Raw genomic sequence first — 277,331 nt, forward strand, 5'->3', positions numbered from 1 at the left:
CTTCCTCATTGCCTTGTGGGCTGCAGTTAAAGAGCTTGCTTTAGAACAAGACTAAACTTGTGGATAGAAAAAATCACCTATGACTTTCTTTCCCAGACTAATGGGATTCTAGTCTGGGTTTCAAAGGGCTCTTTGCATACCTTGCAAAAGATTCTGGGTCTTTGAATATTTCTGTTCTAGTAAAATTTGGAGTTCTGACCTACATTTTGTATATGACTTTCCTGGGTTATGGAAAAATATGCAGTCACCTAATGTGATGTCAGTTTTCTTGAACCCTCTGTGTATATGGTGCAAATTAAAAATCCAGGTCAAAAAGAAAAAAAGTCAGGTCAACATTAAGTAGATTTTTCTTTATAAACATAATGACAAAGAGATTATACAACTTCAGGTAAAGAGAAGAATGTGACTAAGTTCACTGCTGCCTGTGTCTTGGAGCAAGAGAAGGGCTCATCCTAGAAATAATTACCTTTATTTCAAGGGTAAAAAGCCCTGGGAAAAACTTCTGAGTTTTCACTTAGCTTGAGATCTTGGTTGTCATATCCAAATGGTCCCATCGCAATCCTTTTTTCCCGGGCAGTGCGTAGGTCTTTGACAAGTGATGAGCGACCTCTGCGTCTTGTGTTTAGGCCCAGGACTGAACTCTGTGACCAGGGATTTGGTGCGCAGGGCCTCACAGACTGCAGAGAAATATTAACACGTGAACACATATGCCAAATGCGGTCCTCATGTGACAGGTAGATCCAAAGACAAAGCCTCTTCAGCCATAGCTCTATGAACCACCATCTTAAATAAGAGAACTGAATCTATAAGTTCAAGACCTGACTCTTTTGATCCCAGTTATCAGCCTAATGGGGAGAATATGCCTGAATTGCCCACCCAAGGCTTGGACCTTCACATGGTGATCTTTGGGGAGAGACTGGGTTTTCTTTATCTTTACTGTTATGCAGAAGTAGCAGCAGCTATGGGAACTATAGTAGCAATGATTAAAGAGCTTTATTACTCGGATGTGCTGAGATAGATTCAATCAGAGTGAACAGCCCCTGGGGACACAGCACTGCTCTCTTTTCATTTTATAAATTATTGTAGTGATGGTCAGGGTTAAGTTTGTACTTAAGTTAAAGCATTCCCAGGAGTCTAGGCTGTTCTAATATCAACCTGAGTTTCTGTATTACTCTATGGAATAAAAAGAGTGATATCTATCTCATTCCTAAATGTATTCTTAGGGTGAAAGTATAAACGGAATCCCATTTACAAAATGTCTAAATATATACTTGCTACCAATTAAGCTAACAAACTGTTAAATAAAATATATTCTATCACCTACCTTGAGAAAAAGACCATTTTGAATTTGGAAATTTTACATTCTTTGAAGTTTTCCTGTCTGTTTGTTTTTTTAACCAGAATGTGATGGTGCAGGAAAACTGCACTGTAAATAAATGCACCATATGTTTTTCTTTTGTAATAGGAATCAAGCAAAATAGTACACATCAGAATTGTGTATTTGCAGGAAACAAACCTATACTGGTACTACAAACAGTGAATTTGCCTTTGTGCATGGCATGTTCTTCCGCTTTCATTAAATAAATAGGAACAACCTTGTTATGATGTCTGATGAATTTAATGAGATTGTTTCTGGTTTTTATATACTTAAATATTCTCTAATTAATCTTAAAAGTTTAACCCCAGAGTTTCATATATGCCTATTTACATATTTGCAGAAAGAACACTGGGCCTTGTATAATATTTCATGGTGGTCCAGAAGCTAAGACTCCACATTCCCAATGACGGGGTCCGGGTTTAATTCCTGGTCAGGGGACTAGATTCCACACGCCACAAATAAAAGTTTGATTGCCAATATTGTCAAAATGGCTATACTACCCAAAGCAATCTATAGATTCAATGCAATCCCTATCAAACTACCAACGGTATTTTTCACAGAACTAGAACAAATAATTTCACAATTTGTATGGAAATACAAAAAACCTCGAATAGCCAAAGTAATCCTGAGAAAGAAGAATGGAACTGGAGGAATCAATCTGCCTGACTTCAGACTCTACTACAAAGCCACAGTCATCAAGACAGTATGGTACTGGCACAAAGACAGAAATATAGATCAATGGAACAGAATAGAAAGCCCAGAGATAAATCCACGAACCTATGGTCAACTTATCTTCGACAAAGAAGGCAAGGATATACAATGGAAAAAAGATAACCTCTTTAACAAGTGGTGCTGAGAAAACTGGTCAACCACCTGTAAAAGAATGAAACTAGAACACTTTCTAACACCATACACAAAAATAAACTCAAAATGGATTAAAGATCTAAATGTAAGACCAGAAACTATCAAACTCCTAGAGGAGAACACAGGCAAAACACTTTCCGACATAAATCACAGCAGGATCCTCTATGACCCACATCCCAGAATTTTAGAAATAAAAGCAAAAATAAACAAATGGGACCTAATTAAACTTAAAAGCTTTTGCACAACAAAGGAAACTATAAGCAAGGTGAAAAGACAGCCCTCAGATTGGGAGAAAATAACAGCAAACGAAGCAACAGACAAAGGATTAATCTCAAAAATATGCAAGCAACTCCTCCAGCTTAACTCCAGAAAAATAAATGACCCAATCAAAAAATGGGCCAAAGAACTCAACAGACATTTCTCCAAGGAAGACATACAGATGGCTAACAAACACATGAAAAGATGCTCAACATCACTCATTATCAGAGAAATGCAAATCAAAACCACAATGAGGTACCATTATACGCCAGTCAGGATGGCTGCTATCCAAAAGTCTACAAGCAATAAATGCTGGAGAGGGTGTGGAGAAAAGGGAACCCTCTTACACTGTTGGTGGGAATGCAAATTAGTACAGCCACTATGGAAAACAGTGTGGAGATTTCTTAAAAAGCTGGAAATAGAACTGCCATATGACCCAGCAATCCCACTTCTGGGCATACACACCAAGGAAACCAGATCTGAAAGAGACACGTGTACCCCAGTGTTCATTGCAGCACTGTTTATAATAGCCAGGACATGGAAGCAACCCAGATGCCCATCAGCAGACGAATGGATGAGGAAGCTGTGGTACATATACACCATGGAATATTACTCAGCCATTAAAAAGAATTCATTTGAATCAGTTCTAATGAGATGGATGAAACTGGAGCCCATTATACAGAGTGAAGTAAGCCAGAAAGATAAAGACCATTATAGTATACTAACACATATATATGGAATTTAGAAAGATGGTAACGATAACCCTATATGCAAAACAGAAAAAGAGACTCAGATGTATAGAACAGACTTGTGGACTCTGGGAGAAGGCGAGGGTGGGATGTTTCGAGAGAACAGCATTGAAACATGTATATTATCTAGGGTGAAACAGATCACCAGCCCAGGTTGGATGCATGAGACAAGTGCTCGGGCCTGGTGCACTGGGAAGACCCAGAGGGATCGGGTGGAGAGGGAGGTGGGAGGGGGGACCGGGATGGGGAATACATGTAAATCCATGGCTAATTCATTTCAATGTATGACAAAAACTACTGTAATGATGTAAAGTAATTAGCCTCCAACTAATAAAAATAAATGGAAAAAAAAGTTTGATTGCTGCAACTAAAAATGAAACTGCATGCTGCAACTAAGACTCAAAGCAGACAAATAAATAAATATTTTAAAAAATAAAACTGAGATCATGATAAAAAGTAAGTCTTACCTGCACATGAATGTTTGTAGCAGCTTTATTCATAATCACTATGAATCACTAAAAACTAGAACCAACCTTCAATTCAGTTCAGTTCAGTCGCTCAGTCGTGTCTGACTCTTTGCGACCCCATGAACCGCAGCACGCCAGGCCTCCCTGTCCATCACCAACTCCAGGAGTTTCTCAAACTTATGTCCATCAAGTTGGTGATGCCATCCAGCCGTCTCATCCTCTGTCGTCCCCTTCTCCTCCTGCCCCCAATCCTTCCCAGCACCAGGGTCTTTTCCAATGAGTCAACTCTTCAAATGAGGTGGCCAAAGTATTGGAGTTTCAGTTTCAGCATCAGTCCTTCCAATGAACACCCAGGACTGATCTCCTTTAGGATGGACTGGTTGGATCTCCTTGCAGTCCAAAGGACTCTCAAGAGTCTTCTCCAACACCACAGTTAAAAAGCATCAATTCTTCAGCACTCAGCTTTCTTCACAGTCCAACTCTCACATCCATACATGACCACTGGAAAAACCATAGCCTTGACTAGATGGACCTTTGTTGGCAAAGTAATGTCTCTGCTTTTTATTTTTTTTCTGCGCCAATTCCTTTATTTTTTATTTATTTTTTTTTAGTTCTACTACAATAGTTTTTATTCTATTTTATTTTTTTCCATTTATTTTTATTCATTGGAGGCTAATTACTTTACAATATTGTAGTGGTTTTTGCCATACATTGACATGAATCAGCCATGGACTTACATGTGTCCCCCATCCCGATCCCCCCTCCCGCCTCCCTCCCCATCCCATCCCTCTGGGTCTTCCCAGTGCACCAGCCCTGAGCACTTGTCTCATGCATCCAACCTGGGCTGGTGATCTGTTTCACCCTTGATAGTATACTTGTTTCAATGCTGTTCTCTCTGAACTCCCACCCTTGCCTTCTCCCACAGAGTCTAAAAGTCTGTTCTGTACATCTGTGTCTCTTTTTCTGTTTTGCATATAGGGTTATTGTTACCATCTTTTTAAATTCCATATATATGCGTTAGTACACTGTATTGGTCTTTATCTTCCTGGCTTACTTCACTCTGTATAATGGGCTCCAGTTTCATCCATCTCATTAGAACTGATTCAAATGAATTCTTTAAAAATATGGAACACTTCACAAATTTGCTTGTCATCCTTGTGCAGGGGCCATGCGAATCTTCTCTATATCGTTCCAATTTTAGTATATGTGCTGCCGAAGCGAGCACTGTCTCTGCTTTTTAATATTCTATCTAGGTTGGTCATAACTTTCCTTCCAAGGAGTAGGAGTCTTTTAATTTCATGGCTGCAATCACCATCTGCAGTGATTTTGGAGCCCCCCCAAAAATAAAGTCTGACACTGCTTCCACTCTTTCCCCATCTATTCCCCATGAAGTGATGGGACCAGATGCCATAATCTTAGTTTTCTGAGTGTTGCGTTTTAAGCCAACTTTTTCACTCTCCTCTTGCACTTTCATCAAGAGGTCTTTTAGTTCCTCTTCATTTTCTGCCATAAGGGTGGTGTCATCTGCATATCTGAGGTTATTGATATTTCTTCTGGCAATCTTGATTCCAGCTTGTGCTTCTTCCAGCCCAGCATTTCTCATGATGTACTCTGCATATAAGTTAAATAAGCAGGGTGGCAATATACAGCCTTGACATACTCCTTTTCCTATTTGGAACCAGTCTGTTGGTCCATGTCCAGTTCTAACTGTTGCTTCCTGACCTGCATATAGGTTTCTCAAGAGGTGGGTCAAGTGGTCTGGTATTCCCATCTCTTTAAGAATGTTCCACAGTTTATTGTGATCCACACAGTCAAAGGCTTTGGCATAGTCAATAAAACAGAAATAGATGTTTTTCTGGAGCTCTCTTGCTTTTTCAATGATCCAGCAGATGTTGGCAATTTGATCTCTGGTTCCTCTGCCTTTTCTAAAACCTTCAATAGGTGAATGGAAAAACTAACAGTGGTACATCCATATGATGAAATATTATTCACAGACAAGAAAGAAGCTCTCAAGCCACAAAAAAGTATGGGTAATCTTGAATATATATTGCTAAGTGAAAGAAGTTAGCCTGAAAAGGCTACTAATGTATGATTTTAATTATATGACATTCTGGAAAAGGCAAAATAACGGAGATAATAAAAAGATCATTGATCGTTGGGTGTTTGAGGGGAGGAAGAGAGGATGGAAAAGAGGAAGCATAGAAGATTTTTAGGGTGGTTAAACTATTCTCTATGATACCAAAATGGTGAATATAAGGCATTATGCATTTGTTAAAACCTATAGAACTATACAGCGAAAGAATGAATCTCAATGAATACCAATTTTTAAAAAAAATCATTTAGGAGGTCAGGGAGTCCCAGGAAGAAACCCAGACTATGGTAAGAGACTATAATTGTAACCTCAATTTAAATACATATTTTTGTTATAGATAGTGTGATGATGATAAAAAATATTTTCAAGCATAAATATAGGATATATTAGAATAAACTTCTGTGTGGAACTCATTTAAAAATAGAATGTAAGTTTAAAAAAAATTAAACTTTCAACTTCAAAGAAGAGCTTGTTTATTTTACAGTTTTTAATATGGATAGTATATGTGCGCTAAGTTGCTTAAGTCATGTCTGACTTTTGCAACCCCATGGTCTGTAGCCCACCCAGGCTTCACCATCCATGGGATGCTCCAGGCAAGAATACTGGAGTGGGGAGAAGGAAATGGCAACCCACTCCAGTATTCTTGCCTGGAAAAGTCCATGGACAGAGAAGCCTGGTGGGCTGCAGTCCATGGGGTTACATGACTGAACATGTGTGCATGAGGGTGGAGGGAGATGGGTTGGTAGCAATAAACTGGTAGAACTGAAAAAAAAAAAAAAGAATACTGGAGTGGGTTGTCATTTCCTTCTCCAGGGGATGGATGGTAGGTACCAAACTGTTAGAGATCTGGTTGGATGCATTTTTGAAGTGATAGAACAACTAATTAAAATATCAATATATAATACTAGAATATGTAGATGTTAGAAATTAAACTCTGTCTACTTAAACTTAAAAACATTTAAAAAATTATTTATTTACGTATTATTTATTTTCGGCTGTGCAGGGTCTTTGTTGCTGTGCGTGGGCTTTCCCTACTCTCTAGTTGCATGTGTAGGCTTCTCGTGTCGCAGCTTCCAGGCTCTGGAGCACAAGCTCAATAGCTGTGACACAGGAGCTGAGCCACTCTGTGCTCGGGTCTTTCTGGATCAGGGGTGGAGCCTGTGTCTCCTGGGTTGTCAGGCAGATTCTCTACCACTGAACCGCCAGGGAAGTCCTTAAAAACATTTTTGATGTTGATGAAAAAAGGTGAAGAGGTGACATAGTTTTTCACAATTCTTTTAGTGTGACCATAGCAAAGGAGTTGAAAGTTCAACATCCTAGACAGCATCTTACGTATTGTACTGTAGGACTTTGCAGACTTTTTCTGTGAAGGGCCAAATAGTATATATTTTATGCTTTGAGTGTGAGACAGCCTGTGTCAAAACTACTCAACTCTGCTGTTGTAGCATGAAAGTAGCCCCAGGGAGTCTGCAATGAATGAGTACAATATAAACTTCCAATACAAGTTTATATGTTGGCACTGAAATTTGAGCTTTGTATAAATTTTACATCACAAAATATTGTTTTTCTTTTGAGTTTTTTCAATCAGCCATTTAAAAATATAAAAATCATTCTTAGTCCACAGGAGTCCTGCCAGATTTAGTTTGAGGATTATTACAATACGTTGCTCCCTGGTTTACAGTAATTTGGTAAAACAGTGTTCCAAATTAGTAAGAGTCAATATTCTCAAAGTTAGCCTGGAGTCTGTCTCACATTTGCCAAAGCAAAGTCCTATATCCTTGAGACTTCAAGCCAAGTAATTCACATTTGATCTTAGCCAAAAGGCCGAGAAGCAATAAGCCAAGTAATTCAGAAATGTATAAATTTAAGCATGTAAGTTCTTCTATTGCCAATAACGCCATTCCCCAGAGGCAGCCTCTGACTTCAGGTATTCAACTCTGCACACAGACACATATATAACACAAGTAGTTTTAAAGAACTATATATAAATGTACATGGATTGCATTTTTAACAACAAAAAGGGACAACATACATACTGTTTTGCAATTTGATTTTTCAATTACAATATATTTTCAACATCTTTCCTAGTAATAGTTTTTAACAAGAATTCTTGATCTTTAGTACATTTGAGCCATTTTCAATTTTGAACTGATAAACAGTGAGCATAAGTATCTATATATATGTTTGTACACATGGGTGAATATTTCTGCTGGATAGATTCTTAGATGTAGTATTGATATTACTGGATCAAAGATATTCAGACTTTATACTGATGAAGTCGTCCAAAAGTTTATCCTGGGGTTTCTCAACCTTGGTACATTTCAGTTCAGTTCAGTTCAGTTCAGTTGCTCAGTTGTGTCTGACTCTTTGCGACCCCATGGACTGCAGCACACCAGGCTTCCCTGTCCATCACCAACTCCTGGAGCTTACTCAAACTCATGTCAATCAAGTCAGTGATGCCATCCAACCACCTCATCCTCTGTCATTCCCTTCTCCTCCTGCTTCAATCTTTCCCAGCATCAGGGTCTTTATTAATGAGTCAGTCCTTTGCATCAAGTGGCCAAAGTACTGAAGTTTCAGCTTCAGCATCAGTCCTTCCTTCCAATGAATATTCAGGACTGATTTCCTTTAGAATTGACTGCTTTGATCCCCTTGCAGTCCAAGGGACTCACAAGAGTCTTCTCCAACACCACAGTTCAAAAGCATCAATTCCTTGGTGCTCAGCTTTCTTTATAGTCCAACTCTCACATCCATACATGACTACTGGAAAAACCATAGCTTTGACTAGATGGACCTTGGTCAGCAAAGTAATATCTCTTCTTTTTAATACACTGTCTAGGCTGGTGATAGCTTTTCTTCCAAGAAGCAAGTGTCTTTCGGTACATTTAGGTATATTTAGTACATTTAGGTCTGGGTCTGGATAACCCTTTGTTATGGCGCTGTCTCACACATTGTAAAATGTTTAGCAGCATCTCTGGCCTCTATGCATTAGATGCCAGTAACAGCTCCCCTGTTGTAACAAACAAAAATATCTCTTGGTATTGCCAAACGTCCCCTGGGAAGGAGGTGGCGGGGGCCGGTTACAAGATCATCTTGGGCTGAAAACCACTACCCTGGACATTTGTTTTCTTTTATGTTCCTTAAATTTCTTTTTTTCCCTATCCCCTTTTCAATAACTTATCATGTTATCCTTCCTTCAAAAAGGAAAAGTGCTTCAGGGAATTTGTGATTTAGTATATATCACCCCTCTGTCATGGGCTAAAGTGTGTCTCTTAAAATTCATGTGTTATTCATAAATCCTAACCAGTAACTCAGAATGTGACTATATTTGGAGACAAGTTCTTTAAAGAGGTTATGAAGCTAAAGTGAGATTTTAAGAATGGACCCTAATCCAATATGACTGATGATCTTATAAAAAGAAGAAATTTGAACACAGACTTGTACAGAGGAAAGACCATATGAAGATTGGGAGAAGCCAGTCATCCACAAGCCAAGGAGAGAGGACCCAGAAACCAGTCCCGGCAAAACCTTGATCTCAGACTTCCAGCCTCTAGAATTGTGAGAAAGTAAATTTCTGTTGTTCAAGTCAGCCAGTCTGTGGTACTTTGTTATGGCAACCCTGGCAATCTAATATATCTTCCCAATGGGGGGAGGGAGGAAGAATGAATGAAAAAGGCAAAGACTAATAGCAACAGTTAGAACTGGACACGGAACAAGACTGGTTCCAAATAGGAAAAGGAGTACGTCAAGACTGTATATTGTCACCCTGCTTATTTAACTTATATGCAGAGTGTCGGGAGCTGCCGGGATGTGCCCAGGCTGTGACAAGGTCACGGGACAAGAGAAGAGCCTGCAAGGCAGCTCGTCCCCTCGGGGTCACCCTGGGGACCCAGTTTGTCCCCTTTCTCTTTCTGTCTTATTGTTATTGTGCTTTCTACTAAATCTTGGAAATGTAATATGTAGTAATCAGGCCTCCCCAGAATGGCCCAAACTGAGGGTATGGCTATGGGCAGACATAAGGAAAAGGCCACAGGCATAGTTTGGCTGCTTGCTTAGAAGATTATAATGTTCTAGATTAGAAAAGAGTAGAGACATTTAGATTCAGAAGTAGATGTACTGCTTCAGTTTACTTGCTCTTTGGTCAAGAGGGTTTTCACTGTTGCTATTTCAGTGCTGCTATTTGTCCAGTTTCCATTCCCTTAATAAACATAGAATATTACAGGTATTTTTGTAGAATTAGAAAATGTGTAACATAGGATTTCAATAGCATAAAAGATTTATATTAACCAGCCTCACTGCCATTACCTCACTATTAATAGAGGTGTTTTGCTGCTTCAGAGGTGTTTAGGTGCTTCATAGTTAAATATTGTAGATTGAGGTTTTGTGGTCTCAGACAAAGAAAAATATCAAGGTTTTCTCATGGTACTATTCTCAGAAATGTCAAACATGCTTTTCATAACCCTTCCCATGTATTGTTTTATTGTCCAAAGAATTCATATTATATCTGGAATTTATGGAACATTGTTTTTGTCAGAGTGAAAATGTTAGGCCATTGAGGCAAGAAGACTATGTACTGGACATACAAGGAAAAAACCCTGTAATCGAGATTGTTCCAGATGAAGTCATTGGAAAAGATATGAGGGAAAATGTTGACGAAGTATGAAACCAACATCTGATGTAACATGGGGTGGTGGTAAGGGGGAGATGAGAAAAACAATTCTATATAATCTGAGCTGTTAAAAAATAAACAGAGAAAGTTCTTGCATTGCAACCAGAGTCCATGCACTTCTTTTCGCCGACGCCACTCATCCCTTGGGTATTCCTGGACCCGCTGGGGCTGGACCCCGGAGTACATCAGAGAAATGTGCAGCAGAGTACATCATGAGAAACGCTGGGCTGGATGAAGCACAAGCTGGAATCAAGATTGCTGGGAGAAATATCAATAACCTCAGATATGCAGATGACACCACCCTTATGGCAGAAAGTGAAAAAGAACTAAAGAACCTCTTGATGAAAGTGAAAGAGGAGAGTGAAAAAGTTGACTTAAAGCTCAACATTCAGAAAACTAAGATCATGGCATCCGATCCCACCACTTCATGGCAAATAGATGGGGAAACAGTGACAGACTTTATTTTGGGAGGCTCCAAAATCACTGCAGATGGTGACTGCGGCCATGAAATTAAAAGATGCTTACTCCTCGGAAGGAAAGTTATGACCAACCTAAATAGCATATTAAAAACAGAGACATTACTTTGTCAACAAAGATCCATCTAGTCAAGGCTATGGTTTTTCCAGTGGTCATGTATGGATGTGAGAGTTGGACTACAAAGAAAGCTGAGTGTCGAAGAATTGATGCTCTTGAACCGTGGTGTTGGAGAAGAGTCTTGAGAGTCCCTTGGACTGCAAGGAGATCCAACCAGTCCATCCTAAAGGAGATCAGTCCTGAGTGTTCATTGGAAGGACTGATGTTGAAGCTGAAACTCCAATACTTTGGCCACCTGATGTGAAGAACTGCCTCATTTGAAAAGTCCCTGATGCTGGGAAAGATTGAGGGCAGGAGGAGAAGGGGACGACAGAGGATGAGATGGCTGGATGGCATCACCGACTCGATGGACGTGAATTTGAGTGAACTCTGGGAGTTGGTGATGGACAGGGAGGCCTGGTATGCTGTGGTCCATGAGGTTGCAAAGAGTGAGTGACTGAACTGAACTGAACTGAATCCAAACGAAAAACTAATAATGGGTTTTGGTGGAGGAGATAACTTTTCTGAGAGGCTTCAAATCATTCTATGTAGCTTTAAATATGGGACTGGCTCTATCCAATCTCTTTTCTACAGCAGCTTCTCTGATGAACAATTATTAACTTTTATAATCTCAATATCAAATCTCTTTAATTAATAAAGGTAAATCAAGGAAACAAGAGCAAGGCAAACAATGATTAGACATCAGGAAAAATGAAAGAATTAGAGGAAGTGAAGTTTGTTGTTTAAAAAACACTATATTTTTAATTGTATAAATGATATTTACAATGTAAAAAACCCAGACCGTGCAAATAAGCAGAAAAGAAGAAAATAAAAATCACCTGAAATCCCACCATCCAAAGGCAATCACTGTTAAATATTGTGGCATAAGGACTCCCAAACTTTTTTCACTAGTATGTATATATGGGCAGATGTATAGATAGAAATACACATACACACACATACCACACACACACACACACACACACCACACACACACACACACACACCACACACACACACACACATCCTGAATGGGAACCTACTGTATCACTTATTATGTCTGTTTCTTTTTCCTTATTAAATGGTATATTGAGAAGTTATTCCATGTCAGTAAATTATATTTCTGGAAATGGTTTTGTTTTCTAAAAAATTTTTGGCCATGCCTGTGACATGTAGAACCACAGTTCTCCAATCTGGGGTCAAACCTGCATCCCCTGCATTGGAAGAATGGACTCTCCACTGCCGGACCACCAGGGAAGTCCTAGAAAATGTTATTAATAGCTACTTTTGTTGAACTAAGTAGACCCATTGGAAAAAGATGAAATTAAAGGTAAGCCAGTCCCCAAAAGGTGCCTCCCAGTCGCAAGGGAAACTTAGAAGACATACAGAAACAACATTCTTTATTTGAGGAAATCACAAAAATGTTGAAAAAAGAAGAGGATGAGGTCACAGGAAAGACTTAGAGTAGAAGATACTTGTACAGAATATGGTAAAGACAAATCTATGGCCCTCCTCCAGCTACGCACAGTACTCCCCAGCTTTGCCACCAAGGAGCATAGCTCATCCCCCCAGTTCACTACAGGATGGGTCCACTTTATTTTGAAAACTGCCCAGTGACAGCCTTAACTTGCCCATTGCAGTATTTCCCCAGAGAATCTTGTTATCAGGGTCTGGCCAGCACACACAGTCTGTTTGTCAATTAGGAAGAGGGCTCCCCCTCTGCTGGCCCTTCCTCCAGACACTGCAACCCTAGATTAGGGCACAGAACTTTCCACGAGAACATCAGTTGTTTTCAACCCTTATTTTAGCCTTTGGCCCTTGGCCAGGTAACTGCAGAGCGATACCTCACACAATGGCCTTGTCTGATATGGTCCTACTGACCCACTTAAACTTCCACAGGGCATGTGCACTAATAATCTCCCCATTTCATGCTGTCATCCTGCCCAACTAAAGTACTTCTCTGCCTCCTGCACTCCTAGTTCCTCCTGAACTGGGCCAGAGGCACCTAAGCCATCATTCATGGCTTTGCTTCATAATAATAAATTATAGCTACAATTTTTAAAGTGTGTAGACCTTTACCATATCCTGCACTAAGTGCCTTGCATCCATGATTTTATCCTCACAACAACACTACGAAGAAGTATATTCAATGACTATTCCCACTTTACAGATGAGATTACAGAGATCTGAGAGAGTAATTTGATGTAAGTCTAACATGTTCATAACTGCTTGCAAGGGTGTAAACTCTTTGGGAGGGAGTTTGGTAAAGCCTGTAATAAGAACAAAAATTATCCTGCCCTTTGACCCAGCAATTTCAATCCTGGGAATTTATCATAAATGATTCAAATGAAGACAAGTCATCTCTGTGTCTAAGCAACAATAGTTACATGGAGACTGACCAAGTTCCAGACAATTGCCCCCTCATGCTTACCACTGTGTCCATTAAATTGTTGTGGAATCTGGAGTCGCAAAACACACCTCGGAGGACACTCAAGACAGCAGAGTACAGTTTATTATGCCAGCAGGTCCAAGGGGAATCAGTTCCCAACAAGGACCCTGATGTTTCTGAGAGGCCCAGTTTTATACCCCCCACTACATGACTGGTTACATGTTAGCAACCTCTTTGTTGTATATGATTGAGTTTTACAACAAGTAGGTGCTAGGAGAACAAACAATTAAGGTTAAAGGAGGGGAACAATGATTATCACTTCATGGCAAATAGATGTGGAAACAGTGACAGACTTTATTTTGGGGGGTTCCAAAATCACTGCAGATGGTGACTACAGCCATGAAATTGAAAGACGCTTACTTTTTGGAAGAAAAGTTATGACCAACCTAGACAGCATATTAAAAAGCAAAGACATTACTTTGCCATCAAAAGTCCATCTAGTCAAGGCTATGGTTTTTCCAGCAGCCATGTGTGGATGTGAGAGCTGACTGTAAAGAAAGCTGAGTGCCGAAAAATTGATGCTTTTGAACTGTGGTGTTGGAAAAGAGTCTTGAGAGTCCCTTGGATAGCAAGGAGATCCAAACAGCCCATCCTAAAGGAGATCAGTCCTGAATATTCACTGGAAGGACTGATGCTGAAGCTGAAACTCCAATACTTTGGCCACCTGATGTGAAGAACTGACTGAAAAGACCCTAATGCTGGGAAAGATTGAAGGTGGGAGGAGAAGGGGACTACAGAGGATGAGATGGTTGGATGGCATCACCGACTCAATGGACGTAAGTTTGAGTGAACTCTGGGAGTTGGTGATGGACAGGGAGGCCTGGCGTGCTGCAGTCCATGAGGTCACAAAGAGTCAGACACAACTGAGTGACTGAACTGACTGACAATGATTATACATCAAAGGGAGATGTCTCCGTGGTTAATCTAACAGGGGCAGCCCGACTTCAACTACAATCTCCGTTTGTCATCTGTAGGGAGGGAAGTCTCCAGGAGACCTGGTTTTCACTAGCAATTGTTTCCTCGCTCTTGGTCAGGGTTTAGGCCCAGTTCACATCCTGTCTTTAAGATGGATGACAGGCTTCAAGATGGAGCCTCTCCTGCTTTCCTCACACTGGCCCCAACAAAATGAGAGGCCCAGATTTAAGAAGTTGATTTAAGGTTTCAGAGGAGGTGCGATTGAAGATTCTGGAGAGAGAAGTTGAAGCTAATAAAACAGAATTCCAGAGGGGGTGGGAAGGGCACATATCAAGAATACAAGAATAGCCCCAATTCCCTTCATGAGGCTCATGTCGGCCCCCTTTCCACCCCTCCCACCCAAGAGAGCTGGGCTGAGGGCAGGCGATTGATGAGAGACCCTGGCCCAAGGTGCAGCGCGCAGTTCTTCTTCAACACCAGGGGCAGCTTGGAGCGAACATGTGGAACTCAAAAGTTGGTCTCCCACAGCAGTCTGGGGACACAGGAATTTTCTTGGATGGATGCTCAACTGCCACCAAAAATGATGAGGATATTGCTCACCTCTGCATGTGGACTCCAGAATCTCTGGCAGCCTGTCTGCAGAGCAAAGCTCCTTTGATTCACTTGGAATGGAGAAATTTGGGTCACGCCGTTAAGTACAAGCCAATCATTGTAGCCTTAGGATACCGGACTCCAGTGATGTTCCAGGCCTTCCACAATCGGAGCATTCCCTGTGCTCTGCCGCACTTCTGGAGCCTGAGTGGAGTCCCACCTATGCACAGCAACTGAGTGTAAAACAAATGGGCATCCAAAGGAAATTCTGTGTCTTCCTACCGGGGTGGACGTGGAGCCCTACACCAAGGTCACCGGTGTGGAGCCCTGTACAACGTTCACAGGATGAAAATCTCTGAACCTGACCAAGCCCCATAGCAACTGTTGCCATGAGCTTTTGGATCAAGACTGGCCAGTTCCCAGACTCCATGTTATGTAAAATACCCACCCTACTATCCACCCTATAGCATCCTAACCAATCACCTAATGCCGCCGTTCCAGTAGGAATTGTCTCTGTCTTGAGGCTGTAAAAATTGGCTGCTAGCCTGCAGAAGTGTTCGGCTCTCCTTTAATCTGGCCCACTGTTCTAACAGCTTGTCCCATTCTAACAAACTTTATTCGCCTCTTCTTCTCCCTCATGTCTGGAAATTCTTTTCCAACCTGCCGCACAGACCAGGACAGTGGGGGGTTGGGGGAAATTGGAGGGGTTGGTCAGGTAACAATGACAATGATTATCTCTCAGTCTTGTCTGACTCTTTGCGACCTCATGGGCTATACAGTCCATGGAATTCTCCAGGCCAGAATACTGGAGTGGGTAGCTGTTCCCTTCTCTAGGGGATCTTCTCAATCCAGGGATTCAGTCCAGGGATCAAACCCAGGTCTCCCGCATTGCAGGCGAATTCTTTACCAGCTGAGCCACCAGAGAAGCCCTGGACAGGTAAAGTCAGCATGTTTACTGCATATGGAATTAAGTCAGAAAACATTCCATTCAGTTTAATTAAGAAGTAGCCTTGATGATTTTGAAGTTTGAGCTGCATCAAACTCAAAAAGATGAAGGGAAGAAAGAGGGTTGTGCATTATCTGGCATGTTGATTGTGTCCTCGGAAATGTAAGTCCCAAGAGGGCAGGTGATGTTTCATTGTTTTGCTTGTGATTGTTACCCCATGCTGTCTCAATGTCTGTCACTTAGTAGGTAGTCTGTAAATATTTGTTATATTAAAAAAGAAATACAAGTTGAAAAGTCCATAGGTTTTTTTTTCTTTTTTTTTTTTTTTCAGGGAGAAGGCTATGACTCAAAATTTGTAATGGAGAGAGGACAAAGGGAAGTTAGGCGGCAGAATTTAGGGCTCCAGTCAATATCTGTAAAGAGGACCAGGTGGACCAGAAGTTCGAACTTAGAACTTTGCCTGAGTGCATTCCTGGAAACCAAGAATTGCCAGCTTTCTCATGCAAAGCTGCTGGGCAACATGTTACTCAGAAATGGGGACAACCCTGTGAACACCGCAATCTGTAGACGCAGGAAGGAAAGAAGAGTTAAGTCGCAACTTTTTCCTGGAGTCCCTGACAACTTGATTTTTTTTTAATTGCCCTCTAAATACGGAACCCACGTTAATTTGGCAGAGACTCCGTGGCTCTAGGGGATCCCAAGCGTTTAATGTTTTCTAAGCCGGGAGCAGGAAGCGCCAGAGAAAGAATGGTGGGCGTGGACAACCAGAGGCAGCTGGAGGCCCGCCCCCTCCCAGAGTACACTGCGGCCGCCGCGTGCGTGAGCCGGCTTCCGGCCGTCTCCCGGCCGTCTCCCGCCGGGCTAGCGGGAGGTTCGGACCATGGACGGGCTCCGGACTAGCGCCGGGCTGCTGAGGCGCGGGCGGTTGAGGCGCCGGCGCCAGCAACAGCCACACAGCGTGTCGGTCCTGGCCCTGCCCCTGAGGCCCAGGAAGATCCGACGGCAGCTGAGGAGAAGTGCCTCGTCCCGAATGGCCGCGCTCAGGGCCCAGACGCTGCCAAGCGAGGACTCGGAGGACTCGAGGGTGGAGTCGACGGTCGGTGAACCCCGGGACCCGCTGGCGGGAGGGGCGGCGACCCTTTTGGATGCGACCGGGCGGGAGACGCACGGGCAGCTCGGGCCCGCGGAGCTGCTGGAAGCTTCGCCCGCGTCCCGGTCCCTGCAGACTCCTCGCGCCCTGGGGGAGGCGCAGACCCCGGCGGCACGTTTGGTGGAAGCGCAGATCCCGCCGGCGCGCCTGGTGGAGACGTCGGCGCTACCCGCGCGCCTGGTGCCGGCCTCGGGGCCGTCCGCGCGCCTGGTGGAGACCTCGGCCCTGCTGTGCTCTGCCCAGCATTTGGCGGCCGCCCCGCAGTCCGTGGCTTCTGCCACGCTGTCGGGGCCGCAGGGGGAAAGCACGGGCGGGGAGCTGCCCTGGGACTCCCCGCTGCAGCGCATCTTGGCCGAGCTGAACTGCATCCCTAGCAGCCGGCGGCGGGCGGCGCGCCTCTTCGAGTGGCTCATCTCGCCCATGCCGCCGGACCATTTCTACCGGCGCTTGTGGGAGCGCGAGGCGGTGCTGGTGCGGCGGCAGGACCACAGCTACTACCAGGGTCTTTTCTCTACCGCCGACCTCGACTCCATACTGCGCAGCGAGGAGGTGCAATTCGGGCAGCACCTGGACGCCGCGCGCTACATCAATGGGCGGCGCGAGACCTTGAACCCGCCCGGCCGCGCTCTGCCCGCCGCCGCGTGGTCCCTGTACCGGGCCGGCTGCTCCCTGCGCCTCCTTTGTCCGCAGGCTTTCTCCACCACCGTGTGGCAGTTTTTGGCCGTGCTCCAGGAGCAGTTCGGAAGCATGGCAGGCTCCAACGTTTACCTTACGCCCCCCAACTCGCAGGGCTTTGCCCCCCACTACGACGACATCGAGGCTTTTGTCCTGCAGCTGGAAGGTAGGAAACTCTGGCGGGTCTACAGACCGCGGGTGCCGACCGAGGAACTGGCCCTGACATCCAGCCCCAACTTCAGCCAGGACGACCTCGGAGAGCCGGTGCTGCAGACGGTGCTGGAACCTGGAGATTTGCTCTATTTCCCGCGAGGCTTCATTCACCAAGCTGAATGCCAGGATGGGGTGCACTCTCTGCACTTGACCTTATCCACATTCCAGCGCAATACTTGGGGCGACTTCCTGGAGGCTGTGCTGCCCCTGGCAGTGCAGGCCGCAATGGAGGAAAATGTGGAGTTTCGTAGGGGACTGCCCCGAGACTTTATGGATTACATGGGGGCCCAGCATTCGGATTCTAAGGATCCGCGAAGAACCGCCTTCATGGAGAAGGTGCGGGTCCTGGTTGCCCGCCTGGGACACTTTGCCCCAGTCGATGCTGTGGCTGACCAGCGAGCCAAGGACTTCATCCACGATTCTCTGCCCCCTGTGTTGACTGACAGGGAGAGGGCACTCAGCGTTTACGGGCTCCCAATTCGCTGGGAGGCTGGAGAACCTGTAAACGTGGGAGCCCAGCTGACAACAGAAACAGAAGTGCACATGCTTCAGGGTGGTATAGCTCGGCTGGTGGGTGAGGGGGGCCATTTGTTTCTCTATTACACAGTAGAGAACTCCCGAGTTTATCACCTGGAAGAGCCCAAGTGCTTGGAGATATACCCCCAGCAAGCTGACGCCATGGAACTCTTGCTTCGCTCCTACCCAGAGTTTGTGAGAGTCGGGGACTTGCCCTGTGACACTGTGGAGGACCAACTTTCCTTGGCAACCATGTTATATGATAAGGGGCTGCTTCTCACCAAGATGCCTCTAACCTGAACTAGTTACTCACTAAATGCCAGAAATAAGACAGTAGTGATTCTCTCCCACCACCTTTTGAGGGAGAAAACTCGTTTTCTTACTTGATACCCATCAGTGTTTCTATATTTACCTTTATGACTGCCTCAGTGTCACAGATGTCAGTCAGTCTTCTAGGAGACATCCCCTCACCTAGGCACAGAAGGAAAAGCAGGAGTTGGGGATGGAAAAAGGAGCCTTTTCTGCAGGAGTAACTTGATTCCTGATCATTTGAGAGACCAACTTCATCACCCCCATCAGGCTTCAGAGACTGTGTGGCATTTGCTTTGTTATTCTGCTTGAGACATCAGAAGTTTTTACTTGGAATTTGCATCCTTCATTGGAGATGTCTTTCTTCAGTTTAGGGAGAGGGTTGGGGTCAGTTTCCTGTTTGTTACTGTGAGTTTGTGTGAATGTTAGAAAAGTTATTAAAGTGCCAAAGAACTTTCCTTTTCTGAGGCTAGATTATTGTGTGGCATGGTCTGAAGAAATGTGGGAGGAGGAGGGTAGATAGGGGGAAACTGCAAAGGCTGAGGCGCAAGGTAACTTGGGGTGGATGTAGGATTGGGGCCAATTTTGCAGCCCTAAGGGTAATTCATTTTAACCCCAAACAGCACAATCCTATTAGAAAAGTTACGAGTATATTGTTTTTTAAAGGGTATTATGTTTTTGCTCAGTGTTTGCTTGCATCAGTGGCTGGCGCGGCTGCTAAAATAGGCAGCATGTCACTAGCTGTGCTGTCATAGGCTACAGTCAGCCAGCTTGTAGCAGGCTGGCCATGAGGGAACGCTGGTGTTCAAGTTACTTTCCACTCTTATTTTTTTCTGGTAGTTGAAAGAAACTTCCCCACGTATGACAAATGAATATTCTTATGGTTGGTGGAAAAGAGCCTGGTGTACCAGAGGAAGCATTGGACTTGGAACTAGAAAACCTGGATTTGGGGTGGTGGCTGGTGGGCAGCTGGCTGAATGACCTGAGGCTGCTGCTATGCCTGGGTGCACTGATTTTATGTTTTGGTACAGCTTGATGTTTCCACCTCATCATTTAGGTTGTATCTGGAACTTTTAACATTATTTTGCCATGAGTGCTAAGTTTCAGGTATATGAAGTTAAAAACTTCATGAAGTCTTTTTTTAAGTTTCAAAAGCTTACATGTACATAAGTGTACATCTCAGCCTATTCAAGATTAAGCTTCAAGGCTTTTTCTGAGTGCTTAGCCAGACATACAGCAGTTTTTTTTATTTTTCTAAGGTGTCCTTTTTTTTAACTTCACTTTCAAATTGGTTCAGTTAGAGCGACATTTTGTAAAGGGACAGATAGCAAAATCAAAACCCAGGGGGCAAAGAAAAGATAACAGACTGAGAGGATGGTGGCCAAGAAGAAAGAGAAGTATCCTTTCCCGGCTCTCATCCTACAGGGCTCACAACTAAGACCCCAGACACCCAGTCCTGAAAAAGGCTTGTTCAGGGAATCAAGGCATAGGACTCATTCCTAGAAAACCTACCCTGAAAAATTTCCTGGAGAAAAGTATGGAGCTTCAGTGGTTTTTGCCCTTCTTTGGGTTGCACGTAAACACGTTTTGCTTCCTCCTTCACTTTTCTTACGGCTGCCTCAATCTTGAATACTTTCTGTATCAACAGTTCCTTTTGGCTTAGTGTTTGAATCTGAAACAGAACAGACGATGATTTTAAAAACTATATCAGGTTGCAGATCATCAAAAAGTGTTAATGAAGTAACATTGCATCATGCTTATTAATATTAGGTGGTACATAAAATCCTTGAGAACATTGTTCTCTTGTGATGTTGGTTGGACATTTTTACACATGTTAATGAAAAATTTAGCTTTTGGGCATGATGAATCTGCTAAGAAATGCTTGATGTGAAACTGGTTTTGTGAATTATATTTAGAAAGAATCTTTTGCCTTTTTAAAAGTATTTTTTCCCCTCTATTCATCTCTGCCAGCAGCTTTGAAAAATTAGAACCACCTGTTTAGCTAGTGTTCCTTTGAGGAAAGAGCCCAGATTAGGAATTAAGAGAAATTTAGAAGGAAAAAGAAAATCTAGGGGGCCAGCTCCAGTCCCTCATTCCTTCTTTATACCCATCTGCAAAAAAGAAAGAACTTGGGTTTAGAGAATGGTGGGGAGGAACACAGGAAGGGAAGGAAACAGTATTTCAGAAACAACAACAAACTCTGATCTCAATAGCTACTTGATGGGACTAATAGGACTTCTGCTGTTTGTCTTTTTATTATTAGGATTTTATAATCCTGTGTTGCACAGATGTGTTTTGTATCTTCAAGTGATATTATTTTCTGTGGGATTGTAGGAAATATTTCTGTGCTGGTGAAAAGTGTATCTGCATGCTTGGGGAAGGGGCGGGGAAAGGAGTCTCTAAGTTGTATTGATTCTTTCGCGACCCCATGGACTGTAGCCTGCCAGGCTCCTTGGCCCGTGGAATTTCTCAGGCAAGAATACTGGAGTGGGTTGCCATTTCCTTCTTCAGGGAATCTCTCCTACTGAGAGATGGAACCTGCATCTCCTGCTTTGGCAGGCATATTCCTTACCACTGAGCCACCAGGGAGGAACTCTTGAGAACCCTGAATTTTTTCTTGAAAACGTAGCTTATACTTATCTACCCTGTTCCTGATCTCCTGAAGCATTTCTTGGTTTCCTTCATTTTCTAAGTTGAGTATCTTCATTGCATGGTGAATTTCTCTGAAAGGTAAGAAGGACTTCTTAGATTAAATCTTCCTATCCTTCAAAGCATGGAGGTGGAAAATACAGCACTTGCAATCAGACAAGAATCCTAAGTTCCAGTCCCAACTGTGCAGTTTTGCTGAGCTTTATTTGCAAAAATCGTATGATGCTTAGCTTGTGGGGGTGTTGTGTAGTTTTTGAGATGACATATTTGAAGATACTAATAGCTAATGTTTATTGAACACCTTTATGAGAGGTACTAACATGTTATCTCCTTAATCACCACCACATACCCATATGGTAGACTACCGTTTCCATCTGATACATGAAAAAATGGGCTCAGAGAATTAACTTACTCAGGTTTACATAGCTAGCACATGTCTGAGCTGGGGTTCAAATCCTGCTATTTTGGACTCCAAAGCCTGTCGTCACTAAGTAGGCACTTGATAAATGTTAACTGAATTAAAAAACCACTTGGAATGCTGAACAAATAGGTAAACTATATGAGCTTATGGGCTTCACTTCCAATCTAATTTAGTCCTGTTTTTCTGTTGCCTACGTGGATAAGTAGGTGAATGGCACAGGGGAGCCTGTGGTTTTTATAGCTGTTAAGCAGCCTGAAGAGTCAGGGACATAGTCTGTTAACAAGGTTGAAAGAATTGTCAGTACAAGAGGTCTTGGCAGAACCAGAGGTTAGTGCTTACTTCAGAACAGCCTCATGGTTCTCTAGGAGCAGCACGTCGAGGAAGGTGTCCCTGACCCGGTCTCCTTGAAGTTTGAGGGCTAGGATGCTCCGGCAAGCCTCTAGTCGCACACCTGGTGACTCTTCATAGTGGATAGCCCAAAGCAGGAGGTCTGTCAGCTGGGGGCTCACGCAGCCAATTTGCCCCAAAGCTGCAGAAATTAGAGGGCATGTCCCACTGTCACTTCAGACTGAGTTGGCTGTGTCCCAGCATCTAAAGTGGCCTTACTAGTAAATGCTAAGAATAGGCAACCACTTGCTAAATTAAATATTGCAAAAATTAAACTAAGTATATTGTCTTTGAAAAGTGGTGAAAGTGAAAGTCACTCAGTTGTATCCGACTCTTTGCAACCCCATGGACTACAGTCCATGGAATTCTCCAGGCCAGAATACTGGAGTGGGTAGCCTTTCCCTTCTCCAGGGGAATCTTCCCAACCCAGGGATCAAACCCAGGTCTCCTGCATTGCAGGTGGATTCTTTACCAGCCAAGCCACAAAGTCCAAGAACACTGGAGTGGGTAGCCTATCCCTTCTACAGTGGATATCTTCCCTTTTAGATGACAAAATAATCAGTATTTTAGGAATTCTCTTGAGAATTCCCAGGAAGGGGATATTCAATACAATCCTCGTCCATTAAGATGTGAGGATACACTAACGTATTTACCTAGGGATGAGATTTGGTATAGATAACTCAGAAGACCAGCCTAGTCAGGTAAGGGGAAAAGAAGGTATAGTTATACTTCATGGCTTTACCCAGCACTGATTCTCATAGGGACCTGCCAGACTGTCAGAAGCAATGTCAAAGATCCCTAAAAAGAAGCTCCAGGAAATTCGAGGGCAGGATTTTACGTTTGTAGCAGTCTTAAATCTGGTCTGACTTTTACGGAGTCCTACAGTTGACACCTCTAGAGAAAGCGAGTATATCCAGTAGTGGATACCTTCTTGGAACTCATACCTAACTCTGTTGGCAGGGACTGCCTTGACACAGACCGAGACTCAGGATCCTTAACTAAAAATTGAAGGAAGTGATCTTTAATTTCTTCTGAGAAGCTGTGATCATCCTTTCCCCTCCCCTCTACCCTCTTCCTAAAGAGATTCTGGGGATCCTCCATATAAAATATGGGAAGGTATTAGAGGTAGAGGGGTTGGAGCCACCGCCATAATACCTCGAATGGCAAAGGCCTTGATTTTCCAGCAGGGATCTCCCTGTATCAGATTCAGAAGGCATTCAAGGACCTAGGATGGATAAAAGGCAGTGTTGAGTGGAGAGAACAAGAGCAAGAATGTATCAGAGAGAGGGTTCGCTCTTCTCTGAAGTGTTCTACAACTGGAAAAGTGATCTATCAAATCCAGTGACAAATGAGCTGGAGCCAGAAGTACTAGCTTACATACAGTGTTCTCTCCTGTCTAGAGATTGATTTTCCCTGCTCACAGATCTCTGGCCGTATAGGCTTCTTTTGAATACCTCCGTCAGGTTTTCCTCTAATAACTAGAGATTATAACTCCATCCACTGGAGTTGATCCCAAAGCCCATGAGCACACATGTAATGAGAAGCTGGTTAACTGAGGTGAGAATAGGGTTCAGGGGTGTGCTCTAGAGTGAGTCTAGGCTGGCTTGGAGCTGTGTGTGGCCCTAACTGTTGGTGTGGCCTGTATATCTCCTCACCTTCCTGTTCTGGTCTCTCATGCTGTGTCCCTACAGAATGGTGAGTGACCTATGTATGCGGGAAGCACAGGGTAATGTCCTCTTGGGTTAATCAGGTAAGAAGGGTACATGTCTCCTTGACTCACCCTATTATCATGAATCTGCAGGGCACCGGCTGCCAAGCAAGCTGCCCGGCGCACTGCCATGAAGTCATCAGAGAAGCAGTCCAGAAAGCTTGGGAGAAGCTTGGCGGTCATAAGCTTGAGCCCACAAATCAGGTAGAGGGCTTCCACACGCCCCTGGAAATTTCCTTGACCCAGCTTGGTTCTGTAAGGCAGAGGTGCTTTTATTTTCCCTCCTCAGACTTCTTCCGTTGCTTTTTTTACCCCTACTACCTCCAGTGCCCTCAGGCTGAAATCCAGCTTCTGTAGGCTCGCCATTATCCACTCCCACCCTTTCCTAGTTAGCCTTACCTCATTAATTTGTTTCACCAGGTAGAGACTTCAACTGTTTTATTTACTTGAATCCCTATTACCTAGCATATGCTAGATGCTAAACCCTGTTGAATGACTGAATAAAGACAACTTGAAACATACAGCTCTTGCTTCAGTCAAGTTCTCTCGTGCCTTCACACGTGTCATGTTCATTTCAGTATTTGGCTTCCAGTATGGATTGTCTTACCTTCTCTCTGCTTATGTAGTCTTATCTATCCTTCATGAAACTTGACCTTACTAGGCATTCATGTGTCTTGTATAATCAGAATCATGTCATACGTTTGAACTCTGAAGACATCTAAAATAGTGCCTGAACACTTAATGGGCATTCAATTAATGGTTCTTCCCTTAGCCACATTCTTAGTGTCTATAGGGACTGTTAACTTTTTATTTTATTAAAAAAAAATCTGCAGTGGATCTTGTACAAGGCTGAGCATACTGAGCAGCTCAACAAATGCAGTTTCTTTCTCCATGTTGACAAGGTCTTACCTGATTGTGTCATGCACCTCTTTTCCAAGGTTCATTTGCCCCAGAGCTTGGGCAGCTGCATGTCTCACTTTCTTATTCCAGTCACTCAACATCAGCTGGATCAACTTATGTTTCATATCCTATAAATAGGTATAATAGTTAGCTACCATTTATCACCACATCAGTTTTGCATGTTCAGTCGCCAAGTCGTGTCCAAATCTTTTCGACCCTGTGGACTGTAATCTCCCAGGCTCCTCTGTCCAGGGGATTTCCCAGGCAAGAATACTGGCGTGGGTTGCCATTTCCTCCTGCAGGGGATCTTCCCTACCCAGGGATTGAACTCTTGTCTCCTGCATTGGCAGGCGGATTCTTTAACCACTGAACCACCTGGGAATCCCATTTTGTACTTGGCACTGTACTAAGTAGTTTTACCCATCACTTAATCCTCCCAAATAATCCCATACGGCAGATACTACCACTTATAGGTGACAAAATGGAGCCATAGATTTCTTACTCATGGCTAACATGTTGAGTCCTGGAGCCAGAACTCAGATCTTGGCCTGTTTTTGAAGCTCATGCTTTAAACTAACCAAACTATACTGTCAGCTGCACTTGAGACTCTTAAAATTTGAAGGTGGTACATTAGTAGGGTGACCACCTCATCCCAATTTTCCTGGGCAAGTCCTATGTACTAGACCAGCTAGGACCTTTGGCCACCCTGTGTTAGTATATCTCTCAAAGCAGAAGGGATAAAAATGACTTGGTGATTAGGTAATGTGCCCTAAGCTATTCTCCCTCCTTGAAATAGCTCCCTTTCCACCACTGATACCTGATGTTTTCCTATTCTTTTAAGATTGACCTCAAAAGCCTGTCGTCAGAGAACTCACCTCTGCCTTCTGTAAGCAATAGGAAATCCCCATAGTACTTTACAGCTACATCTGTTATAGCTGTTTACATGTAACATTTAACAGATAAGACATATCTTCGCATACCCAGTGCTAGCTACCTGCCTAACATGTAAGATGTGGTCAGAAACTGTAGGCTCACTGAATAAGTGAAAGCACTGATGGACATGTTGTTTAACCCCATCAATCTGATGTGATGCTCTCATCTTGACCCCATCCCCTGCTTGCTCTGCATGGCTTTTTACTTTCAATAGGCCATCCTGAGTGGCAAGTGCTGAGAAGGTGAATGTGCATCTGAATCAGATGTTGTTAAATGCAGATTCTGATTGAATTGACCCGGGGTGAGATTTTTGCATTTCCAGCAAATTCCCTAGTGATACCTCTGCTGCTGGTCCTGGACTTTAGCAGCAAGGTCCAGGCAGAATTAACCCAAACTAGAATGACCCAGGGATAGAACCTGGGTCTCCTGCATTGCAGGCAGATTCTTTACCGTCTGAGTCATTAAGGAAGTCCAGAATTATACTGACTATACTGAATGGCCGAGTTTTGTGCTTTCCATGTCAAAATTCAAGGGTCAAAAACAGCAGTGTTCTGGGCCATTGTGGAGTTGCCCAATGTTATGAGGAAAAGATAATGGCATATAGGAAGAAGGGGAAAAGCCCATTTGCACAGCTGAAGTTGATTTTGAAATAATGGCAAGAAGGAGGTCAGTTGAAAGCCTAAATGATGGTCAGGGTTTCCCATTCCTGGAAGTCTTTCCTTAGTAAGTCTTGCTCAGCTGTCCCACACTCCTTCACAGAACTTTAAGTTCAGCCCATACTAATGTCTCTCTGAAGAGTTTTAAGAGAGTACATTACATTTAGCTCTTGTTCTTGAATCATTTGTATATGTTGATCCTGTTACTCCAACATTAATGTCAGCTCTTTGAAAGTGGGGACTATGGTGACAGATACTTATTAAGTACCTTGATATGGAGGCAATGTCGAATTACTATAAAAAGTTTCTAAACCTTTTTTATTTTTATTCTTTGCTTATTTCACTGTAGATAGGTTAGTTTGTGGACTCCCAGCAGGCTGAGTAGCAGTCGCTTAAGTAACAGAATGATATGTTGGCATGTGAAGATAATTCTGGGTTAGGACTAAGAGGCAGCAATATGGGAACAGATCTTTTTGGTAAGAATGGGAAACTAGATAGCAGCAAAAAGTGGAAGAGCTCCTGAGCCCAGTTTTACTGAGACCTTCTGTCCTGGAAACAGAAAGAGAAGACTTACCAAACTGACATTTCCACCGATCCGGGAGAGAGCGCGGCAGGCCACAATGCGGTCTTTCCATTGACAGCTATTCAGCTCCACAGCAAGCATGGTATGTATCAGGCTCTGAGGAAATGGAAGACTTGTATCGAGATCCATAGTCACTTTTAGAGATGCTGGGACCTTAAAGAAGTTACATCCTAATCTGGCATCCAGCATGATTAATGTCACAAACACATGGATGCCTGTTGCTAGCAAAGTAGAAAGTGGGTTTACAATGGGGCCCTCTTCCATCCAAGCCAACTGATGTCAAGGAAAAAATACAGATTAGTAATCTGAACAGAAAATTCCTGGGACCTTCTTGATTTAACTGTCTTTCCCCCTAAAATGGTTTGTATATGCCTCAGTCTGAGTTTCACATTTCTACTGGAAGTAAATGCAATTGTATGTCTGTGTGGTTTTCAATGGTAAACTTCTAGCACAAGCAAATTCTGCATGTTGTAAGTTTTCTAGCATAGAGTTAGAAAGCATCTGCAGCCTACTTTCCTCACCTTTCTCAGCTAGCTGTTGTCACTTTTCCTTGTCTACACCCCACTTCACCCACACTTAGTCCAGTTTTACCTGTGCGTGAGATCATCCTACCCAACCACCTGCATTTTCTTTTTTAAATTTTTTTGTCACTGCACTTCACATGCAGGATCTTTCTCAGTTCCCAGACCAGGGGCTGAAGTGCTTCCTGCCATGGAAGCACAGCATCTTAACACTGGACCACCAGACAAGTTCCCATCTGCATTTTCAGTTCCCTACATGCACTGACCTCAGAGACCCAATTGTTCCCCCCAAACTTGGTTTTTTTCTCTGACCCTGAAATGGACACATACTGTCTTTCCACTGAGATGGCGCAGGAGCGTACAAGACTGTTGCTCGGTGTCCTCATTCTTCTTATGAAATAGCTGGTGGATGATCCTCTTAATCACAGGGTAAGTGGCAGCACCTTCCAGAGCCAGGCACTGAGCTGCAGCCCAGCTGTCCACGGTATTACCTGCCACAGTGAGGTGACAAAGGCCAGAATGGCCATCTCTTCTCCCCAGAGAGAGAGCAGCTTCTGGGTTGGTACACAAGACTGCTACTTGCCTCACTTTCCTGTACCCTCTCAGTCTGATATTCAATCTCTGATTTAAATCACATTTAAATGGGTCATATGGAGGTTGAAAGTCTTAAACTGAAAAGTCAAATCCTAAAATGTTTTTGTTGGGGAACAGAGCAGTAAGTCACTTCTGGCCTGAGTGAACAGTTAGTTGTTCCTCTCGCTGGAGACTGGGAAGTCTGGAGTGGAAGCTTTCTTAAGACAGACGAATTAAGTTGTTGAGTGTCTCTGTGCAGAAGGCCAAACTGGTCAGACAGTTGTCCTACACCCCTGCCACCATGCAAGGAGCAAGTCCGTCTTTCAGAGTAGTTAGGTATGGGAGCCTATCAACATCAGACAGAATCTTTTGCTGGTATTACACCAACAATGCATGTGGACAGTGCCTGTAAGTTAATGTGCAAAAATGGAAGCATGATGTGTTCAAGTGGGTTTTTTAATTTTTAGAATGTATTCTTTAATCTTGTTACATTATCTTTTCAATTGAAAAATCTAACAGGAAAGGGGACATGGTTTAGTCAAATGCATCTATGACACGGTTAACCCAGGTACCACTAGATGGCAGTGTACCTGTCTCGTAAAGTACTTGGTTGGAAGAAATCCTCTGAGTATCTAAAGTAAGAGCATGACGGTGGAGAGGAAGGGATTAGGAAAAGCTGATGTGAGATGTTCTTTCTTTATCCCATATTTCCAGGTCGGAAGTAACAAGGAGTTACTCACCCTTCAGAAGAACAGTCTGCATGATTTCCTGGGCAAGAGGATTATGTGACTGTATGGCATATTGGCATACTGCTGCTGCCATCCGCACATTGGCATTCTTATCACAAAGAGCAGCCATTAGCGGGGGCTGTAGAACCTCTGGCAAGTCCTGAATAGATGAGGCTTTCATCGTTTCCTTGTCTGTGATCAAAAGAGAGCCAGTAAGAGGGTGTTAGCTAGCTCCTTTGCTTTTCTCTAAAACACAGCTTTTCCCTGTAGCCACATGGGGGCCATTTCAGCCTCAGTTGCAGATGCTTACTGCTACTTAGAGTTTAGCTGAACCCCTACAATGGGTGGGATTTTAAGGCTGCCTTTTGTGGTGGATATTCCTGTTCTCACATCTTTATCATCTGGTCTCTGCAGAACTGTATTTGGGCCAAATGAATATGTTTCCTACTAGGCTATGGTGACTATCATCATGAGTTTTAGTGATGAAAATCAATTTTTGTAATTTTAGTAGTAATAGCAAATATATTTAGGTAGTGCTTTGCCACTTAGTGTTTCATATTCATTGTCCCATTCAGTCTTCTAACCCTCACTGAAGTAGGCAAGGCAGCTCACCTGAAACATGTGTTTTTCAGAAATCCTTTTAGGTTTAACTAAACAGCCTCACAAGACTATCATAGGCCATATATGCCACTAGTCTTCGGAAGGAAATGGGACAGGAGCATAGTTTGCCCACAGGGAAGCATCAGGTGTTCCTTATGGCAAGAGTTCCTGAGAATGGTTTGTCTAGCACTCTGGGGACAGCTCAGAGGCATAGACTCGACTCTGGGCATAAGTCTTATGTTCCACCAGAGTTATTATCTCTTTTATATAACAACTCCGTAGATATAATTCCAGGGTCCTCAAAGGGCCTGCCTTGATAAGTCACAGCATTGCTGGGAGCCTGGAGGACGGTACCTCCTTCAGGCATGTATGTTTCACTTGTAGTTCTTCCCAGTCCAAATGTCATTTAGCAGTCAGGGTTCATTTTCATCATAAGCTATGTGGCCTGTGAAGATAATTTCTGTCCTTACCAGGTTATCGGGGCAGCAGGTAGGCATTTAACTAAAGCTCATTTCTCAAGTAAAAGGGGAAAGTGTTGTGTTAACTTTTGTCCACAACTATCCTCCCATTTTTAGTTTGAAGTTCAGAGAGGATAAGTGACTTCCCAAGATGTGGCAGAGCTAGACTTATAGCTAAGATTTTATATAAAATTTCTCATTTGTCCTTTTTACCACCACTGTAAGCCACTATGCCTATGTTTAAAAAGGGCTAGATGAAATATGTGACTTTGAGGGGATCAGATGGAAGTCAGTTGAGTATTTCAAGAAATAATGAGTAAGATAATATTCTTTGGGAAGATGTGGGGAGGAAACAAGACAAGTCAAAATCTCAACACCCAGGAAAGGGATCAGATGAAAGGGAAAGACAAAGGTGTTTTTTGAATGTGGAGATCTAGAGATAAGATAATACCTCTTCCCACCTATGGGAGGTTTTCTCTATGCCAGGCACTAATACACATCACCCTATTTAATACTCAAGAAAATAAGCAGTTAAAAAATGTGTATGTGTGGAAGAATCACTTCCCAGGGGCTACAGTGGTAAAGAATCCTCTTGCCAATGTGGGAGATGCAGGTTCAATCCCTGGGTCGGGAAGATCCCCTGGAGTAGGAAGTGGCAACCCACTCCAGTATTCTTGCCTAGAGAATCCCTTACTGCTATGTTGAAAAAATTAAACTAAAATTTTAAATTAAAAAAATTTAAAAAATTAAATTAAAATTACTGCTATGTTGAAACATGAGTATATTATGGACAGAGGACCCTGGTGGGCTACAGTCCACAGGGTCGCAAAGAGTCAAATACGACTGAGCGCGTGTGTGGAAGCATATAGCAGGGGGGTGGGGCAGGGAAGACTCCTCAGAGGATGTGACATCTTAGCTGAAAGTTGAGGGGCATGTATAGAAGTTGATCAAGTCAAGAGAGAGAGAAGATTTCCTAGCAGAGGGAGCAGCAGATTTGAAAAGCTGGAGTTTAAATGCTCATACCTGGAACTCAGTAGACTGGAAATAAGTGAAAAGAAACCTTAAAAACTTTACAATTTTGTAGAGATAAAATTAGTCCCCACCTCTAAGAAGTTCCTTGCCTGGTAGAGATAGCAGAAAAGTAAACAGACAATTATGACAGAATGATGAATATTAGGACAGAATAATATTAGGATGCTACCAGCAGCAGAGAAGGAAAAAGTGTCAGCCCATACACAAAAGGTGGTATCTGAGAGGGCACTTGGGGGTTAGTAAGAGTCTGTGGGTTTTATGTCTTTTTAATAGCATTTTATAGTTTCTGTCATCTGAGTCCTGTGTCTTGTTAAACCAGCTCCTTGGTAGATTATAGTTCTAGCTCTTGTAGATGGGAAATGTTCCTTTTTTAACTGCTTATTGCTAGCAAAGAAAAATCCTATTGACATTCCTTTTTCAAAAGGTTATACAGCCATTGGGAAAAATGGCCAAGTTCTCAATTCATTTTACAAAACCAGTAAAAACTAAAACTTAACAAAAATAGTGTAAATAAACACTAATACTTAACAAAAATACTGTAAATAAACACAAAATTAGCAATTTCATTTACAAATATATTAAAACATTTTAAAATATGAACAAATAAAATCCAGTGGAGTAATAAGAGAATGATCCATTAGGATTTATTCTAAGATTTTAACACTAGAAATCTTTATATCCACAAATTAAAGGAGAAAAAACTAGAAAATGGCTGGTAAAATTCAACACTCATTTTTTTAATAAATAGAAAAACCTACATATATGTTGGCATGTGTTTGTAAAAGCACAGAAAGTTGTAGAATGCCAAACTAAACATTGTATACCCTGGAAATGGCATGGGGTGGGATTGGGGCTGGGAGGTGGGTTGGAAGGATCCTCTTTTTATACTCCTCTGTGTTGACTGATAATGACACTTTGTATTTATTTTGTAATAAAAAAAATTTTTATGAAGCAGAATCCATAGAATCTATTGGTCAGTTAGTTGTGGGGAGAGGAAGGATTTTGTCCAGGCTGACTCCCAAGGTCCTGACTCAAACTAGCTGGGTTATGGGGCTGCTGGTCGCCATGTGGAATGTGGGGAGGGGTCTAATGGCAAGAGTGATGAATTTAGTTTGGGACACGTTGAGTTTGAGCCTGTCAACATGCTGTCAAAAGAAGGACTAAATTGCAGTCGGGAGAAAAGTGTGTGCATATACATACGTATATACATATACTTTGGCTATTATGAATGGGATCTCTCAAGGCAGAACAATGTGAACTTGCTTGTGAACTACTAAGCATCCAAGGGTGATGAAATTAGTGCAAAAAAGCACTAGACCAGAAGTTGGGAATTTTAAACTCATCTCTGTTGCTGAGAAGTTGTGTATATTCAGGCCAGTCTCTGGGTCTTTGTTTCCATTTTGTGAAATAATCTCAGATAAGCTCCAAGGTCCCTGCCAGTTCAAAATTTCTGTGGTTCTGTGGATTGCTTATATTCTCGAGCAGTATGGTTGTGGCTCTTACCGGAGTCCCCTCGACTGATAGCAGCACGGGGCCGTTCTAAAGCAGCTGTGGCACAAGTGACGATGGCCTGGATCCGGACGTCATCATGGATGTCCACCAAGCTCTGCAGCAGGCCCTCAACAGTCTTATGGTGCCACTCGATGACTATGCCACAGGAGGAGAATTAGAAGAGGATCACTTAGGGTTAGATATTGTGCTGCTGACAGGTGACAATAAGGCACTTCCCCTAGGATGATCCAAGCAAAGCAGCTCAGAAGCATAAAGGGCCCCAGAGATGCCGCCCTGAGGAAGTTATTTCTCTGATGCTCCCTGAATCTTCTTAAGGAAGTAAGTGTTAGTCACAGTCGTGCCCAACTCTTTGCGATCCCATAGACTGCAGCCCACCAGGCTCTTCTGTCCATGAGATTTTCCAGGCAAGGATATTGGAGTAGGTTGCCATTTCCTTCTCCAGGGGATCTTCCCAATGCAGGGATCGAACCTGGGTCTCCTGCACTGCAGGCAGATTCTTTATCAACTGAGCTGAATCTTCTTCGGTATTAATAATTCTCAAACAAAACTCCTCCCAATCCCATCCTGTATTCTATTTTTTTTGTTTGTTTAAATAATTTCTTTTTTTTTTTTTTTTTTTTGGCCTCACGGCATGGCTTATGGAATCTTAATTCCCTGACCACGGGCCGAACCTGGGTCCACAGCAGTGAAAGCCTGAGTCTGAACCACTAGACCGCCGGGGAATTCCCATAAATAACTCTTTATTGTTATCATCTGGAAAATGGAACAATAAGACAGTGATTAAGGGTACTTTGCCCTCTTTATAGGGGCTTCCCAGGTGGTACTAGTGGTAAGGAATCTGCCTATCAATGCAGGAGGCACAAGAGACACATGGGTTAGATCCCAGGGTAGGGAAGGTCCCCTGGAGGCTAGCCTGGCAACCCACTCCAGTACTCCTGCATGGGAAATTCCATGGACAGAGGAGCCTGGTGGGCTAGAGTCCATGGGGTCACAAAGAGACATGACCAAACACAGCACATGAAAGTGAAAGACACTGAGTCGTGTCCGACCCTTTGCGACCCCATGGACTACACAGTCCATGGAATTATCCAGGCCAGAATACTGGGATGGGTAGCCTTTCCCTTCTCCAGAGGACCTCCCCAACCCAGGGATCAAACCCAGTTCTCCTGCATTGCGGGCAGATTCTTCACTAGCTGAGCCACAAGCATAGCAACACTTTTTATAGACATGAGCTTTTGTTTCAGTGTTCCCACCACCTGTAGGTGCTCCCTACTGGTAGTTTTTACTTGGAATCTCCTTTTCAACCCTTTTTGTTTATCTGAACCAGTTTATCTGATGGATCACCTCTTTTTTCCTGTACTAACTAAACTAGTTTTTCACTTTCTGAAAGCCAGCAGCCCTTGAGTCCTCAAATCTTGCAGTTTTCAACAGTCCTTGCTGGACCCTTCCTTTGACGCAAGCACACTATTCTGGATCTGTGAAGGCAAAGTAAATATGAGCTAATTCCAAATTTACAAATGAATTTTGGAGAGCCAATTGCAGTTTCTTTTGATCACTGCATTTCCATTGCTTGGGCAGCATATTCACTCTTTCTTTCATGCATCATGTATTGAGTGTGACATTTCAGGGGTTAGTAAGATAGGGTCTCTGCCTGTGAAGAGTTCTTGGGTAGTGAGTTTCCACAAGTTACTGATGTAGAACTTGCCCATGCAAAAAACATCCAGATAAATGCAGCTGCCATTGTATGAAAAGCTCTTACCTAGTCTAGCCTTGATGAGGCAACCAGATTTTTGTTGTTCATAAGAGAGGGATGGATTTTTCAAAGATTGAGAAATACTTGGCCAAGGTGAGAACTTCTTCCTTCACAAATCACTTCTATGTCAGGACAATCCCCCCTCTCCCCCGCCCCTGCACCCCTCCTTCACTCACTTAGAGCCCAGGCCACCTTCCATTCCTGCAGCATCCTTCGCAGGACCACTAGTTCCCAAGACACATTCTCCTTCAGTGACTCTGCTTGCTTCTTCAGTTTCCTGGTCTTCACGGACACGTCCTTCTCACCCACCTTCAGCAGCAGATCCTTGGCCGGTGTGGGCAAAGCTATCCAGCGCATGGCTCCTTTCACAGGCTTGCAAGCTGTGCGGGGCGACAGTATGAGGTATTATGCCCATTGCCCTGGGCCTGTGTTCCCAGCCAGCATCACATGCCTATTCCTAGCTAGCACCAATGCAAAACAAAACCGTCAAGAGCCAGCTTTCCTGATTATGTAGAAAACTGGTACAAGTCCCATTGGGAGTCATGCGAGGTGGTGACTACAGACATGATAAAGCCATGATGATGGGTGGAGAAAGGTAGTGAAGAAAAGATAAGGTACATACAAACCTTTATATATGTTTAAGAAATCTTTAGGACCATAAATATATGTAACAAGATTTGCTCATAAAATTCAATATTTGATATATTGCCATTAAAAGTAGGATATAATTGGCCTTTAATTCCTAATTTATTGTTTCCTTTCTAGTGTTCTTAATTTGGGAGGAGGAGTGGGATTATAAACTACTAAGGGTTTACAAGCAAACACCCTCTTCTAACAACACAAGAGATGACTCTACACATGAACATCACCAGATGGTCAATACTGAAATCAGATTGATTACATTCCTTACAGCCAAAAATGGAGAAGCTCTATACAGTCAGTAAAAACAAGACTGGGAGCTGACTGTGGCTCAGATCATGAACTCTTTATTGCAAAATTCAAGAACTGAAGAAAGTAAGGAGACCACTAGATCATTCAGGTATGACCTAAATCAAATCCCTTACGATTATACAGTGGAAGTGACAAATAGATTCAAGGGATTAGATCTGATAGAGTGCCTGAAGATCTATGAACAGAGGTTCGTGACATTGTACAGGAGGCAGTGATCAAGACCATACCCAAGAAAAAGAAATGCAAAAAAGCAAAATGGTTGTCTGATGAGGCCTTACAAATAGCTGAGAAAAGAAGAGATGCTAAAGGCAAAGGAGAAAAGGAAAGATATACCCATTTGAATGCAGAGTTCCAAAGAATAGCAAGGAGAGCTAATAAAGCCCTTCTCAGTGATCAATGCAAAGAAATAGAGTAAAACAACAGAATGGGAAATACTAGAGATCTCTTCAAGAAAATTAGAGATACCAAGGGAATATTTCATGCAAAGATGGGCACAATAAAGGACAGAAAAGGTATGGACCTAACAGAAGCAGAAGATATTAAGAAGAGGTGGCAAGAATACACGGAAGAACTATACAAAAAAGATCTTCATGACCCAGATAATCATGATGGTGTGATCACTCACCTAGAGCCAGACATCCTGGAATGTGAAGTCAAGTGGGCCTTAGGAAGCATCACTACGAACAAAGCTAGTGGAGATGATGGAATTCCAGTTGAGCTATTTCAAATCCTGAAAGATGATGCTGTGAAAGTGCTGCACTCAATATGTCAGCAAATTTGGAAAACTCAGCAGTGGCCACAGGACTGGAAAACGCACTTTCATTCCAATCCCAAAGAAAGGCGATGTCAAAGAATGTTCAAACTACTGCACAATTGCACTCATCTCACACGCTAGCAAAGTAATGCTCAAAATTCTTCAAGCAAGGCTTCAACAGTACATGAACCAAGATCTTCCAGATGTTCAAGCTGGTTTTAGAAAAGACAGAGGAACCAGAGATCAAATTTCCAACATCTGTTGGATCATCAAAAAAGCAAGAGAGTTCCAGAAAAACATCTACTTCTGCTTTATTGACTATGCTAAAGCCTTTGACTGTGTGGATCACAACAAACTGTGGAAAATTCTTCAAGAGATGGGAATACCAGACCACCTGAACTGCCTCCTGAGAAATTTGTATGCAGCCCAAGAAGGAACAGTGAGAACTGGACATGGAACAACAGACTGGTTCCAAATTGGGAAAGGAGTACATCAAGGCTGTATACTGTCACCCTGTTTATTTAACTTCTGTGCAGAGTACATCATGTGAAATGCCAGGCTGGATGAAGCCCAAGCTGGAACCAAGATTTCTGGGAAAAATATCAATATCCTCAGGTATGCAGATGACACCACCCTAATGGCAGAAAGCAAATAAGAAAGCAAAAAAGAGTCTCCTGTAAAAAAGTTGGCTTAAAACTCAACATTCAGAAAGTTAAGATCATGGTTTCATGGAAAATAGATGGAGAAACAATAGAAACTGTGAGGGACTATTTTCTTAGGCTCCAAAATCACTGCAGATGGTGACTGAAGCCATGAAATTAAAAGATGCTTGCTCTTTGGAAGAAAAGCTATGACCAACCTAGACAGCATATTAAAAAGCAGAAACATTACTTTGCTGACCAAGGTCCATCTAGTCAAAGCTATGGTTTTTCCAGTAAGTCATGTATGGATGTGAGAGTTGGACTATAAAGAAAGCTGAGTGCTGAAGAATTGATGCTTTTGAACTGTGGTGTTGGAGAAGACTCTTCAGAGTCCCTTGAACTGCAAGGGGATCAAAGCAGTCAATCCTAAAGGAAAGCAGTCAATCCCAAAGGAAATCAGTCCTGAATATTCATTGGAAGGACTGATGCTGAAGCTGAAACTTCAGTACTTTGACTACTTGATGCAAAGGGCTGACTCATTAGAAAAGACCCTGATGCTGGGAAAGATTGAAGGCAGGAAGAGAAGGGGACGACAGAGGATGAGATGGTTGGATGGCATCACTGACTTGATGCATATGAGTTTGAGCAAGATTTGGGAGTTGGTGATGGACAGGGAAGACTGGTATGCTGCAGTCATGGGGTTGCAAAGAGTCAGACACGACTGAACTGACTGAATGGAAGGGTTTACAAGTGCCTTGCTGTAGGATTGATTAGTATCTCAGTTTTTGCAGCATGTCGGATCCCCAAACTTGGATGGAACCTGTGCCCCCTGCAATAGAAGCATGGAGTCTTGACCACTGGACCACCAAGAAAGTCCTTAGTGTCTCAGTTTTAATGAGGCAGCTGTAACCCTGGAAGGTGACTTGCCAAGACCCAATCCAAGGCTTTGCTACATGCTTTCTTCACCACTTAGTAATGGTAGCCCTCAACAAGAAGGAGGGTGTATGTGTGAGTCTGGTGAAAACTGCCTACACCTGCCGTCATTAGTGCCTCTCTACTCTTGTGGCTGTTTCCTGTAAAGCCAGGCAACACTAGAGACAGATTAGGGGCCGGTGGGAAAAAGAATGGGTCACTACTACTGCTAGTTCCTGCATACAGGGGGCCCATCTGAAGAGACATTGCAAAGAAAAGGATCAGGAGCAATGGAGATATAGTCTCTTGGAGAATGGGCACTTTTTGTTTCAGAAGTTGATTTCTTAATTAACTCCTTTCCCTTTTCCTTACCTAATATACAGAATGAAGAATGATATACTCATGAAATAGAAATTTAAAACACCAGTCGACGCTAGGGCCTGAAGCAGGTATGGGCCTGAGAATGGAGTGGGAGGGGAGAGTGCCACATCAGAGGTACTGCCTTTGAAACTGTTAAGCCAGGATCTGTCTTGTTAGTAATTCCTGGCCCTAAACTGATTGGTTATACTTAAGTTCTGTCTAATTTCAGCTGTATGGGCCACAGAGGCTTTTCCTTGTTACAGTTAGTATCTTATAATTTTATGAGATGATTCTTAGTTAGTTGGGAGGGACTCCCCGAGATGCTGATGGTGTCCCCACGTGTGGAACAGGGACCTTAAAGAAATAAGCCCACTTCCATCTTTACTCCCATCATCAGTATCAGCTTCCTGCTTACTTGATTCAGGAACTGGCTGAGAAGTCCATCTCTCTGGGGTTTCAGGGAAGACCTTAGATAACTGCTTGATGTATCGATTGAGATTTTCCAGGAGAATTTGGTCTCTCTTTGCACCAATCTGGTGGACGATCTGGACTTCATCTGTGAACAGATAAAGAAATAATGAGTCCTTAGAACCCCCTCCTCCTCTCTTCCTGGGTTTTTTGTCACCAGGATCAGACCGAATTTCATTTCCCCAGAAAAATCCATTTAAAAAACCAAATCAAATACAGAATGATCTCATTTCATATGAAGTTTTAAAATGCTAAATGAAAATTATTGCATATTGATATGTACTTGGATGACAAACTATAAATAAAAGCAAGGTAGTGGGTATGTCTGGTTAATGGGGAAGATGGAGAAAGGCTTCAGCAAGAAGCACACAGGAGACCCAGTTCCCTTTTGCCCTACTCTAGCCTCTGGTACTCATGGCTACTGTGCTCCGGGGACATCCCTTGAAAGTGACTGATGCTTGGAAGTATGAGCTGGTGGACTGAAAATGGCCCAGAAACCAAGTCAGAACCTAACTTACAAGTATTGTCCCCTATGAAAAGCTAGATACAAATGAAGAGTTCCCTAATTCATCTCTCAGCAGTCATAAACACCTTTGTCTGAATAATTTTGTTAAACACTTTAAGAAGACTTTCAGTTGAAAGCAGTTTAGGAATAAGATGGGGATAGGGAAGAAGAAACAACTTGGAGCATGTGGTCCTAGACTGTGTCCCGGAAGCCCAGGCATCTGAAAGCTAGTGGGACGGAGGAGGAAGCTGGTGGGCACTGAGTGAGAAGCACTATATAGTTCCCATCTCTTTGAAGAGCATTTTAGTTGATATTGTTTTACAAATAAGGTACATAAGGCTCACAGGGATTATATAATTTGCTGAAGGTTAGGAGGAGGGGGCTAAGGCAGGATTTAAACTCAGATCTCCAAAGTCTAGGATTTTTCTTCGAACACAGCACCTCAGTGGGGGAATAATCTCAGTGAGAGAAGGGGTAAGGGTGTGCACAGAAGAGGTAGGTTGTTCCCAAAGCCACATCTTGCTTGCTCTGCCATCCTACCCTCCACTACCTCCTCAGTAAGCATGAGAGCATAGAGAGACGGGGAAGAAGTCCTGTCCCCGTTGGATACCTACTCCCTATCCCCACTGTCCATTCCCCTACCCCCTGCCCAAAACCTTCCCGTGTTAGTTAACCAGGAGATGTTCCCATGAATACCTGGTTCATCCAGGGCCTCTCATCCACATCCGTGATGCCTCCAGCTCCCTGCTACCTTCCACCTCCCTGCTCTATGCCCCCCTCAGCTCTGACTACAGGACCCCAGCTCAATTACCGAAGTAAATCTCCTGTTCAAAGGTGTTGTCTGTGGAGTAAGCAAACTTTCCAGCTCGTGGATTCACCTGTCGAACGTGGCTCTGGCTTGGGGGCTTGTATAGGCTCCCCTTTTCATCTATTTCCTCAGCCGTCTTATTCATGCCAGGCATGGTTTCAGCTGTCTGCACTTGCGGCAAGTAATTCGGCAGTCTTGGGAGGATTGAGAGGGGGAGAAAGGGGGGACAGGTAGCTTTAAAATCAGTGCCCTTAGAGGGTGCCTAGACTTGGGGAAGGGAGCCTACCTCCTCCATGACCTCACTTTATCTCTCGTGTGTGGTTGTTCAGTGGACAAACTGTGAGCTCTTTAAAGGATAGGTCCACAGCTGTCTCAATTACGTTGTATTCCCAGCACTTCACAGAGTGCCTGGAAAGTAGTGGGAGTACAATGTATATTTGTGCAATAAATGAAGGAATAAAGATTGCCACTTATTTTTAGCTCACTTCTAGGAATCAGGGCTGTTACAGCTCCAGTCTTCCTTCTAGTTATAAATGACAAGGAAGCCATGTGAGAGATGCATAGCAATCCTCCTCTTCTCTCAGCTTGTTTAGCTCTCCGTCCTGCTGCCAGTCAGTTTTTGAGTGAGTGACACCCTGGCTCCTTATTCAGAGTAAAGTGGGACCAAACCTCAGAACCATGAGGTCTCTGCCTTCCTCACTCTCACCACGGACGCATTTCTAGGAGCCCCTGGTTAGTACCTGGAACAGCAGAATGGCTCTGCTGGGAAAGGCTAAGAACTCCTTCCTTTAAAGGCAGTGGTACTCAACTGGGAGTAGTTTTGTCCTTCAGAGGGATATGTGCCACCATCTGGGGACATCTTTGGTCATCACAGGTGGAGAGTGTTACTGGCTTCCAGTAGGATGCTGCCAAACATCCTAGAGCGCACAGGGCCGGCAGCCCCCAACACAGAATTATCCAACCCGGGATGCCAAGAGGGCCAAGGTTGAGAAACCTTACTTTGTGGAAGTCTTAGTATGTTGGCGGTGGAAAATACAAGAGGTTAATGGGAGAGTTCTGCAATGAGGAATGTGAGCCCACCTGGGAGTCCTTCAAGGGGAACCAGGGTGTCTCAAAGGCACGCCCGAGGCCCCGGCTAACCTACCGATAATAGACGGGAAGCAGCAGCTCTGGCTTCTTTTCCTCCGGGGTGGGCAGGACGACACTTCGACCCTCAAATTCTGCCGTCTCTTCTTCCTCCAGCTGTTTCAAGAGGTCCAGGTCACTGGAGGAAGTGAGCTCATCGCGGATGTGGCTCCAGTCGTACTGCTGGCGCAAGAAGCTCTGCCACTTACTGGCGGACACCCCTGGCCTTGGAGGACGCTTGTTCTGGATCCATCGGGCAGTGCGCTTGTTCAGCTTTTCCAGCACCACGGCCTCCCACGCTCTGGCCGCCTTCTCAGCAGGCGGAAGCCAGGTTTCCCTCTCCTCCAGGTTCACTTCTGGAGCAAGTGACAGGTCCAGCATGTCCAACTCCCTGCTTGGATGAAGACTGAGGGGGCTAGATGCCTCCTGGCCTATACTAGCTGGCTCTGATCTCTTCAGTTTTGTAGGTTTGGCATAGCTTTCCGTCTTCACAGCCTGGGAGGTGACCTTTGTTGGGGGACCTGGAGAATCCGAGACCTCGAGGCAGACGGGCTTCTTTTCAGGCCGGGCCTTCCTGACCTGGCGAGGCTGAATGATGCCACTGGCGTCGTAGAGATGGCCAAAGCTGTACTGGCTGTAAGGGACGCTGGGCAGCCCTCGCTGCCACACCACCTCCTGAGAAAACGTCAGGTTTGCACTGGCCTGGTTGAGGTATTTGTTCTTGAGGTGTGCACAGTGCTGTGGGCTGAAGTGGAAGACTGGAGGCACACCGGAAATGGAGGCACATTCCTTTTTGTTTCTTGGTTTTACAGAGGAGAAAATCATGCCCCATCCCAGGCGTCGGGGGAGTGACTGAGGGAAATGGTGTGGAAGAATGGTCTTTCCCTTTTCCGTCCTAGTCACTGTTTCCCAGCAAATGCCTCCTTCCAGGCTGCCTGGTCCAGAGGAGGGCCTGGGGGCGTGGCTACGCATCTGTGAAGGGGATGGGAAGAACTGGTGAGAGCTCTAGGTCAGTAGAAGTTGGTGGCCCACAGCAGTCAGTAAGAAAAGACTTGGAGAAGAGATGAGGGAGCAGGGAGAAGCCATGTGAGTTAGAAAGACAAAAGAAAGAGATGCTGCAACAATCAAAATATTTCTTGGGTCAGACCTTTGCTTCCAGTTCTCACATTTGTCCCAAAGCTCAGCCCCTCATCTTCTGAGAGATTACTGCCTTTTAACAGCATCCCATGCTTCCAGTTTCCCCCCAAACGTGGCTTTCTCCCCGTTCAAAAAACTTAGAGTGCAAAGTTCAGACAACACAGCTGGGCATTCAGGGTTGTCCTTGAGTCTGACCTGTTTATGACTTTGTCCTGGCAGAACCTCTCCTCCTGACTCTTCTAGTGCTTCACTGAGTGTCCTTCCCATCACAAGTAGAGCTTCCTTCTGTGCCCTGAACATGAAATTCTGTCCATTCTTCCAAAACAGCTCAATTACTGCCTACTCTGTAATTCTTTGTTTACCTATCCAGGCCTCCACGTCACACACAAATTTACAAACCTCTCCTAGTCCCTTTCAGTTACTTTAACTTTTACCCTGTGACACCTGAAGATGACACCACCCTTATGGCAGAAAGTGAAGAAGAACTAAAAAGCCTTTTGATGAAAGTGAAAGAGGAGAGTGAAAAAGTTGGCTTAAAGCTCAACATTCAGAAAACTAAGATCATGGCATCCGGTCCCATCACTTCATGGGAAATAGATGGGGAAATAGTAGATACAGTGTCAGACTTTATTTTTCTGGGTTCCAAAATCACTGCAGATGGTGATTGCATCCATGAAATTAAAAGATGCTTACTCCTTGGAAGGAAAGTTATGACCAACCTAGACAGCATATTAAAAAGCAGAGACATTATTTTGCCAACAAAGGTCTGTCTAGTCAAGGCTATGGTTTTTCCAGTAGTCATGTATGGATGTGAGAGTTGGACTATAAAGAAAGCTGAGTGCCAAAGAATTGATGATTTTGAACTGTGGTATTGGAGAAGACTTAAAAGTCCCTTGGACTGCAAGGAGATCCAACCAGTCCATCCTAAAGGAGATCAGTCCTGGGTGTTCACTGGAAGGACTGATGCTGAGGCTGAAACTCCAATACTTTGGCCACGTGATGCAAAGAGCTGACTCATTTGAAAAGACCCTGATGCTGGGAAAGATTGAGGGCAGGAGGAGAAGGGGACGACAGAGGATGAGATGGTTAGATGGCATCACCAACTCAATGGACATGGGTTTGGGTGGACTCCTGGAGTTGGTGATGGACAGGGAGGCCTGGTGTGCTGCGGTTCATGGGATCGCAAAGAGTGGGACATGAATGAGCGACTGAACTGAACTGTGACACTTGCGCCATTAAGTATTTGGCTCCTTAACAGCACCATAAAGACAGTGTCCCAGCTTGGTCTTTCAGTATCACCCAGTACTTTTCCATATTGCTACACTGTCTTCATTGTTAAAATGTTTTACAGCTGCAGAATGTTTTATCAAGGAGATAAATCACCTTAGCTCTTGACTATTGGGCAAGCTGTTTCTGGGTTTTTGCTAGCATGGAAAATTTTGTAAAGGATAAATGCCTGGAGTTCATGCTTTTTTTTTTTTTTTCTAGGAAATGTTCCTTCTGAAGCACTTCCTTGGCCTAATAACGATAATTAAGAGTTATAGAGTACTTTGCTAAGAGCTTTACACCAGGTTGATATTATGGTCTTTATTGCTTGTGGGAAGAAGCTGAGGCTCAGAGGGGTTGGTAAATTACTTCGGATCACACTGGCCATAAGTAGAAGAGTCAGACTTCACAGTCAGCAATCAGAACCAACCTCAGGGCACTTAACTCTGTGCCACACTGGCTTTGGCCCAGGCTCCACTCCCTGTGCTGGCCTTGCTATTTTCAGGGGCAGGTAGGGCCTCCCCTCCCAACATGTAATCATGAGAGTGAGATCATTTTCCTGCCACGCTGAGTGCCAACTCCTGCCATTCCTGCCCTGTGTACAGGGTACCCTTTAGCCCAGATCTGACTCCTCTCTCTTCCCTTCACAGCACCCAGAATGATACCTGATGTTTTTAGGGCTTGATTTATCCCACTGTCTTCTGTGTATTAAATCTGACCCTTTGGTGAGTTTCTTTTTGTGAAGGGTCAGCTTTGACATAGTTGTCACTCGTCCAGAATTAATAACCTAACTCAAGCTAAGTAATAAAAGATTAACATGATGTCCCTCCATGAGTGAGCATAAGATTAAATTTAGTTGCTTCATCTCTTCACAATCACAAAGGCCACATGGCCACAGGGCACTGAGCAATTTTTAAAGTCGGATTTAAAAAAATCAGGGCAAGACTAAAGCGTGTTTACAAGGTGATGTTTTTCTTTGAACAGTGTCTGTTCTGCATGGTGGAAAACTAACTGCTTAGATGAAAACAGGATTAGTGCACTCCTGCTTTTTGTACTGCCTAATAGAACATCTCATCATTCTTAACCTATCAATGTGTTAGTATCTTGCTTCTAAGTCAGCGGGCATTTTGAGTCCAAACACTTGCAAAGCTGAATGAGGACTGGTTTTGCCCCAAGGTTCACCAATATGGAATGATTTGGGGTGTCCCCAGATATAAGCCCTTTAGCCTGTGACATATACAATCTTTGGTCACAATGTTATCATCCCAGAAAGAACATGATACCATCATTATCAGTTATTATAAATTCTCAAGGAATAGTGATCATCATCTAAATTGATGGCTTGTTGAAAAAGAAGGAAACACATATGGATATGTCTTTGTAAAGGAATTGGGACAGGGCAAATGTTCTAAGGTTTGGTCAAAAGAGGTTTGTCAGGCAGATTCTGCACCTGCCAGCTGTGTTACTCTTGGCAAATGATTTAATAACCCTGGTTTTCCTTGTTGTTCAGTCAGTCATGTCCGACTCTTTGGCACCCCATGGACTGCAGCACGCCAGGCCTCCCTGTCCTCTACCATCTCCCAGAGCTTGCTCAAACTCATGTCCATGGAGTCAGTGATGCCATCCAACCATCTTGTCCTCTAAGGTTTGCCTTAGTTTACCAATCTGAAAATAGAGTCTGACACCTGTTCTAATTTAGTGTTGATATGAAGGTAAAAATTAGGGGAACATGTATGAAAGTTCTTTGCAAGCTGCAAAGTATTACATAGCTGAGAGAAACTGTTGTTATTGATTTAGAACATAGAGTACTATCCTTTAGAAGGCAAGTCTGTGGGACCCCACATTAGATGCACTGGGCACTAAGGGAAAAGTTTAGGAATACTAGGGCCCTAGGTAGTTAAGAGAGGGGAAAAAAAGACCTACAAACAGAGTTTGGAAGCTCCATATTATCCAAACTTAAATGTTACCTGGACCAACACGGAGGCAGGGTCCCCTCCCAACAAATAGCCCTTAAGAAGCAAAAGCAGAGTGGCAGGTCCCAGGTTCTTTTGTGCACAGACAGCATAAGAAACTGAATAAATGGCATCGTACAATTACTCAAACCTGGCATGACTGCAGACCAAGGCCCTGTAATCTGGTAAACAGCAACCACCAGCATCATCTCTTGCACTTCTAGGAAACTGACTGGATAGGTGGGAGTGGGGCTAGAAGGTTTATGCCTCCAGTTAAAACCTGATAGAAGAATCCTCCAGACTCAAAATGGGTGCTATCTGAGAGGTTCCAAACTTAGTTCCACTCTTCTTTTCATCTTTCCAGTCCTGTACCCTCACCCTCTGGTCTATTGCCTTTATTCTGAAGAAATAGTTAAATGCTAAAAGGAATAATTGAGCTTCCCTGGTAGCTCACTGCTAATGCTGGAGACACGGGTTCAATCCTGGATCTGGAAGATCCACTGGAGAAGGAAATGACAACCCACTCCAGTATTCTTGTCTGGAGAATTCCATGGACAAGCAGAGCTGAGCAGACAACAGTCCGTGGGGTCACAAAGAGTTGGATGCGACTGAGCAATTAAACAGCAACAAAAGGAATAATATCGTGTTTTTTTGCTTCTATTACTAAAGCAGTAGAAACTGCCACAGAAGGAAATGCTATAAGCCATAGCACCGTATCTTCTGAGAGTTTTAAAATAGTACACTCTCACTTCCACCTCCAGATTCTGAAGTTCTGAGGTAGGGCCCAAGAAGGGACACTCAGCTTCTGGGACAGTGCTTGTTAGATATGGCTAAAAGACTTTCTGCATCAAGATCACCTGAGGAGTTCATTAAACTGCAGACTCCTGTGTCCCACACTCTAGAATATTGATTCAGGAGGCTGCAAGTGAAGCCCTAGAAATCTGCATTTTAACAAGATGTCAGACATTTTTATACACATTAAATTTAGAGAAACTATAGCTCTAGGAGGTATCCATGGGATTTATGAAAGAAGCTTAGTTAATGAGGGGATCAAGGAACTCTTAACCAGGCTTATTTCAAATACCCTCTCTCTGCTGCCTCTTTCTTTACAGAAAGTTCCCTACATTTCCCCCCCTTTAATTTCTTTTTCTTTTTTTGGCTGTGCTGCATGGCTTGCAGGGTCTTAGTTCCCCAACCACGGACTGAACGCCAGCCATGGCAGTGAAAGTGCCAAGTCCTAACCACTAAACCAAGGCGGTTGTCTCATCAGATTATTGTGGAAACTCTGGCATAGAGACGATCTGTCACAACTGTTTTATTAACAGATGCCAAAACTGAGGTCCAGGGAGAAGACATGTAACTAAGATCACAGTACTAGTTAGTACCTAGCAAAACTGACACTTTGACACCTAATCCAAAATCTTTTCAACTACTTCTGACTGCTTCTCATCGTTCATCTGATGCTCATAAGCTCCTTTCACATACTGATAAAGCAGCAGCAGTATTTTGAAATTACCTTCAAAGTGGCTTCCCACACACAATCTTCAATGGGAAACAAGGTTTTGCCATCTTAAACCTTCCTTAGTTTTAGATTCCAAAGCTGCTTAATATTGGTTACTAAGCAACCACCTCTTGAGGATTCCACAAGTCTACTCACAGAACCTACAGGTTCAATCAGGAGTACTTTCAGATATTTATTAAATTTCCTTCTTTGTAAATTGAGCTTTGGGAAATTATATTGTACTTACCAATTGGTGGCAAAATGGATTTCTTGGTCCTCCTTTGAAAAATAACATCTAGGTCTACGCAGCTCAATATTTTCCCCTCCACATCGGTTCAAAAGTCCTATGAAGGGACTTCCCTGATGGTCCAGTGACTAAGACTCTGCACTGTCAGTGTAGGGGGCCCGGGTTCAATCCCTGGTCAGGGAAATAGATCCCATATGCTGCAACTAAGAGTTCCTACAACTAAGACCCTGCATAGCCAAAAAAAAAAAAAAGAAGTCCTACGGAGAGAGAGACGAAGCAGGGGAATACATGGACACTCAGCTCTGGCATGCTTCAGACCAGCAGCCTGATGAAACACATGGTAAAGCAGAATGAGTGTCTTTGGGGCCTTTCCCATTCTCTTTCTATTCTGCTCCTGTTTAATCTCCTTCCTTCACACAGCTCAGTTCCATCTCTTCTGCTTCCCCAATTCTGGCTGGGTTATCAGCCAATAACACTGTTTTTACAAGGATTCTTCAAGTCCTATATTTTTAATAATAAAATTCTAGGCCTACAGAATATTGATTGGTCTTCAGGATTCCCCTTGTGAAAAGAATTTGTCCTTACAGTAAAGAAAATTTTTGGCCATCAAGTTCTGCCCAGTTGACCTGGGGCAGTGCTATTCAAGTGGTCACCATCTCTTGCTGACCAACCTGAGCACTGCCTTTAGTGCCGCAACTCAATTTGTGCTCAGACACTGGGACCCTCACAAAAGAGTGAATTGACATGTTCCCTGAGATGAAACGACTGAAAGAATTTTTAAAATTAAGTATTAAAACCCTGGTCAAGTTTTCTCAAAAAGTTAAAATGACCATGTGATCCAGCAATTCCACCTCTGAGTATATGCCCAAAGAATTGAAAGCAGAGCTCATACAGACGTTAGCACACCCATGTTCATAGTATATTCACAACAGCTGAAAGGTGAAAGCAACCCAAATGGCCATCAGTGGATGGATGGATGAACAAAATGTGATATACGTATATAATAGAATATTATTCAGCCTTAAAAAGGAATAGAATACAGAAAGGCTATATATATGCTATATATACGAACCTGAAAGACATTATGTGAAGTGAAATAAGCCAGACACAAAAGGACAAATACTTTGTGATTCCACTTATCTAAGAGGTGCTTAGACTAGTTAAATAATAGCTACAGAACGTGGAATAGTGATTTCCAGGGGCTGCGGTGGAGAAGGAGGAATGATGAGTTAATAGGTATAGAATTTCAGTTCAGGTGATGAAAAAGGAGATAGTGTTAAAGGTTGCACAACAATGTGAATATACTCAGGTAACTATGCATTTAAAATGGTAAATTTTATCTTTGTGTATTACCACAGTGGAAAAAAAAAAAAAACCTGTTTAATTATAAAAGCCATGTGTGTGGGTGAAATTCTGCACAAAGAAGAAAATTAAAACTACTCATATGGGACTTCTCTGGTGCCCAGCGGTAAGACTCTCTTCTCCCAATACAGGGTGCCTGCATTCAATCCCTTGTCAGGAAACTAGATCCCATGTGCTGCAACTAAAACCCAACTCAGCCAAATAAATAAGCATTAAAAAAACACTACCCATAATATCCCAAAGCCTAAGACAACAGTTTAGGGTCGTTTTCTACCAGTCTTTTCTTTATTTTTTATTTTTTCAGTCTTTTCTTTAAAAAAAATGTTTTAATATATATATTTTAATGTCTACAAAGTGTTCTCTACCTGCTTTCAATGTCATGAAAATTTTCTCATATTCTGCTATATTATTTTTAATATATCTCTTCTACATCTCTTCTGTTATATGACTGCATTACAATTAAACTGAATCAACCAAATTTATATTGTTGTTTTCTTTTTCCTCTATTAAAACAATGATATGGTAAGTATTGTTATAACCAAATATTTACAGACATTTATAAATGTGTGAAATGTCCAGAGGTGGAATTGTGAATCAAAGAGAATGTATCCTTTAAATATTTTTAATTAGGTTGCTCTGAAAAGATCATACCAGTATATGCATCCACCAACAGTATATGAGTCTCTGTTTCTCACATCTTCTCAACTAGAATATCATCATGTGAGAAGCAAAGAATGATGGTTCAGATGGAATTGGACTGCAAAGGTATAAATCTCTGAATTTCCACTTTCTAGCTGTGCGACCTTTAGCAAATCAGTTCACTTCCCTGGGGACTTAATTTGCTCATAAGTTTCTTGTTTCTGAGACTCCTGTGCACAAAATATACTGCGAAGTATCCCACAGAACGGTTACAAAAATAATTAGAGCAAAAGGCAGTTGTGAATATTTGAATCTAGGCAAAAAGTCTCCTCTGAGAAGTTCATGGAAGTGGCTTTTATTAGGAACAGAGGCAAACACAGGTTTTGTGGCCTTGAAGCTTATATAATTTCCAAGTTTCTCTAATAGAAAACATGTACATTCATGAATGTACAATCAAGTACGAGACCTTAGAAGGGGTCTGCAGTTAAATTTCATAAAAAATTCACCACTGGATGGAATCGACAGCTTAAGAAAAAGTGGGAAAAGGTGAGAAGTCCAGGGTGACAGTGAGATAATGTTTGCCTAAAAGGAGCAACATGAGACTCCAGAAAACAAAATAACAACTATCACCTCATTAAGCTATTTTTACACTAACTCATTTGAAAAGACCCTGATGCTGGGAAAGATTGAGGGCAGGAGGAGAAGGGGACGACAGAGGATGAGATGGTTGGGTGGCATCACCAACTCAGTGGACATGAGTTTGAGTAAGCTCCGGGAGTTGGTGATGGACAGGGAGGCCTGGGGTGCTGCGGTCCATGGGGTTGCAAAGAGTCGGACATGACTGAGCGACTGAACTGAACTGAAGGAGAGTAAGGTCACACAGCTAGTAAGATGCCAGGCCCGTTAGTTGTGGAATGGTGTGGAAAAATAATTATATACACAAATAATATACAAGCAAAACACCACAGTGCACATTCTAAACGAAAAGACCTAAGATTTGTTGTTGTTCAGTCGCTCAGTCGTGTCTGACTCTTTGCGACCCCATGCACGCCAGACTTCCCTGTCCATCACCAACTCCTGGAGCTTACTCAAACTCATGTCCATCGAGTCGGAGATGCCATCCAACCATCTCATCCTCTGTTGTCCCCTTCTTCTCCTGCGCTCAATCTTGCCCAGCATCAGGGTCTTTCCCAACGAGTCGATTCTCCGCATCCGGTGACCAAAGTATTGCAATTCAGCTTCAGATATTTAGCTGGTGTGAACTATGCAACAAAGCGATAAAGCTCAATGTCACTCCTCTGGCTATTAGCTTGGCAGACTCCAAAGTTAAGTGCCAGGTGCCTGCAAGGGCAACACTCGTACAACTCACGCAGCCCAAGCCAAAGAGACCTTGAGACGCAGAATTAGGGAATTCTTTCGCAGCATAAAGTTCGCGTGAGTCTGTTTTCGCTCTTGCTTTCAAATGCAGGCCACTGATTGGCAAGACTCGCGGCCCTCCAAACGACACAGCAGGGCCTCCTCCGCATTGGACGCTTAGTCTGCCAATAAACTGGCTTCTAAACCGGTTTCTAGCTTTCTTCGCAGCCATCTTCAGTTGATCCCAGATCTGAAGAAGGTGCAAAATGGTGGCCTCCTCTCAGGCTCTCCTGAGACACTTTGGATTCTGCCGATGGAGCCCGACGCGCTGGGTGCAGCTGGCAGGACCTCTAAAGCTGAGGACTGATAACCCAGTCTCTTGGACCACTGTCCGGTTGGTGACGACCTTGATACTGGAGCCGGCGGGCCGCTGCCGCTGGGACGAGCCCGTGCGCATCTCCGTGCGCGGCCTCGCCCCGGGGCAGCCGGTCACGCTGCGCGCGTCCCTGCGCGACGAGAAGGGCGCGCTCTTCAGGGCCCACGCGCGCTACTGCGCCGACGCCGCCGGCCTGCTGGACCTGGAGCGCGCGCCCGCGCTGGGCGGCAGCTTCACGGGGCTCGAGCCCATGGGGCTCTTCTGGGCTCTGAAGCCCGAGAAGCCCTTGCTGCGCCTGGTGAAGCGGGACGTGCAGACTCCCTTCGCCGTGGAGCTGGAGGTGCTCGACGGTCACGAGCCCGAGGCCCAGCTGCTCCTGGGCCGGGCGGTGCACGAGCGCGACTTCCTGGCGCCCGGCGTGCGGCGCGAGCCGGTGCGCGCGGGCCGGGTGCGCGCCACGCTCTTCCTGCCGCCAGGTGAGCCGCCAGCAATCCTTGTTTAATCTATGTGAGAGAGGAAGGTAATAAGTAGGTAGCTCATAACATTCGGAAGGTCCGTGGGGCCTGAAACAGGAATGGAGGAGGCAGCAGAGGATGGGATGGTTAGATAGCGTCACCCACTCAATGGATGTGAAGTTGAGCAAACTCCGGGAGATGGTGGGTTTCCCAGGTGGCGCTAGTGGTAAAGAGCCTGCCTTCCAATGCAGGAAACTGAGAGAGGCGGGTTTGATCTCTGGGTTGGGAAGATTCCCCTGGAGGAGGGCATGGCAATTTACTCCAGTCGTCTTGCCTGGAGAATCCCCATGGACAGAGAAGCCTGGCGGGCTACAGTCCATGGGGTCGCAAAGAGCCAGTTACGGCTTAACAACCAAACAACAAAAACAGCATGAAGGAGGGTCTCTTGCTATCCGCCGGAGATCTTCTGAACTATCAGTTAATTTTACCATTTCATAAAATGCAGCCGGCCAATGAAAAAGTAAAAAAAAAAGACAAAAAAACTTATCCTCATTAGGAATCAATGAAATGCAAAACAAGACTACACACGACATTAAACATCCTCAAAATTTAGAAGTCTAACATTACCAGTGTTTGACCAGTATGTGGAAGAAAAGGAACTTGCATACACTGCTAAAAAAACAAACACAGTTATTCATCTACTCTTTCTTAAATCTTAATACTGTGGAAGTTAGAAGCAAAGTTGTAAAACTGAAAAACTTTAGAAAGAAAACTTTAAGGCTTAAGAATCTGCCTGCCAATGCAGGAGACATAGGTTTGACCCCTAGTTTGGGAAGATCCCACATGCTGCAAAACAACTAAGCCTGTGCACCACAGCTATTAACCCTGTGCTGTAGAGACTGGGAACTGCAACTCCTGAGTCCTGGCACCACTACTCCTGAAGCCCACACGCCGCAGAGTCACGCTTAGCAGCAAGGGAAGGCACTGAAATGAGAAGTCCTTGCACCCCAGCCCGAGAGTAGCCCTGGCGCGTTGCAACTAGAGAAAAGTAGGAGCAGAAACAAAGACCCAGCCTAGTCAACAAATAAACAAGTAAAATTATACTAATATAAAGTACTTGCCTTATAATTATTCCTTAAAATTTGTACATTATATACAAATTTTTTATGTAAATAGTGAAAAGGTGAAATAACTAGAATCATACACAGTAGGTAGCTTTTTGGGCCAAGGATAACACATTTAAGATTTACTCTTTTTGCTCCATATGTTGGTAGCTGCTGCTTCTTGTGTCTTAGAAGTTTCCCATTAAACGGATGTGCCAGTTTGTTATTTCATTTGCCTTTTGGAGGATATTTGAGTTTCAAGACTTTGGAATCACTGCAAACACACATCTAAGTTTTTGTGTGACCACAAATTTTCATTTTTCTTGGGAAAATACCTGGGAGTGAGATTGCTGGGTCATTGACTTTATAAAGTATGTTTAACTTTATAAGAAGTTGCTCAGTTTTTTCCCAAACTGATTGTATCAATGTGCATCCCCACTGTTTCCCTTAAAAATAAAAGGTAGTTACTTGGCTAGTAAAAAATTTGTTAATTTGGAAATAACAGAGAATTACAATTTGGGACAAGCAAGACATGACAAAAACCATAGGCAAACCCAACAAGCCAAGGAGAGGAAAGTTATTTAATGGAGAAAAAGGAGGAAGGTGGGAGGAGTTGTTTTGAACAAAAGTCCATTGGCAAAAAGTGACAGTTTAGGGTGATGGTGGTTTCTCACTGGCTGAATTCTTGGGGTAGTCAGTTTCTTGGAGGGGATGCAATGTACATCTTTTTTTGTTGGGACCTGTGACTGATGATTCTTTCCTGTTAATGATTCTTCTGTTTTGATTTGTGATTGACAATCCTTCCTAAAACTGATGTGGAGTGGTACTGCTGAGAGCTCCCCTTCTGTCCTCCAGATCTGTTATGAGGTTCCCCTTTATGAATTTTCACACTACTGGCAATGTGTAAAGCATCCAGTTGTTCCACATCCTCACTAGCATTTGACATTGTCACTTTGGGAGGGGGTGCAGAAGAGGGCAGTGATTTTGCTGTTTTCATTGTAACTGGTTTTTTAAAGTATTTATTTATTTCACTGCACTGGATCTTAGTTGCAGCCCATGGGATCTTCTCTGTGTCATTCAGGATCTCTCCTTGAGGTGCATGGACTCTCTAGTTGTTGCTCTTGGGCTCAGTACTTGCAGTTGTGGTGTGGGGGCTTACTTGCTCCTCGGCATGTGTGATCATAGTTCCCCGACCCATGATGGAACCCTGTCCCCTGAATGCAAGGCAGATTCTTCGCCACTGGACCACCAGGTAAGTCCCATCTGTAACTTATTTTTTTGTTCTTTTTGTTTTTTTGGTTGTCCTGGGTCTTCCTTGCTGCTTTGTTGCTTTCTCTAGTTGCGTTGAGTGGGGACTACCCTTCGCTGTGGTGCTCGGACTTCTCCTTGTGCAGACTTCTCTTGTGGAGCGCAAGCTCTAGGGTGCTTGGGCTTCAGTGGTTGGAACACTCAGGCTTAGTAGCTGCAGCGGCATGGAGGCTTTAGGGCGTGAAGACTTCAGTAGCTGCAGCCCTCGGGCCCTAGGGGCCGGGCTCAGTAGCTGTGGCACAGGGGGCTTAGCTGCTCTGTGGCCTGTGAGATCTTCCCGGACCAGGGGTGGAACCAGTGTCCCCTGCATTGGCACTGGCAGGTGGATTCTTATCCACTCTACCGCCGGGGAAGTCCTATACCTGATTTTTACTCACAAAAATAGTACATGATCTTTGTAAAACTCTGTGTGGCTTTGAGGCCCTGGGTATAGAGGGGAATGTGGGTTTAGCCTGTGCCACAGTCTGGACCTTTGAAGACCTGAGTTGTTTAGCATTTCTGATTGTCAACAGAAAACTCTGACATCTCCAAGTAGGCAAAAATGGCTTTTGCCACCACTAAAAAGAGTTTCAAGTATCGTTTAGTTTTGTGTTTTCTTTCTTTTCAAGAGCCCGGGCCCTTTCCTGGGATTGTGGACATTTTGGGAGCTGGAGGAGGCCTTCTGGAATATCGAGCTAGTCTGCTGGCTGGGAAGGGTTTTGCTGTGATGGCGCTGGCTTATTACAACTACGAGGACCTCCCCAAGAGCCTGGAGAACCTCCACCTGGAGTACTTTGAAGAAGCTGTGAACTACCTGCTTAATCACCCTCAGGTTGGAGCTTCTCTAGTTTCATGTTCTACATATCAGTTCTCCTCTGAAAGTCTCTTGGTTTTCACAGAATTTGACCAAATTCTTGACAGCCATTCTCTGCCCCCAACACACACTACCTTTCATAGTTACTTTTCCTAGAGAGTTTCCATGCAATTAGATATCACTGCTAGATTTCCTGCTGGTAAAGTTGTCCTGGTTGAAATTATGGAATTTTATATTCCAGTATTTTGTAGCATTTCATTACAAGCCCAAACACATTGAGAACCCTGGGTTTGACCCAGGAAGTTGAGGAAAAGGGGAAGGAGATCACTGTCTCCAGTTTAAATGTTTGTGTTTAACAAACCTTTCCTTAATGTGCCCATCTGAGAGCAGAGTATTCAGTTTTAAGGAGGTACCTGGAGGCAAAGAACCTGGCTAGTACGAAATAGAGGTTTGGGATATCAGAGGAATAGAAGATGAACCTTGCTTATTTTATAATTCAATCAGTGTTCAAGGTGAATAGAACCACTGGAGCTCTTAGAAAAGGTGGCGGGGTGTATTGGAACCAGCACAATATGTTTGATAGAGAAAAGTTAAATGTGAGATTTCATTTTGCCACTTAACTATCTTTATGACCTTGGGGCCTGTTTCTTCCTCTCAAAAACTGAGATGACAATAATATCCCATTTCCAGTGTCTTTATGAGAAATGAATGGTTGAAATCAGTTAAGAGTGCCCTTGTAGAAACCATGACCAAAAAAAAAAAAAAAAATTGCTGTTCGAAGGTCAATCAAAAGGCCATTTATAAGAGAAGTGTTTGGTGATTGACAAGAGCAGCGCTTATGGAATAGGGCAAATTACCCTGGAGGGGACTGAGTAGTGAATGAAGAAATAAGATAACTCCAAAGATTCCCACAAGTTTTTCTGTGAAGGGAGTAGAAACTAGGTCCGAGTGGATTTGAGGTCAAGAGACTGTTAAAATGCAAGAGGTACTAGAACTAAAATTTACCTAGAGTTACAGTGTAAGAGGTACGCCGATGGGGATGAGCCAGTAGAGAAGAAAGTTACAAAGGAAAGAGAGAGGAAGTCATTGCAGGAGCAGAGTCACTGAGGATGAGAGTGGATAAGATCCCAAGGACAAGCAGAGGGATGGCCTTGGAGAAGAACAGAGCTACTTAGGAAACAGGAGGGAAGCAGGGAGCTTGCTTCATGTGGAACTAATCACACTTGGAAGGGGCAATGAGGACAAGTTCCTTCCCGATAGCTTCTGTTTTCTCCATGAAGCAGGATGGGATGAAAGTGATGGGGAATAAGGCTTAAAGGGGCTTACAGATGTAGGAGACAAAGTGAAACGGTCTTTAAGAGAAGTGGAAAGCAAATATCAGTGATGCGTGGCAGGACTAAGGGCCAGTATGGATGTTTATTTGAAATTTGTGGTCATGACATGAAAGTAAGTTGTGTCAACACAAGTGTGTATTTTTTTCTGTAGCAGTGTTCATTTGCACAAATGCAGGCCCCAAGGAAGTGAATTATAAGTGCATTTAACTGAGGTTAGAACTTTTTCAGGCAAGTATGACCAATTAAAGTAGTTAACAGTGTTTGCAGGAGAGTAGAAATAATGATGAAGCTTGAAATCTAAGCTGGATGAGGTGGGAAGTGAGAACATGAGAAGGTACTGATGGTGAAGAAATGGTGGTCAGAGTCTCAAAGAGGTAGCAGTGGGCACCACTAGAATGGCTAAACTGGAGGTAAATAGGAGAGTGATTAGAGAGTAGAATGCTTGAAGCTGAGATCTTGGAGATGATATACTTATTGATGACTCAGTTTAGGTTATGACAATGGGAGTGTGTATCTTCAGTGGGAGAGAGAAAACGATCACTGGAGGTTTGGAGGTCAAGGGACTGTGAGGCCAAAGTATTCAGTTGTCATCCACTTGGTTGTTGAAGACACCAGGAATGGTGATGGAGAAATTGTGGAAAGCAAGTACAGAGGAAGAATAGGCCAGTATCCTAAGGCTGCAAACCTTGATAACTGGGAGAGCCAAGATTCAGGCTCAGTTCCCCGACTCTCAAGTCCAGGCACTACTGGCCACACTGCACTGTTCATGGACTTATTCTCCTTTTCCCTTTGACCTTTTCTCAGGTGAAGGGTCCAGGAGTTGGGCTGCTTGGGATTTCAAAAGGAGGCGAGCTCTGCCTCTCCATGGCTTCGTTACTGAAGGGCATCACTGCGGCCGTCATAATCAATGGCTCTGTGGTCCGTGTCGGTGGAAACTTACACTACAAAGGTGAGATTCTGCCGCCTGTGGGTTTCAACCAAAATCGAATCAAGATAACTAAAGATGGCTTTGTAGACATTGTGGAAGTCCTGAACAGCCCTTTGGAAGGACCTGACCAGAAGAGCTTCATTCCTGTGGAAAGGGCTGAGTGCCCCTTCCTGTTTCTTGTGGGTCAGGATGACCACAACTGGAAGAGTGAATTCTATGCTAATGAGGCCTCTAAACGCTTGCAGGCCCATGGGAAGGCAAAACCCCAGGTCATCTGTTACCCAGGGACGGGGCACTACATTGAACCTCCTTACTTCCCCCTGTGCCCGGCTTCCCTGCACACCTTAGTGGGCACTCCAGTCATCTGGGGAGGGGAGCCCAGGGCTCATGCCAGGGCCCAGACAGATGCTTGGCAGCAGCTCCAGACTTTCTTCCATAAACACCTGGGTGGGGAAAAGGGGACAATTCCGGCCAAGCTGTGATCTTTTATGCTAATCTATCCTGGGAATAGCTGCCACGTTAGTGTATATGTGTAGTTTTTTCTTTTCTATAATTACATTTTCCCCCTTCAATATTAAAGTGAACTCATTGAGAATTTTTCAAGATTTTTATAAATTCCATACTTTTTCAGTTGTTTGGGAAGAGAATGATTCTACAGACCACCACAGCAGGTGGAGAAAGCATACCCTTTAAAACCTAACAACACATAACTGACAAGGCTTTAGTTCTGAAAGGAAGAATAATACCTGGTGTACAATTACTGCTGGGTAGTTTCTTGAATCCATTATACTTGAATTTGTATAATAATTTGTTAATAAGTGATTCTGCTATATATGTATAAAAATCATATAAAATATCAAAAAATATTATCAGACTGAGTGTCTCCTTTAAGAATAAAAGTGAACATTTTAGCTGTAAGTTACTAGCTAGATTAATACTTAGTAGTAGTTTTTCTTCTGTCCCACTGTGAGGCAGATGTCATCTCCATTTTACAGGTGAAGAAACCAAGACTCAGAAAAATTTTTGCATGGTGTCTGTAGAGCTGGGGCTCAGTCTCCCCACATCCAGTTTCTTCTCTCTTTGTTAAGCTCATCCATGCTCTCTGCAGGGTAACAGCCCCAGCCACAGGGAAAGGAAGTGGCTCTTCTTTCTTCTACCTAAGTTTTCAGTGGATTTCCTGGACTTGAAGTGTGAGGGTAGGGGTGGTTTCAGGGCACTAATGTTGAAAGTGTAGATCTGGAACCATGTTTCAACTGTGGCTTTAACCTAGTGGTATAGATTTGCAGGAGCTGACAGGCAACTCAAAATGCCTACACCCCTTCCTTTGGATGTTAACAGTGTGTGTGTGATTTGCCCTCCTCCTTCCTCTTTCCTATCTTTATATCTCTCTTTCCACCACTTTCTAGAAATAGCATGTTCTATGACAGTTGAAGAAATCTCCAGTTAACCAAGCTGGAGAATCCAGCTTCTCTAGAAATTCTGGGGCTGACATGAGTGATAAATAGCAAAAGCATCAGAGACTTGGTAGCTAATGAATGACCAAGTCAAATCTATAGACCATGTATTTCAAATGGCACAAAGATGGTTTCCTCTTCAAATTATTTTGCAATGGAGGAGGTAAGAAAAGGGGGAATAGAGATGCCACAGGCATGCCTTATGAGGAGACCAGTGAAATTACCTACTATTGAGTAGAAAATTAGAAAAGAATTCAGAGACATATGGCTTTTGATATGGGTCTTAACTGATAGGATTTCTTTATTTTTTTCTGAATCTAAAGTAATAAAAATTCATAGGAAACTTGGAAAATAAAGACAGTTATTCAGTAGAAAAGGAGTTGCATATAATCCGTTTACTAGCAGATAGTGCACTTTGGAAAACTCAGCAGTGGCCACAGGACTGGAAAAGGTCAGTTTTCATTCCAATACCAAAGAAAGGCAATGCCAAAGATTGTTCAAACTACCACACATTTGCACTCATCTCACCTGCTGACAAAGTAATGCTCAAAATTCTCCAAGCTAGGCTTCAACAGTATGTGAACTGAGAAATTCCAGATGTTCAAGCTAGATTTAGAAAAGGCAGAGGAACCAGAGGTCAAATTGCCAACATCCACTGGATCATAGATAAAGCAAGTAGAATTCCAGAAAAAAAAATCTACTTCTGCTTCATTGATTATGGTAAAGCCTTTGACTGTGTGGATCACAACAAACTGTGGAAAATTCTTAAAGAGAGAGGAATACCAGACCACCTTACCTGCCTCCTGAGAAAGCTGTATGCAGGTCAAGAAGAAACAGTTAGAATCAGATATGGAACAACAGACTGGTTCCAAATTGGGGAAGGAGTATCAAGTATCAACAGTATACATCAAGGCTGTATACTGTTACCCTGCTTATTTAACTTCTATGCAGAGTACATCATGTAAAATGCGTGCTGGATGAAGCACAAGCTGGAATCAAGATTGCCAGGAGAAAGGTCAATAACCTCAGATATGCAGATGCACCACCCTATGGCAGAAAGTGAAGAGGAACTAAAGAGCCTCTTGATGAAAGTGAAAGAGGAGGGTGAAAAATTTGGCTTCATACTCAACATTCAGTAAACGAAGATCATGGCATCTGGTCCCATCACTTCATGGCAAACAGTGGGGAAACAATGGAAACAGTGAGAGACTTTATTTTCTTGGGCTCCAAAATCACTGCAGATGGTGACTGCAGTCATGAAATTAAAAGATGCTTACTCCTTGGAAGGAAAGTTACGACCAACCTAGACAGCTTATTAAAAAGCAGAGACATTACTTTGACAACAAAGGTCCATCTAGTCAAAGCTATGGTTTTTCCAGTAGTCATGTATGGATTTGAGTGTTGGACCATAAAGAAAGCTGAGCACCAAAGCACTGATGCTTTTGAACTGTGGTCCTGGAGAAGACTCATGAGAGTCCCTTGGACTGCAAGGAGATCCAATCAGTCCATCCTAAAGGAAACCAATCCTTACTATTCATTGGAAGGACTGATGCTGGAGCTGAAACTCCAATACTTTGGCCATGTGATGCGAAGAGTTGACTCATTTGGAAAGACCCTGATGCTGGGAAAGATTGAAGGCGGGAGTGAAAGGTTGTTGCTGAACCATGAAAGACACTGGGATTCTTGGCCTCTGGAGGAGAAGAATTCAATCCGGGACCAGAGATGAGGCTTGATGGCTCAGAGCTCTCATGTAATAAAATTTTATTAAAGTATAAAAGAGATAGAGAAAGCTTCTGATGTGGACATCAGAAGGGGGCAGAAAGAGTACCCCCCTGCTAGTCATTAGCTGGATGTTTTATAGCTACTAGCAGTCTGCTAATTAAAGAAAGGAAATGTCTCAAAACTCAAGAGTTGGCACCAGGTGAATCATCCCGGGCCATAAAACGATTGACTTGAATCTTGAAGAAAGGCAGATTACTATATAAATAGTTTCATTTACATAGATTAGGAGAACAATGTATGAGTATAACATACTGGTTTGTCAAGTCAGTTCTGAGCCTAAATCTGAGCCTTTAGGTGGAACTGACTTGAAGATAGAGTCTAGAGTAAATGCAGAGTACATTAACATAGCTCAAGACAAACATTTCCATAAGAAAAATGAATTGGTTAGCTCAAGGTTTGAGAAAAGTTAAGTTCAGGTAGAACCAGGTGTCATTATGGCAACACAGAATTTTAAAAGAAACCTCTTTTTAAATTTGTATAGAGAAAGGGGGAAAATAGAACTTCTTTGTTTCCTCCTGCTGCTTAAGAGAGAGAGAAAAAATGTCTGACGCTTGCAGCCTATTTCCTCCATTTGGAGACCCCTGGCCTTCCTGCCTGTTACCCTCTCAGGAGGAGAAGGGGATGACAGAGGATGAGATGGTTGGATGGCATCACTGACTCAATGGACATGAGTTTGGGCAAGCTATAGGAGTTGGTGATGGACAGGGAGGCCTGGCCTGCTGCAGTCCATGGGGTCGCAAAGAGTCGGACATGACTGAGTGACTGAACTGAACTGAACTGAAGAAATAACTTACAGATTTCCTACAATGATGTATGTATTTAAACTACTCAGAAACTGACAGAAGTAAGATAAACAATAAGTGAAGATATAGAAGATATGAACTATATAAATAATTAACTTGATTAGATAGAGTCATAGAGAGAAAGAGAGTAGGAAGCTTTGTTTCCAATAGACAGATAGTACATCTTCTCAGTTCAGTTCAGTTCAGTCGCTCAGTTGTGTCCAACTCTTTGCGACCCCATGGACTGCAGGATGCCAGGATTCCCTGTCCATCGCCAACTCCCAGAGTTTACTCAAACTCATGTCCATTGAGTCAGTGATGCCATCCAACCATCTCATCCTCTGTTGTTCTCTTCTCCTCCTGCACTCAATCTTTCCCAGCATCAGGGTCTTTTCAAATGAATCAGCTCTTTGCATCACGTGGCCAAAGTATTAGAATTTCAGCTTCAACATCAGTCCTTCCAATGAACACTCAGGACTGATCTCCTTTAGGATGGGCTGGTTGGATCTCCTTGCAGTCCAAGGGACTCTCAAGAGCCTTCTCCAACACCACAGTTCAAAAGCATCAATTCTTTGGTGGTCAGCTTTCTTTATAGTCCAACTCTCACATCTATACATGACTACTGGAAAAACCATAGCCTTGACTAGACGGACCTTTGTTGTCAAAGTAATGTCTCTGCTTTTTAATAAGCTGTCTAGGTTGGTCATAACTTTCCTTCCAAGGAGTAAGCGTCTTTTAATTTCATGGCTGCAATCACCATCTGCAGTGATTTTGGATCCCCGCCCCCCCCCAAAAAAAAACCTGCCACTGTTTCTATCTTCTTTTCAAATACTCTTAAGTATTTATAAAACTTGACAATGTTCAGAACATTAAGAAGTAATAAAGTACCAAAAGTACTGTTGACTGAAAAATCCAAACCTGAAAGTTAAGAATTATGTTTTATTTGATGGACAAAACTGAGGACTTGGGCCTGGGATACAGCCTCTCAACTCTCAGACTGTTCCAAAGAGGTAAGGGAGGAGCCAGGTTACATAGGGTTTCCCTAGTGTCTTAGTTGGTAAAGAATCTGCCTGCAATGAAGGAGAAGACGTGGGTTCAATCCCTGAGTTGGGAAGATCCCCTGGAGAAGGGAATGGCAACCCATTCTAGTATTCTTGCCTGGAGAATTCCATGGACAGAGGAGACTGGTGGGCTACAGTCCATGGGGGTCACAAAGAGTTGGACACGACTGATCAACTAACATTTTCACTTTCTTTCTTTCAGGTTATGTAGGGGTTTTACAACAATGACCAGGCAGTTGGGAACATCAAAAGACTACTGTTAAAGAAAACTAGGTATCTCAAGTTAATACATTAAGTACACTTTTGTGTTTAGGAAGATACATGAATCTGGGTGTACTGAAATAATTCCTTTGATATATACCTTAGCTACCTAGGGCCAGTATCCTGTTTTTTCCCCATTCTGAGTCCCCCTAGGATGCACCTCAGGGGAAGCCTGTCTGTCTCCATTCTGAGTTCCCTCAGTGTCACCCTCAGGTGTGGCTGTACTGGCCTAATGCCTGGAATATCCTTTATTTACTGATATGGCAGGCAATATTTTTCATTCACAGTAGAAATGATGCAGACTATATTTTTTAAATACAGTTGGAGTAAAATAGAAATTAATAAGAGATTTACCAGAGAAAGTAAAAGTGGAATTTAAACACATTGGAAAACATAAGGTTGATAATATCTCTATCTTTCAAAGTCGTAGATTTAGTTGAAATTTGATGGGGCAAGAAATAAACACACATGTTATTTAAAATTACAAAATTAACCAACAGAATAACAAAAAATAATAATACATCTATCAACACCTGGAGGCAGAAGAAAGAGTAAGTTGAATGTTCATGAGTCAGTAAATAACTACAAAATGCAAAAATTAAGAAAGAAACATGCATAATATTTAATACAATGAAGGTAACCATAAAAACAAGTGAAAATAGAGATAGTTAAAAGAGGCTGCTTGAAGAACATGGGACTTTTTTATAGGGCAGTGGTGCAAAACCAGACTGCTGATTTGCATTTTAAGTTTTTTTCCCACCCTTATACTTATTACTGTGCAGAAATTGCATTCTAAGTCACTTCAGTCATGTCTGACTCTTTGTGATGCTATGGGCCGTAACCTGCCTGGCTCCTCTCTTCATGGGATTCTCCAGGCATGAATACTTGGGTGGGTTGCCATGCCCTCCTGTTGAGGATCTTCCTGACCCAGAGATCGAACCCGCATCTTACGTCTCCTGCATTGGCAAGTAGGTTGTTAACCACTAGCACTACCAGGAAGGCCTATCTGGGGAAAAAGTTAAAATTTTCAATTTATACAAAAGTTGTTTCCAAACAACTTAGATTAAAAAGGAGTCATAGAAATTAAAAACTATTAAGAGGTCATGATGAAATAATATGAAAAACACATTTGACCCTTGAGCAACACAGGTGTGAACTACACAGGTCCACCTACATGTGAACGTTTTTCTTTCTTTTTTTGAACTTAAAAATATGTACTACAGTACTTCACCAGCTGCTGTTGCTTGAATACATGGAAGTGAACACAGATACAGAGGGATAACTATAAAGTTATACTTGGATTTTTACTGCATGCAGGGTCAGTGCCCCAGCCCCTGAAGTCTTCAAGGGTCAATAGTTCTTCCACATGGGGTTGCAAAGAGTCAGACACGACTGAGCAACTAACCCTTTCTTTCACATACTATTAGGTATTATAAGTAATCTAGAGATAATTTAAACTATATTAGAGGGTTTTCATAGGTGATATGCAAACACTACTTCATTTTATATAAGGGACTTAAGTATCTGTAGATTTTGGTATTGTCTGGGGTCCTGAAACAAATCAGATAGTGAGGTAAAACTGTATTCTAAGGTCTCTTTCATATTGAGAGAAAGGTAAAGAAACTGTCCACACTGTTAACATTTCAAGAGTAACGATTCTTTTCAAAAATTTTACCTTTTCAAAAATTCAAGAGTAACTACTAAAATAAACAATGTTTAATTCACAAATGAATAGAAAAGAACACAGAAAAAAAAAAGGAAAAACTTACTAAATCTAGGAGAAGGCAAGGGACTTCCCTGGTGGTCCAGTGGTTAAGAATTCACTTTCCAGTGCAGGGGACACAGGTTTGATCCTTGGTGGGGATCTAAGCCTGTGTGCAACAACTACTCAAGCACGTGTATCTACAGCCCAGGTTCCACAATAAGAGAAGCCACCTCAAGGAGAAGCCTGCACACTGCAACGAGAGTAGCCCCTGCTTGCCACAACTAGACAAAGCCAGCAAGCAGCAGTGAAGACTCAGCACAGTCAAAAATAAATAAATAAATATTTTAAAAAGGAATAGCAGGTTCACATGCCTACTTACATACTTTCTTCAACATCTGGAAACAAAACCTAGCTGGAAGCACTCAGATTTGGGGGAAAGTGGCAGCTGGAGGGAGAGTAGACTATCATTTCACATTGTAAACTTTTCAATATTGCTTACATCTGTTTTTCAAAGTACATATTTTTGTCCTTCAAAAAGAATTGATTTTTCCTTACAGAGCAATTTAGAAGCACTGTGCAAACCTATGACAATTATCTGGAAATCATAAGAAACAGTTGGAGAAGGAAATGGCAACCCACTCCAGTATTCTTGCCTGGAACATTCGAAGGGCAAGGGAGCCTGGCAGGCTACAGTCCATGGGGTCACAAAGAGTCTGACACGACTGAGCGACTGAGCACACACGAGGAACAAAACACAGATGTGCTCAATCTCTGGGTACTATGAAATTAAACATGACATGTTGCTTCCTAGTATTCTTCAAAGCTTTTCACATACACTGTCATCTTTGATCCCCATATAGGAGACATTCATCATGTTAAACACAAGAACTCTTAAACCCCAAATGATATAAAATTACTTGAGACTACAGAACTAGTCAGTGATGAAGTCATGGCTAGAATTCTAATATATTTCACCCCAATGCTGCTGCTCACTGTTGAGTTCCACATTTGGAGTCTGTCAAGGCTCTGACAGTTAAAGATTAATCCTCAGCAGCTTAACATTATCCAAGCCTCAGGTTCCTCTTCTAGGATATTTGAAAAATACTCCCAGTGTTTTACAGACTTGTTAAACTGTGAATGTAAAACACACAATTTAATAAGATGAATCAATTTAACAAGAGTAGCCACTACTCTTTAGCAATGGCGTACCCTGGAGAAAGAAAGGGCAACCTACTCTAAGATTCTTGCCTGGAGAATGCCACAGACAGTCTGTACAGTTGCAAGGAATCCGACATGACTGAAGTGACTTAGTGCACACAGTCATTACTACACTATATATAAATTGTAGTAAATATAAAATACATCCTTGGACATTATATCTGTATTGCTTCCAGGGTCACATTCAAAACGTTGACCGTTAGTGTCTACAAAGACTGAATGTTCTCATTCTCTATGATACAGCAATTTCAATCTTTGATATTCACTTCACGGTAATGAAGCACTATATCTAAGAATCCCAAGCAGGGAATTATCAAACGCCTATATGGGCTTCCCTGGTGGCTCAGAGGTTAAAGCGTCTGCCTGCAATGCAGGAGACCTGGGTTCAATCCCTGGGTCGGGAAGATCTCCTGGAGAAGAAAATGGCAACCCACTCCAGTGTTCTTGCCTGGAGAATTCCATGGATGGAGGAGCCTGGTGGGCTACAGTCCACAAGGTCGCAAAGAGTCGGACACGACTGAGCGACTTAACTAACTATAGTCAGTAAAATTTGACAAATACTTTTATGATTACAAAATGCAATACTATTTGGCAATGATCACGGAAAATCTACAACTGCTCCAAACAGTATCCAACAGTAATCTCAAAAACATAATGTGAGAATAAAATCAGACACTAAAGAAGGCAGACTGAAGGATTCATCACCATAAAATAAGAGTTGGGAAAAACCAACCCGTTTTATTGGACTCAGAGTACCTTGGGGACGGGAAAGCGACTGGAGTAGAAAGGAGGGTGGCTTCTGGAGTGCTGGTAGTGATGTTTCTGAATCCCTGTGCTTGGTTACCCAACTAAGTACGTTCGGGTTTTGTAATTCATTGAACTGTACCCTTGAGATTTACGCACGTTTTTGGTATGTACGTTATAATTCATTAAAAGTTTTTAAGTTGAAAAAAAAAAGTTTTAAGTTGCCCTTTTCTATGGAGGGGCTACAAGTCTTGGAATTCCGTCTACAGTCACTCAGCTCTGGTTTCACCATGAATCAATTACCCGCAACGAGTGCGGGAGGTTAGAGGCTGAAAAGAGGCGTCCGCGGGCGGGTGTGGCACCGCACGGGACTGCAGGACATTCCTGTGCGTCCCGCCGGGAAAACGACTTTTAGTCAGGCAAGCTGCCGGCTAGAGCAGGTACATGGACCGGAAGCGCCAGGACGCCTCCGGGGGCGCCTCAGCCTTTGACCGCTCCCGGCGCCAGGCAACGCTTGACCCCATCGGTCCAAGGGGCGCGCACAGCTGGCCTGGGATGGGACACCGGAAGCGACCTGAGCTTTCACATTCAGGGTGTGGGCTGCGACTGTGCGTCTGGAATGACAGTGACCGTGACGCTGGAGCCGGCGGGCCGCTGCCGCTGGGACGAGCCCGTGCGCATCGTTGTCCGCGGCCTCGCCCCGGGGCAGCCGGTCACGCTGCGCGCGTCCCTGCGCGACGAGAAGGGCGCGCTCTTCAGGGCCCACGCGCGCTACTGCGCCGACGCCGCCGGCCTGCTGGACCTGGAGCGCGCGCCCGCGCTGGGCGGCAGCTTCGCGGGGCTCGAGCCCATGGGGCTCTTCTGGGCTCTGGAGCCCGAAAAGCCTTTTTGGCGATTTCTGAAGCGGGATGTGCAGACGCCCTTCGCCGTGGAGCTGGAGGTGCTCGACGGTCACGAGCCCGAGGCCCAACGGCTTCTAGGCCGGGCAGTGCACGAGCGCGACTTCCTGGCGCCCGGGGTGCGGCGCGAGCCGGTGCGCGCGGGCCGGGTGCGCGCCACGCTCTTCCTGCCGCCAGGTGAGCCTGGGGTGCTGGGGCCTGGCGAGCGTGTTCTCCAGGCCGTCTTGGTTTGTGATAACGCTTCCCAGGAAGGGAGGCTTGGGATCAGGGTCAGAGAAGAGGATGTTGACTAAATCAGTGACCTCACAGCCACAATGGAGGCTTTTGATTTGTTCTGCACTCTGCTATGCAGTTTCTTTGCATTATCTCATTTAACATCTGTATCCCAAAGAGGTGGATACTGTTAGTATGCAGATTAAAAAAAAAAAAGGACTGGATGGGGTCCGTAAGGTTCACTTTGCCATTAATAATTAGTCTACAGATCTCTATAGGCTTCAGCTCCGTAGACCTTAACACAATATGATGGAACCTATTACCAGAACACTCTTCTCTAGTGTCCTGCTTACACTGGGCCCCTTACCCACTTTTTCGTGCTCCTCTCTACCACAAATCACTTTTCGGACTTCACTGCCTTCCTTACCTAAAGCCTCACTGAATACCTCTTTTTCTTTTCTCTGGTCAAGTGACATTTGAAATATAAGGACACACACACACACAGAGTCGTGTTGATGCAACACAATACGAAAGTTTCCTTGCAAGATTATTAACTTGGTTATTCTTCCCTACAACTACAGATTCTTAGAACCTTTGAGATAATTTGTTATAAAGTAATGTGGAGGATAAACGCATTGATAAATTATCATATATTTTCCTTGGACTCCTTTCCCTAAAAGGAACTTGTAACCCTTTTCAATAATGACTCAGGGAACTGTTATCTCTCCTTTGAGTCACAGGAACCGACTAATAGTTTAGAAAGATCTCTAAGAGGAAAGCAGGATGGAAAAAATGAAAAAATAAAAAATAATAATAAAAAAATAAAAGGAAAGGAGGCTCTTTTTAAAAAATTGAAGTGTAGTTGATATACAGTGTATTAATTTCTGCTGTACTGCAAAGTGACTCAATTATACATATATATTCTTTTCCATTATAGTTTATCACAGGGTACTGAATATAGTTGCCTGTGCTACATGGTAAGACCTTGTTATTTATCCATTCTCTATATACTAGTTTCCCTTTGCAACACACCCTCCCTCTTGGCAACCATAAGTCTATTCTCTACATCTGTGAGTATGTTTGTTTTGTTGATAAGTTCATTTGTGTCATATTTTAGATTCTACATATCAGTGTATCATATGGTACTTGTCTTTCTCTTCCTGACTTAGTTCACTTAGTGTGATAATCTCTAGGTCCATCCATGTTGCTGTAAATGTTGGTTCATTCCTTTTTATGGCTGAGTAGTATTCCATTGCATATATATACCACATCTTCTGTATCATTCATCTGTCAGTGAACATTTAGCTTGTTTCCTTGTCTTGGTTGTTGTGAACAGTGCTGCTATGAACATAGGGATTCATATATCTTTTTGATTTATAGTTTTTTCGTGGTATATGCCCAGGAGTGGGATTGATGGATCATACGGCAACTCTATTTTTAGTTTTTTGAGAACCTCCATACTATTTTCCACAGTGGCTACACCAACTTATATTCCCACCAACAGCGTAGGAGGGTTCCCTTTTGTCCACACCCTCTCCAGCACTTATTTGTAGATTTTTTAATGATGGTCATTCTGATTCATGTGAGGTCAGTATCTATCTCATTGTAGTTTTGATTTGCATTTCTCTAATAATTAGTGATGTTGAGCGTGGAAAGCAAATTCATTAAATTATATAATATTTCCCCTTTGTAATATTACTGTCTCTAGGATCTGGACCTTTCCCAGGGATCATTGACATCTTCGGTATTGGAGGAGGCCTGTTGGAATATCGGGCCAGTCTTTTGGCTGGCCATGGCTTTGCCACACTGGCTCTAGCTTATTATGACTTTAATGATCTTCCCAAGAAATTTGACGTGATACACCTGGAATATTTTGAAGAAGCCGTGTGCTACATGCTCCAGCACGCCCAGGTTCTCCTGCTGTCCTTTATCCTTCTCTTCAGAACCGCCTCCAGAGGGCTGTCGCTGTGCACGCACACGTGCCCGGTGCACGGGTGCTGCTCTGCTCTTCTTTCAGAGATTGCTTTTGGAGACTGCTTTGGTTTTAGTGCCTAAAGCACCATCCCCTTTCTTTGTCAGATGGCTTAATAATGCAGAATTCACTGTAAAAGTCATGTGAAATTTTATTTCAAGGAATTAATGCAGAATTCATTGTAAAATCCATGTGAAATCTTATTTCAAGGAATTAGGTAGTGATATGAAAATTCCTTTTGAGAGAAAGTGGAGTTTCTAATTTTTTCGCTTTGAATGCTTTTAAATATTTTTCTGACGGCAGGGTATGTTCTCAGATGATCTAAACTGGTCCACCCATTTCAGAAGCTAAGAACTACTTAATTGGACTCTGCAGTCCTCCTTTGTTTCTATTAAGTTAACCATTTTTCAGTATATGTTTAGAAGTGGTCTGATAATGATTCACTTCTTGTAACAGAATTTGGTTTCACAGACTTAGATTCCCAAGAACATAAGGCTCTGAACTTGCCAGGCTCCTTGACTCAGCATTCTCTAGTGTCTGACTCTCTGGAAGTTTGCGAACAATCCTGGTGGCTCAGTCAAGTAAAGAATCTGTCTGCAATGCAGGTAGATCCAGGTTTGACCTCTGGGTGGGGAAGATTCCTTGGGGAAGGAAGTGGTCACCCTCTCCAGTATTCTTGCCTGGAGAATCCCATGGACAGAGGAGCCTGGCAGGCTACAGTCCTTAGTGACTAAGCCATCATCCCAGATTTACCATTGAATTTGTTTGCCACATGTCCAGCAAGATAGTCTTTATATGGGAAGAAACTCCTCTGTGAACTGAGGTTGAGTGTCTTGTGGCCAGTTCACAAATTAGAGCTAGCAGCATCTCTAGTTGCACTTAGAAAAACATTTTTCTCTTGGGTAAGTTCTTGACTCTTATCTCCTTTTCTTCCAGATAAAGGGCCCATGCATTGGGCTTCTGGGCATTTCTTTAGGGGCTGATATTTGTCTCTCTATGGCCTCATTTTTGAAGAACATCTCAGCCACGGTTTCCATCAATGGATCTGGGTTCAGTGGAGACAGAGTCATACACTACAAGGACAGCAACATTCCACCACTGGGCCATGACCTGAGGAGAGTGAAGGTAGCTTTCTCAGGCCTCCTAGACATTGTGGATGTAAGGAATGACATTGTAGGGGGGTGCGAGAACCCCTGCATGATTCCAATAGAGAAGGCCCAGGGGCCAATCCTCTTCATTGTTGGTCAGGATGACCATAACCGGAGGAGTGAGTTTTATGCCCAGATAGCCTCGGAACGGTTACAGGCCCATGGAAAGGAAAAACCCCAGATCATCTCTTATCCTGGGGCTGGGCACTTCATTGAGCCTCCTTATTTCCCCATGTGCCCAGCTTCTTTGCAGACGTTCTTGGACAAACCCGTAATGTGGGGTGGGGAGCCCAGGGCCCATTCTAAGGCCCAGGTAGATGCTTGGAAGCAAATTATAACCTTCTTCACCAAACACCTTGGACCTTCCCCCAAATTGTAATGCACTGCTCTGTTACTGATAGGAGAGAGATTCAAGATTGGATTTTAGTGTTTAATAGTCTTATCTGAATCGTTTGTCCCCTGGGTAACATTAAATTCATGTCATTGTTATTAATGATGTATTGTAGGAAACTTTTTGAAGTTTTATTTCATTATGAATTTTTCTAATCTAACACATGCCTATTGTTGAAGATTCAATAGAGGTATATCATACAAAATAGTAAAAAGTATCTACTTTTAAAATTTGTGTTTTCATCTAGATTTTTTTTTACTTAACATTTTTAGTCACAGAACTACTGGGTTACTTTTTCCATCACTGGGAGAGAATGGTCATTCAGTGTTTGCCAGCGGTTCAATACAGATAACAGTAGAATTTTCATTGGCTAAAGTATACACAGAGGTGTTGATAGAAGGAAAGCCAGACTGACCTTTTTCTCATGGAGATTAAAGAGGAATTCCCTGGGAGGAGGAGTGGTGGTAAGAAGGGAGCACCAGGGGCTTCCTTCGTGGCCAGTTTAAGAATCCACCTTTCAATGGAAGGAGCACCATTTTGATCCCTGGTCCAGGAAGACCCCACATGCCTGGGGCAACTAAGTCCATGTGCCACAGCTACTGAAGCCTGCAAGCCTAGAGCTCTTGATCCGTAACAGGAGAGGCCACTGCAGTGAGAAGTCCACATTCTGCAAACAGAGAGTAGCCCTCGCTCACCCCAACTACAGAAAGTCCATGCCCAGCAACAAAGGCCCAGCACAACCAAAAAATAATAAAAATAAAAAAAGAAGGGGAACATCTGACTCTGGAATAGTTTAGTCAAAACTCTATTCCAAAGGTGAGTCATCCAGTTCAGTTCAGTTGCTCAGTCGTGTCCGACTCTTTGCGGCCCCATGGACTGCAGCACGCCAGGCTTCCCTGTCCATCAGAAACTCCTCAAGGATGCTCACATTCACCGTCCATCAAGTCGGTGATGCCATCCAGCCATTTCATCCCCTGTCATCCTCTTCTCCTCCTGCCTTCAATCTTTCCCAGCATCAGGGTCCTTTTCAGTGAGTCGGCTCTTTGCATCAGGTGGACAGAGTATTGGAGCTTCAGCATCAGTCCTTCCAAAGTCATCAGTCCAAAGGTGAGTGACTATGAGCTATTTTCCTTCCTGCTTCCTGGTTCTGAGAACAAACTTCGGAAACTCATACTGTGACATTCCTAGAGGCATCATCACTTTCCCTGACAACAAAACTACAAACTGTTATGTAGGTTTATTTGAAGAGACAGTGGTTTGAGAATTTTCAGCAACTGACGGACATCAGCCACATAGTCCAGAGGCACTGTGTCTTGGCTCAGGCTTCTGTGACAAAACACCATAGACAGAATGGCTTAAACACCAGACATTTCTCACAGTTCTGGAGGCTGGGAAGTCCAAGATCAAGGTTCTGGCAGATTCAGTTCCTGGGGGGGCCTCTTCTGGCCTAGAGACAGCTGCCTTCTCCGTGTCTTCAACTGGCAGGGAGAGAAAGAGGGGGAGCTCCAGTTTCACTTCCTCATTTCATAAGGACACTAATCCCATCATGGGGGCCTCACTCTCCTGACCTCATTTAAACCTAACAGCTTCGCAAAGGCCCCACCTTCAAATACCATCACGCTGGAGTTTCAGATTGCAACACTGAGTTTTGAGGGCACACATTCAGTTCATAACACCTATAAAGCTCAAGCTAAATACAAAGAAAACTGTATTTAACACATTATAGAACACTTGTTTTTGCAGGTTTAAAATAATTTGTTTGTTTATATATTATCATTTTTGGCCGTGCTGGGTCTCCGTGGCTGTGGCTTTTCCCCAGTTGCAGTGAACTTGGTCTCTATATGCTCTAGTTGTGCTACATGGCTTCTCACTGTGGTGGCTTCTCTCGTTGCAGAGCAGGGCTCTTGGGCACACAGGCTTCAGTAGTTGCAGCATGTGGACTCAGTAGTTGCTGCTCCCAGGCTGTAGAGAACAGGCTCAATAGCTGTGGAACACAGGCTTGGCCACTCTGAGGCATGTGTGATCTTCCTGGACCAAGGATTGAACCCATGTCTCCTGCATTGGCAGTTGGTTTCTTTACCACCAAGCCACCAAGGAAGCCCTGTGCAGGTTTTAAAACATAGAATCATAACACAAATTCTTCACCACTTCTGGCACAAAGAGGTGGGAGATCTATGCCCTCTCCCCTCAATACACATGGGTTTCTGACTGCTTCAGTTAGTACTGAACTGATGCTTGGGACTTCAGAAGGTAGGTCATAAAGGCCATGAAGTTTTCACCTTGTTTGCTGGAAATACTTGCTCTTGAAGCGCTGAGCCACCCTATGGAGCTTGACAAACTTGAGGCTGTGATGCTATGCGTGTGTGTGTGCTAAGTCGTGTCCAACTCTTTGCGACCTATGGACTGTCGCCACCGTTTTTCTCTATCCAGGGGATTCTTCAGGCAGGCCTACTAGAGTGGGTTACCATGCCCTTCTCCAGGGATCTTCCTGACCCAGGGATCAAACCCTTGTCTCTTAGGTCTCCTGCATTGGCAGGTTCTTTACCACTAGTGCCACTTGTGAAGCCCCAATTCTTAGACATTCCTGTTCAAAAACATGGCGTCTGAGAGACACACAACAATTGCTGGCCCCTACCTAGCTCTTCTGAAATCTAGCTGAGAAACTGTTGCCAATTCTTTCATTGCTGCTCAGTTTACTCTCTGAGTTGTTCTCTGTATCTCTTGGTTCTATCCTCTGAGTTGAAACTTGTGTTTCCCATAAAAATAATTAAATTAGGAAAAAAGCCTCCAGGATCTGTTTTCTGGGTAAAATATATGAAGCATCTAAAGGTCTCTTTTTTTTTTTTTTTTTTCAAGACATTGGATACATTTTTATTGAGCCTTTTAGGTTACAACATGAGGTAAAAGGCAAATCAGTTCTCTTTAAGTGATATTTTACACAACTGTAGTAAAATATTTTAAAGTTCAAGGGTTTATAATGGATTACATTTCTTAAAAGTTGAGGGATCAAGTAAACATGTTCTAACTTGAATTTTCCAGTTGACTCTTATCTTAACAATAGTAACCAGCTCTAATTAGATAAGTTTCTTCACGGCCATGTTTTATTGTTGATGATTTCTTAACTATTTCAGTCAATATCCACTAATTCCACTTCAAAAGTAAGTTTTGCATTTGGTGGAATTTTGGCATCAGGCTGTCCTTTCTTTCCATAAGCCCATTCTGGTTCAATCTCCAGTCGAGCCTTTTCTCCTTTACTCATAGTCAAGAGTGCTTCATCCCACCCTCTGATAACTTTGCCTATCCCAACCTTAAAACTTAAAGGCTTGGCATTTTTCTTCTTCTTTGAACTCGTTTGAATATTGGTATCAAAAACAGTCCCATCTTGTAGTGTTCCTGTATACCAGCAGTGAACAACATCTCCCTTTTTGGGAAAGTTGGTTTTATCTCCTTTTTTAAGAACAGATTTTGTATATTTTGGTGGACCCTCATCCAGAGTCTCTTCAGACTTGGTTTCTTTGGGTTTATCTTCATTAAGCTTCACATTTTTCACCTGTTCAGACACTTTACTTATACTTTCAGTACCCTTGAAACGCTTACTTTCGAAAAGATGGTTATAGGCTGTAACCAAATGGTCCTTGTTAGCTGTCTTGGCCACATTTTTAATGTTTCCTAGTAATTTATGTTCTGCAAGAAACTGGGGGGCGGGAGCGCGTCTCGGGAGCGCACGCGGGGCCGCTTTGGCCTTCAGGCCGCGGGCCGCTCTAAAGGTCTCTTTTTAGACACAGATGTAAAGAACAGCACTTTGGACTCTGAGTTCTGAGGGGGGGAGAAGGTGAGGGTGGGATGATTTGAGAGAATAGCATGTATATTACCAGATGTGAAACAGATCGCCAGTCCAGGTTCAGTGCATGAGACAGGGTGCTGAGGGCCGGTGCACTGGGACGACCCTGAGGGATGGGATGGGGAGGGAAGTGGGAGGGGGGTTCAGGATGGGGAACACATGTACACACATGGCGGATTCATGTCAATGTATGACAAAAACCACTACAATATTGTAATTAGCCTCCAATTAAAATAAATTAATTAATTTAAAATTTAAAAAACAGGCAATATATATGGAGATAGAAGTCAGAGTAGTGTAGTGGATGTTCTTCAAGGCAGGAGTTTTGTTTTTGTTTTATGATATTGGTGTATTCACTGTGAAAATACATAGAGATGCACTTTAAAAAATAAATAAATGAAAAAAAAATGAAGAAAGGTCTCTTTTTATTTTGCACTCTTTCTCTTTTAAACTTAACTGTGCTTCCACCAGAACCATTTTAAAAACTATATGGGTTTTCTAAAAATATTAGTGGAGTTCACTGTATTAGGCAATACATCACTATAAACCTGTTTGAGATAAGACTGTCTCTATTTGGGGCTTTTTGGGAGAATGCTGCAGGAAAACATCCTTAAGATTCTCATAAATTCTCTTATTTAATAGGATTTGTTAGGCACACCTTAAAATGTTTAGTGGGACTTTTGTCATTCTGAAATATTCTGTGAAGCACTACCTTGAATCTTTGAGGTCTTTACAAAGGATCTCCCATAGACTCACTCTGGGCTTGACTTTGCTTTGAGATTCTGTCTTAATTATAGAATGATTTACCATCTGGAGAAGGTGGAAAGGAGAAACAGTATTACTGTCAAACTTGGCAAGTCCTGGTTGCTTCCTATTTAGAAGTTCATTTAAAAATTATGTTATATTGGAGTACAGTTGTGTTAATTTCAGGTGGACAGCAAAGTGGTTCAGTTATACACATATCTATTCTTTTTCAGATTCTTTCCCTTACAGATTATCACAGAATATTGAGTAGGTTCTCTGTACTGCACAGTAGGTCCTTGTTGATAACAGTTGATTCTTTAGTTCACCTCTTTTTGTATGTGTTATAATAGGCAGTAAGAAGAAGCCAGATGGCACTATCAGTACTCTGCTGGGAAATCATTTTAGCTAGATCATTGAATTAATTAGGTACATTTTCCTTTCTTTCACATTATTACAGATGTCAGTGTTTTCTCTGGCTTCCAGGGAATTTACTTTGCTTTCCTTTAGGCCTTCATAAGTCTCTTTGACTTTCACTAATGGTCTCCCTGGAGCCCTTCCAGCTTCCACCTGCCACTCAGTCCTAAAGCCATTTTTGATTCTCATGCACATGAATTTCTGCATGGACTGCTGAGCTTCCTCACAGCGTGATATATGGATTTAAAAAATGTGAAACCAGACACTACAAAACTATTAGAGGAAAACATAGGCAGGACACCCTCTGACATAAATCACAGCAATAACGTTTTCAATCTGTCTTCCAGAGTAATGGAGATAAAAACAAAAATAAACAAATGAGACCTAATTAAGCTCAAAAGCTTTTGCACAGCAGAGGAAACCATAAACAAAACAAAAAGACAACCCATCAAATGGGAGAAAATATTTGCAAATGATGTGACTGGCAAGGTTTTGGCTCCAAAATGTACCAACAACTCATATGGCTTAATATCATCAAACAAAAAACCCAATAAATAAACGGGCAGAAGACCTCAATAGACATTTCTCTAAAGATGACAAACGCATGGCCAGTGAGTGAAAAAGTGAAAGTGACTCAGTCATGCCCAACTCTTTGGGGCCCCATGGACTGTACAGTGAATCCTCTAGGCAAGGATACTGGAGTGGGTAGCTGTTCCCTTCTCCAGGGGATCTTCCCAACCAAGGGATTGAACCCAGGTCTCCTGCGTTGCAGGCAGATTCATTACCAGTTGAGCCACGTGGGAAGCCCAAGAATATTTGAGTGAGTAGCCTATCCCTTCTCCAGCAGATCTTCCCAATCCAGGAATCGAACCGGTCTCCTGCATTGCAGGTAGGTTCTTTACCAACTGATCTATCAGGGAATTCCAACATGGCCAAGAGGCACATAAAAAGATGTTCAGTATTGCTCATTATTAGAGAAATGCAAACCAAAACTACAATGAAATATCGTATCAGAATTCCTATCATCAGAAAATCCACAGATGGGCTTCGCTTGTGACTCAGTGGTAAAGAATCCACTTGCCAATGCAGGAGACACAGGTTAGACCCCTGATCCAGGAAGATTCTATGAGCCATGGAGCAACTAAGACTTCACCACAACTACTGAACCTGGGCTCTATACTACTGAGCCTATATGCTACAGCTACTGAAGCCCACCTAGAGCCTGTGTTCTGTAACAAGAGAAGCCACTGCAAAGATAAGCCTCACACCGTAAGTGGAGAGTAGTTCCTACTCATTACAACTAGAGAAAAGCTCGAGTGACAATGAAGATCTAGCACAGACAGAAAAGAGAAGCCCACAGAATAAATACGGGAGAAGGGAACTTTCCTACACTGTTGATGGGAATGTAAATTGGTGTGGAGAGGTTCCTAAGAGAACTGAAAACAGTTATAATCCAGCAATCCCACTCCTGGGCATATATCTGGAGAAAACCCAAAATTTAAAAAGATACATGCACCCCAATGTTCCTTGCACCACTGTTTACAATAGCCAGGACACAGAAGCAAACTAAGTGCCTATCAACAAAGGAATGGATAAAGATGTGGTACATATACGATGCAATATTGCTGTTGTTCCGTTACTAAATTCTGTTTGACTCTTTGCGACCCCATGGACTGTAGCATGCCAGGCTTCTCTGTCCTCCACTGTCTCCCGAATTTTGCTCAAATTCATGTCCACTGAGTTACCATCTCATCCTCTATCGCCCCCTTCTCCTATTTCCTCAGCCTTTCCCAGCATCAGGGTCTCTTCCAATAAGTTCACTCTTCACATCAGATGGCTAAAGTATTGGAGCTTCAGCTTCAGCCAACAGTCCTTCCAATGAATTTTCAGGGTTGATTTCCTTTGGGATTGACTGCCTTGATCTACTTGCAGTCCACTGGACTCTCAGGAATCTTCTCCAACACCACAGTTCGAAGGCATCAATTCTCAGCACTCAGCCTTCTTTATGATCCAACTCTCACATCCATACATAACTACTGGAAAAACCACACCTTTGACTATACAGACCTTTGTCAGCAAAGTGATGTGTCTGCTTTTTAATATGCTGTCTAGGTTTGTCATAGCTTTCCTTCCAGGGAGCAAGCATCTTTTAATTTCATGGCTCCAGTTACCATTTGTGTGATTTTGGAGCCCAAGAAAATAAAATCTGCTGCTGCTTTCACTTTTTCCTCTTCTATTTACCATGAAGTGATGGGACCGGATGCTATGATTGTAGTTTTGATTTTTTTTAATGTTGAGTTTCAAGCCAACTTTTTCACTCTTCTTCACCCTCATCTAGAGGCTCTTTAGTTCCTCTTCACTTTCTGCCATTAGAGTGGTATTATCTGCAAATCTGAGGTTGTTGATATTTTGCCAGGCAATCTTGATTCTAGTCTGTGAGTCATCTGGCACAGCATTTTGCATGATGTACTCTGCATATAAATTAAATAAGCAAGGTGACAATATACAGCCTTAACATACTCCTTTCTCGATTTGGAACCAGTCCATTTTTCCATGTCCAGTTCTAACAGTTGCTTCTTGACCTGCATACAGGTTTCCCAGGAGGCAGGAAAAGTGGTCTGATATCCCCATCTCTTTAATACTCTTCCAGTTTGTTGTGATCCACACAGTCAAAGGCTTTAGTGTAGTCAATGATGCAGAAGTAGATGTTTTTCTGGAACTCCCTTTCCTTCTCCATGACCAAACAAATGTTGGCAATTTGGTCTGTGGTTCCTCTGCCTCTTTGAAACCCAGCTTGTACATCTGGAAGTTCTTTGTTCATGTACTGCTGAAGCCTAGCTTGAAGGATTTTGAGCATAACCTTGATAGCATGTGAAATGAGTACAATTATATGGTTGTTTCAGTGTCCTTTGGCATTGCCCTTCTTTGGGATTGGAATGAAAACTGACCTTTTCCAGTCCTGTGGCCATTGCTGAGTTTTCCAAATTTGCTGACATATTGAGTGCAGCACTTTAACAGCATCATCTTTTAGGATTTTAAATAGCTCAGCTGGAATTCCATCACCATATTACTCAGCCATAAAAGAAAAACAAAATAATGCCATTTGCAGCAATGTGGATGGACTTAGAGATTGTCATACTGACTGAAGTAAGTCAGAGAAAGACAAATATAATATTGCTTACTTGTGGAATCTTAAAAAAAAACAACAACAGAAAGCTGATGAGAGAAGTTGAAGATGATACAAACAGACCAAAAGATATACTGAATTTGTGGATTTTAACCCTTGTCCACTGTTGGTGGGAATGTAAATTGGGGTAGTCTCTATAGAAACAGCATGGAGGCTCATCAAAAAATTAAAACTAGTTTTACTAGATGATTCAGCAGTTACTCTCTGGGATACATACCTGAAAAAACAAAAACACTGATTTGAAAAGATATATGCACCCTAATGTCCGTAGCAGTATATTTGCAATAGCCAAGAATACTGAAGCAACTCAGTTTTCCATCAATAGACAAATGGATAAAGAAGAGGGTGGTATATATTTATAAAGGAATACTAATCGGTTCTAAAAAGAATCAAATTTTGTCATTTGCAACAACATGGATGAACCTGGTGGATATTACACTTAGCAAAATAAGACAGACAGAAAGACAAATACTGTAGTTACCACTTATCTGTGGAATACAAAAAAACAAATATAACAAAAGAAAAACAGACTCACAGATACAGAGAACAATCTAGTGGTTACCAGTGGGGAAGGGGTATGGGAGAGGGGCAAGATAGAGGTAGGAGATTAAGAGGTATAAAGTACTATGAATACAGTATAAGAATTTATTTACAGCCAGAGAAATACATGCAATATTTTCTTTTCTTTTTTTGGCTGTGCTGTGTAGCATACGGTATCTTAGTTCCCTTGGACCAGTGATCAAACCCATGCGCCCTGCAGTGGAAGCATGGAGTCTTAACCACTGGACTGCCAGGAAGTCCCTCCAATATATTATAATAACTTCACATGGAATATAGTCTTTTCAAATTTTCTATCAATGTATTATATACTTGAAATTCATGATATTGTAAATCAACTATACCTCAATAAAGAAAATATATGTGTATGTCAAAATTCATCAAATTATTAAATTTTTTTTTAAATTCTAAAGACAGAATTCAGAGAGATACTGGCTTTTGTATGTGTCTTTTTTTTAATATATGTCCTAACTGATAGGATTTATTTTTTATGAATCTAAAGTAATATAAATTCATAGAAAACTCAGAAAACAGAAAATTATTCATTAAAAAATGAGTTTCATGTAATCCATTCACTTTTTTATCATGATTTTTAAAACATTGTTTATTTTCGTTTCGGTTGTGCTGGGTCTTTGTTGCTACAACTGGGGACTACTCTTCGTTGTGGCGCACAGGCTTCTGACTGCAGTGTTTCTCTGTTGTGGAGCACAGGCGCAAGGCATGAGGGCTTCAGTAATTGCAGCGTGTGAGCTCAGTAGTTGCAGCTCCCGGCTTCTAGAGTAGGGGCTTAGTAGTTGTGGCATATGGGCTTAGTTGACCCATGGCATGTAGAATCTTCCTGGCCCAGGGGTTGAACTCATCAACTCTGTATTGTCAGGTGGCTTCTTATCCACTGTACCACTAGGGTAGTCCAGAAACTAGCACTCTTAACATTTTAGTATATATCTCTTTTCCTTCAGACTTTGATTTTCTATTTATGTATGAATATTTTAGGAAACTGGGATTTTTGTGTGTATTGGGATTTTAATCAATTAAGTGTACATCCTTTTTACCTTAACATTATATGATGATTATTTTACCATATTTACATTCTTCAAATGCATGATTTTTAAAAACAGTGGCTTATACTCTATTGGTGCTACTATCCTTCATTTAAACAACCCCTGATGATTTTTCATTATGAAGTCTGGTGCTGGGGTAATGGGACATGTACATATATTAAGTCTGTGTGTCACTGATTTTCTTCTTAATTTTTTAATTTGGCTGTGCTAGGTCTTAGCTGAGGCAATGGGATCTTCAGTGCCACATGAGAGATTTTTGTTGTTGCATGCAGGATCTAGTTTCCCAACCAAGGATCAAACCCAGGCTCCCTGTATTGGGAGCACAGAGTCTTAACCACTGGACCACTAGGGAAGTTCCCTGGTTATGTCCTTAAGAGAGATTCTTTGAAAAGAAATTATGGGGTCAAACTTGTAAACAGGATTCTTTACTATACATACCAGAAACTGTCAATTACACCATCAAGGACACTGTGAGACAGCCAGCCATGCTGCATTGCTAACACTGGTGTAATGTGGGTATGCATGTGTGCCCATGTATCTAATTTTTATAATTTTATAAATTTTATAGTTTGAAAAGAGAATCTCATATTGTTGTGTTTTTCTGTTTTTGTTACTGAGATTGAATGTTTTCCTCTCTTATCGGGAAAATATTTGTATTCCTTTTAAACTACATTTCCCATTCCTTCAGAATGTTCATCTATGACTTCATGACCTATAGCAGCATTTCATTATTTATTACAGAAGTAAGTAATTCTAATATATTTTGGCCACATTATGTCAGCTTGTTATTTGCCATTTAAACTATGTGTATGTGTGTGAATATATATATATGTGTTAGTTTTATAAGATGAGTTGATGATGGATGGTGGAAATGATAAGAAATATGTATATTGATCTCTACCTGTACCTTTCTCCTAACTTCCAGCACAGAGCTCCTAAAACCCTAAATTCCCAAGTGATACAAGCACTAGTAGCATCTTTTGTTTTATTGAAGTGACTCTGGGTGGGCTCCTTGGATGGAGACTAGTAACCCGAAAGACCAATTCATGATTAGAAGCTTGGAATTGTCAGCCTGCTTGCCCTATTCTCCAGAGGAGAGAGGGGCCAGAAACTAGTGAATAATTCATCATGCCTATGTGAGGAAGCCTCCATAAAAATCCCAAAAGAATGGGGTTTGTAGAGCTTTCAGGTTAGAAGGTCACAAAACAAGTTTGTTAATTTAAGATTACTGAAATCATACCAAGCATTTTTTGACTACAGTGGTGTGAGGCTAGAATTCAATTACAAGGGGAAAAAAATTACAACCCCCCCCCCACAAACACATGAAATCTAAACAATGTGCTACTAAGCAACCAATGGGTATGGAAAAAATCAAAGGTGATATAAAAATAAATACCTGGATACAAGTAAAAATGGAAACAACAATCCAAAATCTATAGAATGCAGCAAAAGCAGTTTTATGAGGCAAGTTCAGCTGGATATAAGCCTACCTCAAGAAACAAGAAAAATCTTAAATAAATAACCTAACCTTTCACCTAAAGGAAATTTTTTTAAAAGGCCAAAAAGAAAAAAAAAAAAAAAAAACCCTGAAAGTTAGTAGAAGGAAAGATATAATAAAGATCACAACAGAAATAAATTTTTTTTTTAGAAATAAATTTAAAAGAGACCAAAAAAAAAGGGGGGGTGGGGGAGGTCAATGAAACTCAGAGCTGCTGCTTTGAAAAATAAGTAAAATTGATAAATCAGACTCTCCAATAAAAATAATTTAAATGACCCCAAAAATCAGAAAATAAAAAATAAAGAAGTTATACTGACACCACAAAAATACAAAGATCATAAGGAACTACTACAAATAATTAATGTCAATAAACTGTACAACCTAGAAGAACTGGATAAATTATTAGAAATGTACAACCTACCAAGGCTGAATCAAGAAGAAATAGAAATAGGAACACACAGATTACCATAATGAAGTGAATCAGTAGTAAAAATTCGACCAAACATTTAAAGAGTTAACACCTCACCTTTTCAAACTATCCCCAAAATTTGAGAAGTGAAGGCTTCTGAACTCATTCTATAAGAACAGCATCACTCTAATACCAAAATCTGGCAAAGACACTACAAAAATACAAAACAAACAAACAAAAAATACATAAAACCAACGTCATTGATAAAAGTAGATATAAAAATCTTCAACAAAATACTAGCAAACCCAGTTTAATAATACATTAAAAGAATCATATACCATGATTAAGAAGGATTTATTCCAAGGATGCAAGGATAGTTCAATATTCAGAAATCAATGTGATTAATTAACTGAAGAATTAAAACATGATCATCCCGACAGATGCACCAAAAACTTTAACAAATTTGACATCCATTTATAATAAGAACTCTCAACAAAGTGAGAAGAGAAGAAATAGACCTCAACACACTAACAAGCACATATAACAAGCCTATAGCTAGCATCATACTCAATGGTCAAAAGCTGTGAGCATTTCCTTTAAGATCAGGAACAAGACAAGGATTCCCACTCTCTCCACTTTTATTCAACAGTGTATTGGAAGTCCTCGCCATAGAAATCAGACAAGAAAAAGAAAAAAATGCATCCAAACTGGAAAGGTAGAAATAAAACTCACTGTAGGTGACATGATACTATATATAGGTAACCCTAATGACTCCCCTAAAAGCTCAGGGAGTTGGTGATGGACTGGCATGCTGCAGTCCAAGGGGTTGCAAAGAGTCAGACATGACTGAGTGACTGAACTGAACTGAACAACTCTGCCAAGAAATTATTAGAACTAATATATGAATTCAGTAAAGTTGCAGGATACAAAGGTAATACAGAGAAATCTGTTTCTTCTCTACATACAAACTATCAGAAAGAGAAATGAAGAAAACAATTCCATTTATAATGCATCAAATAGAATAAAATATCTAGGAATAAATATAACTAAGGAGGTCAATATCTGTACTCTGAAAATTATAAACCATTGGTGAAAGAAACTAAAGACAAAAAACCAAATGAAATGGTATGCCATACTCATGGGTTGGAATATTTAATATTATTAAAATGAATGTACAACCAAAGGGAATCTACTGATTTGGTACAATCCTTATTAAAATCCAATGGCATGTTCACATAACTAAAATAAATAATCCTGAAGTTTATATGGAAGCCCAAAGGACCGTATATAGCCATAGCATTCTTGAACAAACAAGTAGAACAAAACTGGAGTTATCACATGCCCTGATTTCATATTATACTACAAAGCTGCAGTCATTAAAACAGTATAGTACTAGTATAAAAACAGATATGTAGATCAATGGAACATAACATACAGTCCAGGAATAATCCCATACTTATGTGGTCAACTGATTTATGATAAAAGATGCAAAAATATGCAGGGAGGAAAAGATAGTCTCTTCAATAAATGGTGTTGAGAAAACTGCTCAGCTGCATGCAAAAGAATCAAAATGGGTTATTTTCTCACACCATATACAAAAGTAAACTCAAAATGGAGTAAAGACTTAAATATAAGACCTGAAACCATAAAACTTCTAGAAGAAAACCTAGACAGTACTCTTGGACATGGTCTGAGCAATGTATTTTTGGATATGACTCATCAGGTAAGGGAAAACAAAAGCAAAAAGAAACAAGTGTAAGTACATCAAACCAAAAAGCTTATTAATGGTAATGGAAACTATTAACAAAGTGAAAAGGCAGCCTATTGAATGGGAGAAGATATCTGCAATCCATACGCCTGATAGTGGTTAACATCCAAAATATACAAAGAACTCAAAACCCCTTATGATTATACAGTGGAGGTGACAAATAGATTCAAGGGATTAGATCTGGTAGACAGAGTACCTCAAGAACTTTGTATAAAAAAAAAAATAACTTTGGATGGAGGTTTGTAACATTGTACAGGAGGCAGTGGCCAAAACCATCCTCAAGAAAAAGAAATGCAAGAAGGTATAAAGTGGTTGTCTGATGAGGCTTTACAAATACCCGAGGAAAGAAGAGAAGACAAGGGAGAAAGAGTAAGATATACCCGACTGAATGCAGAATTCCACAGAATAGCAAGAAGAGATAACAAGTTCTGCTTAAATGAACATTGCAAAGAAATAGAGGAAAACAATAGAATGGGAAAGATTAGAGATCTCTTCAAGAAAATTGGAGATATCAGAGAACATTTCATGCAAGGATAAGCACAGGATAGAATAAAGGATAGAGATAAAGGATAGAAACGGTAAGAACCTAACGGAAGCAGCAGAGACTTAGAAGAGGTAGCAAGAATACACAGAAGAACTATACAAAAAAGGTCTTATGACCCAGATAACAATGATGGTGTGGTCACTCACTTAGAGCCAGAGATCCTGGAGTATGAAGTCAAGTGGGCCTTAGGAAGCATTACTATGAACAAAGCTAGAGGAGGTGATGAAATTCCACCTGAGCTATTTCAAATCCTAAAAGATGATGCTGTTAAAGTGCAAGGTCAGCCATTCTGGAAAACTCAGCAGTGGCCACAGGACTGGAAAAGGTCAGTTTTCATTCTGGTCCCAAAGAAGGGCAATGCCCAAGAATGTGCAAACTACTGTACAGTTGCACTCATTTCACATGCTAGTAAGGTTATGTTCAAAGTCCTTCAAGCTAGACTTCAGTGGTATATGAATGGAGAACTTCAGATGTACAAGCTGGGTTTAGAAAAGGTAGAGGAACCAGAGATCAAATTGCCAACATTTGTTGAATCATAGAGAAAGCAAGGAAATTCCAGAATAAAACATCTACTTCACTGACTATGCTAAAGACTTTGACTGTGTGAATCACAACAAACTGTGGAAAACCCTTAAAGAGGTAGGAGTACCAGACCACCTTACCTGTCTCCTGAGAAACCTGTATTTGAGTCAAGAAGCAACATTTACAATCAGACATGGAACACCTGGTTCAAAATTGGGAGAGGAATATGTCAAGGCTGTATATTATCACCCTGCTTATTTAGCTTACATGCAAAATATATCATTTGAAATGCTAGGCTGGATGAATGACAAGCTGGAATCAAGACTGTCAGGAAAAATATCAAACTTCAGATATGCAAATTATACCACTCTAATGGCAGAAAGTGAAGAGGAACTAAAGAGCCTCTAGATGAGGGTGAAAGAGAAGAGTGAAAAAGCTGGCTTAAAACTCAACATTCAAAAAACTAAGATCATGGCATCATCCAGTCCCATCACTTCATGGTGAATAGAAGGGGGAAAGAGGAAGCAGTGACAGATTTTATTTTCTTGGGCTCCCAAATCACTGCAAATGGTGACTGCAGCCATGAAATTAAAAGATGCTTGCTCCTTGGAAGGAAAGCTATGACAAACCTAGATAGTGTATTAAAAAGCAGAGACATCACTTTGCCAACAAAGGTCTGTCTGGTCAAAGCTACAGTTTTTCCAGTATTCATATATGGATGTGAGAGTTGCATCATAAAGAAGGCAGAGCACCAAAGAACTGATGCTTTCGAATTGTGGTGCTGAAGACTCCTGAGATTTGCTTGTACTGCAAGGAGATCAACCAGTCAATCCTAACGGATCAACCCTGAATATTCATTTTGAAGGACTGAAGCTGAAGCTCCAATACTTTGGCCACCTGAGGCAAAGAGCGGACTCATTAGAAAAGACCCTGATGCTGGGAAAGATTGAAGGCAAAAGGAGAAGGCTGTGATAGAGGATGAGATGGTTGGATGGCATCACCAACTCAATGCACATGAATTTGAGCAAGTTCCAGGAGATAGTGGAAGACAGAGGAGCCTGGCATGCTGCTGTCCATGGGGTCAAAAAGAATTGGACAGGACTTGTTGACTGAACAACATAAAACTCAACATCAAAAAAATAAATAAACAACACAATAAAAAAATGGGCAGAGGAACTGAATAGGTATTTTCCCAAAGAAGACATAATAGATGGCCAACAGGCACATGAAAAGGTGCTTAACATCACTAATCATTAGGGAAACAAAAGTCAAAGCAACAATGAGATAGCACCTCACATCTGTCAGAATGGCTATTATCAAAAAGACAACAAATAACAAGTGTTTGGGAAGATGTGGAGAAAAGGAAACCCTCTTGTATTGCTGGTGTGAATGTAAATTGGTATAGCCACTCTTGGAAAACCATATGGAGGTTTTTCAAAAACTTAAATATAGAACACTCATATGATCCAGTAATTCTACTTCTGGGTATTTTTCCAAAGAAAACAAAAACACTAATTCAAAAAGATATATGCACCCCAACATTCATAGCAGCATTATTTACAACAGCCTAAATATGGGAGCAACCTAAGTGTCCATCAATAAGTGAATGGATAAAGAAGATGTCTTATGTATGTACAGTGGAGTATTGTGTGCTTAGTCACTCAGTCATGTCCAACTCTTATGACCCCATGGACTGTAGCCCGCCAGGCTCCTCTGTCCATGGGATTCTCCAGGTAAGAATATTGGAGTGGGTTGCCATTTCCTTCTCCAGGAGATCTTCCCGGCCCAGGGATTGAATGCAGGTCTCCTGAATTGCAGGCAGACTCTATACCAACTGAGCTATGAGGGAAGCCCTATAGTGGTGTGTTACTCATACATTAAAAAAAAAGTGAAATATCGCCATTTGTGAGAACACAGATGGATCTTAAAAATTCATTTTAAAAGTTTAAAAGTTTTAAGTGGTTGAAAGTGAAAACAGTACAAAAACAAATGACATTTTTTAAACTTAAGAAAATCAAAGAGCAGTAGTATAGCATGTTCCTACTGGTATATACTTACCTACTGTAAACATTCAAAAGAAAAATCTGGTTGGATGCTCCCATCCTTGGGGGAAAGTGGTCACTGTAGGGAATATAGATACGATCACAGCACATTGTAAACTTTTAAGTATTGCTTACATATGTTTTTGGAAAATACATATTTTTCCTTTAAGAAACCTATGATTTTTCCTTATAAAGAAATCTAAAAAGCAATATGCATACCTGGAGACCATGAGAAACAAAACATATCAGCTCACTCTCTATTATGAAATCAATCATTACATTTTGCTTTCCAGTATTTTTCTAAGACTTCCAGATACACTATCATGTTTGATCCCCATATGGGGGTCTTCTGTCTTCTGTCATGTTACACACAAGAACTGTTTATATCCAGAGAATTAACTTATTTAAGGCTACAGAACTACTTAGTGCTGAAGCCAGAACTAGAATTCTAATTATAGTTCACCACAGTGTGGCTGCTCACGGTTGAGTTCCACATTTGGAGTTAGTCAGGGTTCTGACAGGGGTTGATCTTCAGCAGCTTAACATTCACTATGTCTCAGGATCCTCCTTTTCAAAATTTGAAAAATATTTCCAGTGTTTTATGAATTTGTTAAATAGTATATGTAACACAGATGAGACATTGCTAAACAGTAGCTGTTACTATACTATATATCTAATAAAATGCTGGACATCCCTGAACATTATACATTAACATTGCTTCTAGGATCATATTCAAAAGGTTGACATTTAGTATCTACTAAGAATGAACACTTTCATTCCCTGAAAGTGAAATGAAAGAGCTAATCACTCAGTCATGTCCAACTCTTTGCGACCCCATGAGCTGTGTAGCCCACCAGGCTCCTCTGTCCATAGAATTCTCCAGGCAAGAATACTGGAGTGGGTTGCCATTCCCTTCTCCAGGGATGAGAGGTCCCTTCTTCTTGACCCAGGGATGGGACCTGGGTCTCCGGCATTGCAAGCAGACTTATTTACCGATTCCTTATGACACAGAAATTCCACTCCCAGGCATTCACTCCATTGAAACACACATATATGTCCCTCAAAATGGACATAAGTTTATTGAATTTTCAGAGCACTAAACCTAAGAGTCCCAAACTGGGAACTACGAAATGCCCATAGTCAGTAAAATTTCACAAATACTTTTATGATCACAAAATGGAATACTATTTGGCAGTGATAATGAGAACTCTACAACTACTCCCAACAATACCAATGAGCAAAATCAAACTGACACTTTAGTTTGCCTTCTTTAGAAGGCACAGTGATGATTCATCAACATAAAATGAAGAGTTGGGGAAAACTAACCCATATTAATGGAATCAGAATAGAGTATCTTAGGGAAGGGAAAAGTGCCTGTGAAACCAAACAAAGGCTGTTTGCCCTATGGGCAGCCATCCAACCACTGAGAGATCTAGGTTTGCGGCTGAGAAATTATTAACAAAGCAGCCAAATGAGGAGACTGGAGAGCAAGTCTCAGATCTGTCTTCCCATAGATGAGGGCATTGGGATATTTATGGGGTAGCAGTTGTGCAAGGTGATTGGAGACAGGGAAAAGCTGAGGTAATGGATGTTCTCTGCAACCATACCTGGATTACATGCTTCTGCATATTCAAAAGTGGAGGCCCTTAGGATAAACTGAGTTTAGATTTTCCTGGCCTTCTGACATCAGAAAGGACTGGAAAAGGTCAGTTTTCATTCCAATCCCAAAGAAAGGCAATGCCAAAAAATGCTCAAACTAATGCACAATTATACTCATCTCACACGCCAGCAAAATAATGCTCAAAATTCTCCAAGCCAGGCTTCAACAGTACATGAACTGTGAACTTCCAGGTGTTCAAGCTGGTTTTAGAAAAGGCAGAAGAACCAGAGATCAAATTGCCAACATCCGTTGGATCATCGAAAAAGCAAGAGAGTTCCAGGAAAACATCTATTTCTGCTTTATTGACCATGCCAAAGCCTTTGACTGCGTGGATCACCACAAACTGTGGAACATTTTCAAAGAGATGGGAATACCAGACCACCTGACCTGCCTCTTGAGAAATCTGTATGCAGGTCAGCAAGCAACAGTTTGAACTGGACATGGAACAAGATTGGTTCCAAATAGGAAAAGGAGTACGTCAAGGCTGCATATTGTCACCCTGCTTACTTAACTTCTATGCAGAGTACATCATGAGAAATGCTGGGCTGGATGAAGGACAAGCTGGAATCAAGATTGCCAGGAGAAGTATCAATAACCTCAGATATGCAGATGACACCACTCTTATGGTAGAAAGTGAAGAAGAACTACAGAGCCTCTTGATGAAAGTGAAAGAGAGTGAAAAATTTGGCTTAAAGCTCAACATTCAGAAAACTAAGATCATGGCATCCGGTCCCATCACTTCATGGCAAATAGATAGGGAAACAATGGAAACAGTGAGAGACTTTATTTTGGGGGGGGGGCTTAAAAATCACTGCAGATGGTGACTGCAGCCATGAAATTAGAAGATGCTTACTCCTTGGAAGGAAAGTTATGACCAACCTAGACAGCATATTAAAAAGCAGAGATGTTACTTTGCTGACAAAGGTCTGTCAGTAGTCATGGTTTTTCCAGTAGTCATGTATGGATGTGAGAGTTGGACCAATCCAAAGCTGAGTGCCAAAGAATTGAAACTGATGCTGGAGAAGACTCTTGAGAGTCCCTTGGACAGCAAGATCCAACCAGTCCATCCTAAAGGAAATCAGTCCTGAATATTTATTGGAAGGACTGATGTTGAAGTTGAAACTCCAATACTTTGGCCACCTGATATGAAGAACTGAATCATTGGAAAAGACCCTGATGCTGAGAAAGACTGAAGGCTGGAGAAGGGGATGACAGAGGAAGAGATGGCTGGATGGCGTCACCGACTCAATGGACAGGAGTTTGAGTAAACTCTGGGAGTTGGTGATGGATAGGGAGCCTGGTGTGCTACAGTCCATGGGGTTGCAAAGAGTCAGATATGACTGAGTGACTGAACTGAACTGAACTGACATCAAAAAGCCATTCATCAGACACCTGTGCAGGCTCAGTTTTAGGGGTGATGGTCCCAACCAGCCTGAGCCATCCCCCACTGGACAAAAGCTGCCTTCAAGTTCCTATAAAACAACTAGACCTTGGAAGGTATGCAATTAGAGTGGCGGAAAAAAGAAAAAACAACTAGAGCAGCTTAATTAGTGAAGGCAGTTTACAAGTAGAGTGGCTTTAACAAGCTGTTCCCCAATCTGTTGCTCTATGAGATAAACTCAAAAACTCCTGCTAGCCATCACCTTCTGTTAACACTATTGGGCCACTGCTTCATTTCATTCATTTGGAACTGGAATGAGCATGGCTTCCAGAGTGCTGGTAATGATATTTCTGCATCCTTCTGCTCAAGTGTATGTATACTTTGATGAATTTCCATACTGTGTGTTTTGGCTGTGAAATTCATCAAACTATATACACATAAGATGTATGCAATAATTTAAAAAAGTTTTTTTTTAATGTGGACCACTTTTAAAGTCTTTATTCAATCTGTTACAATATAGTTTCTGTTTTTATGTTTTTGGTTTTTTTGGCCCCAAGGCATATGGGATCTTAGCTCTCCCAATAAGGGATCAAACCTGCACCCCCTTCATTGGAAGGTAAAGTCTTAATACTGGACCACCAAAGAAGCCACTTTTTTTGTATGTCCCTTCAGTTCAGCTCAGTCACTCAGTCACGTCTGACTCTTGGTGACCCCCTGTGCCGTGGTCCAGCCCCGGCAAGACCAGGAATACCCAAGGGATGAGTGGCATCGGCGAGGAAGACAGACAGACACACACACACAGAGAAGGTTGCGTAGAAGAGTTAGGTTTCTTTTTATTTTTAGGATAGCTCAGTTTTTATAGAATGAACGTTACCTCCCCCTTAAGTCACCATATATTACATCAGATATTGGTTTGTGCTTCCGTCAATATTTTTTCCCATGTTTTTCACCTATGCACTCATCTAGAACGTTTCTGATTACAGGGTTTATACTTAAATGTCCCGTACATAGTCTTCTTGCCTCGATGGCCTAACATTCTCACTCTAACAAAAACAATGTTCCACAAATCTCAGGTATAGTGTAAATTCTTTGGACAATAAAACAATACATGGGAAGGGTCACAGTAACATATTTGACATTTCTGAGAATAGTACCATGAGAAAAACCTGATGTTTTTCTTTACCTGAAACCACAAAATCTCAATTTACAATGATTAACTATTAAACAGCAAAAAATACCTCTAAAGCAGCAAAACACCTCTATTAATAGTGAGATAATGGCAGTGAAGCTGGTTAATATAACTCTTCTATTGAAATCCTATATACCCCATTTTCTAATTTTACAAAAATACTCATAATACTCCATGTTGTTTAAAGAAAGGGAAACAATGAACAAATAGCAGCAAGGAAATAGCAATAATGAAAACCCTTTCAACCAAGGAGCAAGTAAACTAAAGCAGTATATCTACTTTTAAATCTAAACGCCTCTACTCTTTTCTATTCTAGAACATTATAATCTTTTAAGCAAGGAGCCAAACTATACCTGTGGCCTTTTCTTTTTGGACTTCATGTTTATGGTCATGTCCTGAGCCAGAGCAATCATGAGCATTTCCAAAAAACCTTGGACTTTTCCAGCAAGGCCTTATTACTATATATCATTATTTCAAAAAATTAATAGAAAGCCCAACAACAGTAAAACAGAAGGAAGAAAGGAACATACTGGGGCCCCGGGACAACCTCGAGGGGAAGAGCTGCCTTGCAGGTTCCTCTCTCGTCCCATGACCTTGTCACGGACTGAGTGCATCCCGGCGGCTCCCGACACCCCTGGACTTCAGCATGCCAGGATGCCTCTCCATCACCTACTCCTGGAGCTTACTCAAACTCATGTCCAAAAAGTCGGTGATGCCAACTATCTCATCCTCTGTCATCCCCTTCTCCTCCAGCCTTCAATCTTTCTCAGCACCAGGGTCTTTTCAAATGAGTCAATTCTTCATATCAGGTGGCCAAAGTATTGGAGTTTCAGCTTCAGCATCAATCCTTCTAATGAATATTCAGGACTAATTTCCTTTAGGATGGACTGGTTGGATCTCCTTGCAGTCCAAGGGACTTTCAAGAGTCTCCTCCAACACCACAGTTTAAAAGCATCAGTTCTTCGGCACTCAGCTTTGGATTGGTCCAACTCTCACATCCATACATGACTACTGGAAAAACCATAGCCTTGACTAGACAGACCTTTGTCAGCAAAGTAATGTCTCTGCTTTTTAATATGCTGTCTAGGTTGGTCATAGCTTTTTTCCAAGGAGCAAGTGTCTTTTAATTTCATGGCTGCAGTCACCATCTGCAGTGATTTTGGAGCCTAAGAAAATAGTCTCTCACTGTTTCCATTGTTTCCCTATCTATTTGCCATCAAGTGATGGGACTGGATGCCATGATCTTAGTTTTCTGAATGTTGAGCTTTAAGCCAACTTTTTCACTCTCCTCTTTCACTTTCATTCAAAGGCTCTTTAATTCTTCATTTTCTCCCATAAGGGTGGTATCACCTGCATATCTGAGGTTATTGATATTTCTCCTGGCAATCTTGATTCCAGTTTGTGCTTCATCCAGCCCAGCATTTCTCATGACGTTCTCCTCATAGAAGTTAAATAAGCAGGGTAAGAATATACAGCCTTGACGTACTCCTTTCCTGATTTGGAACCAGTCTGTTGTTTCATGTCCAATTCTAACTGTTGCTTCCTGACCTGAATACAGATTTCTCAGGAGGCAGGTCAGGTGGTCTGGTATTCCCATCTCTTGAAGAATTTTCCACAGTTTGTGGTGATCCACATAGTCAAAGGCTTTGGCATAGTCAATAAAGCAGAAGTAGATGTTTTTCTGGAACTCTCTTGCTTTTTCGATGATCCAACGAATGTTAGCAATTTGATCTCTGGTTACACTGGCTTTTCTAAATCCAACTTGAACATCTGGAGTTTCACGGTTCATGTACTGTTGAAGCCTGGCTTGGAGAATTTTGAGCATTATTTTGCTACAGTGTGAGATAAGTGCAATTGTGCGGTAGTTTGAACATTCTTTGGCATTGCCCTTCTTTGGGATTGGAATGAAAACTGACCTTTTCCAGTCCTGTGGCCACTGCTGAGTTTTCCAAATTTGCTGGCATATTGAGTGCAGCACCTTAACAGCATCATCTTTTAGGATTTGAACCAGCTCAACTGGAATTCCATCACCTCCACTAGCTTTGTTCGTAGTGATGCTTCCTAAGGCCCATTTGACTTCACATTCCAGGATGTCTGGCTTTCGGTGAATGATCACAGCATCGTGGTTATCTGGGTCATGAAGATCCTTTTAGTATAGTTCTTCTGTGTATTCTTGCCAACTCTTCTTAATATTTTCTGCTTCTGTTAGGTCCATACAACTTCTGTCCTTTATTGTGCCCATCTTTGCATGAAATTTTCCCTTGGTATCTCTAATTTTTTTGAAGAGATCGCTAGTCTTTCCCATTCTATTGTTTTCCTCTATTTCTTTTCATTGATCACTGAGGAAGGCTTTCTTAGCTCTCCTTGCTATTCTTTGGAAATCAGCATTCAAATGGGTATATCTTTCTTTTTCTCTTTTGCCTTTAGCTTATCTTCTTTTCTCAGCTATCTGTAAGGCCTCCTCAGACAGCTATTTTGCCTTTTTGCATTTCTTTTCTTGGGGATGGTCTTGATCACTGCCTCCTGTTCAATGTCAGGAACCTCTGTCCATAGTTCTTTAGACACTGTCTATCAGCTCTAATCCCTGGAATCTATTTGTCACTTCCACTGTATAATGGTAAAAGATTTGATTTAGGTCATACCTGAATGGTCTAGTGGTTTTCCCTACTTTCTTAAATTTAAGTCTGAATTTTGCAATAAGGGTGTACTTTATAATTCAATCAATGATTGTTTTTTTAAGTTGTCCTTTTCCCTTTGTTGGAATTTTGCCTAAATCCACTAATCTCTGATTTCACCAACGAATCAGTTTAAGGGAGAGAAGAGGCGTCGGTGGGCGGGCAGATTCCTGTCCTGGACAACAGGACATACCTGTACGTCCTGTCCTGGCCCAGGTGAATGATCTGGTGCTTTTAACCTCAGACGACTCGGAGGAGCAGGGTCCACAGACTTGAAGCCCCAAGAAGTTCCAAAGGCCGCTCAGTTACGAAACTTAACTTGGCTCCAGACCACTCCTGATCTCGTCGTGTCTCCGGGAGAGCTCCAGTTGGCATGGGACAAAACTCCAGCAGCCCTCCGCGCTTGCGCATTTAGAGTACGGACCGAAGCTGTGAGTCTGAGATGACAGTGACGGTGACGCTGGAGCCGGCGGGCCGCTGCCGCTGGGACGAGCCCGTGCGCATCGTCGTGCGCGGCCTCGCCCCGGGGCAGCCGGTCACGCTGCGCGCGTCCCTGCGCGACGAGAAGGGCGCGCTCTTCAGGGCCCACGCGCGCTACTGCGCCGACGCCGCCGGCCTGCTGGACCTGGAGCGCGCGCCCGCGCTGGGCGGCAGCTTCACGGGGCTCGAGCCCATGGGGCTCTTCTGGGCTCTGGAGCCCGAGAAGCCCTTGCGGCGCCTGGTGAAGCGGGACGTGCAGACGCCCTTCGCCGTGGAGCTGGAGGTGCTCGACGGTCACGAGCCCGAGGCCCAGCTGCTCCTGGGCCGGGCGGTGCACGAGCGCGACTTCCTGGCGCCTGGGGTGCGGCGCGAGCCGGTGCGCGCGGGCCGGGTGCGCGGCACGCTCTTCCTGCCACCAGGTGAGCCGCCAGCATCCTAACTGTTCATCTGTCCCAGTGCGAGAGGAAGGCAGTAAGTAGGTAGCTCCCAGCATTCCAAAAGTACGTTCGTTAGCTGTGGAGGTGATTCTGTTGTTCTGAAACAGAGGTCAGCGCAAAGAGATCACAAGGAAAGGGAGAAAAGATAGTTGTGATGGAAAAAAAAATTTTTTTTATACGTAATTCTCAGTTTTTAAAGTTTTCTTTCCAAATCTCTCAATTTTACAACTTTGCTTAACTCCCACCATGTATTAAAAGATTTAAGAAAATTAAAAAAAAAAAGAAAGAAAATTAGGGGCCTTTCCTGGTGGCTCAGTGGTAAAGAATCCACCTAGGGCCACAAGTTCGACCCCTGGTCAGGGAAGATCCCATATGCCTCCAGAGCAGCTGGTTCTGTGTACTACACCTATTGAGCCTGTGTTCCACAAGAGAGGCCACCACAATGAGGGGCCAGCGTACCACAACTAGAGAGTAGACTCCACTCACCACAACTAAAGAAAAACCCACACAGCAACAAGGACCCAGCACAATCCAAAAAAAAAAAAAAAAAGAAAGATTTAAGAAAATTAGCATGAAGGAGGAAAGCCTCTTGTTATCCACTGGAGATCTTTTGATATCAATAACCTCAGATATGCAGATGACACCACCCTTATGGCAGAGTGAAGAGGAACTAAAAAGCCTCTTGATTAAAGTGAGAGGACAGTGAAAAAGTTGACTTAAAACTCGACATTCAGAAAACTAAGATCATGGCATCTGGTCCCATCACTTCATGACAAATAGATGGGGAAACAGTGGAAACATGGCAGATTTTATTTTGGGGGGCTCCAAAATCACTGCAGATGGTGACTGCAGCCATGAAATTAAAAGACGCTTACCCCTTGGAAAAAAGCTATGACCAACCTAGACAGCATATTAAAAAGCAGAAACATTACTTTGCCAACAAAGGTCTGTCTAGTCAAGGCTATGGTTTTTCCAGTGGTCATGTATGGATGTGAGAGTTGGACTGGGAAGAAAGCTGAGCACCGAAGAATTGATGCTTTTGAACTGTGGTGTTGGAGAAGACTCTTGAGAGTCCCTTGGACTGCAAGGAGATCCAGCCAGTCCATCCTAAAAGAGATCAGTCCTGGGTGTTCATTGGAAGGACTGATGCTGAAGCTGAAACTCCAATACTTTGGCTACCTGATGCTAAGAGTTGACTCATTGGAAAAGTCCCTGATGCTGGAAGGGATTGTGGGCAGGAGGAGAAGGGGACAACAGAGGATTAGATGGCTGGATGGCATCACCAACTCGATGGACATGAGTTTTTGAGTAAACTCCGGGAGTTGGTGATGGACAGGGAGGCCCGGCGTGCTGCGATTCATGGGGTCGCAAAGAGTCAGACACGATTGAGCGGATGAACTGACTGAATTTGACCATTACATAACAAACAACCAATGAAACTGTTCAAAGGCGGTTATCTTCATTAGGAATCAGACAAATGCAAAATAAAACTGATCTCAGTGGGAGGGCAGTGAGCCTTCCTGAAGAGAGATCTTAGTTTCCTGCCCAGGAACTGAACCTGGGTAACTTGGATGAAAACCAAGAGTCCTAACCACTAGACCACCAGGGGCTAGAGGCTAGAAACAAAGTGGCCCTGGCTCTTGCCACTGTTTGAAAGCAAGAATGTTTTGAGGAGACAAAAACTGTAAAAACAGGTACAAAGGTTATTAGAGACACAGCGCAAAGTATGGGAGAGCACAGGGAGAAACAGATTGTTTATTTAAGACAGAATCAAGGCAGAAATGCACACTCGAAGAGGAGTGTGGGCATCCTGAGTGAGGTGCACACTAAGTCAAAAACTAGGCAGAAATGTACACCTGGAGAGAATCGGTATCGACGTCCTCTCTAAAGAGGAAGAGCGCAGTGAGTCAGAGGTCAGAAGCCCAGCAGAGATATACACCAGGAGAGGAGTGTGGGCGTCCTGAGTAAGGAGAAGCACGGTAAGTTAGACACTAGGCAGAGATACACACCCAGAGAAAAAAGGGTATAGGCATCCTGAGTGAAGAGCATAGTATAGAGCTTATGTAAATCACTTATGTAGGACAGTCCTTCCTGGTCATTGTTTCCCTTTGGTCAGTTATCTTGTTTCTTTCTTTACACTTGACTGGTCCTTGGATGCTCGCAAGATGTGTGTGCAACTTTTTTCTAATGGATCCCACTGCAGAGGCCTGTGGGTGCATGTCCACACTTATTATGGGGACCCCTCCCTTTTTGACCCCTAATAAGCCTTCATGTGCATGTGCAGACAGGGAAGTCTTCCTTGACCTCAAGTGTGGGCATCTTAGCTCTCTTGCTTTAGTAGAGCTCAGCTTTTGCCACTTGCTTTGTCTGTGGAGTGTCTGATGAGAACAAAGCTCGAATTTTACTCTACTTGACAAACACCAGGTGTCCAGTCCAAAGACCCTCTGTCTCCTACTTCAGAACTACACACTATATTTCACACCCTCATAATTTAGAAGTCTGACATTACCAGTGTTTGACCAGTATGTGGAGGAAAAGGAACTTCCATATACTGGTAAGAGAAATACAGTTATTCATCTACTCTGGAAAAAAATTGCTTTTGCTTAGTAAGTTGACTATGTCATTCTACTCCTGGTACACCAGCAGGGATTTATGTTTCTAAGAGCAAATTCAACAGAAACAGCCCAAATGTCCATCAGTAATAAAACTGATGCATAAATTGAGGTATATTTACAGCACAAAAGTGAATGAACTAAAGTCACAGGAACCAACAGGATGAACCTCAAAAACAGTGTTGAGTGAAACATCAAGTTCCCGAAGAACACATCCAGTAGCATTACATTCAGATAACATTTTTTAAAAGGGCAAACCAAACAAAATGCCATTTAAAATGTGCTTCCAAATGGTAAGGCTGTAAAAAAATTAAGAGACTGATAAATTTAGAATAGTGGAAAGTGAGGGAAGAGAAATAGGAACTCCCAGGGCTTTGATGGTTAGAACTGAATTATTAAAGTTCTGGATATAAACTACTTTATAATTATTCCTTAAAAATTGCACATTATATACAAACTTTTATGTAAATAATGAAAATGTGAAATAACTAGAAGCATACACAGTAGGTAACTTTTTGAGTCTAGCATAACACACTTGAGCTTCATTTGTGTTGCTCCATGCATTTGCTAGTTCCTTCTTGTATCTTACAAGTTTCCATTATATGGATGTGCCACAGTTTGTTAATTCATTAGCCAGGTAGAGGACATTTGAGTTTTGAGTCTTTGGAGATTGTGAATAAAGTCATTGCAAACATTTGAATCCATGTTTCTGTGTGAACACAAACTTTCATTTTGGGGGGTAAATACCGGGAAGTGAGATTACTGGGTCATAACCTAAATGTACATTTAAATTTATAAGAACTTGGTCAGCTGTTTTCTAGGGTGATTGTTTCATTTTGCATCCTCACTGTTACCCTTAAAAACAAAAGTTAGTTACTTGACTAGCAAAAACTGGGTTAACTTGGGAATAACAGAGAATTGTAATTTGGAAGAAGCATGCTATGGCAATAACTGTAGGTAAGTCCAACAGAACAAGGAGAGGAATGCTATTTTACAGAGAAAAAGAAGGAAGTCAGGAGATGTTGTTTTGAACAAAAATTCATCAAAGAAAAGAGTTTGGGGTGTTGACAATTTTTCATTGCTGAATTGCTGGGGTAGTCAATTTCTTGGAGGGGAGGCAATGTACATCTTTGTCTGTTGGGGCCTGTAATTGATGATTCTTTCCTGTTGATGATCCTTGTGTTGTGATCTATAAGGGACAGTTATTCCTACAATTGATGTGGAGTGGTACTGCATGGCAGTTCCCCAGTTCTGTCCTCCAGACTCCATTTTGGTGAGGTTTCCCTTTATTAATTTTCACATTTCTCCCTTTTAATTAAGATTTTTTCTCCAAAAACACCACTGATCAAGAGTCAGTGGTCTTTTGTCCTTCAGTGTCTGGAAGAACCTTTCCTAGCTGTCATGTCCCTTGTTAGAGAGAAACCGCACAGATTAGAAACTTACTGAGGTCACATTTGAGTAACAAGGAGGGGAAGGAGGAAGAACTTTCCAACACTTTGCATCTGTAGTCCATATTTATCAAGACCCTAAGCAATAGGGTACACCACTTGGGGTACATTGTTTTTACAAAGGTCTAGCAGGCAACAAGTACAGAATCAAAAATAACAGGACAATTCCAAACCTTCAGTTGAAGGTAGCCAACTGAACAAATACTTGTCTTTGTTCAGTCGCTAAGTCATGTCTGACTCTTTTGTGGCCCCATGAACTGTAGTCCGCTAGGCCTCTCTGTTTATGGGATTTCTCAGGCAAGAATACTGGAGTTGGTTGCCATTTCCTTCTTCAGGGGAATCTTCCCAACCCAGGGATCACACCCAGGTCTCCAGCATTGATTTGCAAGTGGGTTCTTTACCACTGAGCTACTAGGGAAGCCCCAGGCACTTATTCTGATTTCGAGGGGTAAAGTTCTCCCTATGGAAGTGAACCCAGAATCATGGATGTCTCCTGGATGTCCCCATTTAAAACAGCCAGGAGAGCAAAATAAAATAGTGAATACAATAAGAGCACACAAAATCTATAAGAATTAACCCAGTGCATATGGGAAGATATAGTGCAGGCATAAACACAAAGCAAAAGCTAATGAACTCTTCATGAAGACAGCAAAACTTCAAAGATATTTTAAAAGCAGTAGTGTAATCTCAAAAGAACTCTTTGGAAACAAATATGTTATCAGTAAGTAGCATGGTATGTAGGGTTACAAGTTCAGTTATCCTGAATTCGGATAAGAATCCAGTCAGTTATCAGTCCAGATGAAAAAAGACATGTGAATCTTGAACTTTCTAATAGTCTTGACTCTGACATTTTGGCAAAGATGTCTGGTCAGATGTTATCTGCTTCGGTTCTGAGAAGTCTTTGCTTTCAGGTCATCCTCTGGTGTAAGGTTCAATCGGGGTTTGGTGATCTTTTGAGATGTGTCATGTGAAATGAAGAGCCTATCCCCTGGAGTTTGGCAGCACAAGGGTTGGTTAGCAGTACCTGAAAGTGGCCTTTCCAGTGAAATTAAATGAGACTTTTTGGAGGTATCTTTTCCAGTAGATGAAATCTCTAAGATGCAAGATATGATGCTTACAGTCTTCATCTCCTGGGAGGGTTCTGTGACCAGGCTGCTCTATCAAAGCATGGTTATTTTTAATGGAAGCAACTAGGCCTTTATACTATGATGTATACTTCTTTTTATCAGCTGTGAATCAAAAGATGCAGGGGTCAGGTATATTGGATGTCTTGTGACTTTCTCAAAGGGTGAGAGTTTTTGAGTTCCAAAGGGGGTGGAACTGAGATTTAGAAGGACCAACAGCAATGCTTTTGGCCAAGGTATTTGGAGGGTTTTACAAATTTTGCCAATTGAGTCTTAAAGTGCCCTTAGTTTGTTTGATTTACCCTGAGGATTAAGAATAAGCACAGAGAAAGTGTCGTGAAACCAGCCAAATAGCACAGACTTATTAAAGTACTTGACCAGTTAAACAGGTTCCCTGATCTCTAGGCAGTTCAAGAGGGCTTCCTCAGGAAGGGATAATCTTTTACTAACAGAATTTTAGGAATTTTCTGACAAAGGTCCGTCTAGTTAAAGCTATGGTTTTTCCAGTAGTCATGGATGGATGTGAGAGTTGGACTATAAAGAAAGCTGAGCACTGAAGAATTGATGCCTTTGAACTGTGGTGTTGGAGAAGAGTCTTGAGAGTCCCTTGGACTGCAAGGAGATCAAACCAGTCAGTTCTAAAGGAAACCAGTCCTGAATATTCATTAGAAGGACTGATGCTAAAGCTAAAACTCCAATACTTTGGCCACCTGATGGGAAGAACTGACTCGTTAGAAAAGACCCTGATGCTGGGAAAGATTGAAGGCAGGAGGAGAAGGGACCACAGAGGATGAGATGGTTGGATGGCATCACTGACTCAATGGACATGAGTTTGAGCAAGCTCTGGGAGTTGGTGATAGGTAGGGAAGCCTGGCGTGCTGCAGTTCGTGGGGTTGCAAAGAGTCGGACATGACTGAACGACTGAATAGAATAGAATTTTAGCTATAGAAGAAGCAATGACCTGTCTACAGAGGAAAGTTTCACTCTAGTGAGAAAAATACAAACCATGACTAAAACATATTTAGTTCTGTGAGACAGAGGAAGCTGAATGAAATCCATTTGCAAGACTCCCATGTTCCATCAGACAATTCAGTGGCCAGGAATTGTGCAAACAGGTTTTCCTGGATTCTAGCTTGAGCAGGTTGGACAAGTGAGGTGCAGGCACTTTTTGTGACCTTATATTTCCCCACCGATATCTGCTTGTGAATGCTATCATTTTCTCAGTAGACTAATGGTTTAATGTGTGCACAGAGGTAAGTAGTGGGAATTTTTGAATTTCTGGTAAGACCAGATTGTTGGCTTTTTTAAAAGTAAAGTATGTAGGGACTGGGCCATAAGAGAAGTATTTGGAATCCAGTTTTGACAGTGGGCAGCTAGCCCAAGAAAACCTCATGATTGGCACTTAATTGCAGATTTCCAGATGTACAGGATGCCCCAGATCTACCTAGAACCAAAAGGAATGTTTTCCATAATCAGGTGACCTAAATATCCAACTCGCTTTAGAGAAAACTGCAGTTTTTCTTTAGAGACTTTCTGTCCTTTGAAGGCTGAAAGTTTTAACAGGTGAATGCTCTCTTGCCATGAAGAGTTTTATAGAGAGCAGAGAAGCAAATCATTCATGTACTGTGACAGAGTAAAGCCTGGAGAAAAGTTTATATCACCCAAATCAGCTTTCAAGACTTGTAAAAAGTAAGAGGAACTGTCTGTGAATGCCTGGGACATTGCTGTCCAGGTGAATTGCCTTTTTTCCTACGTGAAAGCAAACATGCATTCACTCTCCTCATCAATTAAAGTACTAAAGAATGGACTATAAATCAGTTACAGTGAAAAAGTTGCTTTCATTGGGACTAGATATCAGTAGTGTATGGGGCTTAGGAACCAGGTGACAAGGGATAACTGTTTTTTTTTTTGCTCATAACTCTTGGACAAACTTCTTGCCCCTTGTATTGGGTTTTCTCATAGCCTAAATGGGCTTCTCAGGTGGCACAGTGGTAAAGAACCCGCCTGCCAATGCAGAAGACCTGAGGTCGATCCCTGGGTCGGGAAGATCTCCTGGAGAAGGAGATGGCAACCCAATCCAGTATTCCTGCCTGGGAAATCCCATGGACAGAGGAGCCTGGAGGGCTGCAGTCCATGAGGTTGCAAAGAGTCAGAAGCAATTGAGCACACACAATCTAAATAGCAGTGTTCCAGGGACTAGTACAGGGGATAAGGCGGCCCTGAGAATTTTAATCCTCTATTATGGGTTTGATGCCTTGCAGGAATTCTTTATTTCTAGGATACTGATTGATTTAGGGAGAAGTTTGACTGTTGTTTGAATTCAACATTCAACATCTGTTTGAATGTTGACAGAAGTTGCATTGTGGATTCCTCTTAATATCAGCTGAAGATTTTGCCTGTAAAGAGGATGATGGTAGCTATCAAATAGGGACAATTATCAGTGTCCTCCAGATTCAGCTACAGTGCCATAAAAAATGGAGCTAATAAAATATGTCAAAATGAAAATATTAGTTGCTCAGTCATGTCCAACTCTTTGTGACTTCATGGACTATAGCTCACCAGGTTCCTCTGTCCATGGAATTCTTCAGGCAAGAATACTGGAGTGGGTTGCCATTCCCTTCTCTAGGGGATCTTCCCAACCCAGGGGTCAAAACCGGGTCTACTGCATTGCAGGCAGATTCTTTACCGCCAGAGCCACCAGGAAAGCCATCAGAAATGGAGTCAATAGTGGAGTCAACAAAGTTGTCAAAGGGTCACTTAATTCACTTGATTGGCTATTCTGATTGCTACTGTCAGATTCCAGAGTTATCTCTGTGTGGGGAGAGAGAAATTCCAGCATGATATTTTTCTCTAAGTCTCAGGCTAATAGATGCATAGGGGCAGAGGAACTCAGGAGAAAAGGGTGTATTCTGTCAAGGAGACAAAAGGAAATAGGTTCAGAGACAGGAACTTCTTGAAATTCATTAGAGAGTCCAACTAATTGAAATATTTTAAAATTCCAAAGCCAGGGCTGCTTTACAGAAGTGGGGTTGAGTACTAGGAGTGTAGCTCCGGTGTCATTAAGGATAGAAAGAGCCTCATCCTTAATCCGGAGAAATGTTTCCCCAGGTGGATCAAGATGGAGGATTGGGAAGAGTGATGCCATCCAGCCATCTCATCCTCTGTCGTCCCCTTCTCCTCCGGCCCCCAATCCCTCCCAGCATCAGGGTCTTTTCCAGTGAGTCAACTCTTAGCATCAGGTAGCCAAAGTATTGGAGTTTCAGCTTCAGCATCAGTCCTTCCAATGAACACCCAGGACTGATCTCCTTTAGGACGGACTGGTTGGATCTCCTTGCAGTTCAAGGGACTCTCAAGAGTCTTCTCCAGCACCACAGTTCAAAAGCATCAATTCTTCGGTGCTCAGCTTTCTTCACAGTCCAACTCTCACATCCATACATGACCACTGGAAAAACCATAGCCTTGACTAGATGGACCTTTGTTGGCAATGTAATATCTCTGCTTTTTAATATGCTGTCTAGGTTGGTCATAACTTTCCTTCCAAGGGGTAAGAGTCTTTTAATTTCATGGCTGCAGTCACCATCTGCAGTGATTTTGGAGCCCCCCAAAATAAAGTCAGTCACTGTTTCCACTGTTTCCCCATCTATTTCCCATGAAGTGATGGGACCAGATGCCATGATCTTAGTTTTCTGGATGTTGAGCTTTAAGACAGCTTTTTCATTCTCCTCTTGCACTTTCATCAAGAGGCTTTTTAGTTCCTCCTCACTTTCTGCCATAAGGGTGGTGTCATCTGCATATCTGAGGTTGTTGATATTTCTCCCGGCAATCTTGATTCTAGCTGTGTTTCTTTCAGCTCAGCGTTTCTCATGATGTACTCTGCATATAAGTTAAATAAACAGAGTTAAAGGTTACCTGAGTGGATTCACCATCTGAAGGATAACAAGAACTTGCATCGCAAACAAATGCTTTGCACACATTCTGAGAACGATTCTAATTGTCATAAACCGGTTCATCAGGTTTTTGTGTGCAAGTCTGAATTTTGTTTCAATCAGTAGTTTTAAGAAAAGCTACAGTAACTGCTCAGTAGAGGTTTCCAGAAAATATTCTAGCATTTGGCCAAAAGTTAGGGGTTTTTCTAAATTCTGTTTGGGCTGTTCCCATCAGACGACCTTAATCACATGTTTGGGTTGACCCTCACCAACAAGCAGGTGGACTGACTGATAAAAATCTAAGCAACCAGGTTGGGAAGTTTGAATGAACTGCATTAGACTCTTCAGCAAACCTGTGAGGTTTCTCGGTTACTTTAGGAAACTCTTCAACTATGACTCCCAATTCAGCCTTAGTCTAGGGAACATAAGAAATATAGGGTTTATCTGGGTGCTCGAAAGACATAATTTTAGAGAGGCAGGTTCTGATAGATTCAGAGGAGGAGGGAGTGGAGAGAAGTGCCAAGAAAAAGAGAAATTCAGTGAGAGCATTAGACGGGGGAAACTGAGGGTATAGAGGAGATGGAGGCAGTGCAGCAAGAGGCAGCCTGGCAGTAAGTGGCTGTCACGTGTGTGAAGTCAAAGGAAGGGAGAGGGAAAGAGAGGCCTCAGAAGCCTTTAGTTGTTCATTTACCTCAGTTAATTTAAAAATTGTAATTTGCAGAGAAGTAATTCTAGATTGCCAGCAATGACTGGAAGCCTCAGAATCCCAATTAAATAGATGTTTAATTCAGTTTTAAGAAAAGTAAGTTTGGGGAGCTCCAATGTTCCTCATAATGTTGATTGGTGTTCTCAAATACTGTTGAGTCCATTTAATTAGAAATGCACATGAGGAGGGACCAAAGTTTTTAAACGTAAAACAAGCCGGGGTCCCAGAAAGGAGGGGGGCATTGTCAAAGCATTTGGATGACAGGGATCCCATTTCTTAAAAGATTTTTCTCTAGAGCAAAAAGAAAAATTCCTAAACAGCAGAGTTCCAACAGGCACATCCCAGTCCCAAAGAAATCAGACCAAAGACCAAAGGAATACTCTCAGAAAGGACAAAGCCTTTAAATAGATCGCAAAGAAAGATTGGAGAACTCAAAATGCAGACAGTGGAGCTTGAAATCCAGGACAGACTTACCCTCAAACTCCAGGCTTAGCTAGAAGGCAGTGAGTACATGGACTCTGTGGGGACTAGCACCTGTGTCCTCACCAACCTGGGAGTTTGGGGGAGACCTCTTAGGATCCCACTTCCAAGCACCCCGTTATGTTGATCTTAAAACAGTTGTTTCACCAGCAAAAATGGGTTAATTCTAGAACATCAGAGAAGTGCAATTCAGGACAAGCAAGCCATGACAAAGACCATAGGTAAGTTCAACAAATCAAAGAAAGGAATGTTACTTTGTAGAGAAGAAGGAGGAAGGTGGGAAGGGTTGCTTCCAATAGAAGTCTATTAGAGGAAAGTGACAGTTTAGGTTCCTGGGGTAGTCAATTTCTTGGAAGGGATGCAATGTACATCCTTTTTGTTGTTGTTGGGGCCTGTGATTGATGATTCTTTCCTGTTGATTCTTTTATTGTGATTTGTAATTGAAAATTCTTCCTATAATTGATGTGGAGTGGTGCTCACAAAAGCAGTTCATGTTCTTTGCAAAAATCTGTGGGGCTTTGAGGACCTGGGTGTAGAGGGGAATGTGGGTTTCAACTATGCCACAGTCTGGACCTTTGACAAGCAGAGTTGTTTAGCATTTCTGATCATCAATAGAAAACTGTGACATCACCAAAGGGCAAAAATGGCTTTTGACACCACAGCAAAGAGTTTCAAGTACAGTTTAACTCTATGTTTTTTCTTCCCAAGAACCTGCGCCCTTTCCTGGGATTGTGGACATTTCTGCAGCTGGAGGTGGTCTTCTGGAATATCGAGCTAGTCTGCTGGCTGGGAAGGGTTTTGGTGTAATGGCGCTGGCTTATTATAACTATGAAGACCTCCCCAAAAGCCTACGGCATGTCCACCTGGAGTACTTTGAAGAAGCTGTGAACTACCTGCTTAATCACCCTCAGGTTGGAACTTCTCTTAGTTTCATGTTGTACATATCAGTTCTCCTTCTCTAAAATGCTCTTGGTTTTCACAGAACTTAACAAATTCATGACAGCCACTCTCTGCCCCCAACACACTCTACCTTTCATAGTCACTTCTCCCAGACAGTTTCCATGCAATTAGTTGTTATTGTTAGATTTCCTGCTGGTAAAAGTGTCCTCGGTGAAATTATGGAACTTTAAATTCCAGTATTTTATCAAATTTCATTAAGAGCTCAACACATTGAGAACCCTCGGTTTGACCCAGGAAGTAAGAGGGGAAGGGGAAGTGATCACTCTCTCCAGAAGGCTGTCTTCAGTTTAAATGTTTTACAGTCCTCTCCTCCATGTGACCATCTGAGAGCAGAGGACTCACTTTTAACAAATCACCTAGTATAGTACCTGGGTACTAGTAAAGGACCTGGGTAGTAGGAAATGTTTGAGGGTTCAGTATATCAGAGGAATAGAACATATACCTTGCTCAGGACATTAGAGGATTAATAGGATTGTTTATTTTATAATTCAATCAGAGCTCAAGGTAGATGAAAGCCTTGGTGCTCCTAGAGAAGGTGATGGGGTGTAGTAGAACCAGTATAATAGTGTATTTGATAGAGAAAAGTTAAATTTGAGGCTTGATTTTGCCACTTACTAGCTCCTGGACCTTGGAGCTTATGTATCATACTCTCAAAAATTGGGATCACTATAATATCCCATTCCTAGTATTTATAAGGAATAAATAGTTGAAATCAGTCATGAGTGCTATTGTAGAAACCATGATCCAAAAAAATTGCTGTTGATAGGTCAATCAAAAGGCCATTTACAGCAGAAGAATTTGGTAACTGAAGAGAACAATCTTTCTGGAATAGGGCAAACTCAAACTACACTGGAGGGGACTGAGCAGAGAATTAAGACAAGAAAGTGAACAACTACAGACAAAATTTCCCACAAGTTTTGCTGTGTAAAGGAGTACAAACTAGGACAGAGTGGATTTGAGGTCAAGGGATTGTTATTCAGGGCTTCCCAGGTGGTGCTTTTGGTAAAGAACCTGCCTGCCAATGCAGGAGATTTGAGACGGGGGCTCAGTTCCTAGGTCGGGAAGATCCCCTGGAGGAGGACATGGCAACCCACTCCAGTATTCTTGCCTGGAGAGTCCCATGGACAGGGGGAGAGGAAAACACCATTGGAGGTTTGGTGGTCAAAGGAACTTCAAGGCCAAAGTAGTTTGTTGTCATCCGCTTGGTTGTTGAAGACACCAGGAATGGTGATTGAGAAATTGTGGAAAGCAAGGTACAATAAAAGGTTAAGTCAATATCCCAAGGCTGCAAACCTTGATAACTGGGAGAGACAAGATTCAGGCTCAGTTCCCCGACTCTCAAGTCCAGGCACTACTGGCCACACTGCACTGTTCATGGACTTATTCTCCTTTTCCCTTTGACCTTTTCTCAGGTGAAGGGTCCAGGAGTTGGGCTGCTTGGGATTTCAAAAGGAGGCGAGCTCTGCCTCTCTATGGCTTCCTTCCTGAAGGGCATCACTGCGGCCGTCATAATCAACGGTTCTGTGGTCAATGTCTGGGGAACCTTACACTACAAAGATGAGATTCTGCCGCCTGTGGGTTTCAACCAAAATCGAATCAAGATGACTAAAGATGGCTTTGCAGACATTGTGGAAGTCCTGAACAGCCCTTTGGAAGGAGCTGACCAGAAGAGCTTCATTCCTGTGGAAAGGGCTGAGTGCCCCTTCCTGTTTCTTGTGGGTCAGGATGACCACAACTGGAAGAGTGAATTCTACGCTAATGAGGCCTCTAAACGCTTGCAGGCCCATGGGAAGGCAAAACCCCAGGTCATCTGTTACCCAGGGACGGGGCACTACATTGAACCTCCTTATTTCCCCCTGTGCCCGGCTTCCCTGCACACCTTAGTGGGCACTCCAGTCATCTGGGGAGGGGAGCCCAGGGCTCATGCCAGGGCCCAGACAGATGCTTGGCAGCAGCTCCAGACTTTCTTCCATAAACACCTGGGTGGGGAAAAGGGGACAATTCTGGCCAAGCTGTGATCAAGGGAAGGATAGAACAGCTAGGAACACCTGCCACAGTTAGTATATACCGGTGTAGGTTTCTTCTGTTCAATAATTACTTAGAGTTTTTCCTCTTTAGTGTTAAAGTGAACTTACCAAGAAGCTTTTTAGATTTTTATAAATTACATACTTTTTCCGTTGTTTGAGCGGAGAGCGATTCTACAGAAAATGAAACAAATGGCCAAAAAAACATAACTGACAAGGCTTTAACTCTGAAAGGAAACGGTGAAATACACAGTTAACAGTATCTAGTACACAATTAGTGCTCCATAATTATTTGAATTATTTAGTATTATAATTTATTTTGTTTTTAATTAATAAATAAATGATTACCTATTGTGGGAAAAAAGAATACAAAATATCAAAAATATTATCAGATTTGAGTTTCTAATTTAAGAATGGAAGTGAACACCATAGCTGTAAATTAGTATACTAGTTAGATAACTACTTAGATGAAAACTACTAAAAATTTTCAAAGCAAATATGTTTTTAGGTCTTCAATCTTCTTGAATGAGGAAGGAGTCTCCTAGTGCCAATGTATTTTAATTACTTTTTTCATTTTCACATATGGAGTTTGTGATTTAGTTGTTTTGAAAGCTGGTATAACATCATTTAGATGAATTTCTTAAGTGACTTTAATATTGATTAGCATGCAAATGAATGATTTAGTTTTGTATTACTTGAAATAAATACACATTAAACTAAACTCTTCTAAAGATGAATATGTTTAAAATAAAAGATACTTTAATTTATGATCATGGTGTTTTAGTTTCTCAACTTTCTTTTTCAGTAAAGCATTTTCTGACAGATGTTTTCTCTTGAAACTCAAAAACAGTGCTCCTTTTGCTTACTCAGATTTTTCTTGTATCCCACTCTGAGGCAGATGTCATTTCCATTTTACAGATGAAACCAAGACTCAGAAAAATTCTTTGCATGGTACCTGTAGAGCTGGGGCTCATTCTCCCCACATTCAATTTCTTCTCTCTTTGTTAAGCTCATCCATGCTCTCTGCAGGGTAACAGCCACAGCCACAGGGAAAGAAAGTGGCTTTTCTTTCTTCTCCCTAAGTTTTCAGTGGATTTCCTGGACTTGAAGTGTGAGGGTAGGGGTGGTTTCAGGGCACTAATATTAAAAGGATAGTTCTGGAACCATGTTTAAATCCTGGCCTTTACCTAGTATGGTTTTGCAGGAGCTGACAGGCAACTTTAAATGCCTACACCCCCTTCCCTTGGTTATTAACAATGTGTATGTGATTTGCCCTCCTCCCTTCCTCTTTCCATATTTCTCTTTCCACCACTTTCTGTAAATAGCATGCTCCATGATAGTTGAAGGAATCTCCCATTAATCAAGCTGGAGAGTCAGGCTTCTCTAGAGATTCTGGGTCTGATCTTGAGGGATAAAAGGCAGAAGCAGCAGAAATTTTGGGATCAATAAATGACCAAGTGAAACTGCAAACCACATGTTTCAAAAGACACAAAGATGATTTCCTCTTTAAATTCTTGTTAGTAGGAGAATCTAACAAAAGGGGACTAGAGACATAACATAACATAACATAACATAAGCCATAGGCTTATGTTCTGGAGGGAGATGTGATATACTATGATGTGAAGATTAGAAAAGAATTCAGATAGTGGCCTTTGATATGGGTCTTAGCAGAGAGGATCTCTCTTTTTCTAAATCTAAAGTAATAAAAATTCATAGAAAGCTTGGAAAATAGAGAAAACTATTCAGCAGAAAAGGAACTGCATATAATCCATTCACTAGAAACTAACGCACTTAACATGTCAGAATATTTCCATTTTCCTCTAGGCTTTTTGTTGTATGTATTGAGTTTTTACTCAAGTGTACATCCTTTTTACTTTAATATCATATGGCGATTATTTTACCATGTTATTATTATATTCTTCAAACACATGACTTTTTAAAAACAGTGATGTGTATTCTGATTGGTGCTACTACCCTTCATTTAATCAATCCTCTGTTGTTAGCCCTTGACATTGTTGATAGTTTTTCTTTATAAAGCCTGTTCTGAGATGAAGGGACATACACATGTATAAGCCTGTGTGTGTCACTGATTGTTTCTTGAAGAGAGATTCTTTGAAAGGAAATTACTATGCATACCAGAAATGACCAGCTGCGCCATCAAGGACACTGGATGAAACAGCCATGTTACCAACATTGGTGCAATATGTGTGTATGTATACCTTTGTGTCTAATCCTTTATAATTTTATAAGTTTTATGGTTTGGAAAGATAATCTCATATTACTGTACTTTTGTTGTTGTTGCTGTTAGTAAAGTTGAATATCTCCCCCTCTTAATGGGAAAATATCTGTATTCCTTTTAAACTACATTTCCCATTCCTTCAGAATGTTCTCCTGTTCATGACCTACAGCACCATTTGATTATGTATTACAGAAGTAAGTAATTCTCATATATGTTGACCACATCACATCATCTTGTTATCTGCCATTTAAATTATGTATATGTGTGTGAATATATGTACGTGTTAAGTTTTGCAAGGTGAGTTGATCATGGAAGGTGGAAATGATAGGAAATATGTATCTGCCTGTACCTTTCTCCCAACCTCCAGCACAGAGTTCCTAAGACTCTTGTAAATACCTAAGTGACAGCAGCACTAGCAGCATCTTTTGTTCTATTGAGGTGACTCTAGGTGGGCTCCTGGATGGGGACTGCGTGGGCACTAGTAACCAGAAGGACCAACCCATGATCAGAAGCGTGAAATTTTCAGCCGTCTCTCCCAATTTTCCAGAGAGACAAAGGGCCAGAAACTGAATTAATAATTGAGCATGCCTATGAGAGGAAAGGGCCTCCCTGGTAGCTCAGCTAGTAAAGAATCCTCCTGCAACGCAGGAGACCCTGGTTTGATTCCTAGGTCGAGAAGTGCTCCTGGAGAAGGGGTAGGCTACCCACTCCAGTATTCTTGGGCTTCCAAGGTGGCTCAGACAATAAATAATCTGCTCGCAATATGGGAGACCTGGGTTAGATCCCTGGTTTGGGAAGATCCCCTGGGGAAGGGCATGGCAACCCAGTCTAGTATTCTTGCCTGGAGAATCTCCATGGACAGAGGGGCCTGGCAAGCCACAGTCCATGGGGTTGCAAAGAGTTGGACACGACATAGCAACTAAGCATATGTGAGGAAGCCTCCACAAAAATCCCAATAGTACAGGATTTGGAGAGCTTTCAGTTTGGAGAACACATCCACACTGGTAGGGAGACATACCTCAGCTCCACAGGGACAAAAGCTCCTACACTGGGACTCTCCCAGACCTCGCCCAGTGGAACTCTTCATCTGGCTGTTCCTCTGTATCCTTTATCATATTCTTCAATAAGGGAGTTGATGTAAGGGTTTCCCTGAGTTCGGCAAGCTGCTCTGGCAAATCAGTAGAACCTGAGGAAGGGGTTGTAGAAACCTCGGATTTATAGCCTAATCACACAGAGATTGTGGGTAACCTGGGGACCTACTACTTGCAATTGGCAGCTGGGGTGGGGTGAGAGCAGTTTTGTGGGACTGAGACCTTAACCTCAGGGAACTGACACCATCTCCAGGTAGTGTTAGAACTGAATTAAATTCTAGGACATCAGATGGCTGTCTCAAAGATTTACACTACACATATGGTGACCAGAAGTGTCAGAAGTGCAGTGTTCTGAGTAGTAAAGGAGTCACACAGAAAAGAGACACAGGAGGAGAACAGTAGGTTTTTCCTAAGATACACAAGGCGTTTTAGGAAGTGGAAATGATTGCTGAGATACACAATTCAGTTGATGAGCTCAAAAACAAAATAGACATGACTAGTAGTCAAATTAGGATTCATAAGAAGACTTAAGAAATCTCTCACAACTTCCAGAAATAAGAGGTAGGATATGTATGAGAAAAAAATTAAGGCATAGAAGATTGTATACCACAATCTGTTCCAGTAGCAGCAATGGTCTTGGTTTTGAATTAACAAATATACAAAACAGAATAGGCTTCACCAAGCACCAAGTTTACTTAGATTTAAAAGCTCAGGATAAGAGAAAACACAAGCACAGTATAAAGTCATCATGCTCTCAGGAAGCATGTGCTCACACAAGATGAGGCTGAGTATTGTGTAGACAACTTTTGGCTTCAGATTAAAAGGCCTATACAGAAATGAATAGAAAGCCATTAAAAATTTCCAACGGTGTACTGAAGAATTAATACTAACAAACAAGAGCCTGGCTTTTACTCTTGGCCACTATAAGGCTTCCCAGTGGCTCAATGGTAAAGAACCCGCTCGTCAGTGCAGGAGACGCAGGAGACTCCAGTTCAATAGTGGTTCAGGAAGATCTCCTGGGAGGAGGGCGTAGCAACCCACTCCAGTATTCTTGCTGGTAAAATCCCATGGACAGAGGATCCTGGTGGGTTAGAGACCACGGGGTTGCAAAGAGTCAGACACAGCTGAGCAACCCTGGCAAGCTAACATACTGCAAACTGATCTACAGATTCAATCTAACCTCCATCAAAATTCCAGCAAGTTTCTTTGCAGAAATTGGTAAGTTGATCTTAAAATTCCTATGGAAACTCAAGAAACCCATAATCTTGACAAAGAATAATAAAACTGGAAAACTCACAATGACCAATTTTAAAACTTGCTAGAAAGCAACACTAATTAAAATAATGTGGTACGTGCGTAAGAATAGACAAAAAAAATCAATGGAATAGAAATGAGATTCCAGAAATAAATCCTGACATTTACCACACTTACAGTCAATTGATTTTTGACAAGAAAATTCAAGGGAGAAAGAATGGTCTTTTCAACAAATTGTGTTGACACAATAGAATATCCATATGAAAAGAATTAATTTCAGTCCTACTTCATAGCAAACACAAGAATGAATTCAAAATTGATTAAAGCTGTAAATGTAAGAGCTCAAATTATAGAATTCTTTGAAGAAGATAGAGAAGCAAATCTTTGTAACTTTGGATTAGATAATGGTTTGACATCAAAGCGTAAGCAAAAACAGAAAAAATAAATGAATTGGACATCAAATTTGAAAACCTTTATGCACCAAAGGATACTGTTAGCTAGTTAGAATAGGAAAAAGGAGTCCAGAGTGGCAGTGGCTAAAAGACAAGGAAGGGAAAAGCCCATGAAAATAAAACAAAGGAAGGTCCGATGACTGGAGTCAGGACCTCAGGTAGAACAAACAGCACTCCTGGCTAGCCCAATTTACAAACAGTAGGCCCAGGGGGAGGAAAAAACACATAAAAAGAGGAGCCAAAGGGCTGGGGGGTCTCTCTCCTGCGCGCACACACACACTCTCTCTCTTTCTTCTCTTCGTGTCTTTTGGGTCGGCGTGCCCTCATGCCTTGAGGATGTATTTTCCTTTTATTTTCTAAATAAAACTGAGCTGTAACACTCATCTGTCTGAGAGCTGAGAGCTGTGACACGGCCTGTCCAAGAGCTGAGACATGTTCTGTCCAAGGTCTTTAACGTCTGTCACTTCAAATTTTTGTTGTGACGAGAGAGAACCAAGGAAATTACACACTCCCCTGACAATACCATTAAAAACTTGAAAAGGCGTCTCACACAATGGTAAAAATTATTTCCAAATCACATATATGTTAGAGACTTATATATATATAAGAATATATAAATAGAATATATAAAGAACTCTTTCAATTCAACGGTAAAAAGCAGCAAGAGAAAAGCAACTAGAAACATACATAAGAATTCCCATAAAAATTTCAGCTGAGGAACTTCCCTGGTGGTCCAGTGGTAAAGAATCCACCTACCAAAAAAAAAAAGAATACACCGACCAATGCAGGGGACATGGCTTTGACCCCTGGTTCAGGAAGACGTCACATGCCGAGGGGCAGTTAAGCCCCTGAGCCATAACTACTGAAGCCTATGTCCCCTAAAACCTGTGCTCCCCATCAAGAGAAGCCACCACAATAAGAAGCCTGCACACTGCAACTAAAAAAGCCCACACAAGCAGCAAGAGAAGATCCGGAGAAGACAAAAATAGAGATATAAAAATTATTTTTTTTAACTGCCAGCTGACTTTTCAGCAGAAATGGCTTACCTGGTAGCTCAGACAGTAAAGAATCCACCCGAAATGCAGGAGACCCAGGTAGATGTGGGTTTGATCCCTGGGTTGTGAAGATCCCCTGGAGAAGGGAATGGCCACACACTCCAGTATTCTTATCTGCGAAATCCCATGGGCAGAGGAGCCTGGTGGGCTACAGTCTATGGGGTTGCAAAGAGCTGGACACGACTGAGTGACTAAGCACAGCAGATAAGAAGGGAACAGCATGATATATTTTTAAATGATGAAAGGAAAAAAATCTACAACCAAGAACACTCTACTCAGGAAGGCTATCACTCAGATTTGAAGGACAGATAAAGAATTTTAAAGATAAGCAAAAACTAAAAAAGTTCAGTATCACTAAATTACTTGAGAAGAAATGCTTTAAAAACTTCTCTAAGTATAAAAAAAAAAAAACTTCTCTAAGTATAAAAGAATAGGCCACAACTAGAAATATTAAAAGTATGAAAAAAAAAAAAAGAATCACTGGTAAAGGCACAAAAAAAGTAGTATAATTCAACCACTTACAAAGCAAGGTTAAAAGACAAAGTAACCAAATCATCTATATTCACAATAAATAGGTTAAGATATACATAAAGGATGTAAAATATGATGTCACAAACAGTAAATGGCGGGTAAGGTGGTGAGGGTAAAAATGCAGGGTGGTTAAAATATGTCTGACATTAAGAGATCAGAAACTTTAAATAATCAAATATATATCCATAAATAAACCTCCTGGCCAGCACAAACAGAATTATATAACAGACAAACAGGAAAGAAAGGAATCTAAATATAAGACTAAATATAGTCATCAAGTCATAAGGAAGAGAGAAACAAAGAAGAAACAAAAAAGACCTGAAAAACAACCAGAACATGGCCAACAAAATAGGAATAAGTACACATCTATCAACATTACTTCATTTTCGTTTTCCTGGCAGCACTATGAGATTCTCAGGATCTGACTTTCCTGATCACAGCAGTAAAAGAAAAGCCACAGCAGTAAAAAAGCACCAAATCCTAACCACAGCACCACCAGGGAATTCCCCCAACAATTACTTTAAATGTAGACAGATTAAATGCTTCAATCAGAAGACACAGAGTGGCTGAATGGGTTAAAAAACAAGACCCGTCTAGAGGTTGCCTACAAGAGGTTCACCTCAGATCTAAAGAGACACACAGACTGGAAGTGAGGAGATGGAAAAGGCATGCCATACAAGTAGAAAATAAAACTGAAGCAAAAATAAATATATCAAATATATTAAAAATAATGCCTATTAATATTTTAAAAATTAAAATTTACATGAAACAAAGTGGTTGAAGAGAGAAAATAATACCAAAAAATATGTAACATTTTTAATTTTAGAAAGCAAAGAACAAAAAAAAAATAGTACCAATAATGTGTTTACACTCCCATATATTTACCTACTTTAAACATTAATCAAAATCTAGACGGATGCATTCGTCTTTGGGGGAAAGTGGGAAAAGGACAAAGAGACTCTGATCATTTACCACTGTAGATTTGTCATTATTGCTTATGTATGTGCTTAGTCACTCACTCATGTCCAACTCTTTGTGACCCCATGGACAGTAGCCCGCCAGGCTTCTCTGTCCATGGGGATTCTCCAGGCAAAATACTGGAGTGGGTTGCCATGCCCTCCTCCAGAGAAGCTACCTAAACCAGAGATCTAACCCATGTCTCCTGCAATGCAGGCAGATTCTTTACCAGCTGAGCCACCGGGGAAGCCCTTGCTTATGTATGCTTTGGAAAATTTGAAAAGCAGTATGCAAACCTATAGCAAATATCTGGAGACCACGAGAAAAAACACACATGTAGGCTCAATCTCTATTACAAAATCAAGCATGAATTTTGCTTCCTAGTATTTTTCTAAGAGTTTGACACACACTGTCACCTTGGATCCCCTTATAGCAGAGTTTCATCATGCTACACACAAGAACTCTTAAACCCCCAAAGATATAAACTTCTTTGAGCCTACGGAATTAGTCAGTGATGAAGCCAGAGCTAGAACTTCAATTACCTTTCACTGCAATGCTGCGGCTCACTGTTGAGTTCCACATTGGAGCTGGTCAAGGTTCTGACAGTTATCAGAGGCTGCTGCTAGCTGCTAAGTAGCTTCAGTCGTGTCCGACTCTGTGCGGGCCCCATAGGCGGCAGCCCACCAGGCTCCCCCGTCCCTGGGCTTCTCCAGGCAAGAGTACTGGACTGGGTTGCCATTGTCTTCTACGTATTAAAGGCTAATCCTTAGCAGTTTCCAAGCCTCATGTTTCTCCTTTCCAATATTTGAAAAATACTCCCAGTGTTTTATGGACTTGTTAAATTGTGTATGTAAAATAGATGGGACATCGCTAAAGAGTAGCTATTATTACACTATATGCAAAATGCTGGGTATCCTTAAACATTATACCTACATTGCTTCTAGGATCACGTTCAAAAGGCTGACATTTAGTATCTACAAAGGCCGAACATTCTCATTCCCTATTGTTGGTCCTTTATTGGACCAGAACCTGGTGGTCCGGAGCCGACGAGAGAGTGAAAGAAGTAAAGAGGCTAATATTCCCTGGGTTACACAGCCGGCTTTCGCGCTCCAGGGAATCAGCCAGAGAGAGAGAGAGAGAGAGAGAGAGAGAGAGAGAGAAAGAGAAAGAAAGACATGGGGACCCAAGCTCTGATGGAGCAAAGGTGTTTTATTGAATTCTGTAAGAGTATATATACCAGCAGCTTCTTTAGATAAAGATCAAGAGACCAGACTTTCCAAGTTTATCAAGGAAGCAAGGAGCAATAGAGGCCAAAAGGCCAAGAGAAAATCCATATGAAAAGAGGGTCGTAAATAATTACTTTTCACCGTAAGGAAAAGCTAATGAAGGAAATCCTATGCAAGCATCCCATCTCTTTGATCTCTGTCCTGGGAGAGGCTTGCCTGCTCCTCTCGCCCCAGACAGGGACTGCTAAAGGAACAGAGGGCTCAAGAGAGATAGGAAACAACACAAAGGAATCTTACTGTTAAATGATTCCTGACACCTATGATACAGCAATTCGACTCCCAGGTATTCACTCCACTGAAAGGCACATATATGTCAATCAAAAGATATAGTCTTGAATATTCAGAGCCCTATACCTAGGAGTCCCAACCGGAAACTACCAAAAGCCTATAGTCAGTAATATCTGACCAATACTTTTATGATCACAAAATAAAATACTATTTGGCAGAGATAAAGAACAATTTACAACTAAATTCAAAAATAGCAATGAATCTCACAAATGTAATGTTCACGAAAGCAGACAATAAAAACGGCACACTGGAGGATTCATCACCATTAAATGCAGAGTTGGGAAAAACTAACCCGTTTTGTTGGACTCAAAACCTTGGGCAAGGGAAAGTGCTACTGGGGTGCTGGCAATGATGTTTCTAGACCCTTGAGCTTGGTTGCCCAAGTACGTTCGGGTTACGAAATACATTGAAATATACACGTAGGATTTATGCAGGGTTTTTTTGTGTGTGTGTGCGTGTATGTGTATAACTCTTTAAAAGTTTTAGAAAAAAAAAGTTGGGAGAAGCTAGAATTCTTGGAATTTTGCCTAAAGGCATTCAACTCCGGTTTCACCACGAATCCGTACCCAACTCGCTTCACTCCAACAAGCGAAGGATTGAAAAGAGGCGTCGGCGGGGCGGGTTCCGCGCCACCTTATAGACAGCAGAAAATCCCTGTGCGCCCCGCCCTGAGCCAGAAGAAACACCCGGTGCTTTTACCTCCGACGAGCAGGCGTCCGAAACCTAAGAGGACGCTTCCAGAGGCGGCTCAGCTACAGACCTCTCTCGGCTCCAGGCGACGCCTGACACTCTCGGACTTCCGAGCGCCGTCCACCCGACCTGAGGCAAAAACTCAAGTAGCCGACCGCGCTTTCACGCTCAGGGTCCAGACTGTGGCTCTGGGCCCGGGATGGTGGCGACCGTGACGCTGGAGCCGGCGGGCCGCTGCCGCTGGGACGAGCCCGTGCGCATCGTTGTCCGCGGCCTGGGGCCGGGGCAGCCGGTCACGCTGCGCGCGTCCCTGCGCGACGAGAAGGGCGCGCTCTTCAGGGCCCACGCGCGCTACTGCGCCGACGCCGCCGGCCTGCTGGACCTGGAGCGCGCGCCCGCGCTGGGCGGCAGCTTCGCGGGGCTCGAGCCCATGGGGCTCTTCTGGGCTCTGGAGCCCGAGAAGCCTTTTTGGCGATTTCTGAAGCGGGATGTGCAGACGCCCTTCGCCGTGGAGCTGGAGGTGTTTGACGGTCAGGAGCCCGAGACCCAGAGACTTCTGGGCCGGGCGGTGCACGAGCGCGACTTCCTGGCGCCCGGGGTGCGGCGCGAGCCGGTGCGCGCGGGTCGGGTGCGCGGCACGCTCTTCCTGCCGCCAGGTGAGCCTGGGGTGCTGGGGCCTGGCGAGCGTGTTCTCCAGGCCGTCTTGGTTTGTGATACCGCTTCCCAGGAAGGGAGGCTTGGGATCAGGGTCAGAGAAGAGGATGTTGACTAAATCAGTGACCTCACAGTCACAATGAAGGCACTCTGCTATGCCGTTTGCTTGCATTATCTCATTTAACCTCTGTATCCCAATGAGGTGGATACTGTTAGTATGCAGATTAAAAAAAAAAGACTGGATGGGGTCCGTAGGTTCACTTTGCTTTAATAACTACAGATTTCTATAACCTTCAGCTCCAACACAGTATCATGGTCTTCCACAATATGATGACAGCCGAGGAAGCTAGTGCCACGTCACCCTTCTCTAATGTCCTGCGTACACTGGGCCCCTTACCCACTTTTTCATGCTCCTCTCTGCCACAGATCACTTTTCAGACTTCACTGCCTTCCTCACCTAAAGCCTCGCAGGATTTCTTTCTTTCCTCTAAGCAGACATTTGAACCAAAGGTATCACCAAGAGTTTTGATTTACTTTTGAAAGCTTCGTTTTGATTCTCAATTCTGTGCCCAGTCCTATAAAAGAACACTGCGAATAAACTGTCTAAAATCCTCCTTCCATGGTATAGTCATTAGACTTTATTACCCTCCTTTACAACTAAAGATTCTCCAAGTATACCTTGGAGATAATTTGGAATTTGTGTCCCTTGTTCAATAATGACTCGGAGCTCTTTTCTTTCCTCTGATTCACAGGCACCCACTAAATACTTTAGAAAGATTTCTAAAGGAAAACAAATTCTTCAATAAATCATATAATACATTCTGTTTATAATATTGCCTCTTTAGGATCTGGACCTTTCCCAGGGATCATTGACATCTTTGGTGTCGGAGGAGGCCTGTTGGAATATAGGGCCAGCCTTCTGGCTGGCCATGGCTTTGCCACATTGGCTCTAGCTTATTCTAGCTTTGAAGATCTCCCCAAGAATTTTGATACCATCGACCTGGACTACTTTGAAGAAGCCCTGTGCTACATGCTTCAACACACCCAGGTTCTCCTAATGTCCTTTATCATTCTCTCTAGAACCTGCAGAGAGGGTGTCACTTTGCACTGACCTGTACCAAGTGTGTTGATGCTGTTCTACTCTTCTTTCACAGACATTTCTTTTGAAGACTTCCTTGGTTTTAGGTACTCCACTTTCTCTGTCAGATGGATTAAAATTGCTGACTTCATTGTAAAATTCATGTGAGATTTTATTTAAGGGAATTATGTAGTAATATTAAAATTTCTTCAAGTGGAGTTTCTAATTTTTTAGCTTTGCATGCTTTTTAATCTTTATATTTCTGATAGCAGAATATGTTTTCAGACTTGATCGAAATTTGTTCACCCATTTCAGAAGCTAAGAACTACTTAATTGGACTCTGAAGTCTTACTTTATTTCTATAAAGTTAACCATTTTTCAGTATATATTTAGATGTGGTCTGATAATGATTCACTTCTTGAGACAGACTTTCCTTTCACAAGTTAGATACCCAAGAGCATTGATGCTATAATTCCACCTGAATGAGGCTCTGAACTCAACAGGCTCCATGACTCCGCATTCTCCAGTGCATGACTCTCTGGAAGTTTGCAACCAGTTCCCAAATTTGCCAGTGAGTTTTTTAAGATTTGTTTGCCACGTGTCCAGGAAGATAGTCTTTACAGGGAAAGAATCTCCTCTGTCAGCTGAGGTTGAGTGTCTTGTGAGCAGTTCACAAGTCAAAGCTAGCAGCATCTCTAGTTGCATTTAGAAAAATGTTTTTCTCTGAGGTAGGTTTTTGACTTTTGTCTCTTCTTTTCTTGCAGATAAAAGGCCCAGGCATTGGCCTTCTGGGCATTTCCTTAGGGGCTGATATTTGTCTCTCCATGGCCTCATTTTTGAAGAATGTATCAGCCACAGTGTCCATCAATGGATCTGGGTTCATTGGAAACAAAGCTATGTCCTACAAAGAGAACAGCATTCCACCACTGGGCCATGACCTGAGGCGAGTGAAGGTAGCTTTCTCAGGCCTCCTAGACATTGTGGATGTAAGGAATGACATTGTAGGGGGGTGCAAGAACCCCTGCATGATTCCAATAGAGAAGGCCCAGGGGCCAATCCTCTTCATTGTTGGTCAGGATGACCGTAACTGGAGGAGTGAGTTTTATGCCCAGATAGCCTCGGAAAGGTTACAGGCCCATGGAAAGGAAAAACCCCAGATCATCTCTTATCCTGGGGCTGGGCACTACATTGAGCCTCCTTATTTCCCCATGTGCCCAGCTTCTTTGCACACGTTCTTGGACAAACCCGTAATGTGGGGTGGGGAGCCCAGGGCCCATTCTAAGGCCCAGGTAGATGCCTGGAAGCAAATTCTAACCTTCTTCACCAAACACCTTGGACCTTCCCCCAAATTGTAATGCACTGCTCTGCTACTGACAGGAGAGAGAGATTCAAGGTTGGATTTTAGTGTTTAATAATCTTATGTGAATCATTTGTCCTCTGGGTAACATTAAATTCATGTCATTGTTATTAATGATGTAGGAAACTTTTTGAAGTTTTATCTCATTATGAATTTTTCTAATGTAACACATACCTCTTATAGAAGATTGGATTAAAAGTATACAATACAAAATAGTAAAAAGTATCCCCACTATTAAAATTTGTGTTTTTGTCTAGGTGTTTTTACATAACACTTGGAGGCACAGGTGAAATTTAAAGCTGAACAAATACTGGGTTACTTTTTCCATCATTGGGAGAGAATGACCATTCAGCATTTGCTACTGGTTCAACCACTACTGACAGAATTTTCATTGGCTAAAATATACACAGAGATGCTGACAGGATAGCCAGACTGACCTCTTTCTCATGGAGATTAAAGAAGAATCTCCTGGGAGGAGGAGTGATGGATAGGGGAGCATCTGGCTCTAGAACAGTTCAGTCAAAACTCTGATACAAAGGAGCGTGACTATGACCTATTTTTCTTGCTTCCTGGCTCTAAGAACAAACTTTGGAAACTCATATTGTGACGTTCCTAGAGGCATCATCACTTTCCCTGACAACAAAGCTACAAAGCATTATGTAGATATATTTGAAGAGATAATGGTTGAGAATTTTCTAAAACTGACAAAGACGTCAACCACATAGTCCGGAAGAACTGTGTCTTACTTAGCTCAGGCTTCTCTGACAAAATACCACAGATAGAGTGGCTTAAACAACAGACATTTCTCACAGTTTTGGAGTCTGAGAAGCCCAAGATCAAGGTTCTGGCAGATTCAGTTCCTGGTGGGGGCATTTTCTGGCTTAGAGACAGCTGCCTTCTCCCTGTCTCCTCACCTGGCAGGGAGAGGAGAGACCACCTCTGGTTTCTCTTCCTCATTTCATAAGGACACTAATCCCATCATGGGGGCCTCATCTGAACCTAACCTCTTAAAAGGCCTACCTTCAAATACCATTGCATTGAGGTTTCAGATTTCAACATTTGAGTTTTGAGGGGACATAACACCCATAAACTTCGAGTCAGTTAAAGAAAATCATATTTAACATATCACAGAAAAGTTGGTTCTTAAAAAATATTTATTTATTTGGCTACATTGGGTCTTGGTTGCAGCATGCAGGCTCTTCCTTGTACCAAGTGGGCATCTCTCTAGTTGGGGCGTGTAGGCTCAGTAGTTGCAATATGTGGGCTTAGAGGCCCCATGGCGTATGGGATCCTAGTTCCCTGACCTGGGATCAAACCTGCATTCCCTGCACTGGAAAGTGTACTCTTAAGGACTGGATCACCAGGAAAGTCCCAGAAAAATTGTTCATAACATTAATTCTTTGCTACTTCTGGCACCAAGAGGCGGGAGATCTACGCCCTCTCCCCTCAATATGGATGGGTTTCTGACTGCTTCAGTTAGTACAGTAGGGCTGAACTGATGCTTTGTGACTTCAGAAGGTTGGTCATAAAGGCCATAACGATTCTACCTTGTTTGCTGGGAACACTTGCTCTTGGAGGGCTGAGCCACCCAATGAAACTTGACAAACTTGAGGCTGTGATGCTGTGAGGAAGCCCCAAATACATGGAGAAGCCAACTGTAAGCACTCCTGTGATCGTCCCAAATGAACTCAGCCTGTGAGTCATCTCAGCTCAAGTACTAGATACATGAGTGAACAAACCTCTAGATGATTCTTGTCCTAGCCATTGAATCTTCTTAGTGAAGGCCTCAGATATCCTGAAGCAGAGAAGAGTTGTCCCAGTCAAGCGCTGTCCAAATTGTGGATCTATGAACAAAATATTGTTTTATGTGACTATGTTCGGGGTGTATTTCAATTATCTATTGCTGTGTAACAAACTACCCTAAAACATAGTAACTTAAAACATTAACCATTCTATTTTTCTCACTCACCAGGCAGGGAAGTTGGTATTGGCTGTCAGCTAAGATCTCGGGCAGGGCTGTGGGTTCACAGGGTCTCAGTTCTCTCCATGTAGGCCTTTACAGTGGCTAATTTGGCTGGTTACAAGAGTGAGCACCCCAGCGTATCAAGGCCGAATTGCACGGCCTTATCTTTGACCTAGTCTTGGAAGCTACATAGTATCACTCCTGCCATACACCACTGGTCAAGGTGGGCTTACCTGGTGGCTCAGATGGTAAAGTATCTGCCTGCAATGCAGTAGACCCAGGTTCAGTCTCTGGGTTGGGAAGATCTCCTGGAGAAGGGAATGGCTACCCACTCCAGTAGTCTTGCCTGGAGAATCCCATGGACAGAGGAGCCTGGCAGGCTACGGTCCATGGGGTCACAAAGAGTCAGACACGACTGAGTAACTAACACTTCACTGGTAAAGACAATCACAAAGACCCACAAACTTTAAGGAGAACATAGAGTCTACCTCTCAAAAGGAGAGTGCAGAGTCTCTAGAAAAGCATGTGGAATGGGAAACACTGTAATCACCTTTTAAAATCTGCCTTCTAAGCCACACTATTCACATTCCTCCTACATGTAAAATACACCCATCCCTCCTTTGAGGACCTCCTTCCCTACCAGAGTCTCATTCTAGTATAGCACCATGCTCAGGCTCAAAGTCCAAGACTGCATCAATTATATCAGGTTCAGGTACAGATGAAGCTCCTCAAGTATAGTTCCTTGGGTATAGCTCCTTAAGCATCTTTTCAATCTTAAGACCTATGAACTAAGTAAAGAAGTTAACTGTACGTACACATACCTCAGGATGTGGTGGTGGAGTAAGTATAATTCTCAGACATTCCTGTTAAAAAATGGGGAATGTGGGAGGCACATAACAGTCGCTGACCCCTAGCCATTCTGAAATCCAGCTGAGAACATGTTGCCAATTCTTTCATTACTGCTTAGTTTACACTCTGTGAGTTGTTCTCTGTAGCTCCTAAATGAGGGAAAAAACCCTCCTGGATCTGTTTCCTGGAAAAAATGGATGAGACATCCAACTGTCTCTTTTTATTTTGCTCTGTCTTTGTTGTTCAGTTGCTAAGTCATGTCCAACTTTTGGTGAAGCCATGGACTACAGCACACCAGGTTTCCCTGTCCTACACCATCTCCCAGAGTATGCTCAAACTCATGTCCATTGAGTTGGTGATGCCATCCAACCATCTCATCCTCTGTTGCCCCCTTCTCCTCCTGCCCTCAATCTTTTGCTCCTCAGGGTCTCTTCCAATGATTCGGCTCTTCTTACATTCTCTCTTTTTAGCATACTTCATATACTCTCTCTTTTAGTTCAGACTCTGCTTCCACCAGAACAATTCTCTTAAGAATTATGCAGGTTTCCTGAAAATTATTAGTGGGTTTCACTTTAATACACCACTGAAAATCTGTTTGAGATAGGAACTTCTCTGTCTGGGGGTCCTTGGGATGATGCTGCAGGCAAACATCCTTCAGGTTTCCATAAATTCTATTATTTAATAGACAGGATCTGCTAGGTAACACCTTAAAATTAGAGGACCTTTTGCCATTCTGAAATGTTTTATGAAACAGTACCTTGAATATTTTCTTAACAAAGTCTCTCACACAGATCCACCCTGGGTTTGACTTCGTTCTGAATTCCTGTCTTAATTACAGATTAATTTACTATCTGAAGAAGTTGTAAGAAACAGTGTTATTGTTATATCTGGCAAGCCCTGGTTGCTTCCTATTTAGCAGTTTGTTCTTTAGCTCACCTCTTCCTCTTCCATTTTGTCATAGTTAGCAAGGAGAAGCATAGCTGATGATGTTCTTTAGTAGTGTGCCTGTGTTGCTTTTAGTTTTTGTGTGTCTGTTGTAGGTTTTTGATTTCTGGTTACCACAGGTTTCATATATGATGCTGCTACTGCTAAGTTGCTTCGGTCGTGTCTGACTCTGTGCGACCCCATAGATGGCAGCCCACCAGGCTCCGCTGTCCCTGGGATTCTCCAGGCAAGAACACTGGAGTGGATTGCCATTTCCTTCTCCAATGCATGAAAGTGAAAAGTGAAAATGAAGTCGCTCAGTCGTGTCCGACTCTTCTGTCCGACTCTTCTCGACCCCATGGACTGTAGCCTACCAGGCTCCTCCCTCCATGGGATTTTCCAGGCAAGAGTACTGGAGTGGGTTGCCATTGCCTTCTCGAATATATGATGACCTATATCTATATCTACTTGTTTTGAAACTAGTAATCATTTAGTCCTTTAAGTTAAAACACATTCTAAAAGATCTGCATTTTTTATTCCCCTCACCTACATTTTGTGTTTTTGATGTCAGATTTTACATTTTCATGTTTACCCTTAACTGTTTATTGTTGTTATAGTTGCTTTTTTGTCTTTGAATCTTCTTACTAGCTTCTTTAAGTGGTTAATCTTCAAATCTTACTACACATTTTCCTTTCTTAGTGCAATTTTCCCTTTCCTAATGAATCTTCTTTTCCACTTAGAGAGGATCCTTTAACGTTTAATCAAGGAAATGAAGCACCTATACTCTAAAAACTATAAAACACTGATGAAGAAAACTGAAGACAATACAAAAAAAAAATGGAAAGATATCTTGAGTTCTTGGATTGGAAGAATTAGTACTTAAAATGGCCATAGTACCCAAAGCGATCTAGAGATGTACTGCAATCCCTGTTAAAATACTCATGACATTTTTCACAGAAGTAAAATAAACCCTAAAATTTATATGGAATTACAACAGGCCCCAAACTGCCAAAACAATCTTGAGAAAAGAAAAAAGAGAGAGAGAGAGAACAAAGTTGGAAGTATTATGTACCCTATCTTCAGACTATATTACCAAGTTATAGTCATCAAAGCAACATGGTACTGGCACAAAAACAAGTATATAGGTCAACGGAACTGAATAGGGAGCCCAGAAATAAATCCATACACCTTTGGTCAGTTAACCTATGACAAAGGAAGCAATTAACCTATGACAAACAATATGCAATGGCAAAATCATAGTCTCTTCAACAAGTTGTGCTGGAGAAACTGGATAGGTACATGTAAAACAATGGAATTAGAATATTTTCTCATACCATATACAAAAATAAACAAAAGATAGATTAAAGACCTAAATGTCAGACTTAAAGCCATAAAACTCCTACAAGAAAATATAGGCAGAACACTCTGACATGAATCATAGCAACATTTTTTTTTTAATCTGTCCCCTAAGGCAAAAGAAATACGAGCAAAAAGAAGCAAATGGCACCTTAACAGGTTTTGCACAAAGGAAACCATCAACAAAACAAAAAGACAACTTACTGAACTGGATAAAATATTTGCAAATGATATGACCAACAAGGGGATTATATCCAAAATAATAAACTCATACAACCAAATATCAAAAAGAACAAAACAATTAAAAAATGGTCAGAAGACCTGAGTAGGTATTTTTCCAAAGATGGTGTATAGATGGCTAACAGGCATATGAAAAGATGCTCAACACTGCTCATCAATGCAAATCAAAACCACAATGAGATATCACCTCACAGAGTAGGGTGCTAACAATGCAGGTGATGAAAAGTGGTCAGATGCAGGATACATTCCAAAGTAGAGCAGCAGAGTTTGATGGTGGGATGGAAAAAGAGAACACAAGAGTGACTCCAAGCTGTCTTTTTCTTTTTTTTTTTTTTTGATTCCTTAAACTAATGGATGAATTGTTGTTTGTTATTGAGTTGCTAAATCCCGTCTGAGTCTTTTGCAACCCATGGACTGTAGCCCTCTGGGCTCCTCTGTTGATGGGTTTCCCAGACAAGAAAACTGGAGTGGGATTACTCCCTTCTCCAGAGGATCTTCCCAACCCAGGGATCAAACCCATGTCTCCTGCATTGCAGGCAGATTCTTTACCACTGAGCCATCTGGGAAGCCAGTGGATGGACACTGATGCCATTTAGTGAAACAGAGAACCCGGAGGAAAGAACAGTCTGGAGAAAAAAGCCGAGATTTCTATTTGTCATGTTACGTTTTCCTATTGGACATCCAAGCGAAGATGCCAAATACGAAATTAGACCAAGTCTGAATCTCAGAGGAGACATGAGAGCTGGAAATATAAATGTGAGAATTGACAATCAGGAAACTGGAAGATGAGTGATAACAAAAAACTGGGACGTAAGGGGATAAATGTTGACTTTACATTAAAATCTACCATGAATTTTGACTTAACAGACTACATTAAATACTGATAAATTAAAATGTGTGGACTTTTTTTTTTCCATTTGAGGTATCTGAATTAATTTTCCCACTGTAAACAACTAATGCACCTGGATAAAATAACTTCTAAAAGCATTTGTCCTCCTGATAAGAAAGAAAGTCTTAGACCAGTGACGGAATAAGGATGGTAAGATAAGCAGAGCAATGCAACCAGCTTCTTTCCTGAGAGCATCTACTGAATCTCCATAACCCAGAGACAACTGGGCCCAATTATCTGACACTAGCTGTGAATGTTTTGAAATAAAGAGGAAGAAGAATGCAAGACTTTGATTATTTTGAGCCTTAACACCTACCCTAGACCAGGAGCCCAGGGAGTTTATATAACCTCTTGCAATTTCCCTCGGTTGGGAGGGGCCAGGGTCACAGTTCTTAAAATGTTAGACTGTTGTGTTTTCCACCTTTGCCTTGCAAGGGAATAGTCATCTCTTCCCTCCAGGGCTTCCCTAATAGCTTAGTTGGTAAAGAATCCACCTGCAATACAGGAGACAGCAGTTCCATTCCTGGGTTGGGAACATCTGTTGGAGAAGGAATAGGCTCCCCACTCCAGCCAGAATTCTTGGGCTTTCCTTGTGGCTCAGCTGGTGAAGAGTCCGCCTACAGTGCAGGAGACCTGGGTTCAATCCGTGGGTTGGAAAGATCCCCTGGAGAAGGGAAAGGCTACCCACTCCATTTGGGAAGAGCCACTGGAGAAGGGAAAGGTTACAGACTCCAGCATTCTGGCCTGGAGAATTCCTTGGACTGTATATAGTCCATGGGGTCCCAAAGAGTTGGACACAACTGAGTGACTTTCACGTTCACTTCTCTTTCCTCCATATCTCTGTCTCTATATGTGTTTGGTATGGGTGCACATAGTGCCAAGATTTTTGGCATCAAATTGAAGGAAAAAACTCTCACTGAGCATCTACTACAGTATCAGTGCAGTGTCAAGCCTGCGTTTGCCTATTTCAGTTCAGTTCAGTCGCTCAGCCATGTCCAACTCTTTGCGACCCCATGAACTGCAGCATGCCAGGTCTCCTTGTCCATCACCAACTCCCAGAGTCTACCCAAACCCATGTCCATTGAGTCAGTCATGCCATCCAACCATCTCATCCTATTTAAATAAATAGGTTAAATAGTCATGCCCTATTTAACCATCACAATAAATCCGTTACAGATAAGGAAACTGGATTCAGAGGCTTAATTATGTACTTTGCTAAGGATCGCTATTAAGGAGTTAAGTCAGACTGGAACCCAGGAAGGTCACACTCCATAAACACCTACCTGCTCTGGAAGCTGCTATGGGTTCTTGGTAAAAGGACTGAGGGACAAGGGTAGAATTAGGACTATGTTTCCAAGAGATTCCCTGAGTTACAATCACCTGGGATGCTTTTAATACTTAAATGCTTCTTGGAACTGTCAGTATCTTTCCCAGTCCCTTAGCTCTCGGCAGTCTTTGTTCCTCTATTTTGACACTCATCACCCTGGACTGCTTCGAGAAAATTAGAGATACCAAGGGAACATTTTATGCAAAGATGGGCTCAATAGAGGACAGAAATGGTAGGGACCTAACAGAAGCAGAAGATATCAAGAAGAGATGGCTAGAACACACAGAACTATACAAAAAAGATCTTCATGACCCAGATAATCATGATGGTGTGATCACTCACCTAGAGCCACACATCCTGGAATGTGAAGTCAAGTGGGCCTTAGGAAGCATCACTACAAACAAAGCTAGTGGAGGTGATGGAATTCAGTTGAGCTATTTCAAATCCTAAAAGATGATACTGTGAAAGTGCTGCACTCAATGTCAACAAATTTGGAAAACTCAGCAGTGGCCACAGGACTGGAAAAGGTCAGTTTTCATTCCAATCCCAAAGAAAAGCAATGCCAAAAAATGCTCAAACTACCACACAATTGCACTCATAAAGGAGTACGTCAAGGCTGTATATTGTCACCCTGCTTATTTAACTTATATGCAGAGTACATCATGAGAAATGCTGCGCTGGAAGAAGCACAAGCTGGAATCAAGATTGCTGGGAGAAATATCAATAACCTCAGATATGCAGATGACACAAACCTTATGGTAGAGAGTGAAGAGGAACTAAAAAGCCTCTTAATGAAAGTGAAAGAGGAGAGTGAAAAAGTTGGCTTAAAGCTTAACATTCAGAAAACTAAGATCATGGCATCTGGTCCCATCACCTCATGGGAAATAGATGGGGAGACAGTAGAAACAGTGTCAGACTTTATTTTTTTGGGCTCCAAAATCACTGCAGATGGTGACTGCAGCCATGAAATTAAAAGACACTTACCCCTTGGAAGGAAAGTTATGACCAACCTAGATAGCATATTAAAAAGCAGAGACATTACTTTGCCAACAAAGGTCCGTCTGGTCAAGGCTATGGTTTCTCCAGTGGTCATGTATGGATGTGAGAGTTGGACTGTGAAGAAAGCTGAGCACCGAAGAATTGATGCTTTTAAACTGTGGTGTTGGAGAAGACTCTTGAGAGTCCCTTGGACTGCAAAGAGATCCAACCAGTCCATCCTAAAGGAGATCAGTCCTGGGTGTTCACTGGAAGGACTGATACTGAAGCTGAAACTCCCAATACTTTGGCCACCTGATGTGAAGAGTTGACTCATTGGAAAAGACCCTGATGCTGGGAGGGATTGGGGGTAGGAGGAGAAGGGGACAACAGAGGATGAGATGGCCGGATGGCATCACTGACTCGATGGGCATGAGTTTGAATAAACTCCGGGAGTTGGTGATAGACAGGGAGGTCTGGCGTGCTGCGATTCATGGGGTCGCAAAGAGTTGGACACAACTGAGAGACTGAACTGAACACACACTAGTAAAGTGATGCTTAAAATTCCCCAAGCCAAAAAAAAAAAAAAAAATGCTCCAAGCCAGGCTTCAGCAATACGTGAACCATGAACTTCCAGATGTTCAAGCTGGTTTTAGAAAAGGCAGAGGAACCAGAGATCAAATTGCCAACATCTGCTAGATCATCAAAAAAGCACGAGTCCCAGAAAAACACCTATTTCTGCTTTATTGACTATGCCAAAGCCTTTGACTGTGTGGATCACAATAAACTGTGGAAAATTCTTCAAGAGATGGGAATACCAGACCATTTGACCTGCCTCTTGAGAAATCTGGATGCAGGTCAGGAAGCAACAGTTAGAACTGAACATGGAACAACAGACTGGTTCCAAATAGGAAAAGGAGTATGTCAAGGCTGTATATTATCACCCGGCTTATTTAACTTACATGCAGAGTAAGTCATGAGAAACGCTGGGCTGGAAGAAGCACAAGCTGGAATCAAGATTGCTGGGAGAAATATCAATAACCTCAGATATGCAGATGACACCACCCTAATGGCAGAAAGTGAAGAAGAACTAAAGAGCCTCTTGATGAAAGTGAAAGAGGAGCGTAAAAATGTTGGCTTAAAGCTCAACATTCAGAAAACTAAGATCATGGCATCTGGTCCCATCACTTCATGGCAAGGAGATGGGGAAACAGTGGAAACATGGCAAACTTTATTTTTGGGGCTCCAAAATCACTGCAGATGGTGATTGCAGTCATTAAATTAAAAGACGCTTGCTCCTTGGAAAGAAAGTTATGACCAACCGAGACAGCACATGAAAAAGCAGAGACATTACTTTGCCAACAAAGGCCTGCCTAGTCAAGGCTATGGTTTTTCCAGTGGTCATGTATGGATGTGAGAGTTGGACTATAAAGAAAGCTGAGCGCCAAAGAATTGATGATTTTGAACTGTGGTGTTGGAGAAGACTCTTAAGAGTCCCTTGGACTGCAAGGAGATCCAACCAGTCCATCCTAAAGGAGATCAGTCCTGGGTGTTCATTGGAAGGACTGATGTTTAAGCTGAAACTCCCAAAACTTTGAGCACGTGATGCGAAGAGCTCTCATTTGAAAAGACCCTGATGCTGGGAAAGACTGAGGGCAGGAGGAGCAGAGGACGACAGAGGATGAGACCGTTGGATGGCATCACTGACTCAATGGACATGGGTTTGGGTGGACTCCGGGAGTTGGTGATGGACAAAGAGGCCTGGCGTGCTGCGGTTCATGGGGTTGCGGAGTTGGACACGACTGGGCGACTGAACTGAAACCTGGACTGCAGGATTAATAATTAACGGTAACTTTCGCTTTAGCAGAGACGTTCTTCCACTCAGACAGTAGCGGACTGCACGTACTCCAGAAGACCTCACAAAACAGCTTAGCAAGTGTCCCTATGACTACCAACGGGAATAACTCAAAGGTTCCAACTGCGGCGCCCTTTTAGGGTGTTGGAGAGACGCCAGGCCCTGCCCTTGACTCTGACGGGCCACGCCTTTTCCGTCGGGATCTGGATGGCTGTGACGGTGACGCTGGAGCCGGCGGGCCGCTGCCGCTGGGACGAGCCCGTGCGCATCGTCGTGCGCGGCCTGGGGCCGGGGCAGCCGGTCACGCTGCGCGCGTCCCTGCGCGACGAGAAGGGCGCGCTCTTCAGGGCCCACGCGCGCTACTGCGCCGACGCCGCCGGCCTGCTGGACCTGGAGCGCGCGCCCGCGCTGGGCGGCAGCTTCGCGGGGCTCGAGCCCATGGGGCTCTTCTGGGCTCTGGAGCCCGAGAAGCCCTTGCTGCGCCTGGTGAAGCGGGACGTGCAGACTCCCTTCGCCGTGGAGCTGGAGGTGCTCGACGGTCACGAGCCCGAGGCCCAGCTGCTCCTGGGCCGGGCGGTGCACGAGCGCGACTTCCTGGCGCCCGGGGTGCGGCGCGAGCCGGTGCGCGCGGGCCGGGTGCGCGGCACGCTCTTCTTGCCACCAGGTGAGCCGCTCCCTTCCCAGGCTGTTGTGGAAAGATGGGTATAGAACCGAGACCCTGGGCGGCCCCTTGCCTGCCTACGGAACCTGTGGTTGTGGAACTTATCCAAACTCGCCCCCAAGCTCCAGAGACTACCATGAATTCTGGGTGGCAGTTTCTCTAAATTTCAGGTCACTGCCTGCAGGTACTTCCACTCCCTTAGCTGTATGCTAAAAGTTCATTCAGCCGACTCAAAAAGGACATTTACGCTGCTTATGTGCCAGCCACGCAGCTGTATCTCAGATATTAATACTAATATTAGGCAATGACTTCTGCTGATGTGCAAGAATGATTTTTGCCTTCTTTCACATCAAACTTACTGAAAAACAAACAAACTCCTTGCAGGTCCCCTCCTCCTGTCATAAACCATCTGTCTATGGTTCTCAACCTGGATGATTTGCCCCACTCCAAGGGTATTTGGCAATATCTGGAGACATTTTTGCTTATCACAACTGTGGGAGGGGGGCTATTGGCACCTAGTGGGTAGTGGGTAGAGGCCAGATATGGTGCGAAACACCCACAATGCACAGGTCAACCCCACAACTAGAATTATCTTGCTCAAAGTATCTGTAGTGCTAAGGTTAGAAACCCTAGTCTAAGTAAAAACAAGATGCTTGCTAGGTAAGAGTGGTCTGCAGACTGGACAGCTGACCCACCTCTTCCAACCAAATTCCTGACTGAAACCCCTACTATATATAAATGCTGGTGCTGCCACTGTTCACAGAATCCCTAAACTGAATTCTTTGATTATTCTCCAAAACAGGAAGCCCTACTTTATTCTTACAGTTCTTTAGCAATTTACAACTTTAACTGGTCGCTGCCCACTCAACCATGAACTCCTGGGGCTGGAATTGTGACTTACATATCTCCATATCTCTATATTCCCAGAGGCTTACACAGGGATATAATAGGAGCTCAATAAATCATGCTGACTGATTCAATAAGAATCTCCTAAAGGCTTTCAGTTTTTTTAAAAAAATTTTCACTGCCTGGCCATGATATTTCAATTAAGTCAACTGTTAACTATTTTAGTACTACTGTGACCCACTTAAAATTTACTGTGTTCTGACTCAAAGACTTTATGTAAACAATGTAGAAAAGTTCAGTCATTTAACAAATATATATTAAATCAAGGATTATGCTACATACAGTAGCTAGCAAAGTCAGACGTGGGCCTCACCTTACCTCACACCTAGAGTATATAGGCAACTATACTTGGATCTATGAATGGTTAAGTGCTATGGTATGGGACTTGTAGGCCCAGGGTGCTGGTGGGAACAAATGAAAAGCTACCTAATTCAACTCAGCATGAGGGGGTTGGTGGGGGAGGTTGGGAAAGCTACCAGGAATGGAGATCTAAACTTAAATTTGAAGACTGCTGAATCAACCAAGTCAAAAAAGGTGGCGAGGGGAGGAGAATAGTGTACACCATTTTCAGGGGCCAGTGAGAACAGGGCACATTTAGGGATGGCTTTCTTTAAGGCTGGAGCAGGGAGCAAAAGGAGTTGGGGAGTATATTCTAATAATCCCCTGTATATGTAGAGTGTTTTACAGCTATTAAAGCATTCTCAGGGTTTTTTGTTTTTTGTGTTTTTTTTAAGGAAAATTTGGTAGAAATGTATATTTCATGCTGTTATTTCTAACTTGGTTTATTTTTTTATTTTTTTTTTTTATTGTTTTTTTTTTTTATTAGTTGGAGGCTAATTACTTTACAGTATTGTAGTGGTTTTTGTCATACATTGACATGAATCAGCCATGGATTTACATGTATTCCCCATCCCAATCCCCCCTCCCACCTCCCTCTCCACCCGATCCCTCTGGGTCTTCCCAGTGCACCAGGCCCGAGCACTTGTCTCATGCATCCAACCTGGGCTGGTGATCTGTTTCACCCTAGATAATGTACATGTTTCGATGCTGTTCTCTTGAAACATCCCACCCTCGCCTTCTCCCACAGTCTAACTTGGTTTATATTATCATTATTGTTTTTTGCAAATATGTGAAAAATTCTGGAGAAAATAAGGCATTTTGTTCCTCCTCCCTTCTCCCCAAAGTTTATTAAAAAAAAGAAAAAAAAGTAAAAAGAGTCCTCCTCCACCTTAACACCCCCACTTCATCCCCAACCTTCCTTGCCTTAAAAACTCCTTTTTGCGGACCAAATTCTGAAACTCAAGAATATCTTCTTAGTGCCTAAAACCCTTATGATTTGTGGTGCTCTCCAGGCAGCAAACCCTTCCCTGGAATCCTCGACCTGTTTGGAAGTAGTGGTGGCCTTTGTGAATACAGGGCCAGCCTCTTGGCCGGACATGGTTTTGCTGTGCTTGCCCTGGCTTATTTCAGATTCGAAGACCTCCCTGAACATCTGAATGATGTGTGCCTGGAGTATTTTGAAGAAGCCGTGGACTTCATGCTACAGCATCCAAAGGTGGGTTCTGGTGCTTGCCTGAATGCAGAGCAGAGCGGGTGAAGCCAACACAGGGCTGGACCCAAAAGCTCTACCAGGACACCCAGGGCTGGAAATGTGGCATGAGAGACAAAGGCTTACTCAAAAGTTGTTAGGATTATTGTTTTCATTTCTACCTCTCTCTCGCCAATCCCCTGTGACTCAACTGTTGAGTTGCCTTTAGTTCTTGATCAGAATTCAAAGAGTTGGACTTAAAAGTCACTAACCTTAAGTTCTGGTTCTGGGTCTACTACCAAGTGGCCTTATAATCCTGAATAAAGGAGGTGCCCTTTCTGGGATTCAATTTTTCTCATTTATAAGATTAATGTAGGTTCTTCCCTGGTGGTCCAGTGGTGTTTCACTTGCACTTATACTGCAGGGGCCAGAGGTGTGATCTCTGGTCAGGGAACTAAGATCCTGCATGTGCTCCCCCCAAAGGAAAATTAATGTAAATGTATAGAGGAGAAAAGTTTGCCTATAAAGAGATTTTTGAAGGAATCGGTGACATTTGAATAAAGGCATTTGTATTTGATGATGTGAAGGAATCATTAATTTTGTTAACTGTGTTAACTGCATCATGGTTTTGTAGATAAAGTTCTTATCTGAGACTGAAAAAGTTAATTAAAACAGTTTGGAATTATTATAAATGGAATGCAATACATACTCTTTGCTACTATCTAGACTTAAAGAAACCCAAACATTCTAATGTTAAGGAATAAGATGTACTGAAGGTCTAACTCTATTAGAATTCAGGGACTGGTCTCAACAAAGCTGCTAAACCTAGATGATCTTGAACTGATGGTTTACTTATGGGTTATAACGCCCCAGGAATAAGAGACTAATATATACTATCAGGCTTCTACTGGGAGCCTTTTGTTTTAGATGACCACTCTCTGGCCTTCCTTTGGCTGCATTCCTGCCCACAGGGTGTGGAGTTTGAGGGACCAAGGGAAAGTGTCTACCTGGAAACCATGTGCCCCTCCCACCATGCCCTTTAGATCTGGAACCTCAGAATTATATGCCAGCCAGCTCTGATCTTGCTTCTAGGCCCTATGCCGCTTCTCTGGGTCCATTAATGGGAATATACCTAGGTCTTAAACATATAGGCTGGGGTGTCCATGTGTAAGGGGGCTCTTAAGGTACATGATGGAGCCAGGGATGGGAAGAGGAGAGCTGGCTAAAAACCAGAGACTGGGGCAGGGGCTGGTGCTCCCCGCAAGCCATGTTCCAGTACAGAACTCCAAGGAGTTCCAAGATATAAAATTTTAACCTGACCTTATAACTTGTTATGGAGGTGTATTTATCAAGGTTACAGGAAAAATATATTTTATTTAACTTTTAAATATTTGTAACTTTTTAAAGTATTTAGGTATAGGGTATATGGGCTTCTGTGTGTACTCTTGACCCAGTTGCCATAAAAGTGAGTGGAGGCCCTGTGTACTAGGAAATTAATTGATTTGCTCATTAGAAAATACATTTGAACTTTGTGGACTGTTGCATAAGAACGGAAAGCAAATGACATTTCAGAAAGCTGCCTAGAGAATGTAAAATCACAGTTAAATTCTCCATTTATGAATTCTAAACTTGTTCTCTCTCTCTCTCTCTCTCTTCATCAGGTGAAAGGCCCTGGTGTTGGGCTTCTTGGCTTCTCCAAAGGAGGTGACCTGTGTCTCTCAATGGCCTCTTTCTTGAAAGGCATCACAGCCACTGTAGTTATTAATGCCTGCGTAGCCAACACAATAGCTCCTCTGCGTTACAAAGATATGATTATTCCTGAGCTCAGCTATGACCTAAAAAAACATACAATCACTGAGTCAGGCTTTTTAAATTTTGTGGATATTTGGGACAACCCACTGGAGAAAACCAACCACCAAAGTCTTATTCCACTGGAAAAGGCCCAGGGGCCCTTCCTGTTTATTGTTAGCATGGATGATCATAACTGGAAGAGTAAAGTCTATGCTCGTATAGCCTCTGAACAGTTACAAGCCCATGGGAAAGACAGACCCCAGATAATCTACTATCCAGGAAGTGGCCATTGTATTGACCCACCTTATTTTCCTCTTTGTAGAGCTTCTGTGCATGCAGTTTTGGGCCAACCAGTATTCTATGGAGGTGAGCCAAAGGCTCACTCAAAAGCACAAGCAGATGCCTGGCAGCAAATTCAAACTTTCTTCCATAAACATCTCAATGGTAAAAAATCTGTCAGGCCCAGCAAGTTGTAACACTGTAATCATAGACCGTATATTAATAAAAATCCTGGATTTCCCTGGTAGTCCAGTGGTTAAGAATCTGCAGGGCACATGGTTTCAATCTCTGCTCCAGGAAGATTCCACATGCTACATACAGTACAACTAAGCCCACGTGCCACAACTCCTGAAGCCCAAACACTCTAAAGCCCATGCTCTGCAACAAGAGAAAGTACCACAAATGAGAAGCCTGTGCACCCCAACTAGACAGTAGCCCCCACTTGCCACAGCTAGAGAAAGCCTGTGTGTAGCAATGAAGACCCAGCACAGCCAAAAATAAGAAAATAAATTAAAAATAAATAAAACCATCTTATTAAAAAAAAGAATCCTAATCATACAACAGGTGTTGGGTTTTCCAGAGCACCTAGGAAACTTTTTGTAACAAAGCAAGCATTTCCGACTCCTTGTCAGGTCCTACCAGGTTCTCAGCCCTAGCAACCCTACTTTCTAAACTAGTGGGTCCATCCCTTTCTCCCCTGAACTTTTCCCAGTGTATATAGGCTAAACCCTGATCTTCTCTGTAGGACCAATCTTAACCTTAAACAGGAAAAATATGAGAAGTGCCTGCTCAAGTCTCAACTGCTGGCCTAGATTTGGCCTTGAATTCTGGTTTTGAGGACTGAGCTTTTGTTCCACTGAGAGTCCCATACACTCTTTGGGGTCTAACTGACCATATCTGGCTCCCTAGTGATTCAGACAGTAAAGAGTCTGCCTGCAATATGAGAGACCCAGGTTCGATCCCTGGGTCAGATAGATCCCCTGGAGAAGGAAAGGGCAACCCACTCCAGAATTCTTGCCTGGAAAATCCATGGACAGCAACAGTGCATGGGGTCACAGAGTTGGACACGACTGAGCGACTTAACACTTTTTGACCATATCTGAAGCTTGGGAACTTGCCCACTGAAGTCCTTTAAGGAATGGACTCTGCTTCATTCTTGTCTATGAACCCCACTCTTGAGGTTTGGGAGCATCAACATACTTAATATCTTAAGCTTTGCTTTAATTTTATGAATGCAGAGCTTTGCTTTTATGACCAAGGACCTAGAGTTCAATCTCTTCCTTACTGAGAAAGTACCCTTTACAAATTTTGAATTTAAAATTCAAAGGATACTTTACAAAATAAAATTGAATCCTTTATCAAAAAAGCATTTGTTGTAAGCCAAACAGTTTATGATATATGCTGTTGATATATTAATACTTATTCTTTCTTTATTGTCTAAATTTTCAATCTTGAAAGTTGGCTACCTAGAGGAATGCCTTAACACCAGCAGATTTGGGGGACTTCATCTTTGGATGTCAGATTATAACTGTCAAATCAGATTTCCTCTCCATACTATCTGTTCCTATTAACTTCCTACTGGAAAGGATTGGGATCCGTCTGTCTCAATCCATTGCCTTGTACTGGGCACTATCTAGAGTTATGAGACCAGGGCAAAGGCTCTTCTGTGAGTGCAAGAATATTTTTCTGAGACACATCACTTGGTTTGCTGAGCGCACACTAAGTCTTTCACCAATCTGAGTCTATTTAAGCAAATGCCCATTAGACCTTAACTAATGAAAAGAAGCCCAGCGTGCCGCAGTTCATAGAGTTGCGAAGAGTCAGACACGACTTAGCAACTGAACAACAATGAAAAGAAGGGTTTCTTAGAAGTTACCTAGTTTTGACCAGTTACTAGTTGTTTAAAAATATGTGTTGAGTGTATTTATTTATTGTGTAGTATAATTTTCTGTAATTTGAATCCTTGAAGCCTCTGCTTTAACTCACTCCTGGGTGGTTCTACTACCCTAGAGATGCCTTTGGGAGGGGACATCGTAGAAAGAAGTTATAAAGAAAGTGGCTGGGAGGGTAAGGGCCAAGGTAACACCAGAAGCTAAATATGAGGATGACTTAAATATGAGTTAAATATGACTTAACATCTCTGCATACTAAAGAATTAGGTGTAGGGACAGCACTCCACCTCCATTTATTTCTTACTGATAAAGTAGCCTTGAAATGCCCTACACTAGCTAAAGATATTTGGTGACTTTCCCCTCAGAGTTGATTGTATGTGACCAGTTAGCTCTAAGAACAATATGAAAAGGCAGAAATATATGATGTTGAAAGATGAACCCCCCAGGTTGGCAGGTGTTCAGTATGCTATTGGAGAAGAGTGGAGAAATAGCTCTAGAAGGCATGAAGAGCCTAAGCCAAAGCAGAAACAATGCCCAGTTGTGGATGTGACTGGTGGTGAAAAATAAAGTCCGATGCTGTAAAGAACAATACTGCATAGGAACCTGGAATGTTAGGTCCATGAATCAAGGTAAATTGGAAGTGGTCAAACAGAAGATGGCACGAGTGAACATTGGCATTTTAGAAATCAGTGAACTAAAATGGACAGGAATGGGCAAATCTAATTCAGATGACCATTATATCTACTATTATGGGCAAGAACCCCCTTAGAAGAAATGGAGTAGCCCTCAGTCAACAAAAAAGTCTGAAGTGCAGTACTTGGGTGCAGTCTCAAAAACAACAGAATGATCTCAGTTCACTTCCAAGGCAAACATTCAATATCACAGTAATCCAAGTGTATGCCCCAACCACTAATGCCAAAGAAGCTGAAGTTGAATGGGTCTATGAAGACCTACAAGACCTAGAACTAACACCAAAAAAAAAGATGTCCTTTCCATCATAGGGGAGTGGAATGCAAATTAGGAAGTCAAGAGATACCTGGAGTAACAGTCAAGTTTGGCCTTGGAGTACAGAATGAAGCAAGGCAAAGACTAAGTTTTGCCAAGAGAACGCACTGGTCATAGCAAACATCCTCTTCCAATAACACAAGAGACGACTCTACACATGGACATCACCAGGTGGTCAACAGATTGATTATATTCCTTGTAGCCGAAGATGGAGAAGCTCTCTATGGTCAGCAAAAACAAGACTGGGAGCTGACTATGCCTCAGATCATGAACTCCTTATTGCAAAATTCAGACTTAAATTGAAGAAAGTAGGGAAAGCCACTAGGCAATTCAGGTATGACCTAAAGCAATCCCTTATGATTATACAGTGGAAGTTGTAGGGAATATGCTATGCACAGCCCTGTACTATAATTAACAGGGCCTCTTTGAAAAATAAAAATGACTTTCTCATCACCCCCAGGCGAAGGGCTGGGAATAGTAAAAAGTACATAGTGGAAAGATATCTTGAAAACAAGATGTTGAAGTACTGATGTGACTGATGGAAAACCATTAGTGACTGTTCCTGTAACCAGAGCCTTGAGGGAGTTGCTGAGAAAGGGTGTCACTAGCCAAAGGGCTAAACAAAGTCATGAAAGGCCTGAAGGTTTGACATTGAAGTGACGTGGAGTCGCTCAGTCGTGTCCAACTCTTTGCGACCCCATGGACTTTAGCCTACCAGGCTCCTCTGTCCGTGGAATTCTCTAGGCAAGAATACTGGAGTGGGTTCCCATTTCCTCCTTCAGGGGATCTTCCTAACCCAGGGATCGAACCCAGGTCTCCCGCACTGCAACCAGATGCTACCGTCTGAGCCACAAGGACTGTGCATTGTATATCTTTATCCCTGATCTGAGATTGTAAAGAACAGATATCTCTAGAACATGAAGAAGTAGTAAGGAAGTAGAAGTTAACAATAAAAGGCATGCAAGGATTAGGATCTGGGCTTTTGCCTGTAAATGGCATCAGCCCCTGATCCACACTTTATTTCTGAGTCTTATTTTTCCTTATTCTTCTGCAGCACCATTCCCTCAGGTCAGTTTGTTGTTGGGCTGGTCCCAACAGAAGTGACAAATAGATTCAAAGGATTAGATCTTATAGAGTGCCTGAAGAACTATGGACGAAGGTTTGTATGTAACATTGTACATGAGGCGGTGATCAAAACCATCACCAAGAAATGCAAGAAGGCAAAATGGTTGTTTGAGGAGGGCTTACAAATAGCTGAGAAAAGAAGAGAAGCTAAAGGCAAAGGAGAAGAGGGAAAATATACCCATCTGAAAGCAGAGTTTCAGAGAATAGCAAGGAGAGATAAGAAAGCCTTCCTCAGTGATCAATGCAAAGAAATAGAGGAAAACAATAGAATGGGAAAGACTAGAGATCTCTTCAAGAAAATTAGAGATACCAAGGGAACATTTCATGCAAAGATGGGCACAATAAAGTACAGAAATTGTATGGACCTAATAGAAGCAGAAGATAGAAGAGGTGGCAAGAATACACAGAAATACTATGCAAAAAAGATCTTCATGGCCCAGATAACCACCATGGTGTGATCACTCACCTGGAGCCAGATATCCTGGAGTCCGAAGTCAGTGGGCCTTAGGAAGCACCACTACAAACAAAACGAGTGGAGGTGATGGAATTCCAGCTGAGCTATTTCAAATCCTAAAAGATGATGCTGTGAAAGTGCTGCACTCAATATGCCGGCAAATTTGGAAAACTCAGCAGTGGCCACAGGACTGGAAAAGGTCAGTTTTCATTCCAATCCCAAAGAAGGGCAATGCCATAAAATGTTCAAATTACTGCACAATTGCACTCATTTCATTCACATGCTAGCAAAGTAATGTTCAAAATTCAAGCTAGGCATCAACCGTATGAGAACTGAGAACTTCCAGATGTACAAGGTGGATTTAGAAAAGGCAGAAGAATCAGAGATCAAATTGCCAACATCCACTGGATCATAGAAGCAGCAAAAGAATTCCAGAAAAACTTCTGCTTCAATGACTATGCCAAAGCCTTTGACTGTGTGGATCACAACAAACTGTGGAAAATTCTTAGAAGAGATGGGAATACTAGACCACCTTACCTCCCTCCTGTGAAACCTGTATGCAGGTCAAGAAGCAACAGTTAGAAGCTAGACATGGAACAATGGACTGGTGCCAAATTGGGAAAGGGGTACATCAAAGCTGTATATTGTTACCCTGCTTATTTAATTTATATGCAGAGTACATCATGCAAAATGTCAGGATGGATGGAGCACAAGCTGGAAACAAGATTTTGGGGAGAAATATCAATAACCTCAGATAGGCAGATGACACTACTTTATGGCAGAAAGCAAAGAGGAATTAAAGAGCCTCTTGATGAAGGTGAAAAGTGAAAGTGTTACTCGATCAGCTGTGTCCGACTCTTTGTGACCCTGTGGACTGTAGCCTGCCAAGCTCCTCTGTCCATGGGATTTTCCAGTCAAGAATACTGGAGTGAAAAAAAAAAAGTATACTGGAGTGGATTGCCATTTCTTTCTCCAGGGGATCTTCCCAACCCAGCGATAGAACCCAGGTTTTCTGCATTACAGACAATCTTTACCAGATGGAAAGCCCCCAGGGAAGACCTAGAGGAGAGTGAAAAAGCTGTCTCAAAACTCAACATTCAAAAAACAAAGATTATGGATTCAGTCCCATCACTTCATGGCAAATAGGTGGGGAAATGATGGAAACAGTGAAAGACTTTATTTTCTTGGGCTCCAGAATCCCTTCGGACAGTGACTTCAGCCATGAAATTAAAAGATGCTTGCTCCTGGGAAGAAAAGCAATGACAGACAGCATATTAAAAAGCAGAGACATTACCTTGACAACCAAGGTCCATCTAGTCAAAGCTATGGTTTTTCCAGTAGTCAAGTATGGATGTGAGAGCTGGACAATACAAAAGGCTGAATGCTGAAGAACTGATGTCTTCGAACTGTGGTGCTGGAGAAGACTCTTGAAAATCCTTTGGACTGCAAGGAGATCAAACCAGTCAATCCTAAAGGAAATCAACCCTAAATATTCATTGGAAGGACTGATGTTGAAGCTGAAGCTCCAATACTTTGGCCACCTGATGTGAAGAACTGACTCATTGGAAAAGACCCTGATGCTGGGAAAGATTGAAGGCAGGAGGAGAAGGGGACGACAGAGGATGAGATGGTTGGATGGCATCACTGACTCAATGGAGAGGAGTTTGAGTAACTCCAGGAGATGGTGAAGGAAAGGGAAGCTAGGCATGCTGCAGTCGATGGGGTTGCAAAGAGTAGGACTGAGTGACTGAACAACAAGCTCTAAGATTTCAAGAAGTTTTCTTGGTGCTAAAAAGTTACCTAAAATATAGCAAATGTTAATTAAAAGGGAGAAAGGGAAAAGGTATCCATAAAATGGAGCCAGAAATGAGGCCCATACAATAGTGCTTATTGTGAAGTTCTATATACTTGCTTTGATTGGGCCACTCATTCAGCTGTTTGTTTTCTAATTTCTATGCAAAGAAGGAAACAAGTTACAGAAAATTTACAGCACTCATAAAATAAAAGCAGAGCTTAGAAATCAATTCCTCCCAAAGGCTTTCTTACTAAAAAACATTAAATGATTAAAAGGTAGTACCCTGAAGGTTGCCTCTAACAGTAGATATAAATCCCAGGATCCACCACTTACTGTGTGACCATGGGGAAGTTATTAATTTCTCTAAGCCTCCATTTCCTTATATATAAAGTGGGGATAATTATAGTGATAATAAGGGAAACTACTTCACTGGGCTATTGTGATTAAATTAGATTGTCTAAGTAGAGCATGGAACATATTTAAACTCAAATATTAGGGTTTCCCTGATGGCTCAGATGGTGAAGAATCTGTCTGTAATGTGCAATGCAGGAGACTTGGGTTCAGTCCCTGGGTCGGGAAGATCCCTTGGAGGAGGTCATGGCAACCCACTCCAGTAGTCTAGCCTGGAGAATTCCACGAACAGAGGAGCCTGATGGGCTATAGTCCATGGAGTCACAAAGATATGGATATGACTGAGTGATATTTAAACTCTCAAATATTAGCTCTTATTATTTCAGATGAGGAAATTGAGACCCGGGAGGATTAAGAAATATACTCAGTTGATAGGAGAACAGGGTCAGCCAACTCCAAAGTCCAAGGCCTTCACACAGCTTTCCAGCTGGATGAGATAAGCTCAAATAGTGTAGATCTGACTGATGAGGAATACTGGGAAGTTAAAGGTTTATTAGGGTCACATATTGGAGGCTCCATAAACCAAATTGGACAGTTAAAATTTATTTATTTTTTCCATTTATTTTTATTAGTTGGAGGCTAATTACTTTACAATATTGTAGTGGTTTTTGTCATACATTGACATGAGTCAGCCATGGAGTTATATGTATTCCCCATCCCGATCCCCCCTCCTACCTCTCTCTCTACCTGATCCCTCTGGGTCTTCCCAGTGCACCAGGCCCGAGCACTTGTCTCATGCATCCAATCTGGGCTGCTAATCTGTTTCACCATAGATAATATACATATTTCGATGCTGTTCTCTCGAAGCATCCCACCCTCGCCTTTTCCCACAGAGTCCAAAAGTCTGTTCTGTATATCTGTGTCTCTTTTTCTGTTTTGCATATAAGGTTATCATTACCATCTTTATAAATTCCATATATATGTGTTAGTATGCTGTAATGTTCTTTATCTTCTGGCTTAGTTCACTCTGTGTAATGGGCTCCAGTTTCATCCATCTCATTAGAACTGATTCAAATGAATTCTTTTTAATGGCTGAGTAATATTCCATGGTGTATATGTACCACAGCTTCCTTATCCATTCGTCTGCTGATGGGCATCTAGGTTGCTTCCATGTCCTGGCTATTATAAATAAAAAATATGGAACGCTTCACGAATTTGCGTGTCATCCTTGCGCAGGGGCCATGTTAATCTTCTCTGTATCGTTCCAATTTTAGTATATGTGCTGCCGAAGCGAACACTGGACAGTTAAAATTTTAAATGTTAAGAAATAAGGAACCATTTATAACATAACTGATTTTTATTTTTTTAATGACTGCCAATAATTTTCCCTCATGCTTAGTGGCTCAAAAAGTTGAAGGTAAAAAAAAAAAACCTTAATTAGAAACACACAAAAAAGTGACAAAAACAAAAAACAAATCAGAAAATATAGCCAAAGTTAGCCCATTGTTCTGCTTTCCCTTGTATACCCATTGCCCTTGGATGTACTTTCATCAGGGTGAGACAGGCCAGTGAACCATTTTGAAAGCAAATATATGTTTTTGTCAACCATTGATTATTTTTTAAAAAATTGTATAAACCTGTTATAAATATCAGCCAACTGAAAGCCACAAACACTTCTTAATTCTTTCGGAGTATCATGATTAAGCTATTGTGTACATTCATTTTAAATGGTCTTTGAACACTGGGAAGGTGAAAGCTCGTGGAAGGCATTCTATTTCTTCAGGTGGTACATGCTGAGGTGCATAAAATCCATCATTCATGTCACTTTAATGATGAATGTGGGGAGCAGAAGTCAAAATTACTTGAGTTGTTTTCTAAAACTCGGAGTCAGCTATATGTTGTCCAAAGACAGACTTTAAACAAGTACTTTTCAAAAAGGCAGGATTGTTGGTCCAGTAACTATGTGCTTTCAGTGGCAAATATTTTCCATCCATGAATCAGAATACATGACAATTACTGTCTTATTTATGGGATAAGTGGGATAAGATGCATATTTGAAAATGAGGTTGTTCCAAAAAGAATTCAAGATTACATATCCACACATCTTTCATGACACAGAAATTTAATAGAATGTTTTTACTTGGTTTAATATAAGGGACTAGATCTGATAGACAGAATGCCTGATTTACTATGGACGGAGGTTTGTGACACTGTACAGGAGACAGGGATCAAGACCATTCCCAAGAAAAAGAAATGCAAAAAAGCAAAATGGCTGTCTGAAGAGGCCTTACAAATAGCTGTGAAAAGAAAAGAAATGAAAAGCAAAGGAGAAAAGGAAAGATATACCCATTTGAATGCAGAGTTCCAAAGAATAGCAGGGAGAGATAAGAAAGCCTTCCTCAGTGATCAATGCAAAGAAATAGAGGAAAACAATAGAATGGGAAAGACTAGAGATTTCTTTAAGAAAATTAGAGATACCAAAGGAACATTTCATGCAAAGATGGGCTCAATAAAGGACAGAAATGGTAGGGACCTAACAGAAGCAGAAGATATTAAGAAGAGGTGGCTAGAATACACAGAACTGTACAAAAAAGATCTTCACGACCCAGATAATCATGACGGTGTGATCACTCACCTAGAGCCAGACATCCTGGAATGTGTAGACAAGGGGCCTTAGGAAGCATCACTACAAACAAAGCTAGTGGAGGCGACAGAATTACAGTTGAGCTATTTCAAATCCTAAAAGATGATGCTGTGAAAGTGCTGCACTCAAATATGTCAGCAAATTTGGAAAACTCAGCAGTGGCCACAGGACTGGAAAAGGTCAGTTTTCATTCCAATCCCAATGAAAGGAAATGCCAAAAAATGCTCAAACTACTGCACAACTGCGCTCTTCTCACATGCTAGTAAAGTAATGCTCAAAATTCTCCAAGCCAGGCTTTCAGCAATATGTTAACCATGAACTTCCAGATGTTCAAGCTGGTTTTAGAAAAGGCAGAGGATCCAGAGATCAAACTGCCAACATTCACTGGATCACTGAAAAAGCAAGAGAGTTGCAGAAAAACACCCATTTCTGCGGTATTCACTATACCAAAGCCTTTGACTGTGAATCACAACAAACTGGAAAATTCTGAAAGAGATGGGAATACCAGACTACCTGACCTGCCTCTTGAGAAACCTGTATGCAGGTCAGGAAGCAACAGTTAGAACTGGACATGGAACAACAGACTGGTTCCAAATAGGAAAAGGAGTATGTCAAGGCTGTATATTGTCACCCTGCTTATTTAACTTACATGCAGAGTAAGTCATGAGAAACGCTGGGCTGGAAGAAGCACAAGCTGGAATCAAGATTGCTGGGAGAAATATCAATAACCTCAGATATGCAGATGACACCACCCTTATGGCAGAAAGTGAAGAAGAACTAAAGAGCCTCTTGATGAAAGTGAAAGAGGAGAGTGAAAAAGTTGGCTTAAAGCTCAACATTCAGAAAACTAAGATCATGGCATCTGGTCCCATCACTTCATGGCAAATAGATGGGGAAACAGTGGAAACATGGCAAACTTTATTTTGGGGGGCTCCAAAATCACTGCAGATGGTGATTGCAGCCATGAAATTAAAAGACACTTGCAACTTGGAAGGAAAATTATAACCAACCTAGACAGCATATGAAAAAGCAGAGACATTACTTTGTCAACAAAGGTCCAGCTAATCAAGGCTCTTGTTTTTCCAGTAGTCATGTATGGATGTGAGAGTTGGACTATAAAGAAAACTGAGCGCCAAAGAATTGATGCTTTTGAGCTGTGGTGTTGGAGAAGACTCTTGAGAGTCCCTTGGACTGCAAGGAGATCCAACCAGTCCGTCCTAAAGGAGATCAGTGGGTGTTCATTGGAAGGACTGATGTTGAAGCTGAAACTCCAATACTTTGGTGCAAAGAGCTGACTCATTTGAAAAGACCCTGATGCTGGAAAAGACTGAGGGCAGGAGGAGAAGGGGATGACAGAGGATGAGATGGTTGGATGGCATCACCAACTCAATGGACATGAATTTGGTTAAACTCTGCGAGTTGGTGATGGACAGGGAGGCCTGTCGTGCTGCAGTTCATGGGGTCACAAAGAGTCTGACAGTACTGAGCAACTGAACTGAACTGAACTTTGATTAATTAACCTCATTTTACACATGCATTTTAAGGTAGAATTCTATGGTAGAAAACAAATTGTAAATTACATATGTCAATACATCCTTACTGTATAAGATTCAAGTAATACAGATAAAATTTTAAAAACCTCCACTCATTAATCAGTTTTAGTCTTCCTCCAGAGGTACTTACTGTTACTAACTTGAAGTGTAGCCTTCCAGAACCATGTTACATAGATGTATACACAAATATTTATATGAATGAAGAAATATTGTTTCATTTATGGGTTCAATACCTTTTTCTTTACAAAAAAAAACCCATAAATGTCATATAATGTATTCTTTTCCCCCTACATATAAAAATATATGTTTTAAATAATTATGCCAGACCACAGGACAGTATAGATTATTTCCACAGTGTATAATATCTCTGTACTCTACCTCATCTGAAACACTTAAATCTAACTTCAGGAGCCTTTTTTTCTTTAAGTCTTGCTTAATCCTGGAAATATAATTTCAAGCAAGATAAGGAATTCGGCGGGAGCCTAGTACGTGTGGTGGTTTAAGTCGCTAAGTCGTGTCCGACTCTTGCGACCCCATGGACTTTAGCCTGCCTGTAGCTCTTCTGTCCATGGGATCCTCCAGGCAAGAATACTGGAGTGGGTTGCCACATCCTTCTCCTCTAGTACGTGTAGCCTCCTTCAACTAGGTTTAGGAAACAGTGTCCCCGATTGCCAGGGAGGGATTTTTAGAGGCGGCATTTTCTGTCAGAAATCATTAACTTACCATTCTCGATACTTCGAAGGGTATGGATTCGCTTTGGGATCTCCAAAAGCTCAATTGACCCCGGGCCCTCCTAAGTCACCCCTTCCTGGGGCCCTTTGCTGAACGGCGCCCCAGGAACCACACCAGGTCCTCTGGCCCACCTTCCGGCTTCTGCCCCTCCGGGCCCTGCCCACCGTGCCCCTCCCCGTCGAGCCGAGCCCCTGCCCCTCTCCGGGCCCCGCCCCTACCAGCGGCACGCCATCAGACCACGCCCCTTCCCAGCCCCACCCCGCCCCGCCTACTGGGCCCGGCTCCCCAGGCACCCAGCCACTTCTGATTCCCTGCGGTCAAAGCCCCGAAGATCTTGGCACCCCGTGGCCGGCTGCATTTCGAGCCCCCAAGACCCCGTCCAGCTTCGGAGGTGTGTCCACGTCATCCCCTTCCTTTCAAAAGGCCGCGACGCCTAAGCCCCGGCTAACCAATGAGTTTCTGGGTATTAAAGTGGAAGGCTTAGGCTCCACGAAGGGGGCACTTTGGGGGGGTCAGGGACCGAGGCTGCCTCGTCCTCTCGTCTGCCCACTATGAAGCAGAGGGCCGAGGGAGCGGGGGTGTGTTGGGCTCGGATAGGGACCAAGCTTGGCGGCCACTTCACAAGGCCCGCAGCCCAGGTGGCTTCTGTGGAGCCTCACGCCGACCGGCCTGAAGGATCCCTGCCTCCCCAAGGATGCCGAGGGCAGTGAATGAAAACCCTCCTCCCTGTGGTGGCGACCGTCCGCCCCGCGCCTTGGTGGCTGGCAGTGCAGCTGGCCCTGGCCCTCGCCTCTTCCCGCGAGCAGCACCGGTTCTCCAGCCGCAGCCTCCTGGCCCTTGAGGGTGGGGGTGGGGGTGCGCGGCCACCTACGCGGCTTCCTGCTGCCCGCTGGTGGGTACGGCTTTTTACGCACAGGGCCTTGCAGTGGATTTAAGGACTGGACTTCGAAACTAGCTAGCTTTGGTAGCTAATTTGTCGTCTGAAAATAACGCGAGTGCCTTAATTCCTTTGTTTTGCCACCTAGATATAGGTGGGACATTCATTCCTCTAAATCGTGGTCGGGATTTAAATTTAATCTGCTTGGATATTTCTGACAGGTGCCCATCTTCCTAACTTCTAGTGAGGCAGAGTTATTCCTTGTGAGCATACATCTTGCAAGTTTGTTCTTACCAAACCTAAAATTGCTTTAGTTTCTAGCGTTAAATGCTTGTCTGCCTATCTCTGCTATGCGGAGCTTTGTGTAAGTTTAACTTTTTTCGTTATCATTTCTTGTTAAAATGGTGAGAGTAGTAGATACAAATATTGTCTGTCAGTGGTATCTGTTCAAGACCCAAAATGACTGAGGTCACAGTATATTGTTCACGCTTTCGTACTCCCTTCATGTTAAGGTAAAGATGCCCTTTTTGTTGTTTCTGACATATTCTAATATCGTGGAGACCTTCACCATGATGAGAAAACTGTTGTGTTATTAATTTCGTAGGTTAAAGAACAGCTTATTTATAGTATAAATGAGGAACCAAGGCCTAAATTGTTTTAATCAAATCAATCAAATCAGACAGTTAGCTGATGTTAAAATCAGGGTGCAGTCAAATTCTTTGAGCTCTAACTCTGACCTTTATAAACACAGGCTGGGTGAGTGAATCAATGAATGAAATAATTGGGTTTTTAAGAGCCCAGTATGGCATATGCCCTCCTCTCACCCTCAGGATCCTTAGGAACAACTAAGAATCATTTAAATGAGAGATTTAACATTTTCATAGCTAGGGAATGAGAGAGGGTAGGATTTTTTGGAAATAGCCTATAAAGTCCTCACAGATTTCCATAATGGGAATTAATTAATTGAAATAAACAAAATTCTCAGTTTTATTTAATGTGATAATCATTAGAATTTTGAAGCCTGTGGCCGGAAATTCCATTGCCAGAATAATTTGAGGGTCTGTAGTTACGTCTTTTTCATGGTTTGCTTTAGTCTTTCTGGACCTGATCTTGAATCTAGAAGTGCTTGAGAGTTATCTGATTTTAAACAGAGCAGATCAAGATATGCTGAGATATCTGACTGTTGAGAAAACCACCTTGTAAAAGCACTACTTTAATATGTACACTCTACAACTTGTTTCTAGATTTGAGAATTTAACATTGGTCTCTGGCACTGGAATTTTTAGGCGTCTTAGTTTGGTTTGTATCCTAGTGTTCTTGTTTCTTCTTCTGTACGTATATGAATTTATTTGGCACTTTTAATTGGAATAACACAGAAGTATATATCAGAAAAATAGGAGGAGGCAATTGGCTGGGAAATTCTCTTAAAGTGGTGATTGAATAACATAATCTCCAGTAGGGGTGTTGAAAGAGAAATAGCAGGCCAACATTAGGAGGATATTAATTTGACATTTTACTACCTTTCCACCCATACTGTTCACTTTATATTACACCTTCATTAGACCTTTAAAGTAATTTAAACCTTGTTTAATTACAGTTTTGGTCAGTAACTTTGACTGAATCTTAAGTTTATTGAGAAGTCAAAGGGCCTTTTAAAGCTTAATGTCTTGTTTTTTTTTAATGAAGTATTATACTTTTATAACTTGAAATCTGCAGAACCTTTTTTTAGATTTACAAGGATTTACAACTTCAAACCAAATCATTTCCATTTCTTTGGTGCTAATTTTAGTAATTTTTTCCCATTTCCTAGTGATTTCCTCATGGTGGGAGGGTTGGAATATAAAATCATTTGTATATATGCAGCTTTAAAGTAGCCTCTTGTCTGGCAGAAAACTCTTTGATATAAATCACGGCAAGCCCCTCTGTGACCCACCTCCTAGAGTAATGGAAATAAAAATAAACAAATGGGACCTATTAAACTTAAAAGCTTTTGCACAATGAAGGAAACTATAAGCAAGGTGAAAACAGCCCTCAGAATGGGAGAAAGTAATAGTAAATGAAACAACTGACAAATAATTAAGCTCCAAAATATATAAGCAGCTCAATACCAGAAAAATGAACAGCTCAATAAAAAACAGCAAAAGACCTAAACAGACATTTCTCCAAAGACATACAGATGGCTAATAAACACACGGAAAGATGCTCAACATCACTCATTATTAGAGAAATGCAAATCAAAACCACAATGAGGTATCATCTCACTCCAGTCAGTATGGCCATCATCAAAAAGCCTACAAACAAATGCTGGAGAGGGTGTGGAGAAAAGGGAACCCTCTTAAACTGTTGATGGGAATGCAAACTGGTACAGCCATTATGGTGAACAGTGTGGAGATTCCTTAAAAAACTGGGAATAGAATTGCCATATGACCCAGCAATCCCACAGAATAAAAGAAATACATGTGCCCTCAATGTTCATTTCAGCACTATTTACAATAGTGATATGGAAGCAACCTAGATGTCCATCAGCAGATGAATGGATAAACAAGTTGTGGTACACATACACAATGGAATATGGAATATTACTCAGCTATAAAAAGGAATGCATTTGAATCAGTTCTAATGAGATGGATGTAACTAGAACCTATTATACAAAGTGAAGTCAAAAAGAGAAAAATACTGTATATTAACATATATATTATATATATATGGAATTTAGAAAGAGGGTACTGGCAATCCTACATGCAGGGCAGTAAAGGAGACACAGATGTAAAGAACAGGCTTTTAGACTCTGGGAGAAGGCAAGGGTGGGATGATTTGAGACAACAGCATTGAAAAGGGATGGCCAGTGAAAGTTTAATGCACAAAGCAGGGCACCCGAAGCCGGTCCTCTGGGACAACCCAGAGGGATGGGGGTGGGGGGTGAGAGGGGTGGAGTGGGGTGGGCATGGGCGGGCTGAGGGCGGGGACGACTGTTACAGGGAGGTTTAAAAGCTTTAAACTCTAAGCACCTACCTCACTCCAGATTCGCCTGAAACTACTTTCACAAGAGAAAAAGATATCTCCCCACCTATCTACGAGGTTAAGCTCCCGAGCTCCCTAAGTCACCCTCAGCTGCGCTGCAGTCCCGGGGAAGCGAGCGCCGCCGAGCCACACGACTCCCGCGAATGCTCGCACGGTCCCACAATGCCCCGCTCGCGCCACCGTGAGGGCGGAGAGAAGAGACGGCTGCCCGTGTAGGGAATCCGAGGCGAGCTCTGAGAAGTGCGCATGCGCACTGACCCCGGCGGACCCTAGCAACCAGAGCAGTGACAGTAGCAACCGCCGGAATGGTAAGTACCCTCTAGGCCTCGCAGCCAAAGCTGCGAGTAGATTGAAAGTGGAAAAGGGTAACTGTGGAGGGTTGAGGGTGGGGGACGTCCTTGAACACCGGAAGGGAGCGAGTAGCGGATGCTTGCTCGGTGGATTCAGAGGCCTGGGGCGAAAGAGAAGCCCTGGCATTGGGTTGTCTGGGGGTGACGGCGGCCCGGGCAGAGAAAAGGCAGGGCAAAGAGCAGAAAATTCTTGGAAAAGAGCGGATTAGAGTGGGACAAGTGATGGAAGGAAGAGTGTGAATAAGGATGTCTTTTTGATATAAGTAATTTACCCCCCCCCACCCCCAAGCGAGGTGGAGGGTGGGGTTGTCTACGAGAGATTGTAATACCGATTGCTGCAATGTTTACAAATCTGTGATGTGCCCATGTTGCACTCTGAACGACTCTCAGTTCAGTTGTTAGTAACATTGTAAAATCCTCTCTTATAGAACATATTAGGATAATGTTTCTCAAATTTAAGTATGCATAAGTATGATTTTGGAGTAAACTGGAGTGCTGATTATGAATTTTTAACATAAGGGGGGATTTTCAGAAATGTGCATTTCAAGTGACTCTAAAATTAGAGAACTCCCTCTGACACTTTGAGAAATATTGCTTTCTTAGGCTTGAAATCTGTCGGTGGTCCATCCAATCAGATTTCTTTATGAAGTAATGATTTTACCTAGTGATGCTCCTCGTTTCCTACTTAAATTGAGCACTGTCTTGCTTACATACTTGGTAGATCCAACTAGTAGTTTAGGTTGTTGGTTGGTTAAAGACCCAACCAAAGCTATTTAGCAAAGTATGTGATTGTCCTGCCTAATGGAAATATTTATTGTTGTTCAGTTGCTAAATCGTGTCCTACTTTTTGCAATCCCATGGATTTCAACAGGCCAGAATTCCCTGTCCTTCACTATCTCCGGAGTTTGCTCAAACTCATGTCCATTGAGTCCATGATGTTATCTAACTGTCTTATCCTTTGCCACCTCCTTCTCCTTTTGTCTTCAATCTTTCCCAGCATCAGGGTCTTTTTCCAATGAGAAATATTTATAAAGAATAAGTTTAACTAGTTTTCTGCTATAGAAGTGAGCAGAAATTGAACCCTGGAAATTCAAATGAGGAAAACATGCCTGCCCTCAGCCACCAGGTTAAATGCTGCTCTTGAAAGTGGTTTCCCTTCTACATTTCCTACTATATTCCACAGGCATTTAGCTGGGGGAAAAAAAGGAAAGTTTAAAAATTCTGGAACATAGATTTATATTCAGGTGAAGAAATAACTGGCCCTAAATAATTCTAAAAGTAGGAACCATAAGAATTATTGAAAATCTTCAAATAGAGAATCAGAACTAGTAATTAAGTGAAGCTTGCTGAAGCTTTGAGCTTGTAGTTTTGGGACCCTCTAGAAATACTGACCCACATAGTTTTTTATTTAAGAAAATTAGCTTCTAGTGTCTTAAAAATGATCATATTTTACACCAAAATGCAGATTTCTGGATTCTCTGAAAAATCAGAAATACCATATTTTACTATCAGACACATCTTTTTTCATATGTATTACTGAAATATGATGGTGTGATATAATTGGCAGCATATTTTCTTTCCTGATGGTACATAAAGTAAGGGTGTTACTTTCAATTAACAAGAGTTTTCATATTTGAAGAAATGTGATATTAGGGTAACTCTGGTCCCAAGTCCCACCTGCCAGTGGTTTTCTAGAACCAAATAGTGGTTATCCTCTTTACATGGCCAGCTTTACCCATTAATGATGTCCATTGGTTATTTAGACATTTCAGGTTTTAACTCCTGCTACCTATAGGGGAACTAGTCACTTTATAGACCAATTGATAGATAACTTGATTGCTTCCAACTTGAAAGTGTTCCTATAAGTGTCTTTTTTTGGATCCATCCATGGATTTCTCTAGGGCTTCCTTAGTGACTCAGTGGTAAAGAATCCACCTGCCAAAGCAGGAGACATGGATTTGATCCTTGGGTTGGGAAGATCCCCTGGAGAAGGAAATGGCAATCCACTCCAATATTCTTGCCTGGGAAATCCCAGGGACAGAGGAGCCTGGCAGGCTACAGTCCATGAGGTTGTAAAGAGTCAGACATGACTTAATAACTAAAGCAACAACAAGGATTTCCCTGGAAAATATACCCAGGAGTGAGATTGTGGGATCATAGGGTCTCTGCATACTTAATTTCCCTAGGCACTGTCAGATTGGGCCCCAGAACAGCTGTACTATTTCTTACTTCCTTCAGTGATGCATGAAAGTTTCTATTTCTCTACATTCTCGCCAATTTTCTGACTTTTGCCTATATGAGGATGTATTTTAATATTCCATTGTTTTACTGCATTTCTCTGATTTTCAGTGAGTTCAGATATCCCATTGTTAATCATCATCTGGATTTCAGTTTCAATAAATTTCTGTATTTATTTTTTGCCAACTATTCCCTTTTTTAAATTTGGTTTTTAATTTCATGAGTTCCTTGTATATTCTGGATATTAGTCCTTTGTTGGTTTTATTTTGAAAATATCTCTCAATTTTTCTAACCTGTCAACAGTGTTCTGCATTTGCTGTACTCCATCTATTCTAGTATTTATTAGTTTATTCTATTGCATTTTCTACACAGATGATCATCTACACATAGTTTTATTTTTTAGTGTAATATTGATAAAGATCTTTTGTACCATGTTAAACAGTAGCAGTGGTAGGAAATAGGCATCCTTGATGTGTTTGGGATCTTAAAGAGAATACTTTTTTCTTTTCTATTGAAGTATAGTTGATTTACAGTGTTGTGTTGTTTTCTGGTGTATAGCAAAGTGATTCAGTTACACATATTTATGTGTATATATATATATATTCTTTTTCATATTCTTTTTCATTGTAGTTTATTTCAAGACATTGAATATAGTTCCCGGTGCTAAACAGGGACCTTGTTGTTTATCTATTTTATAAATAGTAGTGTGTATATGTTGTTCCCAAATTCCTAATTTATCCCTCCTCCATTTTTTCCCTTTGGTAACCATAAGTTTGTTTTCTATGTCTATGAGTCTACCTCTGTTTTGTAAATAAGTTAATTTGTAACTTTTTTTTAGGTTCCACATGTAAGTGATATCATATGATATTTGTCTTTCTCTGTCTGGCTTACTTCACTTAGTATGATAATCCCTAGGTCTATCCATATGGCTGCAAATGGCATTATTTCATTCTTTTATGTCTGAGTAGTATTCTATTGGGAGAAGACAATGGCACCCCACTCCAGTACTCTTGCCCGGAAAATCCCATGGACGGAGGAGCCTGGTAGGCTGCAGTCCGTGGGGTCACTAAGAGTTGGGCACGACTGAGCGACTTCACTTTCACTTTTCACTTTCATGCATTGGAGAAGGAAATGGCAACCGACTCCAGTATTCTTGCTTGGAGAATCCCAGGGACAGGGGAGCCTGGTGGGCTGCCGTCTATGGGGTCGCACAGAGTCGGACAGGACTGAAGTGACTTAGCAGCAGCAGCCGCAGCAGTATTCCATTGTACACATGTATGTACCACATCTTCTTTATTGATTCATCTGTCAATGGACATTTAGCCTTGTCTTGGCTATTGTAAAATTGTGCTTCAATGAACACTGGAATGTATATATCTTTTCAAATTATGGTTTTCTCCAGATATATGCCCAGGAGTAGGACTGCTGGATCATATATACTATTTCTCTTTCTAGTTTTTTCAAGGGACTTCCATTCTATTTTCTGTACTGGCTGCACCAATTTACATTCCCACCTAAAGGGCAGGAGTGTTCTCTTTTCTCCACATCCTTGCCAACATTTATTATCTGTGGACTTAAATTAAAAAAAAAATTTTTGTTGAAGTATAGTTGATGATTTTGAAATTATGGTGCTGGAGAAGACTCTTAAGAGTCTCTTGCATTTCGAGGACATCAAACTAGTCAATCCTAAAGGAAATCAACCCTGAATATTCATTGGAAGGACTGTTGCTGAAGCTCCAGTACTCTGGCCACCTGATATGAAGAGCCAACTCATTGGAAAAGACTCTGATTCTGGGAAAGATTGAAGGCAGAGCAAACTCCAAGAGATAGTGGATGACAGAGGAGCCAGGCATGCTGCAGTCTGGGGTCACAAAGAGTCAGACACAGCTTAGCAATTGAGTAATAATGACAACAACAACAACATAGTTAATATACAGTGTTGTGTTAGTTTCAGGTGACCGCAAAGTGAATCAGTATAGACTTTTTAATAATGGCTGTTCTGACTCGTGTGAGATGATACCTCACTGTAGTTTTGATTTGCATTTCTCTATTAATTAGTGATGTTGAACATCTTTCGTGTGCCTATTGGCCATCTGTATGTCTTCTTTGGAGAAATGTCTGTTTAGGTTTTCTGTTCATTTTTTCAGTGGGTTGTCCATACCATGGAGCATGTGGGATCCTGTTTCCCAGCCATGGATTGAACCTATGCCCACTGAAGTGGAAGCCTGGAGTCTTAACCACTGGACCACCAGAGAAGTCCCTGAGTTTTTTTTTTTTTTTTTTGTTACTGAGTTATATGAGCTGTTTGTATATTTTGGAAATTAAGCCCTTCATCGGTCACATCATTTACAAATATTTTCTTCCAGCCCACAGGTTGTTTTGTTTATGGTGGTTTTACTGTGCAAAACTTTTGAGTTTGATTAGGTCCCATTTGTTTATTTTTGCTTTTATTTCTATTACCTTTTTTGCCTATGTTGTCTTTTAGGAGTTTGAGGATATTTTAATGTTACCTTCTCAATTTGGCCCACCTTGACCACCTTATTTAAAATAAATATCCACCATACACATATACACACATCCTGATACTCTTTACTGAGCTCAGCTTTTTCTTTTTCCTTAGTAATTATCACCTTCTAATATACTGTATATGACTTATCTATTTATTTATTATATCAGTTACCATTGGTCTCCCACAATAGATGTAGATTCCCGTAAGGCAAGTATCTTTGTTTTGTTCATTGATATATTTGAAGCAAGTAGAAGAATGTTTGGTATATAGGAGGTAATCAGTGAATATTTGCTCAAGTGAATGAATTTATTTATTCATTAAGCTGGTATTGGTTAGAGCTTTTTGATATATGCATGCATGCGTGCTAAGTTGCTTCAGTCGTGTCCGACTCTCCGACCTATGGACTGTAGCCTGCTAGGCTCCTCTGTCCATGGGATTCTCCAGGCAAAAATACTGGAGTGGGTTGCCATTTCCTTCTCCATTTTGATATATAACTTTTATCAAATAAGGAATTTTGCTCTAACCCTTAGTTAAAAGCTTTTAATATCAGAGGTAGAACTTTATCAACTGCTCTTTCTGCACTTTTGAAATAAGTGTAATTTCCCCTTTTAATCCATTTATAAATGGTTTACATTTGTAATAGGTTTTTCTGTTGTTAAACAATCTTTATGCCCCTGGCATAAGCCATTTTTGATCATGATCATTATACACCATTGGCTTTGGAAATCTAATATTGTGCATCTAAGATTTTTCAAATCTGTTTTGAGAAGTAAAGAGGGCCCCTTATCTGGTTATGGCATCAAAATTATTCTAGTCTCATAAAATAAGTTGGCAGCTTTGCCTCTTTTTCTTTCTGGTTTCTGAAACAACTTGCATAACAAGGAATATCTGCTCCTTGAAAGGTCGGTAGAACTTATTTGTAATTTATCTAGATTTGGGGCTTTAGCGGGGGAGGGTATGGGTAAATCTCTTTGATTATATTTTTAATTTTCAAATAGTTATTGGTCTATTCATATTTCCTGATTCTTTTTGTGAGTTTTGGCATTTTTTTTTCTGGAAATGTATACTTTAGGTTTTCAAACTTATTGCCCTCTATTTGCTTATAATATTTTATTTTAAAAATCTCTGTGGTATCTGTCATCTCTCCTTGTTTATTCTGTATTTTTAATTTGTATATCTCTCTGTTTTGCTCAGTTAGGCTTGCCAGAAACTTAAGAACCAGCTTTTAGTTTTGTTCATCTTTTTTCCTCTCATTCTGTTTTTCATTGATTTCTTCCTTTCTATTTCCTTCTACCTTCATGATTTACTTTTCCAAATATTTTGAATGCTTAATTTGTTTTCTATCTCTTGTTTTCTCTTATTTTTTAAAATTTATTTTGAGTAACGTTGATTTGCAATGTTGTGTTTACTCCTGCTAAACAGCAGAGTGATTCAGTTATACATATATATATATTCCTTTTCATATTATTTTCCGTTATGGTTTATCACAGAATATTGAATAGGGTTCCCTGTTCTCTTATTTTTAAATTAATGTATTTTAAGCATAAGTTTCCTTTTAAGTGTTATATTCCTCAAATTTTTACATTCTTTGTCTTTAATTTTATTATTTTACTTAATAGTTTTATTTTTAACTTATGTTATTTATTAGTGCATCTTTACTTCAGAGACATAATTCCTTTCGTTATTGTTTAGGGTTATCTCTTTTATAAAATAAGCTCCAGCAATGATTCAAAGGATGTCCTCCTTTTCTTACCTTTAAAGTTTTTAATATCATATTAAATTGAATCTAAGATACTATTGATTATAAGGTGCAGCATTATTTTATCTTCTTCTAAGAAAGAAAATTAATGTTGTACACCAGGAACCAACACAACCTTGTAAAGCAATTATCTTCCAATTAAAAAATAAGAAAAATAAGATGTTGGAATTAAACTGTGACTTAATTTCCTATCACTTAGAAATTTTATTTTGTATTTATTGACGGAGTTATTTTAAATGTGTTTAGGCATATAGATTTTTATCATGCTAAAATTTTTATCATTTTTATTTTTTTATAAGCATAAAAATAAATTTATATGGTATGTATATTAAACAAGATGGTTAATATTTTTCTGAATCTTCATCAGTGCTACCTGGCTGCAGCAATTATAAATTTTTCCTGGTTGTAAGATGTATCTAAACTTCAAAGATATTAAAATGTAAAGAAAGATATAAATCTTAGAATAATGAAATAAGTTATATTTTAATATCAGTGTTGACAGCTCTGTTGTTTGTAAATCACGTGAGAGTAAAGCATATGACATGATACATCATGATTTCCTTAATTTCTCTGAGAGGTGTTTAAGTAAGTATTTCTGATTTTAGGAAATTAAAACATTCTCTTTTCATATAAAGTCTCAAAAAAAGAAATCTTTTTAATGGTAGATGCCAGGGCTAATAATTGTTACATGAAAATTGAGTCAACAAATCACACCAATAAACATAACCTTGTGTTTTTTTTTTTCTTTTTAAGGCGAAAGCAACAACAATCAAAGAAGCCCTAGCCAGATGGGTGAGTTTATGAGTTTTTACTTCTAGAAACCGTATTAGGATAATTTTTGGACAGTTATTTAAATCTGACCATTCAATACAGGGGCTCTTTTGGTACTGAAAGTGTTTTGTTATCTTGATGGTGTTAGTGGATACATGAGCCTACACAGGTGATAAAATTAGATAGACTTAATACGCACGTGCAAACACATTCACACTCACATGTACAAATGAGTACAAGTAAAATTGGGAAAAATCTGATTAAAATTAGTGGATTGTATCAATATCCGTATCTTGGTTGTGATACTATAATCTTGAAAAATGTTACCATTAGGGGAAACTGGGCAAAGTGTATAAAGGCTCTCTCTGTATTATTTCTTATAACTGCACATGACTCTTCAAATATCTCAATAAAAATTTCAGTTGAAAAGTCTGACCATTGGAAAATTTAAATCTGGAAAGGCTAATTTGTCTGTTACTGTGATAGCTGGAATCTCCATGTTCTTTTTCAACTTTGTCATTATTAAACCACATATCATTTTAGGTAGTAGAGTGATATGTGCTATGGATTATCTAGGTTTTAAATAAATGATGGTTTTAGTCTCTTGGAGGTTAGAACAGAGACAGTCAATGTGAACAAATGAAAATCATGCATAGACAAGTGAAAAAATCTCGAATAAAAATTCTAAAATGATACTCAACATGACTGATCGTCAGGGAAATGCAAATCAAAACCCCAGAGAGATATCACCTTACACCTGTTAAAATGGCTGTCATCAAAAATATGAGAGAAAAGTGTTGGTGAGGATGTGGTAGAAAGGGAACCCTTTTGCACTTTGGTGGGAATGTAAGTTGGTATAGTGTTATGATGGAGTGGTTAATGTAAACACTGTGGAGATTCCTCAAAAATTAAAAGTAGAACTACCATATGAGCCAGGAGTCCCACTTCTGGATGTGTATCTGAAGGAAATGAAATCACTAACTCAAAGAGATACCTTTATCCCCAGGTTCATTGCAGCATTATTCAGAATAGCCAAGATATGAAAACAACCTAAAAAAAAAAAACCTAAATGGCTATCAGTAGATGAATGGATAAAGAAAATATATATTTGTATACAATAGAATATTACTCAGCCATAAAAAGAAGAAAGTCCTGCCTTTTGTGACAACATGGAAGGACCTTAAGTGCATTATGCTAAATGATGTAGTCAGATAGGTAAAGACAATTCGAGGTTTTTTCATTTGTGATCTCACTTATATGTGAAATCTAAAGAAACCAACTCATAGAAACAGATTATAATGGTGGTTACCAAAGTTGAGGAATGGAAGAAATGGGGAAAAGTTGGTCAAAGCGTAGAAGCTTCCAGTTATAAGACCAATAAGTTCTGGAAATCTGTGTACAGCATAGTTAATAATACTGTATTATATATTTGAAAGTTGCTAAGAGAGTAATCTTAAATGTTCTCAACACACAAAAAATTTATTGTATGAGGTGCTGGATGTGTTAACTTTATTCTGGTAATCATCTTGCAATATATACATATATCAAAGTATCACATTGCATACCTTAAACATAAATAATGTTGTATGTCAATTATATCTCAATAAATCTGTAAAAGTAGTGATAATTTTGTACTGAAATATTGAATCACTGTGTTGTACACCAGGAACTAACATAGCACTGTAAGTCAATTATGTTTCAACAAACAGACAAATTCGTAGAAAAAGACACTAGATTTGTGGCAACCAGAGGCAAGGGGTAGGAGTAGGGGAAATTGGATGAAGATAGTCAATAGGTACAAACTTCCAGTTACAAGATAAGTAAGTACTAGGGATGCAGTGTACAAAATGATTAATGTAATTAACATTGGTCCCATCATGTCATGGCAAATAGATGTGGGAAAGTGGAAACAGTGACAGATTTTATTTTCTTGGGCTCCAAAATCACTTTGGACAGTGATTGTAACCTTGAAATTAAAAGACGCTTGCTCCTTGGAAGAAAAGCTATGGCAAACCTAGACAGCGTATGAAAAAGTGGAGACATCCATTTGCCAATAAAGGTCCATATAGTCAAAGCTATGGTTTTTCCAGTAGTCATGTATGGATGTGAGAGTTGGACCGTAAAGAAGGCTGAATACCAAAGAATTGATGCTTTTGAATTGTGGTGCTGAAGTAGATGCTTGAGAATCCCTTGGACTGCAAGGAGATCAAACCAGTCAGTCCTACAGGAAATCAACCTTCCTATTCATTGGAAGGACTGATACTGAAGCTGAAGCTCCAATAATTTGGCCACCTGATGTGAAGAGCTGACTCACTGGAAAAAACCCTGATGCTGGGAAAGATTGAGGGCAAGAGGAGAAGAGGGCGACACAGGATGAGATCGTTGGATGGCATCACTGACTCAGGGCACATGAATTTGAACAAACTCCAGGAGATGGTGAAGGACAGGGAAGCCTGGCAAGCTGTAGTCCATGGGGTGGCAGAGTTGGGCAGAATGTATCAACTGAAGAACAACAACCCTGCAGTATGTTATATATGAAAGTTAAGAGAGTAAGTCCCAAGAGTTTTCATCACAAGGAAAAAAAATTATTTCTTTTATTTTGTATCTACTTGAGATAATGGACGTTCACTAAACTTACTGTGGTCATCATTTCATGATTATGTAAGTCAAATCAGTATGTTGTATGTCTTAAACTTATTCAGTGCTGTATATCAATTATATCTGGAAAAATACATAAGATACATTTTTAAAAAGCACATAGTAATGTTAGGAAATGGCATTGTAAAAAATGTGCACTTAATTTAAACAAATATTTTGAATATAAAATTCTATAAAGTTTGAATGGTTGTATTTCAGCATTATGGATAGAATTTCCAGAGAGTATAGAGATGGCCCTCAATTTCTATCCCCAGTGATAGCTTACTTGACTGTGTTATCAGTTTTTTGTATAATAATGTATCTTTGCTTTTGTAACTGGGTTTTAAATAAAAAGTCTTTCAAGAAACTTGGTGTCTATGTAAAATAGACAAAGTAGCTAGGATAAGGAAATATTTGAATTCCTGTTTTTAGTGCTTATAAGTTTCTTTATACCCTAATTGCAATTTAAAAATTCCTTTCTGTCTAGCTAGTGAAAAATCTGTTTTGTTTCATTAAAAAAGTATGGAGTAGCTTAGTACTCAATACAATTTCCTCGAAGCAGATTTTAGGATAATATAATAATATTTATATTAACAAGTGGTTAATAACACTTGGTTTATAATAACAAGTGGTTGGCTATTTGGTTTGTACGTTTTATTTCTAGATTATATTATGACTGTAAGTCTTTTTTTTTCTTTTGGCCATAAATCTTTAACTTTAAGATTATTTGAAGATATCATACTCATTCTTACTCTCATTAACACAACATTTATTAAAGATGTCAGTTTCCCACCTCCTAACCTATGGCATACAAAAAAATACTGAGTGGATGTGTATTAGATGTCTTTCAACTGATTATATATTTTCTATTATTGATGTGTTATAATTTGATTAAAAAAAAATCTCTTTTGTGTCTTATATCACACTAGTTATAGAAAACATGAGTTTGAGCAGTTCCGGGAGATAGTTAAGGACAGGGAAGCCTGAGTGCTGCAGTTCATGGGGTCACAAAAGGGTCAGACACAACTTAGCAACTAAACAACAGCAACAGAAAACATAGGAAAGCAAAAAAAATGGTCCCTGAGCTGCAGTATCTTCTTGTTTTGTTGGAGAGATAGAACTAAGCATTGAGGTACTTAGGAAATATTATTAGGCAGCATATCCTGGTAATTGAAATTTAAATTGTATTAGGTACTGAAATTAAACTGTAACACAGAATGTAGTAGTAAATTATTGTAGACAAATAAATTTGACCTTAGCTTTGTCATAAAGAGAATACCTTCCCAAATTCTTGGTATTTGGTGGTTGTAACTCAGACTAAATTGTATATAGGAACAGAAAGATGAGATGACAAAAACAGCTGGTCTTATAGATCTAAATCTGATACTTAAGAATAGTTTGTTTGGGGACAAGGAGTCCTTCCCAGGAAAATGTTTTTGTTATTGGGTTTTATTTTTGTTTATTAATTGACAGACTCTTAAAAGATTTAAAAAACTACAGAAATAAAATTTATTTTCTTTCCTCTTTCCCGTTTGGCTGAGACCTGACAGGGAATTATCTGAATCAGCCATGTATAAGCTAGTTACCAGGTTCAGTAAGTAAATGTTGTCAGTAAGCGTTCTGTCAAGAATGTACAGAATTACTGAATTTTAATAGCTATTTTGAAATATTGATGAGCCTTGAGAAAATCTGGCCTTTTTAGTTCCACATTATAATCTGGGATTATTTTCTTCCACATTAATTTTTATTATAGGAAGAAAAAACCAGCCAGAAGCCATCTGAAGCCAGAGAGATAAAGCTGTATGCCCAGATCCCCCCTATAGAGAAGATGGACGCATCCTTGTCCACACTTTCTAATTGCGAGTGAGTGCTTGTCTTTTTTCATCCTTTCTACTATTGCTGTTAAGTTTCCCTTCCTTTTCTAAATACACAGACTAAAAAAATGTATTTATTTTCTTGGGCTTCATTTCCCTTCCCCCCTCCCTTCCTTCCTTCCTGTGATTCTCCCTTTGGCAAAGCCAAACGCAAAAGATTATTGGTTTATAGGGTCGTTAATAGAGTAATCCTAAACTATCCTGTATCATTTTTTTTTTAACAGTATGATCTTTTTTTTTTTTTTTTTTTTTGGTTGTGCTGGGTCATTGTTGCAGTGCACGGGCTTAATTGTCCCGTGATTCTGAGTTCCCCAACCAAGGATCACACCTGTGTCCCTGCATTAGAAGGTGGATTCTTTACCCAAATTTCCTTGTCTCTTAGGAGAAGCTAAATAACACAATAAAACTATTTCTCTGCCATAAAATCTAGTAGTTTCTCTAAATTATCCATCAAAGTCAATACTATACTTGCTCAGAAGCATAAAAGTTACCGCTTTTGAAAAATTTCTCAATTTATGAAAATACATTGTAAAACATCTAGAAAATATTAAAAACACAAAGAAAAGGAAATACCAACCAAAATTGCACCAGTTTTTGAGTACCAAGGTTAGCATTTTTTAAATTTCATTTTTTTATTATTATTATTGGTTGCTCCGCATGGCATATAAGATCTTAGTTTCCTGACCAGGGATAGAACCCATGCAGTGGAAGCATGAAATCTTAACTACTGGTCCACCAGGGAAGTCCTAGCATTCTCATGTAGAGCCTTCTAATTTTTTTTTTCCTCATTGGCACTAAATTACACTTACTTATAATCCTATTTTCCCAAGACTTTAAGTATTATATCTATGTTTATTATTTTAACTGATTTCCTGAATATTCTGCATGCTTTTTAGCAGGGTTCTGTGACTAATTTGAGGCAATTATACCATGACATCTTGTAACCATACTCTTAAGCTGCAGTGTCTTGTCAGGGCTATAGAATGTTATAGAATCACTTGTTATAGAATATTGGAAAATCCTATATTTTCCTAAGTGTGGTTCCCTGACTACCTACATAAGAACCTCCTTGTGCAGCAGATAAGCCCCACTTCAAATTTATAGAAGAATCTACTGATGAAACTAGGTATCTGTATTTACAGTAAACAATCTAAATGACTCATAAGCACATACTTGTGAATGCATGCCTTAGACTAATGTCTATCTTTGGAATTAGAGGGAAAAGCAAACGTAATTTAGTTATTGTATGCAGCTTGTCCTTTGTGATGAGAACACAGTGTATTACATAAAAATCCACCTTAAATGTGTTTTTGGCTTCAAAATCATGATTTCAAAGAGCATTATTACAAAGTGGTCAAATGTCTTTTTATCAAACCTTGAGAAGTTTCTATACCTCATACTAAAGTACCCTAGAAACTGCTTAAGGGTCATCCTGTTCATATTTTTGCTGACACTCTTTGAGCAGGTTGCCTATACAACAATTACAGAATTGTTCCCCGACTGTATTCCTGCTTTTCCACTCCATTTTTCACTTTCATTGGTAATTCTTGGGAGTGGGGAATGACTAGAAAATACACACATATGACCAATAATTTACAGTGTACAGTAATTGCTTTTACTGTTTTAAGCAAAAAAAAAAAAAAGAATAATTCCTCTTCAAATCAAATCAGAAGGATAAGTTCACATGTTCTAGGGTCAGTTTTGAGGAGTTTTAAATTTGGATCTGCTACTTTCTGGCTCTGTAATAGTAGGCAAATTGCTTAACATCTTTGTGTCTCAGTTTCCTCATTTATAAAATATGGTTACTAATATGTAGTTCACAGGATCATTCTGATGGTTAAAATAGTTAATACATGTAAAGTATTTAGAAGAATACTAGGCACATATGAAGCGTTCAATAAAATTAGCTTTTATTCTTTGCATGAAGTTTACTAAGATTTTAAACATTTTTGTCAAGAGAAGATTAATAGTGTGTAATTATGCTCCCTTTAAAATTTTGTTTTTATACAATTAAAGTATATATAGGGAAAAAATATAGAAAAAATATATATAAACTGGTGAAAGTATCTCTGGCGGAATGTCTGGGGTGGTTAGGATTACGTGACTTTTTATAATATACACATCATGGACGTTTTCCAAAGTTGGTATGTATGGCCCGATCTTGTTCGTTTTAGTGGAAACATAGTATTTTGTTATCTGTATTCCTTAGCTGATGGGTGTTTATAAATTTTTTTCCCATTTTTTGGCTATTATAATAATACAGTAAATAGTTTAATTCATATATATTTGGCTTTAGTATTTCCATAGGATATGTTCCTATAAATGAATTACTGGGTCAAAGAAAATACACGTTTAAAAATTTATTAGAAAACACCAAAGTGTCCACAAAAAGGTTTTTTTAATTTTATACAGTGAATGTTTATTAACTTTTGTAATCAGGGAAAAAAGTATGAAGATTTCAAAATGAAAGAACACATGCATGCAAAGAATACATTCTGAGAAGGGAAAAAAGGATTCAGTGTGAAAAGGAAATGTCTGAGAGCACTTGAGGAATAATTTCTGTTACACTATTAACTTTTTTTCTTATTAATTCAAGTATTCTTTTTTTTACTCTTTTAGGAAGCTTTCACTGTCTACAAACTGCATTGAAAAAATTGCAAACCTGAATGGCTTAAGTAAGTGATCCACAGTAACAGATGGTTCTAGGGTTTTTTTTAGTTATTTGGAATAAACATTCCAGAGACACTGCATAATCCTAGAAGCTGGCACCTGTTTCAACCACAGTAATTGTCAGATGATAGAAAGAATATATAAACTATGTGTCTTGTTTGACTATCTAAAGAAAATTAGCGATAACATGAAATCTGAATAGTTTAAAGACATTTTAAAGCTTGTAGAGTTAGAACTGAAATATCTTAACTAGAAAAATCAAGTTTTTATTATCTGTTTCTGTCCAGATTTCTCTGTGTTTCATATTTGTTCTATTTAAAATTTTGTTCCTCATATCCTTGTTTTTCCTATGCTCCTTGTCTTTTTTAGTGGCATTGACTCCTTCCCAGTTGTCAAGGTTCCTTATGCAAGTTGCCTCTGGGCTGCAAACACTTAGTGGCTGAAAGCTTCAGAAATTTATTCCCTCACAATTCTAGAGGCCAGAAGTCTGAAATCAATTTCACTGAGCCAATATCAATGTTTTAAGAGGGCTACAGTTTCTCTGGAGGCTTTAGGGGAGAATCTTTTCCTTGCCTTTTCTGGGTTCTAATGACTGCCACATTCCTTGGCTTGTGACTGTGTCACTCCAGTATCTGCCTCTGTGATCATATTTCCTTCTACTGTTTTGTCTCCGTCATATCTTTTTCTGTCACGGTCTTATAAGGACACACATGATTGCATTTAGGAAACACTTGGATAATCAAGGATATTTTCCCCATCTTTAGATTCCTAACTTACTCTTATCTGTAAAATATTTTTTCCCATGTATGGTAACATTCATATCCAGGGATTAGGATGTAAGTATCTTTTGGTGAGCCATCATTTATCTTATAACATTTCCCCTTTATTTCCCTCAAGCCCTACATCCAGGTTCATCACTGAGTCCTGTTAAATTTATTCTTTGAAAGAGCTCTCAAATAATTTGTTGCATTTCCATTTCCAGGAGCTACAGCTTTAATTTAGACCCTCATCATTTTCCCCTTAGGTCGTCTTTTTTCAAACATTTTTTAACACTTCCCACAATAAGAAACACATTTTTTTTTTTTAAGAAACACATTTGAATTAATAACTCAGTACATACGTTCATAGGGCTTCCCAGGTGGCTCAGTGGTAAAGAATCTGTCCGCCAGTGCAGGAGACGTGACTTTAATCCCTGGGTTGAGAAGATCCACTGAAGGAGAAAATGGCAACCCCCTCCAGTATTGGCTGGAAAACCCCATGGACACAGGAGCCTGATGGGCTAGAGTCCATGGAGTAGCAAAGAGTCAGACACGACTTAGTGACTGTGCATGTACACACATGAATATGCATATCAAATATACACATATGAACTGGATTAAAATGTGTAAAACAGTATTTACCCTGATAGCATCGATCCCATTATTAAAAAATTATTAGTGTGAGTTCATGTTGTTTTAAATGTTTGTCACAATCCACTAAGGTTTTTTCTGTTTGTTTTATTGGCGTATGGTTGATTCACAGTGTTATGTTGCTTTCAGGTGTACTGCACAGTGATTCAGCTATACATGTGCACATATTCATTCTTTTTTAGATTCTTTTCTCATGTAGGTTATCACAGGATATTGAGTAGATTTTCCTGTTATTACTATATAGTAGGTCCTTGCTGACAGCCCATTAGGTTGATTTCACATGATCCACAATTTGAAAAAACACTGCCTTACAACTTTTGTGATAGCCACCCAATTGATCTCCTTGTCTCCTATCTTTCTGCTCTTCAGTTGACCTTCAGCACTGACATCAGAGTTTTCTTTGTGAAAATATTGTTCTATTTATCATTCCTCCAGACCAGAGACCTTTAATGACTCCCCTTTGCCTAGTAAAGACCAAATGCCATAAGGTTGCATTCAGAGTCATTTAAAAGTTTGTAACATCCTCTTTACACCCAAACATGTCATTCTTTTTTATGACTTTGTACACTTGTTAATGCAGTGCTTTTCATTGAGAACAGCCCCTTCCTGTAACAGGAAAACCCTACAAGAAACAAAATTAATATTAAGAATGCAAAGTTTAAATGTTATTTAGAGGAAGATATCTAAAGACTTCTGATTTCCGTCATCATAATTACTCTTTCTTGGAAACATTTATAACAGTCTACCTTGGGTTATAATCCAGAAAGTGAAGAGGAACTACAGAGCCTCTTGATGAAGGTGAAAGAGGAGAGTGAAAAAGCTGGCTTGAAACTCAACATTCAAAAAACAAAGATCATGGTATCTGGTCCTATCACTTCATGTCAAATAGATGGGGTAAATGTGGAAATAGTGTCAGATTTCATTTTCTTGGGCTCCAGTATCAATGTGGATGGTGACTGCAGCCGTGAAATCAAAAGACACTTGTTCCTTGAAAAAAAGCTATGACAAACCTAGACAGTGTATTAAAAAGCAGAGACATCACTTTGCCGACAAAGATCCATATAGTCAAAGCTATGGTTTTTCTAGTAGTCATGTATGGATGTGAGAGTTGGACCATAAACAAGCTGAGCGCCAAAGAATTGATGCTTTTGAACTGTGGTGTTGGAGAAGACTCTTGAGAGTCCCTTGGACTGCAAGGAGAGCCAACCAGTCCATCCTAAAGGAAATCAACCCTGAATATTCATTGGAAGGACTGGTGCTGAAGCTGAAGCTCCAGTACTTTGGCCACCTAATGCATAGAACTGACTCATTGGAAAAGACCCTGATACTGGGAAAGATTGAGGGCAGGAGGAGAAGGGGTTGACAGAGGATGAGATGGTTGGATGCCATCACAACTCAATGGACATGAGTTTGAGCAGACTCAGGGAGATAGTGAAGGACAGGGAAGCCTTGCATGCTGCAGTTCATGGTCGCAAAGAGTCAGACACGACTTAGCAACTAAACAACAGCTTCATATATTTATTTTGAAGATTAAATGAGTCAGTGTGTATAAAGTGCTTAGAATAGTGCCTGGTGCATATAAATGCGCAAGAAATAGTAGTTGTTATTGTAGTTAGGAATATGTTCTGTCTCTTTAGATAATGAGCCCCTTAGGGCAAGCCCCATATTTTATTAATCTTTTAATCTTCTATTCCTAATTTCCGTCTCCCCCTGCCCCTGCCTTGTACCTTACTCAAAGTTATATTCAGTATTTATATAGTGCTGGAGAGGAAGTGTTTACTATTAGAGTTGTATTTAAAATGATTCAGTCTATTCCAGTTTTCACTGGCTCATTAAACAATTTGAGATATTTCATTTTCTTCTCTTTTGGATTCTTTGCAATTGAAATAACTTGCTTACATGAGGCTAAATTGATAACATTTATCAGTATGAACAACATGCTTTTCTTTAATAAAAACATGACTATGACATATGAAATTGGGTAAACTTTTATAAAGGGCTGGTAACTCTTATTCTCTTTGATCACTTGGTAGTGACTCTCAGGAAAATCACATTAAAAAGAGAAATTCCGTGGAAAAGAGTACCTTCATCAATTATTGATGTCTAATATAGACATGGAAAGAGAGAGGATAGACATTTGTATCATGTATTTGTTATACTGGACACATCTCACTTTAGTTCTGCTTGTAACAAATGGTGTTTCTGCAGTCTACAGAGAATACACTTTGTGACTATGAAGCAAAATGAAGCCAACTGATCCGTATAAAATACCGAATATATGACTCCAGCTTGCCTCCTACCCCTTTCCTGTCATGAGCACTATGTCTTACCTACTATGCTAGTATGAAAAGATCTGAAATAAACAAGTATTGCTATTTAACAGGGGGGTTTTAAGGCAGATTAACCCTAACAGTTGTGGCGAGAAAATGGTATGACATGATTATGTTCAAACTGTGGCTAAAAAGCTGTACAATATAAATAATATTCTCATTTAAAGATTAGAAAGTAAATATTGTTGTTCAAACAGTATACTCCTTCAGTTTACTAAGTAAATAAATATAACTTTACGATAATGTTTTGATTTTCCTCAAGACCTAAAAACTGTTTTCCATGTAGTGGCATTCTACTTATGCAGCATATAAAAATATGGAAAATATGTAATTGTGTAATGTTAGAACAGTTAATCTATTAACTTTGATATCATAATTTACCTCCCTGGACAGCAATAAATAAAATCCTTTTAGCCCTCTCATTGCCATTTCATTTTTTAAAAAGAGTTGTATATATTAAGCTAGATATTATCTTTGAAAGATCTGCATGTATCTGTTATCTCTGATCTGAGGTCATTTCTCAATTCTTATCTTAGTTGACCTAAGTGCATTTTGACATGATTTCTTTATTGGGTTTCTAGGATAATGTACCCTTTTGATTTCCTCCTGCCTTTCTGGCTGCTTCCTCCCAGTCTCATGTCCTCAAATTTTTTAATGTTGGGATATTCCTGGCCTCAGTTCTTGGATCTTTTTTCTGTCTTTACCTACTCCACATTCTCATCCAGTTCATGGCTTTACCATCTGTATGCTGATGGTTCCCAAATTTATAGCTCAAGTCCATACATCTCCTCTGAACTCCAGGCTTACACATTCAGTTGCCCGACATTTCCATTGAATGTCTACTGGACATTTCATACTTAACAGGTTCAAAACTGAGTCCTGCTATCCTTACCCAGCCTTTGTTAACCCAGCTTCTTGTGTGTCTGTATCAGGCAGTGACAACTGCATTCTTCTAGCTGCTCATGCCAAATTCCTTGGTAATTTCTTGACTCCTCTGTCATATCCCCTATAAGGCCTGTTTGTTTGTTGTTTTTTTTTTTTTTTTCTAATTTTATCTCCTGTTACTCTCCTCTCATTCTCTCAGCTAGGTTGTGTTTTGTGAATACTTCTGTTTTGGTCCTGCTTTGAAGCCTTTGCAGCTGAAGTTCCCTCTGCATGTTTTTCCTCCAGATAGCTTCACGTCTAGCTGCTTCACTTCCTTTGAATCTTTACTTCAAAGTCACCTTCTATCTAACATGTTGGATGCTTCTACCCCCTGCTGTTTCATTCTTTTTGCCTGCTTTTCTTTCTGCTTTACACTTGTCACTATCTAATACACTTAATTGTTTTGCTTACTGTCTGCCAGAAATTATCTCCATGACAAGCAAGAATTTGAATCTGTATTATTCACTGTTATATTGCAAGCACTTATAGCTATGCCTGGCACATAGTAGATGCTCAATAATTATGTATTGAATGAATAACTTTTTGAATAAGGTTTTTATTCTGCATTAAACAGAAAAAGATAGTGTTTTTCCATATTAAGAAGCTTTAAAGAAAATTGATTATGTGATTTTCTTATATATTTAATTTCCACATATTTATAGTTATATATAAAGTATATTAGTTTGCTAGGGCTGCCATAACAAATCCCACAGACTGGATGACTTACACAACAGAAATTTATTTTCTCATAGTTGTACAGGTTAGAAGTCCAAAATCAAGGTGTAGATACAATTGATTTCTTCTGAAGCCTTTCTCCTTGGCTTGTGTATAGCCATCTTTTCCCTTTGTCTTTGTTTCTGTCTGTGTCCTAATCTTCTCTCTTAGAAGGGCACCAGTCATACTGTATTTTACCTAAAATGTCATCTTACTTTAATTGCCTCTTTAAAGTTTCTGTTAACAAATAGAGTCACATTCTGAGGTACTGGGGGTTAGGACCTCATATGGATTCGTAGGGGACAGTTCAGCCTATAACATGGGGTTTTATTTCAACAGTTTTGCAAGAATTAGATTGCTTTTAAAATATTAATACCTTGTTCTGAAAACTAAATGTTTCTCATAAGATAATTTGAAAATTTTATTAAATAAATTAAAACCAAAACTTATATAACTATATATGCCTGATACCTATACACATATACATCATTTATTGTGTACTTACTATGGATTAGGCATTATGCTGAATATTTTAGACAATTATCTCATTTAGTCCTTATATTCCTATAAGATAGAGTCTATACTTCCTCATTTTACATAAAAGAAAACTGAGATTCCAAGAGGTTTGGCTACTTCCTTGGAGAGTTTGGATTGGATTTTGTTCTTAACCATTGAATTATGGATGTTTTAGAACAGTGTTAACCAATAGAATTATCTGTATTGTCCCAATATAGTTCCCACTAGCCATTTATAGCTATTAAGTTCTTGAAATGTGGTTAATGTGACTGAGAAACTGAATTTATGTATAATTTTAATTAAAGTAATATAGTCCTATCACTTTATGGCAAATAGATGGGTAAAAAGTGGATACAGTGTCAGATTTCATTTTCTTGAGCTCCAAAATCATTGCAGATGGTGGATGCAGTCATGAAATTAAAAGACACTTGCTCCTGGGAAGAAAAGCTATGACAAACCTAGACAGTGTATTAAAAAGCAGAGACATCACTTTGCTGACAAAGATCCATCTAGTCAAAGCTCTGGTTTTTACAATGGTCATGTATGGATGTGAGAGTTGGACCATAAAGAAGGCTGAGCACCGAAGAATTGATGCTTTTGAACTGTGGTGCTGGAGAAGACTCTTGAGCATCCCTTGGACAGCAAGGAGATCAAACCAGTCAATCCTTGGGGAAATCAACCCTGGATATTCATTGGAAGGACTAATGCTGAGGCTGAAGCTCCAATACTTTGACTACCTGATGCAAATAGCCGACTCATTGGAAAAGACCCTGATGCTGGGAAAGATTGAGGGCAAAAGGAGAAGAGAGCGACAGAGGATGAGATGGTTGGATGGCATCACTGACTCAATGGACATGAGTTTGGGCAAGCTCAGGGAGATAGTGAAGGACAGGGAAGCCTGGAGTATTGCAGTTCATGGGGTTGCAAAGAGTCGGACTTGACTTAGTGACTGTTTCAGTGTGGTTAGTAACTACCATATTGGATAGCAGAGTTGTGAAGATTAAATGTATAACGCATAAGTAATCACAGTAGATTTTTAGGATAGAAGTGAGATTGCATGTTTTACTAGAAATTTTTTAATTTTGAAAAATAATATGTGTATATGGTGTTATGCAAATAAGTTCAGAAGAAGCTAAATTAAAAATATCTTCCTCTGCCCATAGACTGACTCTCAGTTCCTCCCCCAAACCAACCACTGTTTCTACTTTTTTTTTCCAGAAATAGCCTTATAAATAGACAAAAGAAACATCCTTTTAAAAAACACAAATAGACTTATTTTTAAACCAAATTGCAATCTAATTCTAAAAAATAAAAGATTTTTAAAATAGTAATTCACTTGATTTCACTTCTAATCTTTTGTGGAGTGAGGTGGGGACTGTACATGGGAATGTTTCTATTTTCTAGTATAAGTCTTCATACAATAAGAGATTTGAAATGTATATGCTCCCAAATTTAAAGTTCAAACCTCCTTTCTCTTATTTTATCTGTGTAATATTTCTTACTAGCCAGTAATTTAAAACCATGCATTTCAAATAGCTAAACATTTAAAATTTAATATTGATGTGATTGCAATTGTAGAGTTTACCTTAGTGTAGGTCAATGTTATTTCCTAATTGATTACCACTTTTTATTAGTACAGCCTTTCTTATTACATAAGGATATTTATTATATAAATGTATTAAAACTTTATTATATTAGATTTATAACAATTGTGTGATATGATTCTAATAAAGCAAAATTGCTTTCTTTCCTCTACAGAAAACTTGAGAATATTGTCTTTAGGAAGAAACAACATAAAGAACTTAAATGGTCTGGTAGGTTGTTATTTACTACTTAAAAAAGGATACACTCTTTTTCTTGAGTATATTAGTAATACTTGTCTGTTGCAGAAACTTTTCAAAATAGAAAAGCAAGTATAAAAAGTACCTATATAAAAAAAATACCTATATAAAGAAGATGCGGCACATATATGCAATGAAATAATATTCAGCCATAAAAAAGAGCGAATTTGAGTCAGTTCTAGTGAGGTGGATGAGCTCTAGAGCCTATTATACAGAGTGAAGTAAGTCAGAGAAAACCAACTTTAGAATATTAATATATATATGGAATCTAGAAAAATGGTATTAATGAACCTATTTGCAGGGAAGGAATGGAGATGCAGATGTAGAGAATGGACTTGTAGACACAGTGAGAGAAAGAAAGAGTGGGATGAATGGAGAAAGTAGCATCCGCATATATACAGTGCCATGTGTAACATGGAGAGCTGGTAAGAAGTTGCTGTCTGACACAGGGAGCCCAGTCTGGTCCACTGTGATGACCTCAGGGGTGGGATGGGGGAAGGGGAGGGAGGCTCAGTAGCGAGGGGATATGTGTATAATTGTGGCTGATTTGCATTGCTGTGTGGCAGAAACCAATAGAACATTGTAAAAATTTTTTAAAAAGAAAAATTACTCTTTGTAAACAGGGGTATTCAGAGGTGAATCGAAGGGTTCTGTGCTGTTCACTTTCAGCAAACAAACTTCATCTATTCAGTCTTTAAAAGGAAGCATTACCCAACAAGCCAACTTCCAAAGAGCAGCTTTGAAACTGCTCCCATTTGCAAGCACTGAGATTATTGACAGTAAAACAGAAATCCTGTGGGCTGGTTTAAAAAAAAAAAAAGTACCCATAAACCACTGCTAACATTTTGATTGACAGACATCTTTCTTACCTTTTTTTCTTTGCTTTGGTGAGAATGTAGAAAATGAAATCATACTATGCATTTTGTTTTGCATCTCTTTTTTTTTTTACTTAAGAGGCAAAGATAATGTTTCCATGTCATGCATTCATTCAGCAAATCCATACAGTATATTTCCTGAATGCCTTTTAGCCAGGCACTTTTTAGGCACTAGAGATACAGCAGAATATAAAATAAAGTCCTTGTTCTCATTGAACTTACATTGTAGTGGAGGGAGACAGACTGGAAAATAATTGTATAATAATATATCAAGTGGTGGTGAATGCAATGAAGAAAAATGAGGCATATAAGAGAACATGGGTTGATGGGAAGTCCTCTCTGAAAGTGAGAATGTAGGCTTATAGAGCTGACCAAGGGACCAGTGCTCCAGACTAGAGAGGGAGAGCAAGTGCAAATGTCCTAAAACTGAAGCTGCTTGGCTACTTGAGTAAGAGCAAAAATGTTGAATGAGGAAGAACTGCCCTTATTGAAGTCGACAGAGCCAAGAGCCAGCCCTTATAGTACATGGTAAGATTTTAGATTTTTTCCCAAGTGGCTTGCAAAGCCATTGGAAGTTTTTGATCAGAGGATATTAAGTTTTTAAAATAATCTGCAACCATATTCTTTTTAATGACAGCATAATATTCTATTTTATTGGTATACCATAATTTATATAAATAAGTTACTCATTATTCATAATCAATGCTATTATGAGTCTCCTTTTAGTTATATTATTGCATACATCTATGAATAATTCCTTGGATAAATTCCTTGAAATGGAATTGCAGGGTCAAAAGGTATGAATTTCTTTTAAGGCCTTTGTGACATATTATCAAGTTACCCTGTGGAAAGTTTGTACCAATTTATACCACCACCAGTAATGTAAGAGTGTTCCCATTTCCCCTTACCAAACGTGGGTTTGTTAAAATTTTTGACAGTATATTTTATTTGCATATTTATTGGCCATCTCAATTTCCTTGCAAAGAGGTTAAAATGAAAGACTATTGTAAAACTAGGCAAATTCAGAAAAGATGGAAGTTAATTTCTTTTTCTTGTATATGTTCCCCCAAAGACAATAATTTTTAAAAAGTGCATATTGTTAAATACGTCATAAAAACTCTGAAATATTTTGTAACTCTGGTCTCCTGTTCCCCCACCCACCTCAGTAAGTCTGGCTTGTGCTTCATCAGAGTCATTGAGGTTGGAACTGTTTTGCTTCTGAAACTGGTATACTGCAGAATAGTAACTGCCCATGGCCAGACAGGCCACAATGGCCACCACCGTTCCACCCCTTTACAGAAACAGCCAGAACACCTGAATAGGAATCAGTGTTCAGAGGAGCAGTTTTGGCATTATCTTGAATTATCTGGTAATATCCGCACATCTGCATGTCTGCTTACCCACATAAATTCATAAAATGCTTAGAGATTACATTCTGAAGTTAATAAAAGGAAGTTTTTTCCCAACACAATAGCCAGTAGATGAATTGTTTGCTTTCTAGCTAGATATAATTTATAAAATCCTCAGTTCAGATCAGTCGCTCAGTCGTGTCCGACTCTTTGTGACCCCATGAACCGCAGCACTATAAAATTTCAGAATTTATTATACTTGAGACTAAACATTACTTTGTATTTTCTATAAAGGAAGAATTTGCAAATAAATACACCCCCAAATTTTTAGGACCAATATGATAGATGCTGGATGTTCCCCCAGGTATTTACTGAACACTAACTAGATTCTTAAGTATTGATATGGTGTATAAGTTCTCCCATGAAATGTAATATATACCTAGAAACCAATAAGAAATGGTAAATATAGGATTAAAGGCATGAGTGGAGATATTAATCTAGCTGAAGCATCACTTAGATTTCTTAACTTTCTGTAAACTGCTATCAGTAAACCCCAACAGTTGCTTTTTCCCCCTCAGTTTGTGTGTGTGTGTGTGTGTGTGTGTACATATAACAAAAACAACATCTAATGCATCAAAAAGCTTTCTACTTATGTACAGACTGAAGAAAAATAAGTCTGCATATGGATACAGATGCTGGATTTCAGACAGGTTCACATACTAACTGATTTATTCATCTAGACACATTAGCCTCATAGCATGATTTGAATAGCTGCCTCAGTAACTTACAAATAACTATTCTAATATATGAAATATGGAATGTTCAATTGAAGGAAGGGAGTCTATATAAAACTACTTAGAACTATTTGTTGTTGTTGGATTTCCACATTACTGGCTCCTTAAATTTCACACTTCAGTTCAGATGTCACTTCCTCAGAAGAGACCCAACTATCCTATCCTAAAACAGAACTCTAGTCAATAACTCTTACCACTCTTAATTTTTCCTGTTTTTCTTATTTGTTTATTCTCTTTCCCTCTCTCTATCTCTCCCTCTCTTTCTGTCTGTGTCACACACCAATCCTGATAAGTGTATCAGTTTTGTTCATCAGCACCTACACTGGTGTTGATACATGTAAATAGTTATTGTGACTCCAAATATTTTATTACTACTTACAAAAACTATTAGGTTAAATTTCAAATTCTAAGAGTAATACATGTAATTGTAAAAAACAAATCAAGCAACTCATAAATAAATGAAATGCACTGTGAAAGTCTTTCCTCTTTCTACCTTAGCTCCATGAATAACGGAAATTTTTTTCTGTGTAGAAACAAATATCTGTGTATGTGTATGTGCATGCAAGTGTGAGTGTGTGTATGTTATATTTGTACTGATAATATATTGTGCATATTTTTCCTGCTTTTTTAAATCAGGAATATCCTTCCATGTAAATACAGGCAGATTTAATGCATTCTTTTCCATAGCTGTTGTTTTCTACTTTATCAGTATATACGGCAATGTGTTTGACTATTCCAGTACAGCTGAGCATGTAGAGTATTTCCATATATTTTATTGAGGAAGGGGGTCTTTCTCCCTTTTTTCTTTTTTTGCTATTACATATCATACTGTAGTGAACATCTTTTTACGTATATCCTTTAGCAATTGTTTGAATATTTAGATAGGCTAGATTCTTAAAAATAGAAAAGCTGAGGTTATTTTTGTGCGTTTAAATTTTGACAAGTACCTCAGATTGCTCCCATGGTGTTTATGCCAGTCTCCACTTCCCATCAGTGGTATAAAAATGAGGATTACCCCCTCCGCCCTCAATATCCCTGAGTGTTATCCATATTTTTAATATTTGCCAATATGTTAGAAACAATATATTGTTTTAATCTGTATGATTTTGAATATCTTTTTATATATTTATTTGTTATGTATGTTTCCTCTTTTGGAAATTGACCTAATGTATTTTTTACCCAGTTTCTGCTTTTATCTTTTTCTTCTTAAATTCTAGGCACTCTTCAATATTCCTAATAATTATCCAGTATTGATAATTATGTAGCAGACTCTTTACATGCATTATCTGACTTGAAACTCATAAGTAAATAATATCCTCATTTTAAGATAAAAAATCCTCAATTTTCATTTCAGATAAGAAACTGAGGCTCAGATAATTATGTAAAGTTTCCAAGTATAGTGAACAGGCACTGTTAAACCCTGTTGCTGGGATAAGTAGTCTGTCAATAGTTATCGCAGTCTTCAATGTGTATTTACTTTGTCCCAACTATTCTCTATCAGTAAAAGAGTAAATTCAGCAAATTGGCTATTTGGAGAATTGATCAAGTTGGCTATGTGAAAACTGACCAAGAGTCCTCACCTGCATATGTAAAATGACACTAAATAAGTGGAAGAACCCTAGAATTGAGCCTAAATTTTCTAATTAGTATTTAATCACTATTTTTTTCTGCTGCCTCACACATTCTAAACTGGAGATAATGAGATGGATGGGGACTCAGTGCAATGAAAATGTATGTAACAAAGTTTAAATTATCTGAAGACTGATGCTATATATGATATACTAATTAGATCCTTTGAGAGAAGGTATCAGAATTTACCTGAGAGAGGCTGGTTAAATCATGAAGTTCTAATATAAACTAATTTAGTTCTAATAAAGTGCTGGAATGGACTGATTTAAAAGTTTTACTTTGAAACTGTTGTTTCTTCTACTTAGAAAGTTGAAGTTAAGATAAACTGTGGGCCTTGGGATGACACACAGAACTAACTCAGGCCACTCCATTCTCAGCTTTTCCCCTTGGTTCCATCTGTATGGAAAATGCATTCGTGATCTTTATCCAGAGTACATTTATTCTCTTTATAGTTTTTGAAGTGACAGGTACCAGAACACAGACCTGGGTCCTACATTCTAGACATTACCATGCAGATGTAGGTGAATTATTTTGGGTTAAGAGGGGATTGAGGGAATATCCTGGCAGTTCAGTGATTAAGACTCCACTCTGTCACTGCAGAATGCACAGGTTCAATCCCTGGTTAGGGAACTAAGATCCTGCATGCTCAGCCAAAAAAAAAAAAAGAGGACTTTGAACATTGAATTGATTCTTCCTAGTAGTTTTTGTTTTTTAAGGAACAAATAATCATTACGTTTTGTCTTTTGTATATGAAAGAAAAGGTTTTGTGCTACCATTGATTGTATCTAGCATTTAAGAGTCAGTATGATATAATCTTTATATTGTAATGATGGGTTTTGAGTTTTATACATCAAAAAAAAGAAAAAGAGAGAGAGGAATTGATGGATAGTAGCAGGATGGATAAATGGACAGATATGTGATAGGAAAAGATAGTAAAATGTTACAGTAGAAACTGGGTAGTGGATATATGGATATTTATGATAATATTCTTTCAACATTTTTACGTTTGAAAGTTTTCATAACAAATATTGGGGAAAAAAAAAAGACCCTGAGATTTAGACCTTGGTCTACTTTTTTTCTTTTTTTGCTGCACCTTGCGACATGTGAGATCTTAGTCTCATATGCTGCACCCTCTGCCCTGAAGGCATAGAGTTGTAACCACTGGACCACCATGGAAGTCTCCTAGGTCTGCTATCTAATAGCATTGTTGGGAATTCCCTGGTGGTCTGGTGGTGAGTACTCTGAGCTTTCACTGCTGTGGGCCCAAGTTCCATCCCTGGTTGGAGAACCAAGATCCCATAAGCTAAAGCAAAATAGCGTTGTGATCTTAGAAAAAGCCGTTAATCTATGTTAGAAATTAAATAACATGATTTTCCTATTTTAAATTAGGATCAAATAATACCATGTATAGGGAAGTAATTTGAAAAGTATATTGTTCAATAAAAGTGATAAAATAGTACTGTTATTCCCCCTCTTGATGATTTCAGTAGCTATTCTTAGTTCAGATTAGTTTGAAGAAAGGAAGAAAATGTTTTACATGGCTTTCTTAATGAGAAAAAGCTCCCATACAGTCTTCAGCTCTCCTGTCAGTGGATAGGAGGGTCTCAGTTCTCTCTGAAGGCCATTGTCTTTATATTTTTATATAAAAAAAATAAGCTTGTAAATCAAATTGCTTTCTTTTTCAGGAAGCAGTAGGGGACACCTTAGAAGAATTGTGGATCTCCTACAATTTTATTGAGAAGTTGAAAGGGATCCATGTAATGAAGAAACTGAAGATTCTCTACATGTCTAATAACCTGGTGAAAGACTGGGGTGAGGCTGGCTTTTTGCTAATCTCCTACCTCATGTTTATAGAAAATAGCCCAGTAGGGAACAAGATACAATTGAGAACATTTCTTTCTCAGCACAGAGGGAAATAGCTATATGAGTTCCTATATTTCATCTAAACACTTGACATTTACATTTAAATGGTTACTTAGAAATGATTGTAAGGTCCTGGTCCTATTAATCATGAAAATAAATTTCAATTATTGCCCAAAGGCTAAAAGGAATCAGCTTAATAATTCTTAGGTGGGAGACTTATTTAACATGTAATTGCTTTTCTTTTTTGTTGTACACCATCCATTTAGCATTTTAAAGCCCTGCTGTGTGCCTTGAACCATGCCAAGCTCTTGAGATACATAATTGAATAGGACACTATCCCTGCCCTCAAGGAGTTCACAGCTTAGTGGGCAAGATTAGTTTATGAGTTAATAATTCAAAAACTATGTGTTACGTTCTACAGTAGAGGCTTGAATGTACTTAAGGCTTTAAGTATTCAGAGATGAAGAGATGAGCAGAGGCAAAGGCAGTCTAATTTAGCTGATACTGATGCAGTACAGTATAGAGAAGACCTACCACTAGAGGTTGATTGGTTGATTCTGAACCTCATTTCTTCTTTGTATCCCATCCTTAGGCTAACACAAAGGTAGAAGAGGTATGTCACCCTTTCTGTAATGTCTTCAGAGAATGGCTTCCTATGGTATAATTTCCCCTACTTCCTTCAAAATCTTAACAAGTTGTTCTGAATAGTCACAAACTGAGAGCTAGTGATACTGGAATTCAGCCCCTAAAATCATAATGGTAAAACTTGCCATTTTAATATATAATGTATTCTTTGTACTTGCAGCTGAATTTGTGAAGCTGGCAGAACTGCCATGCCTAGAGGACCTGGTGTTTGTAGGCAATCCCTTGGAAGAGAAACATTCTGCTGAGGGGAACTGGATTGAAGAGGCAACCAAGAGAGTGCCCAAACTGAAAAAGCTAGATGGTGAGTGACTGTGGGCCAGCTTGGAAATATTTTCTGGGTATAAGAATTGAATTTGTAGCACGGAATCATGAAAAGCAGAAAAACTAAAGAAAATGATAGGTTATCTCTCTTCTCCAAGGCCATTTCTGTCCATAGGAAATTTTATGATCCCAGTTTGGGCCAGAATGAGATGAAAAACTTCTCGGATCATCCCTGAACCAAAAGCTTATGAGAAACCTGGCTTTATTCTCAAGTCCCAAAGATATTATATTGCAAAATAATTAGACATAAATGGTAAACAGTTGCTTTTTTACAATCGGATCAAAATTGTAGTGTTTTCTCTCCTCCTCCTCCCTAATTTTAGTTTCCCAGTACCTAATATTAGAGAAGGAAATGGCAACCCACTCCAGTATTCTTGCCTGGAAATTTCCATGGACAGAGGAGCCTGGCAGGCTACAGTCCATGGGGTCAGAAAGAATTGGACACAACTGAGCAACTGAGCACATGCACTCAATACCTAAGATTGGTGACAATGTCGAGAAAAATCCTTGACTGATTGGGTTCAAGTCCCAGTTCCACCACTTATTAGCTTTTTTGTCATGGGTTCAAGTCCCAGTTCTACCATTTAATAGCTTTTTTGTCATTGTGTTGGTTAATAATTCATCTTACCAAACTTTCTTTTGTCATCTAAAAACTGGAAATGATAAAAGTCACAGACCTTTCTGGGTCATTCCTCCTCCCAGTGGTGCTATCAGGAAGCCATTCATGCAGTATGTTCCCTTTTTTCCCTCTAGTTACTTATCAAAGGGTAAAATAACAAAAACTGTAGACTGTAGGAGGTATAGGAATAAACATGAAGAGGCAAACAGTTTTCTTAGAAACTGGTGATGGGTATATAAAAATTGGTTCTGTTATTCTTTAAATTATTTATATTGTACCTATATGAAAGAATGCTCATGATTTAAAATAAAATAGCAGAAAAGAGAGGGTATATTAGAGTCTTGGACTTTAGCCTTTTTATGTTCAACTTTGGTTGGACTCCAAAACTATTTGAAATCATTTGTCTTCCTTTCTGATTGTGCACAGAAAGTGAATCCCTTCCATTAAGAATAGAAAAGAATGTCTTATGTAGACTCTGAATAGACCATGCCACATTTAGCCTTTTGGACCAAGTATTGACTTCAGGCCAGTATGAAGAGCCCCTGGAAGAATGACCTTGATCTACCTTAAACCAGTGAGATAGAACATACATGGCCACAGCTGCTAACAAGCCTATTTTTGTTCCTCTTCAGTTGCTTGTAAGAAAAATTGAGAGATGTTAAGAGCTAAAATGAAAAAGACAGACTATACCAAATGTTAGTAGAAAATGGAGCAACTAGAACTCTCATAACCTGCTGGATGGCAATATAACTTGGTATAACTTTGAAACACTAGCATTATCTACAAAAGCACTACATACACACCCCTTATGACCCAGCAAATTTTCTCCTAGTTACATACCCAAAAGAAAAGAGTGTGGATGTTTACCAAAAGACATGTATGACAATGCTTATAGCACCACTATTTTAATAAGTTGAAAACAACTCAAATGCCCACCAACAATAGATAAATAAATTACAACATATTCGTACAATGAAACATTAAACAACAATGAGAATGAATGAACTATAACTTCACACAATGTACATGAATGATACAAACATATTGCTGAGCAAAAGAAGCCAAACACAGAGTGTATGCAATATCATTCTATTCATAACCAATTTCAAAATCAGGCAAAATAATCTATGGTGTTAGACATTAGGATAGAATATACCTTTTGTTGGGGGACAGTGACTAGGAGGGGGCTTGAGGAAGTTTGGAGGATTCTGATAATGTTCTCTTCCTAATCTGGGTGCTGGTTACCAGATATGTCCATTTTGGGTACATTTATCAATCTGCATACTTACAGTTTGTGTACTTTGTATGTTTATTTCAACAAGACATTCACTAGCCTCCACAACAGATGCTGTGGGAAGTACAGAGAGGCAAACTGCTCATGACCATAAAGAAGAATCACACAGGAGGCGGCACTGGGGTTGGTTCTTAATTAAAGCTTGGGCTTAGATGGGAGGCCATTCCACAATGGAGGAACTTTGTTAACCAAGAGTCCAGAGGTGTAGTGGTTTGCAAGATGAGTTTGGGAGACAGTTGAGTTGATCAGTTTATCTGGAGTGGAGGGTGACTGACTGAAGAGGTAAGACACAATAGTTGACTAAGGTCAAATTATGGGCATGCTTCAAATGCCAGAGCTCAGAAATGGGTTGCCCAGTGAGAGCCTGAAGATGTATTTTGTTTTCTGTTCCTTGGTTCTTTTTTTTTTTTTTCCAATTTATCCTCAATGTTTAATATCTGGGGGAGTAACATGGAAATTCAGATTCTGGCAATAGTGGGATTGCATATTTTATTGTGAAAAATGAGTATTTCTTTGTGTTTAACGTACAGAGTTTTCCTTGTGTATAGGGCCTTATTTTTCTGCCTGGTACCTGTAGGTGTTTTTATTTGCAGCTCTTCATTTGGGGAGCTGAATATTTATAATTACCTAACCAGCTTGGAAATTCTTCTTTGAGGTTTTTTGGATAACTTTAAATTTAAAAGATTAATTTATGATATCATTTTATTATGGCACACTTCACAGCATCCTCAGGTTCACAGAAAAAAATATTTTCATTTAGAATTTCACAATCTCTTGAGAATGACCAGAAATAATTTTCTTTTTAATTCTAGGTACCCCAGTAATTAAAGAAGATGAGGAAGAAGATAACTAACACTACATTTTCCACTTTGTGTTAACTTATTTAAATGTCATAAGAACAATAGATAAGTTTTGTATAGTTGTTTATTTTAAAGATTCTGTGTGGGGCAAATGGTTCTTAAAACAAACCTCTCATTCCTATCTTTTATTCTCTTAAACCTATTCAGTATATCTCCCCCACAACACCACCAACCTTATATATTCCAGTTCTCTTTTTAGAAACTATGCATTTTCAGTTTTTGTCTTCAGTCCCAGTTACATACTGTGTGGCCCCATCTACTGAAACCTTTATAGACCAGTCATTTTTAATAACAAAAGAAATGTATTGCTTTATCCAGTTTGTTTAGATTTTTTTTAGGCCAGGCATTTAAATATATATACTTAACTATTGAATCTGTAGGCCATCTTTCCTGAAGGTCCATCTCTTTATGACTCAGAAGCACAAATAGGTCATGCCTTTGGTTTGGGAAGAGTTCCTCTTGGAAATACAGCAGCAGCCCTAGAATCAAGACACCAAAGTCGAATTGGAAAAGTTAGGGCGTAAAAAGGAAAAATTAGTACCTTGGAGGCCTTATAAGCGCATGTTCGATTTACTTATTTTTTGTTCCACAAGTGTGTGCATTGTCAACTGGAATTTGCGTTGTGTTGACCTGCATGTCCACTCAAGTCTTGTACACAGTCAGCCAATTGTTCTGTGATCCAGATCAGTGGTTAAAATGACTGTCATGATCACTCCTTTGACCAATACTTTGGCCTTATTACACATGTGGACCTGATCTTAGGCACACTTTTTTGGTTTATAGTTCCTTATTTGTTAGATAAGGAAATGTATAAAGCAGTAGTTATATTTGAATTGCTAGCTTAAATGTTGGCCATTCATATTTTTTAAAATTTGCCCTAATAACTTCAGTCTGTTGACTGTCACACTGAAAGAAGTAATTGTTGTAAAGGTAAAGAACTTAAAAGACTGGATTTGGTATCTTTCAATAAGTCAAATTTAGTATTTCAAAGTATATTTTTAGAACTGTTTAAGTTAAACAGTTCTAAAAATAAATTATGTAAATGGTTGTGGAAGGAAAAGAGATGTTTCATTATGGAATCCCAGGCATATGGCAATATTTTTAAGGATTGCCTCTTCTGTGAAGGATACTAGGTGATTTAACCTCAGAACTGCAAAGCAATAGCTGGATGCAGAGTTTAGAATTTATCATATAATAAAAATTGGTTTTGGAAAATGCAAGATATGGTAGTCAGTAATCCAGATGAAGTCCATAGTAGGCCGTGACTGAGTCACTGATAGATTGCAAAAAAGAAGTCGAGGCCCTCTGCCAAACTGTGCCTAAAGTCCCTCAACCAGAGACTATTAATGGTTGCTATTAATATTTCCCCATTTACTTGTGTAAAACCAGTCAAAGAAACAAAAGTAGTCCTGGCTTTCAGAAGTTTTCAGCTATTTTAGTAGGAACTACATGATTTCTCTGAATCACTCTGATAAAAAGGGACCACTGCTTTGACAATCAATTCTAAATAAAAGTCTAGTACTTTTTTAGCTTCCTTATGCTCTTCCTTAGTTTGATAGGAAGAAATCTTTGCTCTGACTGGCTTGTACGTTCAGAGCCTTTGAGTATTTTTTTCCGAACCATAGGCAATGAGAATTACCCTTGGTGATATTTAAGGCCTGTAAACTAAGAGGGAAGACGATCTTCTTTTCTTGTACTTTGCACTTCATCTAGTAGGTAAGTTTGAAGCCATATTGCTATGCATGGATGTATTTTCAAAAGTTTCGCTGGAAATGAATATAATAGGGAATGAATGAATGACTTCATATTGAATTTACTTATAAAATGGGCTTACACTGTTAATGATTGATTTTTTTTGAATTCTGTAGTATAGGAACTAATTATCTGTTTCTCCTTTTAAAAAAATTTTTTTTAATTGGAGGATAATTGCTTTATCTCCTTGTTTCTTAATGTCTTTTAATCACTGGTAGTTCTCAGAGAAGTGTAAGGTGCTTTTCTGTGTTCATTTCACACACAATTTATAATTCAGTTTCACTCAACAAATATTTGAATGACTTCTGTGCATCCTTTTCTTGGAATTAGAGCCAAAATTCATGTCATTAGAAAATGAAAGATAAGGTATATGAAGAAGTTCAGAATATTCTTTCGAATAATTCTTTATGTCATTCTTTACTACTGCAAATTTAGCTGATAGTAAATGCCTTTGGTTTATGCTTCTAAGATTAGATATTTGACCTACTTGAAATGGATTCTGTGTTCCTTGTTTAAAGCATAATGCCATTTTAGTGGATCATTCAATTTCTCCTATTCCTGTAGTGATGGAATCAGTGAAAGTGAAAAGTGAAGGTCACTCGGTTGTGTCTGACTCTTTGTGATCCTGTGGACTGTAGCCTGCCAGGCTCCTCTGTCCCTGGAGTTCTCCAGGCCAGAATACTGGAGTGGGTAGCTGTTCCCTTCTCCAGGGGATCTTCCTCACCCAGGGATTGAACCAGGGTCTCCTGCATTGCAGGCAGATTCTTTACCAGCTGAGCTACCAGGGAATCAGTACAGTATTTTTTCATGGGAAATTTTACTATAGCCTACCGAGGAATTCAGCTTTCCTGTGTTTCCTAACTCTAAGCTTATGTTTGTATTACCTAGTCAGGTTTTGAAAGATTTTTGTGTTCCTTTAAACCAGAGTTTCTCAACCTGGCACTATATTTTACGCTGGATGGTGTTGCAGGGTATGGCTGTTCCTTGTAGTATGGGATGTTTAGCAGCATCTCTGGCTCTTAAACACTAGATGCCAGTAGAACACCGTCCCCAGTTGTGACAACCAGAAGCATCTGTAGACATCGCCATCTGTCCTCCGGGGCATGAGGGTGGGGACAGATTCGCCCCTGGTCAAGAACAAGTGCTTTGTAGCAACATTCCTTTTCCCAAGGTCCATTTATTTTCATTCTGTAGTCATATGCTACGTGAGTTGTTTCAGAAAAAAGGTGATGTATTTGATAATCATAGATGGAAGAAAATGGTCCCTGGTGTTTTCCTTGTAATGCTGTTTTTAATAATTTTCATATAACATTAGAAGCTCAGGGCTGGAAGGCTCAACTTAGGTTTTTCAGCAGGGTCTCTACTCTTATTGTTTAGCATTCTTATTTATCTTAGGACAGTAAGTGTTAACCTACCTCTCCTTACTATCAACAGATTCCAACTTTATGATAGATTTTGCTTTGTCTCTGAAGTTTAACATTTTGAGTATACTTTAGAAAATGGATCATCATTCTTTAGGTGTTCATTCTTTATTCATTGTCCAATAATGCACAAATTTTGTAGACTGTAGCAGTCATTGAATACAGAAAAATATTGTATAAAATTTGGTAATTATATATGAAAGTAGCTGGCATAGATACTGATTTTGCATGTGATCAGAAGAATGTCTGGTCATGATAATTGGCCAGTAACTTGGTATGGTTACTGGATCTATTCCACAAATAGAGGTGGTATAAGACATGTTAATGTGGTTCCTGTGTTAGAAAGAGAAATTTTGACTTGAATAGATGCTTCTGATACCTCTTACCAATTGGCCTGAAGTAGAATAAGGAGGAATAAGAAATGAATCTTAACGGTTAACTTATCCTCAGAGTTGGTGATGTGTAAGTTGAGTTGAAGGTAGTTGTCTATGTGACCCAGAATCTTCCAGCTGGATTTTTCTTAGGACTAAATGGAAAATGCATAGGGCCTAGAAAGGTTGGGTTAAGTGACTAACTTTAAAAAGAAAACTGGGAGGAAGTATCAAAGCATCGATCATGAGTAGTCTGATTGTCTAACTGCAATCTGATTGTCTGTTCACAAAGACCTTACACTGTAAATATTGGCAAAGGGAGAAAAATAACTGTTAAATTGGAAGTTATCCTTTAGCAGAAATCAGTTCCTTTGGCATGCATTTTCTTTATTTGGCCTGCTTAATATGTCTGTAAATAACTGAATATAAAACAAATTCAGTGCAGCAGAGCTGGTGCTTCTGACACAGCTGACTTGACCATATTCCTTTATCTTCACTTTAGCATGAGTATTTTTAAGTGCAATAAAAAGGGTATGTCTTTTTAAAAAAATCACTTAACTTTTAGAAATCCCTTATTTACATCTCCATTCCTGCCTTATTATCAACCAGCGACTACAAAGAAAGAAAATGAACAAGTACACTGAGTCTTACCTTTTTCTAACCTAAGATAAATTTTCAGTTGACATTTGGAGCAGTCATAACTGGATTCTAGTTAATTTCCCATATTGGGCTGGTTGGAAGGAACCAGCCAACCAAATTATGATCTAGCAAATTTAACAAGGAGGTGGGGGAGAGGAAGCTATTTTACAGTAGATTTGCACTTTAAAATGAACTGGATGTTAGTGAAAAGTACTCTCAAAGGGCAGATGGGTAAATACCTAGCCTGCATGTGGATATTAGAGAATTAAAGCTCATCTTTGCTCATTCTGAGCCCACCAGAGCAGTAGTTGTGTGTCAATATAATCAGTCAGGATTTCCTTATTTCCTGAGTTGGTGTCATCTTCCATGTCTGCTACATGAAGTCATCCCTCTTGGGGATTTACTAAGTAGAATTCTGCTACTCAGAATGGAAACTTTTTGAGTTATCTTTCCTACATCTAGATTTTAAAAATTAATTTAGATGTTGGCTAGATTAAGTTGTGGCTAATGTTACAACGGTGGGATGTTCTTTGCTTTTTTGATCAGCAGGGTACCTGCCTCTGAGGTGCTATTGCCTAGAGGGATCAATATCAAAAGACCAGTGAGTTGGTAGCTGTAGAGAATATACCTATAGGCAGCTCCTTCTCCCAGGATGTCAGTCATGGTCACGAGCATCATTCCAGAATCTTTGGCTTCTAGAACCAACTCCATTCTGAAGAACATTTTAACATGTATTAATACTTTGGTAATAATCTTTTATATGCAGGAATTTTGTAGCATGACTTTATGACTAAACTTATTGTGTTAAATTATTTAGAAACGTTGAGTTTCTGAATGTTATTTTGTGAGATTTGTTTTAAAACAGTAATAAATTGTGTTACTTTATAAAGAAACTATTTGTATCTTTTTTGGTTACTGTCCATTAGTTTTAACTAATACAGAGCAATTATGTGAACTCTTAATGATACTCAGTTCCAAAGAAATTCAGTCTTTGGATAACATTCCACACAGCTTGTGTGTGAGAGGGAGAAAAAGAAGGAGGGATTGACTCATTTCTTTGTGCTAAAATTATTTTTCAGTAGTTTACTACCAGTGATAATCACCTCCTCTCTCAGGTTTGTAAGTCTTACCCAGAAGTTCTCTGGGCACCATTTCAAATGACTTAAGATCCTGGAAGAAGCACTTCCAGAGACAGCAAGTTACTACCACACTTGGCCATTGCTAGTCCTCTCCTCACCTCCAGAAGTGTACAAGGTTAAGCTTGGCCGATAGGCCCTTGATTTGTTGTCTGAAATGGCCTGGTGTTGGCCAGCTCTTTTCTGATACACAAGAAACAGGAAGAACCCAGCAATAGCAGTAATATTACACATTTTCCCAGCACATATTCTGTGCTGTCAAATATAATTCTGGTCACAGAATGGGACTGTAATGCAGTTTCTCCTTCTTTATTCCACAGCTCTTTGGTTATGAGGATATGTTTCTTGCTGTTGTCCTCCTTTATAAAGCAGATTTTGAGCCTATAAAGAGAAAACCTTAATTCAGATCGTAAATAGCATGTTATTTTCAGTTCATTGTTTTCTAGAATAAAGGGTGAACATCTAGAGTTCTGACATTGTTTTCTGCCATATATATGTATTGCATTAGTATGTGTGTATGTATATGTCGATATATGCAATTATTATATATAGTGAGAGAATCCTAAGTGATGACCTTCCCTCCTAAAATGCAGTAAACTCTGCAGCCATAAAAAGATATGGTGTATCCCTATATACAGATAAAGTATGTCCATGTTGGGTAAAAAACATGAAGAACCTATTACTTCTTTTTGTTATGAGTGTAATATGTGTATATGTTTGTAGTGGGAAGAGGGAGTATGTTTATGATGGCATGTTGGCGAGAAGGTGGGAGTGAGTGTGTGAAGACAGGATTGTGAGAGATGAGGAGAGTGTGTACCAGTGCCAAGCCTGTGGGAATACAGGAGGAAGTTATGAGTGGGGAAGAGGGGGAATGCAGGCATGCTTGTGGAGGTTAAGTTAAGGTTTGCAAATGTGTTGTGGGGGTCAAAGATGTGTGCGTTGAGAAAAGAAAGGAAGATGGAGGAACAGGCATGATAAGTGAGGACATGAATGAGTGTACAGAAAAATATACCAATATAAAAATATACCATATACCAATTATCAGCCTTTATAAATAAGTTTACCTTGCAATCGTTATGCAGACCAGCTATAAATTTAAAGCCTTGTTACCATGGTAAAACTCCACTGAACTCTTATGTTCATTTAATCACTTCTGGATTTACTAAAATTTCAAAAGATGGGCAACTTCAGTCACTGAATCTCTGGAACCAAATAAACATGTTTTAAGTCATATTTCTCTTTTTATATCCTCGTGATATAAGTGACTGCTGTGATACTGAACCATCAATTTTATACAAGTATGATGAGTTATTATTCCTGTAGTGAAACATTTTTAGTTGAAAAAAGATTTAAAAGGGCCGGTGGGGGGGAGGGGGGAAGCATTGCTAGATAACCTCCTAAACTCCATTTCGGGATTTTCTAACATTTTATAGTAAGTTAATATTTAGTTATGTCTATTTTGCTTCAAACACTTGTCTGGTAGAAAACATGCAAAAATTGAATATATTGAAAGGTACTGCAACTTCAAATTACACAGTATGATATAAAGTTTAAAGTAGAAGAACTGAGATTTGGGGTTTTTTTCAGTGACATGGCAAAGTCTTCCTAAGAAGATCATAGAGCTTAATTACACTGAAATTTTTCATACACTTCAGAAAAACAAGACAACAGAATTTAAAAAAATTTTTTATTAATAAACATATATTTGATAATCTCAAATTTAAACACTTAGAACCAGCATGAACAAGGTAAACTACTCTTCAATGATAAAGATCTGAAATGGGGGACTAGATACTGAGCTGGTTCATATTAACCTCCCTCTCTATTCTTATCTTGTTCAGTGAAAACTTGATTTACACAACTCTGTAAGTGCAGTATTTCTAACACCTCCTTTTGCAGCCTCAACACGTCTCAGTTAAACTGATCTAGATGTTTAAAGATGAAAAATGAGAAATTTGCACTGTAAAGTTGAATAATATCTAATTCACATTTCTTTCCATTAATATAAATCAGGAACAATTTACAGTAAACACAAAAACTACCCTCCAATAGTAGTAACAACAACAGTTCACATTTTTACTCAACACTTCTTGTGTAAGCCAGGCCATGCACTAAACTTCTGAACATGCAATTTCACATTCAGTTACCTCTGGGAAGTGTCACGCATTCCCATGGTTTTCACAACTGATGGTGATGATGCCATGACGACAGCTTGCAGCACTGACAACCTGCACTGTCCAACCCTTTCCCTGGCATTGTGGCTGACACTTGTACTGAAGCAGGCCTGGTGCTCATGTGCAAGCTTTTACCACTGTTAACGTGAATATGCAGGCCTGACCTACCCCAGAAAAACCACGGCTAAGTCTTTACCACTAGGAGACATACCTGCAGGACAGCACAGAGGCACGGAAAGCAGCTGTGATCTAGGTCTGCACTAAAGTCCGTTTTCTCGGGACTCAGAAGTGCCCCTCCAGGCCTATCTGCAAGAGGGCGGCTTCAGCCGCCGCCTCCTCTTCCTTGGCCTCCTCCTCACGGATCTGCACAAGCAACTGGAAGAGGTTAGGGGCCGGCCCTTCCGCAGCCCCGGTCAGCCATAGCTGCCTTCGGATGGCCCCGCTGTGGTTGGCCCCCGCAATGACTTGTTCCAGGCGGGCTTGGTTCACGTTCTCTTTATCTATGGCCCCCTTCTCCACCACCTTCTGCAGCAGAGGCTCCAGACGAATGACATAAGCAGATAATTTTTCTCCGGGGTTCTGGTAAGTGTTCAGAAATCTGACCTGCACATCCCTGGAGCTCTCCACGCTTCCGAACACCTGCTCAAGCGCCTTCAGGCATTCGGCGGTGGTAATATCTGGGTTGTTGGTCTTGAGGATGCGGATGACATCAGCGGCAGGGCCTCGAAGACTCTCCATCAACCGCCGCCTCTTTTCTCTATCAGACACCTGCCATTCCTCAACGACCTCATTAGCGAGTTCCAGCCAGGGTTCAAATGTCTCCTCCCCAGGCCCCGGGACGTCCCTCCCCGAGAACAACGTCAGCTTCTTGTACCATATGGACTCTATAAGAGGCTTAATAACATTACCCAAAATATAGTTTAGCATCTCTGCTGGCATATCTGGGCCTGGAGCCGGAGCAGTGTTCTCAAACCCAAGGACACGGGCAACATCTTGCACAGTCCATCCCTCTCGGGCTAAGAAGACATGCAACCTTTCTAGAAATTCAGCGTCGGAAGTCGGAGGCTTAAAGACTACTTTCCAGACCCCTCCTTTACCCGGCATCTCCCTGGGGATGGCAGCGTAATCCACAGTGCCAGTGAGCTCTAACAAGGCTGCTTTGGCATTCTCTTCCCTCCAGAACATTCTCCCAAGCACTCGATAGTGTACCTGGGGCATCGCAGCCTGGAGGGTCTCTTCGATTTCAGCCTCATCACAGTTCACCGGGATCCCCCAGACCAGCAGGGCTCTCTGGGAATTCACATCCATCCCTCTACACCAGTCTTCCAACAGTGTCATCGCCATTTTCCCCAACTATCAAGGGCCCCTGATAGCTGGGTTATCAGGGGGTTAGATACGAGTTAAGACTGTGGCTCCCTGTGCTAAAGGACTTAGGACGACAGCGGACACTCCCCTGCAATTTGCCCGAGGGAGTCAATCTTCACGCAATCACAACTAACAAACGACACCAGAGTCCGGCTCTCGTCCTGTCACTGCCTCCACCAAGGTCCGTCCTCCGCGTCCTCGGAGCAAAGCTTGGGGGATGCTCAGTCACGCGCCCAACGCCATCTTGTGTCTCCGGTCGGCGTCCGCGGGCCGGGTCCCGCACCTGCAGGCAGGGTGTCGCGTCTCCGCGCAGGCGCCCCGAGCGAAGGCAGGCGGAGAAGGCAGGAGACGCAGCGCTCTGAAGAGGCCTCCGGGGTGTGATCCCGGGGCGTGGCCGCCCGTTCTCCGCAGCCCAGGAGCCGGCCACTCGCTGCTGCTCCTCCTGGCATCAACCCGGCTTCCGCGGTCAGAGCTCGGCCTTCAGGCGCGCGAGGAGTCGCTCCTCTGGAGACTGCGAACTATGCTGCCCTTTCAGGGGGTGACTGATCAGAGGTCGCAGCGAGGCCAGCCCAAGAGCGGCTTCTTCGCTGGCGCAGGTATACGCCTCTGGGAGGCGAGGACAGTCGGATATCCTGAGCACCAGTAGCCGAGGCGCGGGAAGGAGGCGGAAGCGAGGCTAGAGGCGGCGCGGGCGAAGGCAGGCCGCAGCTACTGCGCGTGGGCTGCGGCGAGCTGACCGGGAACAGCTTAGAGAGGCTGCCGGCCTGACTGACCCGCAGCCAGCCCAGGCATTACTGCGGCAGCGAGGGGCGGGGCCGGCCAGCGAGTGGCTTTCGCCCCGCCTCCGCAGCCGAAGCCTGCGCGAGCGTAGCCACAGCGACGGCGGCCGGGAGGGCTCCAGACCCTGGCGCTCAGGCTGCCTGCGGTTGCCATGGTGCCAGCAGGGGGCTCGCGGAGCATTCTCTGATGGCGCATTTCCTTTTTCACACCTTCCAGATTTTTTTACCCCCTTTTTAAACAAAGCACTGTGTTTAAAAGTTTAATATAATTCTGGAGTGAATTGAAGATGATATGAGTCTGTCAAGGGAGACTTACCTTAACTCACGTCACTCCTTCAACCACTTCAGTTGCTCAGTTATGTCCGACTCTTTGCGACCCCATGGACTGCAGCACGCCAGGTCTCCCTGTCCATCACCAACTCCCGGAGTTTACTGTTCAAAAACAGATGCTGTACCAGCCGATCGACCGCACTGTGCACCCTCCGCGAACTTCATCCCAATGAAAACGCTGTTAGTGTGCAGTGTTTTCCTGTCAGACACTGAGTTGAGACTTTTTCTTCTATAATTTTTAAGAAGATCTAGATCTATTAAGTAACCTTTGTAGCCAGGCAAACGCTAGTGTGTTATTTCCCCTGTCCTGGCATCACTGACAATGGGCTAATAGAACAGAATGCTTATGGTTCAAAAATTTCAAGTAATCCCTTGCAAGCAAACCAAGGCCGATTTACGTCAATCCCAGATGGTGAAACTCTCCCCTAAAGGACAGAGCATTCAACTATGAATTTTTAAAACCTTATTTAATAAAAGGTTTAAAGATACAGAAGAACATTCAAAAGTAAATAAGTTACATAGGTACATTACAATCACATCAGCAAGATTTTCTTTAGTGTGTTAATTTTTTTTTATAAAAAGCACACAAAAAATAAAATCTTCAGTCTGGTCTATCACAACTGTACAGCAAAAGAGGTAATATTTATATATATGTACACTATTTTAATATGTAACAGTCTTTTTAAAAAAGGGTGCCACAGGCAGCAAACACACAGAAGGCAGTGTCTGATTTTTTCAAAATAAAAGGAATATACTTATTTATATGCTATTAAAATATTTGTACAATAATTACAGACTGTCAAGGCTGTTCCTGTGCTCTGTCCCCTCCAACAAGGCCTTCGACTGAGAGACAAATGAGGAAAAGGTGAAACAGCTGCAAATTGTTAGAGGCAAATTTTAACACAGCAAAAATATGGGGAGGACATACGATTGTTTTATAAAAATATGCATACTTCCTATAAACCTAAGAAGTTAGGCTTGCCAGTCTGGTAATAAATACCATCCAAGAAAAGTGAGCCTCAAGAAAAACATTTAAGTAGCTGAGGCTTGAATATGTGTTGTATTCCTCCTTCATCTTAACATCTGGCACGTGAGAAGAAAGAGGTTAGGTCACTGAGGCAGTTAAATATATGGGATCCCTTTAGACATAAGCAGCACACGACCTCTGTGCCAGGGTGGAAGTGGGCAGCAGAAAGGATGGGTGTGTACCTTAGCTGTGAGGGGGGCGGCTGAAGGCATGGAGGACAGTGCTGAAGTGCTGTCTCCGTGGGTGGGTAAGAGACCTCAGAGATGGTCTAGAACACAGGCACTAGGTTAGTTTCATACCCTTAGCTGAGTGTAGATGGAGGCTGAGAGATGGATATGTGAGATGGTGTGGGGAGAACCTTATAAAGCTGAAGGTGTTTATCGTTTAACTTCTGAAAGCAAAGAGTTTTGAGTAGAAGAAAAAAAAAAAAAAGCCGAACGTGTTCACAGGGAGAAAGCACCATAAAGGATATACCTATGCCAGCTTCTATGGCTGTACCTACTTTATGGCAGGTCATGTGCCACAACTGCAAATGTTCACTGAACATTTCACCTTTTACACTGCGTTCTAGATATAAATCCACTCTGGAACATAAACCCTTCTGAAATATGATGTTGGGTGGGAGTAATACAAAGAGGTACCATCTTGATTTTCTCCATCTATATTCACCCGCTCTTGTCTCTATGAGCTTGTAAGAGGAAAATCACTCTAGACAAAGGAGGTTTCTGTTACCACATGTCCAAAAAGTGGCCTGAAACTAAATGCGGTTTAAATAGAAAAAAACCTTGGAGAACGTAAGTAGCACTTTGGGGCAAAGCTGCGAAGGCACTCAAATTACACATGTGATTTAGAAAAGAGCCTAAATTTGCTACCTTCCTGTTTTGGGAGAGTATAGGAGATTTGCAATCTCGGGCTGTTGAGTGTGTAGAAACCTATGGGAGAAACTCATTGGGAAGTTAGAGGTCTAGGTAGTCATCAGGAGTTGCAGATGGACGAGAATTTTGTTACTTCCAGAGCTGGGCTCCTATATAACCATATTAATACAGAAATGAATGCAAAAAAATAAAAACCCACCCAAAACCTGATAGTGCATAGTTTAGAACAAAACTCCCCACTCCCAGCTACCAATATGATGCCTTTAGGCTATCTCAGAAGAATAGCAGAATGAATACTTTTTGGCTCCTTCCTAACATATAGACCTGTCATATACTTGCATTCACTTGGAACTTCTTTTTTACACAACTAAAGTTGAATAGAAAGGTCAGAAAAATAACTCAGTCCTCCTATGGGACTGGCAAGTGAAGGGGCCTCCTGAATCTTCTAGCCCTTTCACTTCAGTGACTCCATGCCAAATATGGCTTGTTCAAGCCAGAAACAAAACTAGAATTCTGGCTTCCAGCCAATCCCCTCAGGCCACTTGAATGTTCAGCAGGGAGAAGAGGTAGCAATAAGAACTGCATTTGATCTCCCTTCACCCTGCTAGTCTGTGGTTTGGTGACACCTTCCACCTGCTTTCAGTGCTACTATCATTCCTATTGGCAAAACTTCCAGAGCAATGGGGGCAAGGGACTTTAGGGTCTTGGAAATAGGAGGTTGGGGGAGGGGAGGGGGGGTGCCAAGAAGGTGCCTTGTTTTGGGATAAATGCACTTGGGCCTCTGGAAAGAAGGAAGCCCCTGGTCCCTGAGAGGATGTTAAAAATTAAATATTAAGAATAAATAAATAGCTCCCAAATGACACAAGTCAAGGAATGAAGGCTCCTGTCCAATCTGACTAGGAGACCTCCCCCTCCCAGGGAAGGATCCAGAAATCTCCAGCATGCAGGACTGAGGGCTGAGCTGTGGATATCAGCTAGACCAGGTAGGGTGGGGTTAAGTTGGCAGCTGCCAAGGGCAGGACAAACGCAAGCAGGGAACTTGCACCAAGGAGGAACAGGCTGGGCCTAGGCTAAGCTCCCTTAGCAGCCTCCAGGGCCTAAAGGTATTTGGCAAAATGGTGGGAAACCAGAAAAGCCAAGGCCTGTCAGAAGCTCCCTCAGGCCTAGCTCTGGAGGGACTCTGCAAATTCCATCCTGTACACAGTCCCTTCCCTCCAGCAGGCTGAGAGCGTGCAAGGAGCCATCCGAGAACACCTTCCCTCCCCGGCAGGCTGCTAGCAAGCAGCACAGGAATGGATACCAGTCCTGGTCACTCTCCCGGCCGCCCGCCCCGTTCTGGCAGCCTCCCTCCTGGGGAGGAGGTGGCCTCTCTAAGGAGTAGCACGGCCTGGACATTGTCGTGCAAGAGCCGGCACAAGGGCCAGGCTGAGCTCCCTCTCGGAGATGGCCACCACACTCCTTCCCAAGGAATCCCTTTTTCTGGGACTTGGGACGGGCAGGGCCTGGGCAGGTCCCCTGGGGCGGGGGAGATTGAATGCTGCCAAGGGGGCGCACTTGTGCTTTGCTCTCCTTGGTGACCGACAGGAGCGGGGGAACAAAGACGGAAGCGGGTGCGTGGCGGGGCGGAGGTCCGTGTGAGAGGCAGCGATCGATCTATCGTGGCGCTGGGGCCCCTCCCCAGGGGCAGCCCCGGCGAGCAGGGACTCTCCTAGTTCCTGGAAAGCGGGGAGGAAAACTTCCGACAGACCAAATGCAAGAGAACTGGATCCTGCAGCCCTTTACACTGCTCCTGGGGCCTTTATAAATAAAAAGGGCCGTTTATTGAATTGTCGCATTCGTTTTGCAGAGACAAGTCCGTGCGATCTCTCCCTCCGCAGGCAGGCTCGGGAGCCCCAGGCGTCAGCCCCTCTCGCCCGCACCGCTCTCCTCCCTCAGGGCCGACTGGTGCGGGGAGGCAGCCGCAGTGGCCGCAGCAGCTGCGGCCTCTTTCTCCTTCTGCCTCAGAGCAGCTGCCTTCTTCTCCTGCTCGGCGTGGCTCTTCATGTGGGCGCTGCGACTCTTCACCTTGAAAAACACCCTGTAGCCGGACAGGAGGGGCTCCAGTCAGAGGTCTGTCTCCCACTCTGGGACCATCGGGCTAGAGCACTTGCGCGTGTCTGTGTGAATGTGTATGTGTGTGTGTCTGTCTGCGTCTCCTGTCGGGGCTCCCCGGCCCTTCTGGCTTGCTCGGCGCCACGTGGCCTAGCCCCACCCTTCAACAAAGAGACCGACGGGCTCCCGATTCAGTGGCATCATTCCTCTCCTAAAAGCTGCCAGGGGACGTCACTGCCCTGGAACCCCTGGGCCAATCAGGAGGCGAGGCGCAAGCTGTGACTCCTCCTGCTTCTCCCTAGGAATGGCCGCCCACCCCTCCCCCAACCGCAGCCAACCCGCCAGGTACCGGTGGAGACTGGGCCTGCTGTCTTACCTGCCGCATTTTTTACAAGGGAAAGTGTTCTCCTGATTCTGGGTCTTATTAAATGTCTCTGTTTTTTTCTTCTTCTCCGAAAACGGTAGTGCCCTTCGAGACTTCCCTGGCCCCTCCCTTGGCTTCTCTGAGGCCTGGCCACCCGCAGATCCAGGGGCGTTGGACTCGTGGCTTCGGAGGATGAGGATGTCATTGGCCTGGAGAGGGTCAAACGAGGAGAGGTGAGAGATTTAGGCAAGTGAGAATCCCCAATTCTGGAACATCAGCAAACAGCAGGCTTGTAAAGATCATGCAGTCCTGCCCAACGGTCCCCTAGCATCCTCTAGAATCTTTCCAGTGACAAGGCAGTCACTGCCTTTTTGGAAGCCCATTCCATCTTTGACCAGCTCTGTTTTTACAGATTGCTGGTACAGTAATTTGGTGGGACAGCCCTAGCTCTACAAGACAGGACTTCCTGATGCATCTAACAGGGGTCTTGGCTTGGACATGGCTTCATGTTTTCAGTATTTCATCTATGACATCATTCCATAAATAAGCTTCAAATCTATGTAACATGCCAGGTCACTCAGAGGGTACAGAGGGGACAGAAGGCCCTGCCACCAGAGAACTCAGTCTGAAGGGACAGACACACAGGCAGCTAGCTCATGACAATAGGGGCCACCATGGGAAATGCCAAGGAGGTAACAGAGAGCACAGGATCCCTGGTGTAGACCTGGAGAGGTGCTGCTCAGGGTATGCAAACCATGGACCTTGCGATATGGGAGACCCAGATGGCCATTAGAAGATACACGCGTGTGCACTGGATCAAACCCCATAGGAAAGCATTCATAAAAGTTCAGCAGAACTCAGTGGAGTGTATATACAAAGAACAGCTCTTAGAGGAGTGCTACCAAGGCTCAGAAGGGAGCAAACCACTGTGTCTGCAGTTTGGGAGAGGGGTTTCCTGCAAGGGTGTAAGTATACAATACAAGTTAAACTAACAAAGAGTCTCATACTAGTTTGCCAGCAGAGACTTCCCATGGGTCTGTCTCTTGTGGGGCCCTCTCCCTGTCTCTTGTGGAGCCAGGAACAGCTCTGGACAGTGTGTCTTGCTTCTCAGCCTGTGATGTGGTGGACAAAACACTGCACTAGGAGGACCTGGGGTGGGACCTCAGGCAAGTCACTTAGCATCTCTGAACCCAGTTTCCTCCATCTGCAAGGTGGGAGTCAACACTGTATGGGGTTATTATGAGGAATGTATGAGATGATGAACAGGAAAGCACCTTGCAGTCATGAATGAAGCACCATTATTGTTATTCTCATTGTCTCAGCTCCATTTCAGACACTTGTCAAAGACGCAGCTCTCTAAGGGGGAGCCCTGTTGAACTATAAGTCAGGAGTGCTTCCCAACCCTCCCACACACCTTCCAGATTTTCACAAAGCCTCTTTCCTCTGTGTCTTAGACAGAAAAGCAGAATAGTGAAAAATTAGTAGCAAATTCTGGAGTCAGGCTGCCTACCAGCTATCTTATCTTGGGCCTCAATCTCCTCATCTGTAAAATGGGAATGATGACAGTACCTACTACCTAGGTTTATGAGGATTAAATGAGTTAACAGCATAAAATATTTAGTACACTTCCTGCCATGATGATGACAATCATCATGATGTTCCTGTTCTGCCCTCCCTCCCACACCCCCAGGCCCAGCTCCAGCCATCCTCCTTGGCCCTGAGCTCCCCCAGGGGAGGCCAGACTCACCGACTCATTGGCCTGTAGTGTCTGTGTGGCTTTGACGGCTGCTGCCCGCCGGCTCCGCTCTCGCCCCTCTTCCTGCTCCCCCTTGTCCTGGGTCTCTGGCATCTCCTCCTCCCCCTCCTTCCTGGTCTCCTTTTCTTCCTTCTTGGGCTCTAGCCTCTCTTCATTTGGGGACTCTCTTCTGGGAGGAGGCACCCTTGGGAACTTCTGGGAAGTCTATGGGGGACGAGAACAGGGCAGTGAGCCCACAGCGTGGTCACACAGACATATACACTAATTCTGATGCAGCAAGGGGCTCATCAGCCCCGGCTAGTCCTGCCCGCCTTGCTTGGCCCAGCACAGCCTTCTGTGCTATGGCCCTGCACCCTTCCACAGCTAGTCTGCCTGTAAGAGGAGAGGCTTGAGGGCCTGGGAGCCCTCAGAATGAGACCAAGCTCTTGAGGTGGGGCTGGGGCATGGAGGGAACCTGCCCGTCCCACCCCACAGGCCACCTGTCTTCTTGGGTATATCCAAGAGGCATTCTTGGGATAGGATGGCCTGGTGGGGCCAGGCAGCCGCTTTGAGCTCCATTCTAAACTATCTTTGTAACGTTTTCTATCTCTCTACCCTCCTCTCATCTGCAAAAATGGGAACTAAATCACTCCCTGTCTTGGAGCAGCATGTCACCAAGTGTGGACTTGTGACCCTAACATATTAGGTGGATACATGGACACAGGATTAAATAACATTCTCTTTTCACAGAACTGAATAACATTCTCTTTTCAGTTCTCTTTCAACCCTGATTATGTCAAGGACAAAGCCTCAAATTGGCGTTAATGTGTCTTTTATACTTCTCTAGATTTAACAAGGAGAGGTCAGGCCTCATCTCAGAGGTTTGGCAGGTGGTAGTACCTGGCTAGAATTTCATAACATTGTTTGCTTTTCATATATATATTTATTTTTACCAGTACCTTCTGTGACAAGGAGCACTGGTTTTCTATTTATGATTGTGATATAAAGCTTCCCTTTAGAGTTGATTTAAAGAAAATTAAGTACTAGCACAAGTGGTGTGTGGACATGACAAAATTACTAATGGTGACATGTGGTAGAATGCAGATATAGCAGAATTCATAAAGGTGACATAAGAATGATTAAAGTTGAGGAAACAGTGTTAGAGGTCTGCTATGAGAGGACAACAAACTGATGCTGGTATGAACACTGTGGGAAATATCCCCAATGTTCTGCATCAACACAGTGTATCATTACAATGACACTGGCAGGTAGAGAGGTCAACCCAAAGGTCCAGGGCCAGTGCCCAGGACATCAACTCCCCGGGCTGTCGGGGGCACTGCCTTCCTCTCTCTCCCCTCCAGGGAGTCCTGGAGAGCTTGGGCTCACGTTCCCAGCTCAGCCTAAGCTGCTGAAGCTGGGGAGAGAATCACCTTAATATCCACTTCAACCTCTTCCTGGGCCGACTTTTCATCACTCGTATCCACATCCCCGAAGGTTAGCGTCCCATTGCGGCCAATCTTCACCTGCTTCTTGTAGGTGTAGTAGAACTCCACGCACTGGGCCACGGTCTTGGTCTGGATCTGGTTTGAAGCCAAAACTGAGGTCAGAGTTCCTGGTTCAGCTCACCTGCCTGGTGGCACTACAGCCTTTCTCATTCCTGCGTGGCCCCCCTTAACTTTAGTAAACACTAGATCCAGTAAACCCAGGAAATACAAGCACGTCTCCAATGTCTGCTGTGCACAAACCACTGACCAAGTCAATTAGCCAACACTTTACCATTTTTTTTACATAGAGCTAAAAAAAGACAACATGGAGCCACTGGGGAGATTTGAATACGGATTACGTATTAGAGAGTAGTATTATGTCAGTTTAAATTTCTTGGATGTGATAATGGTGCTTTGGTTTTGCAGGAGAATACCTTTGTTTCAGGAAATATTTAGGTCAAATGTCATGCTGTAACTTTTAATGATCAGTTAAAACAGAGAACACATGTGTATGTGAGTTTATTTATGGACACAGAGAGAGAACAAGTGTGGCAAATGTTAACAACTGGGAAATCTGACAGATATATGGCTGGTCATCATACTGTTCTTTCCATCTTTCTGTAAGCTTGAGATTTTTCAAAATGTAAAGTTAAAGAGGAAAAAGTCTGGGTACCATTCACATTCAAAGCCAGACTAGGCCCAGTAACACGGCCTCTCTACATTAATCCAGGCACACGATTTCATTCTTCTTCAGGGAGCAGTGTGGACAGAACTATCAAACTCCCTGATATCGGGGAGGAACTCAGGGGAGACTAACACGAAAGCCTTGGAAAACCTGCAGAGGAAGCAGGAGCTTAAGTCTTGTTCTAACTCTGTCACTGAATGGCTGTGTGGCCTGAGGCAAGTCTCTTGGTAGGTAATGAGTGGGGTGAGACCAAATGATCCTCCCAAGCTCTGAAACCCTAGCCCTCCTGTTTCACAAATCCCTTTGGCCACTGGGTTTGGTTTCTGGACGACTTCTCCCACCCCCACCACCCAGAGCAGAGTGTTTTCTCTGAGTCTCCCCTTTCTCCCCAGGCTTTCAGACAGCTCAGCCAGTTGCTGGGCTGCACTGGGAACTGGGGCGGTTCTGCCCACAGAGCCCAAGGGGTCAGTGAGGGCCCTCTGTGCGTAAGCAGGGAAAAGACATGACTCATCTCCCAGGAATGGGCAAGTCACAGATTCATTAATTAGATCCTGTTTACACTTTTACTATCAATTCCCTCTGATCATCTGTTTGCTTGCCTAATGGTCTGTTCTTTTCATTAAGGCATTAGCCAGCTTCCCAGGCATGCACTTCCCGGCAATACTGCCCAGTCAGGGAGCCCAGCAAACGACTGTCCTCACGACAGGGCCCTTGGAGGAGAACTCGTCAGCACTTGGTCCAGGCCCCAGGGCGTCCCTGGCACAACCTACTCCCAGGAGGAACGAGCACACTCTGGGAAGCCGTCTTCCCTCAGCTGTCTCAGGCTTTGTGACACAGAGCTGGTGGGAAGGCGCAAGTCCTCAGATTAGCAGAACACTCTCCCCAAAGAACGCGGGGTGGAGAGGACAAGAGAAATCTAGGAAAATTAGGCCCGGGTCTCCTCTACTCCATCAGCTGAGTTCCTGGAAGGAAGCCCCGGCCGCCCCAGGCTGACAGGAAGTGGGCAGAGGCCCCCCCATCACTTGCTGGCTCTCAGGATGACCTCTCCTCCCACATACTAACTGCGGCCTTTGAAGTACCCCAGCGCCTCCGATGGCTCTCCTGTGCCTGCCGCCCTCCTCCTCTTCCTCTTTCCCCTTAGGCAGGTCACTATTTTAAGTTCGGTGCTACTGGGTCTGGTGCCCACTCAGGCCCCTCTGGACTGAGACTTCAGGGTGTGGCCACACTACCCTAAGGTGAAGGAAGGTGGAACCAAGGTGGGGGGAAAGGCCTGATCATATCCCTTCTTGTGTTTAGAAAAATGTCTCTGAAGCTACTAAGTGGCACTGACCTGTTTTTTAACAGGGCTTGGGAAGTAATTGCAGGCTGCTCCTCCCCCAGCAGATGGTGGTGGTGCTTGTTTAGTCACTAAGTCGTGTCCGACTCTTGTGACCCCATGGACTGTAGCCTGCCAGGCTCCTCTGTCCATGGGGATTCTCCAGGCAAGAATACTGGAGTGGGTTGCCATTTCCTTCTCCAGGGGACCTTCCCACCCAGGGATTGAACCCTAGTCTCCTGCATTGCAGGCAGATTCTTTAGCAGAGGGAGCCCTCAAATCCTCCAGGGGCTTCTGCCCTTCTCTTGCCCCTGAAACAGAGCCCCAGCTCACCAGTTTCTGCACCAGAAAGAAATCCTTCTTGTAGATGGCAATGCCCTTGTTGAACAGCTTCCTCTCAGCCATCTTCCACTGGTCGGAGCCTGCAGGGCAAGGAGGGAGCATGGTAGGAGGGCGGGATGGGCCTGGGAGCACTGCGGGGGGCTGTTCTGAGCAGCGGAAAAGTGATGTCGTCCACCCACCGTCTCTGCAGGCACTCAGAGCTGGCTGCATATCCTGCTTCTGCCACTTACTAGCCATGCTGCTTAGCCTCTGAGCCTCACTTTCCCCACTTGTGAAAGTGTGAAATGGGATCTAATAATAGAAGCCACCTCACAGACAGCCTGTGGTGCAGACTGAGTAAAACCGTGTGTGCAGAAGCCTAGGTGCTCTGCCTGGCACAGACAGGATGCACCACCAGACGGGGCTGGATACCAGCGGCTACTATTGATTCTGCCACTTGGTCAATATCCTTCTGAAAACACAGTGCCCAGTATAAGACATGGCACTCCCCGGGCTGCTGCTCCTCATACCCATACCTCCTGGGCTTTTTTGCCCGAATGGGCTCCCACCTGCTGGAGCTCTTCTCCCTTCCCCTGCAGGGCACAGGAAGCCCCGTGAGAGCCACTCCAGCTCTGGGGTTCCCTCAGGCTGAATCTTGGCTTATCTGGCCCCCTACCTTTCCACCCCCGCCCCACCCCGGGTTGTGACTCAGCACTGAGCCCCACTGAGAGAGCCCTGGAGGCCCCCGGCCCACACCACCAGCCCACCTGTGTAGTGATAAGTTGCCAGTGGGTGGTTGTGGGGCCGCAGGGGCTTCTTCAGTAGCAGCTTATTCAGCGTTTCCTGAAAGGGAAGTGAGGAAAAGGTCAGGGCCCTGACAGGTTCTCAGTGGCCAAAATCCAGGACTCTGAGTAGGTGGGCACTTAACTCTTAACTGCAGAGAGGCAAGAGGTCTGGCAGGAGGGCAAGGTCACTGGGTTTGGGCCATTCGGGGTGTCTCAAGAGAGAACACCTGGTCCCCAAGGGAGCAGTCACAGATGGAGACGGCCCTCAGTGGACAGCCCTGTTTGAGCGGGGGAGAACCCACTACCCAGAGACTGTGGAGTGGACCCTGCACAGTGAAGTCTCGAGTTCAGAACCAGGGCTCCCTTGGGCCGACCCCCTACCATCCCCACCTTGGTCAGACCCTCCTGCCCGCCTCCGATCAGTTCCGCTGACAGGCCTGGCTCCTGGACCAGAGACACGGCTCCCTGCCGGCCTCCCCACGGGGCCCTCCTCCACCGGGGGGCAGGGTCTCACCAGGATGTCTCCCCTGGACTCGTGCAGACAGTGCAGGGCCAGCTCCTGGTTGGTGCCGGCTCCAGGGAAAATGCTGGAGCAGGCAGCTGTCAGCAGGTCTTCCACTGGGGGAGGGAGGAGAGAAAAGCACTTGCAGGGCTGAGCAGGGCCGGGTCGGGCTGGGGCCTTACCCCACCCATGGCCCAACAGCAGGCCCTTGCCTGCTGGCTTGTGGCCGCTCACCTTGCCTCTGCTTCTCCCGGCTGCTGTCCAGGACCTCCCATGGCTGCCACACCAAGTCAGCCTTGTGGGGGTCTGCAGTGGCCAGGGCACGGTCCCTCATCGAGGGGATTTCCGCTTGGAACCGGGAGCCCACATTGATCCGTCTGCAGGAGTAGAAAGGACAGGGAGTGAGGCCTCATTGTGTGGGGATGGGGAACCCGACTTTCTCCCTGGGGAATGGCGAAGGGGTGGGGAGTGGCTGAGCAAGGCTTCAGCTGCATGTGGGGGAATCCAGCTTCCTGAGGACAGCCTAGCAAGCGGCACCTGGTGCTGCCGGAGAGGCAAGGCCCAGAAGTTGCAAAGAGGAGAACCTCCAGGTTTACAGTCAAAGAACCGCTTGGACGGCCCTTCTGATTTCTTCGGAGGCAAATTCAAACTGGGCTGGTCCCTTTGCCTTCCCTGTGACTTCCACGTGGAAGCTGGGGTGGGGGGGTGAGTGAAGACCCTCAGCACAGAGAACCCTCCTCTTCCTTGACCTGCCCGTGTTCACTGGGCCCCAGCTGGCCAACCTCGCCCCCTGGGCCAGAGGCTAGGCTGCACTTACGGCTCAATGCTCACTGGGGTGGCCTCTCCCATCACAGAGAGGACAGGCGGGGTGACTTCGGCGCTATCTATGGGACAAAAAGTAGGTTAGGAGACAGCACCGTCCTCCCTCGAACACAGCCACCCTCCCCAGCCCGGGGTGGCTGCTCTGTATGCACAGGAGCCACAGCGGTGACTCAGTTTCACGCTGGGCAATCAGGCACCCTGAGTCCTGGCTCTGCAGCCTGCAACTGTGACAAGTAGCTGTGACTTTTAGCAAATATGTGGGTCCCTCCCTGTTCACACCTGCTACAAGGGGCCATTACTACCTATCCCCCTAAGATGATGTCAGGCTTCAATGATGCACAAAGCCCAGCCCGAAATCAATACTAGCTACTGTTATTACTACTACTACCAGTCACACTACTAGAGCTGCCCCGGGAGCTCCCACACGACAGCATCAAGTCCAACGTTCAACTACGGTTGCTCTAGTACAGGAGGCAGACACTTCCGCTACAGGAGCGAGGCGGTGAAGGAGACCGCTGTTTCGTAATTATCTCTTCACTTCCTGGCCAGGTTCTCTGCCTCAGTTTCCCCGAGCTAATCTTAATGCCCTTAATGCGAGCAAGACACTCCCTTAGCTCCACAAACAAAATCTGCTGACTCCTCTCTGCAACCTGAGAGGAAATCTCAAGTCCTCAGCTCAAGCGTCCAAGGCGGCTCCCCTGCCAACTCTGCCTCCCACCACCACCTTGCCTGGACCGTCCATCCCTCGTGGCCCCTTGCGCTCCCTGCACGTTCCACCTCCAGGCCTTTGCACCTTTCCCTTCGTCAGCCCAGGGCGCCCTCCCCACCCGCTTCCTAGTTCAAGTGCAGCTCTAGCCCCACCCTCTCTTCAGTAAATGCTTTCCTCACCACCAGGGCTAGCAACCTCTGCAGGCTCCCAAGCTTGAAGTCCGCTTCACTCACTGACCGCTGATTCCCATCCTGCCTGAATGCTTGCCTCCCTGCCTCCCAGGCCTCCAAGTCAACTCCCCAGGGACCCAGCACTGTCTCTGAAACACATCACGGCGTCCCCCATGTTACTTGGTGCCTCACAAGATCCGCTTCAGGCTTTACATCTAAGTGCAAGAAAAATACTCAAGGATGGACAGGACCTCTTCTCTGTCGCCAAGCTGGCCTCCGCAGTGACTTTCTTCTTGCACCACCCAGGGAGGGAGGGAAGCTTCCAAGCTTCCAGTTAGAAGTGGAAGAGCCAAAGGCGCATCAGCTCAGGGGCGAGTCATTTCTCACCCAGACACCAGGGGGCACCAGAGAGCCATGTCATGAGGAAGTCAGGGTCAGAGGTTAACACGGTGACTCACCCCTGTCCTATCTCTGGATAGGTTTACTTTTTCTTAATCCTTTCTATCACCCTGATAGGATTATCTCCTTTTTCCAGGGGAAATGTGGAGTGGACAACATTTTTTTAGCAATTCACCACCCAAGCCAGCCAAAATGTCTGCTCTGGGCCAAAATGACTGTTGAAGAGACCAGGGAGACAGAATCTGCCACATAATATTAAGAACGAATGTGACACATCAGAGACGATGTGAAGTGCTTTAGGTGTCTTAATGCATCTGAACCTCACCACAACCCTCTGAGGCAAGCTATTAGGCTGAGCCATGGGAAACTGCTGTTTGTGATTCTAAAAATAGCTGAACACATATTGGCATTTCATCATTAACCAAATACTACAAACGTCCTCACTTAAATACAGAAGAAACTGAGAGCCAGGGAGTTTAAATGCCTCCCACAGGGGATGTAACAGTAAATGGTGGAATTGGGGTTTAAGTCCAAGCAGCTGGGGTAACACCTCCTCTCCCCCACCCCAGGACAACCTCCTCCTCTCTCTCAGAAGACAGACAGCAGAGCCCCTTTCCCCACAGTATTCCGGCTCAGTCCCCAGCAGCCCTAAGCCCGAGTCTTCCCTGTCCACCACCCTCCTCCCCTCCACACTGCCTGCCCGCCACGGCTGCCAGGGGTGGGGCTGGTGGGGTGTCACTCACTAGACCGGAGCAGGGTGCGATGGGCACTCTTTGGCGTGATGGGAGGAGGGGCTGGGATGCTGCTGGTTGACATGATGGCATTGAAATAGAGTCCAGAGCCTTCCCGCACGGGGCTGAGGATAGGGGGTGGCGTGTAGGGGGGCAGCTCAAAGCTCCGCTCGGACGGGTGGTCGGCAAGGCGGACAGGGGAGCGCAGGTGGCTCTGGTAGGGGGTGATGTTGGAGTAGACGGGTGGGGCGATGAAAGTTCCCGCCTTGGTGGGGATGATCAGGGGCTCAGGTCTCGGCCGCTGCTTTGGTTTCCGCACTGAAGGCTCTCCCTCCAGCTTAACGTTCATGTCTTCAGCCTGGAGAAGGAAACAGAACCAAGACGGCTCAGCATCCCGCATCCTGGGAACACTGAAGTCTTGACCACTGCTTGCCAGTCTCACCTCCGGAACTCAGTCTGCCTACCACACCCACCAAGGCAAGCCAGAGACAGGGAGCGGGGTCGGCACACTGTCTGTCAAGGGCTAAATAGTAAATATTTTAGGCTTGTGGGCCACATACACACATTTGTCAATGCATAGTCTTCAGTCTTCTCCTGACCCCACCCCTACCCTACCCCCGCTCTTTTTAAATAATTCTTTGAAGTGTAAAAAACGAGTCTTAGGGCTGGATTTAGTGCACAGGCCACAGTTGCCAACACTTGCTGTGAAGTATGCTACAGGGCAGGGAACTACTGTGGTTAAGGGCCCAGGCACTGAGACTGGATCACTTGAACTGGGAGCTACTTCCTTTCCTTACCACTTAAAACCACTTAACTCTGTGCATTCTCGTTTTTAACATGGGAAGGACTTCCCTGGTGGCTCAGAGGTTAAAGCGTCTACCCGCAATGCGGGAGACCTGGGTTTGATCCCTGGGTCAGGAAGATCCCCTGGAAAAGGAAATGGCAACCCATTCCAGTATTCTTGCCTGGAGAATCCCATGGATAGAGGAGCCTGGTGGGCTACATTAGTCCATGGAGTCGCAAAGAGTCGGACATGACTGAGTGACTTCACAACAAATACCGACCCAATGGGGTAGCTAAGAGGACTAAATGAATTAATACACAGGGATCACTGAGAACAGCACCTGGTGCATAGTAGCTAGTCAGTACTGGCTGCCGTCACTACTTAAACCCCAAGTTCTACATTAGATGGAGGTCCATATCATGTGCCAAGACCCAAGCTGGGCATGTGCCCACATAGTGAACAGGACAGCCCTGTCCTTGAAGAACTTTCAAGACCCAAGCTGGGCATGTGCCCACATAGTGAACAGGACAGCCCTGTCCTTGAAGAACTTTGATTCTCATAGTCTTCGTCCTACGATCACCGGCTAGCCTACTTGTGCTGTCAAAAGTTAGCCCTCCTGGCTTACACTTCTGCCTGTTTGGTTTTCCTCGTGGGCCTCCACACAGAATAGAGGGCAGGGCTGTACAGGAATACAGGCCTCTCTTCGCTGCATCCCTACCCTCTCAAGAGAGAATGGGAGTCCGACAGGAGTGAGCAAGCAACCTCCATCACCTCCCTGGGTGCGCATGGACTGAGTGGGCCCAGGAACCACAGGCTTTCTGCCCCTTTCGGATTCCAGCTCCCACAAGACCTTCCAGCGGAGGGCCCGGACTCCCCATAAGGTCTTGGCCTTGTCTTTTAGCCATTTACACCCTCTCTGCTGTTCCACAGACTAGGAAGAAATGACACTGTTCATTTCCCCCCCTACTTAGGGGCACAATATGATTGCAAAAAAAAAAAAAAAAAATGCAATGGAGCCAAAAGCCCCCAAACTTGCTAGACAAGAAATCCAACCTAAACCCAGTTAGCAGTAATGTTTTGTGATTTTATAAGGAAAATGGATTTAAACTATTCTATTAATTATTTGACTATATTTTTCATATTGATTTTTTCAATGACAATGTGATAATGATATCATGGAAGGAAGGAAAGAAAGAAACACAAAAGAATTCTTATGTATAATATGATGTACTTCAGATACAAAAACAAAGTATTTATGTTTAGAATAATGTGATGTTTGGGATTTGCTTCAAAAAAAAAAAAAATCCAGTGGCAGGAAGAAGTGAAAGTACAAATGAAAGAAGATTAGTTGCATTTTGAAAACTGTAAAAGAGGGTGATGGGTAGATATTAGGATTCATTTTACCACTCTATTTTTGCACATGATCAAAAATGTCCATAACACAAAGATAAAGAGAGAGAAAGAGATGGACGGACCTCCCCAAAAGCCTAGTGTAGACAGAGCCTCAGGCAGGAAATAAGAGATCCAAATTCCAGGGCTAGCTCTGCCACTACTTGGCTGTATGATCTTAGATAAGCCCCTGGCCTTGCTGGGACCTATTTCTTCATCTACAAAATGGGCATGTTGAACAGTGTAGTTGCTTAGGCTCTGTCCTGCCATCCTTAGACAAGCTGCCCAGGCCTCCAGCCTCCACCACAATCTTTCCCACAACCAGAGAACAAGATTCCAGAGAGCAGAGACTATGCTGCTCATGAAAATCTTGGAGCTCTCTTTTGTGTTACAGACATTAGGCATGCAGGCCAGCTCTCCAGCTGAGAATGACTAAAAAATCCAGATTCAATACAAAGCCACATTTCTGTGGGTATTCAAGAGAGCTGAGGAGTTGGCAAAGAATTAAAGTGCCAAGGTCCAGGGAAAAGAGGAAAGCCAAAAAGGTGAGTCCAGCATTTGCAATTGTGTTTTCCTGAGAGAGATGCTGTTATGGAAGAGACAACTGAGAGGCTGAAAAACGGAGCAGAGCTTTTAATAAATTCAAGGAGCCATCAGAATAAAAACTGGGGCTTAGAGCTTGCCAAAGGAGGAGAACCTGGTAAACCTGTAGGCTCTTTGGGACTCCAAAGGGCGATATCCTTGGAATAAAAGTGAATCAGAAATAGACTAGTTCTCAAGTGGAATAATGCCTAGCTTCAAACTATCTGATTATGTTAAAGCAATCCAGGATTGCCTGTGCTCTTTGCTACCTGTCAGATGCAAAGACAGATCCTCTCCAGGAGAGGAGAATATCATCCAGAGTCTTTAATTATCTCCAGCAACTTTTCATATATAATGTCTGACATTCAATTAAAAATAACCAGATATACAAGAGAGCAAGATGGGATTTAAAAACAAGAAATAGCAGATAATAGACCCAGATCCACAGGGATCTCATTAATGGAGTTATCAGATATAAACTTTAAGAAAACTATGCTTGGGAATTCCCTGGTGGTCCAGTGGCTAGGACTCAGCACTTTCACTGCTGGGGCCCAGGTCAATCTCTGGTCAAGGAACTAAGATCTCATAAGCCATGCAGTGCACCACCCTCACCCCCCCAAAAAAAGAGGAGAAAAGAAATACATGCTTAAGTTATGCAATAGAATAAAAGGCATTGTTGAGAGTCTCATCAAAGAACTAGAAACTTTAAAAATGAACCAAATGAAAATTCAATAACTGAAAAATAACTAAAAACAAGAGTATAATGAATGAGCTTGACAACATATTATACATATCTAAAGAGAGAATGGCTGGACTGATACATAGGTCAGACTAAGAAAAAAAATAACAGAAAACATAGAAAATTGAAGGACAGATAAAATATGGGATACAGTGAAAAATTCTAACAAAATGTGTAACTGAAGTCCCATAGGAGAGGAGAGAGAAAATGGAGCAGAATATTCAAGAAGCACTCTAAACAAGATAAATACAAAGAGAATAATATTTAGGTATTACAGCAAAACTGCTGAAAACCAATGACAAAAAAAAATCTTAAAGCAACAGGGATAAAAAGATACTTTACATTCAAAGGAGCAATAATAAGGGTTATAGTAACTTCTCAACACTGTAACTATAATAGAAGCCTGAAAACAATCAATGGAATGACATCTCTAAAGTGCAAAAAAAAAAAAAAAAAAAAACTCACCAAAAACCTACCAATACAGACTTTTCTATCCAGCAAATTTATTTTTCAAAAATGAACATGAAATAAAAACATTTTCAGAAAATCAAAGACTAATAAGATTTATTATTAACAGACTCACACTAAAGGAAATACTAAGGGATGTTCTTCAAACAGCATATAAATGATTTGAGATGGAAACTTGGAGGTACAAGAAATAAAAAACAACAAAACAATCTACATACATGAATAAATCTAAAATAAACAACTGAACAAACCAGTAATATTATAATGCCCTGATAATGTTAAAATATATAGAGAATGAAAATTCATGTCAGTAATTCTATGAGTTAGGGATTAGGGGAAAATGGAGTTAAAGGGTTATAAGAACTCTGCATTGTCTGAGAAGAGGTAAAGCACTAACTTACATTAGATTTCAATAAGCCAAGAATGCATTCTCTAGGAAACAGAGAATTAAGCTCTAATGTCATAAGGCATTCACTGTGTAATAAGTTAACCTCTCTGCAATGCATCTAGAATGGTACCAGCTATGTAACATCCTCCAGATAATTGAGAAAATGGTCACTCAAATCCCTTTCTGTAGGGCTTAGTTCTCTCATAGAACTCCAGGTTAAAAAAAGGCTGCTAGGGTAATCACTGAAGGAGTAATACATTAAGTATATAACTAATAAAGTAATAAAGAGGGGAAATGGAATAACAAACTCAATCAATCCAAAGGAAAACAAAAAAGAGGGCAGTGGGGGGGGGTGGGGGGGGGCAGAAAAGGTACCTGGCAGATTTAAACAGAAGTTTATCAGTAATTACATTAAATGTAAACCATATCAAAGCTCTAACAAAAAGGCAAAGATTGTTAGAACAGATAACAACAAATGCTAATTACATGCCACTTGAAAGATACACCTTAAGTAGAATGATATGGAAAGGCTGACAGTAAAAAGATAAAAAAAGTACAGATCCCATCCTCCCACCCACACTAACCAAAAGAAAGTGATATACCTGACAAAGCAAACTTCACAAGGCAAAAAACTACTAAAGATAAAACATCTCATGATAGTTTCTATTGCAGTTCTAAACGAGCCTGCAACAAACACTGCATCAAAGTGTATAAAACAAATACTGACAGAACTAAGAAGAAACAGACAAAACCTCAATCTTAGTGGGAGATTGCAACACACGTTTGTACTGACAGAACAAGTAAACATTTCTACATCCCAGAACAAGTAAACATTTCTAGTCCCAGAGCTCAGCACAGGGCCTGACCCATATAACAGGCCCAATCAAAATTTGTTGACCTGAAACAAAAGAGACTCACACACCCTGGATTTTCCTAAACAGCCCACATTTCAAATATAAAACTGTTTCTTTGTCCTCTATAAGTGCCATTTGTCCAAAAGTTCCGTTTGGAAAATGTAAATAATATCCCCATGGGGGCTTGAATCCCTCCTATACTGTCACGGTCTGCTTTTTCCCATATATCACTACTAAGACATCAGGAGCACTCAGGTACGGAGCTGTTTGCACGGGGCACCTCTCATACCTGAGCTGGGGCATCAGTCCCAGGGATACGGGTGGACCGCCGGCGGGTGACAATGACTGACGGCTTGTGTTCAGCGGGGTTCTGCTCGGGACCCTTTCCATCCTCATCAACACCTCCAGCTTGGGCTGCCTCAGTTGGGTCCACTGCCCGCACAGGCACAGACACTGGGATGATGAGGGGTACCATCCCGCTGTCCTCTCGTGCTCGCTTGGCTAAGGAAGGCTCAGAAAACTCCACTCCACATTTGGTAGTTGAAGCCAACACACTTTTCCTCTTCTCCTCAGAGCCACTGGCATCCTGGAGAAGGGGAGTGAGAGGAAATGAAAATGCAGATTGTTAGAAGGTAAGTCCTGATCTGTTGGTCCGGGTCTCCTAGTCCCATTGGACTCAGGCTCAAACACCCAGGATGGTTCCCAATGGTCCACGGAAACGTGGCCTTTCCCTGACCACCTTTCCCCCACCATATACCCAAACATTTTTCATAACCTCCCTTCTACCAGGTTCTCCCATCTTGGCCTGAAGCAGAAGTCCCCAGATGGCCATCTCAGGCCACAAATGGCTCACAGACATATTATGTTTGGCCTAGACAGTGAGCGGCATGTGAAATAGCATCTACATACTCAAAACATATCTCTGCAAAAGATAGTAAGCAAGGAACCTGTGGAAAAGTAAGGGTGGTCTTCGTTATCTTTCTCCCCACTGGCAGCTGGCTGAAGTCAATTCTGCAGCCTCCTACACAAAGGTCTGGCTATACAGGTTTTGGGGATTGAGACCGCTTGTGAAGGAAGGGGCAAACACTGGCTTTGGAGTCAGATGCTAGCTTCTATCCTACCTTTATGACCCTGGGAAATCCCAGCTGGGCTTTAGTTTCTTTAGCAATAAAATGGGGTAAATGCCAGCATCCCAGCATCCCTCCCATAAGGTTTGATGAGAAACTACTGGGGATCAAGGATAAGAAACTCCAAGTACAACACAGGTGCTCAAATTCTATTAATTCTTCTTCCCCGTTTAGACTGTCTTTTCTTTCAAATCAACTTTTTTGCAAGATAATTAACATGCAACAAACAGCAACTATTTTTAATTATAGTTTGGTGCAGTTTGACAAGTATAACCCCTTGTGTAACCATGACCACATTCTTGTCGTTTAGCATACTAGGTCTGGAAATGTTTCACCTCCCCCTACTCCCAACCCTGCAAGACCCAAATGAAGAAGGCAACCCACTGCAAAGTGCACTGCATTGCCCTGCCTAAAACCCTGCATGTGAATAAAACCCATCTTCCCTTCAGGTGTGGATACACCTACATATCCATGAAGACTCTTTGCATGTGGTAAGTTCAAAACTCTCTGAAATGGATGGGTTCTTTCATTTCATTGAAGGGAGAAAAATGCCCTTGTGGACTTGTATTCCCTTGCTCTCCCCTGGCTCCAGACACGGCTCACCCTGCCCTCTGCCGGGTCTGCCCCCAGCCCCTGCCACTCACCTTTGTGTTCTGCAGCGAGGCCAGCTCCACTGCCTTCTGGGCCAGGGTCAGCAAATTGGCCTCCTGGGATGCCCGGCGCCTCCGTCGGGTGCTCTGGATCACCCCACTCCGTAGCACCTGCCCACAGTCCCCTGTGCCCACCGCCCGCATGCCCTCCTCACCGCCCATGGCGGGAGCCTCCCGCTCCCGACCATTGGGTGCCAGTCTCTCCCCGTCTGACAGCAACTGCGACTCCCTCAGCTCCAGCGGGAACCCCAGAGCTTCGGGATGGGGCTGCCCCAGGGAGCCAGGTGGCGGCTGCTGCGGGGCCCAGTGATGTAGGAACAGGTTGCTGGCGGGCTCCTGCCCGGGCTGGGTGCCAGCCCCATCCAGGGCAGTGGAAGGCAAGACGCCCTCCTTAGAGAGGCGGCGGGAACGGCGGGGGAAGGCGATCTGGGCCTGAGGTAGCACAGGCTGCGGGGCTGCCTCCTGCAGGAGGGCCTTGCGCAGTTCCGGGTTCATGTCAGGGTTGGGGGGGAAGGGGTAGGGTGCCATGCTGTGGTGAGCCAGGTGGGACTGCCCCAGCGGCCCGGCCGGCTGCAGGCCAAAGTCCTGGGGCTGCTGAGAGGGTGGTGGCTGCTGCATGGAGTAGAAGTTCTCGAACAGCTGCATCTGGGGCAGGGCCGCCTGCTGCTGCTGCTGCGGCGGCGGCTGCTGCTTCTGGGGCGGGAAGGCCCCAACGGGGTTGGGGGGCGGTGGGCCCTGCCGGAAGACCTGCCGGTTCACCTGGTGGCCGAACGCCAGCTGGAAGGGCTGCAGGGGCAGCGTCTGGTTTGGGGGCTTCTTGGCCACGTGGAAAGAGTTCAGGGGCGCCTGGGGCCGCCCCACCTCCAGCTGCACCTTGGGCGGCACCATGGGCCGCACGGCGTTTCCGTAGCGATCCAGTTGCGGCCCGCCTCCCTTCTCCCGCTTCAGCGGCTCCGGGTGGTTGTAGTAGGTAGAGACCCCCATGCCAGGATGAGGGCTCCCCTTGGGTCCGCTGTAGAGGGGCAGGCTGTGGCGGTTCCATGTCGAGTGGGGTGGAGGCTGGCCCGGCTGCTGCTGCCAGCCGCTGTCGCTAACACCCCCGCCCCCTCCGCGCTCTGGGCCCCGCCCCGGAGCCATCACGGAGTTGGGCCACTTGACCGAGCCCACCTGCTGGGACAGCATGGTCCGCTCAGACCCGTACACCACAGAGTTGAGCAGGGCCAGGCTGTTGGAAGGGGGCAGTTCTACCGGCTGGGAGTGGGCAGCGGCCCCTGCTGGACCCTCGTGGGCAAAGTAAGGCTCCTCCTTCACTCTTGACTGCGGAGGAGCCGAGGGCTGCTGGGGGGCTTGCAGGGGCTGAGGCTGCTCCTTGGGAGCTGGTTCTTGGTCCCCAAAGAGGCAACGCTTCCGCTTGTTCTGAGCCTTGGGCTGGGCCTGGAGGTTCATGGTGTGGCCAACGGGGGCCCCCGGCAGTGAGACCTACTTCACCAGTCGCCCATCCCCTGGGGGATGGTCCTGCTGGAAGCCGGGCACTAATCCAGCAGCCAGAGGTGGGGCCAGAGGAAATGCTGGATGATGTGGTCAGGCACAGGGAGGAAGAACGGCGGGCTCTTCCTTCCTTTCTGCGGAGAGGCTCTTGGGCTCCTCTACTTGTCCCGGGTCATGATGCTCCGCAGGGCCCTGGAGCCTGCAGACAGAAGAACAGCAACAGTGTCAGCCGCAGCCTCCCAAGGATGCCCCCAGAGGTCAGTATGCACGTGAGGGGAGGGCCTTGAGGGTCCTGCAGCTCCGTTGCCTCCTGGGGACAAGCTCAAGGCCACAGACTGACCATGGCGAGGCAGGAGCCAGAGCCTTAGGGGAGCGACCAGGAGGCAGCAACATCTCTCAGGGTGCCCTAGTCCCACCACCTCGCCCTCCTGGTTAGCGTCCAAGATGGCTCATTTGGTTGTGTAACTTCCGCTTGGCACAAAGGCACCTGCCAAGGAGGCAAGCTGGGGCTGAGATCCAGCCTGAGCCCCTGCAGTCAAGCTGGGATCGGGGTGACAAGGGCCATATGGGGTTCCCTTCTCCTCTGAAGCCAGGCCTCAGCCCGCTGGGCAGCCAACCAGGTCCTCTCACATCTCGGTCTAGCAGTGGCCTCCCCAACAGAGCCAGCGGGATTTTTTTTTTTCAGCCAGTGCCTCCTCTGACGCTCCATGCACATCTCAGGCAGGAAATGGAGAAAATAGGAGTTGCAGCTGCAGGGTCGGGAGCCCCACCAGGCCCTTGCAGAGTCAAGGCCCAAGACTAGGCTGCCGTCCCTCTGCACAGAGGTGAGGCCCCAGAAGGGTGTGTGTGCAGTCCTAACCCCACCCCTGGGAGGAGCTGCTGGGTGGGACTGTGGCAGCCACAGTCTTCCCCAAAGGAGCAGGGAACCTGTTTTGCAACCTGGGCTGGCAGTAGACAGGATGCAGCCCAGTAGCTGGTCAGCAGTCCCCGCCCACCCTCTTCCACCGCCAAAGAGCTCCTGGCATCTTGAGCAAAGAACAGCATAGCTGTGATAATGAGGGGAGGCGGATTTCTATAACACAAGTCCTGAAGGCTTCTCCCAGACACGGCATGACCAACGTGCTCACAGTGTTCCTATGTTTGCTTTGTAACTTGATTTAAAAGCAACAACAACCCAGGTCATCCTTTTTATCCTGTTACTGAACAGAAGGCATCCAGACCAGTATTTTACAATTTACGTATGTTTTTATTATTTGCATGCAAGTTATAACTTACACCTAGACTGTGCATGTATTTTTGAAGAATTTTTCTTTCTTCGGTGAGGGTTGGTTTCATTTTTTTGTTTTGTTTGCCTCTCTGGGAAGTTGGTGAGGGTGAGAGCTAGCTACAGGCCCACCTCTTGCCCACACTAAGATTCGGATCCTGAGCCACTCAAGTCTAGAAGGGAGGGGAGGGGAGGGGAGGGAGCTCGGGAAGCCCGCCCCACCCCCGTTTCCCCCCCCCCCCCCCCGCCCCCAGCCCCGTGAATACATCTGCAGGTCCCAGCTGAATGACCTCGGCATCAGAGCCTAGACGCCCCAGGTCACCAAGAGCAGCCTGGGGAGTTCGCAGGAAACCAGCCAAGGGGCGCAGAGGCGGGCCGGCTGGGTTGGGGGCAGCTCCGGTGTGAAGCCCTGGCTGCACCCAGCGTGGCCCGGGCCGCGGGGAGGCGGCAGTGCTATCGCTCCTCTGCAGGCTTCCGCAGCTCCCTTCCCCTCCCGCAGCGGCTGTGACTCACTCCGGCCCCCTGCTGCCTTTCACTTTCACCCAGCACCCAGAAGGGGAGGAACTTCCTCCTCCATTTCCTTCCCCAGCTCCCGGCCCTGCTGTGAGCGAGAGCGGCTCCCCGAGCGGCATCCCCTTTGTCTCGCCTGTGGAAGCTGGGGGAGGGTGAGGAGGGTATCCAAGTGACCCAGGCGCCCCCTCACCCACCCCCTGCCACACCCCGCGAGGATTTGGGAGGCAGAGAGCGCCGAGGCCACAGAAACCACCTTCTAAACAAACCCCTTTCTCTTGCTTTTAAACTCTCACGCCCTGACGGCCAAGCCAGCACACAGAGCAGAGAGAGAGAGACCCAAAAGCCCCCCCCAGACCGAAAACAAGCCTGGGCGTCAGGGTGAAGCTGCAGGGTGGGACTGTCCCGGCCATAGGAGTTGGCTCTGCCTCTCCAATCAGAATGAAGCACTACAAGACAGAGGAAGGAAGGACATGCTGCGTGTGTGTGTGTGTGTGTGTGTGTGTGTGTGTGTGCATGTGTATGCGTGTGCGTGTGTGTGTAAGGGGGGTATGAGGGGGAGTTGGCAGGTCCACGTACAAGACAGAGGAAGGAAGGGCATGCTGCGTGTGTGTGTGTGTGTGCGTGTGTATGCGTGTGAGTGTGTCTGTAAGGGGGGTATGAGGGGGAGTTGGCAGGTCCACGTACAAGACAGAGGAAGGAAGGACATGCTGCGTGCGTGTGTGTGTGTGTGTGTGTGTGTATGCGTGTGAGTGTGTGTGTAAGGGGGGTATGAGGGGGAGTTGGCAGGTCCACGTACAAGACAGAGGAAGGAAGGACATGCTGCGTGTGTGTGTGTGTATGCATGTGCGTACAAGTGTGTGTGCATGCGCGTGAGTGTGTGTGTGTAAGGGGGGGTACGAGGGGGAGTTGGCAGGTCCACGTGCCTCCAGGGAGCAGGGAGCCTCCCCTCCCCTGACAGAGCAGGCACACAACACCCCCCACCCCACCCCAGCCCCACTGCCTGGTGAGCCGCAGTACAGGCTTGGGGCTTGGAGGAAGGGAAAGCCCACGTGGCCCATGGGCCCGGGTGCACGTGCCTCATGGAGGTGCCCAGGCACAGGCATGGCCGCTCAGCGCAGAGGGGTTGGGGTTGGGATTGGGGCTGGGGAGGTCGGGGTGGAGTCTGAGAAAGGGCATCCGAGGCAGAGCTGCTTCTGCCCCAGTCCCATGCTGGCTCAGCCGCAGCTGTTGGGTCTGCCGCCCACCCCCTACCCTGCCCATCAGGGAGGACCTTGACTCCTCACACCACAGCAGGTTTTCAAAGCTGCCGGGCCAGGGGCTGGTTGAGAAAAAAATCAAAGGGGCCAAGTCTGGGGAGGCTGAAGCTTCTACAGAGGCCTCCCTGTCACCCCCCACTGGAACGCTGCTCATAATGCTAAGAGCACAGATACCCACGCCTGCGACCCTCAAGGAAAGATCATTACGTGGGGGGATGGGGAAAAGAGTGGAAAACGCCCGAGAAGCCCAGTGGTAGGAGGGGAGGACACACCAAGACAGCAGGGCAAGAAGCAGTAGTGGTGGCGGTAGTCAGTGGAGAAGTAGTAGTATTTATAATGATACGAACAACAAGAGTGCACCGTGCCAGGCAGATCCTAAGTACTCTGCACATATTTAATTCCCACAACAGCTTTATAAAGTAGCATGAAGCCAAAACATGAAGCATTGTTATTTAAACCTCTATTTTCCAGGTGAGTTAGGCTCTGAAGGGCTGAATAACTCGCCAAAGGTCACACGGTAATGATCCTACAGAGCCGGGGCTTGAACTCCAAGACCAAGTTCTTATTCCCCATCCCCAACACACGCTGCTGGGCTTCCCTCCTAACAGTTGGTAAATCATCTGCCTGCAATGCAGAAGACCTGGGTTGAATTCCTGGGTCAGGAAGATCCCCTGGAGAAGGAAATGGCAACCCACTCCAGTATTTTTGCCTAGAGAATCCCATGGACAGAGGAGCCTGGCAGGCTACAGTCCATGGGATCGCAAGAGTCGGACACAACTTAGTGACTAAACCACTACCACCAAGGCATGCTGCTAAGACACCAGGAACCTCTCTGCATACCACCCTCCCAGAGCACAGCAAGAATTGTCTGGACACGGATCTCCCTCCTCACTGGTGCTGGGAAGCCCCTTAACTGAACAGGTAAACATCTCCTATTCTGCCCCAGTTACAGCTTAGGCCCTCAGACCTGCAGAAAGAGAAGGAAGGGGGGTGGGGGACCCATACCACAGAGGCGCCAGCTGCCGTGGGAGGTCCACCCACAGGGAGGACTTGAGACTGCACTGGTCACTTCCACCTCACTCTCAGAGCTGGACCCTCCAGCCCCTGCAAGCCCACCCCTGCCTCAGTTCTGGGGGCTGCTGGTGGGGCTTCCAGCTCTGAGCCCACTCATATGTCACAGCCTGCAACTCTGCTCAGGCCCAAACCACATCCTCCCATTTCTTCTGCCCCAGCCCTCCTCCTCTGTCCCTCAGGTGGAAGCCAGCCGGGCCTTCCTCACAGTGAGGGAGAGGTAGGAAGCCATCCTTTCTGAAGGTTCCCTACCCGATTCAACCCTGAGGTTGCAGGGAATGGGGTATAAGGAGGAACTCCTGCAGGCAGCTCACCCTTGGGACCAGCTGCAGGGCCTCTGACAAACGGATGCAGAAACACAGCAAAAGGAAACCCACAGACATCATGGGGCCCCAGACACTCACACCCACTCTATCAGTCTGTCTGTCAAGGCTCTATGCGCTCTTGCCTTCCTCCGGGAGCCTCACTGCTGCAACCAGTCCCTGACCACACCACAGACAGCCCTGGGCAGAAGACACAGCGGCATCTGATCTCAACAGCCAGGGACCTCTGGGGCTTTCAGGAGGACCTACAGTGAGAAACACTTTCTCTCTACAGAGGAAAGCAGTGTGCACGAAGAAAAGAAAACGGCGCTGAACCTACACGTGTTCTGCAGACACATGAGGGAAGGTGCCGAAAAGGCTCTTGGGTGTTCTGCGCTGGTGGTGACACCAGGCCCTCCAAGGACAGCAACTTGAACACACACCGCTCCCCACGTGCCCTCAGCGGCCCGGCTGCATGTGGACATTGACTAGGAGAGGCCAGTGAGCCCTCACTGGCCATGGGGCTGGGCCATGACCACCAAGGGGACAATCCTCAAGCTTGGGGCGTTCAGTGCAGTCATCCGAGAGACGAGACTGTTGTGGGTCACGGTTACGAGGCCAAGAAAGGGGTGCCCAGCCCAGTCCCAGCAGCCTTGGGGCTTCAGCTCTGGCCCGGGGATGACAGGGGACGGAAGGATCCCTCCACCCCAGGATGCTAATGCTCCAATTTCCTGCTCCACCACCCCGGCCCCACAAACTCAGCACCAGGAAGAGGGGGAGTCAGAGCTCATCCATCTTCAACGTGAGCAAACAGACCTAAATATGGCACCCGACAAGGACCCAGACCTCTAGGCCAGCCAGCTCCGTATCTGGCTATCTTAGGACAAAGTCTAAACTCCCGATCTGGCCCACAGGTCCCTGCAGACTTGGGCTCCTGCCACATGTGTCAACACTCCATGCTGGAGCCATCATTCAGAGCGGCTCCTGCTCCAAAACGCTGTTCCCGCTTTGTTCCAGGTCTCTGACCAGGCAGTTTCCCTGCCGAGCACACCATTCCACCCTTTTCATCTGACCAAGTCCTACTCATCCTGCAGGTCTGAGACATTGCTTCCTCTGGGAAGTCTTTTCTCACCCCAAGCCGAAGCCAAGGACTATACTCTGAGCCCATAATACCTCCTAAACACCAAGGCTGGGCTCAGCCCACTGAATTCCAGATGCCTATTTCTTTGTCTGCCAGCAGACAACAAGCTCCAGGGGGCCAGAGTCTACAGATCACTGTGCCTTGGCTCTCGGCTTGTACCTGCCTCTTAGGTTGCTCATTCAAGACTGCGCCCAAAGTGAGTCAGAGCCCTGCCTGGGCAGAGCAACTATTCATGCCTGTGTGTCCACCCTGGGCTCCTGCCCAGCTCTGACTTCCGGTCCCTCTCCCCGATGTACATCAGAGCTCCTGAGCACATCACCCTGCTATGAAGTGAAGTCCAGTTTTATAACCCCATCAGTGGCCCCAGATGCCATCCACTAAGCTGAACACAAATCCTTTTCCAACTGTGGGCCCCTAAGCTACTTGTCCCCTGACTGTCACTCACTGTCCCACATGCAGTTCAGGACACGCAGGACAACTGAGAAAGTGCTAGCCCCCACTGTTGTCCCCTGGCCCATTCTTTTTTCCTGAGAGGCTTCCTGCTCCTGCCTAGACCAAGGCCAGGGACATGAGCCTGTGGATCTGTTTACCTTGTGCCCTGACCTGGTTGGGCAGAGCCAACGTGTCTGGCTACATGTCTGCCCAGGGCAGTGATAAGGGACCCTCTCCAAAGGAGCCCAGCATAGCCCGGCTGGCCCTCCAGCCCAGGCTCGGATCCTGAAAAGCTCTCACTCAGATATTCTGGGGCCATTGGCTGCAGGCAGACTGGGCAAATGGCCCACAACTGCCATCTTGGGCCAGCTAGAGTTGCCCAGGCCCTAGGCAGACCTTGCCTCTGGACACAGTGTAATCATTTGCAGTGCTGTGTGCCCTCTCTAACTGGAAGTTCACACCCAGGCTGAAGGGCCCCATTTTTCTAAGTCACTGGACACACAAGTCCTGTTCTCAGGAAGCATGTAAAACCAATAAGGAAGGAGACACCAGCCACAGAGATGAGGACCTGCCTCCCACAAGTGTCAGTTCCCCTGGGGGTATGAGAGAACAGACCCATGATCTGCCTGTTCCCAGCCCAGAGAGAGTCCTTGGATTATCACTTCTCCAGACTGAACCTCAGGCTTGAAATGCAGAGGCAAGACCTGGCCAGGCCAGGGTGTCACGGGTCCCAGGAGTCCCAGCAGTCAAGCTGGACAGACTCAGAGGCTTGGCCAGGGTTTGAGCTGCCTGCAGTTTGAGCTTGGACTGTAACAATGCCAACACAGAGATGCTTTTAAAGGGATACAAGTGAGAGGAAATCCTCTGCCATAGGAGGCACCCACTATGGAGGTTCATTCAGGCATCTCTCTTTATCATCCCCTCCCCTACTGCCCCCACAAACACCCCCAGGATGTCTGAGAAAGCTGGGACACCCAGATCCGTTTTACAGCAGGGAAGCTGAGGCAGAGAGAAAACTTCAAGGTTGAGGCAGAGCCTGGAATGGACTGAGCTCCTGGTCCAGCTTTTGTCCACACTCGGGGGGAACTGGCCTGCTTCCCTCCTGGGCAAGGGCCACCGAGGACCACAGGCAGCTCAGGAAATCCCCTTCTACAGCACTTGGGACTTCCGGGGGGGAGGGGGAAAGTGGAAGCTGGCAGGTTCAGACTGTCTCCAGAAGAGACAAGGCAAGTGTCCCTGCGGCCAGCCCTTCAGTGACTGAGCCTCTAGAGAGGGCTTCATGGGGACTTCACAACTGTCTAGAGGCCCTACAGGGTTCACACCACCAGAGGCTGCTCCAGCTCCACCCTCCCCTTCTGGAAGGGCCTGGCTCCTCTTCTGGAAGGGCCTGGCTTGCTGGCAGGTCTAGGGCAGGGCTCCCTGGAGTCTGTTCCTGAGTCCCAATGCCAGACTCTGCCCCAGACTAACATACCGAGAAGGCCACTCGCAGGGACCTCCCTCATCATGACCCTGCCCTGCCTGCTCCCCCTCTCACACACACATACTCTTCTGTAGCCCTGCAGGTCTGCCCACGGCCCCTTCATCCACTCAACAAGCATTTGCCGAAAACTGGCCAGGCTCTGAGGAGACACAGGAGATAAGATACAGTCCCTACCCACACAGAGCTACCAGTCCAAAGTGGGGGAGAAGAACAGAAACACAAATGAATTATAATGCAAGGTAGCCTGTCCGGGGGCTCGAGATACATGCAGGGAATAGGTGACCCTGGGAAGAATTCCCCGACTTTGAACCTTGGCTGGAGCAGTTCACTCTGCCTGGAAGCCCTGCCACCACTCTGACAACCTGCCTCCTTTCAAAGCCTACCTCCTCCAGGCAGCCCTCCAGCACACACTGTTCTCACCCTTTCTGAATCTGCATGCTTTTACTCAGTGTTAGCCACAAGTCCACAAGGCTTCTTCAGTTCCCCTCTGTTTTTGCAGCAAGGCTGGGAGAAGCAGGGCCTGGAGGCAACGTGGCCCAATGGAGAGGAAACAGTAAACTGGTTGTCAGGTAACCATGTCTGGTCTAGAACCCACCACTCATTGGTTTCTTCTGCCTTTGAGGAATTCAGGAGCAAGGGAGAGGGGGAGCAAGGCCTGTGTCCAGGAATCACTTCTGTGACAAGTGACTGCCACAATACAGAGCAGCCACTAGCTCTGCCCATGTGTCCAACGAGTGTGAGTAGTGCTCACTTGTACAACCACTTATTCCCACCTGAGAAAGGAGGAAAGGTTAGCTCTGAAAAGTAACTTGTACCAGGTCACAGCCTGAGGTCCCAAGGGAAGAGCCGGGATTCCAATCCAAGCCTGCCACCGGGTCTCTATCACACTCTGCTGCCTGCCAGTGTTGAGCAGTGGTTCTCAAACCCACCCTGAGAGATTGGTTCGTGGGTCTGGTAACGGGGTACAGGCTCCGGGTGGGAAAATCCGCAGTGCTTCCTGAGCAGCCCAGGGCATGCCCGGGTGCTGGAGCAGAGGAAAGGCTAGAGGTCAGATCCTGGCCCAGGGCAGTTTCCAAGGACCTACTGCTTCTCATTCCCCTGGGAGCCACCAGCCAGGTCACTGTGCCCTGCCCAGGAGGCATGAGGGGTCCCAGGAGCCCTAGGGCTGACTGTGGCTCCTACAGGGCCTAAGTCCCACCTGAGCTTTTACCACCTGGCAGACACCGTGCTGAGTGCACCACAGGCAACATCTTATTTAACCCTCACTCTTCTATGTCCTATTTTACAGGTCTGGAATGATATCTATTTAACACAAAAGAAAATAGTAATAGGTAACAGGGGAACAAAAAAAAAGACATCAGACAGTAATCAGACAGCAAAAATGGCAGACATATAAACCAATCTTTTCAATAATTATTTTAAATGTAAACAGACTAAACACCCCAATTAAAAGGCAGAGGTTGGGGAAACAGATTAAAAACAAAACAAAACCATGATCCAACTGTTAACAAGAGACACACACTTTATATTCAAAGACACAAACAGGCTGAACGTAAAAGGAGGAAAAAAAAGTATACCATACTAACAGAAACCAAAAGAGAGCTGGAATGGTTTGGCTAATATTAGACAAAATAGACTTTAAGACAAAAACTCTTAGAGACAAAGGAGAATGTTTCATAATGGTAAAAGTGTCTATCCATCAACAGGATATTATAGTTATAAATGTATTTGTACCTAAGAACAGAGCCCCCAAAACACACGAAGCAAAAACTTTCAAACTGAATGGGAAAACAGACAATTCAACAACAATATTTGGAGCCCTCACTTTCAAGAGTGGATAGAACAATTAAATAAAAGATCAACAAGGAAACAGAAGACCTGAACCCTGTAAAGCAAATAGACCTAACAGATATCCATAGAACATTCCACCCAAAGATAGGAGAATACACATTCTTCTCAAGGGGACACAGAATATTTTCCTGGAAGGATCATAAATTAGGCCATGAAACAAATCTCAATAAATCTGAAAGGGCTGAAGTCATACAAAGTGTGTTCTCCAATCAAAATGAGATAACATCAGAAACCAAAAATAGAAGGAAATTTGGGGAATTTACAGGAAATGAAGGTTCGAAGTACCTTGTCAAGTTCCCACAGCTCAGAAAGGCCACTCCTTTACTGAGACCATGTTCTCCACACCTTGTGCACAGCCCTAGGAAGCCACAGATCTCAGACTTTTGCAAATGCCTGGGGAGCCCCTTCTCCCAACCAACCACCCCAGACACACACTGAAACTGACCCCAACCCCAAGCTTGATCCCTGAATCAAAACAAGCTGGGGAAGGAGAGCCCTTTAGGGCTATCACAGCTTGTTAACCAGCCCTGCTTCTCCTTGGGAAAATGGTCACAAGCAAATATTTCACTCCCCCAGCCAATCTACCGAATGTCCAAAAGGCAGATCCTTCCCCCAAAGAAGGAAGCTAACATTTACGGAGGACTTCCCCCAGGCCAGACGGTCGACGTATCCTAATCTATAAACACAATCTCCCTACTCAGGCATCTCCTCATTGTCCCCATGCTACAGAAGGAAACTGAGGCTCTGTTATTAAGGTGGCAGAAGCAAGATTCAAAATCTTGTCGTCTGCCTTAAAAGTCCCTGATTTTTTCATACCTCTAGGAAGAAGCCTCAAATCGTGTTGTGGGCTTCAGAAGGAATGCTACACACGAGAACCCCACAAAGCCAGCTGTGGACCCTCCACTTTCTCATGTTTCCTCCTAGAACTGCTGCTTTTCCTGGGGCCATTTCCAAGTAGAGCATAGTATATAAGACTCCCAAGAAATAATCCCAGCCCCAGTCTGCAGGAACAGGCTCCCTCAAAATCACGAGCATCTCAAGACCCTCTTGGAAGTGAGGAGAGCCCATAGTGCTTTGAGGTGGGAGGACTATGGGGGTGAGTTGGGAGCTGCAGAGTCAGCAGGATCACCCTCCGGAATAAGGGTCTCCACACCACATGGAGAAAGGTGGCTTGTGCCTCTCTTCAGAGCCAACCACCAAAGCAGAGCAACAGCTGGAGAAGCACAGATTACAAATCTCAAGGGATGTCGCAGTTCACTCGGTTCAGTTCCACAAAGAGCCCAGAGAAGGAAAGAAACTTGCCTGCAGATACACAGCCAGGAGCAAGAATCAAGGATGCCAACAACAATGCTTCATGCCACCATTCAGGAGGCCCCACCTCTTGGCAAGATATGAGGCAGGGCTTGGAGCCCAACATCGCAAAAATAATGTTTCTATTTCACCATCATCACAACCTCCGACATTTCTAGAGGGCACTACTATGTGCCAAGCATGGTGCTGAGAACCCTACACTCAGGATCCTGTTAAATCCTCAAGATAAGGTGGGTATGATGACACTCTCCCTTCTCAGTGAGGCACCTGAAGAGCTGAGGTCACGGGAGTACAGAGGCCATGCCAGGACTGGAACCCACAGCCCCATCTGCAGGGCCGCAGGCTCAGCCTCCTGCTGGGGTGCAACTCAGGCTCTATGGGATGGATGGCAGCAGCCTCCGGCTGTTGCCATTTTCTCCCTGGCTTCAGCTGGCCTAAAAACCACTGTCATGTCCTGGAAGTGTGGCTGGTCAGGAAAGGTGAGTGAGCGAGGCCTGGGAGGCGAGTGGCTTTTGAAGATGAAGACGCTACTACTACTGGTGATCATCACCACTGGGCCAACTTGTAAAGCTCAACATCTTCAGTTTAAGAGGAAGCCACATCCCTCCCACACGCTCCAGCCCCACACCCACGGTAGGCCAACAGCTCTTTAAAAATAAAGCCGTGACTTGCCTCAAATCCCCATGGGGGCCCGGGGTTCCTGCCCCCTCCCCTTGGCACCCTGAAATCTGGGTCAAGTCAGTCCATGCTTGGGTTCCTTACTAGTGCCAGTGTCCCCCACCCAGGGCACCGAGCATCAGTCCCAGCACCTCTCTGCATGGGACTCTCAGAAGGGTTTCTTCGCAAGACGTGAAATCTCCAAATAAAGGTTGTTCACCGTGCATCCTGAGTAAAGGAGACAGATGCTCAAGGCCACCCGAAAAACCATCGGTCCAAATCTTGATTTCATGGCTGATGGGACTGAACTCCCAAGAGGTAACGTGACTTGGCCAAGAACACACGGTCAGGGTCCCCAGGGGACGTTCTCAGACTCAGCGCTCTCTCAGACCTGCCACTGCAGCCTCTCCTTCTTGGGAGGAAGGGGGAGGTGGGTGTCTAGTGTGTGGTGTCTTCATCAGCTCTGGCTCTCCCGCCTGGCCCACCCTAGAAGGAAATAAGACCTACCTGATGGCCTGGGGGAGGGAGAAGAGGGAGTTTTTTTGTTTTGTTTTTTTTAGGGAGCTTTTTTTTTTTAGGGGGGGCACCCTGCTGGTTTGGAGGATAAGAATGGGGACAATATGGCTCTCTGATACCTGTCAGTGATCAAGAAGCACAAAACCTTGCTGCCAGCAAGCATGCGGGCTCTCAGCAGGGCTTCCTGGGGCCTCCCCGATGGGCTGCGGAGCGGGCACAGTGCCAGCCGCCTGCCTCACTCGTCCAGCCATCCAGTCAGTGTCACAGCCTTTCTCAGGCCCCGGTCAAGATGCAGGGCCTCTGCCAAAAGCTCACACATTCCTTGCGTTTCTCCGGGTCTCTGAGCAGCTGCTGCAGGCCCTTTTCTCCTGTGTTGATTTATTCTTTATTGTTCCTGAAATACACCCGGAGGCCTTTGGCACCCAGCACTAGCACAGCATCCAGCCCAAGCCCCAAGTACACACCAACCGGGCTCTCTGGGACCTGGGCCAAGTCAGTTGGAACGATGGGCCCTGGGGTCACACCCAGCAGCCAGGAAGGGAGGTCCAAGATCCCACCTAACCCCAGCCTGTGGCCCCAAAGCTGTTCTCAGGACAAACAGTGGCGGGGATATTTGGGGAGGAGGAGATGCTTGGAAGGTCTCTGGGAGGCCTAAACTAAACCTTTCCACCCCTCTCATGCATGAGTGACTTCCCCAGCAAACCACCACTGCACTCCCCCCACCCCCCTGGCGCACACACACACACACACGCAGAGCTGACCCCTAGGTGTCTATCCACCTCCGCAGCGGGGCCTGGTGGCTCAGGCTGGGCTTCTGGCTGGCCTGTAAAGTTTGGAGAGGCCTCGGAGGGGTCTTCCCCACCCTTCCCTGCCCAAAATATCTCCCCTATCAGCCAGTCTAATGGTGCCTGAATTCCTACCATCAACACTTCATTCCAAGGGTCAAAGCATTGCTCGAGGTGTGGGAGCTGCCTGATAAAAAGACAGGGCTTTGGGGTCAAACAGAAGGTGTCCCAGCTTCTCCAATCACCTGACTCTCTGGGGGCCTCAGTTTCCCCACCAGTAAATGGGCATAATACCTTTACCACATATTACTGCAGGATCAAATGAGAGTTATATATATATATATATATATATATATATATATATATACACGTATATATATGAAGTGTCTGGCACAAAGTAAGAGCTCAATAAGTATGATTTCATCCCCCCTTGCTGGGCAGGGGCAGATCATTCATGATTCATCTTCAACACCTGGAGTGCAACAAAATGGTCTGACCCTTCCAGTTCCCCAGTCAGCTGAGAGCAGGACTGGCCAGGCACGAAGAGGACAGGGGGACCAGGAGGCCCAGCAGCAGCACCGGGCTTGCAGGCGTCTGGCCCAGGGGCCCGGGAGGAGAACTCCGCACAGGCCTCCCCAGCTGTGTCAACGGGGCCTGCAGGGACCCGACGGGACAAGAGCCCCCGGATGAAAGCTGGCAGGGCTTCCAAGCACGTAATGGTGCCTCCACTCTCCTGGGCTCCCTCTCAAAGCAATAAAAGGGAAAGTGCCAACACCTGAGGGAGTCTTGGGGTGGGGAGGGGGGCAGTGCAGTCAGCCACAGACAGTCTGGGCAGGGATGCCAGAGGCCCTGGGGCCTGCAGGGAGCAAGGAGGCCTGCCCCAAGGCCACCACAGTGAGTGTCCCACAAGGAGAAGTGCCCGCCTGGTTATTTTTGGCAGCTCTTCTGCCCAAAGCCAGCAAGGAAAGGCAGCTGCTAGCAACATGGAAGGGCTGTTTACGCTCAAGTGTGCAAGCACTGAGCCGGGATTAAAAAGAGCGGCAGCAGCCACCCAGCAGAGGGGCCTCTGCCCATGTCTTCCTCTCCTGACTGTCCTGTTCGGGCCAATCTGCAGGCTGCAGCGCGCACAGAGTGTGGGCACTTCTGCTTTCGGTCCGATACAGTCTCCCAACCGCAAAACTCACTCACACACACACACGCAAAACTCACACACACACACACACACACACACACACACACACACAGACAAATAAATAACTATGGAGCCAGCCGAAGACGGCGCCACACCCAGGAGCCGAGACAGTATTCCTCTGGGCTCTTCCTGCACTGAAGCGGCCCTTCCCCGTTTCTAAACTGGGAGGGCAGGGCAGTGGAACAGGGACAGGACACGGGAGCCTTGCCCCCTTCCTAAAGCGAAAGTGGGGACAGTCTATGGAACCTCAAGGAACTCGCTGCTTTCCAGCTTCTCTCTCTGAATGTGAAGAACTAACTATCCCAAAGTGTTTTTCCAGCTCTGGGATAACTCCTGGAAGCTGGGGAGCCCAGAATGAGGATCCAGGGCTGGCTGGGGAGGTCAGACAGAGCCAGGTCAGGTGGGAAAGAGGATCTGAGGCTAGCCAGGTGTGCCCCAAGAGCTGCCAGCAGGCTGGGAAGAAGAGAAGAAGGTGGAGGAAAAGCAGGAGGAAGGCACAGAGAGGCCAGCCCACATGCACTCTTGGGACTCTCTGAGCTATCACTCTGGCTGTTTCTAAGCTCCTTTCTGAGCTCCAGGGCCTTCCCCTCCAAACAGCTGGCAAATTCTGGCAACAGCAGGCTGGGTTAGGGCCTCTGTCCACCCGGCTGCTGGAAAAAGCTAGGAATCAAAATCCCTCACCATTTTCCTTTCTCCCTTGACCCCACCTCCCCAGAGGAGATGGATGGCCTTCCAGAGGGAACCCCCTTCTGGCTGCAAGCCTATTCACTGTACCTCCCTCTCTCCAAGCTTAGACCTGGACAAACCTGCCCTGGCTGCTCCCCTCTTCTGTTCTTGAGACTCCTGGAGGAAGAAGCACTGCCTGGAAAAAAACAGCTCTCACCGCGAGCTCCCTGTGGCTGGAGAGAAAGGCAGAGGGTCCAGGGAGCACCTTCCGCCTGGCCATAGTACCAGGCTCTTCCAGGAAGAGCACAATCAACAACCACTGCCAGGGACGCCTGCGGCCTCCAGCTCCCCCTCCTCCCCACCCGTCCCCAAAAACCACATCTAGCAAGTCCAGTCCCTCAGGGAGCCCCCGACCCTCACCCCTGCAGAACCCCAGCTCTCTTCCCACATGTGGCAACTTTCTTCTTATATAATAATACCTCGGTGGCCCTCCCACACACACCCTCCGACTCTGCCTCTGCTCCTTCAATTGCTGAAAGAGCCAAGGAGCTCTTAGGAGCCAACTCCCACCCCAGGCTCCACCCCAAACCTCCACTGAGGTCACACTGAGAGGCTTCAGGTGAAGCAAAGACAAGGAGACTTTTTCCCTGACTGAGAAAGCAGCCTTCCTCCCACCCACGTGAGCAGTTCAGCCTGAGGCCTGGGCGGGTAGGTTCCTGAGAGCACAGTCTGATCTCTGGGAAGTTAAGCCCTTAACCCTCGGCTGCAGGGACACAACCCCTGGCAAAAGGACCCAGGCAGCAGGGTCTGGGCTGGTCCAGGCAGGGGTGTATCACGCAGTTCTGCCAAGGCTTAGGGAGTTCAAACAGGAGCTTTATTTCCACAAGCCCCAGTGGCCTGGAATCTGGGCACCCTCCTATTACAAGCAGCACACCTTTCCTGTCCCCTTCCCTGGAAGGAGCCAAAGGCACACAGGAGCTGGGCGCAGTAGGAATTGGTGAGATGCTAGCTGTCCTCTGTTGAGTGCCTCGGGTCAGTCACTTTGCCTGCATGATCTTGTTCAACCTTCACAGCAACCCCATGAGGAATTATTATTCTCCCCATTTTATAGGTGGGGAATCTGAGGTTCAGGAAGGTAATCAATGCTGAGCCACACAGCAAGCGGGGAAACTGAAGAACAAACCCAGGTCAGCCGGGGCCATGTTCACTTGTGCCTGCCAGGCTTCCTTCAGAATCACTGTCCAGCTACTGTCCACATGCCATCCAGGAGTGGTGCTCGGAGTGTGGGGATGGAAGTAGGTGTGGACAAGTTTTGCCTGATGGCTCTGGAATCTGAACTGCTGCTGCCCTGCTAACTGTTATTGTTCCCAGCTATGTGACTGTGAGGGCCCTATAAGTGTGCATGTTGTTGGGGGTGGAGGGAGGATGATCTGGATTCCAAAGAGCAGTTTCCAACACCGAACTTATGCTGTAATGCTTCTGATTCATAAAATGAGCTCACAGTCTCACGGTATCCTGAATGTTGCTTCGAATGCAAATGCAGATCCCGTAAGTAAGAACTGGGGATTTCAGCACACTCCACCCAGCTCCAGCCCAACTGAAGAGTTTAGTTCAGCCCCATACAGGCAGGGTGATCCCAGGCAGAAGCTACTCTTCCAATGGAACTCGACCCCTGGCTGCATTTTCTGGAGCCTCTGGAGTGTCCAGGAAGAATGGAGGCCCCAGGCTGCTTCTACACTAATGCATGCACATACAGGAAGGGTGCCAACTGGCCTGGCCAAAGGAAATGCCCAGGTTAGCAGATTCCCAGGCAGGAGGCTCCAGTACCCTTTCTTTCTGAGGTCCCTTTGGGGTCAGAATTACTGGGACACGCTCTCCAGAAGGCCAGCCATTGGGCAGTGCCAGAAGACTGGGTTCACCAGTATCCGAATCACACAGGGACCAACTCCTTTGAAATCAATGGCACAGTATGAATTCCAGCAGCCAGACTCTCGGGGCCCTCCACATGCTAAGTTTACAGTTTTTGGACGGAGATCTTTCATTCCCTTGTTTAGCTAAATACTAGATGTCGGACACTATGGGAACAACATAGAGCATATACTAGAGTGAGCTATAGTAATGCTGAAACGAGCTTTCAGCATTTGATGTATAGATACTAACCTGCAAAACCCTCACCGCAACTCTATGAAGGTATAGAAATTCTAGCTCCCAGTCTGTGTTTTGACCACCACCCTACAGTAGGTACACAAATGACTATATAAGGAGTATTCAGAAGAAGGTTGAGGCTTCTCCAAAGAAATGGCATTTGAAACAGGATTACAAGGATAAGATGGAGTCTCCCCACTACTTGTGCTCATCCTCACTGCACCAGGAGCAAGGGCTCCTTCGGTGGGAACTAACTGCATCAGAGGGATTGTCAAAGCCAAAATTCCTGGACTGATCCCACTCCCCATTCCAGTATACTCTGCTGTATACCCCCCCTCCCCCCATCCTTCTCCCGCTCAGCGGGCCCAGAGGCCTTGGCTCCACTGGGCAGCCCTTCCCTGAGTTCCCCTACCACAGGAGGCCTTCAGCTGAAATCTGTAACTGCATATTGCCTTTTTATTTTTCTCCATTTATTAAAAGCAGTGGCCCACAGGGCTAAACACTCAAGCTATTTTTAAATTCCACATTTAAAAGCTGAACTCTCATCCTGAGGAGCACTCCAGGGCACTCTCCAGTTGAGGGGGGTGGGAGGGTGGGAGGGTGGGAGGTGAGGGGCTGACAAGCCAAGAAGAGGGTGGGTTCTCCCCGATGCTTGGAGAGGCCACACTGGCAGCAATCAGGTCTTCCCAGAGCAAGCTGCATGGCTGGGGGAGTGGGAGGAGAAGGAACCCTCCAGGTTCTTCACCCCCCTGGCCCCTGGGAGCTACACAGACCAGAGTAACCTGCTAGAGGCCAATCCAATTAGAGAGGAGACTGGGCCAGAAACATGCGATGAGATGGTTTATCACAGTAATTGAATGTTTACACTCCTATTATTCACTGTCCAGAGCCGTAGGAAAAAAAAAAGGATCCATAAATTTCCAACCAGGGATGGCTTCTCCTTTCCCCTTCCTCCTGAAGCCTTCTAACCACATATGAAAATGGTACATTTCTCTGACGCGAAAGCCGCACGTGCACACCATCACTGGGAGGTTCGGGAGCAAGACAGATGATTTCCTTGCCTCAGCGGGGGCCCCACAAGAAAAGAGAGGCTTCTCCGCAGAGCTGCGGTTCATCCTCCTTCATCAAGGCTCCAGCCTCAGTCCTGGAGCTGCAGGGCCCAGCAGAGGCCAGACCTCCAGGAGGCCACCAGGCAGGCTCCCCCTGCTGGAGCAAGCCAGACCTCCCCTCCCCCACTTCCCCACCCCGGTCACCACTGCCAACAGGGATCCCCTGCACACACGTGCCTAGGTGGCCTCCACAGTCACCCAGGGCTAGCCAGTTCTCACCCAGCCCACCGTCCCCTGAGCAAGGCTCCACAGGCTGGCACCCAGGTCCCGGTGGGATGGTGGAAGCAGGAAGTAGCCACTAAAGTTTGTGACCGACAAACTTTTAAATGGGGGAGAGGAACTTCCCCTTTCATCCTTCCAGCAGCTCACTCTAGAGGCTGGGCTGGAATACCCAGGGACCCCCCCCCCCCCCCCCCCACCCCGAGCCCCGCTTAGGCTGGCAGGTACCTCCTCCCGGCCTGGCTTCCTGAGGCTTCCTTGGGGCTGAGGCTTGAAAGCCCCAGGCCCTTATATCCAGAAGCTTCGGTGGGGGGCCGTGGAGGTGCAAGCGCTCTTGCATGAGTGAAATGAAAGACTGGTGTGACCACCTCCACCAAGCGGGCCATACGCAGGATCCAGAAAAACACCCGGGCTCCCGAGCTCCGCAGGGGAACCACCAAACGCACCACCACCAGGCGAGGCGGCGGGAGGGCTCCGCAGGCCCGAGCGGCACGGGGCGCGCGGGGGCGACCGCGGGGTGACAGGTCCGAGGTGCACCAGCAGCGCCCGGGTGAGGCCGCTCCGCCCGCCCGCAACGCTCCAGCTTAGGCCTCTGCTGCACTAGCTCCGGTTCCCCACCACCTCCGTCCCCAAAACTCCGGGCGCGGGCGCAGTCTCCACATCCACTCTCCGGTGCAAGGGGAAGGGCTCCCGCGCCAAGTTCCCGTAGCTCGCGAACCATCCCCCACCCCCACCGCCTCCCGGAACCCGGCTAGGTCACGCAAGCGAGTCCCGTAGGACACCACGTTTCGCTCAGGCAGAGGAGCAGCCGTATTCCTGAGCCTGCCGCGGCCGCCACCGTGGGCCCGGCGGCTTGGGAGGGTTTTCCTGCCGGGGCCGCGCCCGGGTGGGCGGGGGCCGCGCGCGAGCTGCGTAGCTGCACAAACACGGCGGGTCGGCGCTGCACACGCCGCTGCGGGCCCGGGGGGTGCGGGCCGCGGAGGGGCGCGCGGCGAGGCGGCAAATGCACGTACAGGCGCGCGCTTCCCCCGCCGCCCGGGCCGCAGAAGTTGCCGCCGCCCCGCGCCCCCGCTCCGGGCCGCGCCTGCAGACCTGCAGCCCGCGCGCCCAGCAGCCGCCTCTGCTCGCGCGCAGCCCGGGGTCCCTTGGCCGCCGCCGCCGCCAGGGCGGGCTCTGCGCCGAGCCGCGTGCAGGCCTCGGCCGCCGGCCTGGCAGCCCCACTTACCCCGCTCCGGCCCGAGCTCCCGCATCGGCTGTCCTTTTTCCGCCGCGGGCCGCCGCCTTCGGTCGCCTCCCAGGCTCCAGCCGCCTGCACGCACTCCCGATTTTAAAAACAAACAGGCGCCTCCGCCGCCGCCGCCCCGCGGCGCTCTCAGGGTTTCCGCCAGCCCGCGCCTCCCAAGGCTGGGAAGTTTGCTGGCGGGGCCCGGGCGGGACGCGCGGGCTGTCACCCCTTGCTTGCGGCGCAGGAGCCTCGACGCACCCCGCGCCCGTGGTTTCCGCCTCGCGATCGCTCTCCCTCTCTCCGTGTCACCCCCAGTCCTGCGATGCAGTGTCAGGATTGCACTGCTCTGACTCATCGGCTGAGCTCACAGCTTGAAAAAAAAAGAGAGAGAGAGAGGGCGAGAGGCAACAGCAAAGGAGGACTCTCTGGCGTGCTACAAAGGATTGCACAACTCCGGGCTGGGAGCGCGGAGCGCCCAGCGGCCGGCCGGCGCGCGCGGCACGGCGGCGAGCAGGAACCAGCTCTACCACTTCATCAGCACAACTGTCTCGGGTCGGCCTCTCAGCCAGCAGGCCCGGCACCGCCCACTTCCTGAGACCAAATAAGGCCGGGGAAGGCATCTTTAAACCTCCGGCGGCTGCCCGGGCTGGGGATTTCCAGCAGACCTCACCTCCACTCCAGAGTCAGTCGCCACCCTCCCCCAGCCCAGGAACGTTGCCCCCCGATGGCTTTGCTGGAATCAACAGGCCACGCGGCTCTTTCCTTTCACACCAAGGTCAGGAGGAGACGGTGACGAAATGTTTGGAAACCCATCGGGCCTGCCAGGAAAGTCTGTGTGTGATGCTGGGGAGGACACAAGTCGCTTTCTTCCACAAAGAAAACTCTAGTTTTGGATACGGTAGGGCACGCGCAGTCCTCTCCAAGGCACTTTATTAACAGTCTCCCCCAGTTTCCCGTTTTGGCTAGTGGTGTTAAGGTTATTGAGAGACTGGTCCCAGTTCCTATAAAAGACCCATGTCTCGATTACCTAGATGTAAAAAGCGCCTCGGTTTAATTCTAGCAACTGAGGCCAGAGTTGGGCAGCTTTGGGCTGCCTGCCTGTAGTTCCCCTACCTTCCCTGCCATCAGCTGATGCCATCCCCTGATGCCTCCTCAACTGGCCGGGAAGATGGGAAACATTTCTGCTATTTAGGTGGTTCTTGCTGGCCCCCAAGTATCCTCACAGTGAGGCTCCAGGGCCGGGAGTAAGTCCTGGGGAGGGAGCCCATTTTCCCTGGCTCTTTCCATTTGTTTTTGTTTTTCCCAAGGAGATGGGTTAGAAGGAGATTTTTCTTTGAAGGAAAAGCCACTGAAGAATATACTGTGTCCTGGCAGCAGCCGCTTTTCCCCTGTGGCCAGTCCTGAGAGGCAGGTGCATCCTTTGCTTTCTCAGGGGGAAGGGGAGGGGCAGCAGAATGTATTCTCACTGCCCTTCTGAGGCTGCAGGGCAAGGCCCTTACCCACCCCGGCCCTCCCCCTGCCCCCAGTGGATGACAGAGACAATACTGGTACCTTCTGCCTAGAAACCTTCAAAACCCCACACTTGCTTCTAAGAGGCATGACCTTCCTATCCTCTTCCATCCCTTCGCTGGTGGGAGCCCCTGTGTGCAGCTGGAGCTCACACCTTACCCAGGAAGAAAAGGGCTTATTTACACATATGTCACAGTAATGACAACTTAGTCTTATCTGCAAAATAAAGATAATTATGTCAGGGGACTGGACCTGATGACCTCTTAAAATTCCTTCCAGTTTAAAATCCATGATTCTGTGATTGCCAAAAAATGAATAGAGGAGCCAGGGAAACCACCTCCAACAAAGAAAAGCCCAGGCTCTTGGCTTTAGCATCTGCTCTGACAGTATTGTTCCTGGCAATTCTCAAAGCATGTCCCCCCACACAGCCTACTTAATAACCCTGTGTGTGTGAGAAGTTTCATCTCGCTCATTTTATGGATGAGAACACTGAGGTTCAGAGAGGTCGAGTGACTTACACAAGATCACAAGGCAAGCCAAAAGTTTGTCACCTCTCTTCCTCTTCCCATCTCCCCCAGAGGAAGGCAGTGAGTCACTGAGGATTGAGGTACTCAGGCACGCAGGCCCCCAAGTAGAGGCTGGACTCCCGGGACTCCTGGCAAGAGGTTCTGTGCAAAATCTTTTTTGTTTTTTCCATTTGTCTGATGTTTTCCTTCCCACTGACACCTCTTCCAAGTGCGGGAACCAAAGCAAAGCCACCTGGTCTCCAGTGCTCACTGCTGCCAGCTTCCTCTGCAAACCTGCAGCCATCCTGACCTCCCCCTTGGGCCTGGTCCCCAGAGGTGGGCTTGGGCCAGCCCAGAGCTAGCACCCCCCAGAGCCAGTGCAGACCAGCCCAGAGATGTTCCCCTCCAGAACCCTGCCCGGGGAGCACATTCCTAAAAGAGCCTGCCACAATGGAGTCAGAGCCCAGCCTCCAGGGAACAAGTGGGAGCCACTCCAGAGGGCACTCCTCAGCCTTGTCCCGCCAGGACTCCCTCCCTGGCCCATGCCGGGCTGCTGGGCTGGGCCCAAGAAGAAGCACAGGGAGCAGGGCTGGATGGCAGGATGCATGAGAAACAGGAGTCAGTGACCTGGAACAGCCCTGCTCATCCTGGAGTAGCTCTCGCTCACAAAGGAAGAAGGGGAGGAGGGCCCAAGACTGTCCCAGATGGCGCCTGCCTGGCAGGAGAAGTCTCCCTCCCAAAGGCCAGCAGATGAGGATGTGTAAAGAAAGCTGCAGCTCTTCCAGGAAGGCCCTGGAGGTCAGTTTTGCTGCAGATATGACAGTGCAGAATCACTGACATGTGAAGTGAAAGTTTTGGTTCTAGAAGCTCTAACCCTTCCTATAGGGGCAACTAAAAAGGGTGCCTTTTGGGGAAGAAAAGAAAAAAAAAAAAGAGAGAGATGGTCCAGGGACCTTACCCAGGGAGCGGGCTTTTCTCCACCAGCAAGCTACAAAACTACAGCAAAGAGCACAGAGCTCCAGGTCCCAGGGAGTGCATCTCCCGAGAAACACTCCAGGAAGCAAAGCACCCTAGACAGAATCTCAAATTCTGGGTCCCAGTGACCGTAGAATATGGCATTCAAGAGGCTTCCAGGAACAGCATCGGCTCTCTGAACTCTGCACCAAGTTACCCCTCACTGCCCGAGTGGTCATCATTTGCATTCTCTTCTGAGGCAACCTGAGACCATGAAGAAGCTTGCATGGGGGAATACTGTGGTATGTGAATTCTATCCCAATAAAGCTGTTACTAAAAGATAAAAGAAGCTTCCACGGAAGCCAGGTTCTCACCACCCGTCCACCTGCCTCCATTAACCTTGTTTCCATCATTCCTTTAAAAGAGTTTTCTTCACCCCAAACCCCATGCCTGCTTTCCAGTCCTTTTCCCATTGTCCTTTCGCTGTCAGGACTTTCCATCCAGGCCAGCACACAGTGTGTTTAAGTGAATAACCAACCTTTGCAGGAATGTGGGGAGTTGAGAGTACAAATACCTTTGAGGAAATCTCAAGTCTACCTTATGTCCCTAATATGCCTTGTGTCCTGCTGTCACTGCCCTTTTCAGAATAAAGGGAGTACCTACCTCTGGGACCTCATGACCTACAGTTACAACAGAAGAAAAACAAGGCTGTATATAGAAAGAACAGGGAACCAGGACTGAGTCTGGATCCTGCCTAACTAAAGCCAATCCACTGTGTGATCTTAGGGAAGTTGACACTTAGCTTCTCTGAGTCTTGAGCTCTGGATCCCTATGATTTGTATTTGCGACACAAACCATAAAAGAATGCCACCTTCTAGGGATTTAGAGAATCACGAGGACAAAATGGTTTTATAGCTGTATCATGCTACATACCTATACGAGGTTACTTTTTTTTTTTAATATTTTATCCTAGATCCTCTTCTCCCAAAATTAGCTTTTCCCTTTCAAGAACCTCGTCAAGATTCTCTTTCCTCTGAAAAGCCCCCAGGTCCACCCCATCAGCCTGGGGTGACCCTCTCTGCTGGGCTCTGCCCAGAGAAACTCTTTCCAGCACTGACCCAGTGTCCCTTCCCAGTGTCTCTCCAAGGCTTCTGCCCAGTTCCTGCACTCCAAGCTTTTCCACTGCATGCCCACCCATCCCCAAAAGGGACACCCCTTTGACACCCGTGCCTTCTCTTCACACCCTTTTTTGGCCACGTCCTTTCTGAGGGAGCAGAGAGCTCGAAACCCCAGCCGTGAAATTAAGGCACCGTGTGCTGAGAAGTCCCTGCACTGCCTTCTCTTCTACCCTTGAAAACCCAGGGGGCCCTCCGCCTGAGTTCACATTGACCTCACCTGTTCCGGGGCAGGGCCGTGCCTGCCACAGCAGCCCACAGCTGTCCTCACCCCGTGGCCCACCCACCGTCCCCCGCCTCCACCTCCCTCTCTCGCAGGCCTGGGCCAGGTTCTGAGTGCCTTTGTCAGGCCCCAGAGGGAGCTTCTGCAGATGTCCCCACTTGCTGCTGTCACTCTGGGACAGACGTCTGGCCAGGGATAGGGAGGAGGACAAAACAGGTGTGGCCGCCAGGGAGGGCGGGCTGACAGGGCCACAAACAGAAACGCCCTTTCTTCACAGAACCAGAGCTGCCAGCTTCCCAAAGGCCTCGTTTCAGCACAGTCCAACACCCCCTGCAAAACCAGCCCCAGAACAGACTCCTTCACGGGCTCTTCTCTAGAACTCAGCTTCCCTACCTTATGGCTGTGGGTCAGGAGGAATGGGACCCCTGGGATCCAGCATATGCACTGGGCAGTTTTTTAAAGCCTTATTTTTAAATGAAAACAAATACAAATCATGCATCTTGGACTAGAAGCCAAAATTCATATTCATGAGAATGTACAGGTTAAGAGCACAGGCTGAGACCTGAGTCCAATTTTTGGCTCACACTAGCTTGATGACCTTGAGCAACTTACTTAACCACTTGGTTTTTTCATGTGCAAAATGGGGATGATAAGAGCTTAAAACAATGGTGTACGTTGAGTCTTTCCTAAGTATTGGCTACCATTTTTTTCTCCTCTCCTAACTGATCTAGTCTAGGATATTTATCACCCATACTGCCATCAGAGTGATCATATCCCTTTTCAATAGCTCCCACCAGACTTCCCTGATGGTCCAGTGGTTAAGAATCTGCCTGGTAATGCAGGGTGGAAAAAGGATCCCATGTGCCACGTGGTGCAGCCAAAAAAAAAAAAGCTCCCATTACCTGCTGCAAAAAGCTGTTAGCCAGACTGTTAGGCACTTGCGGTTCTAGAATGATCTGGCTTTGCCCTACTTCCCAGCCCCAGGCCCACATAGTCAAACAACCTGAAGTTCCCAAGACATCTACTTTCTCACATACGCTCCTCCTCCTTGCATCCACAGGTAAACCTTACCCTGCTCTTGACTTGAGCTTAATGGCAGTTCTTCCAGAAAGCCTTCCTTGACTCCTTCAACAGAGGACGGCCACTGCAGTGAACACTGCTGGAGCCACCCTCTAGATCCCCTTTTATCAGGCTGGTATGCCGTTCCCCAGCTACTGTTGAGTCTTGGCTGCTAAGGGTTCAGTGTTGCCCCCTTCTCAAAGGGAACCCTTGCTGGGAGAGAGCACTGCAGGCAATGATTGACTGGGGGTGGGGGAGCGTCAGAGAGGGGTGGGTCCAAAAGATGGGCCCCCCCTTCCCTCAATGTGGGATCACATCTGTGTTGGTGCAATGCCAACTGCAGGGCTCCCTGTGGCACCTGGCTGAAGCTAGCTCCAGCTGCAACACATCCTTCCTTGCTTAGCTTCTTTCTCAGCCAAGACCCTCTTCGCTCACTCCCTTCCTCCTCTGCACGCGCACTCATGCTTGGTCGCTTCAGTCGTATCCGACTCTTTGTGACCCCATGAACCGCAGCCAGCCAGGCTCCTCTGTCCATGGGATTCTCAAGGCAAGAATACTGGAGTGGGTTGCCGTGCCCTCCTCCAGGGGATCTTCCCGACCCGGGGATCGAATCCACATCTGCAGGCGGATTCTTTATCCACTGAGCTACCTGGGAAGTCCTCAGAGAACTTCCTATCAATCCCAGGCACCTCCAACTGTCTCGGTCTCTGCCCATAAGGATCAGAAGAGCTGCACTCTCTCCTAACTCCCATGACATTCTCTGTTTTTCTTGCCTCCATCCCTTACACATTGTTCTACAGCCGCCTCCTGTACCACCTCCCTACTAGGATCAGAGCTTCTGAAGTGCACAGCCTAGGTCTGAGTCACCTCATATCCCTGGTGCCTATACATGGTGAGTGCTTAGAAAATTAAAGGCCTGTTGATAAATGCACAAGTAAAATAATATTTGTAAAAATTTGAGGTAAGCAATTAGATGTAGCTATTACTATCACTACTTTATTACCATTCTGTTTCTTCCATTCTAAGATGCATATTTCCCCCATTTTAATATCTCTGAAATCAGGATGCATCTTACAATCGATAGCACATCATGGTTTAACTAGCAGCATTTTCTTTTTCATGGTTTGCATAAAACAGTGGTTGTTTTATAATCGTTGACTTCTTAGGGTCAATGGTATATGGTATTATTATTATTATTATTTGCTACACAGCTTGCAAAATCTTAGATCTTCGATCAGGGATCGGACCCAGGCCCTGGCAGTGAAAGTACTGGGCCCTAACCACTGGATTGCCAGGGAATTCCCTGTATAGTATTATTATGATTATTACTACTGCTACTGAGAGTGGATCTGGGTTCTGGGGACTGCAAGGCAAAGTCCACAGAGCTAAGTCCCCATTACATGAGCTCAGTAACTGTCAGGCAAACTCTCATAAAGTGACTTGTATTTTCCCAGAGGTCAGAAGGACCCCTGTGTCCGGACATCTCTGAAAATTCCCATGAAAGCAGACCAATGTAACGTGAAACAAGCTCTGAACAAGAAGTCAGGAGAGCAACGTTCTGGGCCTAGCTCTTCCTCTAATTTTCCAGATGACCCCACGCAGGACATATCAGCACATTAACTGAGCATCTACTAAACGCCTGACATGATGCGACCCCAACGGGTCCACCCAGCACCCCGAGGAAGCCATTATCTTCTTTTTTATAGATAAGGTTAAACAGCTGTTCCAAGGTCAGACAGATGGTACTTGACCGCCGGGCTTTCTGAGTCCTGATCTCTGCTATATGAGGATGCCTCCCTGGGCCTGTTTTCCCAGAAAAACCATCAAGTAATGAGGGGTCACAGGTTGGAGGCTCACAAACCAGGCTCATTCCCAGATACACTGCATTTGACCTATATAATGTATTTTATTTTTATTGAATTAAATGTATTTCCAAACATTTAAATCAGGAGATTTAAGTTAAAAATCAGGATTTCTGGTTTGTCATTTAAAAAAAAAAAAGGAACATTGCTTACATTGGGCCCTCCTTCTCGGGGTGGAGTCAAGCAGCTGTGCCAGGCACGGTGATGGGAGGTACACGTTCCAATTTTCCACAGATTCCACCCCTTCCTAGGCCACGGGTCACTGTCATTTATCATCTCACCAGTGCTGTTCTCTTGCACCCAGCTGGCCTCTGTTATTGAGATTCCCCCTACTCCCTACCAGCCTTTCAGTGGGTGACCGCTAAACCAGATCACTCCGGCGCCCTCTGCAGCCCCTACCTGCCTCTGGCTCCTCCCAGAATCTCCCAGCACAGCCTGACTCCAAGGAGGTCACTTTAATGAACCTATTTCAGAACCACCAGGCAAGCCCCTGCCTGGCACCCACCTCCCCTCTGCCTCCATCACAGACACAGCCCCCTCTTTGTTGGTACCTCCCACCTCCCACCCAGAGCCTAAGTCCCGGCCTGTCCAGGGGCTGCAGGCGATGGCAGGAGGGGCTGAGGCAGTAGTCGCGGCAGATGTGGAGAGGAGTCAGCCCAGGTCGAGGGGCCGGGCCCCATCCGGGAGGCAGGGAGGAAGGCAGGACTTTGTATTTCCCAACAGGAAAGTGGTTCTGAGGAGATAAATTGTAAGCGGGGGGAGGCTCCGCAGTCACAGATGAACACAGTTTGACACATAAGGAAAGACAAACAGTAAATCATCAGGAGGGAAAATGCTGGGTCTCAGCAGCAATTTGAGGTATGCAAATTAGAACACCATTAAGGACCCATTATGACCCGAGTCAACAGGAAAAAAAGTAAATAAATTAAACAAGAAAGCTGCTGTTGGCAGGTCATCAGGAAACAGCTGCAGGTACACTGCGGTGCCGCTGTAAACTCTCAGATCCTTCTAGAATGTGATTCCACATTGTGTTGCAAGAGTTGAAGGCTAGATCAGGTTATTACAGTCAGGAGACCAGATCCCATGAAAACAACTTAAACTACCACCACAAAGGAGTTTTTATAAAAGAGGCTCATAGGAGCCTGTATTTAGACTCCCCGCAAATGGAACTCCATTCAGATTGCAGTATGGTATGGTCACAATGAAATACGAAAGAAGTGACACAAGGAAACAATCTGATGAAACCATTTAGATGAACTCAAGTTAAGTGAGACAGAATCAGAACAAAAAATAGTAGAGGGGGCCTTTTTAACTATGCTAAAACTCTGTCGGAACATTTTGCAGCAATCGGAAAATTCCGAACAGTGCAAATTGCCAAGGTGTAATGTTTATTCTGTTAAGTTGATCAAGATGGTTTAAATAATAATGATGATGATGGTAATGATGATGATATTGATGATGTAAAGGCCTTTGGACAGAATTTCCTCATCATAAAAATATCCCAGCCCAGGTAGGTCCTGCCCCCTGCTTTGATGAGGAAGGAAGAAGGAATGTGAACTGGGAGAGGAGGAGTTTGGACTGTGGGCAGGAGGAGGGCCCAGAGGCTTCCCTTATCAGGAGGGCTCTGAAAGACACTTCTGCCCAAGAAACAAAGTGACACAAATAAACCCACACCATTTAACCTCCGGAGTCCTGGGTGCTAGCTCTTAACTGCTGCATTTGCGCTCTCAATTTTACTAATACCTTATTTCAGCAACTTCCTAGGTGACACTGGGGCTCTTTGTGGGCTAGCCTAGGAACCAGCCCAACCACCATTTATAGCATTGTTTCTATGGAAATGTGTTTCAAGCTACAAGAAATTGAGCTGCTGACAACCCTGGGGCACGCACGTGGTCTCTAAATTAGGGAACTGAGATGAGCAGTTATTGCTGGGTCCTGGGCTCAGGAAGACAGCCTGTTACTTAGATTCTGTATCAGTCAGTACACCAACCAGCAACAATCCCCTTGGATTTGGCTCGAGATCACTGATAGGGGGTGGGAATGGGACCACAGCATAGAATAATGAACACTATATTCAAGGGAAGCACATGGATATTCCTCATCTCTGCTTCCACACCCACGCACAAGCCTATGTGACATGGAGGACATGAAACTGGCCTGAGTACCCTCGTGAGTATCCAGGCAAGCCCTGGGCCCACACGCTCTCCAGTTTCCCTCTGACCCCGGCAAATCTCCAGCCACAAGGCCCTATTTCAGTCTGTTCATGGAACAACAAACTCCACATCTTTGAGAGTTCTGGAATTTGGCTTGAGCACATGTAGGCTTGTGATAAACCCATCCCTCCACACATTCTGTTGCAGTGGATTCTGCGTTAGCAGGCTCCAACCTGCCCACTCGAGGTCTGCCCAGGGCTCTCCCGGCTCCACCCACATCTCGGGACTCCAAACAACACAAGGAATCTCCATTTCCTGCCCTGGACTGTGCTAGTCACAGGGAAAGAATGATCGTGGGCCCTCCAGACACTCCACGTGACAAAAGTTCCCCACCAAGAAGGCTACCTAGAGTCTGTCATGCAGAGTGAAGTCAGAAAGAGAAAAACAAACATCGTGTCTTAACACGTAGATGTGGAATCCAGAAAAAAGGCAAAGATGATCTTATTTGCAAAGCAGAAATAGAGACACAGACATAGAGAACAAATACACGGATACTGAGACAGAAAGCTGGCGGGGGGTGGTTGGGGATAAACTGGAGATTGGGTGGGACTGACGTATATACACTATTGTGTATAAAACAGATAACTAATGAGAACCTACATACAGCACAGGGAACTCAGTGCTCTGAGGTGCCCTAAATGGGCGGGGACGTGTGCTCAGTCGCTTGTCATGTCCGACTCTTTGTGACCCTGTGGAAGGGAGCCCGCCAGGCTCCTCTGTCCATGGGATTCTCCAGGCAAGAATACTGGAGCGGTTGCCATGCCCTCCTCCAGCGGATTTTCCTGACTCAGGGATCAAACCCACGTCTCCTGCGTCTCCTGCACTGCAGGTGGATTCTTTACCATTGAGCCACCAGGGAAGCCCAACCTAAATGGGAAGGGAATCCTAAAAAGAGGGGATAGATGGCCGATTCATGTTACTATGCAGCAGAAACTGACACAGCAGTGTAAAGCAACTATACTCCAATTTAAAAAAAAAAAAAGACAGGGAGAAGGCTACACACAGGAAGGCAAATCCAAGGGGGAGTGGTAGGTAAGAAGGCTGTTCACCAGGCGTCTCAAGGTTCTGAGATGCCAGAGACACAAGGTGGTCAGAGACGGTCAGAAGACAGTCGGCTCCTCAGCCACAGGCCACACCTGCAGCTGCAAGTCCCAGCAGAGTTCTCGGCAAGATGGGAGGGATCAGAGGGCCCTGCGAGCCAAGCCAGAGAGAGACTGGATGAATGTGGGAGCTTCCTTCCTGAGCTTGGTTAAAGTGAAGTGAAAGTTGCTCAGTCGTGTCGGACTCTTTGGAGTCCAGTCCATGGAATTCTCTAGACCAGAATACTGGAGTGGGTAGTCTTTCCCTGCTCCAGGGGATCTTCCCAACCCAGGGATCGAACCCAAGTTTCCCGCATTGCAGGGGGATTCTTTACCAGCTGAGCCACAAGGGAAGCACCCCCCGAGGTTGGTTAAAGGGCAACTCTAAGTTTCTAAGTTTCAATACTATAATGAATATGTGCAACCCTCCAAACACCCAAGACACAAACTCATGGGGCTCCACCGGGGTCAGGCAGGGCCACAGGAGGTCAGTGTGCAGATCAGACCCTCTCTGCTGCCTGTGTGAACTGCAGAAGAGAGACTCTGCCTCCTGCTGCGGCTAGGCCTGAGGGACCAAGCAGAGGTGAGTGAGCATGAGCTCAGAGCCAGAGTCTCAGCTTCAGGGCCACACATGCTCACTGGGCTGGAGCCCTGGAAACCCAGGTGGGAGCAATCATCTGGGGCTCTCAGGTCACTGGGGATCGCCTGCACCAGGCAGAGTCCATGCTGGGAGCCCCAAAGCTACGGAGTTAGTCAGCCTATGAAGTCAGGCCTCCTGTGACTAAAAGACTCGGTCAGCCAATCTGAATTCTCCAGCCCCTGCAGTGCAGCGTGCTGATAAGACATACCAGTTCTTTCTTCCAGGTCGTAGCAGAAGGGAGGTTTGGAGTTCCTCCCCTGGGGCCTCCTTCCCACCCAGATCCAAAGACATTGATACGTTAAGGTCTTTTTTTAAAGAAAAGTATATAATTATGTAATACAAGTAAAATATATATAAGCTTATACATTTATATGTTATATAAGTATAATATATATTAACGTAGGACAGCAAGGAGATCAAACCAGTCAGTCCTAAAGAACACCTGTTCTGTGTGCTGTACTTAGTCGCTCAGTTGTGTCTGACCCTTTGTGACCCCATGGACTGTAGCCCACCAGGCTCCTCTATCCATGGGGATTCTCCAGGCAAGAATATTGGAGTGAGTTGCCATGCCCTCCTCCAGGGCATCTTCCCAACCCAGGGATCGAACCCAGGCCTCTCGAAATGCAGGCAGATTCTTTACCATCTGAGGCACCAAGGGGGCCCTGAATATCCATTGGAAGGACTGAAGATGAAGCTCCAATACTTTGGCCACCTGATGGGAAGAATCGACCATTAGAAAAGACCCTGATGCTGGGAACAACTGAGGACAGGAGGAAAAGGAGGCGATAAGAGGATGAGATGGTTGGATGCCATCATCGACTCAGTGGACATGAGTTTGAGCAAACTCCAGGAGACAGTGAAAGACAAGGAAGCCTGGTGTGCTGCAGTCCATGGGGTCGTAAAGAGTCAGACATGACTTAGGGACTGAACAACAACAACAAATATAAATGTTGTATAAGTATAATATATATTAAAGTATGTAGATATAGTTATAAAAGTATAACATAGTAAAGTATATTAATATATAATGTGTTATATTGATATGTGTTGTTGTTATTTAGTCTCTAAATCATGTCCGAATTATATGTAAGAATTATTTCCTTAGAATAAATTCCCAATAGTAATACTAATACGTAAAAGGAAATTAACATTCTTTATAGCTTCAAGTTCTACATTTTAAAGATATATTGCTCTGTGTGAGTTATCTGGATTATCTATTTTCCAAAGTAGTTTTCTTGACAATACCTTCCAATCCTGCCAATCAACATCTACCCTTAAAGTCCACTTCTCCCAGCTCCCGCTGTGGGTTGGGCATCTGGAGCATAAACCCTATGATTGAATGGATGTTAGAGGGAGCTCCACTGAATTTGCTGGGGAGGGATGAGGAAGGAGGCCAGAGATGTGGGTGGGAAGATGGAAGACTGAGATGGACAGGAAGAGGGAGCTGGTCCCAGGGAGGCAGAAACAGAAGCAGATCTGAAAAGAAATCCCTCCCCAAGTGGGCCAACACCTCCCTAGGACGTCAAGCCCACCCCACTACCCAAGCTTCCTCTGGGCTGACCTTCCAGGTGCCAAGAACAAAGACACACTTCAGTGGGTTCCTAAAGGAGCTTTTAAAAATACTCTATGCTTTCGGGTTCTGCAAACATATTTTGCAAAAAACAGAGGCCTCACACTCACCGGCAGTCAAGTAGGACTATGTGTGTATGGGCTCAGCCGTTAAGGGAGAGTTGACTTGGAGAAAAAAAATCTATTCAGAAAGAAAGTCTACCTCATCAGCCATGGCAGGGAGGATGCTTCTCCACGGCTCTCTTTAAGTGGCATGCAGACCCCTGATAACTGTTCCACGCCAGGAGGGCCCCTGAGAGGTGACACGGGTCCCACTGTGAGGCATCATAAATTGCACTGCCTGCCGGGCTCCGTGCACAGGCTCGGGGAACTTCTGAGCAGGAAAAGAACCACGTGTGTCTAAGTATCTCATTTTATAGACAAAAGGAGACCCCAAGTGCCTGCTTTGGGGCTCCTGCTGCAGTCGTCGTCTGGGGGTGCTCATCCGCCCCCTCCGACAGGAAGAGCTGCAGTGCAGCCTGTCCTGACCACCACTCGGCTCAACAGGGCTTTCATTTTAAAACCTCAAGGTCTCCTCTCACGGTCGGCTGACTCGTTCTCCCGTTTCCTTCTCTGTGCAAAGCCGGCAGACAGTGCCGGGCATGGACGCTGAGGGGGGTCGTCCTGCGAGGGCAGCTGGTGTTTCTCCTTCATCAGGGGGTGGGCTGATGGGAGACGGAAGTCTCGGCCACCTTCAAACCAGCTCCTCAAACCAGTCCTCTCCAGGACCAGGGGGACCCAGGTGCTGGCTCTCTGTGGCCCTAAATCCCCTTCTTCCCCTCACCCGGGTCTCCCTCAGGCTCAGAGCAACAGCAAAGCCCCCAGGGTAATGGCTCCATCCGCAGGTGCCAAGGGAGACTGTCAGCTCACCCAGCACAAGTGCCCCCGACCTAGGCCAGGTCCCGGGCCTGTCCCCCCGTCCCCGCCCGCCGCATCCTCACATCCCTCCGACCACTCTTCCAGTCGCATCACGGACACCTACTGTGTGCCAGGCCAGGGAGGCGCCAGGCGCCCCTGCGGCTGATGCCAGCCTCCTCCTACGGGGAAGCACGACTGCAGAAACGCTAGGGTGGCGGCTCAGGAAGGCGGCCAGGATGCAGGTGACTTCCGGCCGGCTCTGGCACCCGCCAGCAAACGGACAGGGAGGACGCTCCAGGCCGGGGGACAACACCGCACAAGGCAGAGCGGCTTGACCGCCGTGCTGAGGGGCAGGGACAACACGAAGGGCGGCTCGGGGGAAGTGCGTGCGGCAGGAGCGGGCTGGGGCTCCCAGGGCCTCGGGCGCCTTTCTGAGGACGGTGAGCTTCCTCCTGCAGGAGCTGGGCAGCCCTCAAAGGCTTTCTAAGACGGGTGACATGATCTTGCCTGGAGGATTCCATGGACAGACAAGCCAGGCGGGCTACAGTCCGTGGGGTCGCAAAGAGTCGGATACGACTGAGCGACTAACACTTTCACTTTCACAATCAAAGCTGTGTTTCAGTAAAATAACTCAGATCCCTCAAGACTTCTTTTTCTGCTTCATTGTTGTTTTTAACGCAATTCCGTTTCATCTGGACAGAAATGGGCAAAAGGGGGCAAATTGTGCCGGAGCCAACACTGGCCGGCAACACTCCTGCTCGTCCCTCCTGGGGGTCACCCTGACCCCACATTGGTGAGCAGGCCTCAGGCTCAGGCCTCACCCCCAGTCCAGGATGCAAGAACTCGGCCCTTAACACACTCAGCTGCGTGGAGGCAGCAGCTCCCCACCAACAGGCACCAGGGGAAAAAATGTCCTGAAACACAGGCAGCCACTGCAGCCATGAGCGCCAAAGTTCAAAACTGCTTTTTTCTCTTTAAAGCAAATGAACTGCTTCGTCTAAGTTTATCGGAACTGAATGACCAAGATTTCATGCAAGGTGATCTTACTTCAAAGAGTTATAACCAGAGGACCTGGGGGCAGGAAGGGAGCTGGCGCTCACCTAATCAACACCTCATCTGGATGAAGAAACTGGGCAGGGATGTGACTGGCAATGCTGACAGTCCCAGGTAGATAAACCCCTAGCTTCTTTAAGTTCTTTCTCAGCCAGGATATTGGCTAAAACGCCTCCACCAGGTTGACATTGTCAGAACTTGAGAAGGGCCCAGTCCTGTTGCTTTGGACAGCTTGGGCACCAGGGACTTCAATCATTCCACACACCACGTGAAAGTGAAAGTGTTAGTCGCTGGGTCGTGTCTGACTCTTTGCAACCCCACAGACCATAGCCTGCCAGACTCCTTTGTCCATGGAATTCCCTAGGCAAGAATACCGGAGTGAGTAGCCATTCCCCTCCCCAGGGTATCTTTCCAACCCAGGGATCGAACCTAAATTGCACAGAATCACAGAGCAGGAGATTCTTTACCGTCAGAATCAGATTCTTTACCATCTGAGCCAGCAGGGAAGCCCTCCACAAACCAAGCCTGAAGCCAAAACTCCAAGCTCCAGTGGAAAGCAAGACAGCACCTCCCAAACACCTCATGGCCCCGTGGGTCTTGTCCAATCCAGAAGAGAAACAGAATTCATGCTATAGCTGCCTGTTAGGCAGAGAGAGCCAACCCTTGGCCTCGGTCCTTACAAGGCAGCACTGAAGTTTTCCAAATGTTCAGGGAGGATCCAGATGCTGGGATGAGCTCTCTTTTCCACTGGAATCATTCAAATTCCAGAGGAAAAAACCCAACTGCTAACAAAATGTTTAAAAGCACAAAAGGATCCTAAAGTTTAGCTGGAAACTAAAGGATTCAGAAAAACGTCCCAAATGACTAAGATCAAAATGTGGATATTTTCAGTGGCCTACGGGGGATGCTCTGTCTCCACTTCCTATGACCTGCACTGTCCAATCTTCCCAGTTTGAGGGTTAGGATGGGCTCTGGCTTCCATGATGGACACCTGTTCACCGGGCCAGTGCACCCAATCCCCAGGTTTCAGGAACCTGGCGCTGTGAGTCCTTGTGGAAGGAAGAGTTTCACTTGCCAGTGGGGAAGCTGGAACTCCAGAATGTATGAGAACATGGGCATGTGACCTAAGCCAGCCAACCAATGCTCCACCTGGGCTCTGCCTCTGGATCGAGTGACACCACAAAGAATCAAGGAGAGTTCAAAACTCATTCCAGAGGTGGTGGCAGCATTCAGGTTAGCTGGCAGCCAGGCCAGTCAGCATCATCACTTTGTCTTCGGTTCCAGCTACCCAGCTTCCCACAGATCCTGATGGATTTCTGAGCCTCCTTCTCCAGATTTCCAGGACATTCAGTGAGTCACCAGATATCCTTCCATTACATTCCTTTTCCCATTAATTTAGCCAGAGTCAGCTTCTGCTGTTTGCAGACCAAAGACCTAGGCTACCCCAGAGTGTCCTTCGACCTCTACACTGACTCCTCTGGCCCCCAAGACAACACCTTTGCTCAACCTTCTATCCTTCCCTCTGAGAAAAGTCTCATGTAAATACTCATACATAGAAGAGGATTATAGCCACCTTATAATCACAGATATAAACAAAAAGACATAAATGCTGAATATAGCAATCCATCCTGCCCGGGTTCTAAGCAGATGCCCCAATTTGGGGAATTAATACCAGAAATTAAAAGCATTACCACTCTCTTGGACTCTTCTCTGTTTCTCCATCAGTTCAGCGCAGGGTGGACTTGGAGTCAAGAAACCTGAGTCCGAGGACTTGCACATGTCATTCCAACCCTGGGGCGGGTGGTACCTGTACCCCATATTCCTCGAGGTTAAATCAAATGAGAAGACCCTACTCATGGCAAAGCTCCAGGAACTTTTAAATTCCTAAGTCAATCATTCTTTTCAGTCCTCTCTTTCTTGATGTCCCCAGGGATGAACAGTTGATCAATTTCAACTCAATAAAAGACATACGAAAATATGTACCATGTGCTGTACTTGGTGAACAAAATCATGGTCTCTGTTGTCATAAAATGCAATGCTTCCTCCTCCTTTGGCATCTATGACACCATGCTCTCCTGATGTCCTTCTTTTCTCACCATTGGTTCATTCTTGGTCTCCATTGCTGACTTCCCTTGTACTGTACCCCTTAAATGGTGATCCCTCACCTCTGACTGCATGCTCTCCATGGGTGATGCCACCAGCTCCCCTAGCTCCAACTGTGTCCTGGTGATTCCCAAGTGTCTGTTCCAGAATGTCTGACAAACAGAGGGGGTTAAAGGGAGGTAAGCGGACTTGTCTGAAACTTGTCTTGAAGCTGCAGCTGCACAGTAAGGAATCATTTTTATTTAAATGACATGTTTATTGGTTACTTAAATGATACATTTATTGATAGCCTGCTTAGAGTCCATGGGGGAAACAATGCTCCCCACTGCCATCCTCCAGGGATATATCTTGCCCCAGACCCACATGTCCAACTGCCCACTAGAACTGCTTTCTCGAATGTCCTGCAAGTGTCTCCAAAGAGATTAGACTCAGTGTCTCTCCCCTAAAATCTGCTCCTTCCCCATTATATTTCAAGTAGAAAGCTAAGCAAGCACTCCAACTTCTGCCTTGCTCTGTTCATTTGTTTGGTCCTCAAGGCCTGTCAACCCAGCTCCCACAACAGCTTCCTAATCCAGCTTTTCCCTCCCACACCACTCTGGCTCTGACTGTTTTTCATCTCGCCCCAGGGGCCACACTGACCTCCCGAAGTGACCTCCTCACTGATCCCTTTGCTGCCCAACCTCCCCATCTCTAGTCAATCCTCCACATCACAGTGAGTGATCTTTAAAAAGACAATCTGATCCTCTCTCTCCCTCATAAACACACACACACACACACACACACATCCATGGGACCCCAGGGGCTCCCACTGCCCTCAGAGTAAGGTCCAAATCTCTCTGCTGACACTAATGTCTGGCCCATGACCTGGCCCCCGCCTGCCCCTTTCTGCCCCCCTCCCACCAGCGCTCCACCACACCTGCTGCTGTAGCTCCTGGTTGTCACGCCTCCACGCCAGGCCCCGCCTGAGTTGCTACCCGTGCCTTGAATGCCCTGACCCCCTTTGCCACCTGGTGGACGCCTACTCCTTTCTCAGGACTCGGCTCAAACACCAGCTCCTCCAGAAAGCCTCGTCCTCATTAATTCCACAGCCTTCATTGGGCACAGGTATGGGGCAAGGCACTGGGGCCATGCTAGACCTCGCCCAATGGTCCCACTCTCCCCTGGCCGGGCCGAAGTGACCCCGTCCTGCTTCTGAGCCTTGCAGAGCCCTGAACACTTTCACACTGACATCCGTGGCGCTAACAGCTCTTAGCTTTTGGGCATGTCTGTCTCCCTCAGAGACTGTGAACCCCTTGAAGCGGGAGGCTGACTCTTAACTTATTTTGCATCCCCAGCACCTTGCATATGGCATGAGTGAGCGAAAGAATGAAGAATGGGAAGGGAAATCACTCTATAATCCATGACAGGCAGCGTTCCGCTGCTACTGGGAATTCACATCCGAAATGCTAGCTGGGTACATCAGCACAGGCTCCTTGGGGGAAATCCAGAGCCTTGCCCCACCTCCAGTGCAAGTGGAAATGGGGATCTGAGAGTGGCTTTGACTCCTAACTTGTCCCAAAGCACATACTGTTGGGAGGCCACAGAGGAAGCAGATGCAGGCTCGTGGGGTCGATTCCTCGCAGGCCTCTTACAACCACCAGCAGTAGGAAGGCTGGGGAGGAGTCAGGGGAAAGAGAGAGAAGGAGAGCAGATGGGAAGGACTACGGCCTTAGAGCAAAGTGTCACGCATGGCACTGCCCTCTCCCAGCCCCACAGCAATGACAGGTCACCCAAAGCTTAAGTCCTTCCTCTGCAATCCTGCAGTTTAAAACCCACTCCATTGATCTCTGCATCACACCCTACTCACCTGTTCAAAGAACCTTCGTTGCTTAACCTCCTTTGTTTATTTCCTAAATGATAAACCCACCGTCTGTTCAAGGGTGAGCCTGAGCCTGCTGCCTGCGGGATGCCACAGTACACAGTACAAGCGTTCAGCATGCTGGGTGAGACTGTACTGTTTGAACACACACATATTTCATACTACAGAGCCCCCAAGTTCAAGCCAACCACTTTATCTGCTGCCTGACCTTAGAAACGACAACTTTCAGAACTAGAGGAACTGCCTAAGATGAAGTATCAAGAGCCTGTGTGTCTGCCAGCTGCCTGCTGCCCTACTAAGAGACCTTCAAGGTTAACCTTGATTGCATTCTTGTTTTTCACTTTTCACACTGACTTTATTTTATTGTTATTAGTTGCAGCACAAAGGATCTTGATCTTCCTTGAGGCATGCGAACTCTTAGTTGCAGCATGTGGGATCTAGTTCCCTGATCAGGGATCAAACCAAGGTCCCCTGCACTGGAAGCTCCGAGTCTTAGCCACTGGACCACCAGGGAAGTCCCGACATACTGTTTAGAATCTGATCCTCAGAAAATGCAACTCCACCAAACTGCATTTTCTTAGCTGACAGGTCCCTCTGGCTATAAACCTCTCTCAGAAGCTGACTGCCAGCCTCCTGGAGTGAAGGGTGGGATCTCTGATTGGGCCACACGCAGTGTTGAGAAAACAGCAGTTGTTCTACAAATGCCCAGTGAGAAGAGTCAGTCTTGTATTCATTGGCTTTCCCAGGGGGTGCTAGAACTGTGTTCCTGGGCCATTTAGCACCCCACTATCTTCCTAAAGACCTCGCTTTCACCTCGGCTTTTGATTTTGTTTTTCTTTCAAGTTTCTTTTTTTTAAATCTTTGTGTACTGCCTGAAGAAAACTAAAGAGAGCACTGTAAACAAAATCCTTGGTTTACAAATACTGGAACTGATGATTATGATGACTAAGACGACCGATGCAGGATGGTGAAAGAAAATGGAATGTGGGGGTTGCGCCTGACTGAGTTCCACTGAGCAGCTGTGTGGCCTTAGAGAAGTGACTTATCCTCTCTGAACCTTTTAGCTAAAAATGAGTTACCTCAGGGACCCTTTCCAGCTTTAAATTCTCTGAGATGCTGTTACTATGGTTACTATAAAACAGGATGATAACAGTCCCTAAGGTCCTAAAGCTGTAAAAGGCTCAACAGTTCTAAAAACTGATTATTTTGTGAAACAGCAGATCCTAGACGATGTGGGTTTATTAAGTGTAGTTTATGCATAATTTTTCAGCAATAGTTTTCTAGGAAAATCCCAGGTTCACTCTTAAAAGTACATCAAGAATCTTCTGTTAAAAGTTGAATTCAACATACAGACTGCAACATTGCATGTAACAGCAAAACACTGGGAACAACCCACACGCTCTTCAACAACAGACTAGTTAAGGAACTCTCCTGGTGGTCCAGTGGTTAAGAATCTGCCTTGAAATGTAGGGGACCAAGTTTGATCCTTAGTTGGAGAACTATGATCCCATATGCCACAGGGCTACCAAAGCGTCACAACTAGAGAGCCTGTGGGCCATATGATGCTGTGAAGGTCCTGCGTGCTACAACTAAGACCTGACGCAATCAAGTAAATAAATAAATACATGTTAAAAAAAACAATAGTTAAATAAATGATGGCATTTTCATACAGTGGAATACAATTTAGCCAACGGAAAAAATGAAGTGGCTCTATGGGGACTGATATAGAACAATCTCTAAGACACATTAAAAGTGAAAACCGCAGAATGCAGAACATTGTGTGGAGTATGCCAGCATTTGTTTATATATTCATATTTTCTTCTATGTGCAGAAGCCACATCTGGTAGCATGGCTGAAAAATGACAAATTGTAGTTGCCTAAGGGCTCAGAGGATAAAGTGTCTGCCTGCAATGCGGGAGACCTGAGTTCGATCCCTGGGTTGGGAAGATCCCCTAGAGAAGGAAATGGCAACCCACTCCAGTACTCTTGCCTGGAGAATCCCATGGACAGAGGAGCCTGACGGGCTACAGTCCATGGGGTCGCAAAGAGTTGGACACGACTGAGCGACTTCACAAGACAGAGACACTGAAGGACTGAAGAAATGGGCAACATTAGAGGATGGGAAATTTACTTTTTCAAAATATTATTTTATCAAATTTATCAATATTTTTTATGGGTTCTGTTTTGTCCTTTTCTTAAGGAGGTCTTCCTAAAAAAAATAAAATAAAATAAATTTTAAAAAGGTCTTCCTTCTCTCAAGGTTAAAATACATATAATTATTTTTCTAATTCTATTGCCCATTTATATATGTTTATATCCATATCAGCTTCCCTGGTGGCTCAGCAGTAAGAATCCGCTCACCAAGCAGAAGATCTGAGTTTGACCCGTTGGTCAGGAAGATCCCCTGGAGAAGGAAATGGCAACCCACTCCAATATGCTTGCCTGGGAAATCCCATGGACAGAGGAGACTGGTGGGCTACCGTCCACGGGGTGGCAAAGAGTCAGACACGACTTGGCAACTAAACAGCAGCAGCTGTTTAGTATATATATATGTACAGTGATTTATTGTCTATATTGCAACTATTTTTGAAATTTACTTTACACTGTATGGACTTTTCTGGTGGCTAAAATGGTAAACAATCTGCCTGCAATGCAGGAGACCCGAGTTTGATCCCGAGTCGGGAAGACTCCCTGGAGAAGGAAATGGCAACCCACTTCAGAATTCTTGTCTGGAGAATTCCATGGACAGAGGAGCCTGGTGGGCTACAGTCCAGGGGGCTGCAAGGAGGTGGACGTGACTAAGAAACTAACACTTGTACTGTATAACTTACCACCATGAATTTGAACTATATGTATGTATTACCTGTTTTTTAAAAATCCAAGTATAGTTGATATACAATATTATATTATTTCAGGTGTGTAACAGTGATTCAGTATTTTTATAGATTATATTCCATTAAAATTATTTTAAGATCACAGCTATAATTTCCTGTGCTATATAATATATCCCTGCTGCTTATCTATTTTATACATAGAGGTTTGTATCTCTTAATCCCATACCCCAAATTTGTCTCTTTCACTTTCCTTTCCCCTTTGGTAAGCACCAGTTTGTTTTCTATGACTCTGCTTCTATTTTGCATATACATGCATCTGTATTATCTTTCAGATTACACATAAAAGTGGTATCATACAGTTTTATCTTTCTCTGAGTTAGTCCACGAGGCATAATCTTTAGGTCCATCCATGATGCTGCAAATGGCAGAATTTCATTCTTTTAATGTCTGAATGATATTCCACTGTGTATATATTTTCCATATATATGTATAATATATATGGGCTTCCCTGGTGGCTCAGATGGTAAAGTGTCTGCCTGCAAAGCAGGAGACCTGGGTTCGATCCCTGGATCAGGAAGATCCCCTGGAGAAGGAAATGGCAACCCACTCCAGTATTCTTGCCTGGAAAATCCCATGAACGGAGGAGCCTGGTAGGCTACAGTCCATGGGGTGGCAAAGAATCGGACATGACTGAGCGACTTGACATTATATATCTTAATCCATTCATTTGTTGATGGGCAACTTGGGTTGTATATTACCTTTCTGAGAATAAAACTGAGGGGGAAGAAAAAAACTGAGGGGGGAAAAAAAAGAACCTATCAGATTTTATTTTTTTATTATTTTTTTTCCTATCAGATTTTAAAAATTTATTTATTTTCTTTTTGGTCTTACCACTTGGCATGTGGAATGTTAGTTACTCAACCAGGAATCAAATCCACAGCCCTGCATTGGAAGCACAGAGTCTTAACCACTGGACTTCCAGGGATGTCCCAACCAGATTTTATTTTTAAATAAAAATTTTACAGAATCTAGCATATGGGGTGCATTTTATGGTATGTGAATTATATCTCAATTAAAAGAGAAAGGCTCTAGCTTATATGGCAAGGTTAAGGTTAAGAGCATGAGAACTGAGTGGAGTCAACAGAATCCTCCCAGTTAAACCTGATGTTAGAGTTCAGCCAGGATCTCCCCAAGACTCAGCTTTATAGTATATCTATTTTTATAGGTCAATGCCTGTTTGGGCAAATCAAAGCTGCAGTCACCCAAGAAGCATCTCTTTGCCTTCCTGATAATTCTTGTCTGAGAGTTCCCCAGTTCTTTCTATCAGTTGGTTCCCTTGGAGGACCAGGCCAACCCAGGAAATGAATGGCCTCCCCCACCCCTCAGCCAGTGCTCAGGCTTAGGACATCCTGGGGCAGGTCAGCTAGGTTCAAATCAAGACAAGGAGGAGCCAGTGCTGAAGCTGGACAGACTCTGTCTAGCACCCAGGGAAAAGAGGCACTGGAAAAGAAGCCAAACAATGAGGTGCAGAGCCAGGAGGTACCAGAGTGAGGCTAACAGGTGGAAGGAGGAAGGTGGCTAGATGTTCAGAATAAAGACTGGGAACCGTGGTTCTTGGTGCTTGGCTTGGGTGTGCGTGCCTATGCACAGCCAACAATATCTGAAGACCACTGAATCTGCTGCAACCTCACCATCACCACCATCCTCCTCCTCATCAGACATCCCCTGGGAACATCAGGGCTGGGAGGACAAAGATATGTAAAACAGGGACTTCCAGGATAGTTAAAAGTGATAATACTGATCCACCTAAAAGCACGTTTATGAAGCCAAATGAAAAGATGTGATTGGAGCTATGATCCAAAGCTGAAAGTCCTTTAGATCAAGTTTTCAAGCTTCCTCCATCAGGGGGCCTCAGTGGATGTTACTGGAATCTCAGGGAGAGGCCGACAGGGTGGAACAGAGGAAATTTTTTTTTTTTTTTTTTAGGAAATTCTTAAAGAGAGAAACAAGGCTAAAAAGGAGAGCAAGACTAAGCCAAGTGGGAGAGAGGAAAGAGCAGGCATTCCAGACTTCCGGGAAAGCATGAGAGGTAGGAACGCTTGCCACCGGCAGTTTGGACAGACACACAGAGGGGGTCACAGGGTCAGAGCAGAGGATCAGGGCAGGAGAGCAGTGGAGGCCAGACCCCTGTGTGCGAGACCCCGACTGCCAGCTTAGAAGTTTGATCCTTACCATGCAGACAGTGGGGAGCCATTGAAGGTTGCTGAGCAGGAGGGTGACCCTTGCAAACAGGCGTTTTAAGTGAGATTACAGAGGAGCCCTTTATCCCAGGCTCATTCAAAGACCTGTGTGTATTTCAAGTGGCACTTCAGACAGAAAGTCGTAAAGCACTGCCCTGTGTCATGTAGAAGAAGAAGAAAAAAAAAGGTTTAAGGGTCTCACAAAGAGATGCTTCAGTGAGACTGAGAAAAGAAGGGGGGCACATTTTAAACAAGGAAACAAATTTGCAGGACAGAAATACCAGTCATCTGGAAAACTGCAGCACTTTCTTCAGGGTCTGGAATGCCCTCTTTTGGCTGGAATGGTTCTGCCTCCTTTTTTGGAGGTTAGTTGTGATGTCAAAACACAGGCTTGTGGTGCAGGGAGGCGGCTGGGAGGAGGCAGATGAACAGAAATATAAATACTGGGCCCGAGAGCATAAAAGGCCTCCACACTAAGACCACCGTCTTGCAGGGGGACTTCTCCATCTGCTTCTCTCCAGTGGAGCCTCAGAGTTTTTGTCAAAGCTGCTGGGAGCTTCCTAATTACCCAAACAGCTTCTCCTCTTAAAACGATAAAGTGATTTTTTAAAAATCTGTCAAGTTTTGATGCAGAGCTTTGTCGGTATTATTCCTACACATGCATAGTGAGGCAGGAGGCAGGGCTGTTCTGGGGCCACGAACTGGGCAGTCACTTTAGGACATAAATCAGCATTTACATAAAGTGGGAGAGGAAGTCAGGATTAAGTTTCCGGTCTTAACCTGGGCTGTGTACAACTGCAAATTCTGTGAATACAGAGGCAAAGCTAAGTGAGCCGGGGAAGGACCTGAGTTAGGCACAAAATGCCAGGCTGAACTGATGACAAGGGCGGGTGACTGCTCCAGGTGGCTCTACAATTCCAGGGGTGGGGAATGTCTGAGTCCCTTTTTTTTTTTAAATAATTTTATTTATTTATTTATTATTTTTGGCCGCACTGGGTCTTTGCTGCTGCACAGGTTTTTCTCTAGTTGTGGCGAGCGGGGGCTGCTCTAGTCGTGGTGCTCAGGCTTCTCAACGTGGTGGTTTCCCGTGTTGCGGAGCACAGGCTCTAGAGCACTGGCTCAGCAGCTGTGGCACTCGGGCTCAGCTGCTCCTCGCATGTGGGATCCTCCTGGACCTGGGATCGAACCCAAGTCCCCCGCAATGGCAGGCAGGTTCCCATCCACGAGCCACCAGGGAAGCCCTGAGTCCTTCTTTCTTTGGCCTCTGCTAGAGGTTCATCTCCTGCACTCTCCTCCCACAATCCCGGGGGGCCTTTGGGCAGTTTTAGTCTTTGCACGGTCTATATGAAGACAAAAAATTGCAAACTCAAAGCTGTCTTTCCTCCAGAGTCAGAAGGGAATGCTCCCCTCCCCTCTCCTCTAGACTAGTGCTGTGTACCAGTGGGCTATTACTAAAGTATCCCCAATTAGGTGATACAGCTAACCGGACCTTGACAGTCAAGCTCAGTAAAAACCCAACACAAGGAGTTGTGCAACTCCTGGAAACTCCCACCTTTGCGGTGTTTTTGCTCTAGCCCTCCTTCCCCTGTGGCAACTGTCTGGATGTCCCAGACTTTCCAGAAATGTCCTGATTTCATGTGCTTTTCCTTGAGTCTCTGGAAGCACGTAGGTGTCTGCCAGGGATTATGCCCTAATGTTTTGGTTGGACAAATGGTCACTGTGCCCGTGACATGCAGCTGGCATGAGGTTGCAAAACAGCATTTTCCCTCTGGGTGAAACTCCGTTCCTTGGTTGGGGAGAAGGCCAGGCATGGGGAAGCTCCAGGGTGCCGGGCCATCGGTACCCGTCACCAAGTCACACAGTTCCCTCAGCAGGGCCGAGTGCTGCCCTGGCAGAACCTTCCACCTAGGGCACGGAAAGAGTGGGCTGAGATTTGGCATGTTGGAAGAAAGGCCCAGCATGCAGCCTGTCCACGTTTGTGACTGTGTTTTAAATCCCTCTGCCACAGTTAGCCACCTCTGGGGCCCTCAAGGAAAACCTGTTTGCCTTCTTTCCACACTTGAAGGCTTTGCTCCCTTCCTGCAGCAGCCCTGGTCCGTATAGCAACCCCCCAATCCTGGTCCGTGTAGCAACCCCCCAACCCTGGCCGTGTAGCCGGACTTGCTCAGGAAGGAGGGAGGGGTTCCTCTGGAGAAAAAGAATATGAGTCACTCCTCCACCCCCACCCCAGACACTGACCACAGACAACAGTCTCAAAGACCCAGCACTTTTCCCTTTGCCCAGAACACAATAAAGGAATTAGGGACCCACCTACTAAGTTTCTACATCTGACACTTGACGGCTCAAAGTCTAGCTCACCAGCACAGTCACACATGTCTGACGTGTCCTCTTTGCAGCCAGGCCCCAAGCCAGTCACCATGCAATTTTGCTAATTCAAACTGCTTTTCCGTTTAGGGAGGTCGATAGCCATCTCCCATCTCCTTTTCCTGCTGACGTCATCCCACATTTTCTACAGGCACAAATAAGGGTACAATTCCTGGGACAGTTTTCAGGCTGCCTGAGGTTGGGAGTGGAAGGATCCTGTCCTCCCGGGTCCACTCTACTTCTCTGGCCTTTTGGCAAATTATCCGAGGTGAAGGGAAAGGCAAGGAAATAAATCACCTCGCTAAGGTGAAAGGCCGAAAAGAACTCGGCGACTGCAGCTCAGACCCAGATCTGTCCTGGGCATTTGCAATGCAAATGCGCGTTTTGTTCGCAGCCACCGAAGTCTTGCACAATAGCCTGTGTATAAACATCCAGGCCAACAATGCCTGACTGTGCAATCACGCTGTAATTACAGGCCGGCAGGAAGCTGCTGCTAGGAACTGTTCCATTCAACTTCTAGACATCCCATGTCGGAGTCTCCACCGCACCGACGAACATTCCTGCACACACCAAAGCGTCCCCGACGCGGCCGCTGCCGCTTCAGTTGCACACTCCAAGCCCCGGAGCCCGGGCGCCACCCGCCCGACCCGCCACAGTCCCAAGTTACTTTGCAGGGATGTCATAAACTTCTCAGCTGTTCTTTAAAAAAAAAAAAAAAAAACAACCCTACGCCACGAGGCTACCGAAGGCGGCGCGAACCACCATAGTTCCCAAGCACATTCCTGCAAGCCCTAGCAGTTTTGGAAGAACAGAAAAAGAGCGAGATGCCTCAGAGTCCATTGGAAGCGGGTTTGGGAGTTTTATATAGAAAACACTCACATATGTACGTGGGTGTGCTGACAGTTTTTATGGCTAAATTGCAAAGTGTTAGGCCTTAGTGCTTACTGTCGGGCTCGGGACGTGGTGTAGGAGGAGAAGGGGGTGGGGGGAGTCAGAGGAATTCGTTCAAAGGGGACTTGGGGGCCGTTCTGGGTTTTGCCTTTTGGAAATGCGTAGAGGTGTTTCCCAAACTTCCAAGTGGCTGTGCTCGTCCTCACTGTCGGGCCAAGCTAAGAAAAGTGGGGGGTAAAGTTCCTTTAACTTCCTTCCTGCAACCTCAGCGAGAGCTGAGAAGAGTCAGAGCGCGCTTCCCTGGGAAGCCGGGCGGGGGCTGGCATGGAACGCCGGCGACGGGAAGCCCCTTCCCTGCACTCCTGCACCCGCCAATAGCATCTGGAGAGGCCCGGCTGCAGCCCCGGGCTGCTTTGAAATCCTGCGGCCAAACAGGGTCGCAGCCCGGGGCCCGGATCCCGGCCGCAGAGCTCGCTCCCTGCAGCGGCCCCCGCACGCCACCCCATCGCCGCCGGCCCTCCCCGCCCGCGCCACCGAGCCCGGGCCCCGAGCGTTTCGGGGGCCCCCACGGCGGTGCCGCGGCTGCCGAGGGGGGGCGCCGAGCCCCGCGACTCACCTGCGCGCTAGATCCCGGGGCCGCTCGGAGGGGTGCGGGGCGCAGGCGAGCAGGGCCCGCAGACTCAAACTTTGTTGCTCTCGGGACGGCGCAGTCGTCACTTCCTCGCGGAGAGGGTGGTGCGGCCCGGGCGGTGACCCAGCAGCTCGCGCGGTGGCGCGCCGGGCCCTGCAGCCGCCCGCGCCCCCGGCTCTGCGCGCCCTCGGCCGCGGAGGGAAGAGGACTGCGGTCCGCCTGCGTCCGTCCGGGGGAGGCTCGTTCCAGCCTGGTCGTTTCCGCGCGGAAGATGTGCTGGATCGGGGAAGATGGTGTTGGGGTTCAGGGGCCCAGAACTGGAGTTCCAAGGAAAACAAAGGATGGGAAAGGAGGAAGAGAAAGTTTTTCTGTTTGGTGTTGAGACTAGAAAATCATCTTAGAAAACACGGGGCTCTGTGTTCATTTTTGCTTTGCTTTTGTTTTGTTTGCTCCAAATAATGCCTAAGATGGGCCTTAAAACTCGGGTCTCCTCTCCCCACATCCCCTCAAAAGATCGGTACCCTTGTCCTTCGTCATTTCCAGGGATTATAAGGGCGCAGGACGTACAGCGTTTTTGACTTCAGGGGGCAATCTCAGCGCCCAAGTTGGGGCTGCAAAATAGTTTGTTTTAATCCTCCCTCGAGATTTCCACCTCCTTTACACTCAACTCACAGACCTCTTCGGGGCCTGACGCAGTCTGTGTTTCGTCATGGACCAAAAGTGACTTGGAGGGTAGGGTGGCGTCCTAACAAAAGGAGCTTCGGGCAGTAGTTAACTCCGAGATCTATCATCGCCCAAAGTACATTAGCTCACGTTATTAAAAACTACAACAACAACAACAACAACAACTCCAACAACAAAAAGCCGTCTTTTTAGTTTCCGATTAAGTAGCAACAAAGTAGTTTAAACGGCAGCCTTTCGGGAGGCAGTCTTTCCGGAAGAATTCCAGATCCGGTAAAGCTGGAGAGAAAACCGGTTAGCCTTTGCTGTGGTTTAAAAAAAAAAAAGCAGACATTTGAAACAGCAGTGGAGGGCTTTCATAACAGAAACATTAGCTTCATTGTAACTGGTGAAAAACAGGGACCTTTTCAAAGGTGGTTCAAAAGCATCAGTTAGGACTCAACAATTTTCCCTTTTTCCCCAAATACTGCTGCTACTGGCACATTGGCCAGATCACAGAACCGCCTGTTCCAAGGCTTCATCTTTTTACTAAGGCACAGGAAACCTCAGAGTTGAGTGAAGGCTTTGTCCAGAAAGGTGGATGTAAAACTGATAGAAAGTGACACCTGAGAAATGATCCGCAGGTCTGCATTAATACCGAGTGGGAAAGCACGAAGGCAGACTCACCCAAAGGTTAGGAGTATGAAGACAGAAGCTCTCCTAGCAACATGTAAGCCCCTACATGGTAGCCCTGTACGCACTGCTGTCATTTCTACCGAGACATTATTAATGGCATATTTTAAATAACCACACGTATCAAGTGAGAAAAACAATCTTGCTTTGAGAAATAAGTTCATTACTAGACTCTCAATCACTATAAATTCTCTGAAACTTCTATGACACGCTATTTGGGGGTGGTGGTGGAGGGATTGTCCATTTCAATTGTGAAATAGAAGTTAATTTCTCAATGTACCCTGCTTAAGGCAGGCAATGATAATCTAGGTGTAGAGAGAATATGCTTCTGAAAACAATCTTGTGGTACTCCATCTTCGCTATAACAAGAGCAGAATATTTCTTTGTTCAGTATTGAGATTCTGAATTCTCAGTCACAGTTTCATGAATATTCAGTATTACTGCATGCCCAGGAATAATTAGCAGACTGTGCAAATGTCTGAAGGATACTTATGCATGCACGGACACGCATCGATTTTTCTCTGTATAGTGTGACATATTTGCTGGAGTATCACCAAGTGCAGAAGCTGTTGCATGCACCCTTGAAAACAGCCCCCTGCTAACAGCGGTCCCCTCCCTCCTGGTATTCATACCCTGTACAATCTCCTCTTCTTGAGTGTGGGCTAGACTAATAAACTCAATTCTAACGAATCATGTGTAGCAGAAGTCATGTGATGTCACTGCTGAGAGTAGGTTATAAAAAAACCTAATGTGGCTTCCATCTTGGATGCTCTGTTTCTTTGGATCACTCACTGTAGGGCAAGCTAGTTTCCATGTCGTAGATGGAACCCTACCTGTAGGTGAGGCTTGAGGCCGCCCAACAACCACAGGAGTTAGCTGGACGATACCTCCCCCTGATCCCCTCCCAATCAAGCCTTCAGGTGAGGCCTTCAACCCCAGCAGGAGCTGCCTCATGAAAGCCCTTGTGGCAGAGATATCCAGCTAAGCTGCCTGGATTCCTGACCCACAGAAATTGTAAGATGTAAATATTTGTTGTCTCAGTTCAGTTCAGTCACTCAGTCGTGTCCGCCTCTTTGCAACTCCATGAACCGCAGCACGCCAGGCCTCCCTGTCCATCACCAACTCCCGGAGTCCACCCAAACCCATGTCCATTGTGTCAGTGATGCCATCCAACCATCTCATCCTCTGTCATCCCCTTCTCCACCTGCCCTCAATCTTTCCCAGCATCAGGGTCTTTTCAAATGAGTCATCTCTCCGCATCAGGTGGCCAAAGTATTGGAGTTTCAGCTTCAACATCAGTCCCTCCAATGAACACCCAGGACAGATCTCCTTTAGGATGGACTGGTTGGATCTCCTTGCAGTCCAAGGGACTCTCAAGAGTCTTCTCCAGCACCACAGTTCAAAAGCACCAATTCTTCTGTGCTCAGCTTTCTTTATAGTCCAACTCTCACATCCAAACATGCTGCTGCTGCTGCTAAGTCGCTTCAGTCATGTCCGACTCTGAGATCCCATAGACGGCAGCCCACCAGGCTCCACCATCCCTGGGATTCTCCAGGCTGGAGTGGGTTGCCATTTCCTTCTCCAATCATCCATACGTGACTACTGGAAAAACCATAGCCTTGACTAGACGGACGTTTGTTGGCAAAGTAATGTCTCTGCTTTTTAATATCCTGTCTAGGTTGGTCATAACTTTCCTTCCAAGGAGCAAGATTTCTTTTAATTTCATGGCTGCAATCACCATCCACAGTGATTTTGGAGCCCAGAAAAATAAAGTCAGCCACTGTTTCCCCATCTATTTGCCATGAAGTGATGGGACTGAATGCCATGATCTTGGTTTTGTGAATGTTGAGCTTTAAGCCAACTTTTTCACTCTCTTCTTTCACTTTCATCAAGAGGCTCTTTAGTTCTTCACTTTCTGCGATAAGGGTGGTGTCATCTGCATATCTGAGGTTATTGATATTTCTCCCAGCAATCTTGATTCCAGCTTGTGCTTCCTCCAACCCAGCGTTTCTCATGATGTACTCTGCATATAAGTTAAATAAGCAGGGTGACAATATACAGCCTTGACGTACTCCTTTTCCTATTTGGAACCGGTCTGTTTGTCGTCTCAAGCTGCTATGTTTTGGAGTAATTTGTTACACAGGCAGAGATGACGAATGCACAGGGAAAAGAGAAGTAAATCATTAGGGGTCCAATAACAAGCTCACACAAATTTCCTGTTCCCTCACCTGGAAAGCAGGACATAGAGAAAGAGGCAGGGTGCTAGACCAGTCCTAAGAGTAACAAGCAAATCCTAAGAAGAGAAGACCCAGTCCTTACCCTTTTTAACAGAACAGGGGTCATCCTCAACTTTAAAATAGGTCAGAGGGTGTGTATTGCTGCTCAGTCCCTGGCAGCCCTGGTGCTGAGTGTCATCAGCCTGCTAGTGAGTGCAGATGTCTTTCTGTCACAAGAGTTGACATCTGTCCAGCTGTGCTCTTCCTCCTCCTCAGGGCATCTGCTCTGATCCCCAAGGCCTCGGCACACCCAGTGACTGCGGAGTCAGACCCTGGTCCTGGAAGCGAGCTCGAAAGACAGACCTTCAACCCTGGCAGCCAGAAGAGATGGGTCCAAATGTGGGGACACAGAAGGGATAGGAGATTTCAGCGGGGAGTCCTAAAGAAAGACATGTGGTCCTGCTGTCGAAGAGCAGGCCGTGAACTATCTCTGATAAGAATCGTCTCCACACTGCTTCCAGGACTACAAAGAACTTTCTGTCCCTGTGATGGTTATCTTTCTCTCAGCATCGCTTCCTCTCTGACTGGAGCTAATTATTTGAAAACACAAAACAAAATTTTAGGAAGCAGGAAAGATGTTCTACTCCTTCGCCCCTTTCCAGGGCATCTACTTAGGGCTGCCCCCACCCCCCATGTTCCCCTCCCCTCAGCCAATCCACAGAAGCTGGCAATTGTAGAGGCTGTTCCTCTTTCCCCTCCAGAGACACTGAGTCTGATTCTTCTCATGTGCAGTGGCTGCAGCTGCTGTGTTGCCATGCCGTCATCTGGTTGCTATGACTTATGAGGTTGTAGATGTGCCAGAACGTGAATCTATTAATTTAACAGGAACTAGGCTCAGCACATACATTCCTTGTTAGGTCATTTGCTTTGCTACCTAAACCACATCCAATGTGTTCAGCAATGGGAACATTTCCTAGAGTCTGGCTTTGCAAAAATGCTAAATGCCCTGAATTTTGCATCTGCAAGTCAGTTTTATATTATTAAATTATTGTGGAGGACATAAAGACATCCTAGCAGGGGTATGCAAAGAGATTAGCTCAGGGGAAAAAATTAAGGGGAGAGAAATAGTCAAAGTCTCTGGTCTTCATCCTCTACACACTGAGGTCCATTAGGCAGGAGGTGTCCGTCCTCACTTCTGTAGAAATCCTGTCCTGAGCCTGGGCTGCTCATTGAAAAGGTCTAAGCCCCGGAATACCAGAACTAGGTGATGGGTGCCACAATGAGAGAAACCGCCATCCTCTTCTGGGGCACCCGCAAGCAGGCATTTTTCTTTCACCGCTTCAATGAACACTTACTGAATGTCTACCGGTGAGTGCGCTAGAGAAACAAAGATGAAAAGGACAAAGTCTCTCCCTAGTGGAAGAGAAACACATAAATTAGAATGCAACGTGAGAAGTATAACAACCGACTTCTACCTCAGGTACTATGAACTTCCAGAGAAGGAAGCAAGTCTGTCTGGAGAAACAGGTTATGGGTCACTGCCAGTGTTTTTCTTAAAAAAAAAATTGTTTTCAGGTGGGAGGGGGGATCAGGATGGGGAATACATGTAAATCCATGGCTGATTCATGTCAATGTATGACAAAAACCACTACAATATTGTAAAGTAATTAGCCTCCAACTAATAAAAATAAATGGAAAACAACAACAACAACAACAAAAAATTGTTTTCAAATTATCAGATGCATTGCATTAAGTAATAATAAGTATTATTTTGTATAGCTTTTGTTTTACTTCTGTACAATAATACATATTTTTGTATAGAATCATAGTGTAAAACATATTTCCTACATGCAGTCAAAGAAGTGTGAAAGTTCTGGGTTTAAAGAGTAATAAAGAATTACCAGACACTGATGGCCTACAATAGGCCAGGCCTCAAGGTGTTGTCCCATTAGATAGTTGAAGAGACAAGTCATAACTTAAGACAGTCTTCAGATCCTTCTGAATTCTCCTTCTTTAGTAAATCAAAGCCAAGCCTAAAGAACCAACTCCTTGAGTCCTCTCTGAACAGAGCAGAGGCCCCTTCTGCCCAAGCCAGTTAGGCCACCTCTAAGGCAATGAAAGAGCAACCACTGCCTTTCTGGCCTGCCAGACAGTGGGAGGGGAAAGAGGAAAGAGAGAAGAGGATCAGAAATGCATTGTGGAGCCTTCCCTGCTGGTCCAGTGGCTAAGACTCCACGCTCCCAATGCAGGGGGCCAGTTCAATCCCTGGTCAGGGAACTAGATCCCGCCAGCTGCAACTAAGAGTTCACATGCCACAAATAAAGATCCTGCATGCTGCAACTAAGAACTGGTGCAGCCAGATGAATTTTTTTTAAAAAAGTATTATGCTTTTCCTTCTCTCCAGGTCTCAGATGGGAGTGGGGAAGGTGCAGTATCTAATGAACTTCAAGCAGGGGCTTCCTAGACGGCACTAGTGGTAAAGAATGTTGTACAGGAGACATGAGACGGGGTTCGATCCCTGGGTTGGGAAAATCCCCTGGAGGAGGGCATGGCAACCCACTCCAGTATCCTTGCCTGGAGAATCCCATGGACAGAGGAGCCTGGCAGGCAACAGTTCATAGGGTTGCAAAGAGTCAGACATGACTGAAGCAACTTAGCACACACGTACATATGCAAGCAGAAGGTGGAAGGGAGTGGTTCTCACCCAGCCCCCACCTGGAACGCTGAGATGAAGCTGCCTCCAAGGTGGTTTTGTACCCCATAGAGGGCAGCCATTTCAAAGTGAACCTGGTGGTCAAGCTGGGTAGGCAGAGCCAGGCCTGAGACTTAGTGTTCCTGAGTTCCTACGGTTTCCACGTGGCATAGCTATCCGGTTGAGAGCCAGCAGCCTCCCGTGGGACTGCCCTGGTGGAGCAAAGTGACCCTGCCACATGCTCAGCGGAGACATGAGTCTGCACTAGTGAAAATACAGGGGAAAATGAGCACCAAGTTGCAAAGTGGGAGATGCCAGTGCTGGGAGGTAGGGGGTGGCTTTACTAAAGAATCCACAAGTTCATGTGCCGTAACTGGTACCATCAGGGGCCTGCCCAGCCAGCAGAAACTGAGAGGACGAGGCGTCTTGATATGATGGTTAGAAACAAGGATCTGGGGCTGCCCACACACTGCCTGGTTTCATGTTCCATCTCTGCCACATGCTACCCATGTGACCTTGGACAAGTTACTTAGCCTTTTTGTGCCTCAGTTTCCTTGTCTATAAAATGAGGATCATTGCACATACTTGGTAAGGTTGTTATAAGATTTAAATTAGTTTGATTTTTTTTTTGACTGCACCGGATCCCAGTTGCAACACTTGGGATCTTCAGTTTGTGGCTTGTGGGAACTTTAGTTTTAGCATGTGGGATCTAATTCCCTGCCCAGGGATTGAACCTGGTTTTCTTGCATTGAGAGTGTGGAGTCTTAGCCACTAGATCACCAGGGGAGTCCCAAGAATAGTTTGTAAAGCTCTTATATATGTGTTCCTTAAGTGTCAGTTATATAAGGAAATCGTTCACCAAGCAAAAGGAATTCTATAGGGATGTCATAGGACTCCAAGGCCTCCAAATTGGATTTTTAATTAAAAATCCCCCCAACCAACAGCTCATGAGGAAAGTTGGATCAGCTGTAGACTGTACATTTACGACATGGTGTAAGTTGAAAGGTTTGGCCCCTCTGCATAGTCTGGCTGAAAAGATAGACACAGCAGTTTTTTAGGTAAGACATTACCATCAGTTGTCCAAATGTAATTTAAGAGGGGATTGTGGTTGTTTAACAGAATAACAGTCTTCCCCAAAATGTCCATGTCCAAATTCCTAGAACCTATAAATGTTAATTCCCCCGGCAAGGGGGAATTAAGGTTGCTAATTGGCTATGCTATGTGGTGTCGCTCAGTCGTGTCCGACTCTGTGATCCCATGGACTGTAGCCTGACAGGCTCCTCTGTCCATGGGGATTCTCCAGACGAGAATACTGGAGTGGGTTGCCGTGCCCTCCTCCAGGGGATCTTCCCAACCCAGAGACTGAACCCAAGGTTGCTAATTAGCTCATCTTAAGGAGATTATCCTGGATTGTTGGGATGGGCCAGTGTGATCACAAGGATCCTTAAACATAGAAGAGGGTGGCAGAAGAGGAATCAGCCAGAGGGAGATTTTGGAAGAATAGTCAGAGAGATACAAGATTGCCAACTTTGAAGATGTAGAAAAAGTGTCATGAGCCAAAAACGCAGGTGACTTCTACACACTGGAGAAGGCAAGGAAACAGATTCTCTCAGAGACTCCAGAAAAGAATGCAGCCCTACTGACACCTTGATCTTAGCCCATTAGATAAAAACCTGTGTTGCTTTAAGCTACCAGTTTTGTGGTAATGTGTTACAGTAGCCATGGAAAACTCTTATAGGAGCATTTTCTAAATGTAGTATTTTGGGGGAAGTATTTGCATCATGTGTTACACACATGTGTTACAATATATATTAGAAGCCCCAGTTTTCAGATTACAATTTGAGCAGGAAGTCTGGCTGGGTGGGCCAGGCACAGTACCAGAATGTCAGCTCCCTGGGAGGTTCCCAGAGTAACATGCCCCTTGAAACAGGTCTTTGAAAGTACAATGGTATACAGTTTCATCCGCTGCTTTAGGGATGAACTCCCAACAAGCAAATTGTTTCTTGGAGCTTCTTCTCAGAAGTGGTAACTATTGGTGCTAGCTGGCCACAATGTGGGGGGCAAGTGTGGAAATGGTTAATGAAAGTAAACCAGAGTCAGCTGTCAAAAGCTGCTGTGGAAGTTCTCTGTGCATTTGATGACCACACTTCCTCAGCAAGGCTGTGTTACCACCCAGAGTTTGTAAATGAATCTTTCTTTTCACAATGAAGAGGAAAACACAAACCCAAGAGTCAAGGCAGTCTACACAGCATTCCTGGGATCCGAGTCAGCCAGCAATGCCAGACTTCAATCGCTCTGCACAGGTCGCTTTTTCCTGTTTATAGCTCAAAGGTTAAGCTCCCTGCATGGTGGGGAGGAAGTCTTGTCACAATCCTCTGCCAGTAATAAATATTGGTCCTGGGACATCAGTCTTAGCAGTAACGTAGGAGGTGTCATTTGAGTTCTCAGGCCAAGAAGTCGCTAGACATTTATGAGATTATCTTAGGTCTCATGACTTATGGGAAAAGGAAGTCCTCCAATTCTGGGTGTGGTAATATCTGGGGATTACCACACAAGGGACCACATACTGTGGCCGTATATAGAGTCTGTAAGCTCTTTGGGGAGTCTTTGTGAACTGGAATTTTTCACAGTATCTCCAAGGAACTCTGTTAGAAAAGCTGTAGTTTGTGGATCTCTTACACAGGGCACAAGACCACGTGGACTCCCTAATGTATCCCCTTTTACTGATATATCCTAATTTCAAATAGTTTTCCAGAGGGCATTAAGGTGGATGACCAGGTCTACACTTATATTTAGAGCAGGCCAGGCCATCAGCTGGACCATCTGTGGCCTCTCTGTCATTCTTGTATTTTTCTTTTTCTGGCTGCACTGGGTCTTTGTTGCACCGTGTGGAATCTTTCATTGAGGAACATGGACTCTCCAGTTGTGATGTACAGGCTCCAGAGTGTGAGGGCTCAGTAGCTGTGACATGTGGGATCTCAGTTACCCGACCAGGGATTGACCCAACCACATCTCCTGAATTGCAAGGTGTATTCTTAACCACTGGACCACCAGAGAAGTTCCTCTATCACTCTTTCAGAATCACTCTTGAAAGCTATCCCATTTGAACAGCCTTTGCCCTGCACTGTGGGGCTTTGCCCGGTTTCCTGACATAATTTTTCCTTTTGCCCCTAGTAGAAGGGTGTGGTCACTGACTCACCTTCCAGGCTCTCCCCATCTGAGTTCAGTGAATTGGTTAACTTCCACCTGATGTGGTTGCAAAGAACTGGAGGACCTATAGAATGCCACTGAACCTCCACGTGGATCATATCCAGGTTCCTGGTGTTATGGCTGTATCTGTCAGCTCCTGTCCTGAGCTGCACTGACCTTCCTTCAGCCTAAGAATTCGTTCTCCCCTAGGCAGTCAAACCAAGAGCCTTGAGGCCTGACAATCAGCGGTCTGGATTCTGGGTCTTGGTTACAGGATTCAAAACAACTGCCTTAGAGATGGAGCCCATGTAACAATTAAAGGCTGATTTCGTGACCCATCTAGTCCTGGTCCCAAAGAGAGACTAGACCAAGTCGGGGATTCTTGTAGACTGTATTGTGGTGACTGGCAAACCTTACCTCATTTATTATGTGTATTGACAGACGTAGTGCAAGAGATGGGTGTACATCGATATCTGACTGCAGCGTGGCCCCCCGTGGCTCTCTCAGCATGCTCTATTTCCAGGAAGCTGATTTGGAAGGCTACATTCTTCTCCCTTCTGTGAAGTTATGGAGCTTCTAGAGGTTTCTAACAGCTGTGCAAAGGAACACTTTGAATTGCCTAAACCCTGTCAAGGCAGTGAATCAAGGGCTACAGGCATCAAAAAGTGAGCCCATGCCAAAATCCACAAACAAACCTCCACATGTTCTTTCCACAACTAAAACCAATAGGAATCAATAGAGCAAGGACAGGATTAGCTGACCTGCACTTCCCCTCGCCCGTCTTCCCCATCCCTGGCCTTCTGGTATAGCTAGAGGACCGTGAGCTCATGCACATCACATTGAGCTCACGTACATTACCTTTCTGCATGCCTCATGTGTGTCCCTTGTGAGCAGACTGCCCTTTGTTCCAAGCTATCTTTTTCAGATAGTGTCTTCCTCAGAACAAAGTACAGGCCTGCTTGCTAACTATTACTTCAAACCTGGTTTCCTAAAGCTTAGGGTTCCTCTCTCGCAATGGGCCTCACTGTATGGGCAGGTTACCTGGCCATCTTTGTGTTGCTTTTGGGAACTGGGACTCAGGAATCACCACAGGAAAATGTCCGTACTCTTGCTACTGTTGCTGTGGATAAAGAAGTCCTTTGTTTCTGATGCAGAGGTCTTCTGTGTTCTACCAGCATCCACGTGGCAAGTTAACTTGTTAACTTGCGAAGTGGGTAAAAAAATCTGAGAGCCTTCACAGTTATCGACAGCTTCTTTTTTTTTTCTCATATAACACTCCTCCTGACCCACCAGCCCATGCCCCTCAGGCCTGTGATCCTTAAAGTCACTTTGGTAGTTTGGGGCCAAGGGGAAACTACTCCTACAGAGGTGGAGACAAACCTAAAAACCAAATTAAAGAGCAAAGTTGAAGCTAGGGCAGGACTGAGATATCAAGAAGCTTGGTTTAAACCCAAGACTGGGGACAGCTTGTACTTCTGGGCTGTTTATAGCTATATCGTTGATTATATGTTCCAGTCAACTGACAGGCAATTCTAAACCTGCTTAGGTAAACAAACTCATTGATTTTCTCATATGTAAAATAAAATGAGTTGGATTACATTATTTCGGAGGTTCTTTCCAGCTATGACATTTGTGCTTTATGAATGTGTGACAGAGCTGCCTACTGCACACACTAGGCACTCAACCTAATTTAAAATAATGATTGCAAAGAGCACTGTGAAGTAGTAGAAAGAACATAGCATTATAACTTAAGAAATCTGAATTCCAAAATGAAAGGTAATATAGTCTGTGCTGTGTGCTTAGTCACTCAGTTGTGCCCAACTCTGGGACCCACCGACTGCAGCCTACCAGGCTCCTCTGTCTAAATGTGTATAAGGTCTTTTAATATTCAAATAACCCATCTTTTAATTTTTTGAGACAGAAGAGGGATATTTATGAGATCTAGCTAAAAAGTGGATCACATCGTCTCAGGTTTGGGTTATGAAAACACTTCTTTCTACTAATAAAGTTATTCACTATTGGGAAAAAAGGAAGCCTGAATTCCAGGCCCACTGGACAAGTGACTTGACTTAGATTGAGGAGGCAAGATGTTTTCAGGTGGCTCAAGAGTGTGCATTAAATCACAATGAAAAAGTAAATTTCTTTTTAATTCTCTTTTTATTTTTCTGATTATGCCAAAGGGAATGAATGAGTGAAAGTCACTCAGTTGTGTCCGACTCTTTGCAACCCCATGGACTATACAGTCCATGGAATTCTCCAGGCCAGCATTCTGGAGTGGGTAGCCTTTCGCTTCTCTAGGGGATCTTCCCTACCCAGGGATTGAACCAAGGTCTCCTTCATTGTGGGCAGATTCTTTACCAGCTGAGCCATAAGTTCCGTTTACTGTTAGTATGTCTTTGTGTTTAGCTGCTAAATTGTGTCCCACTCTTTTAAGACCCCATGGACTGTAGCCTGCCAGGCTCCTCTGCCCATGGGATTTTCCAGGCAAGAATACTGGAGTGGGTAGCCATTCTCTTCTCCAGGGTGTCTTCTCGACCCAGGGATGGAACCCACATCTCCTGCATTGCATACTTTACTGCTGAGTCACCAGGAAAGCCCTAGTGTGTCTTTAACAGCTCGTTAATATGCACTAATTTTCCTTTTCACAAAGAAAGAGAGGTCTCAAGCTCAGAGACTTCACAGACTGCACTGTGAAGGTCACTGTTCCCTGACCCACAAAATGGGAAGAGTAATATCTCCCTCAGTTTGTTAAGAAGGAAATAACATAGCACCCGAAACCCTCAGCCCAGGGCCCAGCTGGTAGATGGCGTCTGATAAAGAAGAAAGGTTGATAATTTAGCTCAGCATCTATCCCGGTGCAGCCCTGGCCCTTCACTCCCACAGCCTCATGATAACCCTGTGCGGTAGGCGCTGTTATTCCCGCTCAATAACCCCACGAAGTAGATCTGGTTCTCCTAGTGTTACAGATGAGTGAACTAAGGCTCAGAGAGGTTAAGTAACTTGCCTGGAGTTTTAGAACTGGTAAGTGGCTCCAGGTGAGGTTCAAACCCCACTCTCTCTGACGACAGAGCTCTACTCTTCCCCCTCCCACCAACTATGACGCCAGACCTGGTTAAATAGGAATCCCTTGGCTAGTGGTGGGGAAAGGAGGTCACAGAAGGAACTCTGAATCCCTGTCTTGCTGGTGAGCATCCTCACTTCCACTGCAGTCTGGGACAGCCTCAGGGACCCTGGTTCCTGGGCCTCTTTTCCCGGTGTCTCCCTTGTCCCCATTTGTCCAGTGGAAAAGTCTCTGTCTTCATTCAGTGATTGGAGTCCTTTCATTAGCCTCTTAACTCTGTTGCTGGGTCTCCACCACCTTCTGCTGGGCTTTTATTCTACAACCATCTTGCCTGTTTAGACTTTGGCCAATTGCCTGACATTGGATCCATGGAACCTCCACCTCCCTTTGCTCCAGTTTGTCATGAGCAGGTGTGTGGGCAGCATTTAAACTGCGTCTCTCTCGGGCCACTGCCAGTCCACGATTCAGGCCACCATTGGCTCTTGACTGAACAACTGTAACAGACTCCATTCTTGCTTAACTCCATTCCCTCTCCAAAGTACAGCTAAGAAAAGTTTTCTGACGTGCCACCCGATTGTGAAACTCTCATGTTTATCCTTCAGCATTTCCTTTGGATTAATATCTTGACCCCTTAGTCTGGTTTTTAAAGACCTTTGTGAACTGGTGCCCACTGAACCCTTCAACTTATTCTCTCTGCAGTCCTTGTTCCCTGTGAGCTGGTCATGTTGTCACTAACTGAGGTCTCTGAATGCTCTGGATGTCCTTGGCACACAGTTGGTGCGCCTTTACATGCTCCAATAGTGTACTGCGTCATCTACTATTGTAATGAGGCAGAACTATTCTAGTGGAGGAGCTAGGAGCCTAGGCCTTGGAGTCAAAGCATAGATTGACATTCTAGTAATGCCACTTGCCTGAGCTGTATGACCTTGGGCAAGTCACTCAACCTCTCTGTGATTCCATTTCCTTGTCTGTAAGATGAAGATAATAACAGTATCTACTAATAGGATTCTTGTGAGGACTACATGAAACA

The 277,331-nt window shown here is 44.0% G+C and overlaps 9 protein-coding genes, 3 long non-coding RNA genes, 2 other non-coding genes and 1 pseudogene across 23 annotated transcripts; 7 read left to right on the plus strand and 8 right to left on the minus strand.

Annotated features, from left to right (window-relative positions):
- Nucleotides 1–335: 335 nt before the first annotated feature.
- On the minus strand, nt 336–46,710 carry HEATR4 (HEAT repeat containing 4). Of its 2 annotated transcripts, none has more exons than XM_020911213.2 (17): nt 46,624–46,710; nt 40,772–41,724; nt 39,631–39,821; nt 38,262–38,402; nt 34,405–34,608; nt 32,467–32,610; nt 28,886–29,065; nt 27,903–28,063; nt 27,043–27,147; nt 24,889–25,007; nt 24,052–24,232; nt 23,427–23,496; nt 22,224–22,413; nt 21,459–21,537; nt 20,327–20,486; nt 18,918–18,976; nt 336–677 (listed from the first exon to the last, which is right to left on the minus strand). In XM_020911213.2, exons 2-17 carry the CDS (start codon nt 41,722–41,724, stop codon nt 474–476), a joined length of 3,141 nt encoding a protein of 1,046 aa, XP_020766872.2. In that variant the 5' UTR covers nt 46,624–46,710; the 3' UTR covers nt 336–473. The 2 variants fall into 2 exon arrangements, with proteins under 2 accessions (XP_020766872.2, XP_020766873.2); XM_020911214.2 differs by lacking the exon at nt 336–677 and adding an exon at nt 6,812–7,021.
- LOC139035726 (U6 spliceosomal RNA) lies at nt 4,835–4,941 on the minus strand. The gene has a single exon (XR_011488445.1). It is a non-coding gene; the product is annotated as a U6 spliceosomal RNA (small nuclear RNA).
- On the plus strand, nt 16,756–19,272 carry RIOX1 (ribosomal oxygenase 1). The gene has a single exon (XM_020911215.2). It carries the CDS (start codon nt 16,832–16,834, stop codon nt 18,803–18,805), a length of 1,974 nt encoding a protein of 657 aa, XP_020766874.2. The 5' UTR covers nt 16,756–16,831; the 3' UTR covers nt 18,806–19,272.
- Nucleotides 46,711–50,407: 3,697 nt separating the features above from the next.
- LOC110148940 (peroxisomal succinyl-coenzyme A thioesterase-like) lies at nt 50,408–70,369 on the plus strand. Of its 5 annotated transcripts, none has more exons than XM_070469606.1 (6): nt 50,985–51,064; nt 53,228–53,398; nt 54,065–54,265; nt 56,386–56,530; nt 68,337–68,539; nt 69,537–70,369. In XM_070469606.1, the coding sequence occupies exons 2-6, from the start codon at nt 53,246–53,248 to the stop codon at nt 70,125–70,127; spliced, it is 1,293 nt and encodes a 430-aa protein (XP_070325707.1). In that variant the 5' UTR covers nt 50,985–51,064; nt 53,228–53,245; the 3' UTR covers nt 70,128–70,369. The 5 variants fall into 5 exon arrangements, with proteins under 5 accessions (XP_020766875.2, XP_070325707.1, XP_070325708.1 ...); XM_070469607.1 differs by having other exon boundaries at nt 50,994–51,064; nt 53,278–53,398; XM_020911216.2 differs by lacking the exon at nt 53,228–53,398 and having other exon boundaries at nt 50,408–51,064; nt 54,063–54,265.
- Nucleotides 70,370–73,102: 2,733 nt separating this feature from the next.
- LOC139035541 (peptidyl-prolyl cis-trans isomerase FKBP3 pseudogene) lies at nt 73,103–94,043 on the minus strand (annotated as a pseudogene).
- Nucleotides 93,798–108,596, plus strand: LOC139029662 (acyl-coenzyme A thioesterase 1-like). Its single transcript, XM_070469608.1, has 3 exons — nt 93,798–94,531; nt 105,554–105,756; nt 107,218–108,596. Exons 1-3 carry the CDS (start codon nt 94,075–94,077, stop codon nt 107,821–107,823), a joined length of 1,266 nt encoding a protein of 421 aa, XP_070325709.1. The 5' UTR covers nt 93,798–94,074; the 3' UTR covers nt 107,824–108,596.
- On the minus strand, nt 98,657–117,757 carry LOC110148944 (uncharacterized). The gene is made up of 2 exons (XR_011488369.1): nt 117,682–117,757; nt 98,657–103,606 (listed from the first exon to the last, which is right to left on the minus strand). It is a non-coding gene; the product is annotated as an uncharacterized lncRNA (long non-coding RNA).
- Nucleotides 117,758–117,852: 95 nt separating this feature from the next.
- On the plus strand, nt 117,853–121,001 carry ACOT4 (acyl-CoA thioesterase 4). Its single transcript, XM_020911219.2, has 3 exons — nt 117,853–118,328; nt 119,172–119,374; nt 120,169–121,001. Exons 1-3 carry the CDS (start codon nt 117,872–117,874, stop codon nt 120,757–120,759), a joined length of 1,251 nt encoding a protein of 416 aa, XP_020766878.2. The 5' UTR covers nt 117,853–117,871; the 3' UTR covers nt 120,760–121,001.
- Nucleotides 121,002–131,036: 10,035 nt separating this feature from the next.
- ACOT6 (acyl-CoA thioesterase 6) lies at nt 131,037–136,865 on the plus strand. 2 transcript variants are annotated; one of them, XM_070469610.1, is made up of 4 exons: nt 131,037–131,803; nt 134,059–134,261; nt 135,896–135,938; nt 136,348–136,865. In XM_070469610.1, exons 1-4 carry the CDS (start codon nt 131,347–131,349, stop codon nt 136,632–136,634), a joined length of 990 nt encoding a protein of 329 aa, XP_070325711.1. In that variant the 5' UTR covers nt 131,037–131,346; the 3' UTR covers nt 136,635–136,865. The 2 variants fall into 2 exon arrangements, with proteins under 2 accessions (XP_070325711.1, XP_070325710.1); XM_070469609.1 differs by having other exon boundaries at nt 131,116–131,803; nt 135,896–136,569.
- Nucleotides 136,866–144,108: 7,243 nt separating this feature from the next.
- LOC139035680 (uncharacterized) lies at nt 144,109–148,011 on the minus strand. The gene is made up of 2 exons (XR_011488370.1): nt 147,847–148,011; nt 144,109–144,223 (listed from the first exon to the last, which is right to left on the minus strand). It is a non-coding gene; the product is annotated as an uncharacterized lncRNA (long non-coding RNA).
- On the minus strand, nt 144,118–144,224 carry LOC139035842 (U6 spliceosomal RNA). The gene has a single exon (XR_011488546.1). It is a non-coding gene; the product is annotated as a U6 spliceosomal RNA (small nuclear RNA).
- A 115-nt stretch (nt 148,012–148,126) lies between the features above and the next one.
- Nucleotides 148,127–188,149, plus strand: DNAL1 (dynein axonemal light chain 1). The gene is made up of 9 exons (XM_020906858.2): nt 148,127–148,246; nt 151,755–152,061; nt 159,363–159,401; nt 163,771–163,880; nt 166,511–166,566; nt 174,213–174,268; nt 180,628–180,754; nt 181,611–181,751; nt 184,497–188,149. The coding sequence occupies exons 2-9, from the start codon at nt 152,059–152,061 to the stop codon at nt 184,535–184,537; spliced, it is 573 nt and encodes a 190-aa protein (XP_020762517.1). The 5' UTR covers nt 148,127–148,246; nt 151,755–152,058; the 3' UTR covers nt 184,538–188,149.
- A 3,384-nt stretch (nt 188,150–191,533) lies between these two features.
- Nucleotides 191,534–194,241, minus strand: PNMA1 (PNMA family member 1). The gene has a single exon (XM_020906857.2). It carries the CDS (start codon nt 193,379–193,381, stop codon nt 192,320–192,322), a length of 1,062 nt encoding a protein of 353 aa, XP_020762516.2. The 5' UTR covers nt 193,382–194,241; the 3' UTR covers nt 191,534–192,319.
- A 718-nt stretch (nt 194,242–194,959) lies between these two features.
- On the minus strand, nt 194,960–263,882 carry MIDEAS (mitotic deacetylase associated SANT domain protein). 3 transcript variants are annotated; one of them, XM_020906861.2, is made up of 14 exons: nt 263,776–263,882; nt 252,561–253,124; nt 215,502–217,194; nt 214,020–214,316; nt 208,539–208,884; nt 206,513–206,579; nt 205,930–206,072; nt 205,708–205,811; nt 205,176–205,251; nt 204,421–204,509; nt 202,034–202,183; nt 200,616–200,828; nt 198,881–199,077; nt 194,960–198,490 (listed from the first exon to the last, which is right to left on the minus strand). In XM_020906861.2, exons 3-14 carry the CDS (start codon nt 216,951–216,953, stop codon nt 198,313–198,315), a joined length of 3,312 nt encoding a protein of 1,103 aa, XP_020762520.2. In that variant the 5' UTR covers nt 216,954–217,194; nt 252,561–253,124; nt 263,776–263,882; the 3' UTR covers nt 194,960–198,312. The 3 variants fall into 3 exon arrangements, with proteins under 3 accessions (XP_020762520.2, XP_020762518.2, XP_020762521.2); XM_020906859.2 differs by lacking the exon at nt 252,561–253,124 and having other exon boundaries at nt 263,776–263,880; XM_020906862.2 differs by lacking the exons at nt 252,561–253,124; nt 263,776–263,882 and adding an exon at nt 236,131–236,671.
- LOC110146178 (uncharacterized) lies at nt 199,016–215,325 on the plus strand. Of its 2 annotated transcripts, none has more exons than XR_011488371.1 (4): nt 199,016–199,101; nt 208,884–209,003; nt 214,304–214,362; nt 215,168–215,325. It is a non-coding gene; the product is annotated as an uncharacterized lncRNA (long non-coding RNA). The 2 variants fall into 2 exon arrangements; XR_011488372.1 differs by lacking the exon at nt 199,016–199,101 and adding an exon at nt 199,361–199,833.
- Nucleotides 263,883–277,331: the final 13,449 nt, after the last annotated feature.

The sequence above is a fragment of the Odocoileus virginianus genome, chromosome 6 (genome assembly GCF_023699985.2).
Source record: "Odocoileus virginianus isolate 20LAN1187 ecotype Illinois chromosome 6, Ovbor_1.2, whole genome shotgun sequence".
Classification (NCBI taxonomy): domain Eukaryota; kingdom Metazoa; phylum Chordata; class Mammalia; order Artiodactyla; family Cervidae; genus Odocoileus; species Odocoileus virginianus.

Bases quoted from the DNA above. Each gene is read 5' to 3' on its own strand.
- RIOX1 (XM_020911215.2), top strand. From the start codon at position 16,832: ATGGACGGGCTCCGGACTAGCGCCGGGCTGCTGAGGCGCGGGCGGTTG.
- HEATR4 (XM_020911213.2), bottom strand. From the start codon at position 41,724: ATGCGTAGCCACGCCCCCAGGCCCTCCTCTGGACCAGGCAGCCTGGAA. The intron at 29,066-32,466 runs GTAAGAGCCACA...TTTTGATCACAG, and splicing joins TATCAGTCGAGGGGACTCCG to ACAAGGAAACGATGAAAGCC. The intron at 23,497-24,051 runs GTGAGTCAAGGA...TATCCATCCTAG, and splicing joins TGCAGATTCATGATAATAGG to GTCCTTGAATGCCTTCTGAA.
- LOC110148940 (XM_020911216.2), top strand. From the start codon at position 50,479: ATGGTGGCCTCCTCTCAGGCTCTCCTGAGACACTTTGGATTCTGCCGA. The intron at 51,065-54,062 runs GTGAGCCGCCAG...TTTCTTTTCAAG, and splicing joins CACGCTCTTCCTGCCGCCAG to AGCCCGGGCCCTTTCCTGGG. The intron at 56,531-68,336 runs GTGAGATTCTGC...TACTGTCTCTAG, and splicing joins TGGAAACTTACACTACAAAG to GATCTGGACCTTTCCCAGGG.
- LOC139029662 (XM_070469608.1), top strand. From the start codon at position 94,075: ATGACAGTGACGGTGACGCTGGAGCCGGCGGGCCGCTGCCGCTGGGAC. The intron at 94,532-105,553 runs GTGAGCCGCCAG...TTTCTTCCCAAG, and splicing joins CACGCTCTTCCTGCCACCAG to AACCTGCGCCCTTTCCTGGG. The intron at 105,757-107,217 runs GTTGGAACTTCT...ACCTTTTCTCAG, and splicing joins ACCTGCTTAATCACCCTCAG to GTGAAGGGTCCAGGAGTTGG.
- ACOT4 (XM_020911219.2), top strand. From the start codon at position 117,872: ATGGTGGCGACCGTGACGCTGGAGCCGGCGGGCCGCTGCCGCTGGGAC. The intron at 118,329-119,171 runs GTGAGCCTGGGG...TTGCCTCTTTAG, and splicing joins CACGCTCTTCCTGCCGCCAG to GATCTGGACCTTTCCCAGGG. The intron at 119,375-120,168 runs GTTCTCCTAATG...CTTTTCTTGCAG, and splicing joins ACATGCTTCAACACACCCAG to ATAAAAGGCCCAGGCATTGG.
- ACOT6 (XM_070469609.1), top strand. From the start codon at position 131,347: ATGGCTGTGACGGTGACGCTGGAGCCGGCGGGCCGCTGCCGCTGGGAC. The intron at 131,804-134,058 runs GTGAGCCGCTCC...GGTGCTCTCCAG, and splicing joins CACGCTCTTCTTGCCACCAG to GCAGCAAACCCTTCCCTGGA. The intron at 134,262-135,895 runs GTGGGTTCTGGT...TCTCTTCATCAG, and splicing joins TCATGCTACAGCATCCAAAG to GTGAAAGGCCCTGGTGTTGG.
- DNAL1 (XM_020906858.2), top strand. The intron at 163,881-166,510 runs GTGAGTGCTTGT...TTACTCTTTTAG, and splicing joins TCCACACTTTCTAATTGCGA to GAAGCTTTCACTGTCTACAA. The intron at 180,755-181,610 runs GTGAGGCTGGCT...TTGTACTTGCAG, and splicing joins TAACCTGGTGAAAGACTGGG to CTGAATTTGTGAAGCTGGCA.
- PNMA1 (XM_020906857.2), bottom strand. From the start codon at position 193,381: ATGGCGATGACACTGTTGGAAGACTGGTGTAGAGGGATGGATGTGAAT.
- MIDEAS (XM_020906861.2), bottom strand. From the start codon at position 216,953: ATGAACCTCCAGGCCCAGCCCAAGGCTCAGAACAAGCGGAAGCGTTGC. The intron at 199,078-200,615 runs GTGAGTCTGGCC...GACCCTCTCCAG, and splicing joins CACTACAGGCCAATGAGTCG to GCCAATGACATCCTCATCCT. The intron at 198,491-198,880 runs GTAAGACAGCAG...GTCCGGCTACAG, and splicing joins CCTTGTAAAAAATGCGGCAG to GGTGTTTTTCAAGGTGAAGA.